This window comes from Sprattus sprattus (assembly GCF_963457725.1).
Source record: "Sprattus sprattus genome assembly, chromosome: 4".
Classification (NCBI taxonomy): domain Eukaryota; kingdom Metazoa; phylum Chordata; class Actinopteri; order Clupeiformes; family Clupeidae; genus Sprattus; species Sprattus sprattus.
In genome coordinates this window covers 27,882,381-28,170,738 of record NC_137923.1, presented here as the reverse complement: position 1 = coordinate 28,170,738, position 288,358 = coordinate 27,882,381, and the positions used below count along the sequence as shown (strand labels likewise).

The window sequence follows — 288,358 nt, the reverse complement described above, 5'->3', positions numbered from 1 at the left end:
GTCATAGTTCATAGTCACAAAGTACAGAATTCAACTTACATGCAGTGATTCACTGTGCCATACTTCCTGCTGTGCCTTCTAAACTGGAATCAGTGTGTTTATTTGTTTGTCAGTCCAGCAGAAACAGGAATAAGAGCCCTGTGTGTTTCAGTGGCATTTCATTGATCAGGAAACTACATTTTCAATATGTGGTCTTTCTTTTTCACTTTAAGAGCATTGCACAATGGAGTCTTAGTCTTCCTTAACATAAACTCATGGAGCAAAACAATGACATAGAATAACATGCTGAGTGGGTTCTTCCCTTATGCAACTAAAGCAACATAAGCACCTTGGCTTTTGAATGGGATCTTGACTGGCCACTGTGACAGAAACTGATTTTCCCACATTGTTACACACAAGCAGAGATGGGCAGTATTTCAATTACTTGTATTTGAAATACTAGTTAATTTGCTTTTGAGTATTTTGTAATTTGTATTTGATAGGGCCGATGAAAAAATCAATTGTAATTTGTAACAAAATACTTTAGGGTGGATTCATTTTGTATTTAAAATAGGCTACTCAAATTACTTTCTCCAGTGTTTAGGCAGAATGAGATTTTTTTTCTGTCGGATTCTACCGGTCCACGAGACCATCTGATCTGCCTCTGAATGTCATTGTCGAATTAGTCAATTTGCCAAAAGTGTTGCTTCTTATGGCCCGCCCCTTTATGGGGTGTAAAGGAAATCATCCAAGATCCCTCTCATTGACGCTCATGTTAAATCAATTTTTTTCACAAAACAGGGTTGTGGTCAAAAACTTAGAAAGCTGTCTTGATCCTTGTCAATTTATCTTCATTAGTACACCGACCTAAAGGAGGTTCTTTCAAGGAGCGAATCGAGTTGTTGCACTGAACGTTAGCCATCTATACACAATGTGACTTGATGGAACCTGTGTGATTATACGCAATTAGAGCTAAGGTCCGGGACGCGATCTGGCACTCCGCGCCTGGGCGAGACGCTCCACTTTGTGAATGAGGCGCACCTCACCTAGGACGCGATCTGGCACTCCGCGCTGCATTGCATAGAGGCAGGGGCCGGGGCGCACATGAGACTCTTATTAAAGATCTTGGCCTACTATAAACATTGTTGAGACTCTTACTAAAGATCTTACTCATTCTCACAGAGACAAAACAAATAGCTACACAGTAATTTATCTGTGTGATGTCACATGTGTGTGCCAGTGTTGTCAATCACATGTGGGCGCCAATGTTGTCAAAGATAATCTGTAACTTGTGGAAGTTGTATTGTTAAACGGGGAGTACTTTGGTAGATTAAAGTGTAAACTTTGAATACAAATGCTAGTACAACTTCTATACGTTATCTGTAAGGTTGTGAGTGTGCAGTGGTAATGTAAGTTGGATTCGTAAAACGTATTTTAGGAAATAAATGACATTGCTTGACGTGTAGCTATTAGTCTCTGTTTTGTTACCGACTTTCAGCTTAATAAAAATCTCAACAACGTTTATAGTAGGCTACGTGTATTGTTTTGTCTCTGTGAGAATGAGTAAGATCTTTAGTAAGAGTGTCAACAACATTTATAGTAGGCTAAGATCTTTAAAAAGAGTCTCATCGGCGTGGAGTGCCAGATCGCTTCCTAGGTGAGGCGCGCCTCATTCACAAAGTGGAGCATCTCGCCCAGGCGCGGAGTGCCAGACCCGCGTCCTAGGTGAGGTCCACCTCATTCACAAAGTGGAGAGTCTCGCCCAGGTCAGATCGCGTCCTAGTCTTTACCTGGCAATTACGTATGACGAAAGCACGGTGGGGATAGCCCTCCCGGAAGCCATAGAGATTGCAATGAGAGCCCTGTGGCGGCGGTTACAAACATGAAAAAAAGGATACGGAACCACTGACATGGGCCCGTCATAATAGCCTGCACCTGGCCCCGTGGTTACTACGTTACGCCACCGAATAGCCCTGTAGAACCCGATAATGTAATAATTTCCCGATAATGTAATAACTCCCGATAATGTAATACAAATTCCTTCATAAGTCCCTAAAACATGTAATAAAACCTGATAATGTAATAATACCCCGATAATGTAATACAAATTCCTTCATAAGCCCCTAAAACATGTAATAAAACCTGATAATGTAATAATACCCCGATAATGTAATAAAGTGCATTTCCCAATAATTTTGCAGAACCTGATAATGTAATAATTACCTGATATTGTAATAACTTTGGTTGGTGCTGTAGCATCAGGTCTCCAGTTTCAGTGGTCCAAACAGTGAAGCTGTCCAGAGACCTGCTGCTTCACTATCAGCAGATACAGTATATATTTGATATGATTGCGAATGCACAATTTTTACAATGGTGAAAGGGATATTCAGTGGTAATCAACTAATAGAGAAAAAATAAGAACATTTTGGTATGTTATAGACCGGCAGCTAATGGGCACATACTGTACCAGGCCAATCAAATCGTCTTTTGTCATTCGTCAGTCGCTTGGATTGGTTGTAGCGCATTCCTATTGCGTCGCATTGCGTGCAGAGGCAACTTAACAGACAACCGTAATCCCGCCCACACTGAAAATCGTGTTGTGCCAGACCATTGTACAGCTTCTTGCTGTACAGGTTTGGCTTGCGAGGCTAAAGGCCTATACCATTGGGATCAAAATATGAGCAAAACAATAGTGGGTGGTTGTCTACGCAGCATCACTACTTGGTCTGAATAACTGGTGTCCCAACATTTCAGCACTGACCAAAGTTTTTACAATATCAGGAATGTATTACATTATCAGGTTCTGCAAAATTGAGGCTAACCTGATAATGTAATAACTTCCAATTAATGTAAAATTTTATTACATTATTGTTATGGCGATTGTTACATTATTGGGAAATGCACTTTATTACATTATTGGGATATTATTACATTATCAGGTTTTATTACATCTTTTAGGGACTTATGAGGGATTTTTTATTACATTATCAGGGTTATTACGTTATCAGGAAATTATTACATTATCAGGTTCTACAAGCCCAAACCTGAATGTTCTGCTATACCAAATTGTGAGAAAACTGAAAATTCAGAAAAAGTATTTCCTGTATTTTAAAAATACAAAATACATGTATTGTATTTTGTTACATTTTCTGGCAACAGTATTTTGTATTTCATTTTGATACATTTATTTGAGAGGTATTTTGTATTTTGTATCAAAATACATTGTGATGTATTTTTTCCCATCTCTGCACACAAGTAGAATGGATCAGCACTTTTTAGCTGCAGTTGTACTGTTTCATTTAAATAAGGTTTAGGTTGATGCCATTCTATTTTTGCTTTTATCATCCTTAGTGTGCCTATGTTTGTTATTTTTCACTGCTTAATGAACTGAATGCATGTAAATTGTATGAAAACAAATAAAGAGCGCCAAGTAAGAATGTTCCCTTCAGTTGTTTGTGTGTATCAATTCAAGACAAAAGGACTTTATATGAAGTGAAATGAGAAACAGTGTGTAGAAAATAAATGTTGACCCAAAATATGCTGTAGTGGGATTCATAATACATCTAAAAGCATAAAGGAAGTAAGACATTGATTTCTTCACTGCAGGATATCTGATACAACCCACGCAGCCCAACTGTTTTGAATTCATAACTGATTGGCATATAATGATGTGCTTTTTGTTTGAAGTGCTTGCATGTATTGTACTACATAACCTTCAAAGTCCTACTCCTATAAGGCCATAAACACCACCGGTCCAGCCTATCTCCAGGATCTCCTCACCCCTCATCTCATATCAAGGACTCTTAGGTCCGGACACGCAAACCTGCTTGCAGTTCCCCGGACAAATATGACCAGAATGGGAGATCGTGCCTTCTCCTCGCTGGGGCCACGACTTTTGAACAAGCTCCCGGAGAACATTAGGGCTTTGGACTCCCTCACTACTTTTAAATCACACCTCAAAACCTATCTATTTATATCTGCCTTCACCTAAATTCCTGGTTTCTGTTTCTATTTCTTTTCTGTATTGTTTTTAGAATGCACTGTTTTAATTGCTATTTTTGCACTCCTATTACCATGCATTATTGTTGTTGTGACCTAGTTACGCACCTTGAGACGTCTTTGTATGTGAAAGTGTGCTATAAAAATTAAATCCATTATTATTATTATTATTATAACCTAACTGTGGAAGAAGCATCACTGCGTCATTTTAGTAAGCAAAATTAGTAATGGAATATGAATTTATCATTACTCAGATTGCAAGTAGCTGAAAACAGTTAAGATTCTGAATGAAGTAGCCTCCCATAGCTCTCCCGGATGTGTGATGTGAGATTTGTGGCAATTTCCTTTCCAGGAATACAGGAATACAAAAATGATGGTTATATTTGTCATTTGTCTTACCATTCAGGTAAACATCCTTTGAAAGCTGTGGCCCCATAACATCACATCATTTAACATGCACCTTGATGCCCTGAGGCTCTGTGACAGAAAAACTATGTATCTGTCTTGACTATATCTGGATCAAACACATTTTTAAAAACAATTAGCCAAGTAATACAAATCCCAGTGGTGCTTATTTGTGACACAGAGCACACAAGTGATTTCAAGTGTTTAATTAAACTAGTTTGATATATTTAAAATGGCACAAGGAGTACATTGCTATTTGTGTATTATCAGCTCTTTTATACTTCTGTGTATAAATTACCATTTAGACTGAATGAGAAAACAGGCATATGGGTGTAAATATAACCGGGGAATTTGAAGGCAGAGGTCATTCCAATTAATGGAGATGGATATTTTATGTTTTCACTGTCAAGCAGACAAGGGGACAAATTATTATCAAATGTGTATTTGGGCAAATTAAAGTGTATCTATCTGCCCAATAAATGAATATAATACATCTCATTTGCCTTCCAAATGGAGTGGCATATAATGTAATGCAAAGATATGGGTTAGATGTATCCTTGTTCAGTCATTCAGTTTTTTAAAATAGCTCTTCATATGTTCTGTATAATACATACAGTGTAATAGTGTCTAAAAAAGTCTCTGAATTTTTAGAAAATGTATTAATTTATGCACACATGGTAAATGTTCAATGTTGACAGCAAAAACAGGTTAGTTCATGCATGCTCTTGAGGTCGTCAAATAGATATATAAACTAAATGGCGATGGTGGATATCTTGCTGATGTAAGTATTACTGGAGTACAGTGGATGGGCAGATTTTGTTCTCTCTTCCTTTCTGTCTGTCTGTCTTAGTCCGTCCATCTGTTTGTCTGTCTGTATTTCCTTCTTTCTTGATTGTTCTCGTCTCCCTCATTTCTTAACTTTTTTTTCTTCTTTGTGTCTTCCTAGCCCCTGGCATTATATAGCTCTAGCATTTCTGCATTAGTCTCTATATTTTTGAAATTTCGAAAATGATCCCACACCTTGTTATTTTCCTTTGACAACAGAAAAAGATTAGTTCACTCACACTCTTGGTCCAGGCTATACTGTTGTATAGTCACTAGATGGCAGTATAACTGATCATTAGAACTAATATCAATATTACTGTGGCACAGGAGGACTACAGGATTCCTTCTTTCTTTCTTTCTTTCTTTCTTTCTTTCATTCTTTCTTTCTTTCTTTCTTTTAACAAGTTTTGGAGTGCTGGTTGTGCTCATGACTGTAGCATATTAAGAATTTCAGCAATGTTAAAAGTCAACTGTCCTTGCTACAGCATAGCACATTTACAGCATTGGCCTATGACATAGCCACCCATAGCATAACTCACATTAGCATCAAATACAATAGGGCAATCACAGCACTGAATATTATGTATGAACAAGGATGTTGCCTATGACATTTTCCCTCCTCTCATCCATTAGTCTTTTTGCTTTAGAGACATGCCTGTAACAAGTCTTTTTGTCTGCATTTACTTTGAAACATTTCCTTTCTTAGCTGAAGTCTTCTTTTGCAATGCAGTGGGTCTGAAACATCATCACATGGGAACCTGCTGAAGCCACAATAGCCCCACTTTCCACTCAACCTGGTAGGGCTATTGTCTTTGTCTGTCAGCACAGGAACAGGATTACAGAGCCACAGAGAGAAGCCATTTATTTATTTCACAAGACCATCTAAACTCGGAGGCCTAGCTCTGGGAACTATTGTACAGAACTTGTCCCTGAGTAACTCTCCCCTCCAACTCCAACTGGATGTGTGCAGCATATGGTCACAGGCCCTCTCTATTGCAGGACAGATAGCTACTGTCTGAAAGATTAGCTTTTACCCAGAGAGCCAGTATGGACTAATTATAGGAAACAACACTACAGAGAGACAGCTGAATCCTTATGTGACCACAAAGTGATACCTACATAGAGAAGATAAGAGGGATGCCTTATCTCCTTTGTATTGTGTTACTGCACCTTTTTAGTTCTCCAAGGTGTCTTAGATGACACTTTGGAAACAAATACATCCAGGAAAAGTGTATGTTGTTTGAAAAGGCCGTTTTCTTCAATCTGGGTACAGTTTAGTAAGTCCCAGAGTTTAGTGCAAAATGTTAAGAAATATCCTTTTTTATCTTATCTAGCCCCTAAGACTGCTGTGCCAAATTTGAAACGAATCACTTCATCAAATTTGCAGATGACACAACAGTGGTGGGCCTCATCAAAGACAACGATGACTCAGCATACAGAGAGGAGGTACAGCTACTCATCAACTGGTGTGAGAGGAACAATCTGCTTCTCAACGTCAACAAAACAAAATAAATTACCGTGGACTTCAGGAAGAAACAACCAACACACATCCCACTCATCATCAACGGCAGTGCAGTAGAGTCTGTGAAAAGCACAAAGTTCCTGGGAGTGCACATCACAAATGACCTCTCATGGACTACCAACACCACCGCGCTGGTCAAGAAGGCGCACACACGACTCCACTTCCTGAGAAGGATGAGAAGAGCTGACCTCTCCACTTCTGCCCTCACCACCTTCTTCAGAGGTGCTATTGAGAGCATCCTGATCAGCAACGTCTCTGTCTGGCACGGCAGCTGTCTAGCTGCAGACAAGAAGGCACTGCAGAGGGTGGTGAGGACAGCAGAAAAGATCATCAGGTCACCCCTACCAGCCATTCAGGAACTGTACACTTCACACTGTTCCAAGCGGGCACTGAACATCATCAAAGACACAACTCATCCAGCACACAGTCTGTTCTCCCTTCTACCATCAGGGAAGCGGTACCGCAACCTGCGGGCCCGCACAAGCAGACTGAGTAACAGCTTCTTTCCACAAGCCATCCGACTCATCAACACACTGAAGAAAACCACATGAACATTCCAAAGTCACTTCACCATGCCACTGGCACTTTACTGTTGCACTTTACTTTACTGTTGCACCTATTGACCACTGATTGTACTTCTGCTGCTGTGTGTGTGTGTGTGTGTGTGTGTGTGTGTGTGTGTGTGTGTGTGTGTGTGTGTGTGTTTGTGTGTGTGTGTGTGAGAGAGAGAGAGATTATTGTCAATGTCTTATTTAAATGTTTTAAACTGCACATTGGAGACTGGTCAAACGCAATTTCAAACTTCTGTGCTAACCCTGTTACATAGATTTTTGACAATAAAGTACACTTGACTTGACTTGGCTTGAAGTACACAATCAGCGCATTGCTGTCCCAAAAAGAACTACACTCCTATTGTGATTGGCATGCACAGTCATTCAGCAGCGGTGGTTGGTATGCCAAACCCTGCATTCCATTTGCCTTGTTTGCAATGCAACCAGTTGTGCCAAAGGGAAGGTATTCTGCAAGGTTAATTATTTCAGGTGTACTAATTAATATTGCGCTGGAACTGGAGTCCTTTTTATACGCTGATGCACAGCAAGAACAAGTTCTTAAAATTGAATGTTCAAATGAAACCCGCAAGAAAAAGGAAGTTGATTTACTATTTAGCAGGGCAGTGTATCCACTACACAATGCAACAACATCCAAAACAGTATCCATAATTGTTGGTCTAACAACCAAACTGAATTTTGACTACATTTCCATTTCCTCACAATTTTGACTCCCATGTTATAGCAATGCTTAAAGGCAAAATGTGTGAGATTTCAACCTGTGATCGTTTTTCTTATTAGGATTAAACGATACAAATCGGTCCAGTAATGAGTTAGAATACTTAAACTGGCAACTGCAAAACGGCTGTACAATGGAATCCTACGGAGCAAGCAGTCACATCAAAGTAATCCACTTGTTTAAGCCATTGAAAGGCTCATAAATGTTATTATAAGGGTCGGACAACATGGACAGGTAAAACACTGGCTGTCCAAAAATCTTTCGTAGTATTTGGGACAAACCGACATGGGTGTATCCCTGCAGGGATCCTTTCCATGTTGTCAGACCCTTATAACATACAACCCTATAGTAACATTTACAAGCTAACAGGAATCCATTGTATAGCCATTTAATGGTTGCTGATTTTAGTGTCTTAACTCAATAATGGACTGATTTTGATCGATTTTGTCCCCAGTAAAAAGATCTTTGCATTTCAGCAATGAAATGATCATCAACATATGAATAACATATTTTGAACAACATTTCTGTTACAAATCCACTCTGGAATATCAAGATGAAATATAATTATAATAGTGTTTGTATGAAAAAAAGATTATTAAAATAGCAAAGATTGAAACAAACAATTCATCTATTCTACAAAATTATAAGCAAACCAATACAAGGCTACTTCATGGTGGACTAAGCTACTTCACAACATAATAATAATAGTAATTGAGTTATCCTGCAGGATGAGTTAGGCAGCTAGATTATTTGTGTGAATACTTTACGGTGCAAGGTGTGTGCACTATTGGGCCCTTGAACTGCTACTCCACTGGGCTATTCAGAGGCTCCCAGCCAGAATCAAGAATCAAGACATCACGTGACTCGGGAGGCGGGGCTGCCGTTCACATCAGCCAGTAGCCGTAAACGTCAAGCAGGAGCTCTGCAAAGCAAAGAGAACATGAATAACGGAACGCACAATATTTACCAAGATGATTATCAAGATACCGTTATAAACGCGTGGCGCTTATGAATAAGAGCAGACCAATAAAGAGGCAGCCGTAGGCTACTTTCGGCTGTTGAGGTAAAGAATCGGCCCACCATCTAAGGCTTTACATTGATCATTTAGGATGGCCTGGATATGGAAGGTAAGTGTGTCTACTGACGAATTTGCTTGTGGAAATAGCAGGGGTCTGTTTGTTATGTCGTCGATTATGTTGTTGTTTTTACTTGTGATACGATACAAAAAAGATATAATGGAATTACTACGCTGCTGTTACACTACGTATTGGTGCTGTACGTGGCGTTTCAGTGTTTCACATTGGTTCGCAGGTTCGTCAGAAGCGGATACAGAGTAGCTTAATGAATGTAAAGTAACGGCTTCATTTCATTTCGTTCTCATGAAAAGGTTCGTCGCCATACAGGCTTCTGCTACGTGTACTAAGATCTTTTGACTTTACCCCTTAGGCTACCACCGACGTAGGCTATTATGTTAAGCCTCTTGCTCTTGAATTGTGTTCTTTGTTGTTTATTTATGTATTGGTAAACATTCGAGTTGACGTAATTTTTCCGTAGTTGGAGACAGATCATAGCTGTTTGTTGTAGTAGAAGTGATTTACTGTCAGTCTATAAACGTACACCTCCTCTTACAAATGCTATGTGTGTTGCCAGTTTCCTGTCTCGCAGTATTGTCACAAACTTTAAGTCCACCTTCACCACCTCTGTAAACTTCAGGGTAGGGCCTACACCATAAGTTCATACCGATGAATTCAACTGTTGTGTCAAGTAACAGCACCAACAAAGGTTTTAAATATATATACTGAAGTCCGTTTAATTATTGTGCTCATGCTGAACACTTCACTCTCTTCTCATCGTCTTACTGAACATGCTTTTGAATTGGGACATTAGACTGCCAGAAAGATTTTCCATTCGCAGGTGCAGTTTATAAAACAAATCTGGAGTGTATTCAGGTGCACTTCATACAAGGCGTTATGACTGCTTTTAAATCATGAGCAGTAGTGGCTATGCAGATAGAGGAGTGAAATGTACAGGTTAAACCTTGAAAAACTAAAATATGGTCATGAACTGTTGATAGTGAACTCCTGTCCATGATTTTGGTTTTCACTCAGAGTATATGATATACTATAGTCTACTATGCCTGGTTTTTCCAGATATTCAGAGGAAGCAGTGCTGTTTCTGTCTGTTTTCTTTTCAATATTCATCCTTAATCGTTCCTAATTGGGGGTGTGGTGTCTGTCTCAAATATGTCGGAAACAGTCCCTTTGTTGACTGCCATTTAAATTTTTTAATTCAGAGCCACTGAGCTGTGTAAGAATGTGAGAGGCCGCAGTGCTCACATTAAAATGGCTCAAACTGGACCTACCCTCATCCTACTTACACAACTGGTCATGGGAGTCCGGCTACTTGATGCAAAGTGTAAGGACATAATTGGAGTTGTTTTCTTTCGGCAAAGTGCGTACTGATTTCTGTCGTACATACACAAAGACCGAGACACATTTCGAGATGCATACTTTGGACACATACACACACATTCAGACACACACATATGTGCATGGACATGAACACACACACACACACACACACACACACACACACACACACACACACACACACACACACACACACACACACACAGTCTCACACAAAGGCTAGATTAACACGCACACGCACACACACACTACCAGTACATTAATGAGAGCGAGTAGTCTGGGGAGGAAAACAATGATCTCAATTACCATTTTATCAGCTTTTTATCAAGGAGGCATCATGGCATTTAAACATGTAAGCGGAGGTGAAATAAAGCAGAGGGGTCCTAGAATCTGCTTTAGTTTCCAACACCCAAAGCGATGATGACTAAATGAAAGAATGGCAGCGTTGTCCAACTCTCCCCTATAATTATTCACAATGGCTTAGGCAGAACTCCAAGAAGATGCGTTCAGTTTGGTGAGAGAGGAAAGACCGTGTTTGAAAGCAGTGTTCATTCAAAACTTCTAACACATCCAATAGAGTTCCACATGACAGGTTGCGTAACAGTTAACTGGAGTGACTCATTGACAGGGATTTTATTTCTCCTGAGCAAAGTGCAATTTATTATAGAAATCGTCATCTTTTTGCACACCCTGAGAAAAAGGTCTGTGTTCTACTTTAAAAGTAGATGTGTCTTTCATTCAGTTAAACAGAGCCTATGTAGAGAATGTGTATATGCATAGACCCAATTAAATGGTCCTGGTCCTAAATTTGTTGCTGTGTATGGCAGAGTGGGATTTTTTTTGGCCATGTGTTATAAACTTTTTTTATTACCGTGAAGTAAAAATGCTCTTTATGTTGCATGCAGATAATTGCAAATGCTCTTTCTCTCGTGTGTTGTGTAGCTAAAGATGTAACTATATTTAGCCACTACTTTGGATGGTTGACTGCATAAAAGAAAGGTGAACCTCAAGAGCCAATAGTATGAATGCCTTTTCTTACTGTTTTAATTTGCTGACAGATAAATTACCTACCTTTAAAAAAGTAATTTAAGAGTCTTTATTAAGTAAACCTTTCAACTGTGTTCAAGTCCAAAATATAGTGATTTTTTTGGTACTCTACTGCATGATACCTTATGACAACAATATTTGAACAATGTTCAAAGATAAACAAGTTATTTTAAATTTTTTTTTTTTTTTATTTAATGAAAAGAGTGGACTGGTGCTAAGCTCTGGGTCTGCATACTCAGCTACATTGCTATTCCGAGAGAAGTGTGCCCTTTGCTTTGTAATGGAAATGTAACCTCCCTGTCGATCACTCTGAGTCAGAACTTTGCCTGATCTGCTCTCATAATGAGAGATCAACATGCTCTGCCTGTGCTTTTCCAGGCTCACTTTGATGATAGTTTTCTCTCTGTTTTCAGCCTTCATCTCCTCTCTAAGCAGGGGTTTATATATCTGCTGATTTTATATTTAAGTTTTTTTTTGTTGCTTATGCTACATGGTGTTTTTACATTAAAGTTTTCGAAAGGGTCCAAAGTATGCAGAGATATGGCTGCTCTACTTAAGTTTAGTCGTTTAGTGGTTAATTCGTCACAATCATCTCCCTTTTTTCATTTTATGCATTAGCACATCTGTTATGGCAGACCAGAAGAACCAAAGGTCCCGTAACATAAAAGGCCAGACTCTTGTTTCAGGTAAACAGTTTTGTTTATTATAATAAACACAGTGGTGGTTGCCGTAAAAGAGGAAGAGAGGGAAAACTATAAAATAAACTATAAAAATAACTAAATAGGTACAGCGGCTTACCTCTCACGTACAAATGAAAAAGAAGGTGAGTCTTCCGCTGAAACTACCTTACCTGCACTAACTATCTCTAAACTAAAAAAGGTGCAGATAAAACACAAACAACCACCAAAACAACTAAGAGCGGGCAAACGAAAAAGCGCGTAACACACGTAAAGGTCCTCAGTCAATGTCTCTGAAAGTTCAGTGTGGATGTGACCCAAAGTAATCCAAAGCGGGTTGTGGTCCTGGGGAAAAACAGATAGCGAGCTAGTTCCGGAAAGTGAGCGCCTCCATCTTGAGAAGGGCCGGCTTTATAAAGGGCGAAGTCCCGCCGAGCAATCAGACAGGGTCCGAGAACACGCCCACTCCACCTTGTCGATACGGGAAGACAGCAGACACAGGGAAAACCACAACGCCATAACAACAGCTCCTTTGTTAATGTGCTCCAATTTATGTTAGACAGGATCAAGAAAGCATGAGGTTGATTTGATAAGCGAAAGTGTCACGGCAATTGATTTATTTTAGACCAAAATGCCTGGGTCAAGAGATGCCTATGGCTTCAAACCCAGCAGACAGGTCTTCAGACGCTCAGGATTATGAGGTCACAGTACAGCTGGATTACTCACCACGTTTCTCCTTTTGGCCTGAACAAGCCACACAGTTCCCTTTTAGTAGGTAAAAAAGTCCAATGCACACCATTAAGACAACCTGGATGCGGTCCAGGAGAGTGCTAATCGCTTGCAGTCAACACTCCGCTGCACTGCACTGCTTTTTATATATTAAAAACGAGCATCAGTGTGCATTTAGTGCCGAGGGAGTTGGCTTAACTCAGTCAAACTGCACGTTGTGTGCAGGAATTGGATGGTGGATCAGGAAGCGTACCGTAGCCAGCGAGGGACAGGAGCGACATCTCATTTTAAGCATAATCTGGCTTTGAGTGGTTGCTGTTGTACTACGCTTAAGTAGCTTAGGCGGAATGTGAGGAGGCCAGGGGAGATTGTCAGCAGCTGGTCTCTCCGCTGTCAGTTTGGGAGGATTTTCAGTCCAGGGCCATCAGAAAGTGGCTCTATGGCAGGTGGTCGTGATGGGGCTGGAGTTTTACCTGAACTCAGTCGGGTATGTTTAAGAGGCCAACATCATCTGAGTTGCCGTGTCCAGGAAAGGCACCAGTCAACACTTTCACGTAGTTTGAGGTTGTGTAAGTCAACACAGAAACTGAGTTAGCTACATGTTTCTGAACTCCCCAGTCCATTGAAAATGTCAGGTCTGAGCACCAATAATATCTAATATCAAAGGAATGCATGGATGTTTGTGTTTGCGTTTCTTTCAGTTCACATATAACATGAAAGTTTGGAGTTGCCCTAGTCAATCCCAGTTGTGTCTGGCAGCGCATATTGTGTAAATATAGCTCCGAGCAATGAGTATGGAGCTCCATCCATGTATGCCCATGTGATGTCTGATCCCGCGGAGCGTGTGAACTGTGCTGGGTATCCTGCATGGCTGATCCTGGCTGTGGGCTGCCCTAGAACCCATGTTTGAGCAAAAGCAGAAAATCCATCTAATTGTATTAGTGTTATCCAGCGTTGGGCCTAGCTTGCTGCATTTTTTGCTCTCTCCAGTAGAGACAGACCTGTTCTCACAGACAGACAAATCTCACCATGGAGCAGTTTCTCTTTTCGTATGTATCATGTTTCTCATAGTTCTTCTCATGGCTGTTTCTTTTGCTGTGTATCATTTTTATCATAGTTCTTCACACATTCAGACACACCTACTGTGGTGCAGAAACGTCCCTGAAGTGGCAGGCACTGTTTCGTCAAGCACACTAGAAGTGATGCAGCAACAGAATGGCAAAGTGACCCTACAGACAGCAAACAAGTTCATCTCGGTTCAGCAGCTGTGTTTTTTTTATGAGAAAGTGGGTCAATTTGGACAAATCGCCAAAAAATATATTGGAATCATAGAGGTTGGCCTCATGTACAAGGCAATGGCATTTCATTTAAATGGGCTGTGAAACCAACATATTTATGATATTTTGGAGTTGCAGCAGTTTCATTTTCAGATCTATTTTGACTTAAATGTGTTTGTATGTTTGGGTAGGACGATCTAATGGCCATTTTCAGTGTAATTTATATAGATTACCGCACTCGGCAGCAAAAATAGAACCATGTATAGTGCTGTGCTTACTCATTTTGCGGTGCATGTATGTAGGAATGCTGATTGGCTGGTATGAGTTCTCGTGTGTTAAGGCAGAGAAGTATACAGGGTATACAGTACATTGCTCTGTCATCTCTCCTCAGTGAGCCAACATGGAGACTTTATGTTGTTCATCTCTACAGTGAACAGTCTGACTCATCTGGCAAAGTCAATATGTGGTTGCAGGACATGATCAGTCACCAGTTCATTCTAGGGCAATCTTGGCGCTTTATGATGGTGACAAAATGGGCACTGCCGGCATAAGTAAAGAGAATAGTGTTGGCCTTTGGACATGGGATAGTTTTAAATAGGTTTTAAATAAACATTTTGAGATCAAGTTAACTATCTATTTGATGATCATTGCCACAGAACAGTAGGTTTCTGACTCACAAATCCTTGTCCAACATGTATTCATCACAACAAAATTCAACTACAATCAACAAGATATCTGTCTCATGCATCTTTAGACAACCCTCACCAGACACAACAATATTCAATAATCTGTTGCAGTCTATAATCAGGATATCAATATGTACCGTTTATGTCAGCATGCCGTGTTTACATTAGGTAACTTATTGCCAGATTCATGCATAAAAACTTCTTAAAATGCCAGCTCTTATTTTTTTTCTCCTTAGCAACCAACAGTTACCACATAAAAAGGTCAGAGCAGTTCTCACTGCAACTTTGAAAATGTCAAACAGACTTATTTCACAGAAGCATTTAGAAAAACAAACCAGGGTAAAAAAGTTGACACTTTTGTGACCTATGTGTGTCTTTTTGTGGAGACGAGGCTCCTGTGGTTGTAGAATACCAATTACTATTTTCCTAGCTCACACTGCCAGCTAGCTTCCTTCTTGATCTTTCACTTCTCTGCAGCAATTTATTGACTTGTGCTTTAAGAACCAGGAATTAGGAAGGTGCAGTTCCCATTTGAGGTTCTCCACTGCTCTCTCTGGCCCCATGTTGTTATCACCTAAAATTAGAGTGGTTTAAATGTGCCAGTTTGGACACAATCACATGCAGGTCAACAAATGCTCTAGTTAGAGGTGAGTGTTTTTGCTCCGCACCAAAGTGGATGTTGTGTGTCTGGATCAGAATGCAGACAACGTTCATTTTCTCATTGATACACATGGAGATAGTTGTTGAAGATGGTTGCTTCAGTGACACATTTCTTGTAATGGCCAGATGCTAGATTCCAAAGACCTTTATCACAGAGGTTGGAATACTGCTCTAGATTGAAATCCCCTTGGACCCTCACGTCAAACTAAGTCCCCAACCATAATGTACACTTCAGTGTTATGAACTATGACTACATTTAAAAATGTTGTGTAATAAACATATCGTAGAATATAATAACATATTATGAATGTGTGATACAGATAATAAAATAATAATAAATAACAATCATCTTCATTCAAAAGCACCTTTATGTGGGATGGTGTTTGGTGATTTTGGCATGTACTATTGTTTGCATTATTCTAAGTTACTGGCAGGTCATAAATGCCATTTCTTGAGCGATGGTTCAATAGGAGCATTAATTGCTCTCTGTCTGCACTGTCAGCTTTTTAAAGTGCAGAGTCCTCGCACAGTGCCCCACCACTTCTCCCCTGCCTGTGCTCTCCTGCAGGGACCTGCAACCATAGGGCCCAGACCTGCCAGGAGTCCTGCTTGCTCGTTGCAAGACAGCATTTCAGGACCCAGGCCAGATATCTTGCAAAATACTCCCCTCTGTCTCATACACCTAGAGCTCTTAGTTGTCAACCTTCCTTTGCTGTTGGATAGGGAGGGGGAAACTAAAACAAAACTTGAGATGGGTAACTAGATTTGAGATGGAGGAAATATTCCCTATCAATAGGTCTTTTTCCCTAAACTGTTCCTTCGAGTTCCTTTGAAGCTTGCTTGGATGAAGTCCAATCACTTAATGGCTAAATGGAAAGAGACGCAGAAAAGCTTTTTCCTGCCAAATATGCCGGTAAATAGTTTACCAGCACTGTGTTGGTTGTATTTCCATCTTTAATAGAAAGGTGCTGTGAGAGACATCAAGGTCAGTATGACTGTGCGTGTTAAGCCTGTATGGACAGGAACCAACCACTATATTTCGCAACTTCAAACAAATTCAGACACTTTCAAGAGTTAAAGTCAGCATTGTCAGGGTTCGAGGGGGATACCTGGTCTGATTGCTTTAAGCTGCTAAACATCCCCACGTTAATCTGCGTTCTCCTAAAAGAGCACAGGGGAGGTGCATTTATTTGGGTGGAACTTTGCCCGTATTATTTTCATGGGGCTCATATCCTATCACTTGACTTGGACAGATGGGCGAGGTACATAATGTCCTGCCTTTTTCAGAACAGGGTGTCCCAGATCCTAACCGGGACTAAAACTGCATGCATTATGTCAACAAGCTGGAGAAGAGCTGCAATGTAGGCACCCTTCCAGGTCCCTTAAAAACCTTCAGTTGGAATCACATAATCATAGGTGTGTTTGGCATCCTGTGTTCATGTGGCAGAGCAGTATTTGTGTGCTGGATTTCACAGCTACTGCAGTGGTTGCATCAGTGACGTAGAGTACTGACAACAGATTTATAACTGAATTGCATTAGCGGGTTGTCTTGTATGTGTTATACTGTATGCACCTTCAGTGTTTTACACTGTCTGTGAAATCACATTTCCTTGAAACCAAAAACCTTTCTTAACCTCATGGATGAATTTGGCTTTGTTGTTTATGTCTGTTCTGCATTTGATGATGCGTGCATATGGCCATAGGTTTGCCAGTGATTTGGTGACGTAATCAGTCCTATTCAGCACCACCATTCAGAACCCTACCCACGGTGTCTGTCATTTCCAGTCTGTGAGTCATGTTCTCTCCTCACTGCTGTACATAGGCTATTCTATTATTTTTGATTACCCCCCATTTTGAGCTTTGACATGGCAAAGAAAATTGCCTCTTTCACAGCACTGTGTGTGCTGAACTTCTTCTAATGCAGGCTGTCACAACCACCTTAGGCACTGAATTAATTTCTCCTTGCCCTTTCATGCACCAAGCTTTCATATCGAATTTGTTTGGTTGCTTTTGCTGTGGTCATCTTTTCTTGGCTCTTGGTTATTTGTGTGGGTGAGCTGAAAAGTTTAGGCCTGTAGAAAATAGTAACATAAGCATTTCTTTTGGCCCCTATATCAGCTGCTCCTGCATTGCTGCAGTCAGTATTTTCTTTGCTAGCGTTCAGTAGCAGGCAGCCTGGACCAGACATATGGTGGCAGCAAAGTTATGCCAAAACAGCAGAGAAAGTCACAACATTTAATCCAGGGTTTAAGGATTATTTTCTATTTGACATCAGATACAAGTAAGCATCCTTGTAAGTAGCAGCGAGTGGCGCGTGACCCACTTTGCTGCTATTCGAGTTGCCCAACATTAGTCTCTCGCCTTTCCCCTCTTGTACTCCAGCACAGCACAAAGAAACAAGAGCAATCAGAGATTTCTGACCTCCAGCAAGGCGGTACACAAATCCGGATCCAGAATCCGGATCCAGATCCGAATCATCCTGAAATTTTAATGGGGCTGTCCCAGGACCGATATGCATCTTGTGAAAATTTCAGAAAGATCCGCCCAGTAGTTTCTGAGAAATCTTGTCCACAGACAGACAAACGGACAAATATATAAATAAATACATAAATTAACGGACCCGATCGCATAACCTCCTTGCTGGAGGTAATCAAGCGGCTTCAATCAATTGAGATCATTGTTCCAACCAGGAAGGCCATATTAAAGCAGTAACTGTTGGTGTGATCAAGCAGACGACATTCAACTAGTATGGCATATAAGCAGGGCTGCATCTTTACTGACCGGATTTAAGCAGATCTTATCAAACAGCCAGAGCATGCATGGCCTGGCATGAGTTCAGTCGCATCACCATTTACTGGAATTAGCAGGGAAACTTCGAGAATAATATCAAACGCAGGGGTCTCCTCCTTGTGCTTGTAAAATGTGCAATGAGTACATCATGAGAACATCAAACTGTCAATCAAATCTGTATTTGTGTGTCTCCTTTGGTATTGACAGGTTCAGGTTCAGACTGAGACTGTTTAGGCTGTCAGAAAATGGGAGGGATGAAAATAAGCCTAAACAGTTGAAATGGAAGAAGAATGCTGTGGTTCAAACGGATAAATAAATAGATAAATGCACAAATTCAAATATAAATAAGGTAGGCTATCATCAAAAATAAAGGAAAAATAAAACAAAATAAAATTAGAAACGCAGATTAAAATAACTGAGAGACAGGCAAGAGGCATCATAACCTGGCGAGAGAGAGAGAGAGAGACAGAGAGAGACAGACGGACAAACAGACAGACTGACAGTACACAGAGACAGGTAGAGAGAGACCATCTCCTCTAGTCAGTTCTGACATAATATAACATGGTATGAGGACTTGTCTGATATCACACAACACTACTCCTCTCCCCCCTGTAAGTTCCACATTATTGTAATAGTGGCTACCATTTTGAGCCACTTAAGCAGTACAACTTGACTAAACCATATTGAAAATCAATATTTCCATTTCATCTGAAAACTTTCAGAAACCCCATTGAGAAGAGCATTGAAACCATAGTAACAGCACTGGCTAAAACTAACCTTATTCAAATCGCCTGGTTGTTGTTTGTCTCTTGATAGGCTTCATCCTCTCTCAGATTGGAATATGCATTTGAAATTAGCCATCATACACATTTTTTTTTTTTACATTTTTTTTTGCGCCCCGCTTAATTTTCAAGAATTGAAGTGCTCACTCAGACCATAGTCTGGGAAGCAGCTCACTACAGAGGTAGCAGTTTTGCTATGCAAATGTCATTTTCTCTCTTCCTCACTGTAGTGGTTTGAAATAGCTGCAGACTGCGCCTTTCTTTGTCTGTCAGACTCATTTCCTCTGTTTACTGTGATCAGGAAATCATCACGATCTGATCGTTGTTTACTGATGGGATTGATTTATCTTAGTTGAAGTCTCTCCATTGATTTGGCTCACTCCAAGACAGAGATCTTACCTCCAGCTTCTCATTATGTGAGATGGGGGGAAAAACGGAAATGAATTGGCTTAAAGTCTTGCAGCTTCCAGCTTATTCAATTTCAGTAGATGCTGTGCTGACATGAGCATGATGGCCAAAGTAGCAAAAATGCATTTGTAGTAGACTTTTTTATGTTCAAAATGCAATTTGTTTATTACATACAAAATCTGTTTAGGTCTTGTTCTTGGTTCTTGCACAAGTTCATGCACATACAGTGGGGAAAATAAGTATTTGAACCCCTTGCGATTTCACAAGTTTGGCCACTTGCAAAGAAACGTGTGATCTATAATTGTAATGGTAGGTGTATATTAACAGTGAGAAACAGAATATCAACAAAAAAATCCAGAAAAATGCATTTTATAACATTTATGACTTTATTTGCATTTGATGCAAAAAATAAGTATTTGAACCCCCAAAACTGACTGACAGAAATTACTTAGTACTTGGTGGAATAACCCTTATTGGCAAGCACAGACGTCAGACGTTTCTTGTAGTTGGTCACCAGGTTTACAATCATCTCAGGAGGGATTTTGGTCCACTCCTCTTTCCAGATCCTCTCCAAATCTTTAAGGTTGTGTTTTCAATGGGAGGGAATGAGGGAATGAGGTTCAAGCCCAATATTCCACGTTACATGGCCCCATCCATAGTCCCCTTGATGCGGTGGAGTCGTCCTGTACCCTTGGCAGAGAAACAGCCCCAAAGCATAATGTTTCCACCGCCATGCTTGATGGTGGGTATGATGTACTCTTGGGGTCATATTCAACATTCCCCCCCCTGTCAAACACGGCAAGTCGAGTTGATGCCAAAGAGCTTGATTTTGGTATCATTTGACCACATTCTGTCTCCCAATCCTCCCTAGAATCATTCAAGTGTGCAATGGTAAACTTCAGATGGCCCTGTACATGCGCTTCCTTGAGCAGGGGGACCTTGCGAGTGCTGCAGTACTTCAAAAAATGACGGCGTGGTGTGTTGCCAATGGTTTTCTTGGTGACTCTGGTCCCAGCTGCCTTGAGATCATTCACAAGCTCCCCCTGTGTAGTTCTGGGGTTATTCTGCACCTTCCGAATGATCACTGATTCCGCACGAGGGGATATCTTGCATGGAGCCCCAGACCTAGAGCGGGTGACAGTTGTTTGGTGTTGCTTCCATTCATGAATAATCGCACCAATAGTTATCTGCTTCTCACCAAGCTGCTTGCCGGTGGTTTTTTAGCCCATTCCAGCCTTGTGCAGGTCTACAATCTTATCTCTGACGTCCTTGGACAGCTCTTTGGTCTTGCCCATATGGTGGTGAGGTTGAAGGTGTGAAGTATGATTCTTTGGACAGGTTTCTTTTATACAGGTCATCAGTTGAGATCAGGTATACCTTGTTAGACCTAATGAGGACTAATCTGTGTGCTTTTTGGGCACATAACTGGCCATTGGGAGCCAGGATTATTGCTGTTTGCTTGGGGGTTCAAATACTTATTTTTTGCATCAAATGCAAATAAAGTCATAAATCTTATAAAATGCAGTTTTCTGGATTTTTTTGTTGATATTCTGTTTCTCACTGTTAAAATACACCTACCATTACAATTCTAGATCACACATTTCTTTGCAAGTGGCCAAACTTGCGAAGTCGGCAGGGGTTCAAATACTTATTTTCCCCACTGTATCTAATTGTGGATGACAATTTTCTTGCTGTATAGGGACACATTTGTTGTCTGCATCAAACAGTCCCTTGGAATTTTTTCTTATACTGTATGTGTATTTGACTTACTTGTTTGGGATTCAAAATAGTATATTCAAAATGTGTTTGATTTGATGAGTTTGAAAAATAATCTGTACATGTTTTGGATTAAATACTCTAGTTTAAATATTAGTTTTGAGTCCTGTTTTTGATACTAACAATACTTTTACCTTGAAAGCCCCTCAGGCAGCTTGTCATTGTTGAATGTCATTGCTACAAGCATGTCATATTTGTCAGCATGGTGAAGTCATAAATTGAGGGATGGCATCATCCAAGTGCAACAGTGCTGGTTGTTGATAGAGGCAGTTTTGTCTGGAGCCAAGGACACGGTGCTTAGGGCAAGGGCAACACATCCCTCAGTATCATAGTCCGATTTGGTGTAGGCCTAATAAGGTGTCATCAGCCATCTTTTTATATCACATTGCATCAGAGTTGTATGACATCTTGAGGTTCTGCCCCATAATCAGATAATCTCAGTTTTAAGTTTGCACACACCATGCAACTTATCTAATAGCCTTTTGTTGTAAACAATGTATGGCCAGACTTGTGTCAACAAGGAATTTGATTTAAAAGTGTAAATGTGCATTAACATTACATTAAAGGTACAGTTGTACAAGGTACAAGGTCCCTTTACAAGCATGTGTGAGTACCTACGTTGGCCATCAAATGCCCTCTCGGGCCAGTGTGTTGGTTTGTCCGTTCTGGGCAACATGGCGGAATCCGTGGAAGAGGACCCACTCCCTATGTAGATACAAAAGGTTTCAAGCAAAGGAAAGTCCAACAAATTGTAGTCACAGGTAATTAATTATACATTAGCTGGAGCAGCTTCAGGAATAGCGAGATCCGCAGGAGCCGCCCTGTTCATGTCAGCTACCAGTTTACCCAGAAGGCCTAGCAAAGCCGCAGGTGTCAGTGATTTCCACTCCTGTCATAAAATCCCTCCGTGTTGGCTCATAAAATGCCTCATATAAAAGTATTGTATGCATCTAGTTGAGTTCCTGTACCTTGAAAAAGCCCTTGAGAGGTTATTAGGCATTGGGAAATGAATAGGTCTAGAGAAATGCAGTAATAGCGAAACTCAAAAGTCACTCACACACACACATTGAATGAACACACACATTGAATCTCAAAAAGCTCAGAACCACGATCACATAATGTATGATGTAAGAATGCAGCTGCATTTTAGTTAATAATAACAATAAAGACTATTTTTATCATCACTTTTGTAAGATATTTGAATATTTCAAACAGTTGAACTATGATTTTCTATGTTACCTTTGATGGACCAACACAAGCTTGTCAAAGTGTTGTGTACATTACACATACAGGTTTTTTTTTTTTTTAAAACACACATTTTAAAAACCTCAGTGTGTCTGTCTGTACTGTCTCTGGTGCCAAATCCCCAATTGGTGTCTGTAGACCAGGGATGGCGCTGTTGCCCTCCATGTGGCTGCCATCTCTCTCCCGTGAAAGGCCCTAATGGGTGAAATTGTGCAGAACACGACCCCGGAGATGATTATCCCCCTGATGGATAGGGGGATGATGAGCAGAGTCATATGTCGTCCATCTGGCCGCCAAAAGGCCATCCTGCCATCCCTTTGCAGGCCTTAAAGTCGCCCAGAAATTTGACATATCATTTTGCAGTGATTTGTGGCCACAGATTTAAATCAGAGGAGGAGAGGAAAATGTCTTTTCCCCCCCCTTTTTTTTGATGGGGCCAGACGAGTATGACAGGATAGTCCAGATGGTCAGCTTTTCCCTGGTCTGAAAATGCACCATCTCCCAGTATGTCTCTGCAATGCCCAGACAATAAGTTGGAGTTTCTGCTGCCTCTAGACATCGACTGTGGCTTGGAATCCTACCAATCTTTTTTTCATATCATCATTATGTTGGCCCCACTGTGTCTGCCACCACTGCCCTCCTGCATCCACAAAGAAACTAAAGCCCAATTCAGACGAAGTCTAGTTTGTCTTTGTACGCAAAGTTCAGAATACAGATAGCCAGTGGCGGTTCTAGACCATTTTTACTAGGGGGGCCAAGGAGGGGCCAGGGTTTAACCAGGGGGGCACATAAAAAACCCGCAACAAATGATATTTAAAGATTATAAACTTATATTACTTTAAAAACATATAAACATGTATAACTTAACTTAACATAAGAATGAGTGCAAGAGAGGTAGGGCCATACAAAATGAACAACAAGTCTTTTACAGTCATTTAACCCACCATGGGCAATGCTGAAATCACTGTTACAGATAGTACAGTGTGCAAGACTGTAATTGTGGTTTACTTTTGTAAGACAGGGGTATGTACACCTTTGTATAGTCTGTTGTAAAATGTCTTACATTTTCTTTTTGGGGGGCACTCTCCCCGTGCCCTGTTCCTAGATACACTGAACTGATTAATTTCAGATTAATTCGGTCGGGATAAGAGATAAAAGCCCGCCCACACTGAAAATTCATTTGTTGACTTACCGAAACAGGTAAATCAGGATGCTCCTGAGGCACACACTCACACTGCCTCACACACGCACAGTCTCTAGGTCCCTCTCCCTCTCTGTCGTGAGCGCGCTACACAGATGCTTACGCGGTTTGGATCACGTCTGTGCGCGGTCTGGCTCGCTCGCTCTAGATTCCGGGAGATTTTAAGTAATTTGCGGGCATCAAGGAGTCGTTTTCAATATGCGGGAGACTCCCGGAACTTCAGGGAGACTTGGGATGTCTGTGTATTCACATAACATCTGGGAAAGTCAACAGGCATAGGATATTTCCATCTTTTGGTTCTTGAAAAAAATCTTCTCTGCCTTCATGTGGCAGAAAAATCACCAGCTCAGCCGGTAGACAGTTGTATATCATCACTATGGTTACCACTACAGGCATAGGCAGACTACCAGTTTAAGCTTAAGACCCAGCGATCCATTAATGATAGGGAGCGAGCTAAACATTTAAATCGTAGCTCCTCTCTCCAACAAGCACCACACATGGCAAACTACAGTGCGCTGTTTTAATTTACCCGTGTGGAACGTTGCGTCACATTAGTACCGCTTTTGGCGCTTGGTGTAAAATCACAATAAATTCATATTTTGTTTTATTTGGTCAGCACGGGGTGGCCGCAGGGGTGGCCAAGGACATGTCTACGGGGGCACGGGCCACCCCAGGCCTCCCTGTAGAACCGCCACTGCAGATAGCCCTATCATTTAGACGAGCACTCTCTATCAGCACACGGTATCTGCAACGATCCAAATCGGGGGTAGAAAGTGAGTAGATTTGAATCGGTACGGGGGCTGGTGTTCGTCTGCACGGATTCACGCGACCTGATGACGTCCTTGCCCCACGTGATCGCTTCGCGATCACCAACCAATATATATATCACTTGTTCTCCCTCTAAATCTTACTCGTGGTGGGTCTCGAATTTAATCCAGCCTCCTATCTTGATCTAATTCTTTTTATTCAGACGTTACATAACTTTCATGACCACAAATATAAATTGGCCAGCGATTTAATTCGCTTTTTTCTTCATATATTAATGTAGAATGGTCGGAGCAAAGCCTCTTGGGAAATGGGATGACAGCCATGTCATGTTGTACTGTTCCAAACTCTTTATTATCAATAGAAAATATAATTCATTTTCGCATAACCTTTAGTCTGACCACTGATTTTATTAACCACCATAATGTAATGTTGCTAATTGGAGCTTGAATGTCTTGTGTAATGTGTTTAACCGTGTGCTGTTTAGTCTTTTCTTTACGTTTTTCACGTTTTTTCAGTTGTATCACGTACTGAATGTTTACACTGACAGTATTAATATCGTCGTATTTTCTTCACACCTCACAGGTTTTTGAAAGACTTTAGGCTATATAACAGCAGTGTTTTCAAGTTTAAAAAGGACACATTGAATATAACATGATGTTATATATTATGATGTAACATTTCACCCAATCCATACTGTATTTTTACAGTGTGAGCTGTAAATGATCATTTTTGGTGTCAGTTCTCCATGTGTTTGATCTCACTTGAGAATCGCAGGCTGGAACCACCATGCAACTTTTGATGTCAGAGATTTAAGCTCTGCCGGGAAGCCAAGGCAGTTTTGCTGACAGACACCCTGTAATCCCACTGCGATTGAAAAGTAGATGGCAAACTTCATGCCAACTACTTTAAAGATTCTGCAAATCCAACCTCACAAACTGAGAGCAATATCTGTCCTCTTCTAGCAGAGAGCAGGTTTACCATTATGATACAAAACATAGATATTAACTACATTATAGCATTAAAGCATCATGTCAGAAGCAGTCTTTAGTCTGTCAGTAAACAGTAAACAGTTTGGTCATGTCTACATTGCCATGAACATCTTGTTCATGACAATATTGTTACACTGAAGCCTGCCATTGTTAGACTGCCATTCCTATTTTTTAAGTGGTCTTATAAGGTGCAAACTTTATTGTATTTCTGTTGTGTTATGTCGTCAGGTTCTACTATATACTGGAGAGCACTTGACGTTCTTCATATCAATGTGCCTAGAACCGGCCTACAGCACAGAGTAACAGCACAAAAGGCTGCAAGGCTTTGTCAGAGAAAAAAGGCAATGATGAATTTGTATGGATTTGCCAGCGTCAACTATTCAGAGAGTGAGGAGAATTACTCCTCATATCAGGTGAACTTTGGAATAGGATTAACTATTCAGTGACATTAAATAGCTTTATCCCCAATAGCTGTGGGGATGGTATCAGGTCTCGCTCAGACTGCTTAGCTGCAGACAGGGGTTAAGAGGTTTTAGACTCAGACTGCCAACATATTTGCAGCGCACATGTCAGTAGTTTTGGTGAGCTTCCCAGACTTGATCCCAATAAACTACGCAGTGAGCTTTCTCCAGGGTAAATGTCTAATCATCACGCTCTCCGTCCTCACTTTCAATCTCACTTTCCTTCCTCAGAGAAAGTCGGTCATCGCGACAGGCCTGATCGTGGTGGTGTCTCTGTTCGTGGTGGTGGTAAATTACTCTGGGAAGCCCTACGACCTGCTGCAGCCCGTCTTTGGCCAGAGCTTCAGCAGCCACTGGATGTTCTACCGGCAGCCTCCCAAGGCGTTCAAACCCCACCCAGGCTACCTCAGCATCCCCAAACAGGAGGTAAGAAACAGACCCCCCTCTAGACCACTGCTGTCACCTACACTCGTCACATTGGAACAAGAAAACTGGTATAGCTAATGTCAGAGGTAACAAACCATTGTATCTCACATGTTTTCACTGGGTTGGTGTTAGCTGGTATTAGAACTAAATGTGAATGCACTGTACTACTGGTTTTGGTAGTTTTGCCTTGACAGCAGTGCCACCCAAAACTTTGAGCTCGCTAGTTTCACCACCATGCCCAAAGAACGGGGAGCCATGTGGCTGCCTGGGTCAGGGAGTGGAGAACAAGTCAGCTCATTCCCATTCTCAAGGTCACTTGAGCCGTTGCCTGGAGCAACGCAAGTCTTTTGGCTCTGTGGGAATGCATCCTCCAGGAGAGTGATTTATAACTACAATTAGCCAGATGAAAAGGGCGGTCGAAGGTGTTTGTGCAGTTAATTAATCAGCTTTCACTCATACCCCATGCATTGGTCACCTGGAAAGAGTGTTGTTTCTTTCCACCTCATATGAAATGAGGACAGAGTTTCAAACCATTTCGAACAACTATAGATTGAGTGGGAGATCATTACTGCTTATACGTTTCTCCCTCACTTCATGGGAAAGTTCCATTTAGGTTACATGTTGTGAAAAGGGGGGTTGTTGGTGTCTGCATCTTGCTAATGCCATCACCTTCCCTTGGAGTGTTTTGCTCACCATGAAGAGAAGCTCGCCAAAGGGGCTAACTGAGATTAGCTGTCAGCTCAGTAAGTCTTCCCCAGTAACTGGCAGTTTGATGGATACCCCTTTTCTCTTTGTGGATGTCCTTGTCAGTACTGAGCAGTATCTCAGAGCTCTTGCTGTGGAACACATCTGATGGTAAGGATATGTCGCCTTGGGTGGTCTAGTCATTTGTTTTGTTGAGCCTCCAGCCAACAGACATCTCTTCAGCTGTTAAGTGGATGGAAGAGATGTTCGTTACACTGCAGTTAGTTTTCTGAGCTACACTGATGCCTGTATTAAACATTCTGTAGCTACAGTTCTGTGTTTAATTTAATGTAAATTAATTTTGTATTTGATTGATATCATAAGACTGCAGTAGTCTACAACCAATCCTGTGAAGTCTTGCCCCTATTTTACATTTCAAATATTTGTATTATTTGGATTTTGCTTGGCCTTTTTTATCTGAGTCAACCACTGCTATTTAATCACGAGATATTACTTTGTCTAAGGTCAAGACACTAAAAATGACCAGGATGCAACGAAGGGAGAAATCTCTGCCAAGGGATTTAATATTCTCCAAGGACCTATAGTGCTCTAAGCCAGTTTGTCTTCCGTACATTCTGATGCCAGTCACACACACAGACGCACAGAGCAGAATCAAAAGCAATAAAGCCCTGTCATTTTCAACCAGTCCCATAAGGACCAGCCATTCATCTGCCATTTACAGAATACTTCATGAAATACTCAGTTAGTAGCACATTAAGTCTTCATTATGGGGGCCAGGGTAAAAATGCTACCTACATTTTTCATCTGTGTATGGGACCCGTAACATTCTTCAGACAGCTTTGAGCTGTCAACACTCTCGGTTTAGTTTGTGCTAGAGTATCAAAGCTTGTGTGCTATTGAACAGTAGAATTAAATGACCCTGAGAACAGTTCCTCCAAATATGGCAAACTGGGTTGCATTGGCCTTGTCTTTGAAAAGGCTCACATGGAATAATTTTAGTGTTCAGACATACTCATTCACACACACACACACACACACACCACTCACCACTTCCTCCTCATACACGAAGTACCCTTCATCTTTGTGGGGTACTCACATTAGTTTGGGTACATTAGTTTGAGTAGGGGCTGTCCACACCACTAAGACTGCAGTAGCAGCTCCCTTACCCTAACACTAACCCAGTCTAGTCCCTCGCATTCTCGTCTGTGTCAACAAGTGCCCAAACACACACACACACACACACACACACACACACACAAACACATCCCATTTTTCCCTTATGGAGGAACAACACTCATTCATGTAACTGCATTATGGCGAGACCAGGCCAGTGTCTGTCTTTTCCCATCGCTCTCTCTTAAAGCAGCTCCATGCACTCAGAAGCCTCCAGTGCCTATGGGTACTGGGGTGGGTGGGGGAAACCTAAGACCTCAGCAGAAAAAAGTTGCATTACCTGACCAATGAATCATTCATAGGGCTTTAAAACATACTGCGGGTCAAGGTGGTTCCCTTGTGTCATATGGAATAGTAGATTAGGAGACCTCTGACAGGTTGCTGTGCAAGCTGCCAGCTTTCATTAGGCAGTGATTGGACACGTATTATACCTTTGTTAATGTAGTGTTGGTGGGTCCTGTACAGTAGGTGTCAAGCCATGGTGAGATGGTATCAGTGTGGGGCCATGGATGCATGTTTCATTAATCCGTCAGCGGTCAGGGTTATCTGTTTTGGCGCGGCTCGTTTGAATTATGCAGACTTGGTATTGCGTGTGATGAATATCTATGTTGCCCACACACAGCAAGTCCTGGTAGTGGCTACATGACCTGGCCAGTCTTCCACCATCTCTGTATCCGAATCTGGGGCATTTTCCTACTGTTTATTAATCACTTTCAAATCCTTGCTTTATTTTTTTTTAATTATTCCCCATGAGAGCCGAATAGCAAGATTTTTCTTGTATTTAAATGAAAACATTTTAGAAAACAGATTCGGCTCATGATATGTCTCCAAAGCATTCACAGCATAGAGTAATATGTCCTGGCTCATCATTGCTATTACATTATCAACCCCTCACAAGTACAGGAAAGGGACTCTGAGAACAGTTTTGCCTCTTTCTCTCTCTTTCTGTGCGTGTTGCTGCTTATAAATCAGTTGGAGAGCTCCACTCTCACGCCTGGCTCTGAAGTTGAGCTCATAATGTGATGTAATCATTCCCTATTAACGAATAATGCTTTAAGCATTCTCATGAATCTCAAGGTTAAGCATAACCCCCTCAAGGCATAAATTAGTGATTGTCTTGTGCGCTGCTTGGAGCGCTGGTGCAAACTGCTTCTTGGTGTCTCTGCTAGTAAAAAAAATAAAATAAAAAATGTTCTAGTGTTCAGACTGCGCAGTGGGTGAGACTTTGAAGCCGAAGGGCATGCTGATAGACGATCTTTGCTGAGGAAAAGAGATGATGAAAAAGGTTTCAGATGTAGCACACTGCCTGGGCCACAATGGACCGGATTCATTTACACATCTTAGGGTCCAAACGAACGACGTTCTGCAGGGCTGGGTGCATTGAGTGGAGCACAGGTAGTTGAGAGAAAGAGCTGCTGATCAGTCTCAGTGAGAATCCCTCAGAATGTTCTTTTGCTTGTTTTAAAGGTGTAGTCCCTGATTCTTCTTCAGCACTCTTATTTTTGTCAAATTCAGAAAATTGCTCCTCACGGCCCTTTAGCGTAAAAAAACGTTGTGTTTGTGTAAATATCAACATCCTTTCACCAGTCAACGACCTACCTTTAATTGAAACGGATCAAATAAATCTTGGATGCGTACAGTGTGTCAGTTGGGCCACCTGAGGGCAGTGTGCATATTGTTGTACCGTAATCAGCTCTATTTGGAATGGACATGTTTTAGCACATAGCTTTGATGAAAAAATATTTTGTGTTCCAGCATATAGATTTACCTGCATGCCTGTGTGTACCTGCTCTACACACACTTTCTGTAGATGTTCAGCTCCGCTGCTTTGGTCGTGCTCTTGTGGTTTCAGTAGCTGGTGAAATTATTATATGATTAATCACAATTTTAGATCATTACCATGTTGCTTTGCAGTCAACACTAGGTTCTACACCCAATCTATTTCAGACAAAGCGGATCCTGAAAAATGTGACAGTGTTTTGCAGCATGCAGCAGTTCCCATCCATAAACATAGTATGGAGCAATGAAACTGCCAGTGTGCAGTTTTTTTCTAATGCTAGAACTGTTCAAAGTAAGTGTGTTATCATTCATAAGTCAGGGATGTAAAGGACAACTTTCCCAAACCAATGGCGGAATAGGTGTCCGAAGGTTTCATCCTGTTTGTCTCTCTGCGCTTTGCTGAAATATAATATTTATTAAAGCACCTTTCTTGGTACAACCATAGTTAATCTGACTCCAACATAATTAATCTGACTGAACCTGAGGTCATCTCTTTGGATACCTACAATCTATTTTGATGAATACCCCTCTTACTTTTTTATAACCAGTTTCCTCCAAGATTAGAGTCGCACAAGATTTTGCCACGGCCGATTACTTATCTTTTGGCATAATTCCATGAAGACAACCTGTTTCTAGTTCTGGAGACTACCTCAGAGGCTACAGTGCTGTTACGGGGCTAAGCAGCTTGTTCGATCGACTTGGTCCAGTGACGGGCGCCAGGCTGCTTTACGTCTCCATATAACCATTCGATCCAGTGCAGAGGCTGGTCTGCAATTCTGCACCGTATAATACAATTAACACTTCTGCTGTAGCATGTGTAGCCCAGTTCATTTTCCAGGTCCTGAATACTTACATATTGCTATTCGGTTTGAAACTAATCCTAGCAGCCATTGCGGAAACACCGTGACCTACAAATACTTCTCTGGTTAAGAATTTCTGGAAAGGCCACTGTGGGTCAGTTTGAGTTTCAAAATGTATTCAGTCAGGTACAAGTTACTAAAATAGTTACATATTCAACGAGTCTAAGGTAAATAATCTAAGGCTACAAGTATAAAAGAAACATATGAAACATCCAAACATTCAGAGAATATGAACAAACTTGGCTGCTCAGAAGAAGATGACTACACACATAGAGTGCGTGAGGATTTGTTTACAGAATACAGTCCTTTGGTTATCTTCCCCTTAAGTACCCATTTAATCCCACATCTGGTATAATAATTAGCCACATGGACAGTGGTGTTTCTTGATAAGGATCACACATTGAAACAGACAAAGAAGGGTTTGTCCCCTCCAGAGGGGGGTTACCTCCTACCCACAGAGACCAGAATTCTCATGTCTCTGAAAACCATGTTAAGACTATTTATGCAGCTGCAGGGCTGAGACCACTCTACCACTCAGGCTGAGTCCTTTCAAATAAGCCCAAACATGACAAAGAAATCATCTTCTAATGCAATATCTTACTTAGTACTCTTAAATCCATTCTCCTGCCCCTAGTTTAACCCTTGCATGGAAAAACACGGGGAGAAAACCAGAGACAGAGGATAGTGATAAAAATACCAGCAGGAGGGTGGGAAATCAACAAATGGTACAATGCAGTTCTGACATGTGTGTTAGAGGCACCATAAAACAATGTAAACCACACCTAATGAGTAATTATAAGTAGAAGAAGGCCATCTGTGTTTTGCCGATCGCCTTGTTAGCTTTGACTTACTCAGGGAAAACACACACACTTATATGTATATGTACATAATATACATATAGTATATATATACATTATTTATCTAGACCTATACCTATAAGTGAGTTTTGCATTTAGTTTCTTCCCATTTGAAAGCGTTGATCAGAATTGGTTGGGCAGTCCTTCCCTCACTGTGTTTTTCCGAGCCGTGACAGCCTAATGCCAGCCCTGCTCTCACTCTCATCCCTGATGTTTCTGAAAGACAGCGAGCTGTCTCCACTCTCACGGCGTGGCGTGTGTGTGTATCCCCACCTGACAGCTGTGCACACACACGCTGTCCTTCATGTCACAGGAGGCAGGCCTGTTACAGCTGGGATGCCTGGAGCGCCTGTGTTCATTGGGTTCCAAAGGCAGAGGCGCACCAGGTTTTCATGCACAGTTAGCAGTGCATGCTAATCTCCTTCCCGCTCATCTCCTCTGTCATCCTTTTCTTATCCTCTCCTCTCCTGCCCTCCTCTCTCATCCTTTTCTTATCCCCTCCTGTCCTCCCCTTTCCCTCTCCTCTTCTCTCATTTCCTTCCTTTTCCTCTCTTCTTTCCTCTTTGTTTCTCCTCCCTCTCTTCTCCTTCCCACTTTAATATTCTCCTCTCCTCTCCTCTCCTCTCCTCTCTCCTATTTTCTTTGCATCTCATCCTTTCCTTCCTTGTCCTCTCCTCTCTTCTCCTCCCCTCCCCTCCCCTCCCCTCCCTTCTCCTTCCCTCTCTTCTACCCTTTCTCCCCAGCTCCACCAGTGCATCCCCCTGCTGGGTGCGGCCGATCAATGTGCTCAGGGAGCTGTGAAAAATGGAGTTGTGTGACAGGCAGGGTGAGAGTGGGTGCTAATGGATGGGGGCTGTTGACAGCCCAGGGCTACTCTCCTCCAACATACATCAGTGAGGGGTGACGAAACTGAGCACCATCATGCAATGTGTTTGGATATCTACTGGAGCTGTCTGGCAATAAGCACTTATGTGTTCTTGTTTTCTCTAGCTGTCACCCAGTAACATGTAACATGGGGTTCAAAAATAGAAACAAAAATTAAAAAATTACAGTTTACCATTAAGTTGAACAAAATGGAGGTAAGTTTGGCAGGTATAAATGGCTTGTGTGTCATATTTATAAACATTTAAGTGAGTGCAAGTGAAAGAGAGCAAGCCACTCCATTACCAGGAGGTGTCATTGGTAGCCTATTTAAAGTATGTCAGAAACAGAATGTCATCTTGCCCTCTGCCTTAGTCACAGACAGTGTGCTTGTTAGTGCATGGCGAGTCTGTGAAGCTAAGCCCTGTCGACCTGCTGGTGTCTCGCCGTTCTTGATCACAAGGGGAGATGACACACGGTGCCTTTAACTGATAGCATCGTCCGTGAGCTGAGCATGCGTGGCCTCCTAATTGACGAACATGCACTGGTCGATCAGTGCCCACTCCATCAACCCTAGAGCATGCTAATGTGTTGTTCAATTCTGTAGATTAACCAAGCAGGGCAAACAATCGGTAATTTGTTGATGTGATGTGATTGCAATCTAGGGGCCCCTGGTACATTAGCTGGCTAAATGCAGAGAACACAATCTGATGAATGTAATGTTATGACACGAAATATAACAATTGACTTTGTCCTAACAGGAGATTTAGAGACTTTATTTGCATTTTTATGCTATTGTTTATTTAGCACCATTGTGATAACATAATTTAATCAACGTAAGTCTTTCTAAAGTAGCAAACTGTTTCTGTTTTCCATCAAGTATATTTCCATTTAACAAACATTTAGCGCTATGTATAAACAGCAGGCCTTTATTTTCTTGATTGCGACAAATAGGGAATCACAATAACACTTTCGGACCAGAAGGTTCTAGGGACTCAGTTCTAGATATCAAGGTTTCTACTGGGAAGCTCCCTAAGAACGACATACCTTCAAGGGCTTTTTTTCTGTTTTCATTTGCACCACGTTCAACTGACGTAATGTTAAAGCAGCAATAAGTAGTTCTGTTCCAAAACTAGCAATCTACCTACCTGAAAGGTGTACAAAACCTTGCAAACACCAGCAGCAGCCTAGTTGACACTGATAGAGGCTTGCCAACACACTGTCTTTTGGCAGTATAGCAATGTCATGCTTTGAAAGCTTTTCTTCCATTTTTGCAGGGTGTTCCAGCCTGGAACACAGAACTACATAGTGCATATCCTGGATGGCTAGTTGGAAAGACACAGGTCTTTATTGGTCCTTCACATGAACATATGCCATCAAAATGAATTTGAGGATGGTGCCAAAACTAGTTTCCTATAAAACCATACCTCAAAAAGTATCGAATTGTTGCATTGTGTCGCTTTAACAGAGCACTCACACAACTGCAAACAAACAAAGATGGCGGACCAAACTCCACCTGGTTGAATCTCTTGTAGCAAATGTTTCAGGGTACAGTCATTTTATAAGGCAGTGTCAGAATTTAGTCTCTCCGGTTGTACTGCTGCAAGGTTTTTACTGGGGCATTGTCAATTTTCGCTGATAAAAGAAAGAAAAAAGTGACAGGCTGTATTACTATTCAGACACTTATTAATATGTGGCTGTCCTTGCAGGGGATGATTACTGCTGCTAAATCACAATTTGATGAATTTGATCAGCTTGTGAAGTTTTAACATTTAATGAAAGCCTATGAATCTGACAGCTAGAGCCAGCTCTGAATGCTAACTGGGTGTCACCCCTTGCCTATCAGCCTCTAAAGCTTTTGATTGGTTCGGTTCTGCTGTGACAGAACGGTGGTGTGCTAAATGCTTATCACATGGTTGTCCTTCACATCTCCTATCCTCAAAGACAGTTAAGAAATGTTCTGGAACTACACGAGTTGTGCTCTCACTGGCGAGTGTCTGTGCCTGCTGTAGCCTCTGAGACCTCCACAGTATCCTATTAACCAAACACTAGCTAAAAACAAAAGGGGATGTGCCTTCTGGTGGTGCTGCTATAGCAAGCCAGGACCAAATGCTGATCATGTCTGATTCTCTACAACGTCCAACAGTGAATAGTGTGATTTAAAAAAGACCAAGGGTAGTTGTCTGTAGCTGGCATTCACACTACCCTACCCACGGTTTCTGAGAGACAACTTTGACTCTTCACCATGTGCCTTTTACTCCAAACCCTATAATCCTCAGATCTCCATTGTAGTGCACATCTATGAGCAATTCAACTTGAATTTGAATGACATTGTGTTAGCTATGAGGTACATGCTAACCTTCTCCCCATGTGTCTCCCCTCAGCCTCTGAAGCTGCACTGTGACGTGTGCAGCATCGTGTCCAGCTCGGGCCAGATGCTTGGTCAGCAGGCGGGGCCTGAGATTGACCGCTCCTCCTGCATCTGGCGAATGAACAACGCACCGACGCTGGGCTTCGAGCGCGACGTGGGCCGGCGCACCACGCTGAGGGTGGTCTCGCACACCAGCGTGCCGCTGCTCCTGCAGAAGCCGCAGTACTTCTTCGGCCAGGCCAACGACACGGTCTACGTGGTGTGGGGGCCGCTCAGAAACATGCGCAAGGACGGCAAGGGCATCGTATACAACATGCTGAAGCAGGCGGCCGAAAACTACCCACAGGCCCGCATCTACGTCACCACTGAGGAGCGCATGAACTACTGTGACATGGTCTTCAAGAAGGAGACAGGCAAAGACCGGTAAGCCCCCCTAGAAGGATTCTGTGTGACACGTTAACCTGTCCTATTCGCCACACTGATGTTATGTTGTTTCCTTGGGTATTCTAAAGTTCCGCTCTTTTAATTGGAGCTGTGGGCCAGCTGTCTCCTTGACTGAGTTTGTAGTCATGCCTCAGGCTTAAAATGTTTTACTGTGTGCTTGTGTGGAGTTATGATGAACAATTCTTGAGATAATCCCTCCAAACATGTTTTATACAGTATCTCCCTTCAGACGTGTATGCACTGTATCTGGCCACTGCTTGCTCTGGCTGTAGCAGAGGTACCCAGCTAGGTGTTATGGTTTGATCTATATCAGTGTTATGCTGCATAGATGCATCACTCTGCCCAGCTAGGCATTATTGCTGTGAGAGCATTGTGTGTGAGTCTGTTACTGCCGCTGCAATATTATCCCTCAAGACCTTCATCAATCCAAAAGAATGCTCTCATAAATGTGTCATTTTGCATTTTTCACTGAATTATTGTGTTAGGCACAGCTCCTTGTGGAAATGTATGGAGAATATAATATCTTAGGACTTCTTTTCTTTCGATTGCTTTCTTTCACTCTCCTATTGCCCCTTCTGCTAACTCATTCTCTCTTGCTCTCTTTATCCCCCTCTCTCTCGCTCTCTCTCTCTCTCACTCATTCTTTCTGTTAACTCCACCACATTTTCCCAACATGCCCTGCCAACACATGCAGTTGTGCCAGCAGACTTCCTGAGTCTTTGTGTCGGTCTAGGATTATTTCCTAGTCCTGAGTAAAGCTCTCCTTCCTCCCAAGTGTAGACAAGCATCTTTTAATGAGCCTCCATTCCGTGATCCAGTGGTGAGCATAAGCTTTATACTCACTTCCAGGAGACCATAACAAGTGCATGTCACAGACCGTGAACAGATGTGCGTGTAATATGAGTCATAAATCTGCCTTTAATAGAGCTTGTTTGGGAAGGTGGGTGTCAAATAACAGTTGGTTGCCAAAGCCTCTGCTTGGAATCGAATTTGGGGGAATAGCCATACTTAAATTCACCACCTGTGATGAAAAACACATACGAGTGAGTCACCTGTATTATCCTGCCAATTATACCTTGGACTTGCCATGTAGCATGGGAATAACATTTCAATGTGTACATGTTGTTCTGTGGAGAGGTTTCACCAGGGGCATATTTGCATTGCATTCGTAATTCGCAAGTCTGGGTTTTGTGTCTGTCCCAGGAGGTAGTTCTATACAAACTCCCCTCTGTGATTTACAATGCTACCTGAGTTTGCGGCCTTACAAATGGATTCTCACTCAGATACCAGAGGCTCTCATGGGGAGTTAATTTACATAATTCCCCTGCATCTACTCCAGTTACATATGTGCCATATGATGACTCAGTACAGCAAATCTGCTCAGAAGGCCATGCTTGTCAGGGATCTCCGTTTGATTTTAGGCTCCTGTGTGCTATGCTGGTCTATCCTCCAGAATGCTGGCAGTACAGCATAGCCACTAGTCACTATAAATTAGGAGGAACATTCTGTGATCTTATCTTACTAGAGAGCATTTTTAATCATCAGGCCTATTTGGAGGTGTTTTGGCAGCAATCTCCCTAAAAGCCATATGTTAGTATGGGGGGGGAAATAAGGCCAAGCTTATCGTGACTGTTAGCAGTTTTTTTCTTTCTCCCCAGCATTCATTTCACATTAAAAAACTCAGGTGACAGAATCATAAATCATTTCATCTGCTTGAAATCACTCCGGTTTATTTCCGGTCATTATGAGCATACTGCAGTTTATTTCCTCATAAAGAACCATCTTTAGCTCCTAATATGGCAGATAAGCCTCTCAGCATTTAAATGCATCTCTAGAGAAGTGGCCAGAGCACCACAGCTGGTGGCACACACTGAATTCAGACCGTAGAAAGAGAGCGCACATACGGCCCACAGGTCCTGGAGCAAGTAAAGTTCAGAATATAACAAATAGAGTCCACACACTGCTGTTTACTCTCAAAATATGTATACTGTTTAAAAGAAATACACATAGACACACAAATTAGAGGAAGAGGTAAGTGGGAGGTTCAAATACTTCACCTGTCTTTTCTAGTTTGAACACCTGAAGTAGGCAACTAGTTTCTTTTTAAAGACTTTATATTTAGAGCAAGCTACAGTCTGCAGATTCTTTGTAAGTCTGTATTTTATAAAACATTTTGTAGACTCTCTTTGTTACAGTCTGTATTTTTAGAACATTTTGCAGACTCTCTTTGTTACAGTCTGTATTTTTAGAACATTTTACAGACTCTTTGTTACATTTCTTTACATTTTGTCATGCCCCTGTTTGAAAAAGTCATGCAGCTGATGCCTCCAACAACCTGACTGAAATATGTTTGAGCAGCTATCATGGTGTGATATCACGCCGTGTGTGTCGCTGTGCTTCCATGTCATTAATCTGTTGAATAAATAACTAGGGTCCTCTGTTTTGTTTTTTGTCAGATTCTGTTTCATCAGTTTAATGTACAATCCAACAATGTATAGGCTTTTACATATAAAGCCGCGGAAAAAATTAAGAGACCACTTCAAAATTATCAGTTTATCTGGTTTTACTATTTATTGGTATGTGTTAAAGTAAAATGTACATTTTTGTTTTATTATATAACCTACTGGCAACATTCCTACCAAATTTCAAATAAAAATATTGTCATTTAGATCATTTATTTGCAGAAAAATGACAATTGGTCAAAATAGCAAAAAAGATGCAGTGTCTTCAGATCTCGAATAATGCAAAGAAAACAAGCTCATATTCATTTTTAAGCTACACAATACTAATGCTTTAACTTAGGAAGAGTTCAGAAATCAATATTTGGTGGAATAACCTTGATTTAAAATCACAACTTTCATGTGTCTTGGCATGCTCTCCACCAGTCTTTCACATTGCTGTTGGGTGACTTTATGCTACTCCTGGCGCAAGAATTCAAGCAGCTCGGCTTCTTTTCATGGCTTGTGACCATCCATCTTCCTCTTGATCACATTTCAGAGTTTTTTTTATGGGATTCAGGTCTCGAAATTGGGCTGGCCATGACAGGGTCCTGATCTGGTGATACTCCATCCACACCTTTACTGGCCTGGCTGTGTGGCATGGAGCATTGCCCTGCTGGAAAAAACACTTCTCAGAGTTGAGGAACATTGTCAGAGCAAAAGGAAGCAAGTTTTTCTTTCCGGGACAACGTTGTACTTTGCCTGGCTGAGGTTTGTAAAAGACCATAAGGATTGAACCAAAGCGGACTGGAGGGTCTCCTAGTTCGTCTTCTCTGATGAGTCCAATTTTCAGCTTTGCCCAACACATGGTCGTCTGATGGTTAGACGGAGACCTGGAGAGGCCTACAAGCCACAGAGTCTTGCACCTACTGTGAAATTGGACTCATCAGAGAAGACGAACTAGGAGACCCTCCAGTCCGCTTTGGTTCAATCCTTATGGTCTTTTACAAACCTCAGCCAGGCAAAGTACAACGTTGTCCCGGAAAGAAAAACTTGCTTCCTTTTGCTCTGACAATGTTCCTCAACTCTGAGAAGTGTTTTTTCCAGCAGGGCAATGCTCCATGCCACACAGCCAGGCCAGTAAAGGTGTGGATGGAGTATCACCAGATCAGGACCCTGTCATGGCCAGCCCAATTTTGAGACCTGAATCCCATAAAAAAAACTCTGAAATGTGATCAAGAGGAAGATGGATGGTCACAAGCCATGAAAAGAAGCCGAGCTGCTTGAATTCTTGCGCCAGGAGTAGCATAAAGTCACCCAACGGCAATGTGAAAGACTGGTGGAGAGCATGCCAAGACACATGAAAGTTGTGATTTTAAATCAAGGTTATTCCACCAAATATTGATTTCTGAACTCTTCCTAAGTTAAAGCATTAGTATTGTGTAGTTAAAAAATGAATATGAGCTTGTTTTCTTTGCATTATTCGAGATCTGAAGACACTGCATCTTTTTTGCTATTTTGACCAATTGTCATTTTTCTGCAAATAAATGATCTAAATGACAATATTTTTATTTGAAATTTGGTAGGAATGTTGCCAGTAGGTTATAGAATAAAACAAAAATGTACATTTTACTTTAACACATACCAATAAATAGTAAAACCAGAGAAACTGATAATTTTGAAGTGGTCTCTTAATTTTTTTCCGCGGCTGTATATATAATCTTTGACATGCCTGTGTCACTCACATGGGCAAAAATGTTGCCTATAACGAAAGTGTGAAATACACTCAATTTCGCGTTTAACTATGATTTCTGTTGTTCTTACTGAATTCCGTGATTCTATCCACGTTTTCTACATCACGCCCTATAAATAACCAAAGATATCCAGACTAAGTCCAGCCCACGAGGGAGGCCCGGGTTGCTTGTGTCATTACTTATTTTCTCCGCCACTTCCAACATCCTTCAGGCGGATTCTGAGCGCCTACTCATGTGTCGGTGTATGGGTGGGGGTTGGGGTCGAATTGGGAGTGGAGAAAGAGGGAGAGAGAGAAGGAGAGAGAGAGAGAGAGAGAGAATGAGAGCACAGACATGCGTGTGGACCCCATTACTCTAGGTGTCACGGCTCCATCTCGTTGATTGGGGCGGCGAGGCAGCTGGGATGTGTGATGACAGGCCTAATGAAGCTGATGATGAGTGGCGTTCCATACCCCCGGCAGGGAGTCCTCCTCAGCCCAGCCCAGCCCAGCAGTCCCTAGCTGAGGACCACCTCCGGCTCCTCCTTAGGCACCGAGGGTATTATATGCCATCCGTTATGTGCCTTTGTTCGTTATAATAGCCCCATTGAGAATGGAGAATGGATGCTGTAATGGCAGTGGTTTTGAGATAGATCATACAGTGTTGTTTAGAGATCTGGATAGTTATTATGAATTACTGGTTTAATAATTATTAAAACACCATAAGGCCAAAACCTATGAGAATAATGAATAAAGGATAGTTAAAATACAGGACTAGAATGAAGTCAGCTTTCTGTTTCTGAAGACTGATAGAAGGTTCTGTAAATGTGTGAATTGCTGAGTATGGGCTTGTCCCTTCCAGTCTCAGGCTTGGCCCATCTCTGCAGCACAAAGACAGGCCAACCAATCATAAGTTTCAACCAGTGTTTGCTCTATGACTCCTTCAAGTGTACCTCTCCAGAAAACCATGCATTGCCATGTACATTTTGAGTCACCTGGGCAGAGATTTTGCCAGCAGTCGATGTGTTTCCCCCACAACCCCACGGGCCTGTGTTCAAGTGTGCCAAGGACGAATAAGGAATGACAAAAAAATGGAGTGGCACACATGGGAGTACATCTAGTCCACAATAATCAGTGTGCTAACGCTAATACATCACTGAATGCACAATAATGAGTGTGCTCACGCTAATTCAGCACTGAAAACACAATAATGAGAGTGCTCACGCTAATGAGCGTGCTAGCGCTAATACAGCACTGTTACTTTATAATTAGTGTGCTAGCGCTAATTCAGCACTGAATACTCAATAGTAGCATACTTTGTCAATCTACACTACAGAGGGCTCAAACATTCTATAGCCTAGTGGGAAATCACCTGTTTGATCTCCAAAAGAAAAGTATGGAAGAGTATGTCCAAACCCTGCTGGAAACAGATCCGAGGTGCATACTGTGGCAGTAAAGGTCCCCAGTCTACCTGCGACCACATCTGTGTTGAGTCAGCGTATGCCCATGCAGCTCCGCGGAGACAGTAGTCGACAGTCTGGTCTGCCAGCGATTGGGGAGTCGTAGCGGGCTTTAATTATCGTGATTACTCTGCGAGTGGAATGAGGAGCCTGCAGTTGCTCACACAGATAGATGCGCACACACATAAACATTTAGTTTAGTTTGACAGATTGTTCTAAATATATTATTCTAGGGAAATTAATCCAGATTGGTTTTGGGCGTCAGGATAGCAGGAATAGGGATTTCTCAAACACATACACACATACATACATACACACACACACACACACACACTGCAGGAGCTGGAGAAGAGGAATGCCAGCCAGCAGTGTTTACCGTGATGAGCCTGGGACCTTGTTGAACTGCCTTATCAGAACAGTGGTGTTCCTTGCTGCTCTGTGTCAGCAGGTTTAAGGGTTACCCAGTGAACGGTGTGTAGATAACGCAGAGACAGCCCTCCTGAATCATGCTGTCACTTTAACACCTCTCTGCCCAAGCCTGCCGTGTCTGATGCTCAGCCTGCATTAGATCTTGTGATACTCTATGACATGGTGCTCCATACAGTCTGCCTTATCTCCAAAATCTGTTCTTTCTTTTGACATTTTACATTAATCATCTAGCAGATACTCTCCTCCAGTGCAGACTATAGGACAGTGAATGCATGCATCACATTTTATTAGCACTCAGCTAAATTAAGCTATGACCTAGGAGCACAATGCACTGTTTGAGGAACTGAAATGTACTGCAAATCTGGATCTGGAGATGGGCCCGTATTATTAACAAAAATCATGGATGTAGCCCATCAAAGTAATTTATTTTGAGACACATAGATTTAAGAGGAAAATAAAGTGTTTTATTTATAGTCTTGAATTATGATGATATTCTGCTCATTATGTAAGCAAGCTTTAATCCCTGGAGATACGTGTTTATGAGAATGGAATCCCTGGCATTGCTCTTTATTTCCGGATTGATTTTTAGAAGTGCGGATCCAGCTTGATGTGAGCTTTTACTGAGCATGTGTTAAGTGGTCAGGGTGCTTGATGTTTTCCAAACAGGAATATGAGCCTATTCATTGCAGATTAGTAGCAGCAAAACATTAGTGTTAACTTAACGCATTTTTCATTAATTTACTTAGCTGTAGCCGTGGTTGGTTTGCTTTACATGAGCCAGTCTGCAGTATTTCACTTGTAGAAACAGTGCTGGTGTATTCGATCTACACAACCCCAAAAGCCTTTCTGTTCGTATGCACTCTTTTGTGCAGCACATTAAAGGGCCTGGAGTGTAAGTGCAAATGTGCATCCATATAACTCCATCCTCCTTCCAGTAGTAGCACTCAAGAAAGAATCCTGTCAGGGCAGGGCAAATGACCGCAGTGTGTACTTGCCTTGATGGAGCAAGATCATCATCTCTAAGTCAGTGTCTGTCAGCTCTGAAAGGTTGTCGTCACTCTCACTCTCTCAGACTAAGGCCTCTCATTTATTCCCACCATTTCAAACATGAATAATTAGTCCACTTTCGCTCCCCCCCCCCCCCCCCCCCCAGTGACACTTGCCCTGTCTGACCGTAGGGAAAGTATTTATTTCTGCACACGTAGTGGACTCAGTACCTCTATGACTCATTGACTCACACCCGACTGGATCCTCAAGATGTGCACAGAGCCATCCTAAAAGACACAACAAGCCATGTTTATGTGTGCCTGCCCTGCAGCGCAGTCATCAGTGAGGGAAGGTGGTTATTGTTTACTCAGAGTAATCCCCCATTGCCCTCCTTCAGCTTTGCCATCTCATCTTCCACCTTGTCACTTTCAGCTTCGAACTACAATGTTATGGGATTTAGCAACATCAAATACATTTAACTTTCAGTGCTGAAATACAGTGTTTTTAGCAACATCAAATACAGTGGCCTGTACGGTGTCATAAATGCAGTTAATATTCAACTCAGAATAGGATGATAAGGGTCTTTCTGACATTTTCTCTGCTCATATTTGGAGTCTACTTAAGTGCATCAAGTTTAAGTGGTACCAGTGGGGAGAATTGATGAAGTGGTTCAAGAATGATATATTCGAACGGAACCATAACCTCTCAACCAGAGGACGTTAAAATTATTTTACTCTTAATAGATTTAACATTTTGATTAGATATATGCATAATAACACTTAAATTGAATTTAGATATAATAACACTTTGATTAGATATATTAAATATATAATGTTTTGGATGATGTATCTTATTGCTTACAGTTCACTGAATGTGTCCTTCAGATAGTAGTTTTAGATTCTCTTTTCATGGTCTTTTTCAGGTGATGAGTGTAAATATGCTACTTGCTTTATACATTTACCTTTAAATTGTCCAGGCTTCTTTCTGAGTAGTTAAATATGCATGTGTGGGAAAAAAAATCAGTTCATTTCATAGTTTTTTAGGCATCGTATCCACTAGTGTATCAGACTTTTTCACTCCCTTACACAGTATATCTAAATATTTATATTGACTATTGGAAAGTGTTGATCTCACAAGAAAGTCAAAACATACGAAACAGAGGTAGCCAATGAATGACCTACCGTATTTTACAAACTTTTAATTGCAATGTACATGAACCGCATTACAATATTTACTATAAGAGAACGCATCAGAGTATTCATTTTGCAAATATGTGTATAAACGGTCTGGAAATGACGGTACAGATTTCTTTTCTTTTCTTTTTGGAATAGAAAAGAGAATTACATTGAGGGGTAGCTCATAATTAATTTCAGTAGTGCTGTCATCATTTACAGAATGGGGTAATATAGAGTGCAGGGTATAAAGCAAGGAAATTACTTCTGAAACACAAAATGGCTGATTTTGGATGTTTTTCATTCATTCATTCAATTTTCCATGTATTTACTTTAAGACCAGGTACTCGACTCCAAAACCAAAATCTTCATCTTAAACATAATGTGTCACATGACACCGCTCTCTTTTTAAAAGTGATGCTAAATGCAATACATCCAGTGCCTGCTGTTTTGCTGAGAATGGTGGGGGGGAATTGGCCTCTCTTCAGAAAGGGAAATATTGAATTACTGTGATCCCAGCAGGGCCCTGTCTGGTGGTGAAAATATTGAATTCGTGTTGTGTTCTTGAATGAGGGTTAGGAAAGAGTTGGAAATTATATTTCATGCTATTACACAATCCAGCATTGCTTGTAGCGTTCTGAAATGGTTTTAAACACAGTTGTTACTGTTTGTTCAACTTGCAGCCAAATTTGACATTTTTCTGCTTCCCTGTCAATTAGCATACATTATTGAGTCATTAATGGGAAACCTGTTTTGAGCCTGCATATGTACATTACCATATTAGTATTTACTGGCTTGCCTTTGAACAGGTTGTGTGAAGAAAAAGGCTTTGAGGGCAGTACATAAACAGCTACATTAAAAACATGAAAAGCCCCCTTTACTTTACAACAAACCGAGCATTACCTCAAAAAGCCAAGCAACCCAGAATAAGCTCTATGGATAGAGGACAAAGCTGATGCCTGATGCTGGCAAGGCAGACCCATTTAACATTTCTTTACTATCTGTAGTCGTGCTATTTGCATGAGACATTTTGTTGCGCTAAAGTCTCTTCCAAATGCTCAGTTTACTTCATGCACACCACATAATGATAGTTCTTTTGTCCTGTGAGGAGTGTGTCACAATAAAGACTCTTGTCTCCCACATTTCAAATGTCCAGATTCCACTACAAACGACAAAGATGCAGGTGACATAATGTTTTTATGTTGAGACTTAACAGAAGTAATTGCACCGCTGTGCAATATGAGCCAAATGAGCCGAACAAATTTATCTTCCAACCAATGAATGTGCTCCCAATCCTTCATCAGGCTTTTTTTTTATGTTCTTTAGCTAAGCTTATTCTTGCAGTTTTGTGCAGAGGAGCTGCTCGGCTCAGATGGGGTCCAGCATGTTTGGCGTGAACCGGGCAAGGACAACCACAGTGAATGTATAGTCCTGACAGTGAAGCACAGAGGTGGGAGTGTGATGATATGGGGCTGCATGAGTGCAAAGATTGTTGAGGAGAAAACATTTACAGATGGCACCATGAATGCCTATAGATATACCAAAATACTGGCTGATAGTCCCGAAGATATGTCCAGAAGTTTGGTTGAAGAGGAATATTCCAGCATGATGACGATCCCAAACAGAAAATCACGCAAAGGTTTTTACAGAAGAAAAGAAAAGTGAAAACTATGATCTGGCAAAGTATTTCACCTGACTTGAATCTAATAAAACACCTTAGGGGTATTTAACAATTTAAGATTTGAATCTCAGTCATGAAAGGTGGGGCCTCTAGTTTCAATATAGTAAATATAAACGGTTTTTAATTTGACATAAACTGTAAGGTGGAGTTTAAATCATTTGACACTTTTCAATTGCACAGGGGTGTACTCACTTCTGTTGTATACTTTATTCATTGATTGCCATATACTGTACCTTACCATGAAAAGTCTGATTGCTAAAGTCGTAAAGGGTTAATATCAGCGTTCTGGTGTAGTAGGACTCCTAAATCACACCAGTTTTTCACACCAGTGTTCATTGCTGTCAGCTGACATTGTTCCCACATTACAATTAATGAATCCCACAAAACGTTTTTCTTCTCTCAGAATGAAACAGCAAAATGTAGCAATATAGCGGAATGTAGTATGAACATAAGAGCAACTGAATGTCTTAGGTGGTAATAGCCACTAAAATACAGGCAAATTAATCATAATGCAGTGAATGGTGAATTACCTGTACAAGACCTGAGAAATTGCCTTAGAAAAGTGCGGGACTATGGCATTGTTCTGTCTTTGAATTTGCTAAAAAGAGGTTTAGATGGCCTTGTAAAGGGTTGTTGTTTCTGTTATGTTAGATATTTCAGAATCAGAATCAGAAACAGATTTATTGTCAAGTAGGTATGCGCCTACCTGAAATTTGCTTAAATTTACATAAAAAACACAAACATACACACACAATAAGTACTTCACATAATACAAAACATATAAACACCCTAAGTACTACACATAACATAAGTACTACAGACATAGTAAGGAAACAGATATAAAAAGAGTGAATATGAAGAAGTAAAGTGAGAGGTAAAATGCAAAAAAAAATGCAGTGCAGGTGTGCAAAAGTGAGTGTGCAATGTGCAATGCAAAGGAGTGAAATGTGAGTTAACATAACTCAGACTTGGGGTGTGGAGGAGGGGCAAGAGTCCAAGACAGGTGGGGGTCCCGGGCCTTGTTGATGAGGCCAGCTGCAGTTGGGAAAAGCTGTTTTTGTGACGTGAGGTTTTGGTCCTGATGGACAGCAGCCTCCTGCCGGAGGGGAGGACCTCAAAGAGTTTGTGACCCGGGTGGGAGGGATCGGCCACAATCTTACCTGCCCACCTCAGGGTCCTGGAGGCAAACAGGTCCTGTAGAGATGGCAGATTGCAGCCAATCACCTTCTCAGCAGTGCGGATGATACGGTGCAGTCTGCCCTTGTCGTTGGCAGTGGCAGCAGCGTACCAGGTGGTGATGGAGGAGGAGAGGATGGACTCGATGATGCAGGTGTAGAAGTGCACCATCAATGTCTTTGGTCCTGAGCTTACTTGAATCCAAAGACAGTTCTGATATAGAGACAAGTGACTGGATAGCCTACTAGCTAGCTAACTAGCCTACTAGTTCAGTCTGCAATTTCCACTACTTTCTACCATTTTCAGCCTTAGTTTGAGCTGAAGTTAGATAATTCAGAAGTAGTGAAAATGCATGTACATCTACAGCACTGTATGCCTTAAACGTTATGAAAGTCATTATTAAATGGAATTACACTTTAAATGAAAGCTAATTTTAAAATGAGAGTGACATGGGAGTCTAGTTATGATTTCCTTACAAATGAACAGCCACAAAAATTACAAAAAGTAATATCCGGCCTTTTGTCTGGGAATTCCCCGCCCCTTCACTGCATTTCATTTGCTCAGTTAGTCTGGCGAAGTACTAAATGGAGGTCCACTTCAGTCACGTAATTGGTCACGCCTTTAACCAATCAGACCAACGATACTATACAACGATACAACGATCGGTAATAAAGCAAACACATCTTTTTTCTGTATGAATTGTTCCAGAGCAGGTTTCTGTTCTATTTTCAAAGAAAACTTGCCTTTGAAATCATCCAAGACAGCCGCGAGAGCAGTATATAGTTTTGCTGTGCTTTTCTCTTTGCTTTCGCTTTTGTTACGTAGACGTGGTTATTTTAAATCCGCCAATGGCGCGCCAGGTAGCCAAAAGCCAGTTTGTGATTGGTCCCAGAGATCCTGAGAATGCTGTAATGGACTGCATTGCTGTGCAAACTTTGCCAGACCCACTTCTCAGGCAAAATCAAATTTGCCGGAAGAAGAGGGGCCGGACTTCCCAGACAATCCGGCCTTATCAAGCCTTCAGCCACATCTCATATTGACTTGGAATGAGGCCTCCTTCAATTAATTGTAATGAGATACATATTCACAACAAAAGAAAGACCAAGGCTGGGCTGGAATGGCTAATTGTGGCAACAAATGATACAATAAATCCCTCATCAGCTTGAAAACTTCAAATAAAGAACCTCATCCAAAGCACAAGGAGCATCCAGAGACATATCCTGAGTATAGTCTTCACTCCAGTGCTTATTGTAGCCTAGGTCTTATCTGAACATATTTATTATTGGGTCACCGGATAAATTATACCAAGTGTCATACATTTAATTGTATCTGCGTTTCGGTTGCTGAGGGGCAAATTGCTTTGCATATCCTGATGCTTTAGAGGGGAATTATCTTGCACTAACCCTCTTCTGATCCAAACTGACCCTATGAATCTATGGCAGAATGTAATTAAACCCTAACTCTGGCATTGTCCTCTCATTTGAGATCCGTTTATCTTAATGTAGTCCACTGCCCTTATGTAATGTTTCCAGCAGCCCTGGTAGCGATTGTCTCCCCAGGAACCCAGCTCTCCATTTCCTTGTCTTGTCTTGTCTTTTTTCCCTGCCACAATTACACATCACCATATTAAAATTGTTCATTTTTAAACAGATGAAATATACTTTATTGCAGTGTCGTGTTGGAAAATTGTTTTGGACAATTCATCCTTAAATGTGAACTCCACAATTGTAATGCAATACACTTTTGGTCAAATTCAGTGAATTTCTCTTCACTGTTCTCTAGCTGAGCGTTCTGTTTGCGTGCTGTGTCGTACACAGTCCTGGCACTGTAAATAGAAAACAAACACAGTGGCTCAGACCGAGCCACACACTATTCCAGCCATATAAGATGTTTCCTCAGGAGTACAGAAGGAAGGGGTGTAATTTGATGGTGAGCTTAAATATCAACAATCTTTTGCCTGAATCGTGGACTTTTATCTTTAAATATCTACAGGTTACATGAAACATCTTTTGAACAACAGCACCCGTGTTTACCCTAGTGATGGTGTGTAGACCCCCTTTATTAATTACTACTCTGAAATTAGGTATGCTGACCGCTACCTTCCACAGCTCTGTATTGTGGTCGTGACTGGAGGGACTGAGGTACACAGATTTTCACATTTGGATTAATAAAGCCCACTTTATCCGCTGGGTAGCTGCCTGTGAGAGTGCAGGGGGATTGAGACTGCAAGATATCAGTTTTCTGGCTCACCATTTGGATATGAGGGTTGGTTGGAGGCGGTGGGGGGTGGGGGTGGGGTGGTGTCAGGCACTGCAGTGTGTTTCTGTCTTGTCCACATAAGGATGAACATGAGGCTGGTGCTCAGTCAACAGTGAGGGTGTGGTGGGAGAGGTGAGAAGCCGTCTGCGGAGCCTCAGACAACATTTCCTCTGAAATGATGAGCAGACGGCTCTGGAGACCTTAGGAACAGGGCGGCAGAGAGGATAAGAGATTGCCAGTTGCCACTTTGGATACATGCAGGACTTGTATAGATTGTAGAATGAGATGACTGTAGGTTGTCGGGCGGCTGTGCGAATCACCAAAGAAGTGTCTCCTTCTCCACAAAGAAAGAAACAGAGAACACAAGCAAACACACAAATAAAGCAAGAAATGTGCGGAAAGGAATAATGACAGACAGAACAGAAAACTGTTCGTCTTCTCCTGGCTTTCTGAGCTCACATTTTATCGGTACATCCCTTAAGGGAGGCAAGTGGGCCATTAGCTCTTCGAACCTCTTCAAGGGTTCCTGTGAAGTTTCTGCTGAGCAGACTGAAGACCTGTACAGAATGAAGCTGCTAATGCACTGCTTTTCACCAGAGGCCACTGGTGAAGAACAAAAAGCTCTCGCGCTGTTAATAGTGCAGAGTGAAGTAACGTAAACACGCATATGGCCCGTAGGGCTGTCTTGTGTTGATCAGGTTGCTGATATGGCTCATATTTGGATGCTTCTAAAGAAACCAGTGGAATGGTTGCAGGATTCTCTCAGCTGCTGTTTTGTGAGCCATTAGTATTGAACAGCAAAGGATCTGAGCAAAGAGGAGTAGTTGTAATTGTTTTGTGTGTGTGTGTGTGTGTGTGTGTGTGTGTGTGTGTGTGTGTGTGTGTGTGTGTGTGTGTGTGTGTGTGTGTGTGTGTGTGTGTGTGTGTGTGTGTGTGTGTGTGTGTGTGTGTGTGTGTGTGTGTGTGTGTGTGTGTGTGTGCCCCTTGGCTCCAAATATATGCATTGCTGTTAAATCGGTCCTGCCTCCAGAGAAATGCCATTAAGACGGCATTGTGTTCCTTTAGGCAAATCATCCTGCTTGCCCCTCGATACTTAAGCACACACACACACACACACACACTCACACACGCACACCCACACACGCACTCATGCATTTACACACACGAACACACACACACACACACTCATGCACACACACACACAGCCACACGTTCGCTCTGTAGCGTATCAGCTGGAAAGCAATTTCAGAGAGGTGGAGTAGAAGGGCGGCACAGAGGAGGCAGAGGTGCGGTGTGGCGGGGGGGGGTTGGGGGGGTAGAGGTGAAGGGCATGGGAGGGGGGTGGGGTGATGGCACGGGCAGGGAGAGTGGAATTAATGCCTTGTACTTCAGAGGGTCTGCTCCTGCTGATGAAGAAAGCGCTCTGTACAAAGCTGGCCTCAAATCAAATAGGTTTTTCCATGGGGTGAGGGGAGAAGGCTTATTGAAACTCCCTCCATCCACCCTCCTCATCTGTTCAGATGACAGACACGGTTCCCTCTTTCACTCCCTCTCCCTCTCCCTCTCTTTCCCACTTCCTCTCTCTCCTTCATTTTCTTGCGTTTTCTGTCACTGTGCTCCGACAGCTGTGTCCCCAAGGCTGCCGTGTCTCTAAATACGCGAGGCTGCGGTGAATCAGACAGGACGCACATGAGGCTGTACCTGGAGCGAGACGCTCGCCTCGCAGCACTGTACTGCGCGTCACACCTCAGGTGCCGTGCCTGCGCCAGTGCTAGATTATTTACCTTTCAGCCTCTTCTGACTGTCAGAGCTCATTTCTCGTCCGCCCCTCATTTCCTGCCACTGAGGCGAATGAGAGCTTCAGCCATGTCACTTTCAATCACCCGCACTTGGCATGGACGCTCTTTCTCCAACAGTGAGAGAGAGACAGAGAGAGAGAGAGAGAGAGAGATACAAAGAGAGAGAATGACAGAGGCCCATATGAGCTGTCAGTATCATTGAAAGGTTGGTCCTTTTGTAGTTTAGAGCCTGTCAGAGGACTTGCGTCTGCCCAACATTTTTCATTCAGGCTACGGTGAGCTATGAGAGAGTCGGTGAGATTTAAGGACCTCAGGAACTAAATCTGTGCCTATGGAGAGTTATGAAGTCACACATGAGTTAACATGCCGCCCTCAAAGACAAATGGCATGCAGAGTTCTCTTATCCCAGTCTGCTTGCCTGTGTGCTGTGTCCACACTGAAGCATGATCAAGCAGGCACAAGGTTACCTGGTTGACTGTAGTATTCTACGTGTGTGTGTGAATAATAGACTTGAGACACTATGCTGTTTTGTAGTTGTCGCTCCGCTAACCTCTGTGTGGATGTTATTGTGTTTGTTGACAGCATACAGTCAGGATCCTACCTCAGCACCGGCTGGTTCACCCTCATCCTGGCCATGGACATGTGCAAAGAGATCCACATTTACGGAATGATCAACGACACGTACTGCAAGTAAGACAAGCAGCTGAAGTTTCTCCTATTTCTCCTCTTTCTTCTCTTTTGCCCTCATCACTGCCATGTGATAGTCCGGAATGTTCTTATCTCTGTTAGCATGAACATGCCCGGATCCAATCCCTGTCAGGGACTCAGGGTATCCTCTGCAGGCTGTCAGAAGTGTTCCTGCACTGGAGATAATGGCGTCTTGTTTAATCTAATTGAATTACTATTGATTCTCCGTGGATGAAAGTCTCAGTTCCCTTGTTAGCTGGAGATCTATATTTACAGATTTGTGCCATGGGTGTTTTTTTTTTTTTTTTTTTTTTTAATCCGACTGGCAAGTGAGCCTGGAGATTCACCCTTTCTGCTAAGTTTACCTCAGCAGAAAGATAAAAGATGTCTCTGGAGCTCAGACAAGGGGCATCATTTAATCCTGTGTTTTGGCTCTGCTTCGCTGTCAGGATGAACTCTCCCCTGCTTCCCTTTAACGATCCATAATTACAGCCCTGCGCTTGCCTTGGTGGAGGTTGTGTGAATGTAAATATATAGAAGTTGCTGGGAAGGGGCAGAACAGAGTTTCAGATGCAGCAAATTGCTATGGTAGCTTAGCCTCACCTTCATCTTTAATAGGGTCTGCTCCCTATTGTCTGCTCCCCATGACTCTAGAGCATCCTCCTCCCACACACTACTCCGCAGCCAGTGGTCTGTATGGCACACAGGGTTTACCGTCTGCGGCTCACACTGCCTTTTCTCCTTTATTGCTGTGTGCAAGATCAACATGCCTTCCATAACCCAGAGCAAGAGCACAGTGAAGTTGACTACTTGAATTGTTATTTCTGCATAATAATAACCGTAACCCAAAATTCAGCCCACTCCATTTGCCACGGGTCAAATTCTTAGCTGTACAGTGTTGTTCAGTATCAGAACGCAAGCGTGCTGTCCACACAAAGCTGATATAAATAGCTGAAAAATTATACATCTACCTTAGTTATATCAAGCACACATCTTCTTCTATTTGCTAACGGCATGCTATTTCATGTCTAAATCTAAGGTGTAATTCGCCACCGGTTTAATTTTTCAGCCTGAACAATTGGAGAAGCACACAAACAATAGTCATTTTGATGCAAGGCAGTGCGTCAGGAAGGTATCTGTTTTGACATAATATGTGCAAGCCATAGCAGCAATTGACCTCACTGCCCCCCCTCATAATTGAAATTCAACAGGTGCGGCGGTGAGAGTGAAATTAAATTCATTTGTTGCGGCACAGCAGTGACACGGCTCCTGAAGCCATGAATAATACGAAAAAAAGCTCTTAAAGTCACCCCTGTTCCACAGGAGGGCATTCTGAGCTAGAGGAGATTGGTCTTTATTTAAGAAAGAAAGAGAGGGAAAAAGAGAAAGATGGAAAGAAATAGAAGAAAGAAACAGCCCTGCTTTGAAGACAAATACTTATTTGGCATGCTATTGTGCGTCTGCCTCTAACCACGTCTTTCTGTCCCTCCTTCTCTCCCCCCCGGCTCAGGACGGAAGGGTACAGGAAGGTGCCATACCACTACTATGAGGTGGGGAGCCGGGACGAGTGCGCTGAGTACCTGCTTCACGAGAGTGCCCCGTATGGCGGCCACCGCTTCATCACCGAGAAGGCCGTCTTTGCAAAGTGGGCCAAGACCCATGCTATCAAATTCTTCAATCCAGAGTGGCAGCTGTCATGACCACCACCACCCCACCCCACCAGCAACCACTCACACACACACACACACACACACACACACACACACACACACACACACACACACACACACACACACACCACCACAACCTCGTGACTAGACACAGATCGCTTCATGCCCTGAGGACACTGTAGCGCTCAGAGGTCTCCTAGCTGCACTCACCTTAGAAAAATGAAAACACTGACATGCAAGTCCGAGACGACCTGCGTATGAGACTTCACATGCACCTCTGCTGTGAAGAGGCCGGGGGTCCTATGGCACTGTGTGCGGTGGGAGATCGACACCGGTGAACTCCGCATTGGTGCATTGGTCTCTCTCCGATAGACAATCAATCACCAGTGTTTAGACAGAAGCACTCTACTGAACAAATAATGCCTGTTGACGCAACATGGTGTGCGAGAGTGTGGCTTGTGAATGTTTGTATTCGTACACTGTCCAGCTGTCGATTTCTGCGCCGGAGCAGCCATGGGAAGGTCACTCAAGCAAAGGCCAGCGAGCAGAAAGGCTGCTGCTTGACATTCACAAGATGACGAGGAAGTGCAATCATAAATCATGGATTTCTCGCTCTCTTTCTCTCTCTCTCTCTCTCTCTCTTTCGCTCTCTTTTAAGAAAAGCCTCACAGCTTTCTTGAATCTCCATGTGATGCACCACCAATTTGCAGAAATAGACTGGTCTACAGTCTGCATTTTTAGCTGAACGAGCTGTTTCTATCAAAGGTTTTTTTTTCTGCAGTGATCACATAGATGAAAAGTTGAATACTTTTTATGTGTGTGGAGGAAGTCTTTCATCATCCTTTTCATCCTACACACAGCCTCCGTACACACACACACACACACACACACACACGCACACACACACGCACACACACACACAGATACACTCAAACTCGGAACAGTCTTTAGACAAATCAAGACATAGAAATGTCAGATGTGCATCTGTATGCTCCAAAAAGCATATATGAAATGTATCATTTAGAATCTCCTCCTGCAATCCAGCGTCACATGTCCAACATGTCTTCAAGGCTGCCATTCTGTCCCATTCAAAACGACTGCAATGATTAGCGATGTAAAATGATTCACTTATTTGGTTCAAGAACGAGATTTGCTGGATGATCACCGCCTACCCCCCCCCCCCACCACTCCAGCCCTGTTATTAATCGCACAGCACACTTCAGAGCAATATGTCACGATGCATTACAATCCTCTCATCCAAGTGCCATCCCTTTGACAATAATAGCACTAACAGCATAGGGTGGAGTGGTGCAAACAGCATGTCACAGCATCCATTAGTCAGAGGGCAAGACCACTACCATTGCCACGGCCCTCACGTGCCTGCTGTGCTGTGCCGTGGAGTGGACTCTATCTGAATGATACTGTAGCCTCTACAGAGGCAGTTCAGGGCACCTCACCTCACCATTTCTTCCGGACCACCAACAGCCATCTCTCTGAGCCATGAATGCCTTTGTATGCGATACCACTGTGTGGAAAAGTCCTTATTTGTTTACTCTCCTGTATTGTTGTTTTTCTTCTTCTTTTCATTTGGCTTTTATTGGCCCCGGATGATCAAGAGGGACCCTTAATGACAACTGTCCACTTAGTCTTGCTGCCTTTGATGGTGCTCCTTCCAGATGATGGACTTCCATGTTAGATTTCTCAGCTAGTCTGGCTCCCACTGAGATTACTTTAATTCTCACTCATTAAAATAATAATGTGGGTGAGCACAAAAAAAGACAAAGTAACTAGATTACTTAATTGGCATTTTGGGCCAATGTGCCTTTAAATTCCTAAAAACAAGACAAATGTGGATGTACGGAAGTGAATAGCAAGAATTTAAATAGTTTCTTTATAGATTCTCAGTTCTTGCTTGGTTTTCAGTGTTGTCACATCTTCCCTTGACACGTGCTTAAACCTATCAGCAAATACCTTGGAGGGGGGGGGGAAGGAGGGGGTACCTGTCACGCTTGTCCCCTGGGAAGAGGCAGGACCGAAGCGTGATGCGTCAAGGAGCGGTGGGGGCTAGCGCGGCCAGAAGGGGCTGGTAGACTGGCAGAGTGATTAATCATCTCTGGAGCTCTCAAAGCTGGGGTATGATGCAGCCAGCAGATAATGCGGAGCAGCCAGGCTCCCCTGCTGGGCGGCCTGCCTCGACCGCACAAACTTCGCGTCTCATTTTCTCCTCCTCTCTCTCCTCTCTTCCCACATCTGTCCACCTGTCTGCTGTATATGCTCTGCACTCGCAGAAGAAAAAGAAAAAAATAGTTTAATTTGGAGTCTGTTTACAGAAGAACAGTACAGGGCAGCTTTGTCTTTTTCTTTAAAAACCCATACCTTATTCAATTCCAATTTGGTGTATAGCGCTAGCCTGGCCGTTACCAGACTGTGACTCCATTTTATTCCGTCAGTCAGTCTGGGCCAACCCAATGCATTTTGGTTTCCGAGATGGGCGGGTGCTTATCTTGAGGTTTAAAATCATTGGAGTTCCCTTAACCAATCAGCAACGTTTAGTAAGCATTCGGTAGATTAAACTCTTCTCAAAGCCAGTTGGGAGAAGAGCTACGACGTCCTTTCCAATCATAAAACTTACAAGAAAATACTCTTGTTCTCCTTTTAATTGTCTGATGTTCTCCGATAGTTCTCCAACTTCTCCGATAGCTTTTCGTGTCTCTTCCTCCGTAGCCATTTTTGCTATACTGTTAAACTACAAACTCGGCTGGACTACATGCAACTCGGCAAGGCGAGTTTTGCGTCACAGCTCTGGGCCTCGTTTCCCGATAACGATGTATCTTAACGGCCTACGTGGATTTTCGCGACATCGTACACTAAGTAGCACTTTGTATTTACGTGCGTTTCCCAACCATCAACTTAAAGTCAGGTGCACGAGCGCAACGTGCACGAGTTCTTAAGTTGCTCTTAGGAGCTGTTTACGTCAGGTTAACCTGTTTACGTTAATTGCTGTGAAATTAGCTAGCCTATGCGTGCATCGAACGTGCAATGTGCACTAAATTCGGGGCGGGGATAGTAACGCCATCTCCAGCAGAGAAGCCTATTTAAACTGTGTTCCCATTGTAAGGACATTTATTACGATCTGTCTGAGAATGGGCTGTCAAAGCTAGCATCTTCAAAGTCATACAGTACAGTAGGCTACATACATTCAATAAAATTAACCTACATTTGAGTCCAACTGCATGACCATTCTTGCCCTACACTTACCCTTACAATAAAGAAGTGATCCTATTTCAACCATAACTTCATTTTAAATAATGTCTTTCTTTATGACATTTAGTTTATAGTTTAGACAGCAACGTTGACATCTACAGTATATTCAACTGCATCCACTACATAATCTCAAACTTTATTTGTTGGTAACTCTCCAAAAAGGCTACCATTAATACATTTCTTAATGAAAAGGAAACATGCATCACAATAATACTTCAGTGTAACCTGTACCTATGTGGAGTGCAAATATGTCTTGCCATTACACTACCCAACAGCCCTACGTCTGCTAACACTACAGAATGCATAATTCCTACGGGCAATGCACTAGTTTTGTATAGCCTAATCTTTATTTTCAAATACTCAATATTCTTTATTTCTATTTTGATGGGAATAGGCAGGTGAAACAATGACATTCTCATGATGTGCTATACACAGAAACATCGTTTGGATTTCTTCTACATAATATACAACCATCTAGCTAGAAGCTACCATATAAGCCAATGGAGTGGTGGCATAAGCGCTAAATGTGCCATCAAACTACTGTTTGAAAGCTTCAGTCAAGACCTAAATACTCTGCATTGGTCGCGTAGCACATTTCCGATCAAACCGAGTCATTATAAACATATAAAAAGTTGTGTAGATAGCTTTATTCATGTAAAATATTCCTCGCTTCAAGTAGCCATGTTTTTTTTTTTTAATTCCCCTTTCTTCCAAACGACGGTCGAACGACGCCCCTGGTGGATTAAATCGCTAAGTGTGAAGTTACTACTGGTCCTGACCACACGTAGAATTCTTCTCAGCGAAAGATACACTTAAGCTAAGTGTGGCGTTGGGAAACCCGTCTGCAACGTAGGAATCCTCTTACGAGCGATTTCAAGTGCTTTTTAGGCTAAGTGCGCGTTCGGGAAACGAGGCCCTGAACTGTTCGCTGATTGGTCCGGCAAAATTTTGAGTTCTGGAAACGATTGTCAATGGGGCTGGGCCAGACTGAGTATGAGCTTGAAATCAATTCAGGCGGAAATACGTAGGCTGGTGTCACCAGGCTAGTATAGCGCCATCAACCATTGAATTTATTGAAACGCAATTCCCAGCTATTTCTAGTCCTCTTATACAGCTGAGCGGAGCCTGACTGTGAGAGGACGCTTCTGAAGTGCATTCCTGTGGGCATAAGGTCAAAACCGTGTGCACAAATATCCCCCCAAATCCCCTAAAAACCTTTTAGAAATGACTCAAAATGATGAGCAATGACCATTGGACAGTAATAATATGTTCAACCTATCATGCAGAGCTCCTGACCTGGCAGCAATGAAAAGTGCACCTTTCAAGGGGATCCAAAAAACAAATTAGTCAACAACTCTGTAAACCATTTTTTGGCATGCTACCCCCCCCCCCCCCCCCCCCCATACATATATACTTACAGTGGTCTTGTACACTCTGTGTATATAGTTGTATGTTTTTTGACCAGCCTGTCATTGTGACATTGTCTGGCAGCTCACCTGGCTTAGTCTTCACCGGTTTCCCTCTCTCTCTGATTGCACCCCACCACGAACCCCCTCCCCTGGGCTGTGAGCAGGTGTGCAGCAGCCCCCTCCTCAGCACTGCTCCCCCTACCGCAGCCGTTGCCACGTGCATCAGCGCGGCCCCCGGGGACGCAGTGAGGACAGTCGTTTCTCAAAGAGAACGACGCTGTAGGAGAGCGGTCGCAGGAAGGTAGCTTGTTTGCTCGAAGACGTCTCACGTCCTGTGAGCAAGCAGGCCTAGGGGCTACCTTCAGGAGCCACTGTGAAGCAGCGGCGTCCCGCAATGTTCCGGAACGTTCTTCGCAGAGAGCGGAAATCACGGGCTCCGAAAGCACACACTGCAGGAATTCTGTTTGAAAACCATCTGGCTTTGCTAATTGGCACAGTTCTTCAGCCAGGCGGCATAGCTAATGAGTGAAATGAGATGGCTAAGCGCATGGATGGAGGCAATAAATGGAGAAAAACATGGAGGCAGTGTTACTTTCTGCACTGGATCATTCCCAGCACTGTCCACTCTCAGCTGGGAAGTGGTCATCAGGCTGCTCTGGAAGCTTCCATTAGGACAGCTCCTGAGAGACATGATAATACACCCTGCCTCTGCTGCCCTATTCTACACCTCATGGACAGCACTCAGTCACTGACACTGTCAGTGGTATGCCTTTTTTTTCATTCTCATTTGTAGCATTGTTGCTTGTGCTACCAGCCAAGAAGAAGAGGCTATAAATGTATCATTTTTCATGTCTTCACATTTCTTTTCTTTTCTTGCTTTCTTTCGTTCTTTTTGCTTTGATAGAGGTGCAATTGTCTTACCATGCTCAGACATGGATGACTGACTTCTAATTCAGAGGTAACGGTTATGATTTTCCCTTACTAGACTCAAGTGCTTTTTATTCATCTTCGAAAGGTGCAGGGCTTAGACTCAAGCACTTTTATTTCATGCATCAAGTGTCCTTTTTCTCTTTGTTTGGTAAGTTTACTACTCGGTCTATAGTTAACACCCAACTCCTGGCCATTCTGTGATTCACAAGAAAAAACCTTTCAAGGGTATGATCAATATTTCCAGTACAATATATATAGTTATTTTCCATGTCTTTTCAATGAAGAGAATGGTGCGTGATGTTCATGTCAGTATGAAAAGATCTGAAGACTCCTGCAGACATTTTGCCTTGGCTATTATGTAAGGGACTGGATTACTGAATCTCTTTATTATTTGAACTTATGTGGGTTGATCAGCAATCTGTACAAACCTGTGTTTCTTGTTTTTTAATGTACTTTTAGGGCTTCACATTCTCATCCCCTGTGTGTCATAAATTGGCATGTGATACTGGTGATGATGTTAATTTTTTACATTCTTCTTTGTTTTATGTGTCTTCTATGAATTTAATGAGTACATGAAAATGATCGAAGGTGTGTTTAATTATTTCTTCAATATCCTTGAGGATGAAAATACACCGCTCCAGACCCTTTCATAGATAATCAATGTATTGAAGATTTATGCTGAAAATTCTCTTTTGTTTCTCTGTAGACTGATATGGTGATAACTATTTCATTTTTGCCTTATTGTTGGTCTTCAGTAGTCTTACTGGGTTCATTAAAAGGCGGTGTGTGTAGCCATCGTTATCATTACAAGGACAAAATGATCAGTGTTTGACAAAAAAGCCATGCTTTCAATTGTCCAAAGCACCCTATTGTATGCTTTTTGCCTCCTTTCTTTAAAAACACATGCCTAAAACAAAGAGACAAGATGTATCATTTGAACACTAAATAGCATTGTGTACCTTTAAAAATAATGTTGTTGTGGGGTCTCAAGCAGTTCTGTCTCTCTGTTAATCTGTGATTACACACTGCTCCTTTAATTTGAGTGGACGTGTGCTCCACACAAACTATTTCAGTGTGTTGTTCATCATTAAATGCTGCCGGTGATTGATGTATACTTTTGTAGAACTTAACAGAAATATTCACCCGCCTACTCTATCATCGCTCAGTATTGCCCCCTCATCTTCTGCAATCAGTCTCCCTGTGTTGACATTCAGGCAGTGTACCTCACGAAAACCACATCAGAGTATTCTGTTTGGGATGACTACGCTCTGAATAAATGCCTGTATCTTGTTGGAGGTTTAAAGGTCTGCATTGCAATTAGCTTACTGCAGACTAATGGCAAATGTTCAGTATTAAATTAAGGGTCTAATGAAGCATAACTGAATAAAAGACCCAGAGACAAAGACAGACTGAGGATGGAAGAAAGCTGCACTAAATGGAATAGATTTTCTGTGTGTTTTTGGTTGTATATGTCCGACGTTCAATATTTATGCCTCTATTGTATTCGTTTGATTTAAATCCGTGGTTCCATCCATTTTTTTTTTTGTCCAGGGGATGTGGGTGTATTTGAGACCGACTCTATGTGATCGATGGTTATGTGGCGAATTCCACTCACTTCTCATTTAAGTGCAAATGAACCATTGGACAGCCAAGGGAAATGGGCATTGTTAAATGCTCAGTTCGCCTTACTTTGGACATATCTTCCCTTTCAAAATAACATAACCTTCATTCTCTGGATTTATACTGTGATTTTTCCTGAAATGCGTCGTCCAGAATTTGAAGTCTTACAGAATGTCAATTTGCCACTCCTCTGGGATTCTGTAGCTAATTAGAGCTGACTGGTTAGGACGATGTGGATGCATGTGGTATTAGCTTAGTGGCTACCTTCATTATCACAGACACATTTCAGCTGGAAGGTTCTATTGCCTCTCTGCCCTTAACAGAACAGATGGCACTACCATATGTACTTAAGTACCACCTAGGCCTTTAGATTGGGCTCCTGTCAACATAAACAGATAAACAGAGCCATGTGAATTTGGGCCAGTTAGAAAGAGAGGATGTGTCTAAAATTGTCAGAGGACAAAGTCACCCAGCATCTGTTTTCCTTGTGGACCCACAGTACTCTCTGAAGCACAATTAAGTTTAAAAATAAAAAACCTATTTTGCCAATGTTTTGCCATGATTTCCCCCACTTTCTCTGACATATCTTTTGAAAGTATCTGTTATGTTTACATCTTTGGATGTCATTGAGGTTTATGTACTGTGTTCAGTATGTATTGACGGAAGGTGGTATGCTGCTCCTGCTGAAGCTGATTTCAGTGTTTTGTCTGTCATTTTATTATTATTTGTATTACTTTTTTGTCTTACACTTTCCTTGTGTTTTGTGCCCTCAGTAAACTCATTCTATCACATGCATTTTTGTACTCTCTGTCAGCCTAATGTTCACAATGAATAAATGATATTAAACTGTTTTTTTTTCTGCCAGCACTCAAGCAACATCTCTCTGTATGGTTTTATGGTGGTTGTGTCAGTATATAGATGTGCATTGTATTGGTATGCTCACAAACCCGAACAGATGCATCTCACTCTACCTTATCATTCTGCAAAGCCATGCGACAGTTGCACATACTCAAGCACCACAAAGGTGTACTTATGCTCAAGCAAGCTCAAGGTTATAATTTGGTGTCTTGCATCAGTCCTCACAAAAATATGACTTTACAAAATGCTTGGTAACATTTTAGGATTTTAATCAGGTTTGTAGTCTACCATGGCAGGGAAGGAACATCATGCCATCCAAAAAAAACGTTTTCCTATGGTCCTGGTTAGCTCAAGGACACAACAAGTGACAGCTGCAGATTGCGTAAGAGACTCAATGAGTCACTAATACAAAGCAAGGTACAAGGTCGCCATTTTAGGTCCACCCACTCTCATTAGAAAAACCATAGCTCACGTGAGAGTCAAAAGGAGAAGATGAATATTCATATAGTCAGTTGAAGAGAAATGGTTTAATTTGCAGGAGACCTCTGTTTGAGTCTTCCTTCCTTTAATTCTCTCAATCTCTATGAGGGAGTGTCCAGCCAGAGCTTGTTACTGGACCTGTATAAATCTACTGGATCAGGAGGCTGTGGAGACACCAATGGCCTTTCCTAATAGCGGCCTGAAATAATTGCCCATGTAGATAATAAAACAGAACAGACAGCAGCTTAAACCCTCCTCGAGGCATATATGATAAATTGTGCACTGATGAGCAATCAGTAATGCTGGGCAGGTCACAACTTCTTAGTGTGCAGTTCCGTCCTGAAAGGGTGCAAATTAGATTACAACTCACTCGGTTTGGTACTTCTAAGGAACACTCACACAAAGCCTACAATAATCAAATATTTGTATTAGCTGCCATGAATCCTAACTGTGACTGACAAATGCATGTTTGAAGTCCCTATATGACTTTACAGCTTAACTGTTGAGCCTCGTATTAAAATGGCACTCATGTGCTAAAGTCCTCATAGTGTTTGACAGAGGGTCAATGAGATAGAAATGAGATTCAGAGTTTAGAGGGGTCGGGGAGGGGTCCATAAATTATCTGAAGTCATCAGCAAAGGTGGTAGAATTGACTGACGGAGACTGTAATTACATTTACATAAATGTAATTACTTGAAATAGTGCAAACAGTAAAGCACTCCAATACTGTTGACAGAGTCCTAATTTTGTTTTCCCAAAAATTCTCCCCAAATAGTAACAATATCCAGTGACTTCAAATGATTTCCTCAGAAAGATCTGGTGACTCCAATCAACCTTGGTTGGATTGAGGTTTATCACGTCTTTTCTTTGATCTTAATGTTAGCAAATGAGCCCTGTTGAATGTGTTTATCTTGAAAGGGCCTTCTTTGCACGGTCAATTTCCCTTCACCAAAATACTCTTCATGTACTTTTAACAGGCCCAGAGCTGGATTGCAGCCAATCAAAGACTGTGCTTCAAATGCATGCTGAGATGCACTTGCCATCAGTCCTTTCAAAGGATCTTTCAACCCCCCTGTACAAATCAGATTTGACAAATAAGCCAGTCCATAAATTGATTAAGACTATTTATATCTCTTTGTTGGGACGGAGAGTGCCCTGAATCAGTCCGTAGATTTGTTATCCAGTGACCTATGGAGTCTCTGCTGTACTCTCATTATTCTCTTTGCAAGAGCCTGGCAAGGAATCGTCGTCCTTGTCCTGAGCGTGGGGGGGGTAAACGGCGTTGTGGGGCTACGCAACACCCTGTTTGTCTGTACGGAAGGCTGGGTGGGAGCAGGGCTCTGGCAGAAGGAGAGACTAATTTCACACTGTCAGACACCTGCTTGGGTGGCTTGTACCACAGCAGGCTGGTCCTGCCATGTTGGGAGAGCTCACCCTTCGTGCTGGAGACCACACAGTGTATGGGGATACCAGTGCAGTACATGGGATGAAATATTTATGGCCACACTAAAAATATTTCATTCCATTGCTGGAACCAACAACTGATTTTTCTTATAGAATCTCTTAAGAGTAATTTGTGATACCATCAGATCTGAGATGTGCAAGTTGAGAGAAATCTTGAACTGACTGAGCTGCTTGATAGAGGCGTTCAGCGTTCATTTTAATTAAATCCTGTTAATGCACATGGTTTAAAGATGCAGTCTGGGATTAGTTTTCAGGTTTGTGAAAGGTTATTGATATTTGAGGTCAACATTACGAATCACATTACACCCCTCACTTCCATGTTCCTGAAGCACAGTGTTGATTGGCTGTGATTGTTTATGGCTCAGTCTGAGCTACCTATGTTTGTTTCCTATTTACAGAGCCAGGGCAGTGTCTGATCACCAGAGTTTTTTACCGCAAACACTGAACAAGCAGATATAGAACCATGATGAGCAATTCGCTGAATTTGACCAAAAGGTGGCCAAAAGGTGTATGGAATTATAATAACAGACTGCACCTTTTAATGACCAATTCACACTCACTTTGCTCACCTTTTGTGAAGGGTAAATGGTAACAAAATGTTTAATCTGACAGTGTATCATCATGATGTCCAGAATTGCCTAAGAGACCATTTCATAAAATATGTGTTTCTCAAAAAAGCAATCTCTGTATGCTCACCCTTCTCTGACATGAGAATCAATATTATCCTATTTAAAACTCTCATAAACATCATCACCCTCTACATAAAGTCATGTGTTTCAGAATCACAGTCAAAGTGGAAGATGTCAGCTGAACGCAGCATACATAACCCAGCCAAGCAGTCAAATATGGTCTGCCTCTCCCTCGGTCTCCATGGTGTATTCACCCCTGAAACTAGATTCCTGACTCCAACATGCCTGAGGGAGCAATTTAATTAAAGCCAATGCTCTGGGCGTGGGAGAGCTATCAGATGAAACAGAAATGGCCCTGATGGAAACACAGCGCATTTCCCCCAGATCTGCTTTCAGTACAACCACTGTCATAGGACTGTCTGTGGCTTTACAGTGGGTTTACATGAGAGGATCGTTTGAGGATCAGCCATCAAGACTGAAGCCTACTATTACATAGCAATCTCAATGCTTTCACAGGAGCCTGTGGACCTGATAGACGGCTTACATTATGAATGCCACATTGCTCATGAATACAAAGTAAATTGACTATTCTTCCATTTTCATGTGCTTTCTTATCAGCAACAAGTGTACATGTACTTGAATTTCCTTTTTCACACCTTAGCGCTCATCTGGAGTTCAAGCTGAATTCTTTGTGATAATTTATGTGTATCTGTCAAATGCGGTGAGAGAGAAAGACCTTGGCTGGGGATTGGCTGACTGATAAATCATACCTAGAATCAAGCATATTGGCATACATGGGGCAGATGTACATCAGGCACACATACGGGTTGCAGGGTGGGAGACAGTAGGGTAAGAGAGCAATGCCAGCATCCAAATTGAAAGGTCATATAACACATTGGGGTTCTTAATGTACTCATAGGGTTCCTGTTAATAGAATCAGTGGATGATTGTGATCATGTGAGCAAATAAGTAGGTAGTTAGGCTGAAAATCCAAATGTGTGTGTGTCAAGCATTGAAGTTAATGTGTGGTAGTAGAACTTTGAATACAATTGATAGGTTGTAATGGGCGGTAAGAAGCAGGGACTTTTGAGCAGGGATCGGCAGGCCAGTTTCAGAGAGGCAACAGCAAAAGCAGCCATTTCTTTCCACCAGGGGGTCTGCCATGAGTGCTGGATGTTAACGTTCTGGGCCTCGTTTCCCGAACGCGCACTTAGCCTAAAAAGGACTTGAAATCGGTCATAAGAGGGATCCTACGTTGCAGAGCGGTTTCCCAATGCGGCAATTAGCTTAAGTTTATCTTTCGTTGAGAAGAATTCTACGTGTGGTCAGGACCAGTAGTAACTTCACACTTAGCGATGCAATCCAGTAGTAACTTCACACTTAGCGATGCAATCCACCAGGGGCGTCGTTCGGCCTATTATAGAAGAAATCCAAACGATGTTTCTGTGTATAGCACATCATGAGAATGTCATTGTTTCACCTGCCTATTCCCATCAAAATAGAAATAAAGAATATTGAGTATTTGAAAATAAAGATTATACAAAATAATATGTTATTGAACTAAGGAGATGGCTTTTCTGACTGTGTAGTTAGGCTGCAATATTAAGAAATTGACATGTCATTGAGCGCGGGGGGCAGCTTGCTTCATCAGTGGTAGCGCCTGTGCCAGAGATGAGTAACATTGAGTTGTTATCCTGAAGGCACTGAAGCCGTTCAACTTGTACATAAGAAGTCTATGAGTTTTTTGTTTTTGTTTATTTTGTATTTCTACTCTCCTTGGTAACTGTACTAATATTGCCTAATTGTACTGTGTCTAAAAAGAGAGAGATGACTTTCTTATAACGCGCCCTTTTGTAGTTGTTTTTCAATAATGCCCAATTATGCCCTGAGTGATGTTTTTTATTTGATCTTTTCTAGCCTAGATATATTTATTGAGGTATTGTTCTTATGTCGACACTTGTTATATTGGAACTTCATTCATGAGCCTATACATGGGTTTCTTGTATACAAACATTGAAGGCTGCGCGCGCAAATCTGCGGCAGAAAGCCAACTACCCTAATACAAATGAATACAGAAAACCCAGTTTAAATGTATTGTTTATTACTTATTTAGCCTACCGTTCCCTATTCTGTTGCCATGAATGCTTGCACACACCCTCAACATATTCCCAAACGTAACCTTGTACATTGTTGAGCCTTTTTCTATATTTGATTTGATTTGATATTTTATTTTTCCTGGCAAACGGATGCTTCCTTCTAGGTATACTGAACATCTTACCAACTCTGTTAGAGCAGTTCACCACACAACAACTCCCTGTCATGTTGCCTTCCTCCACCGCGAGATTGCGCACGCAACCAGTGATGACGTAGCCGAGAAACCCATGTATACACAAGTGAGAAAATCGACTCGTCTGACATCGATGAACAGGCGACCTCCACCCTAAGAGATACTTAAGAACTCGTGCACGTGGCGCTCGTGCACCTGACTTTAAGATGATGTTCGGGAAACGCTCTTAAATAGAAAGTGTTACTGAGTCTACTATGTCGCCAAAATCCACGTAGGCCGTTAAGATACGTCGTTATCGGGAAACGAGGCCCTGGCCATTTTGGTTTATTGGGTATTTGGTTTGTTTATCAGTTTATTGGTATTTGGTTTGTTTATTAGCACCTGTTTGGAAGAACAAACGGCCATAATTTTCTGGGGGGGGGGGGGGGGGGGTGGATGGATCAGAGGCTATTCAAATTGGACAAATTACTTTTAGAATCTACACTAATTTGCAGTTGTATTGACGGAGCCTTGTCCTGAAACCTCTTGTTTTTCTTAGTGTTAAGTGAAAATTCACCCTAGTTACCTCAGGACTCCGGAGCTGCATATAAGTTTATTTATTAGACAAACAACAATTGCAATCGGGCTCACTCGATAGAATTGAGTCGAGGACTTGACTGAGATGTTAAATATTTATGGTGTCAGCATTAGATTAATATTAAGTATATAAACCCTATGCGAAATTTCACTAACATCGCACAGGGTTTATATACTTAATATTAATCTAATGCTGACACCATAAATATTTCACATCTCAGTCAAGACCTCGACTGAGCTTCTTGTCATGCAAGGATGTCTGTTCCTCCCATGGTCAAGAGCACATTTCGACCCTGTCACCAATGAGCTCACCCAAACATGTTGTTGCACATATGCAGACAAAGTGGTGCCAAATAATCTAAGTTACACACACACAGAAACACAGAAAAGCCATGTTCCTGCTTACATAAGTACATGATTCATATAAGGTAATAATAATACCAGACACCATATTCTTAAGTCATTAACAGTGTTTCGAAATTATCTCCATCAATTAGCACTTGTGATTATGAGATTAATTACTTTTCACTAAAAAGTATTCTCACAGAGAACTGCTTGATTCTCACTTGAATTCTTATTAATGCTGAGGATAGGACTCCCTATTACTGGTCAGGTTTCCGCAACTTCCCCTACTTACCCCATTTCCTGTACGTGTTCAGTGTCTGTTACACTGCAAGTGACCTGTCACCCTCTCCTCCTCCGATGTGCAATGACTAAGGTCCTTTCATAGTCGAACAACATTAGATATTTTCTTCTATCATCTCTCTGCCTTTGATGTACACATCAGAGCCCTATTAATACTGCTCTCCCTACAGCAGACTTCTGTAACTCCTGCCTGTAAGCAGAACAACTGCCTTTGGCAAGTCTCCTGGCTGTGACTTTTCTTGTTTTCCTCACCCATCCCATCAAAGAGAGTGGAGGTAAGTCTGACCCAGGTGATTCCTGGTGTCTGTAGGGCAGAACTGTCCATAATGAGATATAGGTGCTGTCTGGCTGTGTGGCTCGTTACCTTGCTACTGAGACATCTTCAAATAACTTTAAAACCAAAAAAAGTGGAGGAGGAGAGGACGGGGAGGAGTTTGAAAGAATGAAAACAATAGTCCTTGAGACAGAATAGCCTTCTGCAGCTACAGAAGAGAGTGGTGTAGAACATTCTTTGTTTGACCTTAATTATGTTCTTCAGTATTCTTTCTATGGACTTGTTTCGATATCAAAACCAGTGCCTTGAAATACAGGCATAAAGTGCCATGTGGTAGTGTTTTCAGGACTGTGCCTTTTGTTGAATTAAGATTTAAGTGATCTGGGCCTCGTTTCCCGATAACGATGTATCTTAACGTTCTACGTGGATTTTAGCGACATCGTTGACGGCCGAACTCTTTCTACTTACGAGGGTTTCCCAACCATCAACTTAAAGTCAGGTGCACGAGCGCAACGTGCACGAGTTCTTAAGTAGCTCTTAGGAGCTGTTTACGTCAGGTTAACCTGTTTACGTTAATTGCTGTGAAATTAGCTAGCCTATGCGTGCATCGAACGTGCAATGTGCACTAAATTCGGGGCGGGGATAGTAACGCCATCTCCAGCAGAGAAGCCTATTTAAACTGTGTTCCCATTGTAAGGACATTTATTACGATCTGTCTGAGAGTGGGCTGTCAAAGCTAGCATCATCGAAGTCATACAGTACAGTAGGCTACATACATTCAATAAAATTAACCTACATTTGAGTCCAACTGCATGACCATTCTTGCCCTACACTTACCCTTACAATAAAGAAGTGATCCTATTTCAACCATAACTTCATTTTAAATAATGTCTTTCTTTATGACATTTAGTTTATAGTTTAGACAGCAACGTTGACATCTACAGTATATTCAACTGCATCCACTACATAATCTCAAACTTTATTTGTTGGTAACACTCTAAAAAGGCTACCATTAACACATTTCTTAATGAAAAGGAAACATGCATCACAATACTACTTCAGTGTAACCTGTACCTATGTGGAGTGCAAATATGTCTTGCCATTACACTACCCAACAGCCCTACGTCTGCTAACACTACAGAATGCATAATTCCTACGGGCACTGCACTAGTTTTGTATAGCCTAATCTTTATTTTCAAATACTCAATATTCTTTATTTCTATTTTGATGGGAATAGGCAGGTGAAACAATGACATTCTCATGATGTGCTATACACAGAAACATCGTTTGGATTTCTTCTACAATAGGCAGAACGACACCCCTGGATAAGGTGTCGAGGGGTTTGAAGCGTACGGCCTGCGTGACTGTATGAGCTATGAAACTAGCGATTTAAAAAAAGTTTCAATGAAGAACATTGCAAATATATATGTATACAACCATCTAGCTAGAAGCTACCATATAAGCCAATGGAGTGGTGGCATAAGCGCTAAATGTGCCATCAAACTACTGTTTGAAAGCTTCAGTCAAGACCTAAATACTCTGCATTGGTCGCGTAGCACATTTCCGATCAAACCGAGTCATTATAAACATATAAAAAGTTGTGTAGATAGCTTTATTCATGTAAAATATTCCTTGCTTCAAGTAGCCATGTTTTTTTTTTTTAATTCCCGTTTCTTCCGAACGACGGTCGAACGACGCCCCTGGTGGATTAAATCGCTAACGGTGCAAACCCATGCCACCGTTGTGAGCGACGCGATCTCTAAACCCAATGCATTTCAATGGGAGCCAATCCATTGTGACGTAAATGAGCGATCTGAGCGACGCGTCCGTTGAAAATTCGAACATGTTGAAACTTATGCAAATGAGGAGCGATATTTCCCGGCAGCAGCCAATGAGATTGTTTGGTGTCGTCTTTGACAGTTTGAAAATTGTAGGACTGTATGCTATTTCCACACGCTACACCACGCCCACTCAAAGCGATGGAAGTCGCTCACAACGGTGGCATGGGTTTGCACCGTAAGTGTGAAGTTACTACTGGTCCTGACCACACGTAGAATTCCTCTCAATGAAAGATACACTTAAGCTAAGTGTGGCGTTGGGAAACCCGTCTGCAACGTAGGAATCCTCTTACGAGCGATTTCAAGTGCTTTTTAGGCTAAGTGCGCGTTCGGGAAACTGGGCCATGTTCTATAGATGTGTAAATAGAAATTTGAAAAGCTTACCTTTGCTTTGCTGAACCTGTCTGATAGAAAGAACGGCACTAAATAAGGATAATTAGTAAACATGTGACACCTTATAAAAGAAATAAAAAAGGTGCAGTGGTTTAAATCAGGGGGGAGAAGTGTTGCTTTCAACACTATGGGACTTGAAAATGAATAGTTTGATTACTCTGAAGCCAAGCAAAGCAGTAATTAATCAACATTGTGTAGTATGCGGTACAATTGTGTGCACCCCTTCACAAAATAAAATTCACTTGAACCTTTTAAAATAGGGATCTTACCCAGAAACACGAAAATACTGTATTTGCAGTTTGTCCCTGAAACACAATGCTCTTTAAGACCATGGGATTTTACAGCAGGCGGCATCTGCTGTGCGCCCCTGGTTTGTGAATTCTGCGATAAGAATGGGTTTAGGCTGTGTTCATACAATCGCTAATCTGGCATAGGAGTAGAGCGCGTTGCGTTAGCTCTCCATCTGATGTGATGTGATGGGGATTTAAAGTCAGCATAATCTCACTTAGTACTGTGCGGAAAAGTGGATTTACATGTGCAAATCAGTGGGAATAATACAGCGTGCCGCAAAATGAAGACAGCTATGGTAATAGTTCTAAAATAACTATTGTGTGCGGATGGTATTTTCCTAAAGACCGCATAGGTATAAAGAGGATTGTTCTTGTAGAAACTGTTACTGCATGTGTTTTGTGTTTTCACTGCATAAAACAATATAAAAGAGGATTAGGCTGAATGGAACAATAGAACCTAGTTTTAATCTAGATTCGCTAGGGGAGAGTTTTGAGGGAGCGAACAGCCTATATTTAGACTCGGGGAAAAAACAATAGCCATTGTCCAAAAAATAATTAGGATAGATATTTTCTTTGCTTGCAGAAAACATGTCATCGATAACATTTAATAGTTGTCTAAACATTTGGTGAGATGCCCACCGAAAGAGTAACGTTAGTAGCTTACTGAAATGTTGAAGTTCATTGAAATAGACTTGTGCTGTTAAAACACATTTTGGAATAGGATGATCAGCAACCAGTTACTAACCTGTGATAAGGAAAACTCGTTTATTGTTGTAAAGTTCGTTGTTTTCGAGCTTTTGAAAAACACTTTGAATAGTTTTCCATTCCAACCAGAAGCCTTAAACATGTTGTCTGTCACTCAGTGTTTACATGAAAAATGTCTTAGAAAATATGATCAGAGGGTTAGTAACTAGGTTATTTGTACCAGCTGTTTCAGTGGTAGAATGCCAGTGTTAATGAAATTACATACTACCGATAGCTAAGAGAGCGTTTGTCTTTGGATAGTCATATCATTCATCATATGCAATACATGCATGTGAGAGGAATTTAACACGAGCCCCATGTGGGTCTTTTCTTCTTTTAGCGTCATGGGGTAGCAGTGTTTTTAGCCGTAACCATGTGCACCAGTTTGTTCTTCGTGTACAACGCCAGCTTCAGCAACAGCAACACTTCAAGAGGTTCGACCGATGCGTCGAGCCGAAAGAGTGAGCTGTCTCCTAGTATACCTGCCAAGGCGCACAAATCTCCCCCCTCAGCCTTGCAAGGATACAACAGCATAATTGACCACAAGGTAAGCAGACAGAGCCCCCATAAAACCCCTTTATCTGCGGATGTGTTTGTTATATTTGTCAGGAGTGGGCCTACAAGTTTGCTCATGCATCAATGATTAACATAAAATCTCGATTTTTTCCCCCCCAATATAACGCAAATGTAATATCAAACAAGTGCTATGAAAAATAAAGGTAAAACCTGTCAGTTTTAGGAGTGCATCGTGATGTTTTGCTCATGCTTTTTAATTGCATGTGGAAGTTAAGTAGCCAAATTTCCTTAGAATAATAATTTTAAAAAACGAGGTCTGTGAAAAGCTGGTCTCAGATGCAATTAATGCCTGCCTGTGACCGGGATGCTTCCCAATCATATCCTGTTTTCAACCATGTTGTCACCATTGTTGATGGATAATGATTTTTCATGATTTTTCATAAATAAGGATATATATAGTGACACTCGAAATATATAATATAACAGTGTTGTCTGCACAGAAGTACAGTAGGACATCTATAATATTTCTACAGTAGCAAGCCATGAATGTCACTGGAACTGGCACACAGTTTATTTCTGTAAAGCTTATAGGGACAGGTGCATATGGTAGTGACTGACCTCTATTCAAAGGCACTGTGCTTGTTAAGATAGAGAGACTAAGGGATATTTTGAAATTAATAAAATAATTGCTGAAAAGCTAAGTGTTGCACACAGATATATGGAAGGGGGCTTCAAGGTGATTACAGTAAGCTCATGCTCATTACTTCATTGTATGCTGTTGCCTACACCTAACGGTTAGGAAGCTTAGACGAGCTGATGAGTTATGCTTAGAGTTATGCCCTGATAATTAAACATTTACCAGCAGCAGAGTTCAAGGCTAGAAGCTTTTCCGCCACCACTGTACCATTCATAATAAACGCCCTGTGTCGGATGCTATTGTGAGCATTTATTAAAGGAATTAGACTCTAGTTTTCCTTTTACGGACCTGAGGAAAAAATCCCCACATGCCCATTAATCACAATTTAGCTTCACTCTGCACGACTCTAACCCTGATACTCACCTGTCACCATAATAACAGCCTGCAAATGCAAATGAGTTTCCTCTCTTCACACCAAATCAGCCATTTTACCCATTGTGATTGCATTGTAATTTGACAAAAAATATTCTTAAGGGGAACAAAGTGTAATTTTCTACTTCTGATTTGTGACTGAAAGGTGAAACGAGACCACGTTCAGTAGTTGTTTTGTGTTGGGAAGGAGGGTTGTGTGATGAACTGCTGTGAAATCTTTTGTGGTTGGAGTGAACAGGGAATATACTGTCACAGCAGAGGGTCTGGGTCTGTCCACAGTCTGTCCACAGAGGTAACTTTCAGTATGCGAGAGAGGGACTGAGGGTGTCTTTGTAGGCAACCGGGAGACAACCATTCCTCCAAGCCAGGCAAGCCAACCCACTAACAGCTGGTGTAGCTCCAAGTCATTCCAAATAACGAGTAGTTCAAAAACAAACCGGCCAATTAGCCGTAGCTGTACCATTAGACAAGCTCCTGGCCAGTATAAAAAGCTGCATCCAACAGCAGCCTCTTTCTAAAGACTGAAGGGACTGAAGTCCTATGGTGATTTGCAGGGGCAGCCTTGGGCTTGATCTGACTTCAGCCGCCCAGCAAGACGGAGTGCCTCTCTTTTGTGACCATTTAAAATTGATGTCTTTCTGGATTAAATATTAACTCAAACACTCCTCATCTCAAAGAGCTGGTTTGAAATAGCTTTATAGCAACATGTGCTTTATTCAGAACACCATGGATCAGCAAAGCAAGGCTATGGGACAAGAAAAGAAGGAATGGTCCTAAAAAAGCAACCCGAGTTTATAAATCCGATAGAGTGTCATGACATTCCGTCGCTTCGTTGTATAAACCTCTAAGAAGCTTTAAGCTTTTAAATGGATGGAGGGGGCTGGTGGTGTGTTTTGTGTTTTGATGGTTGTGACTGGGATTACTCTGGATTCTCATCCTTTTAAAGCTGTGAAATATGTCATATTTTATGATGTTTTTCTGCACACACTTGCTAGGTAATAAAAACATTAGGACACAGGGCCTAGTTTCCCGAACGCTAAAAAGGACTTGAAATCGGTCGTAAGAGGGATCCTTGCAGAGCGGTTTCCCGACGCCGCACTTACGGCTATGATGAGTCTACGATGTCGCCAAAATCCACGTAGGCCGTTAACATACGTCGTTATCGGGAAACGAGGCCCAGACCCTTAATGAATGCAGGGTCTACTGAAAGCCCTGGAGCTTATCATTTGTAAAGACCCCCTTTCCATTAAAGATTCATCTTGGTCATCTGACCTGAATATAAGCATTTCCCTTTTCGTTCGACTGAGAATAACTTAATACACACTCTACATATTAAATAGCTATGATACAAGCACAAAGGATTACCATGAACTGGTTGTTTGAAATGGTAATCAGTAAGACTGTATCATCCCTCGCCTGTAATGCTTAGATTGAATGCAATAATATTCCTTCCACATATGTGAGCTAATTGGTTTCCTCCTGAACCACCCTCGTCTTGGCACTTCATCAAAATAGCAATCGGAGCTGAAGTGTTATTGAGTAATTTTCACAATGGTGGACAGGGAGTGGATAGAGAATATGCTGTTACCAAGTGACATCTACAGACCTAGGATCAGTAGGGAGAAGGTGAGGTCGAAGTTGCACAGAGCCAGTCCAGTATCTGCACAATCACCTCTAGCCTCCTTCCTACGCTTAAGAGGAGGGCACATTTTTATTGTTTTCATTTATTGATTTTTTCCCCAAATGTCTTCTTTTTGCTCCATAACGAGCTGTTACTGCATGTGTAAACTTGTTATGCTCACTGTGATGGAGACCATCCACTGGGAGAGCAGTATGGTGAGGGACCAGGGGGTGGGGGTGGGGGTGGGGGTGGGGGCGTGAAGAGACGTCTGCATTTCATTTGCTGAATGGCTGTTCCTTTGAATCCTCCCTATCCTGAAGCACAGAGAGAGCATCAGAGAGCAATCTGGATGAGGTGAGACGGAGAGAGGGAGAGAGAGAGGGAGAGTGAAAGAGAGAGGGAGAGAGAGAGAGAGAGAGAGAGAGAGAGAGAGGGAGGGAGGGAGTGAGAGAGGAGTGATGAGGGAGTCAGGGGAGGTATGGTACAGAGAGAGAGAGAGATTCGGCTGTGGAGAAGAGAACAGGAGAGAGTAATGAGGGAAAGCGTGTGTGTGTGGGGGGGAGATGACAGAGGAACAGAGAGAGAGACAGAGCTATGAGACAGAGTGAGAGAGATGAAAAGAAAGAGTTTGAGGGAGGAGGAGAAACACATCGCAGGGAGAATGAGAGAGAGAGACTGATAGATAGAAAGAGAGAGAGGAGAAGGAGGGTGAGATTCCCAGGGGTATCCTCAGTGTACTCTCAGCCTGCCTGATTTCTCTAGCGTGGGGCCTGATCTGCAGCCTTTCCCCAACATCAGTGCAAAAGCAGCAACCTCTCTCTGAGCTCCACCTTTTCAAAGCTAGCTGTTCAAAAGCAAACCTGTGCGAGAGACTCATTTAAAGGATCTGTGAGAGAAACCCTCAGGGCTGCATTCATGGGGTCAAACGAATATGTCTATTAGCTGCCACTACACATACAGTATATTATTCGCTGTGTTGTATTTACAAGGCATAAAATGATGCTTGTACCACTAACATAGAACACATTCTGGAAAAAAAGAAACAAGCCAAGGGAAGTGCTTTGGGTGGATCATTCAAAAGAAACAGTCTTCATAAGTACACAATATAACATGTGATGTAAATATGATATAATATATAGAATAGAATTTCCTCAGTTGTCTGGGAATTCCCCGCCCCTTCACTGCATTTCATTTGCTCAGTTGGTCTGGCGAACTACTCAATGGCGGTCCTCTTCAGTCACGTAATTGGACACTCCTTTAACCAATCAGACCAACGATACTATACAACGATACCACGATCGGTAATAAAGCAAACACGTCTTTTTTCTGTATGAACTGTTCCAGGGCAAGTTTCTGTTCTATTTTCGAAGAAAACTTGCCTTTGAAATCATCCAAGACAGCCGCGAGAGCAGTATAGAAGTTTTGCTGTGCTTTGGCGGCCTCCATGTCCAATGTTTTCAAACTCTCTTTGCCGTCGCTTTTGTTACGTAGTTGTGGTAAGTTTAAATCTGCCAATGGGGCGCCAGGTAGCCAATAGCCAGTTTGTGATTGGCTCCAAGGATCCTTACAATGCTGAACTAAACTGGTATAGCCGCCTTGCCAGACTGACTCTGAAGGCAAAATCAAATTGGCCGGAAAAAGAGGGGCAGGACTTCCCAGACAACAGTAGTAGGTCAAAATGAACAAAACTGTTACCTGGGTGATGAAACGTATGAAATTTGTGCTGTACTTGTGTGTCTTCAATGAGGCAAAGAAAGCTTTCATTTGTATAAGGGCACCACAATTATTATAGAAGGGGAACATTTTTTATTTTTTTATTTACATAAATGTGGTAGACTGACTCAGAGCATTGGTCTTGTAACCATGGCATAAAGGTTTTTGTCAGGTCCCTATAGCATCCCCATCTCTGCATTGCAACAGCGCAGCTATGAAGTCCTTCAGTGGCAAACAAAACACTGCCTTGGGCTATCCAGCGCTGGCTTGAAAAGCAATTACGGATGTAGGGTGCATTCTGTTTCGATAAGCATTCCCACGATGAAGTAATCACTTGCACAGTACCTCTTGGCTCTCCCTTTTGGGTGGGGAGTCACGGCTGAGCCCATACATCTCCGCACAATAGAAAGATACTGGAGAATTCAGTGCCGTTGTGTGGGTGCAGAATGGGAATTTCACACCCCCCCACCCCCCTGCATGTTTCACCTCTGAAATGAGGCACAGGGCCAACCTTGGGTCCCTCCACCAAGGCGTTTGAACGCTCTGCCAAAGATCATAAAAAGGTTAAACTGGGATGATGTATTTTAGCTATACATCCACAGAAAGACAAATAGATCATGGGTGGGTTTGTGCTTCAGAGCAAAGGAAGAGGAGAGGGGAGCAAACAGATGAAAAGCATCCCATTAAACTGCCTTTTCGTCCCCACTGAGAGGAAGGCCTGAAGCGGCATTCAGCCATTTAGCAGTGATTGATGAGACTGTCTCTCACGCTGAGAAAAGGAATGATCAAGCTATTATTTGTGTTTTTCAGTGTAATCTGGCTGTGCTAAATCCTTATGCTGATAGCATTTCCCTGGAGATTATCAACATATTGCATGTAGAGGCTATTAATTACAACTCGCTGAAGCTGGTAGCTCATTGCGCTGGAGCCTGTCCAAGGCAGAGAATTTTTGGGGGACCGTAGATGATCAACTTGAAGATGAAATGTCACATGCTGGAATCCTCGCAGAATGTCACGAGGAGACCAATTTTGTTTTTTGACTTACATGGCACCAGATCAGCATTTTGCTAGAAGGAAACTAATTAGAATTTTACAATAATGGTGGCATGTTGCATGTCCTGTGCTGTCCAGAAAAAACAACACATCTTTTCAAGACAGAAATTTGCCACGGCATTCAGCCATTACCCACAATTCAGTGCTGTCTAATGAGCACAACATAGTCCTTGATGGATGTTGTTGGCAGCTCTTGCTGCCTTGAGGAAACAGTATGACAATGCGGCAAAGTTAAGCGCCTTGGATTTGTGCATCCTTGACAGGCAATTGCCGGCACTTTCCTCCACTGTTCCGCGCATCATCTAATATCTTATGCACATCCTCTCAGTCTCCATGGGGTTTCCACATTAATTCAGGATAAGTCTCAGTGTTATTCAGGATAAATCTCACTGTTGAAGGATAAACACTCGTGAGTCATCTGGGAAATATATGTAGAACGTGGTGGCAGTAGGTCCTCGGCTGCAGAATTAGACAACGTGTCTGTTCAGCTTAGAAATAACGGGAGCAAACATGCAGGGGCATCGCAGCCAGTCAGACAGGTTACCCCTTTGAGCTCAACCTTCACTCGCAGAATTGGACTATTTGTGCATGCCTGCAAGTGTTTGCTGGTAGGTGCATACTAGAGCAGGCACAATCACTGTTTAACCTCGACGGTGCAATCAGCGATTGCCAAGAGGTTAATGAACCATTTATGAACTCTCAATTCATGCCGCTTTCACCTCTCTTACTCTCAAAGGTGCAGTTCCGTCCCAATCACCGTCTACATCAGTTAATCCCCTGATTCCGAAAGTGCAGCGACGGTTGATTGCCAGTGGCTAATATGAGTTTCTGTAGTCTAATCTAGGCGCTGTAAGATTAAACCTGCAGGTAAAGTGCAGCACTGGCTGCACTCTCTGTAATAAAGAACCGCATGCTGCCCTGCACCATCAGACAATTACTGCTGCTAAATCTATCTCCTTATCGCAGCCTTCACGGGAGATGAGCGTCATTATCATTATCAGATACAGAGGTGAGAGCTGGGATGGTGAGCGGTTGGTGCTCCGGCAGGGGAGGTGGCATTCAGGAAGTGTCTAATGAGAAGCTCTGTACGAGCATGAGGGAGGTGAAATCATCGGAGTTAAAATCCCCCCCCCCCCCCAGTTTTTCTTCTGGGGCTTAATCACCGGCAGTGGCTGCAACTACTGTTGTAAAACCAAATGTGACCACAGTGACAAAGCAGAGCCGCAGAACAGTGAATCACCACCCATTGGGGGTCTGGCATTTCATCAACTTTTGCCATCACTGACAGTAGAAGGCGAGTGGAAAGCTGTATTTCTATCACTTGGGGTATTTTCTGCCCCTCCATTGGAGCTACAGACATTGCTCTCCAGTCACTCTGCTCTTGACTGTTGGCTGTTCCTAATGATTTCAGTTAATTGTATGCATTTATGCTGACTGTTGGGCTCTGCATTAGAACAAGGTCTGACATGCGTTTGGTCCCATGTGACTGTATTGGAAAGGGTTTAATGATTGAATTATGTCCTTACCGTTTAGGGCAACAAGCTTTTTTTCGTCATTAGCTGAATGCAGTAATTTTTATAACAAGCCCCCCAGTTCTATATGTTTTTTGCTCCTGGTGATCAGATGAAACCTATTCAGCTTGCTACAATAATTTGACAAAGTGAACTGCTCTTGAAAAAGCTAGGTGAAGTGTGAAGTTGAACAAGTTGAACAAGGTTGTCTTTGTCCTTGTGAGTTAACGTGGGTGTGAAATTGAAACTGTATATGGTCATTAGTTAATGAAAGCGTCTAGTCCCATCTGCTAATTATTCATACTGCATTGCTCATTAGTCGTCAAAAGAGAGAAGGGCAGGTGCTACAGCAGGAATCAGAAATACATACAGACATTTAACCCAGCACAGCATGAAAGCCTGAAATCCTCCAATAACGGAAGGAGATGCTGTATATAAAAAAGCACCGTGTCCTTTTCCATCACATCTCACATCTCCTTGCTTGTCTATTTTCTCTCAGTTCACTCGTCTCTTTCTGTCCTCTCCGGCTTTCTTTCTCTCTCCACCCCCCTCCCCTCCGCCGCCTGCGTCAACTGTGCTGTGCCATCCATTGCACTCATTGACGGGAGCTAGTTATCATTGCGGTCCATCTCTCAGTTATAAGCCCCGCGATGGATGCTAATTCATCCCCTGGGGACCTTGTTTTAAAGGATGCCGCTTGTCAGGGCTATTTGCTTAATCCCAGGCTCGAAAAAACATGCCGGCACCGTTGCAAGGGGAACACCTTTTGTATTCAGGCCAAGGCAATCATCTCGACAGAGAGGTGTCTTCATCGGCTTGGCGCCTGGCCTCTGTCTCCCTGCAGCCTGCTGCGCACCACCCGTGGCTCGGAGGAGACGAGCCTCCAGCACACACTGATTAAGTGGAAGAGAGGGAGGAGCCGTCAGCGGGAGGTTATGCAAGGTCACTTTGCTGTTGGTCGCTCAGCCCCGACCCCTAAATTTGCCATGTTGTTCCTGTTAGGCTGAAGGACATCAAGTTCTGCACCTAGTTGTGTCTAGTTGAATTCCTGCTCCAACACAATCCCTTCTTGATAGGACACCTTCATACTGCAGTTGCAAACACACAAGCACAAGACGAAAACCTTGTAAAAGGCAGAGTAAGTTGCACGGACTTACACATGTAAGATAATCAATGTCCCTGAGTCCCTCCCGGCATCGTATTGGCTTGGCTCTGATGACTCATTATTCAATTTAAGGCAACCTATGACCTGACTGGGAGGGGAAATCATGCTATAGATTACCTAAGCAGAATGCATTGATGATGAAAGGCAGACCTGCTGACAAACTTGTACTATAGAACGTAAGCAGGAACAAAGAGTCTTCAAATGCATTCACATGAATTATATTTCTCTCCCATGGATTTGTGGAGGTGGACATCTTTTTGCATTCTCAGGTTGTAGATGTTGAATCAGTGACCTCTTCGGTCCAAAATGGCCTGAGGCTAAATTTTAATTTGTATACTTCATCAGGATAGATTATATTGGATTCTTGGAATGGAGAAACCTTCAAAGATCACGATGACCACCAGAAATATTTTTCAATAGCAACATAAGAGGAGAGATGTTCTGCTCTTAACAGACAGATTGTTCTTTGTTCTCTCCTAAAAAGGAGGAATTGATTCACAGTTTTATATCAGTGAAATAGTAGTGTGTGTGTGTGTGTGTGTGTGTGTGTGTGTGTGTGTGTGTGTGTGTGTGTGTGTGTGTGTGTGTGTGTGTGTGTGTGTGTGTGTGTGTGTGTGTGTGTGTGTGTGTGTGTGTGTGGACAGACTGTAGGACAGACTAACGCACCCCCATTACTAATCTACTACTATTATTACTAATGTGCTAGCACGATTACATGTCATCATCAAGACAATGTCACAGTAAAACAGTATGGCTAATGGTGCTTGATCTAATGTCTCATTTTAGATTGGTGTGAAATAAATCCTTTAGAAATTAATAAATTGGGGAAGGATCCCATGATTCTTCTTTTACTTCATATCGCCTAGGTGATTTGAAATCTTAGGCAGAGCTTTATGATTCATAGTCCCTTTGCATTCATACAACACTCCAGCAATCCTCTGAGCCATGATCTCATGTCCTAATCCATGATTGCCATTATCCACAGCTGTGGTAACACTAGCTCTGACTCACTCAACCATTTCAAATGATTTAACAATTGTGTTCTTTTGGCAAATCATCACTATGGCTATAATGCCACGTAGGGATGTGGATATCTCCTGATTGTAATGGATAGAGAACTTTCCACTAAATGGTACTGAGGGAATAGGGAATGACTTACCACCATAGATCATGTTCTCGTTAATACCGTTGTACCTGATACGGCTACTTGAAAGGGGCTGCTAGTTAGACGTGAAGCAGCATACACTGCTATGCTACTGACACTGGCCAGATAATGCTAGGGTAAGTACCTTTTAGAAAAACTACATGCATAATCAATACATGAACAGATCAAAATGAATAAATATTCTTCTACACAACAATTTGGAATTATACATTTGTGGTTGCCAGTTGCCAATTAAATTCTCCCAACAGTCTGGTAAGATGTTCTCCATATCTCATTCATATTGCCACAGAGTATAGTGATCTTGCAGTCTTTAAAGACCGTAGATGCTGATGTTGATTTAAATGTTGATGTAGATTTATTTTCTACGTTACTTTCTTTAAGTTATACGGCTTCTTTGAGTCTGTTGACAAAGAGTCCAGTCTCATGTATGGTTCCTGTAGTACAACTTATATAGCAGTTTAACTTTAAACAAATTGCAAGACAAGGTTTCCCAGCTGTTTCTATACCAGAACACCTCCCTGGATAACATATAGAAATACTCAGAAATACATTTGGTGCCGAGAGGCTTTACAGAACTAGGCAATTTTTCACAATCTAACAGAAGTGTAATGGATGAACAAAGACATTATTTCCGTGTTCATGTATCCAAAAGGTTGACTGCTCCAGAACTTCTTCACCCATGGTCATTAGCTTGGTCTTGAAAACATTTTTGCATTGTTAAGATTAAATATCAGTCATTTTGCAAAGAATTACATAAGCATAATGTGATACCACTTCTCGCCCTTATGGCATTTGCAAAGAAGTGTCTTTGAAGAAGTTCCCCAAAAAATTTGCATTTCCTTGAGCAAATCAACATTTTCGATGAAGGCTCAGCTACTAAAGAGGCAATAAAAGTAGCAGGAGAGAATGGCAATCCAGGCACTTCAATATAGGCACTTTTGTGAAACAGTTGCAACTATTACATCTCACATACATCCAACAGCGGTGCAACTGTCTGATTAGATGCAGACTGTGGAAGTCTATGACGGACATGTCAAAAGCATGGAGTCAAGTGTTCAGTTGCATGTGAAAACTGTAAAGGAACTGCTTGCAGTAATGGCACAGTTACTATGGAAGCTGATGATGAAGATTTGTTTGATGTTTGTCTATTAAGAATAGAAAACAGTTTTCAAACTTTTCAGACACATAAGAGCTTACATAATACAATTGCAGGTAAAATAGTTACAAGAATACATTGTTTAATTTAGTTTTTATTTAGATAGAAAAGCTTTAACGTATCTGTAAAACAGGACATATATCTGGTATGAAAACTGTTGAAATACCTTGTCCTGCAAATAGTTTAAGGTGGACCCCCTATATCTCATAAAATGCCTGGACTACCATACCAGGCTATGAAACATATTGTTGTCTTCAGTGTTTCTAACATATGGTTATCTTCTGTGTCCCAAGCATACTGTAGGGTCTGCTGTGTCTCTATCATAGGGTGTTCTGTGTCTCTATCATAGGGTGTTCTGTGTCTCTGGCATAGGGTCTGCTGTGTCTCTATCATAGGGTCTGCTGTGTCTCTATCATAGGGTCTGCTGTGTCTCTATCATAGGGTCTGCTGTGTCTCTATCATAGGGTGTTCTGTGTCTCTGGCATAGGTTTGCTGTGTCTCTATCATAGGGTGTTCTGTGTCTCTGGCATAGGTTTGCTGTGTCTCTATCATAGGGTCTGCTGTGTCTCTATCATAGGGTGTTCTGTGTCTCTGGCATAGGTTTGATGTGTCTCTATCATAGGGTGTTCTGTGTCTCTGGCATAGGTTTGCTGTGTCTCTATCATAGGGTGTTCTGTGTCTCTAGCATAGGGTCTGCTGTGTCTCTATCATAGGGTGTTCTGTGTCTCTGGCATAGGGTCTGCTGTGTCTCTATCATAGGGTGTTCTGTGTCTCTAGCATAGGGTCTGCTGTGTCTCTATCATAGGGTCTGCTGTGTCTCTATCATAGGGTCTGCTGTGTCTCTGGCATAGGGTCTGCATATCCCTACTGCTTGAGAGCAGGCACACTTGACCATAAGTCCAGGTTCCTCCTTGTGATGTTGAATTTCTCAGGTTGTTCTGTGCAGCAGCTTGTTTTGATCTTGGATCAGAACGTTCAGTGGCACCGCCTTTCGCCCAACAGTCCTTGCTTTGACATGGCCTGGTTTCTTACAGTTGCAACTCGCTGTGTACTTATCTTTTGCAATGTTGGCTGATGAATATGTTTTTTTGTTTGCAGATTCTACCATTTTCTTGGTTACTTTGTGTTGTTTCTGGGTCAGTTCCAGACATCCTATCCATTGCATGATATCGGCATATGTTCCTCCTGGATCAGCCCCAGCATCTATTACACCTTGATAGTCAAGATATTTCAGAGACTCAGGCATTCAAGAAGCACCCAATTCAATTTCGGTCTGCACACATTTTCTACAACGAACATCCTTTATAAGCATCTCTTAATTAAAAAGTATTTGGTAATTTTCAGTAAATAGGCCACTTTTCACTTCATTGGGAACATAGGGCTTGGGAACATTGCACTCTGCCATTGTGTATTAATTATAGGTATTATTGATGATGGTGTCTAATGTGTTACATGTATGACTCATGTCTTAATGTGAGTGAAGGAAATGTGTTCTTTGTTTGACCAGAGTAAGAAGAGTATAAAATGAAGAATTCCTTCGAAAAATCTGGAGACCATAATGCTCAAAGAACACTGTGTGGTTATTGCTTTCCATTCTCTCTCATTTTACACTTACAATTTGACCCATTTGACTACCTTTACTGATAATCATTAACCTTGTTTGCTGTGGAATTGATCAAAGTAAAATACAGGTTTTGGTGTGTAGGTCTTGAGTCCGTGATGGCGAGTAAAGCTGGCCATGTTTGCAGAGAGATGAGAGCCGGATTAAGGGTTTGATGGGATCTTGTCTTCCTCCGAGACGCGCCTGCTTCTAAATGGCCCTGCCGTAATCAAAGCTGCGGGAGGTAAATCGATCAGTGTTGCCAGGGCCCGATCTTTTCGGCTCCCAAAGTCCGCTTATTCCCAGCTCTCCATTTCATTCCCCGCGTTTGTGTCGTCTCTAAGCTCCCACTTAGATCAGGCACTCCCTTTAAGCCGTCTGATAGGTGTGCTCTCTTTTAAAAAAAATCCCCCGTCCTATGACAAGAGAGAAACCATAAAACTGTCACCGATCTTTTTCTCTCCTCCTTCATCCTCTCTTCCATCCTTTGGATCTAGCTTCTCCAAGGGACCGTTTCTTCGTTCTCACAAGTTTTAATCAGCCCTTTGTAGGTCACAGGCATTTATTCTCGACTTGAATAATTGGGCTGCTGTTCGTTCGTTCGTTCTTAAAAAAAAAAAAAAAAAACGGTTTGGGGAGTTGGCGGAAAAGAGACGTGGTGGTGGTGAGGGTGACAGAGTCTAATTAAGACCTCATGGTGGGATCGTAAGCAGCGGCTGCCATCAGAGGGGAATAATTTCTGGCCAACGGGATTACTCTAATTGCTGTTGTTTCAGCGGCACCACTACGCCTCTGGTATGCCCCCTCCCCCCCTTTCATTAGATCCCTGCACCAGCCGTGGAGCTCTGCTCTGCTCTGCTCTCCTCTGGTCTACTCTCGCTGCCCCAACGGCTGGACTGAGCCGGAGCCGGAGTCTGAGCCATCCCATTAGGACCCTCAGTCAGCTGACACCATACAAATGTGGATCTTGATTTTTGTCTTCTTGACACGCTTTAAGGTTATATTTGATTTGTCTTCCTGCCATTACCGATTTTGAATCAAGACTCAAAATGTTCCTTTTTTTGCCATTCCGAGCTTTAATGTGTGGTTATGATTCATGTGCTGCCCAAATACTGACACATAAGAGAACAGGACAGTCTTAAAACAAATCTCTCGGGAGGTTAGTGGGGCTACTGCTGTCTGTAGCAATGAAATATCTGTGTTGAAGAAAATGAGGGGAAGTCTAATACAGGGGGCCCTGCTGTGCCATGTGATTGCAGCCTTTTAGATGCCCTATTACCGGCTATCTCCTCTTCTTCCCAGCCGGTGTGCCGCATATGCACTGGGCTGCCTTTTGTTAAAGCAGTTCACATCTTTTCTCCTCAATGATTTGTTCGAAAATAAATATATTAAAAAACTAAAAATTGAAGCTGCAAGGATGTTTCTCTTTCGGTTCTCACCCTGGGAGGCATGAGACGAACATGTCTGCAAGATCCACCATGACATTGAAAGGAAATGCATTCACTTCATCCCAATGCATGAACATCATAAATGTCTTCCATGCACTGTGACCAGTAGTGCTGTGTTGTTTGTCCTTCACATTGTCACAATCAGCAGGGGTGGGGAGGGAGGGGGATTGTGTGTGTGTGTGTGTGTGTGTGTGTGTGTGTGTGTGTGTGTGTGTGTGTGTGTGTGTGTGTGTGTGTGTGTGTGTGTGTGTTTGTGTGTACAATATATGTGTGTACAAACATTCCATATTCCACTTTAAGACCAACAACTGGCATAATTGTTGTGCTTGGAATGTGAGGACACCAAAGGATCTTTTGTTTCTGCAGAAATTGCATGATTAACAGCTCCTTGTAGTCTCCAAATTGCCAGTGGCTCTGAGAGCTGGTGTTGTGTCAGCTGTATTTAAAGTGACTCCACTCCGAACATTGCCGACTGTGTCGTATGTATCATCATCACCCAAGGTTAATCTATTTCCACACCCGCGGGTGATGGCTTCCCGAGCGGATATTTCTCTCCCCATCACATTGCCATATGTAATACAGGGTGTGAAGGACACATCCACTTTGTCACAGATGCCACTGTTTCCACTGGGAGATTTTTTGAAAGCGACGGAATACAAATAAGGCTGATTTAGCACTCAACAATTCAGCAAGTCTTCTCAGTAAGTCTAAAAGCACCCAGAATGAGACATAAAGGATGGAATCAAGTCATCAGATCAGGCCTAAGCTCCACTGCATCTGCATAGGGTGCCCTCCCACATCAGTACTGTAAGATAATGCTCACTTTAAACCCACCTAAACTGTCTGCTCACTGACGTTCCTCCTACCCCTCCTCCCCCCAGCCCCAACCACATTCTGTCAGCCTGTCAGGAGAGGCCTTTGTCCTGATAGGTAGGAGAGGGGAGACTCAGGGCGCCTGTGCTCTGGTGTGAGCCTCAGGGAGCTCATTAACTCCCCCCTTCATTAAACATCATGTCAGCGCAGCAGCTCAGCCACACACACACACACACACACACAAGCATGCACACCCACACACGCACACACAAGGACAGATTTACTTACACATTAGCACTGTTTTAGGCGTAATTTCCTAAAATCAATGGCATGGTTTGTGCAAAAAGACTACACATGGCTAGAACTGCATTCTGTCTGCAGCAGCAGGAGCACAGAATGACAAGTTGTGCTTTTCTGAATGCTTATGCATCCGTGGGAGGGTCGCAGGAAAAAGTGTGAGATTTTGTCAAAATGATGTGAGTAGAAGCACAAGGAGTGACTGATTACGTATTCTGTTGCATGTCTGAAAACTGCAGGGGGGGATTCTGTGCCTATAACTAGGTGTAATCTGTGCCTATAAATAAGTGTAATCCAAATTTACAACCTTTACTTTTGTTTAGTACTTTTTTTGTTGTTGTTGAAGTTTTTTGGAGTGGTGTATAATAACTGCTCTGTACTACTTCCTCTGTTTGATGACACCTTATTAGCATGTATTTATATTTCCTGATCGTTAAACTTTGCAATGAAGGTCGGTGGTTCCATGATTGCATTTTATTGCACCCTTAATTGAATGATGTTGTTCAGTTGTGGGCATCGCAAATTAAAGTTAGAGGGTGGTGATGTGTTGATTGTGCGATTAGCCGCAGGTTTAGGACATTCAACATTCATCACTCAAGTGGCCTGACCAAGTCGTTGCTTGGGCTGTGCTCTCTTGCGTACGTACATATGCCCCACAGACACTTATTTCTGTGCTTTCATTTGAATCAACAAGTACGGCTATGAGCACGTTTAATACACACACAAACAAACACACACCCCTCTGTGTCCCCCAACCTGCTCAGCTCAATCTCAGGCTGCATCGCCTAACCAGCAGACGCCTCCGGCATGCAAATTTGACGTTAAAGGAGAGGAGATCCATGGAGAACACCATCACCATTTGTTATTATCATTTTTTTACTCTAGCCTTCCATAACAGATGCCATCATCCAGGACAAATTGAGCAACTTTGGTATTGAGCTTTTTTGCATCTCATTGACTTAAACAGCAGCACGACGCAGCACCGCGAGAAAAAAAAAGCAGAGCAAATGCAACACTTCCCACAGCCCCAGAGCCGGCCCTTTATCCTGTCTCACCAGCCCCCCTGCTCCTCTTATCCACATTAGCCGGTGCTTATCAAAGGAGGAATACCAATGCGGCCGCATACACAGGTCTGGGAATGATTCATGGGAGCCGTTATAAGACCAGATAGCCTCACCCCAGACAGGCGTGTGTGTGAGGGGGGGGGGGGGGTTGGCTCTCTCTGGGTGGGGGTTGGGCAAGGTGCATGTGAACTGCTCCACTGTGCGGAGGAGGTGTGCTGACAGGCTGTGCAGGTCTAGGTCCAGGCTGCAGCATTTGCCAGTGAATTGGACTGTAATCTCATACATAAGGGTTTTTCTAAAAAATATACATGTGTCCACATGGGGGGAACTGATGGGAAGAGCTGCTCTCATGAAAGCTGTGTGTGTGGTCAGCTGTGGTCAGGGCATATTTATTAAGGGAACTCTACCGTGAGTACTATGCTTCTTTTGCATACTGCCCTATCCCAGAATGCCAAATACTGCCCAGGCCTATTCCTGGAGATCTACTTCTGGATGATTGTACCGACCAGCTGGGTGTAAGAGCTGAATCAGCTAGCCACATACTTCCAATGTGCCTGTATGTTCAGACAAATGTTCAGGGTATGAGGAGATGATTACTACTTACCACTCCAGGAGGGTGGATCACCAGTTTGGCTGTATCAAAACACACATGAAGTTGCAGTAATACAGTAATAGTCAGTAATGAATGCTACTATGAAAGCTATGAATGCTACATGGCTTACTTGTCAGCTGTTGCTGTCCAGGTCTTTGCCTGGCAAGTGGAGAGAGCTTGGGGAGTCTCACGGAGCAGCCTCTGTCCGCACCACTGATGCATGGCCCTTCACCGTCTCCTCTCTCCTTCTTCTTACTCACAGCCTCTGAAGATGCACTGCAACAGCTGCGCTCTGGTCACCAGCTCGGGCCACCTGACAGGCGGCGGTCGAGGGGAGGAGATTGACCAGGCCGAGTGCGTCATACGCATGAACGACGCACCTGCAGGCCGTGGCTATGGACGCGACGTGGGCCGGCGCACCAGCTTGCGCGTTGTTGCCCACTCTAGCATGCAGCGGGTGCTCCGCGGCCGCCACGAGCTGCTCAACGCCAGCCAAGACACCGTCTTCATCTTCTGGGGCCCCAGCAACTACATGCGCCGCGACGGCAAGGGTCTGGTCTACAACAACCTGCGGCTCATGAACCAGGTGCTGCCCAAACTCAAGGTCTACATTATCACCTGGCAGAAGATGCTGCAGTTCGACGAGCTCTTCAAGAAGGAGACGGGCAAAGACAGGTAAGCAGGATTTATCTTAGCCGGCATATGGCGTGTTTTAGCGGGTATCACATGTACCTGTCTGGCAGATGAAAATATCAACGGCAAAAAAAATCCTGTGGGAAATATGCCAAATCAATAAATAAATACATTCCTTTATAGCATATTAAATGGCCTATTATTGTGTGACTGCCAAGATAACTAAAATAGTCAAAGATTTGGTTTTGCCTCTTGCTGTTAGGAAAATGAGAGATTGGCTGAGTGTGTGGTCTTGTGACTAAGCTTTGCGTGAGATCAGAAGCCTGTGCTTTGGGTCATCTCCACATATTAGCATGACTCAGTGATGGTGCTAGTACTGCCAACGCCAGCAAGACTACAGAAAAGCGTAAAGCTCCTAAAGAGATAAAACTTTTGAAAGACAATGAATCGGTATTTAAAACATACATCTGCTTGGTGTTCTGGAATATTGTCAAATCGGCTGTCAAAAAACGTCTAGCGTAGCGTTCTGTGTGGCCTATTCTGTATCTATGCAACCACATGTGTTTGCCTGAGAATTCTGTTTACCCTTTACCCATCCGATATCTCTGTGAAGAATGATGGACAACACCATTACACAATTGGTAGGATTACAGTGTTTCCAAGTGTTGAAGAATAGAGACTAGGCTAGTTCTACCCATATTTGCTAATTTGTACGGCCACGCAGCAAATACATCTTAAAGGTGCTGTGATGACAAGCATCTGCAGAAGCACAGCTCAGTAAACAAGCCAATAAGTAAAGCACAGAGCTGGGGCTGTTCAAGCTGAGTTGGAGCCTTACTGGATCTTAATGAAACTGTTGGAGGGGCTGTGTCCAATCTGTTCAGGGATCGACGCATGGGAGATGAGCTTCAGGAAATATGTTAAGGAATGTAGTGAGGGATCTAGGGGACTGAGGTGCATGGAAAGCCAAAATGACTGTGAATTGTGTAATGGGCACAGAGCAAATTTTGAATGAGCTCCAAATTGGATTTAGAACTATATGATGACTAATGATAGTATCTGGTGTGCAAGTTTGTGTGTGTGTGTGTGTGTGTGTGTCTGTGTGTGTGTGTGAGGGGGGGGGGGGGGGGGGGGGCGTGGAGGATTTGGCTGTTATTACCCTTCTATGGAGTTTTATGCAGCATCATGTGCTGACATGAACTACATAGGTGTTAGGTGTCCATTAAAATCTCCTTGGAGCAGTTAACCTCTGTAATTGCGTGTCAGTAAATGGAGCTCACTCACTGTGCTCTTCTCTATCATCCCTGCTGTTCGGGCATAATAACAGTACTAGATGGATTTACCCTCTGGGACAAAGACAAAATACCATATAAAAGAGCATGATAAAGGAAAGATGAGAGGCATGCGAAGCCTGTCAATGCCCCCCAGAAAAGGCTGCCAAAGCCTCATGTCAAAGTCAGTTCATTGGAGGATTGACAAGGTTGTTTCTTTTGTTCATTTCATACACTTTCAAGTTTAAACCTTGCCTGTCAAAAGTTGTTTTGACACACACTCACATACACAAACTGTGCTTTGAGTAAACAGTGGGGTGTAGTGTCCCTGTGGTGTCTGAACTGAACACGAAGAGGTATGTGAACATCCAAAACTACAAAACTGTATTCTGGTCTTGTTTAAAGCCAAATGTCTTAAAATGGCTAGAAGGTGAAATTCTGCATGTTATAATGTAGCTGTATATTAAATAACGACTGGAAGCAAGACTTGAATTTTGAAACAGTTGCCCTGAGGCTTGTTGCATCTTGATTTCCATTATTTCATTTACTGCATTCAAATGTTAAATTAAATGTTAGCTGTAACTAACGGGTGCTATGCACTGCCGTGCTCCGTGGACGAGAAGATTGATTACCTTCAATAACTTAGGCAAGCAAGTACACAAAGTCAAAAAGTAAGGCTGATCAGACAGATCAAGCCTTTATACCCCTGTCTACAGGGGAAGTTTACAAGCCCCAGGCACGTCCATGCATGTCTGACGTTTGTCATTTCCACCTTATTATATCGGTAACTCTGTAGATCTGTTTTTCTCTCATCTTGCTAATCAAAGGGATGTGTTTATTTTTTGATCACAGAAACAGAGCACACAACACCAGTCAGCTTTCTATAAAGAGAAAGGGACTTGTCAGGGGTTCTTAGATTCGTTAGGTTTAAGATTGTTTGCCTAAACTGAAAAAAGAAAACATTTCCCCATCAGATTAATGATTATTCTGTGTTGTGTGTATTAGGCTTGTAAAGGGGGGGGGGGGATATGTATTTGAGAAATAGAATTTATAAACCCCCCAGGAAGTAATTGTGTAGTTATTTGATTCAGTGCTCCAGGTCACCAATAATCCATTTATGGGGAAGCCTGTCAGTAGCTCAAACATGAAACGCTCTGCCTGCAGATTAGCTTGTTGAAGCTGGTGGTGACGTGCATGATTGTTTGCTGCAAAAAGATGGACTGGGGGAAAAAACTCTCTATGTCATGTTTTAGAAGAAAATAGATTTATTTCCCTGTAATCGCCCTTAAAGGTTTTTTTTTCCTTTTATTAATCCATTTAAACATTTTTTTTGCGCATTTTACAGTGCCCTGGGCCACCAATAACTCCCCGAACCTCTGCCCAAAGCTCCTCGGGAGCTTTCGGGTCGGATGCACTCTGTAATTGTAGTCATGTATTCCCCTGCACAGAGGGATGGGGACTGTCCTCAGAGAGTGTCCACATCCTCTCCCAAAAAGTACTGTGCATGATCATCCACTAAGAGCCACGGAGAAACCACAGTCTTGACTGGGCTATCAGAAGGCTCCTAGAGATGAGATGAGAGGAACAGAGCAATGCACTGAAAGACATGCAGAAAGACAGAGAGAGAGAGAGAGAGAGATAGCAGAAAGGCAGACATAGAGAGAAAGAGAGAGAGATAGAGGGAGAGACATAGCAGTAAGACAGACATAGAGAGAGAGAGAGGCAGAGAGACATAGCAGAAAGGCAGACATAGAGAGAAAGAGAGACAGAGAGAGACATAGCAGAAAGACAGACATAGAGTGAGAGAGAGGGACAGCACAAGGACAGACATATATAGTGGGTGCGTCTTAATAGTCTTAAATGTAAGAGAGCTGTCTTACAACCTTGGTGTCTGGTCCAGACAGCTGTCTGGCATGAGGTCATTTTTAAGGGTGAGATTATTCAAAAAAACGTTGTTTACGAACGTTCTTTTATGACGTTAGTATGCTGAAATACCGTAGGTTACTTATGTAGCCTACGTAGCTAACTTACGTAGGCTGACGTACTGATGTTAGAAAGTTGGCTGAGTGACGCCTCGCAAATCACATTAACCATTATTGATGGTTACAATGATGGTGTTATCGGATAGTGCAGTGTCTATTTCTCGGTAACTTTTGAAAAATCTAAGCGCGAAACCGCTGAAAACATGTACATTTACATACAAAACACGACCGTCAGCATTTGGTCCGCCATCTTTGTTTACATTTTTCAGTTGCCGGAGGGTCGTGGCGCAAAGGTTTGTGGGTAGTAGACAGCATCAAGGCTACACCGATGGTTCCTTGAAAAAAGACCATTATATGACGTATTCTAAGGTGTCTTATGACCCCAAAGAAAAAAATTAAGCAGAATGGGACAGTACTTCCTTCTCTTCTTCTAAGACACCAGGGTGCTGAGACAGCATTTTAAGACTATTAAGACGCACCCAGTATATATAGAGAGAGATAGCAGAAAGACAGACACAAAGAGAGAGAGACAGAGAGAAAGAGAGACAGAGAAGCATAGCAGAAAGGCAGACATAGAGAGAGAGAGAGACATAGCAGAAAGACAGACATAAAGAGAGAGAGAGACAGAGAGACATAGCAGTAAGACAGACAAAGAGAGAAAGAGACATAGCAGAAAGACAGATGTATAGAGAGAGAGAGAGAGAGAGAGAGAAGCCTATGCATTGAACCTTCATTGATTTGCCCAAACAGGTAGAAGGGGTTGGATGTGGACAGGAAGTGCAGGGTGATTATACCTGAAGAGGCTTTTTCCAGAATAAGCACAGCAGGAGAGGACAGGAGGCGGCCGGCACTGGGCCAGGGTCCACAGAGAGCCCCAGGGCGACTGGGCCCATCTGGCCGTTTAGCACTCTGGGATCCTAGGTGGATGTGAGCCGCCTGTCTGTCTGCTCCCAGGCACAGACAGACTGCCTCTCGCCGCGGAGGTTAGGAACTGTCTTTGGAGACTAAAGCTCCAGTGCTTCAAATTGTTCCTCTGCTCCCGTACCGCGTCACAGGAAATGAGCCCAGGTCAGACAGGAACCTCAGGCAGCCACACACGCGCACACACACACACACACACACACACACACAAACACAGACACGCACACCTCCCTGTGCTCAGTAACTCAGTCTTTCGTCAGCCCTGTTTCAGAAATCCTAATAGAGAGACACTAAATTAAAAAGGTAGGCCATAATCTTTTGATTCTCATATAATAGAAAGGGGTGCAGTAAGATCATTGCTGATTCGATGTTAATTCCTCGCTCCCCTCATGTAACTTTAATGTCGAGACTGAGGCCTCAGTTATTGACCTCTATGACAAGTACTTCACAGGGCCCTATTTCCCAAGCATTTATTGCTGTTAATGCCTGAAGCTGCCGGCACTAATCTGTGATGAGACCAGAGAGCGGCTGAGGTAGTGAGCGAAGTGCAAAGCAGATCTCTCACATCATCTAAAGCATCAGTTCTGAATGTGCTGTGATGCTGGGCTTGAGATGGTTTATTTTGTTCTACTGCTATGCTATGCTAAGCTCTCTACTTCAGTGTGATCTGTGCTCCTGTCTCTGTAACTAATCTGTTTGACCCAGACGTTCTTACAATTAAGAGACATCGGATGAAAAGTGTGCCTCAAGTATACTTATGCTCTCAACTGCAAAACAATTTAAATGATCGCTCTTGGTTTCAAGTAGGGACAGCATATCAAATGTTAATTTAATTTCAAATTAATGCCAATTTGACAGATGCAACCATATTTCAGACTGCCAGTAGTTTCTCTTCTCTGGCACAATCCCAGGCCTCTACTTACAAAGACTAGTTGTTAAAACACAGAGATCATACCAACATTAGTTTTTCTTAAAATAAACAACCATTTCAAAATTATATTTCTGTTCAGTTTAAGTCTAGCAAACCCCTGTAAAAACACAACAGCAAGTCTTTAATGAAAGTAACTTTCATTGCAGTGTTGTCAGGCATAATATCTCAAAGCAGGGAAAACTTTTCCATTAAATGTAATGGGGGTTTGAATTTAACCTGTAAACAGACATCAAACAATAAGCTAGAGCTGCTCCTGGAACAGAATGCATTATGCTAGAGGCACTTTCAAGAATAAATATGAAACACGGTAGAAAAAGCTCTCCAAACATAATTTATTTTAAATACAGTATGTGCCACAAATTGTATTTCAATCACTTATAGGCATTCACAATTCCACACAGGAAAATGTTGGTCCGTTAAAACTTAATTGAGTAAAATGTGTATTTATGTTATGGAAACCGGTAAACACTGGGGGAATAAAAAAAGGAAAATAGCAAAGATGTCTTTCTCTGTTCAAAGAAACAGTAAGGAGAGAGATCACTCAAATAATTAACAGTAGTCAATAGACACAGACTTCTTTTGCTGAACAGTCATATTGTTGTCGGACTCAATGCTAAGGGAAGACTTGTGTTTATTAGTTTTACATTTATTCTGTACTCTGCCTAATAAATGAGCTATACAGTGAGTTGACATAGTTTCAAGCAAATAGTCATATATTTGAAAGCCATAAACACAGAAGAGCCAGAGAACATTGTACTCCCAGCATCAGGTGAGTTTTCAAGAGGTCATGTACTGTTGCCAGAGTGTTCTATGAACCTGCCTCTTGCCATCTGCGCTATATTATTAATGTGGCAAACGTGGCATGGAGAAATTAATGCTGTAATTTACAAACCATCCGTTCCTGTCAGTCAGCTGTGTGTAACTGGTGTTTGTTTGTCTGCCTCATGCCATTGTAACAAATTACATTAGAGAGACATTATGACTGAGGCATTATTGGACAGGACTTTGTTGGGAGTCTTGCCGGCCATTCATCCCCTCTGTCGATAACAGTCAGCTGAAGCACCTCATCGCTCTGTCTTTTTTTCTCTCTCACTCTCTCTCTCTCTCTCTCTCTCTGGCAGGCGGATTTCCAACTCGTGGCTGAGCACAGGCTGGTTCACTATGACCATAGCTCTGGAGCTGTGCGACACAATCAATGTCTATGGCATGGTGCCTCCAGACTTCTGCAGGTGAGTCCAAGTCTGTCACATAGACGCTCATTAACATACATGCGCACACTGTTGTTGCACACTGACAGTGTGTGGGCCTTTTTGTTTTGGCCTTTGTTTTTTTTGTTACAGAAACAGATGTGTGTTTAATGTTGACTAGTATATGAACTTGGCACTTTTTCTGAAGTAATGTACATCTGAGGACAATTAGCTGAAATTTTGGTTTTGGAATCTGATGAAATCCACTGCAAACAAGGCCGGCTGTCCTAATAACATGCCCACAATTTTGCCTACTCTGTTTTTTTGTTTGGATCAGCGGATTATTTTGTGCTGTGCCTTCGCATTGGATTACTTCCGAAATTTCAAGTGTGACGTTTCTAATTATTCTCACCCACGGTTAGTCCACATACCTCCATGGTTGTCTCCAGATATTTATTGTAACTTGCATCTGCGTCTGTGAGACTAAATAGAAACAAATTATGCAGTGTTTTGATGCTTGTATGAAACACACAAACATCTACATTTTCATTGCAATTAAGAAGCAGTATAGCAAATATGGAGACAATACGTAGAAGTAATATTAAGCATTACATTGTTTTTGGACATTATCAATTCAATATGAAAGGTTTCAGTTACAGTATATTCCCTCACACACACCTTGGCAACTGCCTTATCATGGCACCAGTGTGAAATTGTTCGTTTTATTCTCACTGTACCTCTGTGTCTTCGTAATTGTAATGTTCAGATTCCCTGAACCAATTCAGGTTAAACACATCACCTGAGGCACCATATCAGCATTTTTCCCCGTGTGCAGGCATGATAATCCAGCATCCCCACCACTCTCTCTCTCTCTCTCTCTCTCTCTCTCTCTCTCCCCCTCTCACACACACACACACACACACACACACACGCATACACACGCGCACACACACACAAACACACACACAAACACACACACACACACACTCACAAACACACACACACACACACACACACACCACACTCTCTTTCTCATTAATTTCTCTCTCTCTTTATCTGACAGAGAAGCTGAGCATTCTTCCGTACCCTACCACTACTACGAGCCCTTAGGGCCAGACGAGTGTGCCATGTACATCTCCCACGAGCGCGGTCGCCGCGGCAGCCACCACCGCTTCATCACCGAGAAGCGCGTCTTCGCCGAGTGGGCTAGGACATTTGACATCAATTTTTACCAGCCCGACTGGAGTCCGCCGCCCCTGCCCAAAAACCTCACCGGCACCGGCACGTCCCCCGCTGCCACCATCCCGTCTGGAGCTCAGAAGACGTGACCTGCAGAGTGCCTCTCGACCCCTTTTCTGACAGACTTGGAGGAATCAAGCCTCATGGACAGGTCATTGCAGACAAATGGGAGGGAAACTGTTCATCCATTGTCTGTCTGTCTGTCTACTTGCAGCAAAACCATCTCCCATTGCTTTGTCTCGGTTTGAATGCATAGAACTGACCAAATGTGTCAAGGCTGGTTTGGAGCTCCCAGAATTCTTATCCTTGCCTGGGGCATGCTGTGTACGGGCAGCGTCCTCTGTTCTGTGTTTTGTACCGAACTACGTGTCATCCCATTGCTTGAGGACAGGAGGTTCATTGCACAACCTGTGTGCCTGTGGTTTGGCCACAAAGAGGTCATGAGAAGAGCAGCCTACCCTTCCTGAAGCACAAATGTGGAAGGGGAAGCACAGAGGTCCAACCTTTGTGTTTGCTGCTTTGTGTTTTTTTTACACCTCGCAGCATGGGGCGGGGCGGAGAGAGAGAGTACAACTGGGGAAGGAGAAAGGGTCCGGGCTGCTCTACAGGCAACTCTGTCAACACAGGTTAGGGGAGAGCGTGTATAAACACACAGGACAAATGGCAACGCTAAAAAGGTTTACTCTGGGCCTCCTTTGTAATCCCCTGAAACAACATGACATTAACTCCAGAGTTCGGGAAACGTCGCACTCGAATGTCTGTGTGTTTAGGATTAAGTGAGGATTTCTGTATGTGATTCATGTTGTGTGAAGAAAAGCCTTACATGTTCAGTGCTTTTCTTGAAAAGAAATGTGTATATCTTCATATTAGCATTATTCACAAACGAGTGACACCATTAGTTCTGTTATGGGAATCATTTTATTGTTAAATGATCTTTACCACAATGTGATATTCATGAGAACAAAGACTATTCCTATTTCTGTTTGCTTACCAATATTTTCAGGATTGCCCACTTTTATTTTTATTTTTTATTTTTTGTAGTAGTAGAAGTATGAATATTATCTGCAAAAAACAAATGGCAGTGAACACTTAATCATTTGATTAAGATCTAATGTGACAGTCCCACGAGAGGTGGTTTTGTTTATAAGCCTGTGTCCTCACCATGGGCTACAGACCGAAGTGCAAATGTTCTAAATAAAGTTTCTAAGGAGCTTTATCTTATTTAACACATTCCAAATGCAGCTGAGAGGTGTTCGCTGTAAAATAGCCCACATCCCGCTTGTTCTGTTGGAATAAAAACGTAATCTTTTTATCGTCTCTTCTCGGCGCCTTAAGGATTGTTGAAACATAAACAATACACCACTGAGAGTGTCACACTACTGTTAAATATCACCATGGCCCACAGTCTTTGCCGATCCTTTATAGGGAAGGCCTTTCAGTGCTTGTAATAAGCGGCAATTCCTCACCTGCAGAGCCACAAAGTGTTTATCATACACGATGGCCTCATTCCTCCTGTCAGTCATGCTTGTGCACGCGTGTCAGGAATGTCAAATACGTTTTCGGGATTAATGTGGTGGCCTTGGGTTAAATGAAAGGCAGGTGTGTGTCAACCGGACGGAGCTGCGTTACCGACTGCGCTCATGCCGGCAGGCCCGCACCCAGGCACCTGTCAACAGCTAATGGGTCGAGTTATTGGCGGAGATAGGAAATTGTCACGCGAATGCCGAAGCATGTCACTGCAGACGAGCAAGGAGATTAGGATCAACGGCCATTCATCCAGCTGTGGGTTTGCAGACAGCAGGGATGAACGAAGACACGCAGATTTAACTCATTTTGTTAAAAGAAAGTCTTCAGTGAGATGTGTATGGTTTATTATGTTGGAATCCATTTTCAATTAAAAACTTGCTGTAACTCTTCCTGACAACGGCGGTCTGTTTCTGGGAGACCACCCTGCGTCTTACTCCCCTGGCCATGGTAACTGCACACGCATATGGAGTGCAGCGCAAAGCAAAATCCACATCTCCCTGAGCTGCCTGCATTGATGACAGGCAGGTAACAACACTGTGCCCTAAACCTCGGCATTGCTTGTCATTGTTGTGAAATGAAGCCACAATTAAAACACCTCGATGCAAACTGCAAGTAGACTGACTTCATCCACCCGTAAGCAACAAACAAGGTCGTCTGGCGAAAGTTAATAAAAACTGTGGTAGTTCATGGGTTGATACTTCAATTCTTATTCTATTCTTTACACAGCTCAGGGTCTATGATCTGGCACGTCAAGGAAATGTATAGCTTGATCCATGGACAGATTATGAAACCATGGGCTCTGGGCCTGGACATGTAAAAGCCCCCCCTGCAAAAATTGTGTGCTCGCAAATCATTACTTAAATGTAATGACATTTTTTTTCAACAACACAATAACGAAACTCACCTGTACCTGAACAGGATTTACAGGGCACATACACATTTTCTAACACAGCGCACGTACACTCAATTAAAGCCAACAGCAAAATATACCTCTTTCAACCACAAATCAACCACACTAGATATGCTATGGGTAATTATTTAAGGCGTCTTTAGCTATATATCTCATTGCTCATGTGCTACTAGGTATCTTTTTCTTAAGCTTGAGCAACTGCTCCCCAAAATGCCTGCCTGGGTCACAATATGTTGTATTCATCCCGTTGATGTGAGTAGGATAGGCTACTGCTGAAAAATGAGAGGTTAAATAATTTGGGTTGGGACTGCAAAAGAGACTGGTAAGGATCTGGGTTAGGGTTATATTTATCTTTAATGCTGCTTTCAATCTGACTGCACCTGTGGGGTCTTTAAAAGATAATAGTGTTCTTTCTTTTAAGGCCCATCATCAAGGATTTCTTTTTGTCATTGTGAATTCAGTGACCTTGTTGTTTTTGTCTGTAGACTCATATCAAAATTGTATTTTGGGTGAGAAAATAATGGTTACTGGCAAAGCAGGGTAGAGAGGAAAAATAAGTGTGAGGGATAAGCCTAGAGTTGAGAGACATTTCTAATGGGAGAAGGTGGAGGCCCCAGCCTTGTAGGTGTAACCCCCCAGCTTCGTTAGGAGTCGACATCAGCCTGACAGAGAAGCGCCCTCTGCTCTGTGATGTAAGAGGTAGGGCAGTGGACATGCTCCTAAAATAGGGCTGGAGATGGCCATTCATATGTAATGACCACTGGCCTGTCTCACTGCCACAGGCATTTCTTCCAGAATACCACTCACATTCTGAGCTGATGAGTGAGGCTATGGTTGGTTGTCACACGTATAGCGGCAAACCACTGCTTACAGCTTCTTTTAGCTCAACTGCATATTCAACTATTTAATCTCACTTTAAATCAGGCTTTAACTGAGAACTGTACTGAGGATCCTTTAGTATACCAAGATTAGGAAGCAAAGAAATCCTTTCTTATAACAGCCTATGATGTAATCTCTTAAACAGCTCACAGAAAAGCTGGCTGAAGAATGTATTAAGGCTAAGTTACCAGTTGTACAAATCACATGTAACCACAAGAGACAAATATAATTGAAACGTGTAGTTTGTGATCATCAAATAACAGATAGACTGCTACCACACAGCATCTATCACTAAGAGGAATTAACACAAGTTGTTCCTCTTCACCATCCTGTTATTTTAATAGCCACATGGCGTGGGAATTTCCCGAGAGCTGTGAGTGTTGTTTTTCCACCATACTGCAGTCATCTCTACCCATTAAGGAGGCTCAAAATAATACATTTAGGTTTAAAAAAAAAAAAGTTTAAATTGTAGACTTCAAAAGGAAACTCAGTGTTCCAAACTGAGCAGGATTACCAGATGCCTAGTCCAAACGCAATTTATCAGCCAGATGACATGGCCACACGATACAGGTGAAGCTGAGGATGTGTCCATCTGATGGATCCCATGATGCTTCACTCGCACCATATTGACTACTGCCATTTGTTCTGTTGAGCAGAAAAAAACACTGTGCCAGCGCTCGATAATCTGTGAAAAAAAGGATGTAATTTTGTTCAAATCAGAAAGAGGTATGGTATGTCCTTCAAGACCTAAGAGCTGGCACAAAATGAATGGCAACAAAACATGTCAGGCCACCTTGGCATCTAGTGCTAGTCAAACTCTTGTGTGAGCTCTTTCCACCTTACATTTTGTTAATATGAATGCATTTTTGTCACATTTCAGGACTTAAGTCAAATTCTAGAGACCAACATTTTTATTTCAATAATGTCTATTGATATTTCATGGTCAGGAATGTGGTTATAATTTAACTACAATTTCTCCCTACCACTGAATATCTTTATCAGTGTACAGTTAGACAACATACTTTTTTTATTCCCTCTAGTCAACATAGTCATCAGCCCTAACTTTGTAGTGTTAGCAAAGAGCGACCCTCAACAGAGTGCATCAACCTGACAAATCGCAATGGCTGCCTTGAATACATACAAATTGAATGGGATCCTGGAGCTTCTGAAGAAATAAATTCAAATCTGGCTTTCAATGACTCAAAAATGTTAGACTCTTCCCTATTGGTCTATGAATCCGTCAAGAGTAAAGAACTGGCACATAAGAAATGGCAATAAAAGCTTGCAGCGTTCCTTCTCTTAAACAGTGTTAGCTCTCTAAAATGACATTGTCAGTTTAAATGCATTTATGTCATATTTCAGGATTGAACTCAGACAAACTCTGTGATCAACGCTTACATTTAACATTTAAGCCCAGATGCATCAACCTGACACAAACTTCAATGACTGTCATTTACTAATTAATTTAGTTTAATTACAATATTTGTAATGATGTTCAAGCCATGTTCAGACTCACTCCACGTTGTAGGCTGGCATAACCCTACATCAATCAAAATGGACATGACCAGAACAGACATGAGGCTGCTCTACAAACCATCTTGCGTCACCCTAGGGGGTGACGTGACCAAGTCTAAATCCATTTAGAAGACACAGCCAGCCAAACCAACCAAACTAGCATAATTATATTTAGCTGAGCATTCCATTTTTTCATTGCCATGATTTATTCCTTACATACCTAAAAGCAAACACAACACAAAAGAGCTCTCAAAGTTTCTTTCCCTTCATTTTTATTTCAAGTCACACCTTCAGGAAGAGCATGGACAAAAAAAAAGAAAAACATGCAGCAGGAGGTTTAAAGGATTCACACTTGGGTCTGAAAATGTGTTGACACAGCAGTTAAACCCATACTCTTTCACACATACCCAAGACACCCAACAGCAGCTCTTTCCAGATAAAAAAGTGCTGGGTGACAAACATAATAAATAATTGAGAATATCTCTTTCGATCCATTTTCCAGATTTTGTGTTCAAAGGCAACATTTTACACAGGGGTTGTATTTCAAAGCCTTCCTAAAGCCTGTTAAGCCAGTTCCATCCATGTAAGGGTTGAATTAATGGACATAATGTAAGTAAATGCTACTTAGCTAATGGAACACAGTCAGGATATTGCAATGGGGAGTGGATGTATCCATCACAGACACAGTCCATAACAATCTTCCTAGCTCGCAAAGCATTTGAGTAAGTGAGAGTGTGTGTGTGTGTGTGTGTGTGTGCGCGTGTAATAAGGCATGTGGCTAGACACATAACTTGACTAATGATATGGCTGTCCCTCATATGTGTATGTAGGTGTATAAACACAGAGGTGGCCAATAAGCTGGTCTGAACCCCTGACCTTCATTCCTATATGTGACCTTAGGAGACCGGTTCACTGAAACGCTAGAGTTCAAATAGGTATTCCCTCTGGTATAGGAACATTTACATTGACCAGTCATCACAGGCTATAAGACTCACTGTCTGAACTGCAGAAATAATACATGTCTAAAACTTTAGACTGCAGTGCAACAGTCTCTGTAGACTGCAGTAGTAATGCAGAGGAAACCCGGCCACATTCCAGTCTCCTCAGGAGTTCTCTGACATTTCTGGATGGCAAATACAATATTAAAAGGGTCAGCAGCCACACATTTGCGTGTCACCGGTTCTGAAAAGCATGAGAAAGAGCACATAAAAAAAGACATTTCTTTGATACTAACCCCCAAAATTTTATGACAGAGCTCCGTTACTGAATTATTAATTAAGTAAATATGCAGTGACATCTCAGTGACTCATCTTTTTAGCACACTAACTGCTAATCTTTAATGTGCGAAGGGTACATTCACTGAGGTTCAGAAAGGGATGAAATGACACTGTTGCAGAGTTGTCAGTGAAAAGCGTCAAACGCCCCCTCAATCCCACACCGACATATCATAATTACAGTGTAATGTGACTCTAAACAGCCAGGGTTGCAGCCATAACAGAAATAGTAAAAACAAAACTGAACAATTCATGAAAGTTATTCAAGTATTTCAATGAGAGCCCCAGCTCTCTGCTTGCACGCCACCCCACAAAAAAAGCGCCAGGGCTGGACCAGACTTTACGGTCCTCCACAGTGTCTCTTTCCCTCTCAGAAGATGTGCTTGAGGTGTTTGATGCCGTAGGTCTTGAAGAAGACGAGCAGGATGAGGGTCCACAGGCCAAGGATGAAGCCGTCGGGCGGGTGCCAGTCCTTCTGCTTGGGTTTCTGAGGGAAGAGCACAGCTGGTTAGCATTCAGGCCTCGTGGTTGTGCCACGCCGAGACGGCACGCAGGGCTAACACAGACGGTCCTGCACATCCTCACACACACAATAATGTGCACGCAGGGCTCACACAGACGGTCCTGCACATCCTCACACACACAAGATTCTCTCTAGAACGATTCTGTCTCGATTCAGAAAAGTTCATAATCGATTTTGTAATAAAAAAATGTGTGTTGAAATGCAAGCTGCATCGATTTTTGCATTGTTCATAGAAAGTCATTATTGTGAGCTGCGTCGATTATTGCATTGTTCATAGAAAGTCATAATTGTGACCAGGAAAAGCTTTTTCTCTAATAAAAAAATAGAAAAGGTAATTCATCTGTTGATTTTCTTTAATTATCAAACAATAAAGTAGGAAGTGATTTGAGACCGAGTAGCAAACTCAAATGTTTTGAAAATCGAGATGCATCAATAATCGTTTTATCGGTTTAGAATTGATAATCGATAATCGGTTTAGAATCGATACGTTGACCTCTGAATCGAAATCGAATCGTGAGGTGCCAAGAGATTCCCACCCCTACAATAATGTGCACACGCACTGACACGGGCAGGCATGCATACACACGAGCGCACCCAGGGCCGCGCACGCAACAAGACACACGCACGCTCTGTCACCACATCATCGTTCTATGTATGAATATTATATCTTCCGCTGTATTAAACATGCCATTGCAGGAGTGCATTTACATGCAAATGCAGCCAGAATATTCTTCAGAGAGGGAAAGACTTAACCTCTAAAAGCAAAGTCCTCATAACTTTTCCAATTACATTACTAGAGAAAAGAAACAGTGCAGTGCAGAGAGAGAGAAAGAAAGATGAGCAAGAGAGATAGAGAGAGAGATGAGTAAGAGAGAGAGAGATGAAGACAGAAAGAGATATGAGCAAGAGAGAGAGAGAGATGGGCGAGAGAGAGAGGAGCAAGGGAGGAAGAGGGAGGGAAGAAACTAGACGCAAGCAAGAATGAGAATGATTTGAGATGTAAGAGGGAGGGCAGATAATGGGATTCAGCGGGGAGATGGCCGGCGTGGGAGACGCAGATAAAGCCAGTGGTGGACCTGCTGGAGTGCTGTAGCACAGTCTCCCCCTCCACCCCCAATCAGCAGCTCAGACTCAGCGCCGTCCCCGTCCCCAAGTGGTGAGGCCGGCGAGGCTGAGCCACAGGAGAGCTACACACACACACACACACACACACAAACACTAACACACACACCCTCTGTCAAGCGATGTATGTACATGTGCGCCACACACACACACACACACACACACACACACACACACACACACACACACACACACAACCCTTGTCCAGAAACCTATGTACAAACACACACACCCCTCCTGGCTCGACATGACAACCAGGAGCAGGTGAGAGTTAGAGAGAGAGAGTGAGAGTGGTGGATAGGTAAGGGGAAAACAGATTCGAAGAGGTTAGGTGGAGCGGTAGAGAGAATTCAAGACAAGAAAACAACGAGTGAGCCACAGACTCATTTCGCCAAGGCGTTCTGCACCGCTGACAACTCTCACTGAGGACTCACGCACAGACACACACGCAGTGTCATGGGGTAGCAGACGATGACTAGTGTGAGGGGTGAGGAGGCACGTTGACCTTCTCTGCGTGTGTGTGTGTGTGTGTGTGTGTGTGTGTGTGTGTGTGTGTGTGAGTGAGTGAAGCCCGTCAGGAGCACCACAGGCAGTGGAGTGAGGCCTGATTGATGCCTCATGATGGGGAGCAGTGGTTGCAGTTCACACGAGCAGCTTCACAAGCCCAAGACACACACACACACACACACACATCAAAGCAACTGGGGCACACACACGCACCCACACAAAAAGCAGTACAGCATATACTCCTCTTACTATGAGATGATGTACAGTGGGGAAAATAAGTATTTGAACCCCTGCCGATTTCGCAAGTTTGGCCACTTGCAAAGAAATGTGTGATCTAGAATTGTAATGGTAGGTGTATTTTAACAGAGAAACAGAATATCAACAAAAAAATCCAGAAAACTGCATTTTATAACATTTATGACTTTATTTGCATTTGATGCAAAAAAGAAGTGTTTGAACCCCCAAGCAAACAGCAAGAATTCTGGCTCCCAATGGCCAGTTATGTGTCCAAGAAGCACACAGATTAGTCCACATTAGGTCTAACAAGGTATACCTGATCTCAACTGGTGACCTGTATAAAAGTAACCTGTCCAAAGAATCATACTTCACAACTTCAACCTCACCACCATGGGCAAGACCAAAGAGTTGTCCAAGGATGTCAGAGATAAGATTGTAGACCTGCACAAGGCTGGAATGGGCTACAAAACCATTGGCAAGCAGCTTGGTGAGAAGCAGATAACTATTGGTGCGATAATTCATAAATGTAAGCAAAACCAAACAACTGTTACCCGCTCTAGGTCTGGTGCTCCATGCAAGTTATCCCCTTGTGTGGTATCGGTGATCATCCGAAAGGTGCAGAATAACCCTAGAACTACACAGGGGAAGCTTGTGAATGATCTCAAGGCAGCTGGGACCACAGTCACCAAGAAAACCATTGGCAACACACTACGCCTTATTTCTTTGAAGTACAGCAGCATTCGCCAGGTCCCCCTGCTCAAGGAAGCACATGTACAGGGCCATCTGAAGTTTGCCAATGAACACTTGAATGATTCTAAGGAAGCTTGGGAGACAGGATGTGTTCAGATGAAACCAAAATCAAGCTCTTTGGCATCAACTAGACTTGCCGCGTTTGGAGGGGGAAGAATGCTGAATGACACCATCCCCACCGTCAAGCATGGTGGTGGAAACATTATGCTTTGGGCTGTTTCTCTGCCAAGGGTACAGGACGACTCCACCGCATCGTGGGGACTATGGATGGGGCCATGTAACGTGGAATATTGGGCTTGAACCTCATTCCCTCATTCCCACTCATTGAAACGCAACCTTAAGGATTTGGAGAGGATCTGCAAAGAGGAGTGGACCAAAATCCCTCCTGAGATGTGTGTAAACCTGGTGACCAACTACAAGAAATGTCTGACGTCTGTGCTTGCCAACAAGGGTTATTCCACCAAGTACTAAGCCATGTTTTGCTAGGGGTTCAAATACTTATTTTTTGCATCAAATGCAAATAAAGTCATAAATGTTATAAAAGGCAGTTTTCTAGATTTTTTCTCACTGTTAAAATACACCTACCAGTACAATTCTAGATCACACATTTCTTTGCGATGGGCCAAACTTGCAAAATCGGCAGGGGTTCAAATACTTATTTTCCCCACTGTACTTCACATGCTGATACACACACACAAGTACAGAGCCAAGAGCCTGCTATCATAAATCACACATGGCACTGAGGCTAGTGGAAGTAACAGCACACAGAGCAGAAAAGCATTAGAACTAAATTATAATTATGATACATATGCACAAACAGTAAAACACTAAAATGCAGTCACACACAAACACATCACAAATGCATGGCAGCCCAGTCCTGTCTGCACATAATACAGAGTAGCAGACACTCTAACTTTTATTATAGGCTACAGAGTGCACGCGTACACGCACGAACGCAGGTACGAACGAATGCACAAACGCATGTACACACACAGAAAGATGGAGCTTCTTAACTTCAATTTCTTCACTTCAATTTCCGTCAGCTACGAGTGAATGAGTGGCCTGTGAACCTCTTTAGAGAAGGATTACCACTGGGATTGAGCCTTCCCATACCTGACATTTTAGCGCAGCACAGCAGGTACCCTCACACCAGGACGCCCAAACTAGTCGAACAGGGGTGGCGGGGGGGATTGCTTATCTCCATGGAAACCACTTGATCAATGGACATGGCTTTCGACTGTGGCCTTGAGGCATCTAAAAGCTGCCATCTCAGATAACAAGTCAAATCACACACAGCTCCAGTATGGGCCTTTTGTGCCCTCCTACCACCAACTCTGAAGGTGCATGGTAGCGTGTGTCTGTGTGCTTAAGGTGAGGTTACAGCAGAGAATACTATTTTCTACCCTTGGTATAAGGTAAGAGAGAATTTGCATTGTTGCCACAGCCCTACATCTGACAGCAATGCCCACATTGTCTTTCCACACAGTCCTCGTCAGAATATGCCAGGGCAAACATGAATGGCTAGAATGCTTTCAGTCATGATTGAGGTGCAAGTAATGAACCTCACCTCCCTTCACACACACACACACACACACACACACACACATGCACACACGCACACACACACACACACACACACACACTTGAAAATGTCAAGCAATTAAAATTCCTCCCTGGCATGGCACTGCGAGCAGCAACTATCCATTTTCCACCTTCCCTCTTGATTTCCTCTGGCCATATGGTAAAAAAACAACAAGCTGTCAACCAAAACAGTGATTATAAGAGGACCCCCCCCATCACGTCAAACCAGTACAAGGTCACAAGCAGTGGGCCTCTCCCGGCCACTCCAGAACACATCAAGACCAGCAGACCAGCCATGGGGGACAGTAGGACCTGGTCACCGCTACAGAAAACAGTAGGCATCGTCTTCAGCCAGACCACTGTCACAGTCATCGCAGTCCCTCCAAGATTAAGCAGTTTTGCAAATTCAAGGATTTCCAGCCATTGCGGGTTGCATTTTCCTCTTATTACCACGTCATCACTTTTGGCTGCAACAATCACAACAAACCCTTGCAAGACTTGAATCTGGAACAATCCCTCATTCTGCTCCCTCAAGAGAGATGGCTTGGGATAGGTTTGATTCCAGACGGTTTCTTATTATAGGCTCCTTCCCAGCAGAGCTCCCAGAGGAGCTGGGACAGTGGAGACGGAAAAGCACCTGAAGTGCAGCTTCTGCAGACACGAGACAACCTGAGAAGAAGTGTGTGAAGGAGGCTAAGTATGTCACTGAAAGCAGCCTGAAGAGCTCCGTTCTGGTGAGGAGTGAAAGAGAACGGAAACCAGGTTAATGGAGCCTGAGACGCTACACAGGTGGGAAGAGAACTGGGGACTGGGTCATGGGTAGTGGGAGTGGCTGCTCACTGATGGGCCTGAGGCTTTCAAGTTCGTTTAGACACTTATGGAGTGCTTCCGAAGCAACTTGGAAGACAGTGATTTTCTTTATTTATAGAAGTATCCATGCTTCTAAGGCCAGCACTCTCAAACAGGCCTTTTTTGGCATTTCTTTCTAGCAGCCGAACTAAAACAGAGCAGTTTTCTTTTTTGTATGTTCCATTTTGGTATGTGGCCTTCGTTTTGATTAAGGGTTTCTTTTGAGTTTTAATTCTCAAGACTGATGAGATAAAAAGCTTTTTCAACAACCATTTTGGTCATTCAATATGCTAGAGTATGCATAGCTGCTAAATAACAACAAAAAAAGAATATGCTAACTGCTAAATAACAAAAAAAAAAAGTGCTGCTGCAGATTAATTAAATAATTGATTCTGGAATTACATAAGAAGACTATTCAGAGTTCAGATCACCACATAATATAGGCTAGCTGTTAGCTACTACAAGGTCTTGGCTTCTGGTCAGAGCAAGTCCCAAAGACTCCGTGTGGATTATAAGAGACCACTGCTGAAACCCAAGTGAGTTCACAGAAATGACATAAAAGACTCTGATGAATAGAAGGTTAAAGGGACGGATATCGTCATTCAAACAGCGGGCCGTGATTATTCAGCCTCGTTTTGCATTCCCTTTAATGAAACTGTGACTCGCACCTTGGCTAATGAATATCAAACGGATGTCATTTCCTCCTCCATCCTGTTCAGCAGCTAATGAAGGCAACTCTAAGAGTGCCCTGTGTGATGCCTTCGATGAGGGGAAAAATGAAAAATGGTTCCTTATACACTGCTTCCACACATCACCCTGGCAAGCATGAGCAATGAATCATTTCTACGACGGGCCTGATACAGCCAGGAATACGGAGGGCTTGTGAAACAAATCCGGTCCCAAAGTAGAGCAGCATCTGTGTCAGTGAGTACGTCCATGTCTCACATCCTCAATCCAATTTTGTGTTGAGGAAGAAGGGGGGGGGGGGGGGGGGGGTGGGGGGTGGAAGGGCATAAGAGCTTCATTAGGCAGGAAAGCTGAGTCATGTCTCAGGAAATGACAAAACAAGCCTCTTCCCCCCGAGTGTTCGCTTCTTCGCTCACTGGGCTCCCGCTCTCATTACGAGGGGACGAGGGTTTCACAATTTTTTTTCACGCATACTCTGATCCTGGAATGTCTAGCATTGCCGGTGGTGGTCTTTTGCAGACGTCAACTGTTTGAAATGTTTCATCATTGGACTACATACTGTCTGTATGCAGGACAGACAAGCACTTGAACTTGACAGTGATACGAACAGGAAAATACAGCCCATCTTCATTCATTAGCTGGTACATCAGTCGGCAGCACTGAAAAGGACCACTGGTCCATTAGATGCATAATGTCGGATTACACACAGGCTGAGAGCCGTACTTTCCATAGGACTTCATTAACATTTACATTCAGTCACGCAGTCAAGGCTTTTATCCAAAGCAAATTGTAGTACATCAAAGGCATACATTATCAGTACATCCCATTAATTGGACCAGTAACCTTGTGCCTTGCTAATGTCTTGCTGACAGGAAAGGTTGTGCTGCAGGAGGAGCTGAAATGGGCGTTGGCTGAGGTGAAAGGGCATGTAAGAGAAAAGAGCGCTATCCATTTTTAGCAGTAGTGTCCCTTGTTATCAACAGCAGTTGATTGAGTGCGTTGGGTTGCTTTGAAACTAATGACGAGTAAGGCAAAGGGTCGGAGTACAAAACTGATACAGCTGTACTGTGAAATATAACATGTTATTTAGATATATGGATATAGTATATATTTATCCTTCATCTCCAATAATTCATACATTTTACTGTGAGCCAAATAGCTATGGGTCAAAAGCATACTTCAAGCCAGTGTATAAGCACAGTTCAAGCAGACTTTGTGGAAATGTATTCCATGAAGTTTAGATTGTTGTTGTCATTTCTGGACTTGTCAGTGAGGATTACTGACAATTTACAGCATTCTATAAATATGAAATGAAATCCATCCTCCTGGTCCACAGCAAGTCTTCTGGTATCTAAGCAACGAGGAAGACTAATGCTGGTAATATTACCGGTCGTCGGTCTTTAACTGTACTGACACATCAGCCCAGGGTAAGATGGCTACAATAGGGATTTACTTCAGTGAAGAGAATGGCACGCTGGTCGTTGGCAAATCTTAGAACTAGACCTGAACACATGAAGAAGGATATTCTACAAACTTCAATACCGTTTTGGGTTACAGACAGCACAACGTTATACATGAGGGTAGTAAGCTGGTGTTTTTGTGTAGACTCTGGTGAAAGTGTGTGTGTGTGGGTGGGAGGTCTCCTGCCTCATGGTGTGGAGAGAGTAGGGGCTGTAGAACCTGATAATGTAATAATTTCCTGATAATGTAATAACCCTGATAATGTAATAAAAAATCCCTCATAAGTCCCTAAAAGATGTAACAAAACCTGATAATGTAATAATATCCCAATAATGTAATAAAGTGCATTTCCCAATAATGTCACAATCGCCATACCAATAATGTAATAAAATGTTACATTAATTGAAAGTTATTACATTATCAGGTTAGCCTCAATTTTGCAGAACCTGATAATGTAATAAATTCCTGATATTGTAAAAACTTTGGTCAGTGCTGAAATGTTGGGACACCAGTTATTCAGACCAAGTAGTGATGCTGTGTAGACAACCACCCACTATTGTTTTGCTCATATTTTGATCCCAATGGTATAGGCCTTTAGCCTCGCAAGCCAAACCTGTACAGCAAGAAGCTGTACAAGGGTCTGGCACAACGCGATTTTCAGTGTGGGCGGGATTAACGGTTGTCTGTTAAGTTGCCTCTGCACGCAATGCCACGCAATAGGAATGGCGCTACAACCAATCCGAGCGACTGACGAATGACAAAAGACGATTTGATTGGCCTGGTACAGTATGTGCCCATTAGCTGCCGGTCTATAACATACCAAAATGTTCTTATTTTTTCTCTATTAGTTGATTACCACTGAATATCCCTTTCACCATTGTAAAAATTGTGCATTCGCAATCATATAAAATATATACTGTATCTGCTAATAGTGAAGCAGCAGGTCTCTGGACAGCTTCACTGTTTGGACCTCTGAAACTGGAGACCTGATGCTACAGCACCAACCAAAGTTATTACAATATCAGGTAATTATTACATTATCAGGTTCTGCAAAATTATTGGGAAATGCACTTTATTACATTATCGGGGTATTATTACATTATCAGGTTTTATTACATGTTTTAGGGACTTATGGAGGAATTTGTATTACATTATCGGGAGTTATTACATTATCGGGAAATTATTACATTATCAGGTTCTACAGGGGCCGTGAGGGCTGTGCCCTGGAGGTGATGGAGCCCAGCAAGGGGCCGCTGATGGAGCCCAAGCCGAAAGGCTGCCGGAGAGGAGTACATCACCACTGGCCAAAGTCCTTACTACCACCACCACAGGCCTGTTGCTTCTCTCATACAGCCTCCCCGGCGCTCCCCGCAGGCTCCATCTCACTGCTGGATCTCCTCTGGGCCATGCTGCACACAGCAGAGGCCGAGAAGACACTGAGCTGCACAGATGAATGTTCAAGTGCCCTCATAAGTAAGTATTACTCTGGCAGTATGCTGACAGCAGGGCAGCTGCTCATTACATCGTTAGCGCATTTAATTGAACCCTGCAACAACCAGGGTGCCCTGCAGTTAGCACAAATGAGAAAATGACAAAAAACAGGCATGGGGAAAAGGGAAAGAAAAGGAGAAGGAATTGGTTGATGTGATGGTGGAAGTCCAAGTTCAAATGCCATCCATCCCCTCCATCCTCTCTCTTCATCTCCCGCTTCTGTTTTCTTTTAATTTCTCTGTCTCCTTCTCCCTCTTTCTCTCCTCCACTCATATCTCTCTCTTGCCCTACTGTTTCACGCTCATTCAGTCTCTCTTATGCTTCTCTGTTTTCTCTTCATTTCGGTTTCTATTACTTCTCTCTTGTACTCTCAATCTTAAATTTTTCCCCCGCTATTTTTTTCTCTCTCTTCTATCACTTCTCTCTTATACTCTCAATCTTACATTTTTCCCCCACTCATCTTTTCTCTCTATTACTTATTTTGGTCTCTCTCTTTCTCTCTGGGAGGGCAGACTGCATGGGAGTTCTTTTCATAAGGGCAAGGCGCACGTGGGGTGCAGACAGACGCTGATCTCCTTGACCTTGGAAGTGACAGACCAGAACTTTCCACACACCTGCCTCAAGAGAAATTTCCCAAGCTCAACTCACACCCCTCCCTCTCCGCTTGCTGGGCCGCACCTGTGGCGCCTAACACAGGTGTGGAGATTCTGCTGCTGCTGCTCGAAGACTTCTTTGTACAAATATCCTCCAGACTTACAAGCCGGTTTCATTCATTTAAGGCCTGATTTTAAAAAAGCTCTCTACATAGCATCAACATTATTTTATACACACTGAAATATATATATTTTCTACATTCATTTTTCAAAGTACTGCAGTTTTTTAAAAGTACTGCAATCGTATCTTAAAGTAACATACACATTCCAAGAAAATCAAACTTTCAATCACACGCTTCAGGAAACTGAGTGGATTTTGGGTAATTTGTTCAACCAATCCATACCCACACAGGACTCATGTGGTTGTAGGGTTTCAAGCCAACTAATCAGTTGATATAGAAAGAAAAGAATTAGGTGCTCTGCTGCTGCTTGGCTGGAATACAAACTTGCACCAGGACAGTTCCTCCGTGGGGTCAGAAAGTAAACTGAGGTGTAGGTGACTGCAACCAATAATAGTATGGTAATGGGGGTAGGCCATTGATCACCATCTCAGGCAGCGGGTCAGAGAAACCTCATTGGTATACAAAACAACAAAAGGTTCCCAGACCTATTTGCATTAGACGCTTTGCTCAACTACATTAAAAGCAATCAAACACAAGACAAACTTCCTTTTTCATACAATACATTTATCTAACCCCCCTCCCAAAGACAGAGAGAAAAACCTACCTGGTGTATGATCCTAGCCACAGGGAGCTGGTCCACATAGGAGAGTGACTGACTGGGAGGCTCCTCTGTGAAGAGCCTGGAGAGGAAACAGCACAGACACAAACACAATCAGTCAGTCCATCATGCGCCTGCAGCTGAGAGCTCATAGTGCCAACACAAGCCTCGGCTGGCAGCCAAACCCAGTTTAATAAGCAGGAACACAACAGCACTTTTTCCACTGAAATGGGCCTGCATTGGCCTGCTTTGGCCTATGTGAACACACACACACACCACGAAAGGTATGAGAAATCAATACAAACAATGGGAGCCAGAACTAAAGGTTAAGGAGATGCTCAGTTTCAAGCATACCGAAGGAACTGATTGTTTATGCAAGGCACACAAATGTTCAGCTGCAATGTTTCTGACTTGGACAACTCAGCCAAAGACTACACCAACACAAGACTGGTCTGAAAACAGAAAATGGAGGAGAAAAGAAAAAAGACAAACAAACAAGCAAATGGACAGAACATTGATTTCAGAAGGCAGCGCCTAAGCTCCCTTCAGTTTACAGAGGAGACACAGACACAGACAGACAGACAGACAGACAGACAGAGAGAATCTACTCTGCAGGAGGATTTCAGCGGGATGGGAAGAGACACATAAAAGCCCCAATAATGACCACAGAGATGTGAGGGGAAAGGGAGAGAGAGAGAATGGAAGAGGAAAAAACATAGAGAAAGTAAAGGAGAAAGGAAAATGAAACAAAAATAGTGAAGAGAAGAGAAGAGATATAGAGAAGAGAAGAGAAAAGATATAGAGAAGAGATATAGAGACTGAGTGCAATATAATCACGGTGAGTACATCATGCTCTCCATCCTGACCGTGACCACTGATGGAACCGCATATTGACCTTTTACTGCTCTTATTGGTTGTTGCATGGTGGTTCTTATGTGAGCATAGCAATGCTCATAAGGGGGACTGATAGAACCGAAAATAGCTATTCTACTGTTATTATGTGTCATATTATTCTGTAACTAATACCCCTGGATGTGTACTCTTTCCGTCTCATTGAGACCTGAGCCGTTAGCATGTCAACCCTTTCCCCCCCAGATAACCTACTTCCTGCTATCACCCTTTGTCCTTTGTCCTCTTTATCTCATCAAAGGGTGGAAATACTACCAATATGCAGAAACATTACTTTGCAGGAATGTCACATTTTTGATGCGCTATGGAGTGATGATAACGTTAATTTATCTCAACCAAGCAACAGCGGCACGGCTAACTTTAGCGTTTCATCTGTTAATATCTGAGGTAGACTCCTCCAGACACTGTCTATTGTGTTGGGCCATTTGTTTCATTGTGTAAACCAGCTTTCACTATTTGTGAATACACTTGAAAACAGCACTGTAATTGGCATGTTCAAATATTATTTAGCACAACGGTTCTCAAACTGTTGTATATCAAGGACTCCTAAACTGCCACAAATTAGACCAGGGAGGGATCCCCAAGATTCTTTCCAGACCCGTTATCAAATCAGTCATATACTTTGTTAATTATGGTTTGAATTATAGTCAAAACAAAATATGCTTTTCTTTCTGGGGACCCCCTGGCACCCAATCACGAAAAGGATCCCTAGGCTATGGGTCTCTGGACCACACTTTGAGAGTTGGTTGACCTATTCTTAGGTTTGTTTTTGGTTATTTAAAATATGTAAATGTACACATACATACTGTATATGCTGTGCATCATCTATTCAGATAATATTATATAAAAGAAAATGTATAATATTAATATAATACCATTTGGCCAGGCTTGGTAGCAGGTGACTGACATGTAATTTCAGAGGTGCCTGGTGAAAGGCCACAAAGTGCACCCTTTTCATGACAGACAGGCAGACAAAGAGAGGCAGGGGGCTATAGTGGAACAAAGAAGGGTCCAGAGGAACGGTGCAGGCAACATGTCTCTCAAGCCCCTTTTAAACAGAGATCCTGGTGTATCGGCATTAAGAAAACCCCTCGTTATGACTTATTACGGTATTATGCTACCACAGTGTGGTTTTAAACATCAAGCCAGAAGTCTGACAGCAGAGGCGTGACATTTAACGTAGCGTCGAACCTGACCTTTAATGCAGCGTATATAGGATTTGTATGTACAGTATAGACAAAAGTTGTACAGTTGTCTATATGTACAACATAAATAATAAAGCAATTTGATCAACATGAGAGGTTCAGCATGTGCAAGAATAAGCAGTGCGTGTACGGAGACAGTGCAGTAATGAGTGCAATCATGCGTATCGCTGTGGTCTGGAGTTCAGCAGTCACAGCTTCAGGGAAAAGCTTTCTTCCAGATGGGAGGAGGGTAAAAAAGTCAATGGTTAGTGTGGAATGCATCCTTGATAATGCTTTTCGCCCTGCCCTGGCAGCGTTTATGGTAAATATTCTCAATGGTGGGCAACTGCGTCCTGGTGAGCCATTGGGCAGTTTTCACCATCCACTGGAGTGCTTCACATTGGATCAACTGTGAAGAAACTGCCACACCACACCCGAGATACAGTTGGCAAGAATGCTCTCGATGGTACAGCAGTGAGAGTAAAGTACACCAGCATTGTGAGACACAGGCGAGCTTTCTTAAGACGACACAGGAAGTAAAGGCTCTGTCGCACCTTTTTGGTCAGGCTGGAGGAGTTCAGGGATCAGGTGAGATCATCAGAACTATGGACACCAAGGAATTTGCAACGTGATGCACACCCGTACAGCTCTGTTGAAGTAGATAGGGGGTGTGCGTGACTCCTAGCTTGCCTGAAGTCTACAATGATCTCCTTGATCATCTGGGCGTGAAACTTGATTTTGGTGTTAGAACCATGTAGAGGAACACAGTCGTGGGAGAAGAAGGAGTACAGAAAAAGGCTCGGCACACAGCCTTGTGACACGCCGGTGTTCAGGGTGAGAGTGAAGGACAAGAGGTTGTCTAACTTAACAGATTGGGGTCTGTTAGTCAGAAAGCGCAACCAGCTGGTAGAAGGAAAATCTTCTGATTCGTCATCACCACATTATTGTGTTTTCATTTAAGTCAATCTACAAATTCCGAGTTGTCTTGAATGCACTATAACATACACGTCATAAATAAGGCATAGCCTACCTGTTCCTTTTAAAAAAACAATCAGGAGTGAATTTACAACAATGTACAGACTCAAGCATAGTTGGTGTGCATCATATACAATATGTTAACGCTTATCATGTCGGACATTTTACACGGAAGGTGAGGTGGAATAACGGCGCAACATTCCCGCATTGAACAGGCTGTGCAGAAGGGTGTTCAGTTGCAGCGTTATGTGTGGCACAAGGGAATCCATCTGAAAGGAATACACCTGTGAGTGAATAAATGAGTGAATGACTGTTTGAACGAGTGAGTGTTTGAGTCAATATGTGTTTGAAAAGAAGAGTCTGAATGAATGAACGAATGAATGAATGGTGTGATGGAATGAATTAATGGTTTAATTTAACACATGGCTCCCCACATCTTGGTCAGTGACTAAGAGAGCAGACTCATGGCTTGTGGACGGGTGTATAAAGCTCTCCATTAGCTAGGTGACGGAATGGGCTGTCAGCCTTACGGCACTGCTGCTGTGGACCACTGCACCTTATCAGGCTCCCTAACCCCTGCCTGCCCACTCTCTTCACAGAGCCCAGACAATGGCACTCTCAGAAGGCTGTGTGCAGACCTGCAGGCGAAGGACTAGGTGAACTCTCTGTGTATTCTCCGGGCGTTCAGCGTGAACCCTGTTCAAAGTGCAGGTGCCACACCTGATGCAGGTTGCAGGAATGACGCAGGTATCACCCTTCAGCTGCCGCGGTGTTGAAAATTAAATATTGAACAGTGATTTCTGAAGCTTTGAAGCCTCAGGCTGATCAATAGGTGTGTTCACTCTTACATCAGAATTGCTGAGGACCTACAGTGCCCTCCGCAATTATTGGCACCCTTAGTGAATGTGACCAAAACAGGCTATGAAAAAATATGTCTTTGCTGTTTAGCCTCTTGGTCTTTCACTCAAAATATTCACAAAAATCTTACCTTTTCATTGAAGTAAAATTATTGACATAATTTTTATTTTTTGACATTAAATAAAATATTTTCCTCCAAAACATGGGTGCCATAATTATTGGCACCCCTAGAAAATCTTATAATTAAAATCTATTTGAAGTACATTACCAGTATTGTTTTAAATTTTTAAGTTCACCTGTTTGATTAGGAACTCTTAAATGGTCAACCATGACTTCCTGTTTCACTGGGGTATAAATATGAGGTGACACAGGCCAAATACCCTTAGTCATTCATCAAGATGGGAAAGACAAAAGAATATAGTGTTGAAGTGCGACAAAAAGTTGTTGACCTGCAGAAATCAGGAAAAGGATACAAGAAAATATCTAAAGAGTTGAAGATGCCCATTTCCACAATCAGGGCAATACTTAAAAAGTTCAAAGCGACAGGAAATGTAAGAAATCTGCCTGGAAGAGGGCCCATCTGTAAATTGACCCCACGCACCGTGAGGAGGATGGATCGAGTGGCAAAGGAAGCTCCAAGGATCACAGCTGGAGAATTACAGAGGTTAGTTGAGTCTTGGGGTCAGAAAGTCTCCAAAACCACCATTAGACGCCACCTCCATCACCACAATTTGTTTGGGAGGGTTGCCAGAAGAAAGCCTCTTCTGTCAATCACAAACAAACTTAAGCGCCTACAGTTTGCCACACGCTAGTTTGCCAGACGCTAGTTTGGGACTTTCCATGGGACCGGGTAATGTGGTCAGACGAGACCAAAATTGAGCTTTTTGGTAAAAGAGACAAAAGGTGGGTTTGGCGTAGAAAGAGAGACAGCCATAGAGAAAAGTACATCATGCCTAATGTGAAGTATGGTGGCGGATCTGTGATGATGTGGGGCTGTTTTTCATCCAAAGGGCCCGGGCATCTTGCTAGGATACATGGTTTCATGGACTCCTTGAAATACTAGCAGATTTTAAAAGAAAATCTAACAGCCTCTGCAAGTAAGCTTAGGATGGGCCTTGGTTGGACCTTCCAACAAGACAATGATCCAAAGCACACATCAAAATCCACAAAGAAATGGTTCACCGACAACAGAATAAATCTTTTGCAATGGCCATCACAGTCCCCTGACCTAAACCCCATTGAAAATCTGTGGGAGGAGCTGAAGAGGAGAGTCCAGAAGCGTCAACCTCGGAATCTTAATGATCTGGAAAGATTCTGTAAGGAGGAATGGTCTCAGATCCCGTGCAATGTGTTCACCAACCTCACCACACATTACAAGAGAAGACTCAGAGCAGTTATCATGGCAAATGGAGGCTGCACAAAGTATTAAATAAAGGGGTGCCAATAATTGTGGCTCACATGTTTTTGAGAAAAATATTTGTTTCATTATAAGGGTTTTATGTTTCTTTCAATTATGTTACTTGAATTAAAGGTTTGATTTTTGGAAATATTTTGAATGAAAGATCATAAAGATAAATAAAAAACTCATTTATTAGCATCTCATTTTGTTCATCTTTACTAAAGGGTGCCAATAATTGCGGAGGGCACTGTATTAATTAAGCAGCCTATTAACAAACTGGACAAGCTGGTCGCACACACGTGTTTTTGGAGCCTTTCAGTGAGGACTCTACAGTCATGGCCAAAAGTTTTGAGAATGACACGACTTTAAGCAATAAGCCCCATTAAACCCCCTTACCTGTTCTAAAATCAGCGCAAACCACGGACTTGCAGGGCTTATTGCTTTTCTTTAACTGTTACTACAAATATTTGATATGGTTTCATAAATAAAGACAATTCAATTTAAGAAACAATAGTTTAATGATAAACCGTCATTCTTCCGCCACTAAAAAATATAGTTCCTAAATAAATCGTTGCCACGCAACCCTTGAAGCAACGCAACAGCCAGATGGAACACTGGGTATGAAATGCGCTATATGAATAAAATTGCCTTGCCTTGTCATTCACTGCGCAGTAATATGGAATGTTATCATAGAATGTTATGAGGACAAATTGTAAGGTAATGCTGGATTTTACAACGGCTTTTAGCCAATCACAATCAAGGATTTGAACAATCAGTTTTAGAAATGCATTTTTACAAAGTTTGCTGCTTCAGTGTCTTTAGATATTTTTGTCAGATGTTACTATGGAAGACTGAAGTATAATTAAAAACATTTTAGCAAGTGTCACTGGCTTTTTTTGGCAATTACATAAAGTTAGTGCATTTTTGTGCTCCGAGAGCAACTTCTCCCAACCATCCAGGAACAGTTTGGTGATGAACAATGCCTTTTCCAGCATAATGGAGCACCTTGCCATAAGGCAAAAGTGATAACTAAGTAGCTCGGGGAACAAAACATTGATATTTTGAGTCCATTGGCCAGGAAACTCCCCAGACCTTAATCCCATTGAGAACTTGTGGTCAATCCTCAAGAGGCGGGTGGACAAACAAAAAAAACTATTTCTGACAAACTCTAAGCATTGATTATGCAAGAATGGGTTGCCATCAGTCAGGATGTGGCTCAGAAGTTAATTGACAGCAAGCCAGGACGGATTGCAGAGGTCTTGAAAAACAAGGGTCAAAACAAATATTGACTTTTTGCATTAACTTCATGTAATTGCCCAAAAAAGCCAGCGACACTTGCTAAAATGTTTCTAATTATACTTCAGTCTTCCATAGTAACATCTGAAAAAAATATCTAAAGACACTGAAGCAGCAAACGTTGTAAAAATGCATATTTGTGTCATTCTCAAAACTTTTGGCCACGACTGTACACTCATGGTATGGACTCTTTCTTTTAAAGATGCAAATCATGATTCCGTTTCGGTTTCACTAAAAGGTTGTTGCTATTTCAGTTCAACAGCCAATCAAATCACACACCTCCCTCCCGTGTTTCTTAAGCATTATGTTGACTAGCTGGGATCGTTTATGACTCGTCAGAGCCACAAGGTTTGCTTCCCATTTACAGAGACAGAGTTTTTTTTAGTTTTTTTTTGCACAAACACTGAATGGACAGCTAGAGGACCATAAGGAGCTATTCACCGAATTTAACAAAAAGTGTTCGGGATTAGAAACACAGACAGTGCACCATTTTATACCATTCATCACATGAAACGATTTGATTATTGCATGTTTCTTCACAAGGCAAAGTGACTTTGTGACTAAAATGCTTCACAGGGTATACAGATTCCTACACTATCTAGCCTGAATAGTGGACAGGGCTCTGTATACAACTCTGAAAATAACAATGGAAAACAGACCCATAGTGAAATGTAATGTTAAAGAGTCATGCTAAGACGGTCGGAGAAGAAGCAGAAAGCAACGAAAAACTGAAATAACTGAGAGCACGGTGCAACAGGTAAAGAAGCTGAACAATACAAAGCACAAAGGGTTTGGGTGAAGGACAAGAGGAGGAGAGGCAATGTAGAGCTTGAGCAGATTGTGTGTGTGTGTGTGTGTGTGTGTGTGTGTGTGTGTGTGTGTGTGTGTGTGTGTGAGTCGAGCAGTACAGAGACTGGAAAGAGAATACTGGAAGGACAAGGTTTTATGCAATTTTCCTACACTACCTCGACAATGTTTTTTTCTGGTTGGAGTTGAGAACATTGAACAATAGGGACACAGCAGAAAATATCCCTCCCACGGTATAATTACTGGTCTTAAGCCTGTAAGGTAGTTGCTGGGCCAGTGCCTATCTTGAGTAAAGCATGCAGGGGGGAAGTAGCGGTAATTGAGATCATTTCTTTTCCCCCCCATTGCACTCAGTGGTGCTGGGTGATTTATTCACCATTTTGTTACATCTACTGACATTTCATTAGGGCCGAGCTGCAATCTCCGCTGCATAGTCAACATCATCCCCCTCAGCAAACCTGCTCTACAATGCAATCTCATAAAAGTCTTAGACCCGCACATAATAAGTGGAGAGGGGGGGTCTATTAAAATGTCCTCTACAAAAAAATGCAATTTACTTAATGGCAGACCTGCTATGGCTGCCGGGGGGAGAAAACATGACCGTTCTGAGAACTGTGTGTGTGTGTGTGTGTGTGTGTGTGTGTGTGTGTGTGTGTAAATTAGAACAGGCATTTCAATCCAAACCAGATAGAGAGATGCATGGTCTGTGTGATGAGAATTTCCAAACGTTACAAAGATGCGTTTACAAACGCAACGTAAAGATGTAAAGGTTATTAATCCAGGGAAGCTATTCCACTCTACACGTCTTTGCAAGATAAGTATCCGTCTTTCGAGTGGAAAACAAAAGCCTTGGTTCAGGTCAAGCAATGAGAAGCGCCTTTCACATATCTGACTTAGCTGAGTAAATAAAATATACTGCACACTTAAGATGGAGTTTTCAAACTTTAATTAGCAGCTAGCTATTTTTAGCGTCTGCGATTCCACTTTAAATTATGCACCTCGGCAAGTAACACACGCCCACAAAGTGAACTATTTCTGTTACACCAGCACTGTGTATATGTTAGCCTCTTTAATCACGGCCTATTTTTAACTACGTTTTCTCAGCCAAAGTCTGATAAGAATATGATTTATCAGCGGCAGACACACCACACAGTGGTCCTAGGGCTTCAAGCGCCTACCAGACGAGCACAATAAAGGGAGCATCTCCAGAAATAAACTGGTGCCCTTAACTCCTCATGTACCCCTAGACTGGGCACACCATTAATGCAGGACTGCTCCCTTGCTCTGTCCCCTAGTTCTGTCAGACACACACACACACACACACACACACACACACACGCACGCACGCACACACACATACACACACACACACACACGCACGCACGCACACACATACACACACACACACACAGGTGGACAGCTTGCCCAGGGTGCAATTGATGCAAGGCAACTGACTACATTAGCTTGAATATGAGAATCCAGGTCAGAGCAAGCATATAGATGGAATGCTGTGGCTGAGAACCCTGGATGAGAGGGAACAGCCAGGACAGGCAATGGCAGAACAGAGGCTGTGCGGGACAATGATTAAATCAATAATAATAGGTCAGAGTGATTCTTTAATATAATTTTTTCATTGCAGCTGTATTAGGGTATTATAATTCTGTTGTTGTTCTATATTATTTTCTTCTTTTTAAGCATTTCTTGAAGCAGCAAGTGTTACTGCTAGCAGCTGTGCAAAAGGCTGGGAGTGAGCAGGTACACAAGCTCCCCGCAGTGACACAGTGTGGCACCAGCCGCAGACAGCCACAGAGGCTGGAGCTGGTGTCTGTCCCAGAGGCTGTCACCGTGGACCTGCCCCTCCTGGCAGCTGCGGTGTCAGCAGGAAAATCCCCCTGTGAGAGCCGTCCAGACAGCTCCAGCCTTGTTCCTGCTCACCGGTCTCACCCACCGGGCCGCCGGTGTCTAGGCAGCTGGCTCCGTGAACACACAGCTCCTTACTGTCTCTCTCCTAATTTTTTACCGGTTCATCTGGCAGTGAGAAGCCAGTTGCTAAGCAGCTTCCCAACCCAACCAATTTAACTGCAAATGACATGGGAAGTGTTTGCACAACCGTGGCCAGGCGGCACGCTATAGAAGCACAAATCTGCATTTCACATGCTAATTAATTGTCAACCATCTCCAGGGCTTGTTAGATTGGAAACTTATGATGCTTGTAAACATAAATACATCCAATTCCCGAACACTGCTGTCATAATGGCAAACACACACATATTTGTATTGACAAACCAACTGTCAATTGCGGCTCTGAATGGGCCCCAGGAGATGGCTAATGCACATGACGGACTTCATAGGGGTGACGGACTGCGCTGTGATGTGTTTATTTGTTTGCCAGTTTGGAATTAATGATGTGTTCGTGACCTTGAGAATCCTGAAATAATATATTAAGAAGGGGGGAAAAGAACAAACAAGCGAGCAAAGATTCCTTTACTGCTCCTCGGAGAAATGAGCTGTATACGGATTTCCTCGTAAAGGAAGTGTGCTTAGCATCTCAGCTTCCCATCACTGTGCTAATGGGTGTTATTCCACCACTGGTAAGAAGGTCAAACTGACAATTGACAAATGTAGAAATGAGAACTTTGTCTTGACATGACATCAAATTAGAAGTATTACACTTGATATCTCTTGCTCTCTCTCTCTCTCTCTCTCGCTCTCTCTCTGTGAGTGTGAGTGTGAGTGTGAGTGTGAGTGTGAGTGTGAGTGTGAGTGTGAGTGTGAGTGTGAGTGTGAGTGTGAGTCTGTGTGAGAGAGTGAGAAAGATATTCATGCCTCTCGACTAGAATCATTATGGATCAGCTCAACAGGGGGCCTCGTTTAAAGAGAGCAGCCCTACTAGTAACATGACAAAACAAGATCCATTTACTCCATCTAGTGGTCAACCACTACAATCGCGTCAAGACTGCATTCTGAATGGATGCATGGATTACTTTATCTAACTTCATTATTGTTGGCCCTTTTTACAGATGCATTAAATTAAAGTAGCAATACGGAGTTCTGTTCCAAAACTAGTAAGCTAAATACCTAGAAGACAAGCTGCAAAAACCTCGCAAACACCACCAACAGCCCAGTTCACACTGATAGAAGCTTACCAACACACTAATTGGTGTCTTTTGGCAGTATAATTGGCAATTTCATGCATGTGAAAACTTTTCTTCCAGCCTAGCATACAGAACTACATAAGGCATATCCTGGATGGCTAGTGGGGAAGACACAGGTGTTTATCTGTCCTTCACATGACCATATCAAAATTAATTTGTGGATGGTACCAAAACTAGTTGTCTATAAAACCATACCTCAAAAAGTGTCAAATGTTGCAAAGTGTTAGTTTAAAATGCTCAACACTAACTGTGACATGTTTGAAGGATATAGTCAAGACTGTGAATTCAGCTTCAGCACTGGGAAATACTTAGTTCAAGATTCAGGAAGACTCCCGGTGCAAAAATATTCCTATAAAAATTCCTATTCCTATTCCCCACTGGTAAACTGTCAGTAGTTGCTGTCATTCAAAGTAACTCTGTCTTTCACAGAAGTTGTGGCTATATTTGAATTCTCCTTTAAGATCGATCAGAGAAATCTAACCAGCAACAGACCTGCATTCTCCCACTGAAAGCAACTTCACTCCAAACAGAAGGCCATTTTTTTTTTGCTTCTACAGAGTTGCAATTTCAGACACAAAGGATCCACCTTTCCAGTATTAGATTGGATTAAGTGTTAGGACGGTGGGTGTTCTGTTGTTGCTTAAATCTGAGTCTGCCACTTACCACTGACCACTTAAGCACTTACCACTGCTCAGCTACTCATAGGTAGGCCTACAGTAAGTTACACGAAACCAACATTCTGCATGCTCTACATTATTTGTACTGGTGCTCAATGGCACAAAAGGGGGATTTTCAACAAAGGCAGCACCTAGAGACACCACACATATGGGGGCGCCAAAAGTAACATCATGGGAAACTTCTTTGTCACTGATTTATTTGTTTTACTTTTTAGTTTAAAATAGTCACATACTGTATTGTGAACATAGCCAACCACACAGACAAGAGTGTATGCCAATAACCGATAGATCACTGGTCAAGGCTGCTCTCTGGGCTCAGCAATGGGCTACAATGACTTTCAAAGGTGAGAGTTTACTGTTTCATTTAAATAAGGAGTGTATTAACTCATCTAGATAGCTTATCAATGAAGGTTTGGAAGAAGTCCTCCAGGGGTTGAAAATGGGCAAAGGAGAAGGCAGGTGAAGGAAAGGAGTGGTCGAAGCACATTGAAAAAACTGGTGAGATGGTACGAGCGCTGAAAATGTTATTGACACTTTTGTCATTGTACAAAACTCTTTTGTTTTCCTAAAATTCTAAGTTAATATTCATGAGGAGCTCTTGAACAGGTAAAACAACAATAATATCCACTTCCTGAGAAAACACATTACACATGTATTTGCCCTACAAAGACATATTTATAGTTTATAGTGTAAAACTTTGGAGATGGATAGATTATATTATATATATTATATTATTTTATTGTATTTACGGCCAAATTTGAAAAATGGCAGGTGGGTCATTTTAGACACGCTCTCCCTTCAAATCGCTGAACAGAATGAACTGTGGCAACACTGGACTGATTTTGTGATGATCGGACCCATTTAATACTGCATATCCCAAGTATGTACCCTGTTTATAAGAAAATGGGAAGGCAAAACATATACAGGTTGTCAAAGCTAAGAAGCATTCTTCATACAGTAGAGACAGAACCCAGGTCTAATCAGTCATGATGAAATTGTCTGAATGGAAAGTTTGTATTGTCTGTAGGCAAATTAAGTGTATTGTTTAACAGGCGATATTTTTTTATTTTTTACTTAAATATAAAGACACTGAAACTGTTACTGTGGCCCAAATACCATGATACATACTGAACATGTTTCCTCTGCAGGAAGAATTTCGGTTTCTATAACTCCTACATGAGGCAACACATGTCTGGGGAATAATATGGAAATATTAACTGAAAATGTATTTCAATCTATTATATGATAAGATGGTATTACATTATGATGACATTATTAATTGGTTTCATTGAATGTCTGAGCTATACTGTACTGAGCATTGCAATAAATTACATGGTTCTTATGTAAGATCCATCAGAGTCAGATAACATTAAGCAACATATAGCAACTATAATATGCTGCCATGTTATTAAAAAAAATATCATATCTGGAGAGCTCAGACACCTTGACTTCCAGTATAATTTTTTGGGGATACCATGACATTTGATTCCTGCTTCCTGCTAGAGTAAGAAAGAGAAGTGCTACCGTTTCTCAGAATTATACTGCTCCTAAATACTATTTAATTTTATTTTATTTATGCGTTTATTTAAAGAAGGACAGTAAACATTTGCCCAAAAAATGTAAATGCACCGGAATTAGCTAGGTTAGCTAGTTTCCATCTGTCAAAATAATTTCCCTCTGTTTTCTATAAAATAATTTCCCTTGTTTTCCTTCAAACACTTACTTAACTGGCAGAGGAGTAAAAACTAATCTGTGTGTGTAAATATTTTACCTTGATTCCTTTTCCTCTGGAAGAGGGGATGCCGCAGCTGGCAAATGAATGGTTGCCGTAGTGATCTCCACCTTGCGGACGCTGCCGAAGAAGTCAGTGATGAGCACGCTGCCAGGCTCTCTTTGGAACAGGTCTGTACGGTGGCCTGGAGTGGACACACACTGGCTCTTGGGGCACACTTTGAACTGTAACACAGAAACGAGGGCAAAGACAAAAATACCAGATCAGATCATGCCAAGTGAATAATGAATGCCACCCTACAGGCATGGAAATTCCTCTCGTTAGAGTAGACCTCCTGCACTCAACATTATAGCAGTACCTCTATCTGCTAATTAGGGAAATTCTTGTTATAACAGCTGCGTCTGTGTGCTGGTTAAATATTGGTAAACACATATTTCCCTTTTTTGAAAGCAGACAATGCTACCTAAGAGGAAAAGGGGACCTGCTGGGGTGAGCATGCAGTGGCGATGGGCCCCACCATCCTCCCACGAACCCTTCAGCAGGTAGCATCAGCAGCTGCAAGCCTTCTTAACGCCAGTAATGAGGCAGTTGAAGGGAAAGCATTTGCAATTAAAATGCCGTCTTCAAAATTCACTGTGGACCATTCAAATTCCCCCTGTGTCGACTAAGTGAGACAAAGGAAGGCCTCACATTCATGCTGAGGGAGAAACAAACCACCGTGTTTTTATTGTTGAACTGCCAGAACGGACCGCAGAACCTTTATCACATTCCTTCCATGAAGAGTGAATCCATTACATTGCCAGTTTAATTATATGACCACCATCACCACACTAATGGTATAATCATTTTTGTGATGAAACCATTAATCACTGTCTTAAGTATGCTGATAGGGTCTAAAACCAGTCTAAAGTCTGGCTGGTTCAAGACTTTTCAGAGAGCAAGGGAGCACTATCAAAATGTCACACTGTGCAAATGTTTCTTCCTTAGGCAAGAGGCTGAATCTGTGTAATAAAACAGAAGTTTTACAAACCAGAGACCCTGTTAAAAATAAAAATGATACTTGATTTGGGATCCATAATGACACATTTCTGCCATCAAATACAATCAAGATAATTTTAAGGAGGCAAACCATACCTCAGAGAATTGGAATGGTAAAAAGCAGCATAACGTGCCTTTAAGATGGGCATTCAAAAGCCAGTTATAAAGGCAGAACTAAGACTAGGGATGGGAATCGAGAACCGGTTCCCAGTGAACCGATTCTTTGGAATCGTCAGCCAAATTCTTTAGCGGTTCTGGTAGCGGTCCTCTGTACGTTGCGCATGCGCACATTTTTATAGATTCTTCAGACTGCATTTCACACGATACACAAATACGCCACTTGTAACGTGTGCAAAAAGTCTATTTCCTCGAAGGGAGGAAATACAACAAATATGAGTAAGCATTTGAACACACAGCATGGAATTAAATTACAGGAATGTCATGTGTTCCATGCATGCAGCAGCTCACGTCAGCACTTTATCTCTTACTTTCTAAGGTAAACTCCTCAAAAGCGATCACAACCACTCACTGTGTGAAGCGATTTGCCTTCATTGTGTGTAGTCGATAAAGTTATCTTCTGTCCCTTTGTTTGAAGCATACATTTTAGCTCCGGCATTGGTCTCCCATTATTGATCATTCACGTTTGGATTGAATGTCCAGTTTTGAAAAATGTTTTATCGGTGTTAATTATCGGAGGGCGTGTGTTATCCGCAAATGTTCGCGTTGTCGTGTGAACCCGTTATTAAACATCATCGTATTATTCTAACTTCGGGCTGAAAATGGAAGATTCTATAGCTAAGCTAGTGTAGGTATGTCAGTTATATGACAGTGTCCAACATCGGCCATTCTGTTAAACAATGAAATGCTAAGTTTAATAATGGATTAAAAATCATCAGCTAAAATGATCCATTATTAAACTTAACATTTAATTGTTTAACAGAATGACCGATGTTGGACACTGTCAGTTACATTTTTAGCAGCTCAGTTCGGCTACCATTTAAAATGGAGCATTGTAATTTCTAGGAACATGTTTAAATTAAAGAGAATACATTTTATTTAAGTTATGTAAGTTTTATTTTAATCTTAATTTCTACAGAATAATTTCAGTTTTATATTTAGTTCAAGAGGAATATGTATAAATGTTTTTGGTTATTTATAAAATTGAAATGCGTATGAATACATACTGTATATGGTGTGTGCAGCATTATAGAAAGTTATATAAAAGAAAAATAATGTAAATAAACTCGTTTGTGCTCTTTTTTTCACCCCTTGCCCGAATCGATAAGAGAATCGATAAGGCATCGGAATCGTTAAAATCTTATCAATTCTCATCCCTAACTAGGACATCAGCATATTTCATATAAAGGAGCCCTCAAAATCCTCAAAACAGTCATTTAGTGAAAGGCCCAGTGGGACAATATTTCAACTTGATTCATGGTGTACTCAGGCTGAGCTGCTGAATTCACTAGCCACTAATGCCACCTTTCTACAATTTACCACGTCAAAGGACAACAGCGGGAACAAAGCAGCAAGATGCTTTTGATATGACCGACTGGACCTCCTCTGTCTGAACAGAAATCTTTTCAGTCAACCAAAAAAAATCCATAATATCGACGCTCATCCACAATGAGTGAATAGAGGTAGGGGGGGCCTGGTGCAAATCCCAGAGCCTTTATATTGACAGGAGTGAGGCATGCTGGCTCAGGGGTCTCTATAGGCCACTCAGATAAATTGAGAAGAGCAGACTAAAAGTATGCCTCCTGTGACCTTCAAAGGCCTGTGACCTTACAGCGAGATCACCCATTCTCTTTCAAGTGGCATGTCCTGAGAGGTGGGCATAGCGGGGCCTCTGGCTTTTATCTGCGCATATATGTGGGAGACCAAGAACCATCTCAAGGCAGGGAGGAATACTGGGGGAACACAGGACCTGCCAGAGTGCTAATAAAAAAAAAATCCCATTATGATGCCCATTGTTGTTCTGAAGCTATCAATGAAGGCACTTACTACACACACACACACACACACACACACACACACACACACACAAGCAGACACACACAGCTGGGTAAACAAACACACTCGCACACACAAAAAGGCTTACCAGGTCATTCATGTTAGCCTGGCTGGATGGGTGGATGTCCTCCAGGAACTCCAGCAGGTAAAAGGTGTACCTGTCCATCAGGTGAACTCCTATAGCCAGGTCTGGCTGGTGCTACAACCAATAAGAAGAGAGTGGAGAAAAATCACAAACTGCTGATTATTATTATAGTTAACCATACTTAAATGACCCCGGGGCCAAAAACACTTGAAGTTGTAAAGGATGTTGTTAAATAAAGAATGTCTCCCTTACATTATAAAATCATTTAAAATTACATTTTTCATGTATGGGTAGAAAATAATCACTTTTCCCAAACTGTGATCATTCATAATAGCAGATATGAGCAGCAATGACAATGAAGGGGGCTAGAGGAATAATTGCAATCATGGCAGGGTTTCCTGCAGAGCAAATTATTTAAGAAACTCAACAGGTTTTAGCCAAGAGTATTTCACACACTGCTAGGTCCTTACCGAGAGCGAGTCCTCCCCGACCTGGCTGCTGGCCAGAGCCATGATGTTGGGGGAGTAGAACCTCTCATACATGGAGGCGCCCTGGCAGGTGTCTATGATGAAGAGCAGCTCATGGTACCTGAAGATGAGAGGAGAGGAAACGCGCACGCACACACACACACACACACACACACACACACACACACACACACACACACACAGACACACACAGAGACACACACACACACACACACACACACACACACACACACACACACACACACACACACACACACACAATTAGTTTGCTTCCTTCCTCTTTCAACCACAGGGATCAAAAAGAACCTTTTGAGTACCCAATCTCTAATCAGAGGAGAAATATAACGATAAGAACACCTCTTGGGAGGCTGTGGTGAGTGGGTGAGTCAAGCTTCAAATTCATTCACTACTGTTACCAGGAGCCTGTTGAAAACACTGTATGACCAGGCCTGCCCAACTAGACAGAGTGCCCATATAAGGTCAGCCATGGCTAATTAAACTCATAATGTATTATTAGTCCATTGTGGATCGATTCATACACATTATAATCATTAAGTTGGTAAATTAAGGTTAAGTAATTAAGTTAAAGGGACAGCAAGCAACATTGGCATCATTCTTTCTTTTTTCTTTTTTATGTAGTCAGTGCAAACAACGATATTGGCAAAGTATACTTTCTGTAACACCCTCAAACCTTTTGAAAACACCTTTCTATTCTTGTTCCAAGAGGGTATTAGGACACTCTTAGGCCAGAGAAACTAATGGCCTTAAATACATTTCACTGATACCACAGAGTACTTAATGGGAAGTGCACACTGGTCATAACACATGGATCCAATGAATATTAAATGGAGCAGTGATGAAAACGCCACCATTTGGTTGCCCCCACACGCCATCTGCCTTGAACATCTGACTTGGTTCTGACGATAATCAACAGCTAGCAGCCAAGTAGCCAAAATGTCAACATTCAGCAAAGTCCACGTCATTGCCACAGCCGATTGTGCGTTGGAGTCTATGCTGTAGTCTAAAAGGGGATTCATTTCTGTTGGACTTCAAGCTGTGAGAAAAATGAATAGCAAAAAAAGAAAAATATGAACATAACAGTAGCTCACCGTCGTTTTTGCCACATCTGCTCAAAAGCATCCCCCAGTTCCACATTACTGATCTCCTCGGAGTCCTGGAACTTCAAAAAGCCATTTCCTCCATGGCCTTACAAAAATACACAGTACCACAAAAAACTGCAAGGTTAGCAACAGAGTTAACAATGACCAGCTGTATGGGTACTACCAGTATTACAGGGCTGTGATTCTTACCGGTCAAATATATCAAGATGTTGCTGTGGTCGTCTGACAGCAGACGCTTAGACCGAGGAGTACTTGGTGGCAGCCTTCCAGTCAGAACTCTAAGGAAATTCTCCACCGTCACCTGGAGAAATTACAAAGTACAATGGCTACCAAATTATTGAGAGTATTGACCTAGGACTCAATTAGCCTGCTTCATCTACTCCTCAAACATATTCCATTTATTATGTAGATTTTCATTCAAAAACTATCATTACAATTATTACTGTTAGACGTGGAGAAGTAATTTATGTTTGCAGTGTTAAAGGGTAACTGTAAATTTAAAAAAAAATGAATGTTAAATAAATCTTGACAATACATAAGTGTAACATCATTTAGTCATGCCAGGGCAAACCACTTCAGACACAGACCTCATGTGTTCAAACATTATATTCAAAGAGACCACCGTGTCTACACAACAGTGATGACAATAACAAAATCAATCTAGATTAAAAAGGGGAAACAGGAAGAACAATTAGGAGAGTTGATTAGGAGAGTACTTCACATGCAGTGACCCAACACACGTAGGGCTGTGAGAACAGCTCGTAGCCTCACCTCATATCCCCGATAATCCACCTCCACGTCGTCGCCATACACATTCAACTCCATGTTTTTGTGGCTAAACACTGTGGCTGGTTTGGGGTTTCTATGGTTACAGGCCATATCATCCGCAAGCATCAGAACAATGTGACTAAAAAAAAAAACAGTAGTGTGAGTAGCTTCATATTAGAATCACCATGCAGGAGGAAGCCCTTTTAGATGTCTGCGATGTGGTCAACACGTCTCTAATGATTTTGAGTTTAACTAATGCACAAGGTGGCCATCATCTACACCAACTTGCAGGATGGAGTGTGAAACAGGTAAAGCAGATAATAGAGAACACATCAATATTCAGCCGGGAACAAGACTTCCATGGAAATGAAAGGTCAGAAGGATCTAATTAAAGACAGGCTGATATGTATTAAAAAGGCTCCATGATTAACGGCCTCCCAGCACAGAAAGGAAAGATACGTCTGATGCCATGATTCTAGGAGCTTGCTTCTAACACACCTGTACACCATTTACCTATGCCACTTTTCAACATTAACACCTCCATTTAAACTATTGTATAAGTACTGAAAATGTGTACTGAAAACCCTCTAGCTAGTCCTTACTAAGGGTAAATGCACAGTAAAATCTAGAGTCTACTTTTCCTATATAATATAAACATATCATAATGTAAGAAACTGTTTTAACCTATCTGGGATCCCCAGTCTCTTCACACTTCTGTACACTGAGAGAGTGTTGGCCACGTGTCTGTAGTTAAACCAGAATCTGGATGTGCACACCTAAAGGGAAGAATATTACAACAAAACACACAACTATTCACTGCATTCATATGACAAAAAAATATACAAACAATTTTACAGAACTATATATATCATGTAAACACATGACATTGTGAAAACTAAAGCCCTACTGGCTTTCTACTCACCAGAACCGCCCAATTATTGGTATGACCACTGCTGAAGAACTGACGAGCTCTGCCCTGAATTACAACAAGGGGGAAAGGGTTTTAGCTAGTTGGAGTGCAAACAGACTAAAGGTCGTTTTATGCTCGGTTTTTAACGCAGAACCGTAAGCACTTAAGATACACAAGGGATTTGTTTTTATTTTGAGTGAAGTAAGCGTGTTTATTGCAGCGGGACAAAGGAAAAAACCATACCACAGCATGAAAGTGCAGTGGGCGAAAGGCTTGATGTTATGAAAACATGTGTTACCCGAAATACAAAGGTTGGCAATTCAGTACAAGTTGCGAAAAAAACAGATCACATGATGCAGAAGTTTGTTTATTGATACATCTTTTAATGACGGCCACAGCGCTTTAAAACTACGTGTTTATAAGTTCCATTATTCAAAAGTGAAAGACAGAAGGTGAGAGAATCGCCAGGTTTAGGCTACCTTCTCAAATGTTGTCAGTGCTTGTAATACAATGGTGTTGGCCGCAAGTTAACGCCAATTCACTTTAATGTTAGCTTTTGTATATGAGCAGACCGGGCTCATTCTATCAAACTCACACTTGCCTCACGGGTGCAATTGATTGATTCACATCAATATGAATGGATGACTTGACTAACAGGTGGTGGAAAATGAATATGAAAGTATATGTTCGGTGAATTAGCGCGTTCTCTCCAAGTAATTGCGGGTGATGTCTCCTGTGAGAATGGGATATTCTCTCCATGAATTTGCTGTCATTTGAGCGTCCTTATAAGTGTTTAAAGAGGGTTTGTAAAGGAGTTCATGTCTTCGGACGGCTTCTGTTTTGTTTGTTCATAATCCACAAGAAGAGGCTTGTGAAACAGTCTGCAGGCTATTCATGATTAAAAAACATTCTGGGTCTAAAAAAGACTGTAGTATGCTATGAAACCGGAAACGTGAGACTCATGAAAGGCTGTGGTTAGCAGGCCAATCACAGTGTTTGCAAGCAGCGTGGGGCCGGCGTGGCTTTGTCGGATAGTCACAAATTTTGGGGGACGCACTTAAGAACGTAAGGGGGGTTATGTAACTGCGCAAGTGGCTCTTATGTATCTTACGTGCTTATGTTTCTGCGTGAAAAGCGACCATAAATTCTACTTAACCCTACACAATTTCACCTGTGAATAAACTTGGTGGTACTTGCTGTTGTGTGGATAGGAAAACATCTGTTATCAGATCAAATTGTGAAAAATTGTGTTGAAAGTCACAAGGAGTAAAACATTAAAGACTGAAAAGTGTTCAGACCATAACGTGTCTGAACAAGCTCTCATGTTTGGCATATTTACATACTACAAGTTCTACTACTACAAATTATAATAATATATTAAAATAAAATAATATATTTACAGTGTACACTTGCATTTGTTGACAAGCTGAAGGATATAGAACCGGCAAAGACTATCACAAAAAGAAGCATGTGAACTGACATGCCAGCAATGGAGTAGCCTAATATCACAACATTTTACAGAAATATGTCTCTGCATAGTTTTATTTATTGCAGCATCGGAGATGAACTCGAACATCAACAAAGAATAACAAAAAAATAAAGTTTTATTTTGCTGAAATACTGCTCACATTGGCTGTTGGCGTCATACACTGGACAGTAGTGATGCGCGGGTTACCCAATTACCCGCGGGCACCCGCGGGCCGGGTGGGTTGGGTAGCAGATTTCTCTAAGTATCGCGGGTTCGGGTGGGGCGGGTCAAGACCCGCAACCCGGAACTTTTGGAATACATAGGTGAAATCGCAATTTTGCGTTAGCCTACAAAACTTATCAATTGCATACATCCCACTAGTTGGAGTGCAAACAGACTAAAGGTCGTTTTATGCTCGGTTTTTAACGCAGAACCGTAAGCACGTAAGATACACAAGGGATTTGTTTTTATTTTGAGTGAAGTAAGCGTGTTTATTGCAGCGGGACAAAGGAAAAAACCATACCACAGCATGAAAGTGCAGTGGGCGAAAGGCTTGATGTTATGAAAACATGTGTTACCCGAAATACAAAGGTTGGCAATTCAGTACCAGTTGCGAAAAAAACAGATCACATGATGCAGAAGTTTGTTTATTGATACATCTTTTAATGACGGCCACAGCGCTTTAAAACTACGTGTTTATAAGTTCCATTATTCAAAAGTAAAAGACAGAAGGTGAGAGAATCGCCAGGTTTAGGCTACCTTCTCAAATGTTGTCAGTGCTTGTAATACAATGGTGATGGCCGCAAGTTAACTCCAATTCACTTTAATGTTAGCTTTTGTATATGAGCAGACCGGGCTCATTCTATCAAACTCACACTTGCCTCACGGGTGCAATTGATTGATTCACATCAATATGAATGGATGGATCCCACTGTCACAAAGTTATTGCACTCAAAGCTCCCACTCCTGCTAGTCGTCTGAGATAGGCTACACAACATGGGTGTCCACCTCACATTTTATTCTATACTTTATATTTTGTAAAATTATGTTACCTTTTAGAATGGTATAGTTTAAGATACAGCTCCGGTTAGTTTATCCCAACACGCCATCCGTAGTTTTTGTTTGCACCGCCAAAACTTCTAGGAGGACTCCAATAATGGCTTATAAGAGCTTATAATGGCTTATAAGAGAGAATATTAAAAAAGGCGATGCAAAGGTTGTACGGAAAGCCGACCAAAAGAGCAAGGTGTGGGAAACATTTGGACAAGTCGTGCTGTCCGATGACACCATTGCAGCCTATGTCATGTGTCTTCAATGTGAAGCGCAGTACAAATATGATGGGCATAAAACAGGTAGGCTACATCAAATCTGTTACGACATTCATAGACATAGGCTATGTCTTCCACGCATTTGTTAACAGTTCTTCAATAAATAATTGCGTAAAGCTGTCGTTGTTGTTGTTGTTTGATGTAGCCTAGACCTGCCGTTGAAGTTTCACAATAATGCGAATTTAGCGCAAATCCTTCTCATTTAGTTACGTGTTAAATTAAGCATAGCCCTCAGCCCCAGGCTTTGTATTGTATTTGTTGTTATTATTATTTTAATTTTTTTGCGGGTCAAATTGGGCGGGTCGGGCGGGCTGCTTCAGAATTCCCCACGGGTCGGGCGGGGCGGTTTGGAAAATTTCTTGGGTCGGGTTGGGGCGGGTGTTAAAATAACGCCCTCTCGCGCATCACTACTGGACAGTGTAATTTAGGTTAGGTTTTCAAGGTTGCACAATTCTAAGGATTACTGGACTGAGATGATGTCAATACAGAGAATACTGTGCTAGCGTCCTTTTATAGGTAGCGCATGGGTCTAGTTGTTGTGTGAGGTGGTGCGTAGTTCCCGTGGCAGATGCGCAGATGCCATTCTCTGTATTACAAGTCAGTGTACCACCAAAATGATTTTGAAGCTGTTATTTTACGGTAAAATTGTTGCAAAATGTTTCTATCCTAAATGCAGGCTATCAACAAGGCAAAGACAATATCTTTTTGGATGGTCTTTGAATCTTGGAGTTGTGCTAGATGCAGTTTAAAATGTTCCTTTGGCTGGTCTTTAAACCGCTTTCCACAGATGCTGTCAGTAGCATACTCGTATCAAACAGTTGAGAAATGAGTGTTGAATCACACATTTCTCTGGGCTATACATACAATGATGCATGACAATGAAAATGACAAGAAGACAGCTGGCTAACGTTAGCTATTATGCCATCAAGCAGGACAATGTCCATAGCTATTCAATGGCACATAAGTTAGAGAAACCTTACCAGAGGGATTGAAAAGAACACATACCTCCACATCATTACTTTGGGCGCTTGACAGATAAAGTAACAAGAAAGAAACTGAGAGTATTCCTAATATTTTTGCGTTGCTCATCATCTCTTCCCTAGCAGGTTAGCTGTTGTCACCGGTTGACACACCATCACTTCCTGTAGTGTATTTTGGCTACTGAGATTTCAAAATAAAAGTACACTGGTCCAGAACTGTTGCGTCTATTTGTCAACTAAATATTCAGTATTTATTCATTTTTAATATGAATATATATATTTAAATCACAAATACACTCAACAGTCTTTTTAGGAATGTAATATTTTAATTGATATGTTAATAATATATTATTCATAAAATAAATAAAAAGGTATCCCTTATATTAAGCTTTCAGATCCAAACACTTACATTATTTCCAAAAAAAAAGGGGTACTTGGTCCAACAGCAGAATGAAAATGTTCTATAATTTATAGAGTGAGAGAGTCCATTCCGCACCAAACCTTTAAAATAATAAGAAAAAAATGTTCTGCACTCCCCAATGACTGTGTTGCAGCTGCTAAAGATGACCGATGTTGCTGGTATGTAAAACATTTTATTAAGCCACTGCAAGACAATGCCCCTATATATATATATTCAATAATTCAACAAGCATCTGTCAGCTGGAAAGGATGTACATCTTAGCTATTTGCATTGGCTTGCAATGAACCAAAGTCCGCATACCACAGAAAGAAGTAAGATGTTCCCCCACCGTATCCTAGCACTGATGACTCAAATTCCCCACCGTACAGTAGTTTGGTGCTTCAAACTTTGAGATGGAGCCTAAATTAATTTCAGACAATGACCTTCAGTGAGCCCATTTGTGCACAGAACTCAGCAATCACAAGTTTGTAAATATTGATGGTCCTCAGACGGTGAGATGAAGGCCATATATGCACAAATGTATGCTATGACAAAGCACTTAAAGTACATGACATACCACTCACTGCTATGGATTAAAATCTATTGCACAGTTATTAAATTATATTTAGAGTTCCATCTTATTCCAGATGTAAGATACTGCACACTGCAGATAGTCCTCATTATTTTATCCCATCTTCTGCTCAGTAGGCCTAATATTATATATTTTATTATACTGACCCCACTGTAATGTTGGCTGTAGAAATGGGTTAGGCTACTTACAATAGTTAAAGTGTTGATGAAACCATCCTTCTTGATGGCAGATACACTTGTCATTCATGCACTTTTGTAGATTTATATCGAGGTTAAAGGGGGACAAATAAATAAAACCAAACGTAAATAATAATAAAAGCTAAGATAAATTAAATTAAATTAAAATAAGAATAATTGTTTACATAATGACTATGGCATTCCTTACCAATAGTTTCATTTCTGATAACTTCAATTATGCAGTGAAACGGCTTCCACAACCAAATGGAAAGCACTGACTCATGGATGAGTGCCAAAAATGCATAAACTTTGCGAATTGACCCTACACAGCTGCAGTTAAAGCGACCAGACGGAGCCCTCAGTAGAATGTATCAAAGTCGGCTTGTGTAGTAGCTTATATGGGGGGGTCTGATCACAGCGAAAGCGAATGTTAATTAAACAGATGCTGCGTGCTTCATGGGTGGTGGATGCATCCAATTTCTTATGTGGTATTTTATCTGTTTAAAATTAATAAACGGTAAGCTTTACCCCATGGACTCAGACATAACGTCACAAAAACATCATGTGGGAAATCCAGAGAAGTTCCGTGTCTCTCTCCGTGTGAAATTGCCCTTTAGGAATATATGGACTTGAGTTTATTGGAGGCAAAACGATTGTGGGAACCAATCATCTCCACTCGACTAATCATCTCATTCTGCATCGCAGCGCTTGACATTGCGCGTAGGTTACTCTTTCCCTTTTGCAGCAAGCGAGACGTTCGACTTTTAAATAAGAATGAATTGAGGGGTTGGTTGGAAAGCAGCAAGTCACATGGACACCAACCGGTTCCGCGCTAAGGCGAGAAGCACTGTTTTCTGGAATCCAGCAGTCAGAGGGAATATGTATTTAAGCTCCGACTACGCGGAGTCCCATCCATAAACACATTGACAGAGACCAAACCGCAAAGTATTTTAATCTTATCTAACTAACATTTTATCAAAAGACTCTTGTTACCTGTCAAGACGACAATGAATACCAACGATGCAAAGGAATATCTCTCAAGAAGGGAGATACCTCAACTGTTTGAGGTAAGATGTAGCCTATGCGATGCACTGTTTGAAGGGTCTTCACTTCTTTAAAGAGTTTTATTAATATTTAAGCACATGGAAGCCAGACACATTTTGACATAATTTGAAATGAACCAATACAGCGTTTGCCTAGAAACATCTTGTTAAATTCATTTTTAATCCTTGGGTATTTTCTTCAGCAAAGAATAAGGCGACGATTTCAACTTGGTTATGTAGGCTATGTCGTGCATAAATGTGGCTAGATATTTTCGGACATATATCGTTATTGGTAGTAGACGACCATAATTGTATTGTTTGCCATTAAAACCTATCACTTATCCAGTAGTGTCTTGTGTTTAGTCTATGTTTAATTAACCGTTTTATTGCCATAATAAATCGCTCTCAATAAGTAGGCTACTAATTCCCGACTCTTGAATAAGCTGTCAGACACTGATTATCAGGCGGTTTATCTACACTGTTCAATGTTATTGTAAAATAAACATATAAGTTACATGAGTCAATTTATCAAAAGGACACTCATGACGAAGTCTATTTTAAGTCTGCTTTGTCAAAAATGTGAAGGCATTTGTGACGAGACATTTGATGAGTGATTCGTGGATAAATGGTAGCTACGTTCAGCGTTGTTGTAGGAATGAAACTGCCAGCATGTTCTATTAAAGGATATATAAGGTAGTTTATATTTCAGCAACTTTTCACATAGCCTATTGATTCTGTTGGTCTGTGTTAGGATGTTGATATCTCAGTATAATATCACATTCTTGGCTGTGATCCCATTTCATTGTTATTATAGCAGAGAGACATTGTGGAAAGGAGCTCTAGTAGTTAAAGAGGGAGGGGACCGACTTGGAAGGATGCATGAGAACACTGGAAACACAGCAGGTCAAGGAAACAAAAACAATTGGGGATTATATAGCTTGAAAAGATTTCAGCGAGAAGACTCTGAAAATGAACTTAAGGCAACAGCAGTTGTACTTCTCTTTCTCTCTTTCTTTCTCTCTCTCTCTCTCTGTGCACTATAAAACAATCAATTCACTCATTTTGGTTTTCATTCAATCTTTGTTGGGTACTCAGAGCCTGCTGACAGGTTTGATGTATTACCGGCCAGAAGACCCTATCGATTACCTGGAGACCTGCCTGAAGAAAGTGAGAGAGCTGGGAGGCACAGAGAAAGTCAGATGGGACACCTTTGTAGGACAAGAGAAGAAGTCTTTGCCTCCCCTCAATGGAGGCCAGTCACGGAGGTCTTTCTTCCGAAATGGTATGTAGGACAGGAAGAGGGAAACTAATCTGCCTGTCAAATTTGATAATGGTTCAAATATACATGCAAACGACCAGTGTCTCCTCAGACTCCTGCCTGGAAGCACAGTGGACTAAATGCAGTCTAATGCAGGGAAGAAACTTTAATCAGTTGAGGAAATATGGCCAAGCATAAAATCTGTACTGAGACTTCAGGCAAAAAGATAGGGAAATGAAGGTGGGGATACTCTACAAAGAAACCCATTCAGATGGATTTGCATGGCAAATCTGTTAGTTTCAGTTAGAAACCTTGGTCAATGTGGTCTGATTTACTGGGGTTAATATTGTAGTTTTATCTATATTGCATATCATGTGTTTTACGGTGTTTGTGTGTGTGTGTGTGTGTGTGTGTGTGTGTGTGTGTGTGTGTGTGTGTGTGCGTGTGTGTGTGCGTGTGTGTGTGTGTGTGTGTGTGTGTGTGTGTGTGTGTGTGTGTTTGTGTGCTACATCTGCATTTGTGCTTAGTTTAACCAGTATCCCGCCTGTATTTTTTTCATCAAGTTTGGTTTTCAGCTTGACAGCTAATATTTGATGAAATGTTCCAGATAGACAGTGATGATGTACAATGCTTCAACAGGCCAGATCGTTGTCTCACTGCATTGCGGGTCTGGATCTGTTTTCATTGATCTCTCTATTAATATGTCATGTGTTGTCGTGCTCCCCATTCCAGTTCTGCCAGACAGCCCCAACTTTCCCTATAGGAGGTACGAGCGCCTCCCCCCAATCCACCAGTTCTCCATCGAGAGTGACTCAGACCTGTCGGAAACAGCGGAGCTCATTGAGGAGTATGAGGTGTTTGATCCGTCCAGGGCTCGCCCCAAAGTGATCCTTGTCATTGGTAAATGCGCCATCATCATCTCTCTCTCTCTCTCTCTCTCTCTCTCTCTCTCTCTCTCTCTCTCTCTCTCTCTCTCTCTCTCTAACAGAATGCCACAGTGTTTTTTGGAAACTAGAAGATACCCTTTCAGAGCAGATCTTATTTAGATGCAGACAGTGAATAAAGCACAGTGACAAAGATAAATGTTGTGGAAGGCACAAGTTTGTGTGTGTGTGTGTGTATGTGAGTCAGCTCTATTTGAAGCACTGTTTTTGCATCTAAAGGAGCCTTTGGATGTGAATGTGAATGTGTGAGATTACGTAGGCCTGTTTTCCGATCATTTGTGACAGTGTTTCCAAATGTTGGATGCATATTGACAACAATGTCATGCAATTCATTTAACCTTATACATGTCGTTATTAGCATCACTTCATGTTTCAGTCGAGGTGGACTCTCATTTCCGTAACAGTATGGATGACCAGTTAGTAAAGGGTTACTTGTATGTACATGTGTTCGGTATGCACTCCAAGCCTAATGAGCCTGCGTGGTTTGGCACTAAGTGGCATCTCATCTGTTCCTCATAGGTGGCCCTGGCAGCGGCAAAGGCACGCAGAGTCTGAAGATCGCAGAGCGCTACGGCTTTGAGTATGTCTCTGTGGGGGAGTTGCTGAGAAAGAAGATGATTCACAATGCTACCAGCAACAGGAAATGGAGCCTGATTGCAAAGATTATCACGAACGGGGAGCTGGCCCCGCAGGTATGAGGAGAGAAGGAGAATGTGTGTCACCCAATACAGATAAAAGAATGAGACTTGTCAAAATAGAGTGATTGATTGTGTTGGTTTGGGTCATTGGTGGCAGGCCTTGTCAGTTTAGAGCCGAGAGAGAACGTGGCACACTGCTTTCATGTGCCGGCATGTGAAATAGAATATTCATTACCTGCTGTTATAGTGTGACGCAGCCACAACTCCATAAAACAGTCTGGAGGACAGGAAAAAGCTTTTCCTTTCACTTTTTCCTAGGAGGGTAGAGTACAAGACAAGCCAACAGGTTTTCAAACAAGCAAACTTTTTATGAGTGCTGAGCAGTGGGAAGTGCATAACAAAAGCCCAATCATAGGCCTAGGCATAGTCAGGGCGTGAATATGTCTGCGTATTTACCCCTCCCATAGTAATTGGCACTGCAACTACAGTTTATGATCCTTGATGAAGGCAAACAGAGGGACATATTTTTGTCTAAGGGAAGTCCTATGTTGTTGTACTAATCTAGAACATTTAGGGTTTAACACCTAGTACTAGAGTGAGGCATTCCTCTAGTATTTCACTGGTGCTGCTGTTGTCGTATCCACACATGTTTTGGTTTGCAGGAAGGCAAATGTTTTGTTATAATTTGTTAAAACGTTTTCTGAATATTCATAGACTGAAATTCAGTACACGTTGTGCAACAGGTCCTATCCAACACATCCTAGCAATCTAATTCATATAATAGATGACAACTTCCTTGTGGTGTGAAAAGTAACACATAATAGGCAGATAGATTCTTCACAAGTGCTTGAGCTTGATTTAGCTTACAGAAATATATGAGCTAAAAATGTCTAATTCATCTTTTAGTCATTGTTCCTTTAACATACAATGTTGAAATTAAATCTACACCACTGACACCAAATCTGTCAGCACAGAGACACAATCAGATAGAAGTAATTGAGACATTGAGGGAAAGGGTTAGAGCTCAAAGAGACAGAGTAGAACAAGTGGTCAGTGTGTTTTTTACCCAATAAGGACAGCTTGTTCAGACTCTCAAACAGTATCATGTCGTATGCTTACACATTGCACTTTCAAAATGGTTGTTTTTGTAGCTCGTTGCTTCCTCCCTAGAATAGGAATGCCTTCTGGCTCCCATCTGATTCTACAGTTCTAAATCCATCTGAATGAGAGAAGGAAAGATGCAGAGATTACATGTTAGAGAGTACCCTAGATATCCCCACTGACTTTAAAATGAGGTGGTATTAGCAGGAGACAAACAGTGCTGGCTGGCAATAGTAGTGAAATTCAGTATCTCTTTATGCATGTTTAGATGACTAAGAGCCAAGATGGAGATACATAACGACACTGATTCAGCTTTTAACATTTCAACGAATCTGATCTGATAATTTATCCCCAGTATTACAGAAAGTCATCACAGATACTCAACATGATTTTGAAATACCTTTTAATTGTATGCATAATGCATCGATGCAAAGGCTAGGACAGATTTAAGCATCACCGTGTTGGTGAAGGCTCTTGCGAGTCTGCTTTAGAAGAAAAATGCCCTGATCCAGCCATCTGTCTAGCAGAGGAAGAGGACATTTGGTTAAGGGGAGTTGTCTTCCCGTGTTTGTTACTGTGGAGCAAATTATGATTGATGTTGTAGATATTTTTAGACGGGTTCTTAACTCCCTGCTTTTTTAGCCCATTAAAGTTCACATTAAAGTTCACATTATGTCTGAATAAGCTCAGTCTGCACATTTCTCCTGCTTGCACATTCAGTCATATCTTAGTTGCATTTAGAATACCCACAGTTCAACCTTTTACTAACTTGCATGTGCACAGTGTCACTTGCAATTAATCCATATTTTGGTAACTGACAGTTAAGCATATTACAATTTCCGAAGGCTTGGAGTTGAATAAGAATGCTTACAGACACTTTGCAACATTGACCCGGAATACTTTCCCCAGAAGAGAATTCCATTCTGAATATTAGTGTAGCTATTAGGCTTTTCACACTCAGTTGAGAAAAAATGTGACACAGATTTGGGAGACATATGGTTCAACAGTTTTTGACTCACAGCAGATGCAGCACAGATATTCCACAACTCGGTTGTTTTTGTATTATGTCCGCTTGAACGTCCGCAGGCTTAAGGTAATTTTGAATTATTGATCAATTCTTCATAATTGATTGAATGATTGATCAGAGCAATTTATTTTTCCCACACAGGAGACAACTATAACTGAAATCAAACAGAAAATTATGAAGATACCGGATGCCACTGGAATTGTCATCGATGGCTTCCCCCGTGATGTTGGACAGGCGCTATCATTTGAAGATCAGGTATATTGCCTGGTTGTAATGGAATACAGAGCTGTGCTGATAATTATTAAGGAATTTAGATTTCTTTTCACTTATAAATCTAAATGTTTGAATATGGTGACTTGTTTTTAACACAATCAAACTAAGTTTTTCTCGGAAATTTGAATGTAAATTTTATCATTACTTTTGCATGACAAAATTCAGTCTAGATTATGTGCATTTTGATCTACTGGCCTAGCAAAGTGCCCTTAGATCTTTAAATGCATGTAAGATGAATCCATCATTCCACATCACTATACACACAGATGGCCCCAGAGCGCACGCACACACACACACACACACACACACACACACACACACACACACACACACACACAGAGCAGTCCCCTCATGCAGCCTTGAGCCTTGTAGCAGGATAATTGGTGCTCTGACCAAAATCACGTGGGTCAATCGTGTATGGCGGTCAGTGCTCCTACTTGATGACTTCTGTCGCACACACACATCTGAGTTGATTAAGAAGGCATTCACACAGGAGTGTGATTTTACCGTGAGTCAGGCCCAAGAGCAATCACTCAAGTGCAAAGTGTGGTTTCCTGTTTTTTTCCCAATTCACTGGCCAATTGGCATGATGTACACAATCCCATGGTAGTTAGTGTACTGTTCATGCAGCGCGACGAAGGGAGCGCGACAGTTGTTGATTTTAAGGATGTAATGTGAGATATTTGCTTCACAGTGAAGTGGATAATTACCTCAGTTGATGAACAGAGCAACAGATAATAGCTGCTCACTATTTAGCTCTGTGCTCCATCGACACAGAAAAGCTCTGAAAGCCTGTAATGAAGAGGTGATTGTTGAACTTGTCCAATCTGAACACAATCATTGGGCAAATTAATCTGTTTAGGTTTAGAAAATCCCAGTTCGCCCCTAGGTTGCTTTCCTTTATACAGATTCTATAGATTAGGAACACGCATCAGTGATAATTGGCTCTCAATTAAGGTCAGTGAAATCCAGTAAAATCCGCTTTAACTTAACACATTCCCCAGAGCCAGGCACTGGATGTCTGTAATGCTGAGGGATCCCACTGGCACACACTCATTTTCCACTAATGGAGTTTCAAAAAAGGAGCTCCCTCTTTTAACCGTCTATTCATATGCAGACAGAGAATGGACGCATACTGTGCCAGACATACTAACTGGGGTCTATAATTTTCTATTGTGGAGAAAATGATTGACAGTCCTTCTGAAGTGATGTGATGTGATTTTATTGCCATTTGCCTGGTAACAGCTGCGTGCCATTATCCCAGAAACAGCAATACGAGATATGGTTTGCCCTTCATCTCACGGTGGTGCAGGTCACCGCAAGCAAATATATCCATGAAGAAGTTGGCTGCGTGTGACAAAACTGTGTCCTGAATGCTGCCTGGATGCAGTGCTAAAATTGAATGAGTGACATCGATGTCAATCTCCTCTATCTCCACTTGTCCTTCCTTGTTTCACACCTATTAGTGCTTAGGGACACAGCAAGGCATCCAAGTGGAGGGCATGAGACAGAGAGAGAGAGAGAGAGAAAGAGAGGGGTAGACACAGACAGAGAGAGAGAGAGAGAGAGAGAAGAGAGAGTGAGATGGATAGAGGGAGACGGATTCATGGACATGTGGAAATGTGTTCTTAGCTTCGCACTGATTCTTAAATTGAACATGCGTTCTCGTACACCAGAATTTGCATACATAAACGCCCCGCCAGCTTCTTATAAGGGCATGCAACTACAGAGCTGCATGCAAACAGAATTCACAGGCAACGCGAAAGCACCTTGAGACTGATCAAAATAATGTCAAAACAGAAAGCGAACACAGGTGGTGCACCGGCCAGTAAAAACAGACCTTACCTCACTGGTGCAGAGGTGGAGGTACTGTTGCAGAATGTATGTGTCCATTCTATTCCACTATGTGCTTATTTATTTATTCACTGTCATTTGCCGTGTTCGTGTAGTGCTTTTATTTTTTTTTAGGACATCACGATGCCTCGTAGAATCATGGCCATAAATGTAAGACGTAATTGTTAATGGTAGAAATTTTCTTCGTACTTGTTATTATTAGAATTATTTTAAATCAGAGGATTTGTGTGAACGCAATCACCAACGATTTCTCACAAATTCAGCCCTTAAGAACATGGGCGTACTCCAATCTGGCCTTTCTACAGCTGCTTTCCCACATTTCTAAATCCTGTTCTTAGCTGAAAACAAATCCCAGATAAGAAAACCTTCCAGAATGCCAGAATTGTCCCGGGAACTTCGGAAGTGGAGTAAAGAGATTTCTTCTTAACTGCATTCGAGAATGAGGTCCATTGCTCTCAGGACACATTATAAAAAAACAGAGAAAGAAAGACAAATAGCGGGGCACCAGATACCTCTTCTTGCTTAATAATAATCCTTCAAGTAAAATAGGTCAAATAGTTTGACTATAACAAGCCAGCACGATAAATATGTTTCTGCTGCATTTCAGGTGTGTTGTTTGGTTATGCTGCACGTGAGATGACATTGCACTGTGTTGATTTCCTGTTTCATCCAGTCATGGGAATTCTGTGTCTGCTTTCCAGGAGCCAAGCTGATTATTAGCTCTGGCTGTGGTTGTGGCAGTGCTGCTCTTCCTTAATGAGGGCTTTAGTTAGGTGGGATCCTCCTGTGTGTGTGTGTGCGTGCGTGCGTGCGTACTATAGTAGTTTTCATAACTGTTTTTCCTGCTTGCAGTGACCAAGCAACAGCCACCTGCTCAGTCCTGCTAATTAGCTGACTGCGGAGTCTGCGAGCAGAGGGAATAACAGTTGCTTACAACAGCTGTGGGGCTTTTCCAATCTCAGGCAATAGATAACAGCAATTAAGGGTATAGCTGCTGTATGATGAAACTCCTATGAAACACCTGACGATTGGAGATGGAAGAGAGAGAGGGACAGGGAGGATAAGTGTTTAATGTGCATAATCATTGGTACGAGGAAAATTATCTAGAAGCTGAGTAAGGAAAACAATGAGATAAGCTATTTGAAAACAAATACAATAAAATAACCCCAAGTGAGAATCCTGTGAAATAACATCATGCTGTTTCAGCCACAGGCCAAAAGCAATGAATGAACCATTACAGCCGGGGTGTTATTTTTTATAACACAGGACAAAGTGCACTGTTTTTTCACTGTCTTTAATCACGTATTTCAACCTAAAATGGAAAATATGGATTTGAATTCCAGAAGACCATCCCCAAAATAAATTACAACAATATCTACCTTACAACCCATTCAAAATGGGCATTTCATTCAAATGTCCCTTCTTGTTAAAATGTTCTATTCAAATAAATATATTAAAAGATATTTTTTAATTTGTTCTGTTTATCTTTTAGAATCACAAATATGCCACTAGACTAGAGGTTGCTTTTTGTGCGTTTTTATCTTAAACCTGGTGTGATGATGGTTAAACCTGGTGTGAAGATGGTTAAACCTGGTGTGATAATGGTTACACCTGGTGTGATGATGGTTAAACCTGGTGTGATGATGGTTACACCTGGTGTGATGATGGTTACACCTGGTGTGATGATGGTTAAACCTGGTGTGATGATGGTTAAACCTGGTGCGATGATGGTTACACCTAATGTGATGATTGTTACACCTGGTGCGATGATGGTTACAACTGGTGCGATGATGGTTACCTTAAGCCTTAAGCCTGTGAATTTATCCATGCATGTGGGTATACAAAACCTGATGCTTGCAGGGTTAGTTGATTCTTGGCTACCGTAGAGAAAACCCACTATGGAGGATCCAGAATGACTAGGGAGGGTGGGTGTGTGTGTGTGTGTGTGTGTGCGTGTGTGCGTGTGTATGTGTGTGTGTGTGTGTGTTTGTATATGTGTGTGTGTGTGTGCGTGTGTGCGTGTGTATGTGTGTGTGTGTGTGTGTTTGTATATGTGTGTGTGTGTGTGTGTGTGTGTGTGTGTGTGAGTGTGTGTGTGAGTGTGTGTGTGTGTGTGTATGTGTGTGTGTGTGTGTGTATGTGTGTGTGTGTGTGTGTGTGTGTGTGTGTGTGTGTGTGTGTGTGTGTGTGTGTGTGTGTGTGTGTGTTTGTGTGTATTTATATATATATATACAGTACTGTGCAAAAGTTTTAGGCAGGTGTAAAAAAATGCTATGAACTAAGAATGCTTTGAAAAATGTAAACAATAAATGTTTATTTTTGATCCATTTACATGGTAAGACTGAGCACAGCAACAAGACACAACGTAGTTATACTGCATCAGCAGGGTCTCTCCCAGACAAAGATTTCAAAGCAGACAGGGGTTTCAAAATGTGCAGTTCAAGCTCTTTTGAAGAAGACGTAGAGGATCGTAGACGCAGTGGTCAGCCAAGGAAACTTAATGCAGCTGATGAAAAACACATCAAGCTTATTTACCTTCGAAATCGGAAGATTTCAAGCAGTGGCATCAGCTCAGAACTGGCAGAAACCAGTGGTACCCAGGTACAGACATTTACTGTCCGGGGAAGTCTGGCCAGAAGTGGTCTTCATGGAAGAGTTGCAGCCAAAAAGCTCTACCCCGATAAGGAAACAAGGCCAAGTGACTGAACTAAGCACGAAAACATAGAAACTGGGGTGCAGAAACATGGCAGAAGGTGCTCTGGACTGATGAGTCAAAATTAGAAATATTTGGCTGTAGAAGAAGGCAGTTTGTTCGCCGAAGGGCTGGAGAGAGGTACAATAATGAGAGTCTGCAGGCAACAGTGAAGCATGGTAGAGGTTCCTTTCCAGTTTGGGGCTGCATTTCTGCAGGTGGAGTTGGAGATTTGGTCAGGATGAATGGTGTCTTCAATGCTGAGAAATACAGGCAGATACTAATCCATCATGCAATACAATCAGGGAGGCGTATGATTGGCACCAAATGTATTCTGCAGCAGGAACATAACCCCAAACATACAGCCAATGTCATTAACAACTATCTTCAGCTTAAAGAAGAACAGAAAGTCCTGCAAGTGATGGTATGACCCCCACAGAGCCCTGATCTCTACATCATCGAGTCTGTCTGGGTTAACATGAAGAGACAGAAGAATTTTAGGAAGCCTACATCCACAGAAGATCTGTGGTTAGTTCTCCAAGATGTTTAGAACAATTTACCAGCCAAGTTCCTTCAGAAAACTGTGCGCAAGTGTATCTGGAAGAATTGATGCTATTTTGAAGGCAAAGGGTAGTCACACCAAATATTGATTTAATTTAGAATTTTCTTCTGTTCCTTCACTGCATTTTGTTAATTTATGAAGAATTGATGAAAATAAACTGTTAACACTTCCATTTTTGAAAGCATTCTTAGTTTACAGCATTTTTTCACACCTGCCTAAAACTTTTGCACAGTACTGTATATATATATATATATATATATATATACATATATATTATATCTTATATATACCCTCCTATGCACACAACATCTGCTAGCAATTTTCTATAAACTATACAGTTTGTAACCTTTCTACTGTCTTTTTCCACGTCCAGTAGTAATAGTAATTAGTAATGATCCATTGTCCACTACTAGAGAGAACCGGCCAAGAACCAGTTGAAGTCAGCATCAGAAGAAGGAAGTGGCGATGGATTGGCCATACGCTAAGGAAACCACCTACATCTATAACGATAGCAGCGCTGGAGTGGAACCCTCAAGGGAAAAGAAGGAGGGGAAGGCCAAGACTCATGGAGGAGAGGTGTCACCAAAGATCTAGCTAGCGCCAACACCTCCTAGCAGGAGACAAAGAAAACTGCTCCGAACAGAAAGAGAGACAATTCATTGAGGCCCTATGCTCCAGAAGGGGCGAAGAGGATTAGATAGCTAGATAATGATCCATTGTGTGCATTATTAGTAGGGGCGGACTACTTTATTGGCATTATAGTTAGCCTCATTGCAATTATTAGCCAGTGATAATCAATGATAAATACAGGCTTGAACGAATGTATTAATGTATAAGGAAAGACGAATGATGGGGAGTATGAATGAGTAATGAATTTCATGACTCCTGTGGGAATAGTTTGGAGTCTTGATCCACCCAAGTGACCTGAGCTTTACTTCGCTCAGATGAATTCAGACTTGATGGTTTGAGTTTTTTATCCTGCCCCCCTCACATCTTTTTTTGTCTTGGCGGTTCACTCTTCAGAACAACTGAATCCACTACGATTTTTCAGCGTTTTATAGCGGTTTGACCATAAAGCCCACACGCCAGCAAAATGCTATTCTGTCCTTATTCATACGTTAGGCACACGCTCAACACACGCGTTTAACGTTGACTTATCGTTCCTCGCCCGCCAGTGACATGTCAGCACACGTTCGTTGTGCGCCAGTGACACGTCACTTGGTCACTGTTACACGCTCCTAATGCATCAGTCCCGCGCTAGTCACACGTTAGTCACACGCCAGATGTGTCCACCTCGCCCTAGAACGCTCGAAATTGAACGATTAGAACTTCCAGAGAACATTGGAGCATTTGTACACTTTCAGTTTGTTTGTGACATTTTGGCAGCCCTCCATAGTTCCAGTTTCTTGTGACATCCTTCTGCACTATTAGTTCTCAATACTGATAGTTAAGATAAAGGAGGTCCTTGGGAGAAGAGGTTATTAAAGCTATTGTTTGTTTTCCCAACAGATTTTATCTACCTAAAATTCTCAGACATTTCAAGTAAAGAAAATAAATAGGGAGTGGGATTTGTAGTCTAGAGTTCTGGAGAACATTCAATATTTTTGGTGCACTTATATGTCTTTCCATGCAACGTTGTTCTTCGAATAGCCTGTAGATAGGTATGAGTAATGTTCTAATCATTATAGCAGCATTTGGGATGTTGGACATTGGGGGTCACTAGGGATATGACTGCAGATCCACACAGAATGCTTTTAATAAAACAAATCATGAGAGAGAAGACTCCTGGCAGAGCTGCCCTTTACTACAACACCACGTTAGGACTACACTTATCACAAGGAAGCCCTCTGAGACGGTGCGCTACTTTTTATAAAGCCCCAGGCGGCCCTCCACTGGGACAGACGCCCAACTCAGCACAGTCTGACAGGCATCCCTCCGACCCCCCTCTGAGAAACAGCACAAACAGGGAACATGCCTCGTGGCTTTGGCTTCGCTCTATTTATAACTCGATTAGGCATCTACTTGTCAGTCACTGAGATGCATCACTTGATGTTGTCATGGCCGTCTCCGCTCACCCAGATATGTGAATTCGCTTCATGTGATTTGTGATGTGATCAAGCCTGCAATGCATGCAACTCTGATGTTATTGCTGCCCTTACAAGCTTTTTTTATATTTTGTCTCGTGAAGTTTTCGTGCTCAGCTCATTAGTGGGTATGGATGTTGGTGGTCATTAAAAACCTACATGCCACACGGTTTACGCTAAGACATCGAATCAGTGTTACCGGCATTGTGAGTTGGTGAGTGACGAATAGTCTGGCAGTTATACATTCTTACAAGGCCGACTGAAATAACAAAGTTAACCAACGCCTTTGATTGAGTGGATAATTTTAGCAGTGGTGGTGTTTTTCATTGTTCATACCCATTTCTCTTGTCGGACTATTTAAGCTTCTCTAGAAAATGTGTGTGTTGCCTTAGTCATATTTGGCCCGATAGCATAAAGAAATAAAACGCATGAGCATATTACCTGCAAAAACAAGGTCAGAGGTTTTATAAGTATGCTAATGTGCAGCTCACATAAACAGCAGTGACTGCTTCTCGAGAGACCTTATTTATTTGGTTGTTTCTATAAAGGAATGCAAATTTGACTTTTCTGCAAGGAGTCTGATCCGTAGTATATTTCTGGCTTTGGATCTCAGTGCAGCACTGAAAGAAAATGAGAACAGTGTGAAATATGCCGTCTTGGAGAAATGACTTAAATAAATGTTTTCCATGATGTTTGTGCCATTGTGCAGTGTTTCCCACAGATCTGAAATGTACCTGTGGTGGTGAAGCTGTCAGAAAGGGCTTGGGTGGGGGGGCATGATATTCACCCTTGCTTCGGGCGCTGGGTGCTGTTGCGGGCAGGTTGAGGCAGGGCAGGTGGGTGGGACAAAGGGCTGGAAAACCCCTCTGTCCGCCCAACATGGTCACCCTATCTACTACGTGCGACAAACAACAAATACGTTTGAGTTTTAACACAGCATTTTGATTGATTGAATATTCCTTAGTGTGTTCAAAGATGCCACTGTTTGTCAGAGCAGTTCATCTTTCTAGGTTTTTCGAAGAAGAGCTCATACTCCTGTGCACATGGGAAGGCCTCAGGCGCTGGTCCAATAATATATATTCACAGACATGCAGACATGCAGCTCCCTTTTCACTCGGTTTCTTAGGTTAGTTTTGACCTGAAAAATCTTTCTAACTGCCAAAGCCCAAAGAGTAAACAAATTATAATTTTTCTTATGTTCAGCCAGGACAACTTTGCTGCATGTTGCGTGCAAGTAACGTGTGCTGAGTGCACTCTTATAGGTACTTATGCAACATAGTTACCACTTTCTTTCAGAATTCGACACTATACTAGAGTCTTAGAACAAATCACCTTTCTCACGATAGCAGAACGAACAGAAGGGGTAGAGTGAGGGGAGATTTTACAAGTAATACTGATCTCTGTAGATTGCACCAAAGTGCACAATAACGTGTTTCATAATTTTATGTTTTGAAACTATTTCTCCGTCTAAATATCTGACGGTGAAGTCACCAAGATTGAGAGTTGTGGGTTGAACCAGTGTTAAGAGCCGATCTTTCTGGTGTTGTGGCTTGATTGCTTTCATGCCTGTGCCATCAGTCAGATCTCCCATTTGGCTTTGTTAAGTTGATGCATTCAGCTGCTCCATCGGCAGCCTGTCGGGAAACGTTCTCTAGATTTCCTGGGAGAACTATCTCTGTACTCATTTCATGGAATGCCTCTTGTTGCTTATGTCTCTTCGAGGAAATGGCATTGATACCAAAATAGTAATTATCTTTGAATAAACACCTGTGCTTGGTTCCAGCTTCAAGGTGACTTGCTGTTGTTGCCAGTTGAATTGACTGGCTTATGTAAAAAATTATTTATTAACGAACCATTTAAGTCCACTGTCAATATCTACTGAATTTCAAGTTCAAGTATTTATTTGTCATATACACAGAAAAACAGAGTCAGACTGGGCATTGAAATTCTTGGGACAAGACACCGTACAACAACCTACCATAGCATAACATAAAATAACATAACATAACATATAAGTACTATAAATTCCACATATAATAAATGTACAAAATAAATATAAATATACAATACCATCTGCTAAACATATAATACACATATAGTAACCTAAACTAACCTAATATACCTATACTAACCTAAAGACAAATCAAATGTGTATCAAACTCTATCACTGTCCATTTAAAAGCCTGATGGCCCTGGGAAAGAAACTGCTCTCCAATCTACGGGTGCGAGATCGAATACTTCGGTAACGCCTACCAGATGGCAAAGGGGAAAAAAGTTTATAGGATGGATGGTAGCAGTCTTTAAGGATCCTGCCAGCTTTCCTGATGCATCGTGTATGGAAGATGTCCTGCAGGGCTGGGAGCTCCCTGCCTATGATAAACTCCGCAGACCTGACCACACTGCGTAGGGCCTTACGGTCCTTGGCTGTGCAGCTCCCGTACCACACTGTGATGCAACCAGTCAGGATGCTCTCTATAGTACACCTATAAAAGTTAGTGAGGATGACTGATTCCATACCAAACTTCTTCAGTCTCCTGAGAAAGATAAGGCGTTTCCAGGCCGCTTTCACCACCTTGTTCGCGTGAACAGACCAGGTGAGATCATCGCTGATGTTCACCCCAAGGAACCTGAAGCAACTGACCTTTTCCACTACAGATCTATTGATGTATAGGGGCGCATGCTCTTCCTCCTGCCGTCTCCTATAATCCACAATCATCTCTTTTGTTTTACTGATGTTAAGAGAGAGGTTATTAACCTGACACCATGTTGTCAGGGTATCAACCTCCTCTCTGTAGGCTGCCTCATCGTTGTCAGTGATGAGGCCCAAAATGGTTGGGTCGTCAGCAAACTTCACGATGAGATTTGAACTGTGCGTAGCCGCACAGTCATGCGTGAACAAGGAGAACAGGAGGGGGCTGAGCACACAGCCCTGGGGGGTGCCTGTGTTGGTGATTACTGTGGATGAGGTGCGGTCACCGATTCTCACGACCTGTGGCCTCCCCGTCAGAAAGTCAAAGATCCACCTGCATAGGGAGGTGCTTAGTCCCAGGTCTATGAGCTTGGCGATGAGTCTGGATGGGATGATGGTGTTGAATGCGGAACTATAGTCAATGAAAAGCATCCTTACGTATGTATTCCCTTTGTCCAGGTGGGCGAGGGCGGTGTGCATAGTCAGGGCGATGGCATCGTCAGTAGACCTATTGGACTGGTATGCAAACTGTATAGGGTCCAGGGAGGGAGACAGTGAGGAGCAGATGAAGGATTTAACTAGCCGCTCGAAGCACTTCATTATGACAGAGGTCAGTGCTACAGGGCGATAGTCATTCATGCAGATGGCCTTGGTGTTCTTGGGCACAGGGATGATGGTGGTCCTTTTGAAGCAGGTGGGAAGTACAGACATGCTGAGGGAGAGGTTAAAGATGTCGCTGAAGACCCCTGCTAGCTGGTCAGCGCAACCCCTGAGGGCCCTACCTGATATGCCATCTGGGCCCGGTGCCTTGCGAGGGTTGATCTTTTTGAAGCAGTGCCTCAGCTACAGTTAATGTAGGCACACCACTGGATAGGCCTTCAGGTAACTCCACTGCAGGGGGGTCACTGTCCCTCTCAAAGCGAGCGTAAAAGGCATTCAGCTCGTCTGGGTGTAGCACAGAAGACTGGGTCTCACTGTAACTCCCCCCTTTATAGTCAGTGATGGCTCTTAGTCCACTCCACATGCGCCTGGGGTCAGAGCCATGGTAACTGGACTCCACTTTAGTTTTGTAATCCCTCTTTGCTGATTTGATGGCCTTCAAAAGGTCGTATCTGGCCTTCCTGTACTGATCAGGATCCCCGGAGTTAAAGGCCGCAGACCGGGCTTTCAGGTTGGCCCAGACCGCAGCATCAACCCAGGGCTTCTGATTTGGGAAAGACCAGACAGCCTTCTTTGGAACGACATCATCAATGCAGTGTTGGATGTAGCTGGAAACAGTATCCGTATTCAGTTATGTCCCCATCTGCTGCCTCCCGAAACATCAGCCAGTCAGTGGTGTCAAAACAGTCCTGGAGAGTAGCCACACTCTCGTCACTCCATTGATGGACTGACCTCGCAACAGGTCTGGGCCTCGTTTCCCGATAACGACGTATCTTAACGTTCTACGTGGATTTTGGCGACATAGTAGACTCAGTAACACTTTCTATTTACGAGCGTTTCCCGAACATCATCTTAAAGTCAGGTGCACGAGCGCCACGTGCACGAGTTCTTAAGTATCTCTTAGGGTGGAGGTCGCCTGTTCGTCGATGTCAGACGAGTCGATTTTCTCACTTGTGTATACATGGGTTTCTCGGCTACGTCATCACTGGTTGCGTGCGCAATCTCGCGGAGAAGCAAGATAACGTTGAAGTGGATGAGAAAGCTGTGGAGGAAGGCAACATGACAGGGAGTTGTTGTGTGGTGAACTGCTCTAACAGAGTTGGTAAGATGTTCAGTATACCCAGGAGGAAGCATCCGTTTGCCAGGAAAAATAAAATATGAAATCAAATCAAATATAGAAAAAGGCTCAACAATGTACAAGGTTACGTTTGGGAATATGTTGAGGGTGTGTGCAAGCATTCATGGCAACAGAATAGGGAACGGTAGGCTAAATAAGTAATAAACAATATATTTAAACTGGGTTTTCTGTATTCATTTGTATTAGGGTAGATGGCTTTCTGCCGCGGATTTGCGCGCGCAGCCTTCAATGTTTGTATACAAGAAACCCATGTATAGGCTCATGAATGAAGTTCCAATATAACAAGTGTCGACATAAGAACAATACCTCAATAAATATATATAGGCTAGAAAAGATCAAATAAAAAACACTCAGGGCATAATTGGGCATTATTGAAAAACAACTACAAAAGGGCGCGTTATAAGAAAGTCATCTCTCTCTCTTTTTAGACAGTACAATTAGGCAATATTAGTACAGTTACCAAGGAGAGTAGAAATACAAAATAAACAAAAACAAAAAACTCATAGGCTTCTTATGTACAAGTTGAACGGCTTCAGTGCCTTCAGGGAAACAACTCAAAGTTACTCATCTCAGGCACAGGCGCTACCACTGATGAAGCAAGCTGCCCCCAGCGCTCAATGACATGTCAATTTCCTAATATTGCAGCCTAACTACACAGTCAGAAAAGCCATCTCCTTAGTTCAATAACATATTATTTTGTATAATCTTTATTTTCAAATACTCAATATTATTTATTTCTATTTTGATGGGAATAGGCAGGTGAAACAATGACATTCTCATGATGTGCTATACACAGAAACATCGTTTGGATTTCTTCTATAATAGGCCGAACGACGCCCCTGGTGGATTGCATCGCTAAGTGTGAAGTTACTACTGGATTGCATCGCTAAGTGTGAAGTTACTACTGGTCCTGACCACACGTAGAATTCTTCTCAACGAAAGATAAACTTAAGCTAAGTGCCGCGTCGGGAAACCGCTCTGCAACCTAAGATCCCTCTTACGACCGATTTCAAGTCCTTTTTAGGCTAAGTGCGCGTTCGGGAAACGAGGCCCTGACCGGTTTCAGCTTTTGCCAATATGCGGGGAGGAGAAGAAATTGTCAACTATATGCAAGAAAATAAAGCTGTGAAACAACTTGAATCATAATGGTGTGTTACTTTTTATAGTCCCCAGTCCATGCATCTACAGGGGGAACAAGTATGCATTTAATAATGGAAAGGCTCTTGATTATGCCTTCTTTACTGGACAACATTATAATAATTCAATCCTAATTCCACGGTGTGAATACGTAACCATCAGTGGTGGTCCGTCAGGGCCTTCAAGGCCTTCTCTGCTGGCCTAAACATAATCAGAAAGTAAATGTAATAAAATAAATTTAATTTCAATATTTTCTTTTCATAAATATGTATTTAATTATTCCCCATAGTCCATTATCTTCATTGCATAGCTTCCAGCGTTGTTTATTTATGTTAGAGCTTTCATCCAATCATATTTCAGCTATCATGTGTTGCCACGCTCAAAGAAATCTTCCCCGAGAACAGAAATCTTCCCTGAGGCCTTCAGAATTCACATTGAAGGCCCGTGTAAATCTGATTGGTTATCACAACTGGCTGTTTCAGTTCATTTAAGTTGAATGAACTGAAACAGACAGTTGTGACAACCAATCAGATTTCGAGTTGGCGATACTGGGCCTTCTAGAAGGCCCGGAAGATTTCTTTCCTCGCGGTGAACGTGACACGTAAACGTCCTTTGATTGGATACTGAGGCAGACCGGTGCAGTGCTTCAGTGCTCAGTTTAGCTGGCTAATGCGAAAACGACGTACATCGTTTCAATGCTTATTATGCTAGTTGTTTCAATTGGTAAGACTAAATATAATTACATTAACCAACTCAAATAAACTAGTTTACACCAACTTGATAATTCCAGTTTTTGATACAATTACAACGCCATTTTCAAGACGGAACTTTCAAGAAAAACTGGATATCGTGAGGATGGGAAGTTTAATGAAACTGCTTTGCAGGTGGGACAATGCGATGTTGGACAAACTTGTTAAAGCTCACATAGGCTACTTTCGGTGGACTTAATAAAACTTTGTAAACTAATCCCTGAAAATCGCCTTTTATTTTTAAGTTGTGACAGTAATATCCAAGCGATCATATAACTGAGCGTTTACTACTCTTAATGTATTGTTAATACGGGTGTATTGATTTTAAATGCTCCGGAAATATGAATAAAGTCTGTTGTACTCGACTATGTTAAGGTGATGCAATGCTCACTTATACTGCCTTTCTGTATAAATATAATGGTTCGAGAGCCATGGCGTCATAATGATGGTATTAGGAGGTGGATTCACTCAGTTTAACATCGTGTAGGACATCGCTGAAGGCCTAGTCTTGAAATGCACGGACCGCCACTGGTAACCATAGTAACCAGTAACCAGTTCTCCCTACCCTGTATAGTAAATGTTGGCTGCATCACCTGACCAAACCAAGAAAACACATCTTTGTTTTTCCCCTCTTCGTGGTGATCCAGTTAGAGGGATTGTTTTTGTGTTAACACCTATTGTTTGCCAACAGACAGAATCACAGCTTTTAAACTTGTGAATGCATCTCATATTTTTTACGGATGCCTCACTCCATATAACAAAGACGGGGGAAGGAAAACAAGAGAAGATTTAATAACGTTCAGGCACATACTGAATTAATCCTGATCTGAGCTGATTGATGTTCAGGCACACACTTGATGATACCTGATCTTAGCTGATTGCACTAATGAACATTGTTGTACAAGTTTGGCTTTTAAATAAAAAAGAATCACATCACTAATTGTCCTTCTACTCATTGCATAAATTGATCTGCATGGCTGTTTAACAGGATGATGAAAATAGTAAACTATTCTTTTATATTTGTATATTGTACATTATATTTGGAAGATGCTTGGTGTTCGGTGCGCCACTATAGACTACAGCTCATTCAATAATCTCGAACACAATATTACAGATGTTTCTAACGGATTAACCCTTCTCTGGTCACGTGTGAACTTTGCCCATTTTTCTGTAAGCGGTGTTGTGATGTCTGTTTCCCTGTTTCCCCTCTGCTGTGCAGATCTGCACCCCAGACCTGGTGGTGTTCCTCGCCTGCACCAACCACGGCCTGAAGGAGCGCCTGAAGAAGCGGGCCGAGCAGCAGGGTCGCCCAGATGACAACCCCAAGGCCACCGAACGCCGCCTCACCAACTTTAAGCAGAATGCCATCCCTCTGGTCAAGTACTTCCAGGAGAAAGGATTGATCATCACAGTAAGTGTAAAAGGGCCAAGTATAGATGGATGGAGGATGGAGTCTACTGATTCTGATTGGGAGCAGCGAAATTAGCACCGTGAACATTGCCATACTTTTCCCTTAAAACACACACTGTGTCACAAAAAGTTGACTTAGTCTGTTAAATATGTTTGTAAGTACTGAATGTGCAGACACAGTTACCTAAATAATGAGGTTGAAAATGCAATGTGAAATTCAATGCAGTGAAGTCTATAATACATGCAGTGTTTCATGCATTATTATTACATATACTGTATATATATATTTATATATAGAGAGAGAGATAGAGAGAGAGTGAGAGAGAGAGAAAGAGATAAATTTTTAAGCAACAGGGAACAGTTGAAAAGGTAGTTGGTAAGAATAATTTCCTGTGCGGCAGCGAAGCTGGTTTAGTCAAAGATATGCACCAGTAATCCACACCTCCACACCATCACATGAGACAGGCACAGAGGCATTTAAGGGATTGTTGCGCAGGCATTGATTGCGCAGGCATTCATTTTCATCAGTGCCTGTGCTTACATTAAATATAAGCTTGTGACTTTGGTATTTCTAGCTTTTTGATGTATGCTATGGTCAACAAAGCTAAATCCTGCATAGTGAATTGTCTTTGTTGCCAAAATTGTTGAGTGCAGATCTAGAGGATTATTGTCAGTCACTTTAAAAGGAGCTGTGAGTTCACATAATATAAAACCTTCAGTTTGTGACCTTCTAATCACATAGAGCTTGACCAGAGATCAGACACACTCCTCTCCAAATGCTCTACAAAATCACTTGAACACAATGGGGTTGTGGTGGTCAGGGTGAAAAGAGTCTGTTATGGATGGTTCCAAAGCCAGGAGAGACATGTTTTCTGAGATAAATTCCTGGATCCCTGGATTCACTGCTAAATGAATTCCCAGGGTCACCGTGGTTCGTTGTAGAACGTTAGCAAACACGGCAAGAAAATAAAGGCTTGATCCCAGAGCACTGAAGATGAGAGACTTTGTAAATGTCATGCTCTTGCTTATGTTTATATGCAGCTCCGCATAGGCAAACGTACATATAATATCAGGCGGTCTATGACTAAATATGACTATGACAATACGGCTCAGTCAAAAATAGACCAAGTGGTACATCCGTGTTTTTTTAAATGTGCTGATCAAATTGAGTATTTTTACAGGCCTGGGGAGAATGTTTTTCTCTCTGTTTCCAGCTCTTACTCAGGTTGGAAATCAGACACCGTTATTGTGGGTTTACGTGGAGATGTGGAAAACGTAATGATCCCATAGAGATTTAATTTAAGGTGCGATTTCTCTTGTCAGCTGGAAGCATTAAACACTTTTTCGGCAAACAAAGCTTGCGCATATGTCACAATGTAGAAGCCTTTCACAGAGGACAGGCTTATGGAAATCTGGTACAAACAATACATTATCAATCCCCCCCCCCTCTCTGCTTCTGTCTGTGTGTGTGTGTGTGTGAAGTCGCCATTGAAAGTGAATTTCCCTCCTTGGAGCAGTGGTAAGCCTAGAAAGAATTGAAACATCGCTATCTTTACAGCTACCCTTCTATTTGCTAGACGAAAGCCCCTTGGTTGTGTGTGTGCGAGATGCTGTTTTCCTAAAGGCTCAGCAGCTGGATAGGCACACTGACAGAGTTGTACTGACAGTGTGAGATCAGCCTGCTAACTTCCTACAAAAACATAACAAGCACGGTCACTTAATATTGGTGCTTTTAATCTCAGAAGGTGTTTGTATAATCCTCTTTTGAGATCTTAGTAATGATGCTGAGGGAGCTGTGGCTGAGTGTAGATGATGGCAGATTAGGAGGTTGTGTGCTGTTGGCAGAAGTCTCCTCCCATTAAGCGCCTCTGCAGTGTAAACAAGATACTGAGGGGAGCTCTGCCATGGCAGGACATCAGAGTCCATGTCAACACCCTGGCCGGTCATTAGACACCACCAGCACCAATGGCAGCATGGTGGAGAGTGGAGGATGGGATGCATCATGAAGTGGTGGTCACCATAGACAGAGCTGTGCTGTTAGTAAATCTCCTGAGGTGTTAGGGAGTGAGAAGTGCTAGCAACAGATGCTTGATAATTGCAAGCCCTTTAAAGTGAACTGTGAAATCTGAGGTACACTAATAGCAAATTACTATTTACCCATAGCCTGGATGCCAGTCCGAACTTAGCCCTGCCCACAAAATTCGAGGTTGGGAAGTTCGGGCTGGCATCGCTCCGTTGGGGAGAAATTATGGTTGATCCAAAACGGATCTAGCCAATCAAATTGTCAGGGCGGGCTTTATACGATGATGGACAGATGATCAACCAAGGCTTGAGTTGAATTAACGGTAGATTCGAAATCGTACCAAGATGGCGGCGTCTCGGGAGCCTGTTAGTGGGAAATATTTTATGTGAATTAAGCTATCTACACGACTTTTTTATGTCTACATTGACTTTGTTAGTTGTGTATGTGCAACACGAATGTTACAGAGTATTGTAGGTCTTAACTGAAGCTCTCTAGACCATTATTGTTAGGTTATTGCTAACGCGAAAATCCATTGAAACACATAGTATCTCGCTGCTAATAAGTATAACGTGGGCATGCATATCTCACAGATATTGACAACGCATTCATTTTGAAAGAGGAACAGAGAAACGCGATTAAGGCATTTGTCGATCGAAAAGATGTTTTTGCCATCCTTCCTACGGGATCAGGTAAAAGTTAAATGTATCAGATGGTCATACTACGTTGCTCTGATTGGTTCTAGGTATCCAATTGAGCGAAGAGGCATTTTCTTCCTTGAAACACACCCCATAATCACAGCTCAATGGAGGGGTATCAGACTCATATTCTGACTAGAATTATGAGTATGACATCGTCAGGCTAATTTACCCATGATGCCAACCGAGAATTAACAAGGTCTATCTGACATTAAAAAAAAAATAATAATATTAAACAAAATTATATGAAAATACATTTCAAACCTTTGTTTTTTTGATACTTGATTTTCAATTGCGTTTTTGTGTACTTGGACCTTGTTAATTCTCAGTTGACGATGTGCCAATGAAATGGCACCAAACTTTCCCTTTTATGCTCCTAGCCTCGTTATGTGCTGCAGGCCTCACTTCTCCACAACCCATTTCCTCACCACAACTGGTTCAATGTTGCTCATGCGAGTGGACAGTAGTCCTGGAACCGGCATTGTGAGGATCGCTGGTAAAGCCATCCTTCAGTGGGAAAGCCTCATCTGTCTGGGGGTCGGTCAGGTGCAAGACCATTTCAGTTAGGTTTGTTTTGTTTTGTTACACACAGTCCTCAGGGCTGGTCCTCCTACAGGCGACAAATGCAGTTGCAATGATTTTTCTTTTTTGCTGATTACACTGACAAGTGCTATAGGCAGAATATGTGCGTTGGGGGAGGGGGCGTGGCGGCGGCGGTTAGTGATCCACCCTGATAATTTCACATATTTAAGTGTTATAGTGAATATGTGTGCGGGGGGAGGAGCGTGGCAGCAGGGTACGGAACCTTAAAATGTTTGTGGAATCACTGCCTTACGACACTGACTAGGGCCCTTCATAATAGCCTACACCTGGGCGGATCGTAACTACGTTACGCCACTGTGTAGAACTGTTAAGAAGCTTGGATTTTTTTTCCGGGGTGGGCGCCAGGATTAAAGCTTTCCTAGGGCGCCAAATGTGCTAGGGCTGGCCCTGACAGTCCTGCAGAAGCGGTCCTATATGTGATAGGGGTCTGTACATGCACGCTGTGTCCTTAAGGCTGCTGCACATCAGCACAGATGAACACATATGCATATAACTCCCTCAGGAGTACACATACACATCATTTTCTCTCCCATTTGCAATGATAAATGCCCCTACAGCAAAGTTGTTATTTGCCCAAAAGGCACAAAGGCATTTACCCCAGAATGCATATCTATTTGACTTTGTCTTTTTTTCTACCTCCCTGGCAGTGATGTATGCCTGCTCATGCTCAATTAGAGTGGCATAACTTTCTGTCTACTCATCAGCAGGCACGGGACTTAACAAATGAGGCGGCGGCCATTACGGCTCGAGTCAGATCGATTTCTCCTCAGTGCTAAATGCTCTCTGTTAGTGTCTGCCCTCCAGGCGTGCACCTAGCGTGCCACACAAAGCCAAAGTCAATGCGTCACTTCCAGGAACGCAGGCTTGCATAGCAAGCTCCATTTCATTCTAGGACAGGGAAAACAATACCCACAGCGCCCATAAATGGCATAAATGGGCCTTGACCAAAAACAGTGGGGTTTGTTAGCACAAAGTGGGACAGGTTATTTATTCAGCCTATTGAGATCCTGGCTTCTCTTGCTTCCAAGTAAGGTGATCTGATATGATCTTATCAGTGTCTAAATGATGCGTCTGCTAGGTCATTCAAACACTAACGGGATGGAGAGAAGCAGAAAGTTAGCAATTGCTGTGCATTACATCACATTTACATTCAGCCATTAAGGAGAGAACAGTGCTTGCTTCTTGTTAGAGTGATGTCAGTGAAAGTCAGCTGTGTTGGTTGCTCTTCACTAGGCAATAACATGAGCTTGTCCAAATAGTTTTGACTTTCTAAGGGTTGGGGGGGGGGGGGTTGGAACAGGGATATTAGCTATTTAACAGAGAACTCAGTGTAATTCACTCCAAACTCCTAATATATTTACAAAGATAAAGAGGGGGTAGAGAGAGAGAGACAGACAGAGGGAGACTCAGATTTGGCCTTGTCACTGTTATCTGTCTCCCAGGAGAGACAGAGAGAACTGGGACATCCTCTCCCACATTCTCTCTATAGATATCTGTGTTTGTACCGACTCTTTCTCTGATTATCTCAATCTTCTTTTTCTCACGTTCCCTCTTTCTCTACCATTTTTACTCTGTGTCTGTCTCATCTCTCTCCGGCTGGGAAGGATGGAGGGAAGGACAGTGGGAGGGGGGAGAGGGGGGAGAGGGGTGTGGGCTGAAGGTAAGTTCAAGGGTGCTCGATGGATGGATGGTCCCCATACAGGGAAGGCAGCCACTGCAGGGGCTGTTTCCTGTTTGCCGTGTCTTTCCCCCAGTGTGGTGCTCTGAGCATGCAGGGCCATTCAGATCAACTGTCACACAGCCCCATGTGCACAGCATCAGCCACAGTGCAGTCTGGGCCTCTGCAAGAGTCTCTCTCTCTCTCGTGCTTCCTTTCGGTGATTGTAATAAATAACCGCAACAAATCATGCCGTTAAATCAACAAAAGTTACGTAAAATGTTGTCTTATAAACAGGGTTAATTTCAGGCTGCAAACATGAAACACGGAGGCTGGTTCCAAAACAGTAGAAAACTAGCGACAGCTAACTAGTAGTACCGGTAGTGGCGTAAGTACGATATGAATTATTTTGTATTTTGTTGCTAGGCACATTTCGTGGGGCACATTTACATTATGATTTGAAGGGTGTTTATTTGCTGGGTGTATTTTTACAGACACGTACAAAGACACACAGGAACATTAACATGACTTTATATTCGTTTTATCTCTTTGTTGAATTCATTACAGGCTGTCAATAGGGGTGGGGCTGTCCATTTAATTGCACTGATTGGGGAACCTGTGCTAGTAATTGTATAGAGACTGTGTGAGGTGTCGATAAACTTGCTAAGGCTTGTTGTTCTTTTGTCTGGACGAATAAGTGCAGCATTGCAGGTATTGCCGAAAGCAGGGTTGTTCTCAGGCCTGATCAGTCTGGAGGTATAGGTGGGTTAACTTGGCTCGACAGCAAGTCGGTTTTCATATGTGTTTTGGAAATGGAAATGGAAATGGAGCCCTAGTGACTAGTGACTGTTTCAACGGCAGAGATAGTGACACACACACACTCTGAATTTAGTCTCTGCATTTTACCCATCCATGGTAGTGAAGCACACAGTGAGGCACACAGTGAAGTACACTAACCCGGAGCAGTGAGCTGCCTTCAGCGGCGCCCGGGGAGCAGTGATCGGGGTTAGGTGCCTTGCTCAAGGGCACCTCAGCCGTGGATGTGGGCCATGTGGGCATGGGAGAGCAGTGCTCTACCACTTCCCCCGCCCACATTTTTCCTACTGGTTTTCTCTTCTGCTCTAAGCCAGTTGATCGCCAGGAACTGGGAGTAGGAAGCACTAGCCAGTAGTTTAGGGAAAAAAAATAAAAAATACCAGAAAAAAACAAACAAATAAAAATACCAGAAAAAAACAAACAAACAAAACTGAATGGAAAGGAATAAAACTGCGCAGGCTGTGTGTACATGGCAAGGACTGGGGGGGATGCTGGGGAAGCCATCCTTCAGTGGGAAAGCCTCTTCTGTCTGGGGGTCGGTCAGGTGCCAGACCATTTAAGTTAGGTTTGTTTTGTTACACACACACACACTCACACACACACCCCCCCCCCCCCCCCCCCCCCCCCCCCCACACACACACACACACACACAGACAAACGTTTTAGTTACCGCCCTACTTTCTGCTCTTCTGAGTGAATCATATATTTAACAAGCTTAGTAGCTTGGTACCTAACATTGTGCGTGCGTGTGAGAGCGACAACTCTCTCTCTCTCTTTTTGTATTTTGAACCCACGTACATGTCTTGGTGTGAGTGAAGAGCTCAGCTTTCGGTGTGGTAATTGGTTGTCTGTGTGTGAGCTCACCTACATATCACATTCTTTTTGAAAGTTCACATATGCAGCTACACACACTCCCACACTCTTGCTCGCCTTCCACGATTGGAACAGAGAGAGAACAGACTGAAGCTCTGGAGGAAAAGACAGGAACAAAATCTATGTTTTAAACTTGGAACTTAAAACCTTGCAGAGTCCAGGTTCCTGTTAATTTGCCTCATCTAATGAAAAAAGGCCCATCATGAAAAGTGGACCCCCTCCGCTTCCCCAGACATCTGCCCAAAAGGAATCCTGCTGGCAGCGTTCATGGACAGCAAGGTTTCAGCTCCACTGCCTTTGGAGGATCCTATTAAGGCCGTTTTTTACTTCTACGATTCTCTCCGATTCGGTCGTAGAGGGACATTTTGGCACCCCTTGGCAACACCTTCACCCAGGTGTTAACGCCCATCCGAGCCTTCGGAGAGCTGGTCGGGGAGGAACGCTTTTTTCTAACTTTTCTTAAAGAGTCGGAGAGAGTCGGATACCCCCTTGGCTGTGATTGGCCAGCTTACGGCATCATTTCCAAACTACATCATTTCCGGAATCACACATGTCAGGACCTCACATTTCCTGTTTTCTGTCAAAATGTTTTAGTACGACTACAAAGCCTCACCGCTTGCAGCATTACGGCTACCGTATTTTATATAAACCCTCGAAAAGTACATTGCTCCCGACCACTGTTGGTCTCTTGGCTGGTGGCTCGGTGTTGAAAGTGCCTTCTCCAACCAGCTTGAACTGACATCTAACGTAATTTGCTACGGAGTAATGCTGGCAGCATTAGCCTACTTTGCATCCATTAAATAGGAAATGTATTTCATGTATGTGTAGAACCTATTTAGAATGTCTGACTTTACATAAAACGGCATGTGAAAGACATTTGAGGCAAACATTACTTTTGCCTCAATGAGGGTGGCGTGTGAGAGCATATCAGCACGGTCTAGGCCAGTGGTCCCCAAATGGCGGCCCGTGGGCCAGATCTGGCCCGGGTACGGCACATTTTTGGATTATTTTTTTTTTTTTTTAAGATTAACGTTCTTTTTGGCCTCGCAAACTGTGTAGTAGGCTAACGTTACGGTTTGACTGATGGTGAGCGCGATACAGCGAAATGTTTGATAAAAAGCTTCTGAATAGAAAGTTTACCTTTTAAAAGTTGTGCAAAGAAGCGAGCTTCACTGTTGTCTGAAAATGTCAACGGGCAGCTTTTCAGCAGAGTCTGAAATGTGCACTTTATAATTTTATTTTGTACACCCCTGTTTGGCAATGTTGTTTTTCAATAAAATAAAACATTGCATAAAGCAAGCCAATCCACTTTTCCATGATAAGAGCATTAAAATAAAATTTGCGATTAATTAATTTGCAATTAATCGTGATTAAATATTTTAATCATTTGACAGCACTAATAAAAACTGTTATTTTTTTAAACCGCTGTCATTTTTTTTGGGGGGGGGGGGGGGGGGTTGTTGGCCCTCAGCCTCACTTGCTTTACATAATTTGGCCCTTGGGGTTCGCTGTATGTGAGGATTGCCGGGAGGAGGTATTTATACAATAAACGACTACCACACACACAACGATTTCTCTAAGATCGTCTTCTTGAAAATTGGGCACTAAAGGTGTCTAGGGAGAGCATCATAAGTAAGTGTGCTCCTGTATATTTTTTTTCATGGTTGAAAAGGCAGTCCCACAACTGTATGTTGAGGAATGCATGCTCTTGCTGTGTGGCTGATATTACTATAAAACTGCATGTTGATTGGTATGATGATTATCGTGGGTTTATTTTTCTGGCCCTTTTCTCAGAGTTTGGGGGGTAATTTTGTTCGAAGTGTGCATGCTTTGTTTCATAGTGACACATTCACGTTACCACTTTTTGACAAAGGCAACCGTCTCATGGCCAACACTGAGTGCGTTGTCATAGCGTTGTAGTGATATAAAGGTTACCCAGAAATCATTGCAAATCTGAATGTGACAAAAATACCAAAGAAAATAAGAACGTATTCATTTTATTGGATCGTTTTATAATAGTGTATCTATTGTATGTAAGATAAATATATCGTTGTGTATAAATCGCTGCTATGTTTTTCACAAAAAAATTACCACCACCATGGAGATACATTTGCCTTCTCAAGTGAATATACAGCATTAGACATGCCAATTATGACTGAGCTACATGTCTCCAAGGCCCATGTAATGACACCTGCCCGACAGGTCCAGAGCGAGCTCACACGTTATGTCCGTGACAGTTGGGAAGAGGGAGGACAAACAATCAATGACTTCCATCAAAAAGGTAATGGGGTAGCTACGGCCTCGACAAACAGTCATTACCCCACCCAGTGGTCCGGCGCTGAATAGGTTTCAGCACGGATAGCCGTCGGAGTAGTAAGTAGGGCCGACTAGTACGTTCAAATTTTTCTGAATCCACCGCCCGCCCATTTTTTTTCGAGGACGGAGAGGGATGCAGAAGTATATTGAGGCCTTTACTGAAAGGGGTGAATAAAAGCTGTGTTCTTCATTCGGATTTCAGTGGGATCACGTGAGAGATGGGTGTTGTGGGTTATGTGAGTTATTTTCGTGTGTCTGGACGTCTGTTGCCCTCAATATCTCTGGGTCAGATAGATAGTTTCAGTAAACGGTAGGGATGCACCGAATCCAGATTTTTAGGGTTCTGCCGAATACCGAATCCACTGGTTAAGATTCGGCCGAATCCGAATCCGAATACCGAATCCTACTCCAATCCTACTCCATTAACACTAAACACATTAATGAAGTAAACAACGTCAACATCAGTGTATTTTTCGTTTTATTTAATTTTCACTGGGAAAAAATAGGCAACTTTCTGCAAAGTAAAGTGTTTTTCTTTAAAAAAAAAAAAAAAAAGACTTAACTGAAATGAATGTTATTGAACATTAATCAATAAACATGGATAATAGGCAGTTTTTTTACCGTTTAGATCATAGGCAATAATGAGAACAGTAGCCAAATGTAACTAAAATGTTAGGCCTAACCACACAGGCCTCTCCTGCATCACAATGAACCTATTAGGTGAATGAGAAATTAGAACTGAGAGTTTCATTTCAGGAAAACAAGACTATGATGAGAACAGTAGCCAAATGTAAATTATAGCCAAAAAAATAGGCAACATTATGCAAAGAAAAGTGTTTTCCTTAAAACAAACAAACAAAAATTGTAAGTTATATGGCTACATGTTCTCATCATAGCCTATGTTCTAAACGAGCCTATTATCCATGAAGCCTATACTGAGTAAATGTTCAATAACATTAATAATTTCAGTTAGCCTAAGTCACCAAACATATATATATATAGGCTAACTGAAATTATTAATGTTATTGAACATTTACTCAGTATAGGCTTTATGGATAATAGGCTCGTTTAGAACATAGGCTATGATGAGAACATGTAGCCATATAACTTACAATTTTAGGCCTAACCACACACATTCTCTGCATATTACATCCAACCATCACATGAAATGAGCGTTTCCTTTGAGGAAAACAAGACGCTCGGAATTAAGAGGTGACAGCCGGTTGCGAGTGTGGGAACGAATGTCCCCAGCAGTACTGAAAAGTCTTTCACTGGGCACAGAGGTTGGTGGCGCACAGCAGGGGCGGACTGGCCATCGGGAATACCGGGGAAATCCCTGGTGGGCCGATGGCCCAAAACACCAGCCCATTATCATCATCAACCGGCCCACCGCCATCAGGCCCACTCGCAGCGCATATCAGTACAATATATTATTTAACTTCTGTAGACAACGTTAACCTTGTTTTCTCTAAGAACTGCAATTGGGGAGAAGCACTGACTGAATTTTATACTCCTACTTGTAATCTGTCTTCACACCTATGGTGACCTATTTTTTTTTAATTTTTTTTTTTTACGTTACTTCTTAAATGTGTTTTACGGACTTCGGAAGTTCAACGTCAGAACATATCTCTACGTTATTAATGAACACCTGAAAATTGGTTCTTACACAGCCGAAGGGTTCTCAGCTGTGCCGATTGAGGTAGAGGATTCTGGGATAACATTTGGATTTGCATACATACACGCAACACGATCAGCCAGGGCACGCAACCGTATTAACGTGTGCAGTCAGCCCTACTAGCCCTTAACACGGATGAGGCACAGCTTGCTGCTGCCTCTGTCAATCTCTTCCGTCAGTCTGATTTAGTTTTAGGTGTTATTAAATGTCAATTACTCTAGCCTACATTTTATTTGGAAAACCACTGACTGGTGACAGTGATAAGGTAAGATGTGGCGTTGACCTTGCCAAATGTTAGCTTGCTATTCACAGATGAGGTAACGTTCCCTACAGCAAGCCTAGCTAACGGTATGTCTTAAATTGAGACCGTTATGATCTGGTAAAATAAGCAAGCTGTTGTCAACATCGAGATTATCTATTTTAACATGTTAGCCGTAGTCACTTGCTTACAATCGATGAGCAAGCTATCCATGGTGGTAGTTGTAAATAGGGCAATCTTATCATTTCTAATACTGTAACTTGTGTCAAATAAGTTAACCAGCTAGTCTGTTATGCTAAAATCTCTGTGTTACACCAACACTTACATTACAAACAATGTTAATATGTTATCTAGATTGTTAATATGTTATCTAAAGGTGTTGAATTGGCCAAGTAAAGCTTGCGTTTCACAACACTTAGCCTACATTATAAACAATGTTAATATGTTATCTAGATAGATGATTCTGGAATAAAACATGGATAAATGGATACAAAATAAATGAAGGGACATTTATAATAGACAAAAAATTGCGATTAAATATTGTCATAGTTTGACAGCACTAATTTCAAGTATATTTATCTAATACACTTTGAGTGTACTAACCAATAGGCTTTGTATACGTATAACCATCTGATCTGATAACCATCTGATCTGATCTGATACTATTCATCTTGCAAACTATACCTACCTTGGAGTGTTACAATAGCCAGTATCATTTTATTCCATGTGTCCATCCAGGCAAATTGGTGGATCCAAATGTTATTAAAAAACAAGCATATATGATGTAATTTCTTTGTAATCAACCAAAATAATGTTTAGTGTATGGGTATTTTTCCCAGTAGGCCACTGACCGATACGTGCGATCCATTGAGTGGGCAATGCGCTGTGTACTTAGTGGGCCGCGCACCGTGTATTGAGTGGGCCGGTCTGACAGTAACTCCCGGGCCACTTTTCCCCCCCAGTCCGCCCCTGGCGCACAGAGGTAGACTTTTGCCGTTTTCGCCAGTAATGGAAATCGCTGCTGGTTTGTCTTCCACCACTGAAGAGGATCCTCTCTAAGAGGAATAAGGGGCTCACTGAAAAAAGTGCCTATCTCCACGTCAACACTCGATGTGCCTGCATCAGTATCGCTGCGGTACAGATCGTCCCAGCCGCTCCAGATTCCTGAGCAGTGCCGTTTAGTGCTTACTGTCGGGCCTTGTTCCCTCTCAGGCTGTTCAGTTGCTGTAGGCCTCGCAGATGCGCCTTGCTCCGATTCAGATAAACGGGATACAGCCTCCTGCACAAGCAACTTTGATCGACACTGTTCTGTGTCACTCACCCAAAATTTCGCCTTGTATCTGGGATCCAGACATGTTGCCACAACTAAGTGGCTATTTTGCTCGCTTCCCACAAACCTGTCCTCCAGAGATTTCAGCAAGCGGGTTTTCATCTGCTTGATTCCATGCCCGTCTGTTTCGTTGTGGATATAGCGCTTCAACATCATCACAGCTGGCAGGACAGTAGATATACACGCATTTTCTGCGCTTATTTCTCGAGTCAACTCTTCGAAGGGCCTGAGCACCATCAGAACATCCCCCATCAGAGTCCACTTCTGTGCATGGATATGTTGCATACCCTCTGTCTCGGACACGTATATGTTTATGGCACGTTTTTGTTCTGTTAAACGATCGCACATCAGGTATGTTGAATTCCATCGCGTTGACACGTCCTGGATTAAATGGTGGTTTGGCAGCCCTAACTCCTGCTGTAGAGCAGAAAGCCTTGATTTAGCACTTGAAGAGTGCCTGAAGTGGCCAACAGTTTTCCTGGCCAGTGTGATCATGTCAGAGACACCTTGTTGAGATAAAAGACTGTCGTGGATGCACAACTGGAGCGTGTGCGCAAAACAGCCAACACTTGGCACCCCTGCATTGGACATGGCTTTCCGCATGTTTGCAGCATTGTCCCTCAAGACCAGATGACACTTGTTGACAGGTATGTCCCACGCTCTGATAATTTCTTGCAGTGCATCTGCGATGTTTAATGCGGTGTGTCTTCCATGGAATGCTTCACATCGAAGAATTGCATGTGAACGCTTAAAATCATCATCAATCCAATGTGAGGTCACACTGATGTAGGACTGTGTAGTGTACTCACAAGTCCATATGTCGGTTGTAAATGAGAAAGCCTGTGCTTCGGCAACGTGTTCTTGTATGCGAGAAGTGACAGACTCATGCATTTCAGGGATGATTTTGTCAGCAAAAAAGCGCCTGGAGGGAATTTTGTAACGAGGTTCAAGCAGTTGGAGTAGTTCGGTGAATCCAGTGTCTTCTACTATGCTATATGGCTGCAAGTCAATGGCTATCATTTTTCCAATTGCTGCATGAATGGCTTTGGCTTTAGGCTGATCTGAGGGCCACTGTTTGTTCGGTGTAGGGCTGACAAAGCTGTTCATGGTCGCCTGGCTAACACACGTTTTTAGCTGTGATTCATTTGTCGTACCTGAAGTTGCTGGATTTTGTCTGCTGTCTTCAGATTCCTTCGTGCACAACTCGTATTCTTTTGGATGTTTAATACGCAAATGCTTTAACAGCGGGGATGTTGTATATTTTTTAGGTTCCTTGCCACCACGAGACAAATCGGATTTGCAAATTGAACATATAGCTCGACTTGAATCGCCTTCTTTTATTTGAAAGAACTGCCAAACGACACTTTTTTTGTTAACTACTTCCATTTTAGCTTTCTAGTGACTCGCAGCTACAGCCACTGCATTCCAACGCGCCACTTGTTTGTAAACAGATAATTACGTCGACCAGCGTGGCGCGCGCAGTGAAAGCTTAGGATTCGGATTCGGTGGAAAAAAATGCCAAGGTTCGGCAGAACCCGAACCCCTCAAAAAAGCCCAATATTCGGCCGAATCCGAATCCGAATACTGGATTCGGTGCAACCCTAGTAAACGGTGACTGCTTGCACACTCCCATTGTGTGTGTGTTTGTATGAATGCGTACTATCTTTGAAATATTTCAAAAAGCTGGGTAGGATTATGTTGTTCTTAACATTCAAACACAATCAGCTTTATGTTCTGTAGCCCCCTGTAACTGGCTATTTACTAAATGAATTCTGAGTAAAGATTATGGACATCCGCCAGAACATTCTCAGTAAGGACATGAGAGCAGAGCATTCTTAGCTGGCATCCTTGAGGGTGTTTTTATCCTAGCGCATGATTATAGCCTCTGCTGCTGTCCTGCCGTCCATCAAACCTTAAGTGGTAAACATAATGTATGACATTAGTGCCAACTCCTTCATCTGATAAATTGCCCAACCTCATTCGGGTGAGAAATGAATTTAAAGGGCTGTACTTTTCTCAAAGTGTTATCTGTCGATCGCTATTGAACAGAACAGTATAATTGAGAGTTGTCTGTAGGCAACACGGTAATTTATTTTTCTTCTCTGAACAGTACCTGTGAGTATTTCTTTTATGTTGTATCTTTTTTGCCTAGTCATTGTTGACATATCTAAATGTCATGTGATCCATATTTTCCGTTGACTCATTCATCATTCTCAGAAAATAAACGTTATGTTGTTGTAGATGTTGTCTGTTAAAGGTTGGACTTTTGGGAGTTGAAGATTAAATCTAACATTTTATACTAGGATAGGGATCTTTGCTGTCATGGTGAATAGAATTGTGACACCATTGAGCCCCTCGCGGTTGTTTTAGACTGACTCATTCAAGTCTACAACAAACGCCCTTGAGGAAACAATTAAGTTCCTTTCTCCCTGAAAATGCAATATAAATGTAAAGACAAAATCACTGGTTTCTGCTTCCACACTCTGCCTACTAAGTATTGGGACCAAGGCCTTTGAAAAAAGCTGAAGTGTGGCCTTCACAACACATTTTAGCAACGTACGATGCAGTCAGTTGAGCCAGGAGACTCCTAGGCCAAAACCCATCTGAGCATCACGCTCTAACTCATTCAAGATATTGGTGATCTTGAAAGTTGGTCTGTAATTATTTAACTGTGACATATTAACATGATCAATAAATACCATGACAACTCTCAGAAGTTTAGATGTCATAACAGCTTATATCACATACTACCATGACATACTAGCAACATGACAGTAATATGTCTCTGCGGGGCGCACCAATTGTCATAAGTATATGACAGAATGACGGCATGTGCCATTTGACATGTTAATGGCATGGCTATGTTACTCTAATGAGGGTTCAGGTAGAGGCTTTCTTGACCATATAGCAGCATTAGCAATTGAAGTCGTCTCAAAGCCCTTTACAGAGCCCTGAGCCTGAACCCCCATGGGCAAGCCCTAAGTTGGTTGGGTATTGAAAAACTCCCTTTTAACGGAAGAAACCTTGAGCAGCACCCATCTGCTTGAGGCCAGGCAATAAAGAGATTGGCAAAGGGGATGGGGGCGCAGAAAGGAAGGGAGGAGAGGAGGAGAAGAGGGAATCCGCATACATACAAGATTACATGATACATACAAGACTGATAGTTGATAAAAAGGGAGAGAGATATTTGATCCAAAACTACATCATCTATTTTATGAGACATAACTAAAAAACTACACAGTTTGAATGTATTATGTGTATTCCTATCTCATCCCAATTAATTTCCATTACTTGTCAGCAGTGCAACCATGGCACAGCCAACATAGGCAGAAAGGCAAGTAGATTCAGTCTCAACTGTCCCTTTACGTCAGGTTTCAATTCCAGTGGGGGGGAACACTCTTGTCTGGTTTTATGAACTGAAAATTATTTATTTCTAGTTGTTACCTGCTTCAATAGTGAACGCTCACAACCAGAGCCCCACCAAAGCTGCGGTTGAGGATGGGAACTATTAGTATACATTCTATACTGCGCATAGCATGTAGAGTTCTGTAAAGGATGTGAGAGCAAATTTGTACCGGCACTGTAGCTATTTCTGTACTGCAATTTGTTCAGTTCAGAGTTCTACGTGCAGTATGTACGTTTTATGAGCTGGAAAAGGTCATATGGATTTACTGACACCTTTCAAATCATTACTGCTTACAAATAAACCTACAGACATGGACTAGCTATCAAAAGACAATAGAAACAATTCAAACCCAACATATTCTACTGCAGACTGGGGTGTAAATGTCAGGTGAAAGTTCATGACCTTTAGAAACACAAAACCAAACAGTTTTTCCATGTGAGACTGCCCACCCTGGGTACTCTGTATGTTTGTTGTTGGAGCGTAGCAAGGAAAATTTAAAAGCTGTCTTGTCTAGCCAATGACTCACAGCTAGCCTCAGAAACCTTCCCCGATGCTCATGGCGTAGGTGTCACCTTGCATCTTTAGTGTGCGTGTGTTTGGGGGGGGGGTTCGATTTTAATTGACTCTTTAATATGACTGAAAACCTCTGACGGCCAAACCCAGACACTTTCAAGCGTCAGCCGGGATTAAGCCAGTCAGCCAGAGAGATAACAGGTTTTTTTTTTCTGTTGTTGTGAGGCGTGATTGAAGTTACCCCTTTCTTGCCCTAGCAAGAAAGAAAGTCTTAATTAACTACCACCTGGGCTTTACAAAGCACTTCACTACACTCTGCTACAACCACAAGGGGCTCTGTGGCGTGACTCAGAGGCCAGAGCTTCTTCCGTGCTCTTGAAATTAGCCGGCTGAGGGAGGCTAATCTGCAGTCAGACCACCGCTCCTCTGAGGGAGGCTTACCCTGCAGTCAGACCACCTCTGGGCCGGGTCCATCCGCCCAAAACTTACCTCAAGAGACCTCACAGCTTGTGTTTGTCTAATTAGCACATTATCCATCATATGGTTTTAGACATGCATCTTGTTATTCCCAGATTAAGACTGGCATTAACAACTAAACTGTTCAGAGATCAAGGTTTTGTATTAATCTCAGTACTTTACAAATGGGGAATAAAAGGAACTGTGTCATTTTATATCTAGGTCCGATTTAGTCAGAAATCCCAGCTAAACAGTTGATCAGAACCACTGTTTTACTCATAGACCATTGGTCTATACATAATTTGCTTACAGATCTTTAAATCAAGTCAAGTCAAACTTTATGACAATAACACAGGAACACAGTGCAACACGATATGTTAGACATTAAGTGACTATTCAGTCACAACACAATTCTTCAGTGTTGACTGTGGCTTCACTAAGATCTTGTAACAATCTGGACATGAAAGGGATTTATTGTAGCAGTAGAACGGGTGGGCCTTTGTTGTAGCAAGTTGGATTCTGCCAGAGAGTTGGACTTATGCCCAAGACCGGCTCAAAGGCGCTTTGCATCTTTGAAAGCTACACAGAATTAAGTGTGCTTACAGAAGCCTAGCACAGGGAGACACACCACAGTACATGCCACAGAGCAGTTCTTTTTAGTCTGTTGTCATAGAAACCAGAGGTGAATTGGAAGGTGTGCTGGTGGGGGATTGAGGGGGGGGGGGGGGTCATTCTTTCCCATATCTTGTTTTTCTATGTATGTGTGTGTGTGTGAGTGTGTGTATGAGAGAGCGATAGCGATTGAGATGTGAGAGAGAGATTGAGATGTGTGTGTGCGTGCGTGCGTGCGTGCGTGCGTGCGTGCGTGCGTGCGTGCGTGCGTGCGTGTAAGTGTGTGTGTGTGTGTGTGTGCGTGCGTGTGTGTGTGTGTGTGTGTGTGTGTGTGAGAGAGAGAGAGTGAGAGTGGTGTCATCAAAAGGCCTTTACCCTCCTGTGTTCAAGCATATTTCATAAGGTATCACCTGTGGAACAGGCCGTCATTCTTCAGTTGGCTCAACCATGGGGAAAGGACAGTTGGGGTCAGCAGGTGTTGTTCTGGTCAGTGGGCTTTAATGAAAGTCTCACCACAGCAAAGATCTATTCAAAGCTCAATGAGATGTTGAATATAAACCCCCATTTCAGATTTGTAGGATCTGAAGGCGGTAGGAAGCAACTTTGTTTTTTTTGCATGCAGTACGCAAGTGCTGAAAGGAAGGGAGAGATGTCCATCTGTTTGGATGATTGTGACAGATCTGGAGTGCTCTGGATGACTCATCACATCTTTTTCCTTTCCTGTCTGCACAGCTCGATGCCGACAGGGATGAAGAGGATGTCTTCTTCGACATCAGTCTGACTGTGGACAACAAGCTCTTTCCTACCAAAGAACCAGTGGCAGGTACACATTAATGTAATTTAATATACGGTTTTGCATTGATGGGCTTTGCATACATACTACATAACATGAACCTATGACGCTGCATAAACTAATATAGAAACTAGATGTATGGCATAGCGATGTGTAACATGACCGCCACAGTAAGTGACAGAATGAGCACAAATTAAGTGAAATAACAAGATATTTACAAAGGTGTGTTATCTTGAATGATTACTCTTCGGCAATGTTTGCTGTTTATCTTATTCTGGGTGGAAATGTAAGGAACTATAGTTGATGGTGGCTGTACATTGACAGGTTGTTAATTTTGTAAATGTTACGTAAGGATGTAAAGACAGATTTTAAAGATAGACTAAACCATGTTGTAGCTAGTTGTAGTGTCATCTTAAGGCCGATATGTTTGAAATTAGGTAAATAGCTTCTATATGCTATGAATGTGCCTACAACATTGAATTCAGACTGGTCATTCACACAGGCATTCAGGGAGCGCTAGCACGAAGGGACCTATGGACACAAACCCTCTTTTCTGTACCAGCCCTGTGCGGATACAACCATATCAAGTTTCATGCGGATCGGTTAATTCTCAGACCAAATCAAACCAAACCATCGACCAAATATGGGTGAAAAAAAAGGAGATAAAAACACTGCAAACACGGCCAATGCATGCAGGCTGGCCGGGATGATGATAGCTTCACATATAAATGTACTTGGGATGGTGTTGGATGAAATTGAAAAATTGAACTACAGAAGAATGATGAGCCAAAATGGAGCCAACCACTGAAAACATATCGTACCTACTGTGAGCTTCAATGGTTGTCAGATTCACTTTCAGCTTTCAACAGTGCTTGACTCAGGGTTCTGTCATGGCACTTGACAGACACCACATGAGTTTCTCAAAATCTTGAGTGCTCTGTCTCTCACCCTTAACAGCATGATTTTATTCCAGTTTATTAGTACCTGAAGGTAGCTGGAAGTGTCTGACTCATGTTAGATGAGGGAGGAACGTGTGAAGCTGTGCTTTTAGGATACCATGCACAGTTTTGCCATTGGCTGTCAACATGCAGCCAACAAGTCTGAGTGGTTGTTTTGCATTGTCTGGTTTTCTTTACATGAGTATGGGGTTCAAGGAGTCTGAAGACGTGACCACCAGCTACATTCTGATGTGGAGCATTAATCTGCCTTATCCAGTCGATGTCCTTGGCTAGGACAGGGCCAGGACAAGGCAGACGAGAGAGCTGGGCAGATGAGCTGACAGGCATGGCCGAGGCTCTGTGTAAAGGCATCTTCCTGAAGCTGTGTTGGAGGAGGTGGGGTGGTGAGAGATGCATGCAGGGTTGAATCAACTGGCCTGCCCTAGAGAGTGGAGCTGATTTATGAGGGGAGAAATGGAAAAGAAGAAGAATAGCATTTTTTCTTTCCGATTTATTCATATTTATTATTTATTCATTTTTGTGGATACATTCTTTTCAGAATGTATTTATTCTCAGCTCATCCCCTCCAGTGTGTTCGTGTGCGAGCGGTGCAACAGGAGAGGATGTTTGTAGCGGAGGCCATACTGAGAGTAGTCTGAGATCAATAGGGAATGGATAGAGTTGGAGACTGACAGTGGACAATAGTTGACTGATGTGAAGGTCAAACTCTAGCAGACTCATTTTCTCATCTAGCTCGCTGGTTTGTGGACATTTACATAATTATTTCAGCAGTATCTCAAAGTGATATTATTCTATTACAGACGTAGGCAAAGAGGATTGCTTTAATGCATTACATATTGTAATGTTGGGTCCGAATAGTAATCGTGCATTAAATTTAAGGCCTGACTGTCTACAGTGTAATGTTATTGTTTGATTCATATTTAAAGTATGGGTTTTGCGCATGGATACCTATACGTTAATTCTCGTTTTTAAAAATCCTTTAAAGACGGAAGAGTGTTAAATCAGATCTATAATTAAATCTGGTTAGGGAAGAGTTCAGCAATTAAGAATGTTGCCATTTTGGCAAACAAAGAGGTATTCTGCCGTGGTGTCACAAGTTCTTTTGTTCTCCTGCATGACTGATGATGAGGCAGCCACATGTTGTGGCCATTGCTGATGCTACTGGAAAGAAGAGAACGGTCTGTCCTGACCATTTTCATCTTTATACTCTGACAGCACACAGCCGCACCACACACACAAGTCTCAGTTTGCCTGCCAACATCGCAGTGTCTTTGCTGTTAGTATGGACTCATTTTCTAAGGGTTTTAACAGGTAGGGGAAGCAGTGACCAATCTTGAAAGGGGCAGATGTAATTATGCAATGATGCACATACCCATACACACTGCATTAATTATACAGTATAATGATACATGCATGCCCGCAAACACACACACACACACACTTCAGGGAGTGTGCTTGTGAGGACCACCCCGCACTAGCTGTTGTTGGGGGCGAGTGCTGGCAGGGAGATTGCACTGGCTCAGACAGATGGTTTTATTAATGACCCTAGGCCACCAGAGGCAGGGTAGCTCGCAGCCAGACACTGGGCTGCGCCTGATAAGCTAAGCAAAGCTTAAGATCGGAGTGGAGCTGACAGGGCAGGACCCGGAGGGGACAGAGATGGGGAGGGAGGGGAAGGAACCCATAACCACCCCACCCCACACACACACACACACACTTAAACACAAGGAGGGAGTCTCTCTCTCCTAGTCTCTCTGTCTCTTTGTCAGAAAAACATGAACACATACACTCATACACCCTCTGCTCCAAAAAAGCTTCCTCCTTCCCAATCTTTCTGCCTCTTTCTCCCTGTCAGACGCACATACATACTCATAAAGACCTGCTTCTCCCCACACACACACACACACACACACACACACACACACACACACACACACACACACACACACACACACACACACACACACACACACACACACACACACACACACACACAAACAGACACACACACACACACACACACACACACTCCTCACTGCCCAAGGCCAGGGTGATGAGAGTGAAGGCAGTCTCAGTTAGAAGGTTACATCTCTGGTCTCACCTCCTCTGCCTCAGGCATGTGACCTAAGAGACCACAGATATTATCTCTGTTCACTCTTTACCATGCAAGAAACAATCCAAGGAACAATCCGCTCATGCTGGGATGGTGCACTGTCTGTGGTTTTCAAATCTTCAAACGGTAATGCCACAGGAATGTCCAGCAAGGCCATGAAAAATAACTATTCAAGCGATGAAATGTCCCCTACTAAAGCACTTCACTGATGGGTGATATGCATGCTCCTCTGATGATCACAAGCATAAGCACAAGCATAAGCACTAGCATGCTGTACCTACTGTGCTGAAACCATACTGTACCAGATGCACTTACCTACTGTGCTGTACCTTAGGTGGTGGTGGTGAAGTGATTAACATTTAGATAAAAGCATCTGCTAAATACTGGATCTTTACCTATTGGACTATCTGTGTGTGTAAATTCAGTGGCAATGCCAGCTTACATGGTCCCTTGGGCAGTCACACCACCTTGGTTACCTTTGGGCAACTTTGACCCAATTTTTGACCTAAAATTGTGGTATATGTCTAGCAGACCTCAGCAGCAGATGCAGATGCAGATGCAGAAATGCTCTGGAAGTCAGGGGCTCTTTAGCACTTTTCAGCTTCCAGGATCATCTTTATCTCTCCGCGCTATCCCTTCCATCAGTGTTGCATCAGGGGAGATTGGACAGGCTAGGTTCTCCCCGTTAAAGAGAGATAAACAAAGATGAACAAACATCCACCCACATCCTAACTGCCTGAGATAAAAAGGCACTGAAATTGCAGAGGAAACTCAGCATCAGGCAGGATTTGAGGGCTTTGCCCGGCCTCTCTGTGTCTCGCCGGAGTATTGCGGGGGACGCGTGCCAACTCTGATCTCTCAGGAAATGAAAGAGTAAACCTCTTTCACAGCCCTCATCCCTTTACAATGACTCGGGTCGGGGGTGGCGGTGTGCGTGGGGGGAATGGGGGTGGGGCTGAGATCCATTTGCCAACGGGTACTGTAAAAACGGCTCTCTCCCCCAGAGCCATCAGCTGAGGCACCCTGCTGTTTTGGGCCACTCACAGAGCCTGGGGTCCAGGCAGAGGTCAGCCTATCAGCTGATCCCTAGGTTCTGTGGGGGGTCGTTAACAGTGGAGTGCCACTGTCTATTGGCCACCACAGAGACTGTTTCATGAAACCTACATTCCTCTGTGGACTGTTTCAAGTCTCCCCCTGAGGCATGCCTGGACATGCATCTCAGCCCCTCTCGCCCCTATATAAGCCCGACCCCCTCTCTGGCCATTTTGTGGGAGCAGAAGCTGGAGAGAGGAGCACAAAGGATTTGGGGGACTAAGTTCAGAGACTTTCTTCATTGCCGTGCGTCTTTAAGACAGTGAGTGTTCTGTTATTACATGTGTGTTTAACTATTAAGTTTGTACATATTAGTGTAGATAAATACCTGTTATTATTTGTTGTATTGAGCACTCACTGTCGGACCGCTTCTCATTCAGGATACTGTCACCATTTCATGTTCACTCTTGTTGTACATAATGATTCATTTATTGTATTTGAGTGCTAATGTTTGTATATATTTGCATTATTTCATAGAAACCACGGATTCAAGGGTGGATATGAGTCACTTACAATGACAATCATATTCACGGTTCAATCATGGTTCATCAGTCTCTCTTTCATGTCCATCCTGCCAGTCAAGGCTTGAGTGTGTGTGTTCAATAAACATCAGTCTACTTTGGAACTTTGACATCTGTATTGTTCTTACCGGACAGCCTGTGGCGATTGTCACTCAACATTCAGTAACCAGCTATACAGTCCTTTCTGGGGATTCAACATCATCCCCTATTTTATAGGTACCTCTCTCTTTGAGTTGTAATGGGGATACTTGTAAAAGTGTGGTGAGAGTCTTTCTGTCTGAGGCCCAGGTGTGACATCACTGGTTTTAAATGTGACTGATAACCTCCATTCCTATAATATTCCCACCAAACAGTTTGCATTCTCCCCAAGGAAGCAATGGCTTGGATCTTATCAGCCTGCTAGAGAGAGAGAGAGAGAGAGAGAGAGCGCTAGAGAGAGAGAGAAAAGGAAGAGGATAAAAGCACAGCAGGTCTCTTAGTGGTTTGGGCACCACTTCCACTCCGCTAAATTGCTCACTTGACCCCCTCCGCTGGATAGTTTTTGGTTGGGATTACCAAAGAAGCCGTCCCTAATGGCAGATAAATGAAGGACAGTACTGGGGTTTGGACGTGTGTGTGTGCGTGTGCGTGTGCGTGTGCGTGTGCGTGTGCGAGTGCGAGTGCGAGTGTGTGAGTGTGAGTGTGAGTGTGTGTGTGTGTGTGTGTGTGTGTGTGTGCGTGCTGTGTGTGTGTGTGTGTGTGTGTGGGGGGGGGGGGGGGGTAACAGTCTGCAGAGCTCATGATGTTCATTCTGCCATGACAGGGCAGTGGACTCCTCTGGCATTGCCAGTCAAGGTTGTTCTCTGACGTGTCGTCATCTTCGCCCGGGCACACATGTCAGGGCTTATCTTCAGCTGTCGCTGTTTTTATAGCAGAGTGCTGAATCAGATTTGTGTTGCTTTGCCTTGCTAAGAGCGTTATGCTAGAATCAGCATGCCAAGGAATACTTATTTTTGGGGTGCCTAGCATTCGTAGCACAGCCGATAATGAATAGTCAATGCAAAACCTCTACCTCCTGCAAGTCTTTTTCTTATCAGTCTCAAGGTGTGCTGGGCCTTTTACAATATATGCACATTCTATTGCATACCCAAAACAGGATTTGCATCAGTGGAAAAGTAAAGCTCAAAGTCTAGACCCGACTCTCTCACCACAGAGCAAAAATGAATCTCTGCAGTTGCTGTCATAAAATTCAGGCAATGGGAAATTAAATTAAATGGTAGGTATGGTAACAATAAACACACATACGAGACAGTTTGTTGTAGTTGTCAAGATTGTCTATTCAAATGGACCTAATGTCTGAATGAAGAATCATCCACGATGTGAGAATTCTTCTCAATTCTCAAAAAAAGAGAATGGAAAATGTAAAAATAATCTCTCTCTTAAACCTAGGTCATCTGATAACTCAAGCTGTCTGTATGCGTATTTCATGTATTCTTTGTCTAGAAGACCAATCATGTTCCTAATAAATAATGAACTATGATTCTCAATGGATCTCCGTCAGGTCCACTAAAGACTAGCTCGAGGCAAGGATAATGTATTGATTGCTGCTTCTTGTAGTGGAGTACTAACAAAATAATTCCTGAGGCCTTTTGTCAGAACCGTGTTCAAACAGTAGTCCCTCTCTTATGTATGAGTGTTATTGGGAAGAGTGATAAGGGAAAAGTAGCCTTGGGCTTCTAAAATTAATTACAGCAGTCTCACTTCCACTCTGTTGGCAGTTGTTGTACATTGTTCTCTCTCTCTCTCTCTCTCTCTTTGTACTGTATGTCTTTCTTTGCAGGCCCTAGTGAGCTTGACCTTAGTTTGCTGTCAGACACTACAAGCTTAACAGAGGCAGACGATCCCTCCAAATTTGATGAACAGGTAGGTACAGCATTCATTTTCTGATATAGACATGCTACGCTATGTATACGTAGCAATATAACTCCCCTCTTCTTTCCCCACTGCCTGTGTGCTGCTTGTATCGTGTCGGTCTGCTTAAGAACATGTAATTTAATAAAAAATATGTAACTACTGATGAAATATAGCAAAGCTTAATTATATCTCCCCTGAGGTATTATGGTAATTTCCATTTGCCAGTTAAGCTTCTATTACAATTACTTTGAACCGCTCTTTGCCTCTCTCTCTCTCTTTTACAAAACGACTGGAATTGCATTAATGTGAGTATTCAGATTGCTCCCATTAAAAAAAAAAAAAAAGGATACGCAATGAATCAAAGTTTCCAAAAGCCAAGATGAGTCAGAGAGAGCAACTGAGTGCGAAGCTCAAATAATTTGACGGGCAGCGTAATGCGAGACAGCGAGAGCTACAAGCAGCTTACAACGTCAGATGCAGGACATTAGCAGGCGTCTATCTCCCACTTGGCTGAGGCACTGCGAGGTCAAGCTGGACCCGCTGACAGAAAACAGCAGCCCTGTTTCTCCTGCTATCTCTCCAAGCACTCTCCTGACATCCCTGTAGGATGCCTGCACACCACCTGAGACCTTTCCACAGCCTCCTTTCTGTACTCATGGACATTCATAATTTGGCATTACAGGTTAGATATCTGGTATGAATCATGAATATATTATTTATGAATTCGAAGGTCAGTGCCCTCAATGCATTGATAAGTCTAACAGTGTGTCCATGCGTTACTCTTGACTAGGTAGTCTTGGAGGTGAATGACCTTTATTTATATGATCTAATTTATTTATATATGTTTGGCATGCTGCACAGCCAGCATCCACCCATCACCATGGGTACAGTTCCATACAGGCACCTCAATGTCCTTGGTTGTACCCAAACACAGTGGCACCACTTACTCACAAACTCACTCACTCACTCACTCAACTCTTCATGGACAAGACCACCTATGTGTGTGGCCTTCTATTGCTTAAATATGCCTTGCCAATCCAACCATGCTTTGTCACCTTTATTAGGCTCACCTGAGCTGTTGTTCACCGGTGCAGGAAGACAAAGTGCTGTGGGATTTATAAGCTGACCACTGATGTCCAGTACTCTGTTCTCTAGTACTTTGCAACAGCATACAATTTAACATTGGCAATTTCACCCATTGACTGGGAAGAACATCATAGGTTCTTGTCCACAAGTCAATATCAAGCTGCCTCCTCTTGAGTACTGTTGCCTAGCTGTACAGTGTGCATTCAGTGTCCAATTACAGCCCACAATCCTCATAATTATTCCTCAATTATTTCTGTGAGATGTAAAAAAAGAGACAGGATAGACAGCCACCTGGCAATGCCCGCTGTCAGCCCTGGTGTGGCTGCCCCTCTCTGACGTCTCTTCTAGACCTGCTCTGACACACTTAAATGCCTCTGCCAAAGACCTGTCACTGGCAGATCTGATGTGTGCGGAGCCTGCGTCTTAGGCTCCAAATGACCCATTTACACCTATAGAGCTTTTTCCTTCCTTCACAGAAGGAATAACCCTGCCATTCACTAACCTAGACTTTAGGAAATCCTGTCACATCCCTGGTCTGTTTGTGTGTTGTTTGTCAACCCTCATCAATATGCTAAAGATTACCCCAAAGCTATTCCAGATGGGGATTTGGTGATAAGGCCTGGCAGCGGATACAAAAAAAAAGTCGGCTTTTCTAGACAGGTTTGAGACTTGACAGACTTTTAGTTCAGCATTCACCAGAACTGAATTCCAGGCTTGTCCATTCAAGATTACTTTTTAACTTAAATAACAGGCAAGAGGAGCACAGTGCGGCCACTGATCTCAAAAAGAATCTGAGATCAGTGAGTGCGGCCCATGAAGGCATCCACATGCTGTGATTTGAAGGTAAACTGGTAACCTGTGACTTCAGCCCTCTGACGGTCTGCAGTCCACTGGACTATCCAGTTTGCTTCTTATGTGGTAGGTTGTTTGGTTATGTAGTTACGTAGGAGACATCCTGGTTATCTGCTAGCTAGACCATGTAGAATGATCAGGAAGACAGTGGCATGCTGAGTTGATCGTATATATTCTATAGATTATAGACAGATGGATCACTTGGTTATTCTGGTACATGCTTAGTTATCCATGCATATTTTTCAGCGATCATGTCTCCGGTGCACATGGAACTGTCTTGGCTGGTGTGATTCTCAGGCTTTGTCCCCAGACTTTGTTCAGTGATGGCACACCCTTCAGAACTAATGAACCAATGTTCTGCCCGCAAAAGCTGTGGTGCTAACTGCCATCGCCCACAGCTTTAATAACCTCACAACTAATTTTGGCACAGTGACGCTCACCCGTCTCTTAAATTGTAGATGTAAATCTCGTTTGTGTCAGAGCCTCGTTTGTTTTTAAATGGATGTGGGCATTGTATAAGTGGAGGGAGCTTATGCCTGCTCTTTGAAACTGCAGCTGCATCCCTGAATCTCTTCTGTCATTGAAGGTCAAATAGCACAAGCATCACACAGCTGTGTCCCCCTGTGCAGGGTGTGTGTTTGTGTGTGTCTGAAACAGCGTGCCTGTATATGTGTGTGTGTGTGTTTGTGTGTGTGTGTGTGTGTGTGTGTGTGTGTGTGTGTGTGTATGTGTGTGCACGCGTGCATGTGTGTCTGTGTGCATGTGTGTACTGTCCTGATTGTGTACGGTGTCTGTCTGTATGTGTGTGTGCAGGCGCGCATGTGTGTACTGTGCTGATTGTGTATGGTGACTGTCGGTGTGTGTGTGTGTCTGTCTGTGTGCACGCATGCATGTGTGTACTGTGTGGTTTTTGTATGGTCACTGTGTGTGTGTGTGTGTGTGTGTGTGTGTGTGTGTGTGTGTGTGTGTGTGTGTGTGTGTGTGTGTGTGCATGCACGCATGTGTGTACTGTGCAGAATGTGAAGCACACACACTGCGGATGACCAGCAGAGTGGAAGAAAACACTGGAAAGCTACAATAAAGATGAGAGAAATAAAGTGTCACCACCACACACACACACACACACACACACACACACACACACACACACACACACACACACACACACTCACACAGACACACAGACACACAGACAGAAACACATGCACACACATACTCCTTGAACCACACACTTCAACAATCTGTGGAAACAAACACCTACACACACAAATACGCACACACAAATACGCACACACACACACACACACACACACACACACACACACACACACACTCAGCAAACAGCCTTTCTACCAGCACCCGTCGCCCACGCAGTGACCCCGTCATCTGTGGCCACCCATGGGCCCCTGGGGGCACATCCAACCCCCGTCTTACAGCACAGTCAGGTGGCAGCCCCCCCCCCCCACAGCATGCCTGACCACCCATGCCCATATGTTTTCCAAATGAACCCCTTTTAAACCCTCATACATACATATATTGTACCACCTCACAAAAACACTACCCACAGCTACATTTATTCCACAGATTTGATCTACTTGTGCGATAACGGTCGTCTGTTTTTCCCACTGCAAATACAGAACGTTCCGGAAATGTGTATGATAAGTATTAGGCTTACACAAAGGTTAAGTAGTTAATGTCTGAAGGATAATTGTAGCCTTGAGTAGAGTTTTTGGGGGGAGTGGTGGTGCAAGAGGTTGACCTGGATTTGATTCCAGATTGCTGCAGGTTGTCTGTGCGTCACTTTGGATGGAAGCATCTGCTAAACACTTTACCATTACTCTAAGATGTAATCCACGCAGAAGCTCTGACTAAAGGCCCTTGTAAATGGAGGTGGTTGTGTAAATCTTTTACACCCAGGCGTTGTGAAGTTGAGACAGACAGCGGGCCTGCATTTCATTGACAGGCAATTGTCAACGAGTAAAGTCCACCACCGTGCATGTACTAATGCTAATTTAATAACATGGCTTAATGATTTTGCTCATTTAATACCACAAGCAAGATCCTAAGTGCAAACAATGGGTGCGTCAGTGCAATGCTCCCACACGCCACAGCATAGCTTTAGTTCATAAGTTCAGTAGTTGAGTACACAGTGTGCTGGCACGTCTGCCCCGTGATTGGTCACGCTGCATCACTAAATGAATGGGCAGTCGTGTTTACAAGTGCGAGCACAGGAAGGAAGAGGGGGAGAGAGGAAATCGCAGGAGATAAGAGGAAGGAGGAAGGGGAGACTTGAATTGAGCGGATGTTTTTTATTCGATTTTTCTTGTTCACCTTGTTTTTCCCCCAATTAATGAAGCACCGTGATAAACAGAGCTCTGAATGTGGAGACACCTTTGGCTTTATCCTCTTCTCTTAATGACCGGATGACATTGTGTACTCGAGCAGTTGACTCATGCTGGTTGTCTGTGATTAACCTTCTGAGAAGGTTATTAGTGGTGTCTAAGAAGCCAGATGGATGTGTGCATATGCATGCATTATGTTTGCATCTACAGTATGTATACGTGTGGTTCCATGTGTGTGAGTGTGTGTGTGTGTCTGTGAGTGTTTGGGGGTGTGGTTGGGTGCGTTTGTGTGTGGTTGCGATTGTTCATGCATGTGTGTCTGTGTGTGTGTGTGTGTGTGTGTGTGTGTGTGTGTGTGTGTGTGTGTGTGTGTTTGCGTGCATGTCTCTGAGAGTGAGAAGGAGTCTTTGAGGCCCCCTGAGCCCCCCTTCCTTATGCTGGTGACTCATTGATCCGGCTGGCGTGCCCACATGACAAACAAGCTCATCGCTGATGCCACCCTTCTGGACTCCTACTCCTCCTCACGACGCTGATGCTGTGCCACCACTAGTGCCATCCTCCAGACAGCCACACAGCCCCCCTCTCCTCCTGCAATCTCCTCCCCACTGCCTGCTGAACACCACCAGCATGTGGTGTGCTGCACAAGGCCGTCCATACCGCAAAGCCAAAATCCGTTCCTAAACAAACTCCAGAGTGATACACAGAGCCGGTGTCACTGTCACTTTAATCTGTGTTCCAAGGGAGTACACTACAGTTCTACCGCAGTCACTAATGTGGCATTTAAAGATTTGCTTACATTACAAAAATAACATATGACCTTTTAGCCAGTTTATTATTCGCCAGTATGCCCTAAATGTCTGTAGTGTTTCTGCCAGGGCAGTGTGATAAGAGTGGAGTTGAGTTTATTTGCTGTCCGGAGAAGTGCCTGTGTTAGTGGTGGAGCTGCAGTTGTGTGCCCCCTTTCCTGGCGAGTGGAGATGGATGCTGCGCCACCGGCGGCACGTTCTCTCAGGGGGCATTATTGTAAAATTGAATCGTTTCTTTCGCTCATGTTTACTCTTCTCTTAACACCTCTGTCTCTTTTATTCCCTTTCTCTCTCTGTCTCTCTGTTCCGCCGACAGGCAGATGAGGAGGAGGAGGTGGCATGTGCGGGTTGTTCCACAGAGAGTGAGTACTTAGCACACATTATGCTGTGTTATTCTGCACCATTCTTTGTCATTCATGTGAAAAGAGATGTTTTGGTGCGTCAGCTGTAAAAATAAGTAACTGTAACTTTACGGCAATTTCCTCTGTAATGCGCTAACACTGTCCGAACGCAAAGCCCCTGAATTACCTGACACAAGCTTTCTCTTAAATGAACAGTCTTTGTGCTTTCAAGCACATATGCACTGCCAGTCATTCTCAGAGGTCTGGGGTTGTTCTGAAGTCACTACTGAGGGATAAAGAAAGATGACTGTCAATAGAAGGCATGTGCTTCTAATTCAGGTCATTGTGGAAATGTTATTTCCAGACAGATCTTGTGGGTCGGCCCGTTCTAGGTGCTGTGAGGCATTTTAAACAGGGTGTGGAGAGCTGAATATGAATGGGCAACTCACAATATAGAAACAATATGCAGGAACCAAAAGACAAGTAATGAAAGCATCTACTTGACAGGCAGTTGTCAGCTAGTTCTTATTACCTGACCATGTTGACATTCCTGCATGCATAACACAATGTTTTTGGTTGTCTCTCTCTCTCTCTCTCTGGTTTTCTTTTTTAGTTCTCTCTGCAGTCGGCCTTCCTTTGGAATTTAAGAAACCAAAGGTCATCTTTGTGATCGGTATGTTTTCAGGGTAAAGCAATTAAAGTGTCTCACCTGCCTCATTGTTATCATGCCACTTCATTAGAAGCTGCTCGCCCTGGACAGCTGCTGCGTAGAGTGCTGTGTGTGTGTGTGTGTGCGTGTGTGCGTGTGTGTGTGTGTGTGTGTGTGTGTGTGTGTGTGTGTGTGTGTGTGTGTGTGTGTGTGTGTGTGTGTGTGTGTGTGTGTGTGTGAGGCTGTCATGTTATCCTTTGCCGTGTGATGGCATGTTATCTTCTCATTGATTACCTTGTGAATAAATCTACCTTTGTCAGTCTCCTGACACAGGCATTCAGACAAACAGAGAGAGAGAGAGAGAGAGAGGTGGGTAGAGAGAAGGAGAACAACAGACTGAGAGAAAGATAGTGCTAGGCAGTGAGAGGCAAGGTAACATTCAAAGGACATTGGCAGAGAGAAAGAAAAGAAGCAGACACCATCAGAGGCCATCAAATTAGCTCCCAGCTGAACGCTACATCCCGCAGTCCCAGCGCTTCTGTGCCAGCACACTCTAATAGGCCCGGCGAAGAGCACGCCAAACAGAGTGCATACAAGCTTTCCCCTCCCCGCTTTTCCCTTCAAAAGACACACTCCTGCTGTGGCACACAGTCAGCCGAACTAAAAAAAAACAAGGCACATCTCTTTCAAAAAACAAAGGGAGAGGAGAGGTTGGGGAGGGTGAAAGGCAGAGGTGTGCTGAAAGAGAAGAAGGAGAAAGAGTGGAATCAATTAGCTGGCTTTTTCTGAGCTGCTGGGTTTTATAATGAAAGTGCCCTCCACTGATCACGGTGCAGGTACTGAAGGCCGGTTACTGAGAGAGGGGGAAGGGAGTCGGGCTGGTTCAGGGCCTTATCTGGGCTGTCTGAATAGAAAGGTATGAAGGAGGGCTGTGTGTGCTGCTGCTGATGAGTTCATGGGCAATGTTCAGGTAACAGGCAGAGCCGCAGGCAGTAGTATCCTCCTCTGCCTGCTTTTTTTCATTTCCAGCCATCAGGGAAATAGGTGACGGTAATGCAGAGGGATCAGTTCTGGCTCTCAGCAGATAGGTAACCGTGACCGCGACGCGGTGCCACTGCTTGACTGGCAGGGAGCACAAATTAATTCAGGAGTCTCATATTGCAGGGTGTTTCAACTGCCTCCTGGAATCCCGCTCTCCAGAAGAATATGGAGATGAGTCTGTATTTGTCCAATACTTGTGTCGTGATTGCCTGTCTGTTTCGAAGCGATCACCTTTATCACCAGTCCTATATCTAAATTATACACACCGCTTTCCAGCTAGTCATCCCACCGGGTGGAGTAACAGCCCTCGCATTACAAACCTGTGGTGCACAAGCGACTGTGTAAAGGTGCAGTCAGAGACAACTTGAAGGAACACTTCAAAGATGCAAGAGGCTGTATGCTCAAATGGCTATGCTTGTGAAAAATGCAACACAGAATCTGCTATATTTTGACAAACCATGCTGGGCACTGAGTTAATTCACCATCACAATCCAGAGAAAAAGAGAGAGAGAGAGAGAGAGAGAGAGAGAAAGAGAGATAAAGAGAGTAGTGGGAATGAATTCTAGATTCCTTGGGGAGATCCCTTCTGCTTTCAATGCACACCGCCAGTTTACATATCTATCTGCTCTGATTGTGCCACACAGCCCCAGAGCAAGGCCCACTGTAGTTGGGCTCTCACTCAGTCAGACTCACCTCATTCACCTATTTTATTTTCTCTGCTCGTCACCTATATAAACTGCATGATGTGGATCTCTCCATCTTTCAACCCGCATCTGCAGAGATGTTAACTCTGGTTTCTGTGTGTGTGTGTGTGTGTGTGTGTGTATGTTTGTGTGTGTGTGTGTGTGTTTCCAGGTGGTCCTGGCTCAGGGAAGGCTTTGCAGTGCGAGCGTCTGGAGGAACGGTATGGCCTGAGGCGTCTGACCCCCGGGGAGATCTTATGCAATGAGCTCCAGTCACACAGCGAGAGGAGCCGATACCTACGAGACCTCCTGCAGGGAGGAGAGGCACTACCACAGGTCAGACTGCATCCTTGCCCACACACAAACATACTCATGCACTCACACACACACACACACACACACACACACACACACACACACACACACATACTCATGCACCCTCACACACACACACACACACACACACACACACACATAGATACTCATGCACTCACACACACACACACACATTCACACTCATGCACTCTCACACACACTCACACACACACACACACACACACACACACACCCATTCACACTCACTCACACATACTCATGCTCATGCACTCTCACACACATACACACACACACACACACACATTCACCCACACACGCTCATGCACTCACCAGGGGCGGAGATCCCATTTCATTGCAGGGGGGACAATACATGGAAACATCTCAGAGAGTAATTCCGGGGGGGGGACATGAAAAAAATTGCTGTCACGAGAGCTAGCATAACTTATCTGCTAAATACCGAATTCTCTAATAACAGTGACAAACAGAAATTCGACGTCAGTTTTAAATTCTCTAAACGGCAATACATGTCCTAACAACCAACATCTACTCACAGACAAATAATGATGAAAGTTCAAACGCATACCAAGGCTCTTCAAGGAGGAATTCAGCTGCATGCAAATTAACGTCTTCTGTAGTGCCCTGCGCAGCAGTGACTGTTGAGTCCATGAGCCGTCTATTGAGTTAAAACTAATAAAATTAGATCAAGTTCCCGTGATAATCTCCAAGAAATCTGGTGGTGTGCAACAAGGTGGTCCAACCAATATATATAGCACTTGTTGTCTCAAAACATCTCACTTATGGTGAGGTAAACTCACTTTCATTAATCCAGCCTACTGATTTTTGCTTAGCCTCCTACCTTGATTTACCTAACTTTCATGACCAAAAATATAAATTGGCCAGCGATTTAATTCGTTTTTTTGTTCATAAATCAATGTAGGATGGTTGCAAAGCCTCATGGGAAATGCCTTTATCCAGTGATAGTAGGGAAATGACTGACCGGCTGTCAGAGAGAGAGAGAGAGCAGGTGAGAGAGAGCAGGTGAAGCGGACCTGATCGAAACAATGGGCCTCATTCTCAACCTTTTTCTGTAATTCTTCAGAAATGTTTCTTACACGACTTCGCAAAAACAACGTAAGAGAAACGCTTCCGCTGCATTCCCGCACGCTTGAAAATGTGTTCATAAGCAGCCGAAGTCTTCTCAGCTGGGTTCCTTCCGATTAGCTTCTTAGATTGATGCGCGTTCTCGTGAAAGTGGATTTGCATACATACACGCCCTGCCAGCTCCTTATTAGGAGACGCAATTTTAGAAACGTGTGCTGTCGCAATCTCCCGAATCCACCTCGTAACAGGTGTTCATTAATAAGATGGAGATATTGTATAACGTTGAACGTCCGAAGTCCGTAAAACACATTTAAGTAGTCACTTTTTTAATCGAAAAATAGGCACCATAGGTGTGAAGACCGGTCCCAAGTACGAGTATAAATTGTAGTCCGTCCTGTTGTTCGAAATGGCCACCATAGGGGTGAAGACTGGCCACCAGTAGTAGTATAAATTGCAATAAATTAATTCCTTAGTTCTTAGAGATTGAGCTTAGTGTTTATTTAATTTTTCACTTACATTTGCAGTGTTCATGTCATTCACAATCAGTCTCTTAGCAGACGCGACCTTTGTCCAAAGTGACGTACAAGGGAGAGAACAGTCAAGCTACGAGCCATATAGACCTAGTGTAACAATAAACACTACCTCGTATAATTATGACTATAAATGTGAGACGTAATTGTTAATGATACAAATATTCTCGTATTTATTATTATCATAATTATTTTAATCCGAGGATGTCTGTAGAGTTGACGTGAACGCAATCACCAACGGGTTCTCACAAATTCGCCCGTTAACCCTTTTACTGTAATACGGAGTTTTTTCAAATGTCATTCCTCAACGCGATTCCTCAAATGACCTCAAGATGGCCCGTGGAATCCCATTTGAGAAGATTCCGGTAGAGAAGAGCACAGAAGAAAAAAATAACGAGAATGCAAATGTTTTCATAAATGTTTCCGAAGTGGAGTTCCTTCTGAAATCCTTCGGAAAGTCTTCCCAACTGCTGTCGAGAATGAGGCCCAATGAATGTAGACATATTCTCGAATGTTTTATTCTTTTATTTGTTTAAATTTCAAGATTGTAGAATCAATAGCACACTGGGTTTAGTGTAGAATACCACGCCAGCGACCCGGGTTCGCATCCCAACTCTGGTGACCTGACAATGTAAAACAATTTTTTTTTTTTTTCAATTTTGTTGGGGGGGGGACAACGTTATGCGAGGGGGGGGACGTGTCCATCTCCGCCCCTGGCACTCACACACACACACACACACACACACAAACTCATGCACTCTCAGGCCCAATTAACACACAGGTTTTCTGCACACCGACAGTTTTTTTCAGCGTCTAAACGCAAATGTAACTGTCTGTGTACAGATGTCGGCCGAATTTCAGCCAACAGCCCAGCGGGAGTCCCCGACATCCCCAAAGTGCGTATAAACGCGACCCGACATCTGTAAGGCATATATTAGCATAAAAATGGATCTTCAATTTTGTGAATGTTCGTCATTACTTGAACTTAAAGAACATTTTTTTGCCATACTAGAAGAATAGTAGGTTAGATAGGTTGGTGTTCTGTTATCATTGCATGGAAGCCAAATCTGTAATGGTACAATGTGCTTAATGTAACGGCAGGATTTGATGAATAATCAAGGTAGGTTGAGAAATACTATAACGCATATCGATTTTATTCATACACATGTTGCTTTGAATTTGTCAGTTAGGGAGTCAATTGTATTGCATCATTAAAGATGGCATTATCTTCAGGCACTTTACAAGAACCAGGGCCGAGCGCTTGGTTATCTAAAGTTGTTAATTTTTTTCACGGGCGTCCTGAGGAACTTCCTGCGGTGTTTAAATCCGCCCCTACGCGCGGTGTCGGAAAAAAACGTGTGTAAATTGGGCCTCAGACACACACACACACACACACACACACACACACACACACACACACACACACACACACACACACACATACACACGCACACACACACACACGCGCACACACACACACTCACAAACACACACACACCGCACGCGCACACCTCGCGCTTAAGACACCACCCGCAGAACTCATGTAGTGAACATATGTTTATAAAACATGTCACACACCTTGTCATACACAAGCATGATGTCCTGCACCCCTTTAAAAAGCAAGGTTGCTGGCTCACAACAAAGGAAAGGCACCCATTTGAAACCTTGGCATTTGAAGTGCTAGCGTGATGCTTTACAACCCCCCCCCCCCCCCAAAAAAAAAAATCGATATCACGGCATTCTGAACCATTTCACCTGATAGAAAGTCAAATGTAGACCCTTTATGCAGTGTATTCTCTGTGAGTTCTATAAAATGTGGAAGTTTCTACTCAAAAAACTGTGGAAGTTTCTACTTCTAGTCAAAACACGGCAACAGAGCTGATGGCTGAAACCATATATCAAGGTCTCATATAGTGAACATGTATACATACAGATTCCTAAAGCTAGACCCACAGAGTGTAGTTAAGTCAGCCTTGAGAGGCCATGCCTTCTCCTGTGCCAAATCCATATAGTTGTCCTGCTGCGTCACTGGTGCTGTCAAGCTAAGAAGGCACCGGATGCCTAAAAGAGCCCGGGTGACGTAATGTTGACTCTTGAGTGACAGTTTCTATGCCAACGTTAGCATTAGCTGCCGGTTGCCGGTCTTTTGTAACGGTGCAAATCCATACAAGCGATCTGAGCGACGCGATCAAATTCCATTGCTTTGAGTGGGCGTGTTCTTTCTCTGAAATGTTGGCCGCTGCTGGTGAAGTATCGCTCCTCATTTGCATAAGTTTGAGCATGTTCGAATTTTCATCAGGCGCGTCGCTCAGATCGCTGGTTTACGTCACAATGGAGCTGGCTCCCGTTGAAATGCATGGGGTCGCCCAGATCGCGTCGCCCAGATCGCTTGTATGGATCTGCACCGTAACGGTGCAAACCCATGCCACCGTTGTGAGCGACTTCCATCGCTTTGAGTGGGCGTGGTGTAGCGTGTGGAAATAGCATACAGTCCAAATGTCAAAGACGACACCAAACAATCTCATTGGCTGCTGCCGGGAAATATCGCTCCTCATTTGCATAAGTTTCAACATGTTCGAATTTTCAACGGACGCGTCGCTCAGATCGCTAATTTACGTCACAATGGATTGGCTCCCATTGAAATGCATTGGGTTTAGAGATCGCGTCGCTCACAACGGTGGCATGGGTTTGCACCGTAAGTAAGCACTCATCAACAGGTTTTGCCGCTAGCATCTATATTGCTAATAGCAATTCCTCCTTTTGTGCGACAATATTAAGCGACTAAAAAGTAGCTGATGGCTTTCGATCAACTCTTGAGACTCTCTGACTGATAGCCAAAAAGTGTCGGGGTACATAGTGTCCGTTTAGGCACAATATTAAGCGACTAAAAAGTTTTAGCTACACCTGCCTGATGGTATTCTGTAAGTTAGCAATGTCCGCTAGCATATCAAAGCTAGCAATCCCCCGTTGTTCTTTAGTAAAATGTTGTGCAAACAATGCCCTGTTTTGTTCAAATGTAATTGTGGGTGCCGTCAGATATGTCTTAAAATCACAACACATTAAGGAGTTTCTTAATTTAAGCACAACAACAGATTAATAGCTTCAAGCTAACAAGATAGCTCGTTACACTAGCACGAGCTAGCTAGCTGATGGAATGTGCTTACTTTGATACATACATTTGATTTATATAAACTAGCGAATCAACAACTTTCCTACCAAAGTCAAACATCAAGTACATGGTTGTTTTGGTTGGTTTATTGTAGGTCAAATACAAGCAAACCGGTCTCAGGTAGCAAAGTTCAATGCAATATGCTCTGAAGTAAATCGCGTTATGAGCGATAACGAGCTCGGGTGACGTATTGGCGTTGGCATAGCAACTGTCACTCAAGAGTCGTTCGAAAGTCAACATTACATCACCCGGGCTCTTTTAGGCATCCGGTGCCTTTTTAGCTTGACAGTGCCTCGCTTAGAGGCGGCCAGGTCTTCTCATCAGGGCAGCCTACGTCTGTGACGTACTCAGAGCCCTGACCCACATAACGTCAAATACCTGAAGAAATGAGTATGACATTTGTTCCAATTCTTCTTCATTTTCCGAGACGTCTTCACACCTGTGCAGGCTTTTAGACAGCCCAATTCTCTGCATGGGTGCTGTCGTGAATGGCGGGTTGATTTTGAAAGCACATTGTCGTCCAAGTTCTCTGGCCTGACTGTGATTCTCTGGTTCTGATTCTGTTCGCCAGCGTGGCTGTGGTCGTGCCAGAGGAAACAGACATTTGGTGCTCATCAAGTGTAGCATGTTACAGTACAGTTGCTTAGCAACACAGACATCGTTAGCAAACTGCTTTCCTAGGCAGAGATGTAATCCAGACATATGTGTCGATGCGTGTGTGTGTAATTGATGTTTGACCTGTTTACGGCTATGTAGTGAGTTGCGACTGTGACTGTGTGAAATATGAAATGTCAGCTATATATTTTATTATTCCTGGTGTGTATGTGTTTTCCTTTATATTCTCTATGTGTCAGTGTAAGTATGTTTATTACTTAACGCTTCAGTCTGTTCAAGTCAAAATAAGAAGGTGGTCAAGACAGTGAATGGAACTATGGAAGTGGTTCTATCACAGAGTGTTTCAGGCAGGGGTGTTTGTAAGAATAATGTTTGTGATGTCATACATGAATTTTTGGACCCTGCCTTGATGTGACAGATGGGTGTTTCAATTTGGGACAGATTGGAGACCATTCATGTATTAATGTTGCTTTTTGTATTTGTGTGTGTGTGTGTGTGTGTGTGTGTGTGTGTGTGTGTGTGTGTGTGTGTGTGTGTGTGTGTGTACAGGACAACCTGTTGGACCTGCTGTGCGAGTCCATGACTGCCCCCACACGCCACGGGAAAAACTTTCTGATCAGCGGTTTTCCACGGGACCTGCGGCAGGCAGAGGAGTATGAAGCCAAGGTGAGAGCCAGGGAAGGGCTTGTGAGTGTGTTCTGTGTGTGAGTGTCTCGGTGTGGGATCCTGCACACATCTCTTTGGCAGTGCTTTACACTAGATGTCTGTCGAAACAACAACACTATTATCCCAGAACAGTCATGCAGTGCTCATTCAGTCACTCCACAACTCATAGTATGAAGCCCATGTCACTTTTAATTAGTGTGACACATCAGCGTGAGCATTCACTCTGCCTTCCCCCTCATCATTCCCCTTTCTCCTTTCAGTACAGGAGGAGGTACCACCTCACAGAAATAGCTTTGGTGAGCTCTCACTTTCAATGGGACTCCATCTTGAGAGGCAAACATGTGAAAATGGTACCTGTCACTACCTGCCAAAAAATGATTTCTCACTACTGGCCTACCTGTGTGAACGCCCATTCTTTCTTCTTGTGAGTGACATCAGCCCACTCCACTATCATGCCAGTAAGTGGCTGTGGGCACTCACTGAAGGAACATCTCAGTTGCCTGACAGATTGCCCGCAGATTGACATGTGGACAAGTGCTAAAGCAGAACAGGGGGCCAGTGGGTGGGGTTGTGGCACCTGCTGCGCACCACAAGCCTTTGGGTTTCATCACCCTTAATGTCCACGCTGGGGGGTGATTGGGGGTTCTGCTCATTGCAAAACACTGTCTATAAAATGGCAGCAAGTTATCAATATAAAATAGGTACACAGTTGTAAATGGCTCCAAAAGAAAATGTAAGTGTCTTCCTCCCTCCTCCACACCCCTCTCCTTTTCTTTTGTCTCCTCCATTCCCCTACTCTCACCTTTGCTCCCCACCCCTGCTCCCTCCTCCCTTTCCTCTACTTTTGTCCTTTCCCCCTTCCTGATTTCCATCCCTCCTCTCCTCTCATCTCTCCTTTCCTCCCTCTCCACTCCTCATCTCTCCTCTCTTCCCCTCTCCACTCCTCATCTCTCCTCTCCTCCCTTCCCCACTCCTCTCCTCCTCTCCTCTCCTGTCTTCTCCTCTCCTCCCTCCTCCTCTCTGCGCTCAGATGAGCCAGCCCAGCCTGGTACTCCTGCTGGAGTGTTCAGCCGACACCCTGACCAGCCGGCTGCAGCAGAGGGCCAGGACGGCGCTGCGCTCGCAGGACGGCCGAAATGCAGACCAGGACGTCCAGAGGAGGGTGGAGAGCTTCTGCAGCACCAGCCGACCCGTGGCCTCCCACTACAAACACAGAGGCCTTCTGCACAAGGTGGGAGAGCCTTTGGTGTGGTATGACAGAGTTTGGTTAAATATCTTAAGGTTGTGTTGCAGGCTTCGGCTGATGGAAAATATAGAGCAGTTAATTCATACAGCTTCAAAAGTACAAGAAAATACACACACAGCACAACAAAAACAGATTGCCAAAGTCAATGTGACACCATAGAGACAAATCCACCATATGCTTCCCTTTTTCATATGTTCTGTAAGGTCAGTATTCACATTGCCATCAGCTAGAGTGGCAATATGAGATATGAGAAGAATTTAAAGCCTCTAACTCCATACTGTGCAACAGTGCCCTTACACTACAGAGCCCAGAGAGGATCTGCTTAGATTTATATTGCCCTACTATTTTGTGCAGCTACAATTAAATTTCCATAAATGTTTTTTTTAAATTGTGCATCAGTCATCCAGTGTTGCTTTTGCAGCCTGCCACACATCTGCCAAAAAGCTCTGGAACTGTTTTGCAACTCTTGCTGTAATCTCCCTCCTATACTCGTCCCTTTGTGTGTGCAGATTGACGCAGAGAGGCCCCCGGATGAGGTGTTTGAGCAGATCTGTGCAGTCCTGGACGACTGCTAGAAGCCCTGAAGTCATGCTGCTGCCCCCAAGTGGAGCAGACAGTCAAATCACCACCACTTGAGCCTGCACAGTCAAGGCACACTGAAGTGACATCTCCTGAGAGATCCACCAGCACACACACACACACACACACACACCAAAAAAACTCCTGTTCAGTCTCCTTCTTGCTTCTGTCCCAGCAATGGAAAACACGTGTCAAATCCTTGATATGCGTGTTTCTCTTTGCAATCCATCTTTCTCTCTCTCCATTTCAGTCCATTTGTACATAGCTGTCATTAAGATAACTACCCTGAAGTATAAACACCATCTTTTGTTGCTAACGCTAAGCGCTTACTCCCTAACGTTAAGTGCTCAGGTAGCCCACAGAATGAAGAGAAGCCTTACCCAACAAAAGTCAGATGGCCTGGGGGTGTAAAACGTCTTTCTGTTACTGTTCTTACGTACTTCTCCTCTGATGCTTTACATAGTGTTGAGCATGCAAATACCAGCTATGTGACAAATCAGCCAATTGCCTTTTGTGTTTTAAAATGCTTGGATTTTTATTTTTTTTTGTCTAGCTGTAGTCTTCACAGCATCATGTAACCCCTGCCTTTGGATTCAATAAAAGCGTTTCATATGGAAGATGTGTAGGTTGTCCTTCAGCACCACGTCTGGAGAGGGGGAAGTGATGTCTTGGTGGATATATTATGCAGTACAACTAAAACTGCAGCACTGGCTGATACATCTGACAGTGAATCCCATGAATAAACAAAACCGGGTACACACATTTTTCATAGTAATATATTCATATGATGGCATTCACTGGAGCAGGGGCCGACAGGATATTCACTCACTGAACTGGCGGTGTTGACACATCTGCATTGAGTCACAAACCACATGCAGGTGGTTGGAATAAGTGCCCTATGCTGTAAGTCTACCTAAACCCTGACTTTTGTATCTGATAAAGATGTAGAGGATCAGATGAAGTTTCTAGAATGTGTTGTAGTTCTGTTGGGCTTTGATTGCCTCTTGAACCCTTTCGGCTCTTGACATCTACTGGCTGCTTGCGGAATCGGAAATGCACTTCTGCAGTGCAAACCATACTCCTCCCAAGGCTCCAAAACCTTCAAACAGGGAGAGAAGACATCCACCAGTAGTTTAGAGGGTACCCATATCAGCATTGCAGATATTTTTCATTAAGTCACATCCCAGGTAACCTGTATTGTTGTACAGATGAACATTTGTAACAGTATATGTGCACCTGGGGTATTGAACCCATGACGTTGGCGTTTTGAAGAATTTACTACAGGAATACTTAAACGGGGTATTAATATTAAAAAAATCTCGAATGTTTCAGTAATTTGACTTAGACTCAATGCTTGATTCACGGTTCATTTGAGCCAATGATATAACAACGAAAGATTCAAGAATTTTCATTTTAGGTGAACTATGCCTTTACACATACACAATCAGTCAACAATGTGTTCACACAAATGGAGATTAATAAAGATCTCAGAGTCAAGCAGTATAGAAAGACTTTTCACATACTTTTATTTCCACTGTTCTCCTCTAACAGTTTTTTTTTTTTTTTACATTATTTAAGAACAGACTGTTATACACAGATACTGAAGCAGGGTGAAGGGACAAGGGAAGGGACAAAAACAAAAACCCATACAAAATGGCCTACTTGAAGCACAACAAAATCTATGTGTATAAAATAATGTGGGTGTACCACTGTTGGTGGCAACTATCGCCACCTTCATTTCTTTTCAATTTTTTTGCTTATTTTCTTTTTTAAATAGGTTAATAAAAATACAATCTTCTCAATGGAGCGTGAGGGGGACTGCTGCAAAACGAGAAGGATTTAAAGATGTGATGATCTGGGAGAGTGGAGGGCTGGTTTGTATGGAAGAAGACACTGGTCACTGTGTCGCCTTGACCAATCAGAGGTGGACTCTCCAGAAGAAAGAAATAAAAAATAATCATGGCACACAGCAACTACCAATGGCTACTTTCACCATATATATATATACATATATATATATATATATATATATATCTTTTAGACTCCACATGATCAACAGTACACACTGATAAGATAATGAAAGAAAAGACAAAAAAAAAAAAAAACCTTTTTCAATTCCATGTGTCAAAGCCCTCCCAAGCCCTCTTCCGCAGGCTAGTGCTCCAAGCTGTAGTGCTTCATGGTTGGAAACTAAACGCATTTCAATGGAGAGGATTTACTAGGTCAGACAACATTGCATGAGGGTGATAAAAGGACAAAACATTTAAAAAAAATTAACCCAGAAGAGCAGCTTTTTAGTGAAAATAGAAGCCCCTGGTGAAGGCCCAAGTCACAAGGCCCCACTAATGGGCTTTTTCCTCTGAAGACCCAGATGACATTAGATTAGCAAGCCCCCCAGTGATTAGGTTAAATACCTGGGATGAATCAAAGACAACAGTCTGAGCACCAAGTTCCTGTTCTGTTCTTTTTTTCCCCATTGTTGTAGCTGGCTTTTTTTTCTTCATTTATTTTCTTTTCTTTTCTAACTCATAACAAGAGAGAGAGCTCACACAGAGAAAGCGTCACTTATAAATATTCAACTACAGACATCTAGCTACACCATTTGCACTCTGGTTAGCGAGTCCAAGACCCTCCCCCTGTCCCGCCCCCCCCATACTGAGGCACAGGCACAGGTACAGTACGGTGGCCTACTGGGCCCAAAACAGACTTGGCCAAATTGAGCTTTACCAGCACTTCATCAGCTGAAAAACAAGCACAAGGGAAGAGGGTGGGGGGAAAACGTGGAGATCTAACGTCTCAGGTTTTGTTGGGGGGGGGGGGGGGTAATGTGGCTGTGCCTTTCACTTCTTTTTTTTTTTCCCGATTTTCTTTTCTTTCGTTAAATAGTGTGGGTTTTAGTGACCTGTTAACTTATGACAACAACCGTGGCAAGGTGCGGTACACCCCCCACCCTGTCGGGCAGCACCCTTCTGCCCAGTAGAGGGGGGTTGGGGTGTTTTTTTGGGAGTCTGTACGGGGACGGGGGGGGAGAGGCCGGCGTCACCCATCTGTGCCCCCCCACACAGCTGCGGCTGCTGCCCCACCTGCCCACACTAAGCGTTGGAGTTTGAGGATGGAGCCATGCACAGAAAGCCCTGGGGGCTGCTGCCAAGCCCTGGATGCACTGCTTCGCCCTGGCTGCTGTCATCTGTTGGCAGGGAAGTAGTTGGGGTCCAGGTAGTTGTAGCCGGTGCTGTGCGGCAGGCAGTAGTCTCTGTCCAGGAAGCTCTCGGCCTGGTAGACTGGCTCCAGCCGGTGGGTGGGCTTATGGGTCTCTGTTTTGTACACACTGTGGGGGGGAGAAAGAAATAAAGAAGGAAAGAAAGAGAGAGGGGCAGAGACACAAATGGTCATTAAATAGTTCTCAGTGAAGCTCACTAAGCAGGGACGGCAATGGACAGCAATGGACAGGGAGGAAGCTTTAAGGGTTCCTTCGCATTGACGTGATGGAGGTTGAGCTTTTAGAGGTGCTTCGACATTTATACTACCCTGATTCTTCAGGATAAAGCACCCACTCGACATTCCCACTCTCTTGCATATGCCAAGTTAGGCTGATAAATAAGGCTTTTAAGAGGTTTGCCTCTTGATTCTTGAGAAGCATTACAGCCATCTCCATCAGGCCTTTAAGCAAAACAACCGAACAATAATGACAATCCCTGAAGATGAAACGTCAACATTTAGTATGGGCTTCCATATTAGTACAACCATTCCACTAAAGACAGAGCATAACGGCTGGACTATGGGGGGGGGGGGGGGGGGGGGGTCCATGCGAGTCAGGTAACCATAATAAAACCAGTGCAGGTGAATCAGCTTGAAACAACAAGTTTGCAGAATGACATTTACAAAGAGTGAACGAAGCATGATTGAATGACCGAACAAATAAAAAAATAAACAAACGAGGCAATGAATGAATGGAAAATAAAATGTGGGAAATAACATTCATTAGTTCAACTGGACCCAGAATCGCACGATGCAGGAGAAAAGCCGATCACTCCACACAAACTCCTCGCAGAGGTAAAGGGCCTTATATAGTACACAAAACGGTCGTGTCGGATGGTTGGACAGTGGGCGGGCGGCCGGATAGTACGTACTAGTTAGCATTTGTGTCCCTTTATAGTACTCCAACGGCTGTGGGTGCTGAAAACAATTCTCTTCCACAACAGTAGGGGGAGTAACGGTTTAAGTCCCGAAAGACAAGCTACCCCATGACGTCTTTGTGCGATGGAAATCGTTAGTTGGCTTTACCTCTCCTCCACAACAGTCAATTTCTACTCTCCCACCAGCTGCCACTACTCAAATGCAACAGGTGTCAGCAGATACACAATATTGTGACTGTGTCTAATGCTATATATACACCTGATAGGGCAAACTTATCTTTATCATGGGAGAATGCGGGGGAGTAAAATGCTCCCGAAGTAGATTACATGTTTTTAACTTCGGGGTTAATTCCCTTTCGTCTACTGCTGGCTAGTTAATACATAGCCTACAGAGAGCCGGAAAGGTTAATAAACAGAATGAAATAGCTACACATTACACACTATGTTTTAATAAAACCCACGTTACTCACATACTGGTTAACACTGTTTGTTACAGCACATAAACGTTTGTCGCTACATCCAAACTGCGTCACCGTTGTCCCTCCCTGTATCTGCTCCAGCCGCACCATTTTACTTGCAATGTGAATCATTGCCATTTGTTGCACCTTAATCATTGCCATTTGTTGCACCTTAATCATTTTCTACAAACATGATATGCGGTGTAGTAAACTGAGACTCTATTCACTACTGCACAAAAACTAGACACGTTTGCAACGTTTGAAATGAAGTAGGTAAAACAACTTTCGCCAATATCTCCGTAAGGGAGATGGGTTGTGTGCTCAAATTTCCTGGGATCAAAGAAATTCATGTAGGCTATTCATGTGCAGACTAAAAATCACGTCTCAGGATTTCTGCGCATGCACGTTATTTCGGGTGTCTCAACTGTAACTAATACCACTGTCATATAATTAGGCCTATGAGTTCAGTAAAATACGGAGCAAACACAGTTTTCTACCGTTGTTGAAACACATCTTTAATTGCCGTCGCTCATGCTGGTTCTCTGGCAGTAGGCTACTTGGGCCGGCTCATGTATTGTGATATACAGGGAATAGTTTTCAAGGAAAGGATCTGCGCCTTTGACAGTGGCTGTTATGCATATATGGATATAAAGGTAATGTAACAGGAAACGCTAGGTCCAGAAATGTTAGTTTCCGGAGTTGATGTCGTATGGAAATGAGGTTGTAGTGTGCCAATCACGGCCAAGGAGTATCCGTCGCCATGAGCGGACCGACAGAAATTTTTGCGGGGACACGGAGAGCTGTCCGACGTCTCTGGAGAGCACGGAGAGGGCGTTTCAGCTACCGGAGAAGGCGTTTCACTTACCTGAAGGCGTTCCTATGTGCCCAAAAACGTGTCGTACGGAGTAGCATAAAAATGCCTTAATGCAGCAAAGCACCCGCACGCAGCAAAGGGCACGCAACAAAGCAAACGCAGCAAAGCAAACGCAGCAAAGCAAAGGCAGCAAAGACCCGCACGCAGCAAAGCAACCGCAGTAAAGCAAACGCAGTAAAGCAAACGCAGTAAAGCACCCGCACGCAGCAAAGCAAACGCAGCAAAGCACCCACAAAAAGAGAAAAAGAAGGCGCAGGCGTGTATCACAGCAGGCAGAATGAGAGACGAGAGGGGGGTAAGGCCAAAGCCAGTGTTGGGAAAGTTCACTTTCTACATGAACTAGTTCAGTTCATAGTTCACAAATTTGAAAATGAACTAGTTCAGTTCATAGTTCATAATTCAAAATTTTGAACTAAGTTCACAGCTCCAAAAAATGAACTAGTTCAGTTCTTTTTTTCAATATGTTGCGAGCAAAAAAAAAATCTAAATCTCTATATGTCTGCAATACCGCTTTCGGCCTCTATGCAACTTCGGCGCCCTCACACTTGCCAGGCATTGACAGTAAAAGAAATCACACGCAGCGATTGGAAACTTTGTGTTTTTCGCCTAGAAGTCTAGAAATCTGGCATCTTATTGAACGAAATTAAAAAGAGTGAACCTGCCGTTCACAGACACCAGAATGAATGCGTTCACAGTATCGTTCATCAGGCAATAATACAGAACGTTCAGTTCACGTTCACCAAAATGATGAACGAGTTCATGAACTTTCGGTCAATGAACGCGTTCAGGTACAACACTGGCCACAGCAATCCTGATCTGCAACAGGGAGGTTAATTAGAAGTTCAGGGAGAGCCATGCCACTGACTGTGTACCACGTCCTACTGTGAGGGAGCCACGACTGTCAGTCTAAGAACTACCTATGTGTGTTTGTGCATGCATTATGGATCATGTGTGTTTGTCTTATCTTCTTTCTTCACCATGGCCTTTTCCAGCGTCCCCATCAGACTGGCCATGCACGGGAAGCCTGTGCGGTTTAATTCCTTTTGGTTTTGTTCAGTTTTGTTACTCTAGTCTTAGTTAGTCTAGTATTTGTATCTTTTTCTCATTAAACACTGGCTGGTGCTTCAAACCCCCAGTGTGGTTTGTGAAAAATGCAATGTGCAATCACTATGGTCACTCCTGGTTGCTTGGTTACAGGTGATTAGCTGCCTTTAAAAAAAAAAAAAAAAAAAAAACTCACTTGCCATGGAGCCAAGCAAGCCCACCTCCCTCTATAGGCCTAAGAAAACCCTCCTTTTCAGACTACCCCAACACCATACTTATTTGTCAAAAGGAACTATTTCTATCAACGCAGTCACTACACCACTGCCATTCCCCATCAGTGGAATTAAAGGGACAGCCCCACATCTATTGACGGACCACCAGCTGCACATGTAAGGGCGTAGCAGGTGCCAGTAATGAATAAAGAAATAAAACAGATATAAATTGAACGTGTATGTAACAGCATGTATAGACATATCCCTGCAAGCGTGCGCACTTGCACACGAATGCTTAAACGACTGGTTGGGTAGCCCTATAAAACACTCACCAATGAGAACAGACTGGTTGGGTAGCCCTATAAAACACTCACCAATGAGAACCGACTGGTTGGGTAGCCCTATTAAACACTCACCAATGAGAACAGACTGGTTGAGTAGCCCTTTAAAACACTCACCAATCTGAACAGTTTCCACAGAAGTCCACGGTACAGTCCGGCGCGCAGTCCTGGCAGTGCCACCTCACCCCCTGGATGGGATCCATGCCACACACGTCGCACTAGCAGAGACCACATCATCACAAACTGGGCTTTTGCTGGAGACAATATGCACTTTTGATTTCCCACTACACATACCTTCTTGCAGTAAAATAGGACATAAAACTAGTCTCTACACGTCACAAAATTGGAAGCACATTTTTTCAATTTCAATCACAATAATCATGTCAACTCAAGGCACTTTCCCAAGCCCAAACCCCTGAGGGCAAGTACTGAGCACCCCCCAGTACGCCATGTGAAGGTTGCCAACTGTGCTAAGAGACAGATATGGTCTGTGTTTTAGTCCTGGCTGCAGCTGTACCTTGTAGCCCATGTGCTGCACCGCGGCGCTCTCCACATGGATGTCCTGCAGCTTCTGCTTCTTCAGACGCTTCAGGTCCATAAGCTCCTTATACTCCGGAAGGTTCCTGAACTCCACCGGCACGCCATCCTCATCCTGCACACACACACACACACACACACACACACACACACACAAACCATAGGTCAGACAACTACCCTAACATAAAAGAGTCAGAGGCCAACAAGTAAATGTAGAGGCTAAATGAGTCATCCTCAATCAAACACTCTCCTTTGCATGGACATGTGCGTGTACACGTGGTTATAGTAAAAAAAAGTTCATGGGGGTATTAAAAAGGAGCATTTAAATAGTAGGCAAAAAGTGTAGGAGTAAGCTAAGGTTCTAAGCAGGAGACTGATATAGCTCAGCTTGACATATTAGGTTTTCAAGTAGAGGTGTGTGTGTGGCCTGGTACAAGCCTTGGCTCCAAAGGCAGCGTGCTTCCTGTGTTCTCAGTGGGGCACGCTGCCCCAGCCTGCCTCAAAGGACACAAAGTACACATCACAGGCTTCGGATGGAAAATGTCAAGAGCTGCCTGTCACACACACACGCACACGCACACGCACACACACACACACGCGCACACACTGAATTAATGGCATTCCTGTCCTCTGAGACCGACACCTGATCAAAGGTGTTGCTTACTGCCTAGTGAGGCTGTCCCTCCATAACTGGCCAAGGTTGCTCCGTAGCATATATGGGTAATGTGACTTCTATTTGAGTTGAAGCTAAATTTTATAGCTAGTGGGATGTAGCAGGCTACAGTACAGTTCAGATTTTATGGGGTACAGTTGATTTGGACCAGTGAGATTTGAGAGAACCCTGTTGCATGGCTGAAGAGTCAGTATTTCACTGACGTGAGGCAGGGCACCTGTAAGAGGGGCTGTGTGCGGCAAGCTCCATGGATGGCAGCACGCATCATATGACATGCATCATGTGTCACACCTGCAGTTTTATAGAATGAAAACAAGTAGCAGTTTATACCCCCCAACTTCATACAGCAGCTGAGTTGAGAAAGCTGCTCCATGACTGAAGCCCTGCTAGCTGCTGGGCTTACCAGACTTAGTCTGACTTAGACTTATTCTGGTAGTTTGGCCTGCTTCGTGAGCCTATCCACAACCGAATCGTTGTCTAGACATCTATGCTCCAAACAGCAACATCATAATCTTTTGAGATGAACACACTGGGCATTCACAGACAGCATGCACACCATCAGCATCATTCTCCCCAGTTCGGGTTTAGGTGGTTAGGGGATAAAAAGACTGCTGGAGGCTCCATAAGCAACCCTGGCATTTCAAGCATTCTGCCCTGTGAGCTCTGCTACAGGATGACAGCCAATACGTGTGTGTGTGTGTGTGTGTGTGTGTGTGTGTGTGTGTGTGTGTGTGTGTGTGTGTGTGTGTCACTGACTGAGTCATCGGCTGTGGGGTCCTGCAGGCTGTTGAAGCTGGAGCGCTCGTCCTCGTCATCCATGTAGACAGGCGGCTCGTAGGAGGTCAGGAAGGTGGAGGGTCGGTACAGGTGCTTGTTTAGGTGGTGGTGTCGCTTGCTGGAGGCCTTGGGGGAGAAGCAGCAGATGGGGAAGTGCAGGTGTCAACAGTCTGCTGAATCCAACATAGCTTCACACACACACACACACACACACTACATCAACTCCAACATCATTCTTCAGGAGAATGGCTTTACAAAAGTATGTCTTTCTTGATTGACAGTCTAATCCATACTATAAGTTTTTTTGTTTTGTTTATACCTTGGGTTGCACCTTAGGGCAACATTAGATACATACCATACATTGACCTTTTAGTATTTTAATTGTTTAGGCTTGGACCCAGTTTTGTGAATGCATTATTTTTAGAGTTATATTTAAGCTAATCCTGTTAGCTCGCAAATGGGACTTTTTCCAGAGTAATTCATATACAGTGTTGTCTAAAGATTGTCTAAAGATATTCAGGAACAATGCTTTATTTTGCATGCTAAGGTTTGACATGATTCCTTCCAAGTAAACAACGAAATTCAAACTCTGCCTTTTGTATCCTCTCGGAGGAGCATTAGGCTTTGTATCTTTCATTATCTGGACCCTAAAAACCCACTGTTTTGTTAATACATTGTTTTGGTGTAATGTTGTTAGTAACATTATAGTTGTTAGTAGCACGGGTCATGCCATTCATACCAAAATCAACCCTTTTCACAAGCTTTTCCTTAAACTAGCAACATCCATCATAACAAGCTTAAATCAACAAACAAACAACAAGTTAATGCCTGAACACTGGGCGAAACAGCCTTACCTTCTTGCTGTACATGCATAGGTTGGGTGTTCTCCCGGGTACAGGGATGCCGGCCTTCGTCAGTTTGATGAAATATTTCTGCACTCTGCTGGCGACCTGCGGCACACAATGAAGCCCCCAGCTGCTGTGAGCCCAGAGTGAAGCCTGGAGAGCGCTGCCTAGAGAGCATCTCACATATCAAGCACAGCTGCCCGTCTGCTGTGAAAACAGCCACTTCGCACTGGTGAGGAGCACTCTGGCCTGCACTCCTACCCGAATAGATACTGTGCGTGGGGGGTGCTTGTGTGGACTAGTATTACAATATGATCATTAGCCGAGCGAAAGAGTGGTTCATCAGCCCTCCTATTGTTTTAGGATTTGAGGTCTAGTAAATGAGATGAGTACTTTCAGGATGTAAACGCTATTTTTATCACACGCAAAAAAACTAAAAACAATAAAAAGGGATCCATTTGGCTCCAAACACACAAGGGTTAACAAAACACATTATTAGGCGTGGCTTAAAAGGAGCCTAATGTTGAGGCTGAGCTCATTGGGACAGTCGGTAAAGAGAAAAGAGGGCAGTGTGGTGCGCAGCTAAGGTTAACCTGTTTGGCTGTTCGGTTGCCCAGCGCGTCCGCAATCTTCTGCCACCGCTTCGCCTCAACCTCCTCTGGTGGAAACGTCACCAGCAACTGCTCCAGCTTTTTCTACACACACACACACACACACACACACACACACACACCTCTATTAGTATACAGGAACCGAGACAAACAATACGTAGAAACTCATATGATGAATGACAGTTGGTGGAATTTGTGTGTCCATGTCTCTACCTGTTCCTCTATGGTCCACAGCTGGTTGAAGGAGTCAGGTTTATTCTGATGACACACTCTCCCTCTGATCACCTGGAACGAGAGAGGGGAGAAACAGCTCAGTCTTAGTGTGCCCTGTTCACATTCATCTCAAACTGCACTGCACTCAGGAAGAAGCATGCAGCGTGTGTGTGTGTGTGTGTGTGTGTGTGTGTGTGCGTGGCTGCGTGCATGATACATCACAAGTCAAACTGAAACAGAGTAAAACAAATGAAAAATAACGGGGGGAAAAATTACCTTCCCGGCGTATTATTCACAGAATGCTTGACATCTCCCTGACAATGCCTCATTTGAATTTCAATAAATCACTCCACTCCTCACTGGGTGAATCATCTTCCCAAAAAACAAAACTAAAAGCACAAAAAAATAACTGAACTCGCTGCTGCATCTGTCAACCAAAGGAGAAGCTGAAATGCCAACACTGGCGCACAAAGCGCTCGTGGACGAATCATTGAGATGAATCTCTTACTGCAGCCGGCGGGAGCTCCCATAATTGACAGCCATTACCAACAATAAAACAATCCTGCTGTGAATAACAATTACTCCCCTGAGCCTGGCGTTCTGGTGAAGAGCACGCTGGCTGGCAGTTCAAATTCTTCTGTGTGTGTGTTTGTGTGTGTGCGTGTGCGTGTGCGTGTAAAAGTTTAGGGGTTTCACTGCAACACAACAACACGTGCCACCCCTGGCCAGCAGCATGTCTTAGAAATGCAAGGCTGTTCAGCAGGGGGAGGAAGGGAATGGTTGGAAGAAAAGTCTTATCTGGTCGAACAGCAAAGGAGACTGATGCAGGAGCTGTTGATGTGATGTGTGTGGCTAGCCTGTCTCACGCCCATGTAATCCCAGTTAAGATCTGACAGCCCTGTCCTCAGACCCATCAGATACAGATTCTTAACTACAGATAGCCTCACGGAGGGGCACAGGACAGAGCAGGCACACAGAAAGAGATAGCAGGCAGAGCAGACAGAGATGCAAACAGAGCAGACAGACAGAGCAGGCACACAGAAAGAGATAGCAGGCAGAGCAGACAGAGAGACGGGCAGAGCAGACAGAGATGCAGACAGAGCAGGCACACAGAAAGAGATAGCAGGCAGAGCAGACAGAGAGACGGGCAGAGCAGACAGACAGAGCAGACAGAGATGGCGAGATGCCAAACAAGAAAAAGGATACAGAGGAAAAGGCAGAGCCAGCCCTCAACTACAGGTTTAATAGACATCTTAAGAGAGGCCTAGGACAGAATGCTTATAATCAGTTTGTGTGTGTGTGTGTGTGTGTGTGTGTGTGTGCGAGAGAGAGAAACTTATCCCCACTCCTTAAACTCCACCTTATTCAGTGGTCTGTGAAACTGAATTCTGAAAGAGGTATTCTCAGATGCAGCACAGCATATCAACACTCTCTAGCATACACACACACACAGTCAGTCAGTCAGTCAGTCAGTCAGTCAGTCACTGAAACACTCTCTAGTCTACCATACACACACACACATACACACATACACACACAGTCAGTCAGTCAGTCAGTCACTCAAACACTCTCTACCAGTGGCGGTTCTACATGTAAATACGCCCCGGGCGAGACCCCCTCCGAGCGCTAAAACTGAATGTGTAACAGTTTTGTTGCAAAGCACAGTCTTATCGTGAAATTAGATCTCGTGTTTGTTGACTTAAAACCGATCTATTGTTGTAGTCATAGGCAGCAGAATAGCAGGCTAACAGATGTAAGAGTTATAGCCTACCACCAATTAACATTAGCTCTTCATCACTACATGGATACCGTAATCAAACAGAGAGAGCATAGTGGTATACCTTTATGTTTTGCTTGTTTCTCCTCTTCTTCTTTTCTTTTTTTTCCGAAATTGGGCACCTGACGGATTTTTGCCTTTTCCTATCCATCTCTGTGCTTATTTTGCACTCGACAATCAACACATTCTCATCCCCCAACACTGTCACTCGTACAGAAGTTAAGACTAAACCAATTCACCTTGCCCTTGGTTACACATAATCGTTCAATATTACCTATTTGTATAAGCCATTGCACACAATTCAGAAAAACATAAAACGTGCAGGAATTATAGGCCTGTAATTATAATATTATGAATGTGCGTTTTTTGCAAGAAGGTCTAGGTGTGACTGACTTGCGCCCACAAATTGTATTAGAGTATTGCTCTATAGCCTACAGTAGATCCCCCCGTCCCCCCACTTGTCTGTTCCAGTTGGGAGTCCCAGAGGTTAACTTTTCCCCCGCGCTCCCTCCCCTTCCCCGTTTTCACACATATGGAACCTTCTTAGTAGCCTGGCCATTACCAGCCTGTGACTCCATTTCATTCCGTCTTTCAGTCTGGCAAAACGCTATGCATTTTCGTTTCCGAGATGAGCGGGTGCTTAGCTTGAGGTTTAAAATCATTGGAGTTCCCTTAACCAATCAGCAACGTTTAGTAAGCATTCGGTAGATTAAACTCTTCCCAAAGCCAGTTGGGAGAAGAGCTACGACGTCCTTTCCAATCATAAAACTTACAAGAAAATACTCTTGTTCTCCTTTTAATTTTCTGATGTTCTCGAGAGTTGAGACAACTTTTCCGATAGCTTTTCGTGTCTTTTCCTCCAAGGCGAGTTTTGCGTCACAGCTCTGAACTGTTCGCTGATTGGTCCTACAGGATTTTGAGTCCTGGAGACGATTGTCAACGGGGTTGGGCCAGACTGAGTATGAGCTTGAAATCAATTCAGGCGGAAATACGTAGGCTGGTGTCACCAGGCTACCTTCTTAGCAAGCAGGAGCGCCTGCAGCCCCAGGGGGCCCCAATTCGCCAATTCCCCACACAGTGATATTATAGATAATAGAAAAGCGCTTTGCGGCCCAGATTATTATTTATTTATTTACTTGGTCGTGCCGCCCCCCACGTGACTTGAAAAAGTGCCACCCCGGGCCGCAGCCCGGATGGCCCGTGCCTAAAACCGCCACTGCTCTCTACCATACACACACAACACTCTCTACCATACACACAGCATGCTTTTCTTCTGACTGATGATATTCTGAGTGAGTGAGTGAGTGGCTGTGGGATGACCCACCTGTGACCTGCTGCTGGATAGGCTATGTTCCGGAGCGTCACTGGAGGGCAGAGACGAGTAAAGCCCCGCCGAGTCGCTCTCCTTCTTGGAATCCAAAGGACTTTTTGGTCGGATGGGTAAACCCACTGCACATGGCATACAAAGTAACAAAAAGATGACATTTCCATCAGACTTATACTGTGGATTTCTGATCTGGCAGAGTGGAAACATATGACCTTAGGTGCTATAATTAAACCCAGGGGGAGATGAGACTAATTTCCTCAGTGTGTTCTCTAAGGTTCTCTACCTTTCTCGTATATAAGCTTCAACTGCCTGGTTTTGCGCTTCTTGTCGCAAAACTCCCTTTCAAAGTCCCCGACGCCTGAGGTGTATTGGTCCCATGCAATTTCTGGGAGCTGGACCACTCTCTGGGGACAGGGCAGCCCCAATGCAACCTGGGAGGGACAGGCAAAGACAGATTGTCAGTACAGAACAGGTCAGCACTCCACCAAACCAACATCATCCCCACTGAGGTTGGATCCATATAGAATAACGATATGTATGAGGTATTGTTTGAATGATTCTTTACCCATTTTTATATAACATTAGTGTTCTCCTTTGAACTCATGGGGGTTGTGCTCAGAGCCTGAAAACCGCTATAATACTGACAGCTCAAGTGGTAACACAAAGAACTTTTCAGACCCCCTTACGTAGAGAGTATAGATACAAAATGAGCTGAAAGACACAGGAAAGACTTCTGCCTTGACAGAACAAACAGATTTTTATTAGAATGGAAGGAGTCTCCGAATGCTGATTGGAAGAGGGGGATTCTAGTCATGTTTGTTTGACAAAAGATTATTACCACAGACATGGCAATATGAAACAATCAATACATTCTCACCACCAAAACACTAAACCACATAATCTGTGGACATATTACTTTTTTTTTTATTATTTCAAATGGTTTAATAACAAGGTATTGAAAAAAGTTGGCCAACTATCAATAGCGGTCACAGTATGCCAGAGCGGCACAGTGGTTAAGAAACAGTGGCAGGGTCGTCTAACTTCAAGTTACGACTGCTATTTGGAGTCATAGAACTGTATTGGTTCCGAAGGTCTTAACACAGATCTGGACAACAGGCTAAACAAGCTCACAATCTAGGGGTGTCCAGAAGAGATGAGAACCAAAAATGCCCTTGGGCTACTGGTGTCTGTGTCCTACCTGTTTCTGCAGATGCTCCACGAAGCCAATGGGGTCTGTCAATGCCTCCTTCTGGTGGCGGGACAGGGCCTCCAGGTCCAGAATGGCTCGAGTCCTCTGGGCCTCCAGCACACTGATGGTCTGCAGCAGCCTCTGGTAACTACAGGGGGGGGTTAAGGGTGGGGGAGGGGTGTGTGGACACAACCATGCATTATTGACGCTGACACTCGCCATGTATCAGGGGCCATGAAACGTTCAGGCCCTGCCCAGATGCATGCATTATGTACGGGTGGGATAAACGTCGGCAGTGGCAAAAAGGATGCCAGGGTTTTTTTTCACAATTCAAGATCTAACAGCACCCTGTGGTGCCCCATCTATAACCAGTCGAGAGGGGCGTGGCACATCTTCCCGGGCCAGTGTTCTTTTTCATGGAAACAGATGGCTGTATTGTTTTGTAGTGGTTTGTGAGCTGTTGCTGTTTTAAATGCGGAGCAGAGGGGCTTTTCACGTCCTTGTTAGGGCACCGCTACGAGACTGTGGGAGACAAACCCACTGAGCGCTACAACTCAGTGAAATGACCTTTTCCTGCATGACCTCGGGCCAAACATGAGCCATAAATAAACTCTCAACCACGGAAAAAAAAAACTCCAAAAGGAACTGAATCAGACAAAGGGCCGACACTGTAGACACGGCCGATACTGAGAGGGATTCTTCTTTCTCCTCCTTCAACGAGCCTTTCTGCAGGTCAATTCAGCCACAACATGCCATTTTTTGAGAATCAATAGGGAACAGGGTGCATTCAATCTGCACGTTTGTTTCCGACTCATGCTCGACCTAGCCTGTATCAAGCAAGCTCCATTTAATTTAGCTCCCAATCCTGCAAAATGACCATGATCAGAGTCCAGCTCTTCCATTTCCCTTGAGAAAGAGCTGACTAGATTGAGGTGAGGCTTGTTACGGGAAAACTAGCTGTGGCACGCTCAGGGATGGAGTAAACAGTCCTGGTGGAAATAGCTGACATGTGTGCCAGCTGGGTGAGCTTGCAGCCTGCCTGGGCTCTAGTCCTGAAACTGGCAGCATGGCACAGCCACCTATGGGCCAACCACTCCAGTGTTAAGGCGTGGACAAGGATGCCAAGACAAAATGGCAGTTTCTGCAGCACTACACAAATAATGTAATTAAGTTTGTTTTGTGTAGAACACAGCTTTGTTCTGAAATGTGCTGGAAATGCTAGAATGGTGGTAGCAATTTCCTCCCTTTTCAATTAGCAAAGAGGGTTTTTTTGTGAGTTATGCAAGCTTCTGGGCAACGGAGAACTTGAGCACGGAGAGATTTACTGCATAGTCAGGGTCATTTTCACACTGACTCACTGGGCAGATCACACAGAGATGTACGAAAACACACACAAACACACACACGCACACACACACACACACACACACACAACAAACACCCATTGAGGAGCACACTGCCTGCTCAAACACACTACCTCAGAGTTCTCATGGTTCCCATACATGGCATGCATCAGGCCATATCTGTTTAAGTCATCTCACTGCTTCTAATAAGAAAATAATGACACTGGCAGCAGACATGTCATTAGCATGCAGTACTAAGGCAAAAGGTCTGTGCTGCAATGTGATTGGCCACGGCCTGCCAAGATGGCTTGGCACCGCTCCACTGGGCACAGGCTGAATGAGTCCTGACGTGGCACAACCTGGCCACCAGTAGCAGCCATGCCAATCTCATTATCCAGCACTGCGGCTCCAAGAGATTACCCACTTATACAGCAGCGCAAGGGGCAAAGCTAAATCTATAGGCAAGATTGGTTGTCTTCAGGGGGTTCAGTGAGAGGAACGATGAAGCACAGAAGGGGCTACTCACAGACCATATCAATACAATACAGATCAATAACACGACAGAAGTGCTTTTATCTGGATAACCCTAAAGGCTGTCCTATTTCAGCAACCCCACAGAAGAGACAGATGATGTTACAAATGTTATAAAAGCTATGATAACGCACTGCTCATTTACCAGCTGAGACAATTAAGGCAAAAGAAAAAGATATAGATAGAAAGAGACACATAGAAAAACATTTAGCTCAGTAAGTGAAATGTACAAAAAAAGAAACTGGCATTATACATTTCTTTCTCTGCTGAGATAAAGAAACATAGAATATGGAGAGAATAGAACAATATTGAAAAATAATAAGAAACAATAAGAAAAACTCTATAATAAGAAATACTATATAATCAAGAAGATCAACAGGGAAGCTCATACTCTTTGTTGTGTTTCAGAGCCAGGTGGTCCGACTCAAAGTAGTAGACGTCTGGCTCCTCTTCCTCATCCTCTTCTTCTGCAGCCGAGTCTTTGGTGGAGCGGGGCGCTCTGCTGTCCAACGCCACCGCTGCCTCCGGGCACACTTTGGCCCCCGTGGGCTCCGAGAGTTCACCGCCCGGCCTGCAGGAGGCCTCTAGGCCACCGGGGGGCACTGCCTCCAGTTTGAGGCAGCGAGATGGCGACTCCAGGTGGAGCGTGGTAGGTATGGATGTGATGGGGGTCAGGGTGGGGGTCGGGACTGGGACTGGGAATGGGAATGGGGCAGGGGGATCGTCTCTGTCTCTGTGAGGGGAGCTGGGCCGGCAGGCTGCGCGGCGCGGCGAAGTCCTCAGGGCGTATCGGTGTTCGTGCGGCTCGGTGAAAGAGGGGGGCTCTGAGGCGGGTGCAGAACACAAGCCCGAGCCGGACATCATCTTCATCGTTATCGTATCTCCTGAGATTTGCAAGTCCCCATTGCCACCGCCACCGTCCTCCTCATCGGAGGCATCAGGCAGCTCTGTGGCCGCAGACAACAGACCACCATTAGTAGCGCTGACCTGCCCGTCCACCACCCCCACCCCCCTGGGCTCCTGGTCCTCCTGCACAGGAAATGTGAGCTCCTCCTGGGCCAGGCAGGGCACCACCACCTCGCCCCCCTCCTCTCCCACCACGTCCACCTCCACCACCTCCAGCTCAGGCTCCCTGAGGATTGGGGTCTGGCTGCAGGAGACCTCGTCCGAGCCGTTGCTCTCCACATTGGGCAACTGGGTGACGGAGAGGGAGAGGGAGGAGGACGAGGAGGTCGAGCAGCAGGGGGGCTCCGTCTGCTCAGAGATGAGGCTTCTGCAAGGCACTAGGGGCTCTGTAGGGGAGGGGCTCAGCACCTGGCTGCCGTTGAGCAGCGCGGGGGTGCTGAGGGCTGGCGTAGGGAACGTGGAGGAGGGCGATGGAGGGGGGAGGGCTCGAGCAGGCAGACCGTCCGGCAAGGGAGCCTCCTCCCTGTGGATCTCCCCCAGCCCATTAGTGGCCTTGTGGGCCTCCTTGGGCTGGGGAGGTGGTGGGGATGGGGCGGGGGAGGTAGCCCTCTCCTCCTCCTTCACCAGTGCCACCATCACTGCATCAGTCTCTCTCCCTCCTCTCTCCACCTCCTCTTCCTGCTGCTCCTCTGGGCAGAGGCTCGGGGGAGGCAGGGAGGAGATGGGCGCCCCCCTGCTGGGACACTCATCTTTGTCTTTGTCCGTTTGGGGGGAGTGGGGCATGGGGCTCTCTGGTGAGGGTCCGTCTACGGCAGGGGTGGGGGTCTCTTCTTCTCCCCCCACCCCTGTCTCTCCTGAGCGAGTGCAGCGTTTGGGCTTCTTCAGGGCCGGCGAGTCCTCTGCCGATGTGTCTGCCGCTGCCAGCCGCAGTCGTTCGCAGTTCTCTGGTCGCTCCGACTCCTCCTTCTCGGAGGAGCAGGAGAGGCCTCGTTTCCTGCCAGAGCCTGCGCCAGCACCGCCGCCGCCACCCCCACCCCCACTCCAGGCCTCTCCATGACCGGTCTGGGGCTTGTCCCCGTCCTGCCGCTTCTTGGGGGAGCGGGCTCGGGGTGCTGGGGGCGGCGAAACGTCGTCCGGTTGGGCGATGCTGCGGTTCCTGAGCGTGCGGCCGCAGAAGTTCTCGTCCAGTCCATTGATCCCCACGGATGACCTGGTGACGCGCGAGGAGCGGGACGCGGCCATGCTAGGCAGGGCACCTACTGTCCTCTCCTCATCCTGGGGCTTGCTTCTAGGCTGCAGAATGTGGGTACCTGAGGATGGACAAGGCAGAGATAAGACAACAAACACCGCTCCTGCAAACCATGGGGCTTCCTGTTCGACATTTTCTTTTTAATGGAATTAGTTTGAATTAATTTTTCATATGCGAATCAAGTCTAAAATTCAACCCCACCCCTTTCAATATGAAGAATCCATTACCCTGTCTCCACTTGTCATAGTAAATTGGTCATTAGCACAGATCACACATGAGGCTGAGCTCTATGTGCATTTCTCTGACAAGACCAGCCAATGGATTAGAAACATGGGAATCAACATGGCCAGCCAACCGACAAACATGACAAACCACAGACAAAATGTGACAGATGCTTGGATTTACTACAGAGGCTTGTCATTTCTTTCTTTCCCGTGTTGTTGTACATTTAAATACACTCCTGCATGAGTCAGTGTGCCAAGGCAGTGACGCCATTATTCGGGTTGAAGAATGTATGGTTGTTATACTGTATGTTTGCACCACACCAAAGCATGCATGAGTAACATGAAATCTTTTAGAGCATACTGTTGTGCTCAAGCTGGATTCAGTGTGGGACAAAGCTTCATCCAAACAGCTATGGCAAGATATTATCCTGATATCTTGGAATCAGCCTGACTCTACTTGACTATTACATAGGAATCCTGTTTGTTCTTTCAATGTCAATACCTAATCACTATTTGCTCATAATGATCACACCACTCTTCAAGCAAGGCACAGTAAGACCAAAGAAATGTCTACTCATTGGCCCACATATTCACACTACTATCAGTTTGTTCATTTACTAGGGACATAAAAGGTCAATTCTAGAACCCACTTTAAATCAAATAGTATTCCTCCCACAGGAATCAAAATGTATATGAAATCATCTGAGGTTAAAAACAAACAAGGACTTAAAGGAGCAGTATGCAGGATTCTACCACTTTCTAATGCGTTTTTTAGTTTTTTAATATAGGTAACTAGTTTTGGCCTCCCCAAATTAATTTTGATGGCATATGAAGGACCGATATACACAGCTGACATTCCCACTAGCCACCCAGGCTCGTATGCACTATGTAGTTCTGTGGTGCGGGTCAGCGACAATGTAAGAAAACCCTTCACACATCATGTTGACAACTATATTGCCAAAAGACACCAATAAGCATGCTACAAAACTTATATAAGTTGTCAATTGTGCAGTTGTTGGTACTTGCATACGTATTAGAGTTAGATTAGTAGTTTTAGACCAAAACTGAAAAAGCCAAGCCTTGGAAGCAATACATATTTTTTCAAAGAAGTGTCAAGCCATGCAAGATAGTGAATGAGCGCCGCCAGTCGTCTATCCACGTGCATTCAATGACACTGCAAATGTCAGACGAGCTTTGAAGCTGGGAACAAAGAGCAGCTCATGTCCAGTCCACTGAAGGCACAAACAAGGTCAGACACACTGGGCCTCTGTGGACCGGGCCAGGCCAGGCTCATCCCAATCAAAACACTGAGGCTTCTCCGCACTAGAGCTGCGGCTGGCCAGAGTTGCAACAGGACATATCTGCAATTGTCCAAAGGGACGGACCACGCTAATGTTTTTTAAGCAGTAGCGTACCTGATGCCACCACTGGCCACATCACCGGCCTTGAGCATTTCCCCTGGACTTGAACAGAGGATGAGAGTTAAATGGACCCACTGAACTCTCAGGCAGCTTTCACATCAACATTCACATTACATTTGTGGTGAAGATTTAATTATAAATGAATTCATCTTTTTTAAACTAATGGCGAGGACACTGTTGTGCCAGTTTGCTTATACCAAGAGACCAACTCCACCCATGTTAACGGACATGCTTGTTTGCCCTTATCAGTAACCCATACACAAAGGGACGGCACGTGTACTGGCTTTTGGTCTTCATCTGGACGAGTCTGCCCCTGAGGAAGGGGGAAGTCACCCATATCTGGGTTTTCAGCTTTTCACAGGTATCAAGCCATCTTCTATGACAAGCACAGCTTTGCTGAGAAGAACATGCATTTCTTTCACAAAGGGAAACCAGTGTGAAAAGCCTTGTAAAAGACCCCCTAAATCTGGTGACCATGAGGATAGATGCATAGGAGCGAACGTCTCTCTCGCTAATGATAGGAACTAGCCTGGATGCCAACCAGGATGCAGTGTTTAGTCTGACAAAACGGGAGATATCCAGAAGCATAGCCACTGAATCAGAGAACACAGTGGCCATCGTAAGGGTGTAGGGTTACAGCACTGAAGTGATTAGGGTCATTGTTTGTGTAGAAATCATCACAGTAGGCCATCCAACCACAGGACCTCTGAGAGGACTTGGGCATTACACATCTTTGACAATGGATAATTGGTGCCAAGCTGCAGTTCACCATACATTAAAACCAATTACACTTTAAAGGCAACATTTCAAAATTGGTTTAAATCAGGACTATATACACATTTTGTGATCATCATCATCAGCATCAAAAAGAATTACCGGGATATTACTATAAACTGGCCTGAATCAGTGCTCAAGTCAATGGGCAATTGTGGTGCACATGATGGGCTCAATGTAAGGAAGGCGATCTTGGAAATGTCCATCAAAGACAGCTTTAAAACAACCAGTTTGTCATTTGACAGATAATGAAAATCAATCTAATCTAACTCCTCAGAAATCCATACAAGAAAAAGATACTAAACTACATGCAACCTTAGAGCCAGAGATAAGTTTAATTAAATGCTAAAGAAGTTCACACATTTGCAAATGACATGCTGGGAGAGAACAGAACAGAAAGTGAAAGCTTTAGAGAAATCTTAGCCAAGTGCTAAAGCAACACACTAAACGCTTCTGAGAACAATTTGTTCCTCTCGCACTGTCATACTTCACGATGCAACAGTTTCCTTGTCAACTAACCACAAGGGGAAAACGAGGGCACACATATCCAGGTTGTGCACTCTGAGGAGAGAGGGGGGGAAAAAACACGAACAGGCTTCATACTGATGCAAACTGGGCAACAAGGAATCTGGGAGGTCAGGGCTGCCTTCATATTCATTTTGGCCTTAAGGGTAGGAAACAGGCATCACCTGGAGAGAATCCTACATGTATGTTTCTTTCACACTCCACTGACTGCTCATGCAGAGAAGCTAATATGACTTGGCCATGCATAAAATGAGACAGAGAGCATACAGGGAGAGGGGGAGAAGGAGAAATGGTGTCAATTCTGCATGATGCCAAAGAAAAGAGAGCTCGGACAGATTTGTCTCGTCATTGCAAACAGCAGGCTAAAACCAAAACCATACATGAGGATTGATTCTTTAACTGTCCTCTGTGATGACCACACAGGCACTAGTGAGTTTCTAACATTGATTGCCATTATAGATTTTATGGTTAGGCTTGCTAATTTAACTGAGATGCTTGCACAAACACCACTGAGAGCACACATTATTCAGGTTCATGACATATTCTAGAAACCCATAGGCTTTTACTGAGCTTTTTGGGGAAACTAAGCTTTAGTTTTTAATTTAACAGAGGGCAAATAATCACAAAGTAATTCTCATTGAAACTGTTGAGCAAAAATGTTCCATGCAACTCGGCCACCCTTTGAAACACTGCTCATGGCTCAAAGTTCAGCCAGTAACTGACCTACAAATATCAGGCTGCATTGTTACAGTAGTTATGATTTCAAGTCACTGCATGGAGGGAGGGTAGCACTTGAGGCGCCTCGGCTGCAGGACCCATACTCATTGTTCTGTGCTAGCCAATGGTAATGGTCTTTGCTGACCCACAGCATGATCTCTACGGACAGCACAATACTGTGGAAGGGATGAAGAGGCTTTTGCTTAGTCAACTCGGAATTAAATACATTAGCAAAGTAACTTGAATGGTGCGACTCTGAAAAGAAACAAGAAAAAACATAAAACTGTTTATGTAGTAAGGTTTTTTTTTTCCCGAAGCGTTTTATCATTCTCAGCCCGTAGTCCAGCCAGTGAAAAAAGTGTTTATATATGTGTCCATATTACGGGGGCACACATGTTTACATGCCACTTGGGAAAATAAATATTATATCACTGACGAAAGGGAGGTCCTGCCAGCCATTGACTTAAGACACGTTTTGCGCTTATAAGCGTTGCGCTTAAGGCAATGTATTATCTTTAGTTTTCCCAGACCGGTCCTTGAATGGAAAGAACTAACTCTTTCATCCTATTCATCTGCAATTAAAGTGAACGGCGCAGACATCTCGACTAACTTCCTGAATTTAGCGCGCGGACACGAATAGTGGATCGCGCATGGTTAATATGAACTTTAAATTGACACGTGCTTAGTGTCAAGGAACTGCTAGATGCTTTCTGCTCATACACACGGAACACTCTTTCCGAATGCGTACGCAGACAGTGAATATGACACGTATGAAGTTGTATTTTGTGATTGTTACACACACACACTGTAACTAACTAAGATAAGCACCAAAGTAGCCAAGGTGTATCAAAAAGGACCAACAGGCCATCTTGCATCTTTACTGGCTGCAGAGACAACAAGTATAACTGCGTTAATCAACTACAGACATTAAAACTGAGCCAATGGCTAGCAGCACTGACCAAAAAAGAGGGGCAGTTTTTGTCTATTAACACTTAGCTAATATTCAACTCACCTTGTCATGTAAAACAGGTCAGTTTCAGCAAAAGCACACTTCCAATTACTTGTAACGTTAGTTAGGTTAGAGGGCCTCAAAGGCAACACAAAATCCGCGGGTTGGCATGACATGCAAGCTGGCTGAGAGCATATTATCTTTACTATAACCAACCCTCCAAGTGCCTGCACTGATGGTGCCTGGGTATGTTTAACAGCACTAGATGGTGTATCTATTTTACTTCAAGTATCCGGTAAGTTAGTTATGCAATATGACTTTCATTGCAGCACAACATTCCGCATAAAATGGTATTTTACTGGCTTTACTTGACCAGGAAAGCACACTCTCCCCCCATTAAAAACCAACAAAGATAGCCTTGCTAGCTGACCGAACAAAACAAATGAAGCTTCAGATATGAAGCCTTCTTTAGCCCACCTGCTAGCTAACGTTACCGCATTTAACGTACAGGATGCGCAAAAGGAGACAAAACGTGTCCAGCGTGGTCGCGCCCTAATGCATTATGCGCCACAAGTAACTTGGGTCTTATCACAACACTATTGCAAAATGAAAACTCATAAAAGGCTTTTCTTTTGGACTCACTACTCTCTTACAAGTTAGCTAACGAGCCACCGCCAGTTGTCCAAGCTATCCTCGCCCAGCTAACTTAGCACCCTCCCTTAGCTTTAGCTGTGTGAAACTAAACTCACAAAAACTAGATTTGGTGTATCTGGAATGGTGCTCAATGTACAAAAACGTTACATACATCCCATAGTTAACAAACTACATGATACACACCCGTTGACTGGAAGCCCTTTACACCAGCACATATTCTGTCGTAAGCTAACCAACCAATTCGACGATAAAACGGCCTGACTGTTTTGACTAACTAGCTAGCCCGCTAATGTTAGCCTAGCGAACACACTGCAAAGTGGCAAGAACCGCAAAGGGGAGCGAGGTTGCATGCTAACCCGAGCTGGTAGCGATTATTTCGCGCAACAACTTTCCTTAAGCACACAGGCATGACAGGGCCAAACTGTGGATAGGTTTAGGATACAATACGAGTAAATCCGAAGTTCAACTTAAAGCTGACTACAAATTGGATTTTGCCGATATAATCACGAAATGTAAAAATGGAATATGAAGCTTTGAGTATAACACTTACCTCACTTCCGCAAATCGTTTGCAACCACACACTCGGCAGCCGCCATGTTTTCAATCCACTAGCTGTCCTGCGAGTATGCTGAATCCGACAATCCCGCCGCGCTTGTCAGGGTGCAATACTGTACATTTCGCCTCTGCCAAGATCGCATCGTGCGCATTGGGCACACCATGGTGCCCTGCTCCTAATTGAGCCCTTATTTATTTTTGTTGCCAGAAGAGTTTTTTTTTTAAAAGTTTGAAGAGTAAGTGTACGCGCTGATATACCCTGGAGAAAATGTCGAATATATTTTCAATTAGATACTTTACCAAGATGTCAACGATTTTAAGAGGGCATTCTGGCCTAGGGTGCGGTTGTGCGTTGTGCTTGCATATTTAACGCACATTTTCTAAGCAAGACTGACACTGCTCATTGTGTGTGTAGTCAAATATTTTTGCATTTAAAGCTGAAGCTGTCTTCTGCCAGATTTACAAAAACAGCATGTGGCTTCTCAGCTTTCATAAAATGTGAAACAGAAATACCATATATATATATATATACAATACAATACATATTCCAGTGTATCAATATTTTGGCAACGGTTGTTATGAATGGGATAACCCTTGGGTACTTCTAAGGTAACATTGAAAACAATACACCATCTGAAACAAACATACCTTCAGTAGTTAAAATACAGTGTACACATTTAAAGCACAGGTTTGGCCATGACTCCATTCATGTGGTCAATTTCTTTGCATTTAATGTAATCCAGCCAAGAAAAATATAAACATGTCAGACGAAACCATCAGAGAAACTTGCAAATGCATTCTTCCCCTAGTACAAGTGACATTCTAAAAATCATCTTTCCAGTCAGAACATTGAAGAATCGTGCCCTTCAACAAATAATTATGCCTTTACTTGAGTTAGCCAATGGAATATGTTTTAATAGGTCCATATGTATATGTACGTATATGTCAGCTGAGGTGCAAATGTGTGCGCTCTGTACAGGATGAGCAAATCTTGCATGTGCATGCAACTCATTTTGACATCTGTGAATTTCAGATGGCTTGATCATATCTACCAATGACGCCATGTGCGCACATCTCCCTGTTAAGCATGCATGCTTATTGAATTTGGCTTGCCAAATATTTTCTACAAAAAAAGTCTATAAACATTATATTTAAATCACACCCCTCTGGGATAAATAACATTTAGCGCAGGAACTCGACTTACTTTAAGTACAGGTACATTCAAATACAGATCATACATTAGGGATCGCATGCGGCATTGAGTCTAGAGTACAGTGCAAAAAAAAAAAAATCTTTCCTGAGACTACTGCGTAAGTACTTAGTATCCCTTAAGCTTTTTGATTTTGCTGATCACGGCTGCAAGTAAGACCTTGCTTCTTTTGTTCATTCACTACAACAACACGTTAGAGTAGGGAAGGAGTACCTGGACCATTATCTACAGATGCAGTGTTATTCTTCACTGTATTCAATTACACAAGAAGACAAAAGGTTGGTGTCTGCACTATTTGGTCATGGAAATAAAAAAAACTGTCACAAATCAGTCAAGTCTTCAGCTGCACAAAATACAAATTAAATGCTTCATTTTTTTCAGACACAACCAGACAGTGTGACAGTATTCACCAGTGCTGATGGGAGGGAGGGTGGGTGGGGTTTATATACAAGGACATAATAGGCGCCTCTGATCGGTCAAGGTGTTTCTTCTTCATCATTCCCAGAAGATAAATCAAAAGAGGATGTGCGATAGCATGGGTTGATCAGACAAGCATACTCTCAGCTTTGGACAAACAAAGAAAAGTCAAGTGCAAAAAAAAAAAAAGAGAGAGAGAGAGAAGTGTTTTTCATTTGTTTCCTTTTCTTTTTAAGTAGGAGAGTGGGCGTTGCGCCCTCTTCCACGGAATGAACAGGTGGAGGAGGAGGAGGGCTGGTCTAGACAGTGCGTGTCTCCACCTCGATCTTCTCCTCCGTCTGGGAGGCGTCTGTCTCCTGGTGGCCCACACTGGGCCGCATGGTCACTACAGGACCGCCGCAGTGGATAGAATGGAGGAAGTTCCACGTCTCTTCGGATATCTGACCAGAGTCGGCGCCTGTTCCAGGAAAAGAGGGGACACGCGATGCTTGATAAAGCTGTTCTTTAAAATTTTTTTTTTTTTTTCTATTAATCTTCTATTAATACCGAACTTTGGTTTTGCAAATGTGCAAAGGTTAATAGATTATATGCAACTGATATTATGCAGGAATAAGATATATCACATCGTTTTGCTTACCTTGTTTGAGTGTGATGTGGCCATTCTTGTTCACTGCAATTTTAGAGTTGTCAATTGGCCCAGGAAGTTCTTTAAGAAAGAAAAACACATTTATAATTGTTTTTACATGAAAGTATGAATGTTACATTTCCTGCAGAAAGAGACTAGTTGGTTTGAAAACTATATTATTGAGTACCATTTCAGATTCCGCTCATCAGTAAAAGAACATGAAGTACAAAGCACAGAGTATAGTGCGGGCAGGGTCAATGGTGCTGGGCAGGACTCACCACTGTCTTTGCCTTTGACAAAGCTCTCCCACTCACGGAACCACTGCATGCTGATGCAGTAAATGACCACAGCAGACTTCTCCTCCTGGAATGCCTTATTCAGCTACACAGAGGAAGGAAAAAAGGGAGGGAAATAGAGAGAGGGAGAAAATGAGAGGGAGCAAGAGAAATAAGATGTCAGACGTACACCAGGATCCGAATGAGACAAAGAAACTAAGACTTCCAGAGATGATCCTCTGCTTCGCTCCACTTTGACTCCATAATATGTCGATCAATCAACACGGGAGAGAGCATAATCCCTCCTAATTTTCTTCCCTGCCCGTCACGTCTTCCTTGCTCACTCAAGGCTGGAAACCATAGCTGAAATCAAGTCCTTCTGCTTTCATGAATTAATGATGACTAGGGAGTCATGGTGCTAAGACTCGTCATCTTCCTCATAAAACATATCCTTTTATTAACACAGAGAGCATCCCCCAAAAAAACGATCTTCACAATCCTGCACTATAGGAATAAAAAAAAGAAAGACTGTTTTGAGGTCAGACCCTCGCATGAAAGAAAGCGATAGTAAAAGAGTGTCCTACCCGGACAAACATGTCCAGCTCCGTCTTGCGTCTCTTCTCTAGCTTCTCGATTTCCATCTGACAGGTGTGGCAGACGTACAAGTGGTTGACAGCCGGCCCTCCTCCGTACCTGTGTGTCATTAAAAAGCCCGTTATCACAGAGTCCTCAAACACCAAGTGTTGGCCCATCACACCACTATAAAGAAGGTGGCCCGTACACCAAAACGCTCACTACAAAGAAGATGGCCTATACACCTAAACGCAACACATACACATGACATGAGGTACTACATTCATTTACACAGCTCAGAGAGGCAAACAAGTTCCCACCTGCTGTAGAGATGGTCCCAGACATTTTGCGGCAACATTACCACCAGGTCATCTATGTAAGAAGCCTTATGTGGTGGCACACCTGTTTCAGTCCAGGAAAAATAACAAAGTCAGCTAAATGTTACACAAGAAGACTTCTGCTTTATCTAAAGGCATCCGAGGGGTTTGTTGCTTTGAGTTGTCTGGTGAGGTGAGACAGTTGAGGTGAAATGTGACCGTACCGCCATGAGCGCAGAGGAAGTCATTGTTGGAGATGGGCCCCGGCTCGGCGAAGGTGCGGAACTTGTTGAGCCACTGGCGTGACACGTAGAACTGCATCAGGCTGGGCTCCATCATATTGACCAGGCTGTTCACCCGCTGTCGTTCCTTAACGGACTCCTCGTTGCTCTTCCTACACAGACAGAGAAACATGTTTACACACCCAGACACACACACACACACATACACTCACACCCAGACACACACACACACACACACACACTCACACCCAGACACACACACACCACCTGGCAGTACCCAAAGCAAAAAACTCAAAGTTCTCAAAGAAAAACACTGAGATGACAGGCCTGAATTCCATAAAGGTGAATAATTATGGCCACATACAGCTACATGTTTCGGCTAAAGACTAGGTACAGCTTAATAATTTCACAGCGCAAGGTTTATAATCGCGTCTAGGAGCAGTAAAATTGTGAAGTAGACTAATGACTTGCTAACAGGTGCTCTGCTCACTGGCACCTGGTGCATTATTTTCTGCTTAAATTTGTTCAGCTACTCAATGGTGATTTCTCAGGGTGACAGGGAACACACAGCATGCGGTACAAGAAAGCCTTACTTGTAGAATAACACATAGGCCTCTGCATTTTGGACGCAAGACTCTGAGACCTCCGTGACGCTTTGGTCGTCAAACTCATACCACAGGTTGTTGAAGTCGTTCCGGCAGTAGGCAATGTAATGGCCACCTATACAAGTGGGACATCATAATAACACACCCTGTTAGCACCCAAACCATACTGCAGTATCCAATACATTTTGCGAATGTTCGGCAATACATTTCATGATGGCACAAACTTCAGTAGTTACACCCGTTAGGTGTAAAGGATTACAGACTGCACTGGGACTTACTGCTGGCGGTGCCGTGGTGGCAGATGACGGATAGGAGGTCGTAGGTGCTGGTCTGGGCCGAGCAGTCTTTGGCCAGAAAGGGCTGCAGGTCCAGGCTCTCCAGTGGGAAGGAGACGTGGGTGGAGATCTTGGTGGAGAACATCAGCTCGTGCCTGAAGCGCTTCAGGTGAATGCATAAGATCTGCAGGGAGGAGAAGACAGGAGAGGATTGGGTATGATAGCAGCCTTTGACAAGTTTTATATGTGTAATAAGGCCAATTCTGCTAGAACGGCCAACATTAGAACATGGTACGTTTATATGAAGTAAGCCACACAGTATCAAGAACCAAGAAACCCAAGCCACTAGCACTGGTGCTGAGATCAGTATTGTGGCATTGCCCTTGATGCCAAATCAGTGCCACTGCAGCAAGACTTTGTCTGAGGCGGTGCCAAACTGGCGGTCTAGCCTCAGAAACTGTTAGAGCTTTGCTAATTTGAACAATTAGAGTTCAAACTGTTCAGATCAGGCTGCAAATTCCAATCGCCGTTCTCTACCATATGATTGGGTGCTCAAGAAATCTGGCTCATTAACTTGTGACTCATCTGGTGCCCTCTTACCTCCGGCAGACTCTGCACTTTGCAGAACTTGACCCCATTCCGTAACCTTAGGAGGATGAAACATAAAAATGGGTTTTACTCTTGGTTAATATGCGACCACAAGAGGGTCCTTCACCTCTGCTCTGTACACATACCACTGTGCATTGATGAGTGCATACTTACTTCTTGCATTTTTCACAGCTGTACATATTGTCTCCTGAGGGATTACAGACACATTGAGTTACATTTTTGATATACCGATATGAAATGTACTCAGAAACAGATACAAAAATAATGGTGCAGCTTTTGTAAAATAGCAAATAAGAGTGACATGACAAATCCTCACCCTTCAGCTCATCTCTGGCAAAGAAGGCAGCAAGGCAATCCTGTAGAGTCACTACGGGTCCCCAGAACCAGCTGGCAGAGAGCAGAGTGGGTCATTAGATACATAGGCAGTATAGAAACATTCCTGCTGAGAATATCGCTGAATAATGATTAATAATGCTTAAATCTACAATTTTCTATGCAGGGCAAGTTCACGTAAAAGAGAAACCCACAAGGATATTACAGTTGTATACAAAAGTGTGTAAATATCTGTATTTTGTTGATTTTTGAAGTGAAAAGAAATACATACAACCTTTGCAGCTAAGGAACATAAAAAAAAAAAATGTGGTCTATTATACATATATATAAAAATTATATATAGATAGATAGATAGATAGATAGATAGATAGATAGATAGATAGATAGATAGATAGATAGATAGATAGATAGATAGATAGATAGATAGATAGATAGATAGATAGATAGATAGATAGATAGATAGATAGATAGATAGATAGATAGATAGATAGATAGATAGATAGATAGATAGATAGAGAGAGAGAGAGAGAGAGCGATAGAGAGAGATATATTGTGGAAGGATGTCAAAACTTTTGCATAGGCCACAATTACGGTTACATTTTCTATTTTATTTAAGTTCATAACGTAGGAATGTACACAGCATTAAGATTTGACGAAAGCCTCATTGTTTAATGTTACTTTGCTGCAGGGGTTCTATAATGTATTTACTTACACAGGGGTGCCCAAATTTTGCATTCAACTGTATATTCTTTAAAGGTTTGCTTATAGCCATAAGTGCTAACAATGTGAAGCGCCGATCAACCGGGATCTCATTAGCGTCATGTGTTCCCTCGTTTCATGGGTTCAACCATTTCTCCTTACGGCACAGAGCCCTCTCTCAACAGCAACCCACCCAGGGATTCTCAGCACCTTATTCACATGTAATAAGCTGGCAGCCATGCTATTTCCAAAGCTACATACGGAACATGGCCAATTTCCTACATGAAAAAAGAAATGTATGGCCTTGGGATGGGCAGTGTAAAGGTTTAGCAAACCGACAGTATACCATATAGAGGATATCTGAAATACATCATACCATTGCAGTCATGCTCTACCAACTAGCAACTCTGCAAGGGTATGAGATATTTGTAGTCATGCTATACCAACTAGCAACTCTAAAATATCTCATACCATCGCAGTCATGCTATACCAACTAGCATCTCTAAAATATCTTGCACCATCACAGTTATGCTATACCAACTCTAAAATATCTCATACCATTGCTGTCATGCTATACCAACTAGCAACTCTGAAATATCTCATACCATCGCAGTCATGCTATACCAACTAGCAACTTTAAAATATCTTGCACCATAGCAGTCATGTTATACCAACTAGCAACTCTGAAATAACTCATACCATCGCAGTCATGCTATACCAACTAGCAACTTTAAAATATCTTGCACCATAGCAGTCATGTTATACCAACTAGCAACTCTGAAATATCTCATACCATCGCAGTCATGCTATACCAACTCTGAAATCTCTCTCATACCATGCTGTACAAACAATGACAACCTCAAAAAACAGTAAGACTTACAGAAATAGCTGAACATTCCCTCCCTCATCATCATCCTCTGCCAATAGAAACGTGCAAAAAGGTGCCTTCCCAAGACCCCCCTCTGGTAGCTAAGCCTCCATGGCCAGAGCTCTGAGCTGAGCTGAGCTGAGCCCCACCTCTTGATGTACTCCATGACGAAGGAGATCCAGCCCTGCGGGGCGTAGGCCTCACCACAGGAGCCCACCTTCACAAGGGCCGTCTGGTGGGAGGACGAGTGCAGTTTGGCCAGGTCCTCCTTCCCCGGGATGGGCAGTGAGATGTCCTGGAAGTTCTCCAAGGTGACAGACACCTGAGGCAGGATAAACAGAGTCAGAGAGAGAGAGAGAGAGAGAGAGAGAGAGAGAGAGAGAGAGAGAGAGAGAGAGAGAGAGAGAGAGAGAGAGAGGGAGAGAGAGAGATCAGAGAGGAAAATTACAAGACAGAGACAACATTCCCAAGGGGCTACCACATTAAGGAAATGTGGGTCATACTTCAAAAGCTGCTGAGGAACACGCAGCTCCCCCATTTGAATATCTACCCTCCAGCAAAATACAATGCTAAAGCTAATGCTAATAACAGGGCTAATGCTACAAGGCTGAAGTAGTGGACACGCAATCTGTCAGAACAATGACAAAGTGCCTCCATATTTTTATTTAGTTGTTAGATGCACAGCATACAGATTAGAGTTGCCAATTCCTCATTTCAAAGCCTTACTAATTTATCATAAATTTTAAATTTTGAACAGCTTCTGCATACAGTAGAACAAAACATGTAGAGTTAGGAGTGCTGAGCATGTGATGGTAGACCAGGCAGGGGCGACAAACACACAGACCACTCACTCTGTCGCAGGTCAGACACTGCACCGAGCTGACAATAGTGCCATCAAATACTTCTGAGATTACGCTGCGGTATTTTCTCTGACGCTTATTCTTGGGCGGGGCAAACAAGGGCACTGCAGGGGAAGAACAGACGGACACACACACACACAGAAAGGCCAATGAGCACAGGCACTCCAATGCTACCAGGTTTTGCACCTGGATCTGCAGCAACATGTCTAGAAAGGAATGAGTCACACTGGACAGTGCTGCGGTCACCTTTCTTGTGAGCAGCGGTGAGGCTTGGCCACAGCGCTGCCGATTTGGGGGGGCTGTTGGAGATCTTGGGGAGCATGGTGTCCGAGGGGCTGGGGCTCTGGGGCCGGGAGTTGAAGCTGACCTGCGTCTCTGTACAGGCGTCTGAAACACACAGGGAAAGAAAGCACAGGCATATGGCACATCCACCGTGGACAATCTCAGGGTCTAACTCAGTCACTCCTCCATCAGCAATGATATAAACACACACTAAGTGCCCCAGCCCACTCCGTCAAGTGCCATTTGTGAGAGCATAACATAACCACCCCTATGTGCAGTGCCATTATTACACTATATAAAACACCCTGCCGCTGATAGCCCCAGTGTGACAAAGAAATGGGTCAGGACCAAAGAAAAGGACAATCCTAGAAATAGTGGAGAAAAAAGGTCAGACTAAGCTACATTCCTGCTGAGAATGACCACTCTATTCTGTAGGCCGGGTACCTGCGTTGCGGCTCTTGATGGCTCCCTGGCTGCTGATGATGGGTGTGGGCTCGCTGGCCGTGTCCACATCCTTGTCCAGGTCAGTGTGGGAGCCAGCGCGGTACAGGTCGTTGATCAGGTTTTTCTCCTTCTGCCAGTGCCGGTTGGCCTGCGCCTCGTCCGGGATCAGCAGTTCTGCCTCGTTGGGCTCGTCTGGGCCGTGACCTTCGACGCCGCCCGTGCCCGTGCCCATGCCCATGTCCCCCGCCGCATCACTGTCTGCCCGCTCGCTGCTGCCACACGACTCGCAGGACTGGAAGTCGTTGTCAGATTGGCTGCGGCTGTCGCTGCTGTCCTCAGCCAAGCCCTCGTCCATGGTCATCATGGAGCCGCTGTGGTCATCGGGCTCAGGGATGGTCTCCTTCAGCTCCTCGTGCAGCTGATCCATGAGGCAGCGCAGGAACTCCTGGGAGTCCTGCAGCGATCACACACACACACACACACACACACACACACACACACACACACACACAAAGAGAGACCTAACTGAAGAGTACGGACCATTCTCACACTCACAACATGTTAAGTATACTTGTCTCTCCTGAACTTATTTAGGCAATGCCTATTGCACCAAATGCTGGTACAGTAACAATATACATGATATGATATACAATGCTGTTGAGTTAAGCTACTGCTGAAATGTCTACTTACAAACTTGAGCAAAAGGCTTTCAAAAATGTTTTATTCCGTGCCTCAAATTTGTTCAGGGGTTACGAGAAAGATTGGAGGAAAGGGGGATTCACGAATAAATAAATTAATAAATAGCCACAAATTACCACAACTGATACACATTTTATTCCATTCTTCACTAAAATACTAGTGCTGTCAAACGATTAATATATTTAATCGCGATTAATCACATTTTTGTCATAGTTAACTCAAAATGAATCGCGATTAATCGCAAATTTGTATCTATTCTAAATGTCCCTTCAATTATTTTTTTCCATCATTTTTATTTTAATGCTCTTATCAACATGGAAAAGTGGATTGGCTTGCTTTATGCAATGTTTTATTTCATTGAAAAACAACATTGCCAAACAGGGCGGTACAAAATAAAATTATAGAGTGCACATTTCAGATAAACAAGGACTCAGCCTAAAGTGCAGTTAAACCATGGCTTAATATTTAATTTTTTTCAAGTTTGCTGTGAACATAGAAGTCAGGCCTCTTATTTCAAAAACAATGAACCGCAAAAGTTAGGTTACCAATAAAAGGTAAGCCTACTACTTCTGTGCTTTCAGCCAGCTGCCTGTTGACATTTTCAGACAACAGTGAAGCTCGCTTCTTTTGCACAACACAACTTTTAAAGGTAAACTTTCTATTCAGAAGCTTTTTATCATCCACAACGTGATAATCGTACGATAAAAAAATTGCCGGCGTTAAAATGTGTTTGCGTTAACGCCATTAATAACGCGTTAAACTTACAGCACTATAAAATACATTACATTTTGTTTGCGCAACTTTGAAGTTGATGACGAATGTGACTAGATTGTTAGTTACTACAAACTCAAATGAACAAAATACAGCCGCGGAAAAAATTAAGAGACCACTTCAAAATTATCAGTTTCTCTGGTTTTACTATTTATTGGTATGTGTTAAAGTAAAATGTACATTTTTGTTTTATTCTATAACCTACTGACAACATTCCTACCAAATTTCAAATAAAAATATTGTCATTTAGATCATTTATTTGCAGAAAAATTACAATTGGTCAAAATAGCAAAAAAAGATGCAGTGTCTTCAGATCTCGAATAATGCAAAGAAAACAAGCTCATATTCATTTTTAAACTACACAATACTAATGCTTTAACTTAGGAAGAGTTCAGAAATCAATATTTGGTGGAATAACCTTGATTTAAAATCACAACTTTCATGTGTCTTGGCATGCTCTCCACCAGTCTTTCACATTGCCGTTGGGTGACTTTATGCTACTCCTGGCGCAAGAATTCAAGCAGCTCGGCTTCTTTTCATGGCTCGTGACCATCCATCTTCCTCTTGATCACATTTCAGAGTTTTTTTTTATGGGATTCAGGTCTCGAAATTGGGCTGGCCATGACAGGGTCCTGATCTGGTGATACTCCATCCACACCTTTACTGGCCTGGCTGTGTGGCATGGAGCATTGCCCTGCTGGAAAAAACACTTCTCAGAGTTGGGGAACATTGTCAGAGCAAAAGGAAGCAAGTTTTTCTTCCGGGACAACGTTGTACTTTGCCTGGCTGAGGTTTGTAAAAGACCATAAGGATTGAACCAAAGCCGACTGGAGGGTCTCCTAGTTCGTCTTCTCTGATGAGTCCAATTTCACAGTAGGTGCAAGACTCTGTGGCTTGTAGGCCTCTCCAGGTCTCCGTCTAACCATCAGACGACCATGTGTTGGGCAAAGCTGAAAATTGGACTCATCAGAGAAGACGAACTAGGAGACCCTCCAGTCCGCTTTGGTTCAATCTTTATGGTCTTTTACAAACCTCAGCCAGGCAAAGTACAACGTTGTCCCGGAAGAAAAACTTGCTTCCTTTTGCTCTGACAATGTTCCCCAACTCTGAGAAGTGTTTTTTCCAGCAGGGAAATGCTCCATGCCACACAGCCAGGCCAGTAAAGGTGTGGATGGAGTATCACCAGATCAGGACCCTGTCATGGCCAGCCCAATTTCGAGACCTGAATCCCATAAAAAAAACTCTGAAATGTGATCAAGAGGAAGATGGATGGTCACGAGCCATGAAAAGATGCCGAGCTGCTTGAATTCTTGCGCCAGGAGTAGCATAAAGTCACCCAACGGCAATGTGAAAGACAGGTGGAGAGCATGCCAAGACACATGAAAGTTGTGATTTTAAATCAAGGTTATTCCACCAAATATTGATTTCTGAACTCTTCCTAAGTTAAAGCATTAGTATTGTGTAGTTTAAAAATGAATATGAGCTTGTTTTCTTTGCATTATTCGAGATCTGAAGACACTGCATCTTTTTTGCTATTTTGACCAATTGTCATTTTTCTGCAAATAAATGATCTAAATGACAATATTTTTATTTGAAATTTGGTAGGAATGTTGGCAGTAGGTTATAGAATAAAACTAAAATGTACATTTTACTTTAACACATACCAATAAATAGTAAAACCAGAGAAACTGATAATTTTGAAGTGGTCTCTTAATTTTTTCCGCGGCTGTATATTCATAAAAAACAAAACACAATGGAAGATATTCATTATTAGGTCTACTTGATGAATACAAAATACAGGTTCCTCATGGTTGCACATACTATATATATCTCCAGCCATATTCTTGCCAGGCGACCCATCCAAGACAAACACCCTACACTTTTTTTTAATAAATATAGATAGATAGAAAAGAGAGAGAGAGACCTGAAAATGGCTGTGCACCAACACCCCCATCCAATTCCAAAAGAAAGGTGGGCCAAGTTTGAGGCATCATTACCAGGAAGACTTAAGGCTGTCACAAACATAGTCACTAGTCACTAGGGCTCATTTCATTGCTCCAAAGGTGCTTTAACCAAGTGAAGCGTCTAAATACTTATGATAATATATAATCTAGTCTCATTTTTGATACATTTACAAAATGCTCCAAAGATATGTTTGCTTTGTCATTGTGGAGTATGTGGTAGATTCATAAAAACAAATAGTTGAATCGACAATAACAATAACTAAATATGGAAAACCTGAATAATCTGAAAAAAACGTATGTACTGTAGAAGTAGACGACCCCCTCCTCTCCACATACCTCATTGGCTTTGCTTTAAAAACAAGACACCCTTACAGATGCTGATTGCAATGACGTGAAAGAGGTCCTCTCAAAGGGCACAGTACTCTAGACTCTTGTTTCCATCTTTGACTTAGCTTGTGCACAACAAGACAGGGGACATCCTCGAAGAATCACCCTTGACAAACACAACACTGCTGACAGCCGTGGCTTGAAACCGCCTCCTGCTCTCCCCTGCCCTGCGTGACTGACTGACTGACTCTCACTCTCTCTCTCTCTCTCCTCTCTCTCTCTCTCTCTCTCTCTTCTCTCTCTCTCATCTCTCTCTCTCTCTCTCTCTCTCTTCTCTCTCTCTCTCTCTCTCTCTCTCTCTCTCTCTCTCTCTCTCTCTCTCTCTCTCCTCTCTCTCTCTCTCTCTCTCTCTCTCTCTCTCTCTCTCTCTCTCTCTCTCTCTCTCTCTCTCTCTCTCTCTCTCTCTCTCTCTCTCTCTCTCTCTCTCTCTCTCTCTCTCTCTCTCTCTCTCTCTCTCTCTCTCTCTCTCTCTCCCCCTCCCCCTCCCCCTCTCCCTCCCTCTCTCTCTCTCTCTCTCTCCCTCTCTCTCTCTCTCTCCCTCTCTCTCTCTCTCTCTCTCTCTCTCTCTCTCTCTCTCTCTCTCTCTCTCTCCCTCTCTCTCTCTCCTCTCTCTCCCTCCCTCTCTCCCTCTCCCTCCCTCCCTCCCTCCCTCCCTCCTTTTCTACAGCAAGTGAACAGGTGTGAGAAGACAGGCGAGGAAAAAAAAAAAAAAGAGAAGAAAAGACAGCCTTGCTAAAACACTTGTAACCATTACTGCTAACAAAAATGTCCATGTCTGTATTTATAGATTTAGGGCTCTTAATTATGAAATATAGGAGTGCAGAACCTCACATGCACAGTAAGTAGCTGCACGGCTTCTGCTCTAGCACAGGACTTTGCCTTTGACCAGAGGAATAAGGAGCAAATCGGTTGCGAGTATCCTATGAACATGGGATTGATAAAAGGAGCAAACCTGTTGCGAGTATCCTCTGAACATGGGATTGATTGACTTGATTCCCTGGAAGACATTTGTGGGCACAACATAGGAGGGCCTGCAGCGAAACAAACAAACAAAAACAGCCCAGCATTACAAATGCACCCTGCATGCGTGAAAACAGAGCCACACTCTCCACTAACCCAGAGAGTGACGCAGAGGCCTTCGAACACATACCTGCTCTTGTGCCACAGGTCTCCAACCAGCTTCTGGTAGCTCTTGCAGAGCGCTGGCTTCTTGTCAGTCCTCACCAGGCCCCCGCAGTCCAGGAAAAACTGGGTCAGAGGAGGGCTGCACACACACACACACACACACACACACACACACACACACACACACACACACACACACACACACACACACACACACACACACACACATAGAGACATGTTTGTATAAAAAAAAACAGGTATCCAGACTGTGCTCCCAATGAGGTTTTTGCATGCATTCATCACCCTGTCTAAGTCCTGCCAGGTCACTAGCCTGGTGACACCAGCCTACGTATTTCCGCCTGAATTGATTTCAAGCTCATACTCAGTCTGGCCCAACCCCGTTGACAATCGTTTCCCGGCCTCAAAATCCAACCCAACTCGCCTTGGAGGAAGAGACACGAAAAGTTGTCTTGGAAGTTTTATGATTGGAAAGGACGTCGTAGCTCTTCTCCCAACTGGCTTTGGGAAGAGTTTAATCTACCGAATGCTTACCAAACGTTGCTGATTGGTTAAGGGAACTCCAATGATTTTAAACCTCAAGCTAAGCACCCGCCCATCTCGGAAACGAAAATGCACGGGGTTAGGCCGGCCAGACTGACTGACGGAATGAAATGGAGTCACAGGCTGGTAATGGCCAGGCTACCAGGTCACATCCCTCATTGCAAATTTTTGCCCACTTTACTTAGAGTGATTTCACAGTTTACCAACCTCATCTTTTTTTAGATGTGAGTGTCACTCAGGACTTCACGCCCTCTCTGTGCGCTGGGCCTTAGGGGGAAAAGATGCACCCAAATAACCCCCTGGCCTAAAGTTACATGGAGTCTGTAATAAGACCCCTCTAGACAAGGTGCCCCAAGCAGACTCTCAAGACCCAATCGAACGGTGAAACTAAATGAAAGCCGAGATGGTCTGGGCATAAACAGTGAGTGACTTGGTGAGAGAGAGAGAGAGATATAGACAGAGAGTGAGTGAGTGAGTCAGAGAGAAAGACAAAGACAGAGAGAGAGAGAGAGAGAGAGAGAGAGAGAGAGACAGATTCGATCTGAACACACCCAGAGGGCAGAACAAAAGGCTCTCTCGACTGTCTCAAATGGTGCACTGCAGTAATTTGCACATGATCCCTCTTTAAAAGCTTGACAAAGTTCTTTTTTCCACAGTGCACAAAAATCACAAAACAAAATAGCCATGCTCTTAAAAATCTACCGTAAAAGGTTCAACGGGAGAGGCGATGAGTGCAGGTGTTGTTTGGCGTTTCTAGTGCTAATCTGTGCTTGAGTGGTGGGGGAAGAGTGCGATGCTGTGATACGGGTGTGATGCTCACCAGTTGGAGAGGGCTTGCAGGGCTGCGTTCATGTAGCAGGTGTTCCCGATGTTCTTCAGACCCGTCAGACCTGTTGAACCAGGAGACAAGAGCAGCTTCACAATTATGGTCACAAAGCACACACACATACCGGGTCCCATAGGCCTTCATTGTGAGGGTGTTCTTTTTATGCAAGACCCTGTACTTTAAGGATTTATTAACATTATACAGGCCGTAGATGATTCAATCATGTTTCACATGAGATCTCTTTCCAGTTCCTGAGGGAAGATTTGTGTAGGTGGAAAATATTGCTCTACTCACATAAAGTGCAGTGAGACCTTGGACATTATTCGCCTTCTTCATACTCTACTGTGTATAGATAACACAGGGGTGCTATAAACTCACTGATTCGTGTTACCCTCGACACTCCTGCTCACCCTGCCTCGTGTCTTTGGCCTACCGCTTAATGACAACAATGGACACAGAAGACATGAACATCTGTGCAGTTACCTCTAGCACGGATGTCGTCCTCCTCCTCCGTCTCCATGTCCAGGTCTTCACAGGGTCCAGCCGACTGCACCCTGAGGGAGGTGGGGCTGCCAGGCACCCTGCTCCCCTACAGAGAACCATTGGAAGAGATCCATGAACCCATGAGCTGGACAAATAAACCTACGCCCTCTTGCACCAGCTCAACTTGTTTGTTTTGTTTTCTCCTTTTTCCCCCCATTTTCTTCTTCCCTCCCCCTCTCACCTTACTATTCACATTATTTCAACTGGTCTTAAAGCAACACTAGATAACAATTTTACACTTTTGGAGGTATTTTTTTTATTGGCACCATCTTCAAATTTATTTTGATAGTATATAAACAAAGCTATCTTTCCCACTTGTCATCCACAGCTTTTTCACAGCTTTGCCAACTATATCTCAGAAGGAAACGATTTAAAAACATTGTATCCAACATTATGTTAGTGCCAACTGGCCTCTTGGTGGTGTTTGGATGGCTTTCGCATGCCTTTTATGTAGTAAGCTAGACCATCACCCTTTACTGCTCCTTAGCTGATGCGAGGTCAAATGCACAACAGTGGTGTTACCTAGAGCTGGGCAGAGAGGGAGGCCACCCAGCAAACAGTGGCTGACCACTCAACACAGGTAAATGGGGCTCCACAGCGCTGCGGATGGAGGCTGGGTTGCTTACCTGACTGGGCGTCGGTAGGGGGGAGAGGGGCTTGGTGCTGGGTGTAGGGGAGCGCGGGCCCAGCTTGCGCTCCAGGAACACCTCCTTCCCACAGGCATAGCACCACACCCTCAGCGTGGTCAGGTTCACCGTCAGGTTGTGCCGCGTCTCCTGAAGAGGACGGTGAGAGAAAGGGTGATTAGCCACTCAACAAACTTTACAGCACTGCATCATTTGCAAATAAGGACAACAGATCCACACGCACACACTCTCTCCATTATACACACTCCTGATAGTGCAGAATCAACTCATTCATTGACTTTAATCTTGTCATTATCTAGAAGCTGGGGAAACTGAACATAAATTAATCTTGGCAAGTTATACATTAAAAGGTGGAAACAAAACACTGATATCCTTATCAGTGCAAGCTGGACACCACACCCAAACACCCCTTTGCATAACAAAGCCCAAAAGCCTGTGCGCACAGCATATTGTAAACACTAGGTCAGAAAAAAACTAAAACAACAGGAGACCTCAGCTCTTCACCCACTCCCAGGTACTTCACTTTCACTCTTTAACCCAACCTCAGAGAGCACAGCGAGGCGCTCCCGGCTGACAACACCGGCCAGACTGCCTTCACCAGAGAGCATATGGCACAAGCCGAGTCACACACCACCACCACCACCCCCCCCCAACCCCACCCCACACACACACACACACACACACACACACACACACACACACACACACACACACACACTCCACCCTCCAACAAACTCTTCTAGCCTGGCACAGGACAGGAGACCACACTCTTCCTCTGAAACAACTTTGACAGCACACAGCTAGCAACAGCAAGGTTAAGTGCTACGGGAACATATATATGCTGACAAATGACACGCCTATATTCACTATATATATGTGGTTCGATAACATCATAAGGGGAATGACTGTATGCAGGTCCACTTCTCCACTCTACATGGGGGCTGGGAGGGTCTGACGACCAGACAGGCTGCAGCTGCTATGCACCAGAGCAGCCTGCATTATTCATGTGGTCAGATTAGCTTTCAGCGGGAGCTCGCACCAACACGACAATGCCCAAGACACTCCACCGTCCCTCTCAAGAGGCACCTTCAATACAGAGGCCCATCAAAACAAGTCACACTATACTATGATCTAAAAGACAAGATAATACTATAAGACACACCACATAAGAAACAATTACATCTTCAATTATGTTGGAATACGCATAACATGATGCGTCTCTTTCAATCATGGCCTTAGCATAGAGATCTGCTCATGCTAAGGAGTGAGGTCTCATGGCATCATAAGTCATTAGAGTGTTGTTTTAGTTGCAAATTGGCTTGTGTAACCAATATATGGGGGGGGGGGGGTTTGCACATAATGCTTTAAGATATGGCCTTACACCACTACTCCCCACAGTGCCCTAATCCAACTTGCCTCCAATTGGGGGGGGGGGGGGGGGGGGGCGTAGTAGGGGGGCGTAGTTGCCTCCTTAAAGCGTCATTCATACGCCTCTCTCCCTCTCCTGCCACGCCGTTCTGCGCTGATCTCCACTTCTGGCTGCTGAGTAGCCAATCACGGGCTAGGCAGGCCTCGGAGGGGAAGCAGCATTAATTAAGGCTGCCTGTTTCAGTTAAGGACCCGACTCACCCAGAGCAAATGGAGGAATCGGGAATGACAATGCACCCTGCACCCTGAAGGGCCTCATCCACAAACGTAAGCCGTCCCGAAGGTTCAGCAATATATTAACACACATACAAAAAGAACACATACAGATGAATCGCATACGGACACACCCTTCCTTCTTGCATAGTGACAAATAGTAGAAACAACCAAGGTACGCATAATTTGCCCTCTCCTAAGCATGCACAGGAATTGCTGAAAATCATTCCCTATGGATGCTCAAATGTTCATATGGGGTGAATTTATAGAATTCAGCCTTCTACTCACACACAGAGAGAGAGAAAGATAGATAGATAGATAGATAGATAGATAGATAGATAGATAGATAGATAGATAGAGAGAGAGAGAGAGATAGAGAGAATGAAAGAAAAATGTAGGTTATTGGGTCTCCACAGACCCAGGCTCTCGCTGTAGCAGCACCAAAGAGAGGATGCATTACAGGGGGATATGTGGAAGGGGGGCTAACCACGGGTGCTGATGAAGCTGAAAACTGATTAATAATGGATGATCCAATTGAGCCCCCACAACCACATTTCCAGACGTAGACTCCTACATTTACTGCCTCAAAGGGAGAGAAATGCTAAGCAAGGAGAGCTGTGAAGGTTTTTTATATACTTTGCCCTGGTATATCTTTCAACAGACAGAAAAAAAACCTTCAGTTTCAGTCAGCTGTACTTAAAGTCACATCCCTCAAGGGCATCTGATTAAATAGCTTGAACCAAAGTAAATGGTTAAAGTGTACACGTGCGTTATGGTTAAAAATAAACCTGGTGCCATTTGGGTTCATTTGTAACCATGACAGCGAGTGACTATCAGCTCCATTACGTAAGAGCACAGGGCAGAGAGGTGAAAGCTCACTTGACTGCATCTGTTTCATTCACATTTATTTCTGGAGTTTAACTCACAGATGATGCACTATATAGTAAAGTGAATATATTTCCATCTGGAGTTTAACACACAGATGAGGCACTATAGTGAATGTATGTGGTCTGCTGTTAGACTCTCTGCGGTTGCACGATGCTCCATCGATTATGAGCACAAGCAAAAGCTGGCATCAGCAGCGATGTTCCCGTCTCCCTCCCTCTGGGTCATGTGTGCGGGGTGAGGTGTACTACAGCATGTGTGCCCGCCGCTCACTCCCTCTTTCACCTACCTGAGAGTGGACAGTGCTGTGGTCAGCATGGGACTCTCCACAGCCCACGTAGGCACAGCCATTCTGCAGACGAGAGAGATAACACAAACACAGGCCTTACAATGGGGCAAATGATTCCATTACAGCCAGAACAAGCACGAGCCCACACAGCAAAATGGCAGCAAAGAAAATGCAGAAGTGGTCGAGTGGCTCTCATTAGTAAACCTGAGCCAGCCAATGACACTGTAGACGGCTGCATATAACATTGTATTGCCTTCATGTCATGGCTCATTGAACCTTTAAATGAAACAGTGCTGACTACAGTAATAATTCCAGTGGTGCTGGAGGCAATGGTACATTAAGATGGCAGTTAAAGCAGTGAAGGAGAGCTTCTCCAGTCCAGCTCACTTACCTCTAAGCAAGCCCAGAGGTTTGGTCCACCAACTTTGCAGTCCTGGCACTGGCCCTGGGAACATGCAAGAGAGGGCAATGAACTGTGATGCACTGAACATGCTGACTACGAAACAGCTAGTTCTACTACACAGTAACATTCACAACCCTGTGTGTATGTGTGTGTGTGTGTGTGTGTGTGTGTGTGTGTGTGTGTGTGTGTGTGGTTGTGTGTGCGGGTGTGTGTGTGGGTGTGGGTGTGTGTGTCTATGTATATATTAAACACAAGCATTAAAATAGTGTGACCACTGCATTGCCAGTATTTGGTCTCATTAACTGGTTGGGAAGAGAAGAAGGGGGCAGGGGGAGTCACTGCTGCCTCTGTGATGAAAAGTCTTCATTTCTTTTGCCTTGTCTTTTTCTCCTGTCATTTGCACCGCTATTAGCAACAACAGAATCATTTTGAAGTCTTTTTTAAAGAGGTTTGTGTGGATTATCTCTAAGTTTCTCTCCCCCCATGTCGCTCAGCCAGAGAACAGTTCCACCAGAGGAGTCAGGCATTTAATGGCAGCAGCAGCAGCCACTGCACTGCCCCCATCTCCGGCTTCTACCAGCTCACTGCCTGCCTACACAACGGTTAAGTCATGTGGAGGGAGAGCCTGGGAAAGGAGAATGCTACTCTGCATATCATTCAAATGTTTCAAAGAAGAACCTGCCCATGAAACACTGACAAATGCAGGGACCTTTTGAGTCTACAGCTAGGTTTCCATCCAACTCATTCAAAGATTCGGCTCAGGGAAATGTGAGTCTGTGCATGTTTCCATCAGCTGTGTTACGCAAATTAAAAGTGGACATTCACCTAATTAAAGAGGTAGTGGGCACTAAGACACTTTTGAGCTGTAAAGTAAATGATATGACTGTTCTGTGATGACACATCAATGCTGGTGCTAATATTGACAAAATCTGAATTTGTTTGGGTAGAAAATGACACAGCATGTACAGTTTAAAATCAGGTCAATGCTGACCTGAGTAGTATATTCAACTACATCTACATCATGAAAGATACATTTGAAAGGAGTACTGAACTCTCAATTCCAAAATTGCATTAAAAAAGTTGGAAGGAAACCTGGCTTGCGCAAGGACAGTCTTGAATAAGCAACAATTCATCAGCAGAGGAAACGCTTTGCCCGACTCACGTGAGACTTATGGATGAGCTCCTCTTTGGTGATCTCACCGACGCACTCCAGGTGAGGACAGTCACTGCTCGACCCTGCAGGCATCACTCACACACACTGCCAGAGAGAGGGGGAGCCAATATGGACGAAGGAAAGACGGAAGACAGAAACAAAAAAAGTTATATAATAAATAACAAAACACCTTCCTTGTTTTTTTCTGTCATATGAATTAAGACAAACAAACAGGTAATCTTCATCAATTTAATAAGTAGCAAAAGTGATGAGATGAACCAAAACTACTTGAGCTAGATGTCAGCACTACAGCCAAGCCTGCAAGCCAAAAGAAGGCAAGACCAGTCAGGCCAAGGCTTCCATTCAATACTTTTAACTTGACAGTAAAGCCATCAATAGGCTATCTGTTACTCAGAATCTCTCTAGAGTATTGAAGGAATTGCTTTACCTCAACAGGAATCCAGACCAGAATGTAATTCTGAAAATACCTGTGAATACAATTGTGAAAAATGTGTGAATATAATTGTGAAATATTTCAGAATGTATAATTCTGGAAATATAATAATAATTCTGCCAATGGCCAACACTACACTCTGGAAAAAGCGTTTTGCTGAAATTGTCAACCTCTCTGTATCTCAGCCCATCACACGAGTGTCACAAAAATGTCATCCCGCACACAGTAGTTTTAGGTCAATAGCAGAGTTCTCCTAATAACCAAACACATTTACAAAATCTTACTGTGTTCAAGTTCCAATGCACATCTTGCCCAGATGCCATAAATATGCTGAGAGAACTAGACAACATGTGACCACATCAGGGAACGTCAGGACATTGTCATGGTGACAACTAGGGGATTCTCTGTAGAACGATTCTGTCTCGATTCAGACGTTCATACTCGATTTTTTTGTATTTATTTAATTATTTATTTGTTACACATCCGTTTTGTGTTAAAATACAAGCTGCATCGATTATTGCATTGTTTATAGAAGGTCATAATTGTGACAAGGAAAAGCTTTTTCTCTAATAAAAAAATAGAGAAGGTAATTCATCTGTTGATTTTCTTTAATTATCAAACACAAAGTAGGAAGTGATTTGAGACTTTGAGTAGCAAACTCAAATGTTTTAAAAATCGAGATGCATCGATAATCGTTTTATCAGTTTAGACTTGATAATCGGTTTAGAATCGATAATCGGTTTAGAATCGAATCGTTGACCTCTGAATCGGAATTGAATCGAATTGTGAGGTGCCAAGAGATTCCCACCCCTAGTGACAGCCTCTTTACCTTCAACCAAGCGCTAATCTTCCACATCTGATCTGATATGGTTGGGCAACACCAACGTAGGGGTTGAGATCAGACAGTGGACATAGATCTACTGGATATTTCATATTTTTGTGAGATAGAGGGGAAAATTCACATCCTTCAACACCTGCTCTATTGCCAAACAACAGCCAATGTCTTACTTCAGACTTCTTCTTTGGCACAAGACATGCTAAAACACTCATTTTACAACACTCACACTCAAACATTTTTGACTTGTTTGCAAGTGGATACTTTCCTTACAAAAGGGCATTTCATGTAGCATAGCTTTTATGTTTCAGCCGAGCCAACACCTCTCCTTTGAGTTGCACATGTGAGAAATGTGGATAACAGAAATAACAATAATGCATAGGCTGAGGGGAACAGGTGCACTGATAAACAGTGCAATTATCCTTCCTACCCTAAGGTCCATGCAGGTAAATCATAACACTATACAGAAATAAGGACAAAATAGATAAACTCACACCACAGCCAAATAGAAGTGACACATTAGTTATAATTGCTGTAAGCTTGTGTTACATGTGAACCACTTTGGACTATCTGGTTCATAAACAAAAAAAATGCACGTGACGTGTACACCAAATCCCCCCCTAAAATCACTCAGGACTCTGCAACAAACTGTCTCTTGCACTTTTATCTACTTGTAATACGTTTACAATCACGTTGGTATTACGTTTACCATAACCACTTTACAACTTGCACTGTAAATGTCACACTTACATCTTACAGGATGTTTTTTTGCTGCCATCACCAAATTGCACTACCATAACCTCACTTTACAGAAACGTATGCTGCTGTACGTGAATCTGGATGTTTACTTAGTATTAAGAAATGTCTTGTCTTATCTGTTGTGCCTGCACTATATATGTTTCACCGTGGGAGCGTGGGAAACGTCCTATCGATTCCTTTGTATGTCTTGACATATGAAGAAATTGACAATAAAGTTACTTTGACTTTGAAATACAGACAAACCAATCATGCATACATTGGCCATTAACTTTCCATAGTTAAAACTGAAATATATCTGTCAGATAAGTGAGAGCATTCAAGCTATTCTATTTGATCACGTCAGATTATGTAAACAATTGCTCACAACAGGCCGTTACTCCTATGACATTTGATGGGGACTGTTGTAGCCGTTTTCTTCACTGGTCAGACCTAACGTTGATCGACATTCACGCCGAATAAAGAATAGTCAGTGCAGTAATGTTACTGTAGGCACGCCTTACGTAACGTTTAATTAAAACCTTTCGTAACACAACAGACATTTGGTTTTGGATGAATTGACTCTGTTGATTAGCCAAACTTAACGTATATAGGCGTATACAATAATACCTCATTGGATTTAAAGATAGGCAATTTCCCATCATATTGGGTAGCACCTCATCATTTGCGGATAACTACAAGTCAATGTTAACCCTTCGTCAAGCTAGCTTTACGTTAACCAAACGTAAGCTTTATGAGGTTAGATACATCTAAACGTTAGTTCAAACAGATGCCTGCGAAGCTTCCGCAACCACCAGATCAGCAAACCAATTCTGCAGGAAACGCAATTGATCAGTGCATGTTAGTTATGGTAACTCTTCATCACAGTAATAACATCGCTACATAGCAAACTGATGACATGCGAATTAGCTAGCTAGCCAGCTAGTGACCGAAAGGGAAACGTCTGCAAAGCCGTGCTAGCCATTGAAAGCTGACCGGAGCATTTGACAGCCGGCCAATAAAATAGCTAACGCTAACGCTAGCTAACAAACGTCACCGCGTTTTCTGTCTATGAAGATGCAAAGACAACATTATAACATAGTAAGATTTGCCTCGTTTCGATACTCTCTTTCTTCAGGAGGTTCCGATTATTGCTTAAACAACTGCGACGTACAAACCACTGATAAGGTGGATGGAACAGCTCCAACTAACATTAACTAACAAGCCAGCCATCGCTAGCTAGGATCTCTAGATAGATAGCTAACGTTAACGGTTGCTAGCAAACCTGTCTCCACAGGAACTGAACACACTCGCAAGTAACCTTTCAATCTTACCTCCCAGTTAAAGACGGTGGTGATTGGGATGAATCGTTCCAGCTTACTAAAATATTGGTTTATTAAATTATTCCATTACATGCTTGCTTCACCAGTTTCATGAAATATTTCACCGATCGACGTAGGCATAGGACGTGGGGGAGTGTAGGCTAACACAGAACTTCCAGGTTGATCCACTAAGGTTTCGCTTTATGACACTTGCAAGTCGCTCCTTCCGGTTCTGTAATGCCGAGTGGATGGGAGAAATGGAAGAAATAAGTGAAACGATAGCATTGGGAGCGCTATGCCACTGCCATCTGTCGGAGGGTTAGCTCAATGATCCTTTGCGAAACCAATCCCAGCCCAAGCGCCTCCCAATGGAAAAACAGCAAACTGCTGTGGTTACAACCTATGGATATAACTATCAGGCAGGTGTACCAGAAGAGGGGGCTCAAACTTCTTTACCAGATTCATTATTACTTTACAGCGACACGCCTGCAAAACGAATACAAAAATAATTACAAAATGTAGTGCTGCAATTTAGACAAATCTTCGTTTTAAACTCCTACCTCGTGTAAAGGTCATAATTAGCTCCCTATCTCGAATGGAAAGCATAATGCATTTTTTGTTTGTTTGTTTTAAATAAAGAAATGGTTCTTAAATGTATGACTTTTATTTCCTTACACCATACATAATCTATGCTTGGGCGTTGGTGTAGTAGGCCAATGGTGCAGACTAGCAGACTTTTATTTAAGAAAGTAGAATGGTCGTGACTCGTGACACAGGAAATGTCCGCATGTATGTGACGTTTGCATGCAGACGTAACTGTCTGCGGACGAAACCAGACAGAATATATTAGGCATTTCAACTATGTATTTGCTGCCCGTGGTCACAGACTGACGAAGTCGATGGTCTATTTGCCAAAGAAAAGGTACCATAAGCAAAACCACTAAATGCATTCGGTCGTCAACCATCTTAAGGCGTCATTTACTTCTAATCACTGATACAGCATTGGATAACCGCTAGGCTAGCTCACTAGCTTTATTCAGCTTCTTAGCGCATGTTGGATCCTTGGCAAGCTATCCTTTCAGCACCTCATTATTGACATACTTGGCACGGGATAGAGCCTGTTTTTTTTAGTTACTGTTGACTGCGGGCTGCTGGCAGCACGGTTTCCCTCTGTCTTGATTTCATCTGTTGTAAGTTCAACAAACAACATTCTAGGTGACACTGTCACATCTGATGTGACAATGAAGTAATGTCATATGCCATAGAGTTGTAATACATGTTTTATGCTAAGCTCAATAGGATAATCTCCGTAACTGCAAAAAAATGTATTCAGTATCGTTGGAGTGTTTGACAGGGTCTGTTTTGTCGATTCAGTGACCAGCAGCCGAGACACTAGTGTTGTTGAGCCCTGCAGACTGCAGTATCATCGTTATGTCATTAATGGATGTTACAACGGATCTAATGTTATTTTGATGAGCGGGTTGATGATATCTCAGTATGTTACATTTACATTTCATATAACGCGCAGTTAATGGTGTCTTTATATAATGTTTACTCTCGCATAGGACTGTCACCAGCAATAATCATGTGATGCGCCGCTGCTGTCTCCGTCTTGTGAACATGTAGCTTCATACAATATTTTGATGTGTCACTTCAGTGTCATTTCAGCGACAGCGCTCGCACTAACTGCGCAAATTTAAAGTACGGGCAGAAATAGTCAACAGAAAGTAGCACTTTAGAGGAGTTTACTTAACACAGATTAGTGTTTTATTTGCATACATTCTGTTCTTGTCTTTTTATACAGTCTGAAATTCTGCGGATGAAGATGGCCACAGGTTAAGACCTTATCAACGGGATTATGGATATATCGCCACAATGACCGATGACGCTCTCCGCTCGCCATTGTCCCTCAAAGTGGCGGCCCTGCGCGTGGTAGACCTGCCTCTCTCCTTCTGCAATTCTTTGGCCGAGGTAGTGGGCCTCTTCTTGTTTAAATACTTAAACTACAAGAACATCACCTACTGAGTAAAGCAGACAAAAATAAAAATGTGTTTCTTCAAGCAACACACTTGTGTAGTGTTATTTGCTATGTAGCATTCACATGCAAGCAGCATTTAAGCAGTCTATAGAATTGGTGTGTTCATATAACACTCTTTCCCTTGAGCTGTCCGTCTCCCAGGCCCACTGTGCATTGTTGTCATCCTTTGGCACTGCTTGTAACATTCCCTCCTGTGTAGCAGTGCAGAAGCACACGCATGCCCTGCAGGCAGTGCCTGTCTGTCCCGGCAACTTCATTATTGACAAAGATTTCACCAAGTTCAGATGTTCAGGTGTTTTGCCGTCAGTCTCCACTGTTTGTGTTGGTCTTGCCAGCCCAAGCTTATACAACCGTAGTACTAGCTGACAGCCCCAGAAGATTGATTGCTAATGAGAGCAGAGTGTTGCATCACAGCCAAAGCCTATTGGTGGTGGGGATTTGAAGGTCAGGTTAACTAGTCAGCCAGACGGTGCGGACAGAGTGCAGTGGCTGCGGTGGCTTTCCACATGTCCTGGATGTTAATGGAATGGACTTGATGTGGGTGTGTGAATGATTGGGACCAGCTGGGAAAGTACCAGGGACCACAGGTGTTTGTGCGATGCATACCCTCCCCAAGGATGTGTTATTCATTGTTGGACTGGTAGGACTGTTTTGCTATGTTGTGGTCTCTGTTTACAATATATGATGGTGGTTTCTGTGCAGTTACTTTGTATAGTTTCAATGACTGTTACTAAGACTGGAGGGCCAATTGTTCCTGTAATATTATAATATAATATTAGTCATGACTTTTAATTAAAGACCAATTATAGAGCTTTTTGTACGAAACTAATGAGCTAACTAGCTAACCGCCAATATACTTGCCTTGCAAACACTAACAATAACATAGCTGGGAGCATTTATAAAGGTTTGATAGCTTGCTGTAAAATCTGTTTGCAGACTAGTGAATAGTCTGGGTGGCTTTTGTGAATGGTGTGTTCATATATCTTTCACATGAGCATGTTATACCAGCTACCTTTGAAAACAAGACATTTGTTCTTTTTTCGCTTTGTTGTTTTTTAAAGAAGCTTGTGGTGTGCGTGTGTGTGTGTGTGTGTGTCTTCCTCCCTGTGATTGTATCTGTCTCTGTGTAGCGTAATTAATGTTGGTCTCCTTGCCAAAGCTTTTTTGTCAACTCTAGCTCTTTCTGCACTTGTGGTGTGTCTAATCTCTCCACAGGTAAATGTCAGCCCTGGTACAAAAAAGCTGTTCGCCGCCACAGCCTTTGGTGCTGTCTCTCTCTTCTTCCTCGCCCGCCACTTCAAAAGGAGGAAGGGGAAGGGGAAGAAAAAGGCTCAGTCGCCATGGGAACAGGAGGAATTTGACTTCATCCTCGCTTCCCCAGAGAAAGGTGATTACTTATCAAGTCCTGCTCTGCCACAAAAATCCCATGTTTTAGCTGCTATTAGATAATGTTTTATCTCGACATGGCTTTTTGCTTCACTTATGCTCAGTATTTATTTCCTGCTGTAAGAACAGGCTTAAATCTGCTTTCACAGTGGCACTTTGGTTATTTTTGTGTTTTTGCAGACACAAACATAGCCAGTAACCACCAGAATCTCACCCTGCCCCTTAACACTAAAAGCTGCTACTCCTGTAGCCTGGTTCCTGGTGGAACCCTGTACAGCAAGCTCTCTGGCTCCCTGCAGAGTCTGGCCTCGGTAAAGTACTCCTCTCTTTTTGTCCATTAAAAGCTGTATGGATGAAATATTTTTTTCCTTGAGATGAACAAGGTGTATGTGTATACTTCGCCACTTATTACTTTTTTTAAGATGCAGGCTTTGGTTCTCTAGTTAAAGGCTTTTTGTTGTGTCTCTTGAATGGACTTGACAGGGGCGACTATGCTTGCCAGTGGCGCAGCTCCTAACCGTCCCTATTTGTTTCTGTTGGCGTTTGTAGGTTAAAAGTGTTAATTCCTCCAGCAGCTGCACCTGTGCCAACAGCTCCAGCTGCTGGGAGAGAAGTGCAGAGGACCCAGACCTCTGCAGCATGGTCAACATCCCCGTCACCACGCCTGAAAATCTCTACCTGATGGGTAAGTTTAATCTTTTAATCTCTTTAACACATGCATTTTGGCACGTACTGATGGCACTTAGATGAGGCTGGTCTGGGACTGGTTATTAAAGATGCTAGCAATTGGGTTCAGTTGTAGTCGGCAGAAGTCCGGATGTAAATGTATGGTTTTGCTGTGAGGGCTTTTTCTATTAGAGTTACTTGCAGGCCAGTGATTCCCTCTGTCTGTTTCTGGTGTGGGGGGCCACAGGCATGGAGTTGTTTGAGGAGGCACTGAGACGCTGGGAGCAAGCCCTGACCTTCCGCGGCCAAGAGGCTGAGGACGAAGCCAGCTGCGCCTCTGTGAAACTGGGAGCCGGTGACGCCATTGCAGAGGAGAGCATGGAGGTGGGCACTGACCTAGCCCCCTGGCCCTCTGCTACGCTGAGAGTCCTATTGATCTGTGATTGCTGCGCCTAACTGTGCCGTTGACTCATTTTGCAGAGAGCTAATGCTATCGACCCCCATCAGTGGTCTCTGCGCTAAGTGTGGTGTAGTGGTGCTTTGGGGAAGTCTCGTTCACTAGAAATTTGGACTCCTTCAAGTATTTGCCATGTGTGTGAGTGAGCATGCTGCCAAAAGTAAGAGAGGAGAGTTTAGAGCTCTCCAAACCAGAGGATTACTGCAGTCCACTTTTACTCTGAACGGCTGCTAAGAAGTGATTTCCTCAACCCTAAACCAAAGCCAGATTTAAATAGTATCCACGAGTGCAAGTCGATGGCTTTGCGTGCAGGGTGTCGTGCAACCTAAATGAATGATTACGATGACCAGACGCCCAGTTGTGCTTGACATGGCCACTCTGCCTGAATCTGTTTTGATGGTGTCCCATAGGCTTAATGGATGATCAAATAGAAACATGGTTCATGAAAATGGAATGCACAAATTGCACGGCATACTTCCATAGGAGTATCAAAGGGTTTTGTTTTCACCTGCTTCTCAGGTCCAGGCAGCTTAAGCTTCAATGCTGCTTCTAAGATTAACTTAATACACTTTAAAATGTATAAATAGTCAGGGAGCTGAATCTCACAGAGTGCATTTCAGTGTGAGTGAAGGCTTCCCTACTGTGAATACTGTGAAAGTCCTCACTTATAAAGGGTTCCAAATGTGACATACCTTTATGTTGAAAAGCAGGAGGTTACAATTATACATAGCAAGCGGATGCTTTTTGCTAGCTTTTATATTTGTTTTGGTCATATAATAAATACAACTTTAATAACTGTGTTTGTTTGCAGGACATCATCAGTGCAGAGTTTATACACAAGCTGGAGTCGTTGCTGCAGAGGGCGTACCGGCTCCAGGATCAGTTTGAGGGGGCACTGGGCGTGTCCGACCCCTCATCACACGCCAGCAATGGTGAGGAACTCTCTCTGGTAGCAGCATCAGCGCACACAAGTTAAAAGACAACCAAGACAATAATTAGGTGGTCTTTTGTGTAAAATGTGCCTTTAGGCATCTTGGCCTATGTAAGTAAATGGTAGGGCAAATTATGTGGTGTAGGCAACGGAGCCTTTCAGCCCCTTGTCAGCCATACTGCAATTAGGCCATCTTCTCCCCAGGGCTAGCAACAGTAACCCAGGTTGTGGCCTCTCGCCTTTTGCTGCAGCAGCTGTTGCCTGGGGCAACTAGACTTTTTTCCTTATGGAATATAGGGGTTTGTGTGTCACAGAAGATTGGCAGGAAACTACACCTTGGCGGTCCATCTTGGACACAGGTTTCAGCCATGTACTTACTTGGCTCTCATAAAGGCTGGCACTGTCAGCTCAGTTCACCAGTAGTGACTTGCCACTATTCTTTACTATTCCGATTGGTGAGTAGGGACCATGATGGTAGGGACAGCTAGCTTAGGAAAGTCTGTCTGGTAGAAATACACAACACTTCTTACTTTATCAGGCAGAAAACCTGTGGTCCTGTGGACAGTGCAAATGCATGCAAGGGTTAGACTGTTAAGCATCTGAGGCTACTGTGCCTTTGACCTGGATGGTAAGGCTCATGTCATGCAACACTGCTAAGACCTCTTCACTTGAGCCTCTGCCACCAGACTCACAATGAATGACATGTGTGGCCCCAACACACACCCCGTGGGACATGGAAGTTGCCTGCTGTTCCCCTTGCTTCAGAAAGCTCTGATGACAGGCGAACCATGTCCTGACCAGAACCCACCTGCAAGCTTTTTGCCTCTTAAAGCAGATCAGCGTTCAGGAGTTCTAGTCAGGCAGCGCCTAATTCTGGGCCTTTACCTAAGGCTCTCTGCTCAGGGCATCCGCCACCACATTCTTGTGACCTGGAATATACAAGATGCCATCTTAGCCACCCAAGGGTAATCGCAAGCATCAAGCTTTGGCTTTGGGGTTGTTGTCTGTCCACACAGTGAACCCTTTGGTCCCGCAACCAGTGACTAAACTTATCACAAATAGCCCACGTCATAGCGAAAAACTCATGCTGATGAGCAGGATATTCTGACTGAGTATGGTTAAGAGACTTACTCGCGAAAGCAATGGACCTAGCTTGGCCTTCATTAGGCTGAGACCGAACAGTCCCGAGATGACTAGGGGGCGCATCAACAGTTGGACGAGTTGACTGCCCTATGGAACTCCATTACAACAAGATATATAGGTTATGGCAGAGATGTTTTACAAAGGGATTGTCAGAGTCTAAGTTAACTTGGAACAACTCCAATCCTGTTTACATATCAAATTAAATGATTACATTTTGAATTACAGGTTCTGTCAGATGAATTATGTTGATATTGTCATCTAATTCCGTCTGATAACTAATGTTGATATGGTGTTCATTAAAGGGTACCTTGTAACCATCAGATTAATGTTATTTCTCTGTACTTTTTGATACCTCCTGCACACACAGGCGTTACATTCTACACACATATAGTCTACACACATACAGTCTTCCACCTCTGCTGTCTACCCTACCGACCTTTTCTGAGACCTTCTAAAGCTTTAAAACTAACTCAAGTGCCCCCTACACATACACACACACACACACACACAAACACATTATCCCACACCTTGTCTGAAACCTAAGAAGCTGTGAGACATTCCTAACATGCGCTTGCGTGTGTAAATTCATGGTCCTAACTCTAAGCTATTTCCATCTTTCTCTGCCAGACAAACACACAGACATCTCTAGCCGTGAGGATCTGGATGATTCTTGTCTGAAGGACACCATGAGCATAGCCTCCACCGACTCCTTTGTGTCAGCTGGCGAGGTGAGACCACCATCACCACCATCAGCTCTCACAGGTTCTAACACAAGAGCGTACAAGTTGTTCGATGTGCCAGTAAACTCTTGATATCAGAATATAGGAAAACAAGGTCAATGGTGGTCACAGACCACACAGGCAAATCATTTGTTCCACGCAGACTACACCCAACATGATGTAGATGCAGATCTATCTTGCATGGAAGGCCTGAGTGACTGTGTTGACATTATGAAGTTCCCAAAAAAAGAGTGTCTGTTATGAGTCAACGCCCATGCAAGTGTCTGGAATGTCCTGGTCTAGTCACGAGGCCAGTCTCCTGTTTATTTTGACCGTGGACTAATAATCAGCATATAATCTAAAGAAGACTGCCGAAGCAGACAACCGTCTGGCTGCCAGCCTGGTCACCACTTCTAGTGTAGGTCATCCACCTGTAATCAGCGCTGCCCAGTCCAGATCACCTCAGGCGTCTCTAATCCATCCCCAGGCAGAGCCACAACCATCTCCCCCTGTCTCTGTCCTTTTCTGTCTCTCTATCACCATCTCTCCCGTGTATCATTCCAACGGCTCATGTGAGCCAGGTCAGTGAAAGTAGGGTGGGAGGTGAATCTCTTGCGTTGTTGTTAGTAGTGCTGTGCTTTTGTGGTAGAGCCGCATTCGCTAGGTGCTTCACGCATGTCATTAAGTCAGTTAACATCAATCACACAGTTTTGTTGGGGTTTGCTGAGACCGCCAGCGGTTAGTCTCTGCTTGTGCTGCAGTCGGGTTGTTCCCAATCTGCACTGGTGGGGTGCTCTGGAGTTTCAGGGGGGAAACTGGGTCATTACAATGTGAGGACTGCAGAGGGGTTATTAATAACTTCAACACATGCCTACATGTTTACCATGCACACGGTCCTGCTTTGAGATTTGAGTCCCACTGCAGTTTGCTCTGCGGTAGAGGATTACAGAGGGAGCTTCTGTTATAGGAGGCAGTTTGAGAGTTCAGTTCGTATACTGTGTCTTTATAAGGGGTTGATATTTTCAGTCGTACATAGGCATTTGTTCGGTAAATGAGGCCAGTTACCATTTTGTTGCAGGGCTGGTCTTTCATTAAGGTGACCTGTAACTAAAACTGTTCTACTGGGACTGGCTGGACATGCCAAAACACTTTGTTTTGATTTCGTCGTTATTGCCCCACAGTCCTCCTAGCTTGTTTGTTTCCCTTCATAAATCATGCCTATAATGTCATGTACTGTGATGACCAGTATCTGCATTAGACAGGGGGTGCATGACCAAACATAGAGATATATTTAGACATATATTTATATTTTGTCCTGCAAGTCGTCTTTCTCCCACACATGCACCAGTTTCTACCCACCCGCAATCATATTGTAGTCCCTCGCCGCACTCCTTTGTACTGGGTCCTTCCGTCCCCCTGAAGGTGTGCAGGCCTCTACTCAGAACTCATGGTCCTCCTCATGTCTCAGCCTCACGCCATCTTTTGGCTTCTCTCCCCAGCTGTCCGAGCACAGGGAGCTGAGGAGTGCCTTTGTTCTAGGCTCGCTCTGCCACTACCCATTTTATGATGAGGCACTGCAGATGGCTGAGGAAGGGAAAATCTCCTGCAGAGTTCTGAGGTAGGGGGGAGGGGGGGAGAAATATCCTGTGAAAAGGGGGGATTTGATCCAGATGGGTGTAAAATATCTATTAATGTGAAATAAACAGGGAATTAAAGAAATAAATCAGTAAATAAACAAACCTTTCCACGGTTGCAGTCTTCACTGATGACTATAACGTTTATGACTGTCGTCATTGTATATTGTCCTCCAGAACCGAGCTGCTGGAATGCCTTGGTGACACAGACTTCCTAGCAAAGCTGCACTGCGTGCGTCAGGCGTGTCAGGTATGCCTCTTGTGTTGTTTTTAAACTGCTCTTAAACTGGATTCATTTCCCAGTCAAAAGTGAATGCAGCAATGACCTGCATTAATGCATTCGATCACGCTCTTCCACGTTCCCCCTAGGCCATCTTGTGTGAGAGGACCACCAGAAACTTCCTGGCTGATACGGGGAAAAAGATCCTGGCTTCCATCATTGTCAAGGCTCGAAAGGTGAGTGTGTGGGCATCTGGTTCAGCATTGCTGCCAAACCTCACCACTGTCCTTTCCCTCCTGACTGACGTCTGTTTGGTAGAGCCCCAACAGATTTGAAGAGGTGTTTGAGGAGATGATCTCCTTCCTGGAGCAGACTGACCACTGGGGAAACACAGAGGTGGAGCTGGCCACACGCGGGGTGAGGGTTGCCTCCTGACTTTAACTCACACACATGTACTAGTGTACATGTACTGCTGCAGAGGGATCAATATTAAATGCAAATGTATTATAAATCAGGAAACCATCAAATAGTCTCAAGGCGCTTTACAGAGATCAGTGAATGACAATATGAGTAATTATATTCTTAAACCAAATCTAGTCTTTTAACCTAGGGTAAGGATGGGGAAAGACACTTACCTGTTAATAGTTCTGGTTGTTTGTCTGACAGTTACTAGTTTAAGTGGTTTGTGGATTAAGAATTAAAAAAAAAAAATTTGGCTGAATATCACTTGTGGCTTAATTTGAGCTGTTGCTCACTTCCAAATCCACTTCTGCAAGTAATTAGCATACTCTTAGTCACTTTATTCCTTGTGTTTGTCAATAAGGTCAAGCATTTGAACTTCTATGACATCGTCCTCGATTTCATCCTCATGGACTCTTTTGAGGACCTGGAGAATCCTCCTATATCCATTCAGAATGTTGTCAACAATCGATGGCTGAACAGCTCCTTCAAAGAGACAGTAAGCTCATCACATTGGTATTCTCCCTCAGAGATCTCCCAAGTGAATGATATTGTGCCGAACCGCTTTGCAGCCTTAGCCCTCTAATAGATTTTCATTATGTTCTCACAGGCTGTTGCATCAAGTTGTTGGTCTGTCCTGAAGCAAAAGAGACAGCATATGAAGGTATGCTGTATTTGTTTTAGATGTGGGAAACTAGCTTCTTATCTTTCTGATGTAATGGTGTAAATGCTACTGCTGTTTTCACATAACACATAGTAAACACTGTGCAATGCCTTCTGATAGATCCAGGATGGCTTCATTGCACATTTCTATGCTGTCTGTGAGCAAATCAGCCCCGTCCTTGCATGGGGGTTCCTGGGCCCCAAGACTTCCCTGCATGACTTCTGCTGCTTCTTCAAGGTTGGTCACCCTTTACATATAACATGCCACTAAAGCTATAAACCATACACAAACTAAGCCATGCATCAAGGTCATTTTCAGTTTATAGGTTTTAGAGATGTTAGGACAGATGTTGGCTTAGAATGTGCCCTTCATATATACATAGGGAGCGGGTCCTCTTCCACGGATTCCACCATGTTTGCCACCACGGCTTTGTTCAGACTTCCGGCAAAACGGGTGTTTCTCAAATCAGATAATTTTTAGACTACTGTCCACACTGTTATTTGCAAGTGATCAGATTGGATTTGTGTGTCCAGACATAACCAAAATATCTGTATGGGATGCTGTGGTGATGACATAGGCGTCTGTAACTGAAGTAGATTCCAGATTTGCCTGTACAGAAGCCTTCCCAAAAGCAAAAATTTGCTAGCAGACAATTTATTTTGGCATCTGTTCATGGACTGTTGTTCTCCATGTTGTCATGTTAACACTCCTCAAGGTATTTGGCGCTTTTCTTTTCAATCGATGTAAGTTCTTTGGTGCTCTATATAGCAGCATGAATTCCACCATTTCTGTCACTATAGATTTGATGTCGTTGTTAAGTGACACAAAATAGGGATACCCAGAAGTACTATAAAGTGTGCGAGACAGATGTCACACATGCCATCTGCAATCTTTGCAAGGATAAAATACCTTGTGGGAGAGTTATGGTCAAATCCTTCAACACAACCAATTTAATCACGTAGCGGAGCATTGCAAGTTTGAAAAGCTGACCAGAGAATGAAAACAAGAAAAATGCAGAGGAACGCCTGCTAACCCAACCCACTATAGAGAGCACCCACGGGTATAACCATGATAGCAAGAAGGCTAAGGATCACAGGTTTACAGGCTTGGACAACCAGCTGTTCAGTGTGGTCGAAGACGTGGGATTCCGTAAACTACTCTCTCACATTGAGCCCCACTACACTCTCCCAGGTCGCACATATTTTGCAGATGTATCCCTACCCAAGCAGTGTATTCACACGTTGATAGCCTTCTGAAAGAAAACAGTCCTTCTTCCATTGGCTTTACAAGTGATATCTGGAGCTCAGACTTCAGCCATATGCCAAAAAAATCCAAAAGTAGCCAAAAAAAGGATTTGGGCTGGTAGTCTGAACAAGTCCATGTATCAGCAGTAGCCCAGAACAGACAAACCAAAGCACTGGCAATAGAGGGCCTTCCCCATTTTTTATGGCACCTGATGACCACCATAACTTATCCTACACACTTTGAAGGGGCAGGTATTTAGTTTGTTGAAATCTGCCGCCTGACCGTTAGACGCCAGTATATCCGACATACTGTACCTTTAATTTACTAAGCCACAGGATTAGAGGGTGAAATATCAGCTGGCTGACACTAATCTCTCCTGGTTGACAGGACCAGGTGCTGTTCTTTCTGAAGGACATCTTCGACCTGGAGAAGGTTCGCTACACCAGCGTGGAGACGCTGGCTGAGGACATGCTCCACTTGCTACACAGGCGGACCGAGCTGCTGCTGGCATATCTGGGTGCAGACTCCTTCCGCCACCTGAATGGGTGTGTCCCCTCACCGCTCCAACTTGTGCCCACCGCCATGGTGGAGGCCAGAGTGCAATAACCCATCATTGGATTGTTCAACTACACAAACTGGAGGAAGAGGAACTGGGCTTCTTTGCAGTGGCGTTGTGCTCGCTTTTTAAGTGAGAATGCTGCTTGTTTTGTAAGACTATGATTATTAATATCTTACTGAGCACCATAAGGTCTGACCTGTGAGTCCAGTAGCAATACTGCCCCTATACTCTCATCATGGTGCCACTACAATGCTGTTGTTTGTCTTTTCTTAATTTAAACTTAGTGTCATTACTGTATCTGCAGAGGCTGGTCAAATTGCACCTCACATACTTTCTCATGAGTGGGCATTTGTTTAAGTTATTTAAAGTATTTATAACACCATGTCAGTGTTTTTATTTGTTTGGCTTGAATCTGGGACTCCCAGTATATCAAGTGTATACTATTGTCAGTTGGAAAATGAATTATGTAAGGGCAGAGGAAAGGTGATAACTTGGTAACCCAGCAGTATTGGTGTGGCAGACTGCGGCAGGAGTAATAATACTGTGTATTGTAAAGGGATTTCTGAACAGTAGTTTGGACGTTCTGTCTCATCTTGAGTGGGTTATCATTCAGCTGAAGACTGTACATTCGAAATGCCTTGGTAGGCAGTCAGTGCAACTAAACCTTAGCCTAATAGGCCTGTCGCCTGTCTACAACTGCTCAACCACACACACACACACACACACAGGGCCTCACAGCTAGTGGAATTCCCCATCTACTGCCCATTCTGTGTGGTTGTGCTACTTTGTTGTACTCAGTGTTGGGCTGTTGTGGATGTTAAATTGCAATTAGCTTTGTCAGCACCCGTTAAGTTTCCCTGGTGTATTGTGACAAATAAGGCCTAAACTATGAGCATTGGTCTACTTTGAAAACCAATCCCTTCGGAAGAGTCATTGAACTTTTTGTATTAACCCAGTCTCCAGCCCTTTTGTCGTTGTACCAGAGGTGTCTAACTCATACATTATAAAATCCAGACGTTTGTCCCAGATTTACTGTTAAAATTAGCATTTATTTTTATAATTACATCAATTCATGTCTTGGTGAAATTAACTATAACATTGCTTGTGTACCTGTATGCATAACTTGTCTAAATAAAAGGGCCATTTAAAGTGAACAACTTGTGTGTACTAACCAATCTTCCTTGAAATGAGTACAGATCCCACTCCATGAAAGATCTGTGTTCGTTATAAACTGATCACAAACGAAACAAAATTAAAAATCAAACACTGAAAAGGTTGAGTAAGATCAGCTGTTAAGGGCTCTATGGATAGTAAGGGGTTAAAAAGGAAACTGAGTTAAAGACCAAGGTTTAGTTCACATCTTTATTTCATGTTCATGGCAACAATGGAGAACAGTCAAAAAATCTAACCAAACCAACTCCACAAGAGAGAACATTCGAAAACTTGAACAGCACACAAACCATCTGTGAGTTTACCTCTAAGGCATGCTCTAGACATCTAGAAGTTTTAGGTTGTGTCTTCTGGTCTACACCCCCCACATACTCTGTTGTGAAAACCCCTCTCGCTTACTGGTGTATATATATGTACAAGAAAGGTTTATGCAAAAATGGGTATTCAATGCAAGCTGAGGAGAAATTTCAAGCAGGGAAAGGGGGGGGGGGGGGGGGGAGGGAGGGAAAAAAAAGTGATCGCTCTTCTCCAAATTACTGCCTAGACATGACGACTGACACGGGTCTACAAAGAACAGTTCCTGGTCTTTAAAAACTATTCTAAAGCAGTCATACAAATTCTTTCAAAACCCTACGCAAAGCAATAGGCAAATGCAATGAGACAAGCATAATTCAACACCACCACAGGTCAATGGCATATTCAGAATGGCAACATCTTAGGAATTCAACAACAGAACTGTAATCAGACATGTCCCTAGACTCAGCATCAAAAAGACAACTTAAACAGTCACAGGTTTCCTCATTATATTGGTTACCTTATAACTGGAGCCCTTGAATGGTCTACGTTCAGCAGAGGGACAGACTCAAAGGCTTCCTCCTTAGGGACAAACTAGCTCAGGATCTGATTCTACGACCTATTGCCTGCAGCATCTTCCACACTGTGAGTGAGAATGGAGGCAGCAATTTTTGACAAGATATTAGCACTGCAGCAGGGCATGAATTCACAGGTTTCAAACCAATGGCAACAGCAGCATAGATATTTCATCACACTTAACGCAATTCGCAGCTGAGGGCATTAGTATGACTAGCTCCCGCCAAGGCATTTGCCACTGCATGCAGTCTAGGGTATAGTGATGTTAAAAACAAGAGAAGGCATTCTAAGCATCCTGGTCACAGACTTCCCAATCTCCCACCCCAACAAGAGAAAACAACTGCTCAATTGCTTAAAATAATGATATTTGAAGACTAAATTCAGATGACTAAAACTTAATGAGGACATGTATTCAAATCCTGGACGGTTGCGAATATTTAATATTATATATCGACACTTTATAAATGGCATGTAGCATTTACGTTGCTACTAATAGTCATGAAAGTATATGCCATGCAAATAATTTAGGCTGAGAATATACAACACAGTGCATGAAGACTGTAACCATCTCCAGGTTGGAATTTAGACAGACAGAGCAACATTTTTGACTGATTCATTTCCTATTGTCAATTCTAAGGCAAAAAAATTTAAGCTAGTCACAAGTTGTGGGCAGGTCAGACAGCAATAAACTTCTATAGCACAGGTCAAAACACTTGGTTCCTTAGGTTACGCTTACCTGTATTATTGCAGCAGAACCTAAGGTGCAAGGTCTGGGTTGACACTGCAAGAATTAGATAATGCACTGTTTGCCATCAACCAACAAATCAGTCACATAATTGGCGTCAATTCAACAGCCATCAGAATGAAAGTGTTCAGAGTTCAAAAAAAGGCATGTCTGACAAACAATGGGCAAGTCTGCAAAATGTAGAACACTAGTCTGAAGCACTTCAATTCTATGCCTAAGACATCAGCATGCTGAGTTGCTACTACAAGACATAGCTTAGCATCAACGTGCTAGATTAAATCCTGATATTTCAGAGGTGACAAGCCTTATATTATATTTTTAACATTAACATTTTCAGCTTCATGTATTGACATTGGGGGTAATTTTTTTTTTTTTTTAAATAAAGAAAACAATAACCACTACGTTCTCACTTGACTCACTCAAACTTCAATGGTGACTCGAGTTCTTATTCTATTCGGGCTTTCCTACAGAGGAAAGAAAGTGTTGAATGCCAAACTAGTTAATTCAGCAGAAACACACGCAGATATTTCAGAAACACTAAAGAACTTCATATACTGTAGTAGTCATCACAAAAAAAAAAAAACAGCTACATTGCTACGATGCGGAATGAAAATATTGCTGAATGGAAGCGTCATTGCATAAATTCAGTAGTTCATAACATACGCAAAAAAAAACAAGTCCAATTTGTCAAAGACAGAGGCCATTTCAAAGGTCAGAAACATGAGCAACTTAGAACAAAATTGGGGATTTGGGGCTCTACAATACTTACCAAATGTTTGTAACTTAAGAGACATGTCTAGCACACTATATTAATTCTCAGCAGATATCAAAGACAAGTGATGGCTCTTAAATCACATTGTATTGTACTTACGGTGGAGGGATCATGTTGGTGGTGAGGCACCTCCTTACCTCCCCGCCCTAAACACCTACAAATCTATATACTGGATGGATGCCAACAGACAACTGGTACAACAAAAAATTCGATTTTTGCAAATTCAGCTTTTTCGTTTTAATTTGTATCAAAATAGTTTCAAGAAAAGGCCAGCAGATAATTACAAAAACGTGATGCATGAATACGGAGGGGGAAGGAACAAAAAAAAAAAACAAGTGCTTTTGCATGTCATCTCTTTCAAATATCAACATTGTACCTGTCCTGTAAGAGAGCAACAAAAATTCAACTAAAATGCTTGCAGTACTTTGTGACAAAATCCAAAAAGAATATTGTGTTAAAATACCTCTTGCTTACCACCTTCCTAATCTTGCCTGTGAGGGAGAAAAAGTTTCTCTCATTACATACAGTGCACAACTAGCTTGAGACACCAGGCACAACGCGCAAGCGGCTTCAGGACTGAGCAAGGACCGAGAGTGTGCCATACCTATCACTGACCCACCAGAAACAGAAGTACCTGCCTACTCCTAGAACCTCAGCATTGGCCAGTTTAAAAATGCAGGGAAACACCACTAACTTTACTGATAAAGGATACGAGACACACAATCGATCTCTGCATTGCATTCACACATTAAAAATAAAACTAGGGATTACAATTTTTAAAAACAGGAACCGCATAGACAGTTGGAGAGAGACAAGAAAATGGCAGAGCATATTTTGTCAGAAAAGGTGGACAGAAAGGAATTGAACATATTTCAGTCTGCATGTCATATCTTACATGATCTCCCCCCCACATCTCAAACTGCTTAGATGGTTTCCACCCCCATTCGGTCACCCCACTTACCAACACAGGAGGTTTCATTTTGTTTTATTTCAAAACACAACAAGCATTTCATATTTAAAACGGAGATGATATACATGGAAATGACTACAGTTTGTATAAACATGAGCTCTAACCACATTAGATGGAGATATACAGGAGCTGGAATGACCATATGCTAATATTACCTTACTTAAAAATAACAAACCGTTCATTTACAAGAAGAACAGCAAAAAAAACAAAAAAAAAAAGAATAAAGAAAAATACTTGACTCCGGAGCCATGTTGCAATCTATTTGAAACACTTTTTTAAACCAAGGAAATTTAAGATCTTCATCATCATCATCAAGACGTCTGCATCCAAACATTTAACAAAGGATTTGTTTCGACAATGTAGCATTTAGTTTATGTCCACTTCACATTACTGGCCCTGTACAGAAGAAATACATAAAAGAATACACAACATGTTAACATCAACAACCGTGACACTTCAACCCCCCCAAAAAATAGGTTAAAAAAGAACCAAAAAAAAAAAAAAAGACGCCTGTACAAAGAGGGAAAGGTTTGGTTAGGTACTGTAATGCTGGGTCCTCAGTTGACCTGATAAACCTGTGGGAAAAAAATGTTACTGAAGGAGAAAGAAAAAGGAAAAAAAAGGATGATACAAAAATTGACATGCATGCCTACAGAGGTATACTACTGGGGTTAGATGATGACACCCACCCACGCACACATCTGAACATGGAAAAACATGGACAGGGGAAGAATAATAATAAAAAAAAAACAATAAACAAAAGGAGGGAGAGAGAGAGAGAGAGAGAGCGACATAATCTCTTAGGGCGAGTGTACCTGCGGGGCCTGTGGAGCTGCTCCCATGCCCTGGGCTCCAGCCTGGCCATAGTAGGCAGCCTGCTGACGGTAGTACTCAGCCCAGGCTGCACTGTAGTCCGGCTGGCCTCCGGGCTGGGCGGCAGGCGTTGGCGTGGCCGCAGCTGCCTGAGGGGCGGCCTGACCTGTGGTGGTAGGAGATGACGACATTTCAGTCGGACTACAGTTGCAGACAAAAACAGTTGCATCTACACCAACAACCCTGCTGTGCATCATCTGCCGTATTATCTTTAAATATATATTTAAAAAAAAAAAACACTACAATTCTAATGGGTGTTCTGTAACTGGATCAACTGAATCGAAACGTCCCTTAACATGCCAGTATACTTCAACATGTTGTATCAAGTTTGGGTGGGTTTGACCAACCAATAAGTTATGTTTGAAAGGGTTGGGGCGTTTTGTAAGAAGGGGAACGATCCCAGCCATGTTGCCTCTGAATGGTGGGACAGAAACCCTCTGCTTTGCTGTGGGGCAGCTGGGAGCACAGTCGCTCTACTGCAGAGGACTGGATCAGGACCACAGCTGCCCAAATTCAAACATCCAGCTAGACTTAATCGTATATAATGCTTTACAGTATGAAATTAACATGCACACACTAATCGGTTGAACCTGCGCATTTTGGCAGTATTACGTTTTATTTACGGCAATTGCTCTTGTAGAAGTGAGTTGGCCATCTGTGGGTAAGAGACCATTCACTTTTATCTGTCCACAAGCGGGTCACCCACCTTGTTTTTTGTAGTACTCTTCCCAGGCCTTTGTGTAGTCCTGTGCAGGCTGGCCTTGTTGACCTGGATCAAACGATTTAATGACCCATTTGAGTATTTGACCTTCACTTAATGGCTCCCAAAACAGATTAAAATGTAAACATTGTCATCTAACTTTTTCAGATAATTACATTTACATCACTACAAGGCATTGCAAAAAAAGACATCAACTCTTAATATGAGAATATGCAAGCAAACCAACCAACTGTCAAAACCATCCTTGCTATTCTATTGCATTCCGCGACTACTGCACAAGTCCCTGACCAATATTCTGAACCGGCAGTTAATAGAGACATGAAGCTGTTCAGTCTAAACAGCTGGGCACAAACATAATGAAGACTTGTCACGATCAGATGTGACGGACCCTTCACCAATGATTCAAATTCCTTTTACTGGAGGACCACCGCAAACCCAGTGGCAATACCAGTGCCCCGTGCTGTTTAGTCTGACTCCCCCATAGTGAGATACGCTGAAGCTACATTTGGCGAAATATTTTTATACCCGATTTCTTGTAATATTCCTCCCAGGCCTTGGTGTAATCTGCCTGTCCACTCTGACCTGGAGCCTGCGGGTCACCTGTTAAAAATGGTACAATTTACATTGATAACCATTCTTTGGCAGGCAGCAGTTCATCCTCCACCTGGGCAGGTGGCGTATTTTGACCCCAGCAGGGTCATTAAAAAAAATAATTATATAAAAAAAAGAAATCTGGGTTAGCCTAACCTGTCAGTTATAGAACGGAAAAACGAAGGGAAAAAAATTTAAGAAAAAAGCCTGACTTAAAGACAAAAGCAACAACAGAATGAAAGCACATCTAAAGGACATAAAGCACTAGCTACAGATGCACTCACTACACTGCAAAGTAGCTACACAGCTGGATAGAGCTGCTCTATAAGATGGGCTCTGCACTACGGGAGACCAAGCTACATGAGAAAGGCTGCACTGGAAAAGGAGAACGACATCAGCTAGGTTTCTACCTTGCCCGTTGGTCTGTGCTGTGCCTGGTGCAGTGCTGGTGGGCGTCATGGGTGTCTGAGGCTGCTGCTGGTACTGGGCGTAATAAGCCGCCCACGCCGCTGCATTGGCGTCCGCTGCTGCTTTATCTGTGTGGGGGAGGGGGAGAGAGAGAGAGAAAGATATTTGATAGGTGAAGGTCTACACCACACATAAGAGGGAAAATCTCCAACACATAGGAGAGGAGGAGCAGAAGTAGTCCTAACAAGTGGTAACAAACTGGAGGGTATTGTTCCCTTGCTTGGGTTGTAAATGGAAAGCTAGCTGCAGCGTGTACTTACTGGGATCTTGCTGTCCCTGTTGCCAGTGCCCTGGGTACCCATTGCCCCAGCCCTGGGGTGGGTAGGGGCCGCCAGGAGGACCACCACTGCAGAGGAAGCAAGATTCAAAGTAAGGTATACAGCTTTAATCAAATTGTACTGTAAAACAATCACTTAACACCTTATACAGGCATATCACTGCTGGAAGTAAGAGATAAACAAATCCAGTCTTACTGAGGTCCTGGGGGGCCCTGGTTGTAGGGCCCAGGGTTGTAGGGTCCCATCGGTGCAGGGGGTCCAGGGGGACCTGGAGGGCCATGAGGGGCAGGTCCTCCGTGAGGGCCCGGCGGTCCGTGAGGACCACCCATTGGACTGACTGGACCCTTGGGTAAGAAAGGAAAGGCTGTTAGTTTGTATGTACTTCTGACTGCTGTGGTACTATACAACTACTGCGCTGACAGATAGTCCCTCTCTGCAGGCAGATAATTCCCCTTTGAAGCCGACAAAATAACACAAGCAAAGCAATGCATACAAGTGATCCCACACAGAATTGGTTAACTACATGCAATCAGGTACCAACACTAGGCCTAGGAAAAAAAATGTTGTGTCTCCTGTTTCAGCCCTTCAAAAAAATTAGGGTAGGTAGGGATTATCTTTTTTTTTTTTAACAATTGTGATGGACCGAGCCCCCGGTAACCGTCTATCCGTGGGTATGGCCACAAGCTCAGAGTAAAGTTTTCCAGTTTTTTTTGGTTTATTATTTTTCAAAAGTTCAAGTATCCAAAAGTAATTTCACAAACTCATTAATTTCATTCCATCAGGCATTCACAAATCTCTTATTTCCACAGTCCATATAGAACCACAGACAGCAATTATTGTATAAGTTTAACGCTGAAACTGTGTGTCAGATTTAATTTTCATATCCAATTTGAAATCTCTGTCTGCAATACCGCTCGCGGCCACTACGCAACTTTGGCGCTCTCACACTTGCCATGCGTACACAGTAATAGAAAGCACACGCAGCATCTACTGTTTGGGCAAACCTGGATACAGGGCTGTTAACGATGTGTTTTTCGCCTGGAAGTATCTAGAAATCTGGCACCTTATTCAATTTAAGAATCCTCCTGAGAACACTTCAGCTGTGTTCAGAGATATTTTCTGACTTGGTCTTCCGAAGTCCGTCAGAAAACTGAAATTATTATTTTTTTTTTAGATCAACAGGAAAACGCGGCCCACCCCCAAAAAAAGGCTAGGGTCGGCAGTTTTTTTTTTAGGGTCGGTCGGGAAACACACACAAAAAAAAATAAAAATCAGAGGCCTTACCAACTGTTTATAAAAATCTTCCATTACAATATGCCCATTGGAAGATATTCTTCTTTAAATCAAATAAACCTTCTATATATACACACACCTAGTAGGGCTGTGCAATTAATCGAATTTCGATCGCGATTTCAATTTTTGGGTCAGACGATCTCTAAACTCATATAATCGAGTTGAAACGATCAATTTCCGCAACTCAGTCCTTCCCCAAAAGCATTCAACGCGGCGAGAGGGAGTTCAATCTTTAACTGCCTTGTGGCATCAGGAAGTTATATGCCACTGGCCGGAGGCGGGACATGCCAGTGAGCCCCCAATCAGCAGCATCAACAGTTGACAGCCGACTACGACAGCACAGGCTTTAGCCAATCAGATCACGATTATGGTCACGTCTAAAAGCGAAGCAAAAAAAAAGATGGACCAAACTCCGTAGGTGGTCGTATTTGTACCTAAAAGTTGTTCTTTTTTGCTTATATTTGTATTAACTTACCGAGAAATAGACACAATGTAAAAACACAATGTAAAAACCCCATTATTGTAACTCAAAAATATGTCAGAGGATTTGCGAGGTGTCTGAGCTACCCATCATTCACTTTGAATGGGGATCCGTCAACCTTGACTGATCAACACATTCCTACGCATATAGTGTGTACACAACAAATACATTTTTTAAGGGGAAATTTCAGTTCTCAGTAAATTAATTGCATCATGTTTTCATACTCAAAATTAATCTTCTGAATAATCGTGATTTCAATATTGACCAAAATAATCGTGCTTAGATTTTTTTCATAACCGAGCAGCTCTAATACCTAGCCTCATCCACTTCAATTTGTGCAGGAATGACTTTTGGCTGCAGTTAACAAAAACAAAGGTTCTACGAGCACTTACTCCGATCTTCTCTTCCACCAGCTGTCGGGCGTAGTCGATCTGTTGGTGCGTCCCTCGGACGGTGAAAACCTTGATGCTGGGGTCGGCATTGGGAGGAGGGTTCCTCTGCAGCTCTATTCTTGCCCCTGACTGCTGGCTGATGCCCTTAATGGTCTCACCCCCTATGGGAAAAACAAGATACATTGTCATTAGGGCATTAGCCTACTACAGCAGTATTTATTCATTGCTAAAGCATGTGAGAATGCTGTGGCATTTCAACCTGCCAGTTAGATCACCGTATTGGAACTATCCCCTTTATTTATATGCGTAAAGAACAAGGAACATTTCAACAGGCACCTTTCCCGATGATGAGGCCAGTTTTCATAGTGGGGACGGTGAAGGTGAACTCCTGCAGGCCTCCAGGTGGGCCCATATTCCAGTTGCCCTGGCCACGACCTCTGCCCCTGCCCCCAGGTCCTCCTGGAGGTCCTCCAGCCTGCACGCTCCTCAGTAGGTCAGAGATGATCTCAGCCGCATGCTGTGCTCGGTCAGGCGGCCCCATGATCTGGGCTATCCTCTCGGGTGTAGTTCCATCATCTGAGAGGGGAGGAGGACCATTTTTAACAAGTGTGAAAAGAACACCTGTCTAAATTTGCTCAACTGTAGGGACTGACACCAGAGATCTATGTAAACATGGAACACTAGAGGGGGGGAACAGTCATTTTTTTTCCCCCCCTCTTCCTTCCTAATCAATCGGTTTACCTGGTTTGAACTGAATTCGCACTCCAGTGTCATTTTGGATTTTCTTAATCATTTCACCATTCCGTCCGATCACGATTCCAACTGCAAACCGTGGCACTGGAACCTGAGACAGAAACCAGGTGCAATGTGGCTTTAAGAACGGGCACACATCTCATATTCCACATTTCATGGCTTCATACAGATGACGAGGTGCTATTTATAAACAGGGGAGGGAACACACTGTTGCCATCATTTACTTACATCCAGACTGTCACCACCGTCACCATTGCCATTGCCATTGCCGCCACCATGGCCACCGCCGCCTCCTCCTCCTCCTCCTCCTCCACCACCGCCTCCTCCACCCATCCTTGAGCCATATTCTCCGCGTTGTTCCCGGAAACCTTGATCTCTAATCAGCTCCATGACCATCTCTTTGGCTTGCTATAAGAAACACACGAGACCAGATTTAGTTTATCACAGATCCAACCAATGACTGAGCCGTTTTGAACTCCCAGCTTGACAGTCCATTTCGTATTCCAATTTTGTCTGGATAATTCTCCTAAAACAATAGAAAAGGAAAATCAGCAGATGCTTACTTGAACTTTAAAAGGTTCTCCTGAAATCCGGAGAGGTTTGTCTGCTCCTGTGTTTTGCGGCCCGTCCTGGATCATTACCATCTTCACACCAGCACGTTCCTATTCAAATGCAAAAACAAGGCGGCAAAGTTAAATTTTGCCACAGACGACAAGAGCGTGCTCATCTCCGTGAGAAGCGTGGGCAACAAACTCACCTGTAACTGTTTAATGGTTTCTCCACCCTTGCCGATAACAAGGCCAGCTTTAGAGGCAGGGACGAGAATCTCCTGCACAGTCATGCCTGGGCCATCGTTATGGTGAAATGGTGTGGGCCTGCCCTTCTCCACAATCTCTGTTAATAACCTCTTCGCAGCCCTGTGAGAAAAGATAGGGTGTGATGAACTCAAACTGATTTTAATTACTACAAATCTACTGGCTAGGAGCCTCAACCCTTTTCTATATTAAATACATACAGAGTAGTTTGACAAAAAAAAACACCTTTCGCGTTCTGACATCATGGACATATAGTGGCTGCCATCGCTACATTCACGTTCAGTGTTAACTTGTGTCAAAGATCAGGCAGGCATAACAAGGGCACTCACTGGATGGATTCCGGACCTCCTGTTAATGTCACCGACCTATCTGGCATTCCTCCACTGTCTGATTTCAAAAACAAACAAACAGCATTTTACTTCCAGGCCCACATCCCCAGAAGAGAAGATGGAAAAAAAAAAAAAACACATCTCAAGTTCACAAAACAGCCCACAGCTGTGACACACTAGGAGACAAAGCTGATGCTCACCTGGGGCGATTTGTATTTTACATCCTGACTCCTGCTGCAACCGGGATATCTGCTCTCCTCCTCTTCCGATGACTATGGGAGAATTGTTAATTATTTTATGGTACTCGTGAACTGAGGTTGCCTTTGTGTGACACTCATGCGAAATCTCAAAGCTACACTTTAGTACAATTGAAGCGAACAAGACTGGGGACTCAGAATGCCAAAACACGTGCTGCTGTCTGCCTTTAGACTTTTCTTTCAGGGCAGACAGATGATTCTTATTATGGAAAATGTAGACAGCATAGAAAGGACTGAAGGAAACTGTTAATGCATTGACTGACAACTTACTAAATCCAACCATGCCGTCTGGAACTTTGAACTCCTCCGAAATAGATCTGAATCAAAACAAATATGTTCTAGTCATCATTTATGTTTCAAAAGTACATCTGTTACATGGCAACACTTTCTGACCAAAACAGACATACCTTGAGGGACCTCCGCCCATCCCACCCATGACCGCATTGAAAGCTAAAATTGAGAGAGAGAGCGAGAGAGCAATAGTGAATATCATTCACTACTTAAGACACTTAAGATATTAAACAGAAATACATTGAGAAATGGGGATACGTACGGTCATTAGGGGCAACCTTCTTTGCTTCTGGTTGATCTGAAAAACAAAACCATCAAATCATTAGATGTGTCTGCCATACTTACGGGCAAACAAAACCACCATTGCAGTATGTGTCTATCACAAGGGGAAACTCAACCCAACGAATCAGACTACCATGGAGTCACCCTGGCGTTGGATATTTCTCAGCTACAGCTAGCAAATCTTCGCCCTTAATTTCATAACAATGGCGCTAGTTGCACTCACCAGCGTCTTCCAAAGGCCGTTTCTGCCCCCCATACCCAAAGTCATTTGCCGAAGGAGGAGGGGCAACGCCATCGCCCCCTATTTTAGCAGCAATCTGAAATACCAAACACAAGATAAACATTAGGTCAACACAAACTTTTCACAACTGGTCGCTATTTCACGCAAGGTTTGTCTGGTTTACTCTAGAAACCAACAACGTTCGTTATAACAGCCAATACAAAGGCAACGTGTACCTTACAGTCAACATGCGATTTTACCACCAAAACGATTGGGAGATTTAAATTGTTGTTGTTTTTAGTATTTTCAGTAGTATTAACGTTACTGTTTGGTGCCATAGATCGCTCAAGTCACCGAACCCAAACTCAGTTTCAAAAGCAAGATTATCAAGTTAGCCTGCTGGCCGAGTTCATACAAATGTTATTCATTACCAACTGTGACGTTAACCTAAATCACTTGCTAGTTTCACAGATATCCAGCAAGTTATCCGAAATATGTAGCAAATTAACATATGCCTAGCTACACAAATGTGCTCGGTTTAAAGACGTGACTTAATCAACCACTTGCAAAGAATGCAACGTTCGCTTGCAAGGTGTTTAACGACGTTGGTTATAGAAATATGTACCATTGCTAAGTAAATTGTTGATGTTGGCAGCAGGGCAGAGTAAAAGAAAACCCATGACTCGACAGTCACACTGGGCTAACTACCTGTAAAACTGGTTAACTTATACTACTTCCTTATGTAGGCTAGCATAGCCCCTCTGAATGCTGGTCAGAATGTACGGCATGACGCCACGTTTCTTGAGCCAGTTTAATTCAACAATTTCAATTTAAGGTACAATGGTTCCTAATGATGTTCATCCTCTTTAATTCGTGACCATAATTCATGAGTTTATCTACAAAAGCTAATTGTGCCGGCTAAAAGTGGTGGCTATCCAATCGACCCATTCCTTTGTTGCATTTGGAGCGCATCGCGGAACTCGCAAGGCCTCAAATTAGCTAGCCTGTTTTGGGCGGCTGCGTTAGCCGGCTAACGCTCTGAGAAGAATTACGGTTAATTTCAACTCAGAGTAATATTTCCAGTCAGAAACCAATAAATTACTTGTCTTGCCCGCTGTAGTGCATCCTTAAAAGCGTCGTTCATTCCTCCTCCGTTGTTTGAGGACGGTGGAGCCACATTGGAATAATCTGCCATGTCTGATGCGCCACTCTTCTTCTCGTGCTGGGAGAAGATGGCCGCTAGTGTAGAGTGAAGTAGGTGAAGTTCTCTACTGCGGCTGCGGCAATGTGGGAGGTGGAAAGTCTTTTTAAACAAACCATCGCGAGTTTCCAGGAGAGCAGTTCAAGCCGCCCATCTGAAGGCGGGCTTTCGTTGAGGTTTGTGGTGTGTTTTAATACTCCGTATGTATAGTGGTGTTGATTAAAGCAATACGTTGGTATAGACCATTTTTTTTCCGTAGCCTATAGACAATTTTTAAAGGCATTTCCTTAATTGAGGCTATAGATTAATTAATCCCACCCCGTTTAGTTTCATGGGTTTTTATATGTATTTTCACGGGCATGAGCCAAAACCGTAAATAAATGCAGAGATGAAATAATTTTTACAAATTAGTTTTCACTGGATTTCGAAATAACATTTCCCGCACCAACCACCCTTCCCTCACATATAGATAGATGACAGCGTAGACCTTGTCCATCACGTTGTATTATTTCAAAATGTGTCCCCTCATATTTTGATCTTGTAGTAGGCTATATGATTGTGATACCCACACAGTTTGTAGGAAGATGTTCGCGTAAAAATGACTATAGAAGGTAAGTAAAAAATGAATACCAGGCAGTGTCCCTTACTTGGCCATGTCTATTAAGTCCAGTGAGACTGATTGGGGGGGGGGCTGGTGGGCGTAAACTAAACTCCTGCTGTGAATGTATCGATCAACAAATGAAAATGAGGCTCACACACACACGGGCGGAGGCAAGGGGGATGGGCCTGACATTTCCTGACTTGGATGTGTAGGCTACCAAATGATCGTAGATAAGTCGGCAATTGGTTCGGCATGATTTTGAATCATAAATGGCGTATGGAGCCATTTACAACACATACATTTCCGATTTTGATGAAAATGGGAATTGTGTCAATATTAACCAACACTTAGTAGCAGGGCATGAGTGGGGCCACTTTTCAGCCCGGGAATTTCAGGCCCAAGACCGGCCCACTTTTTCCATGGTAGTTCAGTAGTGAAAATAGGATAGGCTAAATGAAGCAACAGTTCAGCTCTTGTTATCCTGTATTTTTTTTTTATTAATACCATGGTTCAACAAATAATGTAAAGGTTAAATAATAATCTACTTAAGCTGAGAAGTTAACAAAAAATATTCCACTGTTCCAGGATTTCCTTCTCTGTGCACATTGCATGGGTATTATATTTTGGTGATTTACGCCTTTACAACACCCACTCTTAAGCAAACAATACATATTGGTTCATCAAGTACTGTCATATACTGCTCTTTCTTACTAAATAATAACTTTAATTAATATTGTTAACTCTGTTATTCTCTCTGTCCCTTAGTCATGGCCTCCTCATTGCAAATGTCGGGCTCATCATTTTTATCAGGAGACTTATCTGCTCCTCAGAAGCTACAAAGAAATATTAAGAGTTTTACTGCAGCCTATAGGCCTACACAGATCAAGTTTGAGATTTTTTATCAATATTTACACAATATTTGTCTATAAGTCTATGGATATATAAGTCTATGGATCGCCATATTGAGTTTAATTCAATGTAGGCTACTATTTTGCTTGCGAATAGGTTGACAACTAGCCTATATTAATAGGCGGCTGCATATGAAAAAAACACACTGTTAGAGCCATAATGAGAATAGGAAAATAATAAGACAATTATAATTTAATATTTTGTAATGTGTAAGGTTTGCTTTAATATTTCCTAGAACTGACTGTTGTTTGTTTAGTAATGTTAATTGTTAGGTTTAATATTGCTTAATTATATGTATGCATGACATCATCATGCTGAAGAAGTAAGCTGCGTGAGTAACGTGCTTGAGAGTCAGAGCGCAACAGTCTTTGACCGTGACTACACGGAATTAACCGATCTCCTGTTTAAATTAGAAAGAACTTTTATTTTTTGCCATTTTAGTCTTGTACTGTGAACCTTTTGATTTAGTAAACAGAAGAATCTTTAAAGAAGTCTCGCGTCATTTACTTAAGCTCAAGGAACTTAAAAGAAACTGCATCTACACACACCTAACCCTAAAAAAATTCTAACAAAAGGTTTATCAGCTTTTTCTTGTAGTATTAGGTGTCCTTAGTAACATACTAAAGGTTTACCAGAGTTTGATCACTAGAAAGGTGAATTTTTCAAGATGGCGTCCAAGATGGGCCAGAAAGTCCTTAAAATATCCTAACTCTTTCATTTTTTGACCTAGCCAAGTAATCTTGGTGTCTAACCCCATGTTTTCTTTGTCTATGAATTCATTGGCCTTGTCTTAATTGCACTGGCATAATTATATTCTTAGGAATTCATGTTGTATGAGTTTAGCAGGGCTGTAACGGTACACGAAACTCACAATTTGGTTTGTATCACAATGTTTGACCCACAGTTCGATACATAGGCCTAACTTGATGTTTTGGCAAGGGATGTAAGACTTTAGAGTCTTGAAAAACATTGATATTGACATTATTGAGATGATCAGTCAACTTGAACGCAAGAGTTTTAAACAAATGCTAATGATGCTAACCGGATTTAATAGAAATTTAGATAGTCGTCTTCTATGCGTTCATTGGTGGGTTAGGGTTAGCACTAAAAGGGTTAGGGTTTAGTGCTTATGTAATTTGGATTTATACCAAATTATTAATCCCCCTGACGCCCTGCCTTTGCGCACTGTACTCAATTTCTGAGAGGGTAGTACGATCTCTCTGTAGTGAGGAGGACAGTGAGTAGCCACATCAGTTGTGCACCATATCTCCTGCAATATTAATATGTCTTTGTTTTTAACATAGTTTTGGAAGTCCTTATTGAGGCTCTTAACACCAACGGTTGATGAACTCAACCCTTGTATGTTCCACATACCAATTGAAAGAGAATCTATTTGGCTTTATTGTTTTTTGTTGCTGGTCTGGCCACGATCCACTGCCCATTAGGTGAGCACAGATGAGGCTGAGCATCTGCTGAATCTCTCCGAGTTCTCTGCCGGCAGAGCGTCCTGTACCACTGAGCGCCTGCGCATAGGTGAGTGTACCTGGTCGAGAGGGCCGGAGTCGATGGGGTGGCGAAGCTGGCGCTGCACCATGTGACAGTGTAGGCACATGTCCATCCACAGAAGGTGGCCCAGCCATTGGTCCAGGCCTCTCCTTGGGCCTCCTCTGTTTTCCTAGCGTGGCGAGCTGTGTGGGCGGAATGTGAACTTACCGTTTGAGAAGAACAATGTCTACTCGCTCTGGATTTCCTGTGGCCTGTTCCCAGATGATGGATTCGGTGAATGTTGTCTGGCTAATGGGGGTGGCCTGTGTGCAGGTAGGTGCTGAGGGAAACTGTTTCTTTTGGCTGGTATTGGCTGCAGGGGGTGTTGATTGGCTGCTGGTGGTGGCGGCCTGTGAGATGGAATGGGCTGCAGGGGGTGTTGATTGGCTGCTGGTTGTGGCCTGTGGGTTGGTATGAGCGTGGTTGGTCTTGGCAGGGGTTTGAGGTGTTGTTGGGTGATGGTGGTTGATGGAAAACAGCTGTTTCTAGAGGCTCTGCACTGTGTGGAGGGCAGCCCTCAAAGGGCCCTTTTGCCAGCCCTAATGGGGCCCGTACAGGGCCTGTGAAGGCTTGCTTGCTGTGGGCCTAGTGAGGGCTCCTGTGGGCTATTTTAGGGCTGCCCACGCAGGGCCAGCACTGAGGGGCCAGCACTTTGCCAATGAGCAAAAGCTCAGGGGCCCTGCGTGGGCAGCCCTCAAACGGCCGTTGTGCCAGCCCTAAGGGGGCCCATATGTGGTAGCCCGCACAGGCCCGGCATGGGTTTTTTGGGCATGAAATGTGCAATTACTTAAAGAAGCATTCCGGATCAATTGCTATTCGCTAACGATATGCTAGCGGCTAAAACTAACGAAATCTCTTGAAATGTGCTGCCTTTGACATTATGACAAACTAGTTAGGACCTGACGGCCGCCATTTTGAAAATGGGGCCTTTCTTGGAGTCAAACTTTGGTAAACTTTTGAGATGTTTTTAAAAACATCTGATACTAGTGTAAACCACTGAAAAACCTTTTGTTAGAACTTTTTTGGGGTCAAGTCATATTTGCAGCTGACTATAACCAACGCTACAACCAGTGGTGGTCCGTCAGGGCCTTCAAGGCCTTCTCTGCTGGCCTAAACATCATCAGAAAATAAATGTAATAAAATACATTTAATTTTAATATTTCCTTTTCATAAATATTTATTAAAATATTCCCCATAGTCCATTATCTTCATTTCATAGCTTCCAGCGTTCTTAATTTATGTTAGAGCTTTCATCCAATCATATTTCAACTATCATGTGTTGCCACGCTCGGAGAAATCTTCCCCGAGAACAGAAATCTTCCCTGAGGCCTTCAGAATTCACATTGAAGGCCCGTGTACATCTGATTGGTTATCACAACTGGCTGTTTCAGTTCATTTAAGTTGAATGAACTGAAACAGACAGTTGTGACAACCAATCAGATTTCGAGTTGGCGACACTGGGCCTTCTAGAACATAGACATGTATAGATAGACACCGCCTCCACTGCTTCAGCCCGTTGCCTCGGCGAAACGCGTCGCCGCCATTTTGGGAAAGGAGCTCTCTGCCGTCAGAGGTCTGTCAGACGTGTCAAACAAGCGCAAGTTGCCAGGAGCTGCGGTTTTTCTTTTTTGTATCCTTATTTTTTATTGATTTTAAACAACCAATAATCTTTCAACTAGGGTTGTGCCGATGGACGATATCATCGTCCATCGTCATTTTTGACCCACCATCACGATGGATGGTAACCATCGTGATGCCACTCCCCCCCCTCCCCCATATGAATTAAAGTCAGGCATGAAAATTAAATAGGCTACTGCTACAATATGCCAATATTGGCTTATTTAGGGCCAATAGTTTTCCGCATAAAAAAAAAAACAGCCGTAAAATGCCTTTCCGCACGTTAACTGTATGAAAACTTTCTGTTGATAGTGATGTTGCCTAGCAACGTCGTCTGCGTACCGGCTGCAGCCCCCTTAGGATAGTGACAGTTCAGTTTGTCGCCAAGTAGTTGACTGTACTGTGCCTTATACATTTCCAATGCTTCTTGTTCGACCTGTATGTGAGGCATTATGTGCATACCTAATGAAAGTAAGGGTTTTCATGAAGTTGGTAATGTGATAGATTGTGTATTAAATTAAATACCAAATTTTGGGCTACCTGCGAGTGCTATCAGTAGTAATTAGCATGCTAAGCGGAGATTTAGCTATGTTCTGTTCTTATGTTGATACGCTGTAATAAAGATGGTTCAATCCTGTTAAGATTTCGACTGGATGAGATATGAATGAGATCCATGTTGCCTAGTGTAATGTCCACTATTATATTTATCTATATGTATAACTAAGCCTGCTCCTGCGTCGGGAAACTTGCTCATTGTCAACAGAAATATGACGTTCAACTTTAGCGAAAGCATTAACTTCAGCGCAATGGCTACAAAATAGAATAGACACGAAGGTGTTGATATAAACAGTACAACCCACCCTTACCACTACCCCCCCCCCCCCCCCCCCCCGACGACATGTGTACGATATCATCGTCCATCACGATGTTTCAATGTAAACATCGTCTTCTGTCAAATAAGGAGACATCGCCCAACCCTACTTTCAACATATGTGATATACATCAAAAAGATATACTTCTTGCCCACTTCCCAACAACCCACCCACAACTTTGAGCCAAAATAATAATAATAGTAATAGTAGTAACAATAATAATACTAATAATAATAACACTGGTTTACAATAAAAGTAACAATAGTAATAATAATAAACATAATAATAATAATAAAATAATAATAATTTAAAGAAGAAAAAAAAACACACATTAAAACAAACAAACAACAAAAACACAACCAAAAAAAAAAAAAAAAAAACGCATACATGTGGGTAATGTCTTACTTGTTATTGTGACATTTAAGGACTTGATTCCAAAAATGCGATGAATGAATCCCATATTTTATGGAAAATATGACTTTTATTTTTCAAAGCATATGTAAGCCTTTCGCAATACATGAGGATAGTTCCTTAACCCATAAGGTTACAGATGGACAACAAACACTTTTCCACTGTCTGGCAATAAGACGTTTCGCATGTAGTAAGCAGATGTTGACTAATTTGTATTCATGAGTTCTAAGGGATAATGCCTCTGGGGTAAGGCCAAGGATACAGATTTCTGGGCATACAGGGATTTCTTTCTGAATGATGCAGGAAATGATTTCAATTATGTCATTCCAAAACTTTTGAATATGTGTACAGGTCCAGATACAATGGAACAAAGTTCCTTTCTCTGTCATACATTTTATACAAGTGTCCAGATTGTTATGGTTAAACTTATGGAGTTTTTCAGGAGTTATGTATGTTCTCATGAGCCAGTTATATTGAATTAACCTCAATCTACTATTAATAGTCATAGTTTGTGCTTGACAGCATGCCTTTTTCCATTCTATCTCTGAAATGTCTGTCTGAAAATCTTCTATCCAGGCCAATCTCTTATAGTCTGAGGACTCCTTTGATGACATAAGTAATTTACTGTATACTTTTGAGATTGTCCCTTTAGCATCGGGATTGGGTGTTACCAGTTCTTCAATACCATTTAAAGCAGGAGGTTGATATGATTTGTTCTTAGAATGAACAAAACTCCGTATTTGAAAATATTTAAATAAATGGTTCCTAGGAATCCTAAAGTTGTCTTTCAGATATTCAAAAGGCATAAGGGTGTTGTCCATAAAGAGATCTGAAATCTTCTGTAAACCAAGCTGTGCCCAAAGTTTAAAACCTGGGTCTGATGTACCTGGTGTAAATCTTGCATTACCCCAGATAGGAGAAAAATGTGATATATCCCTTGGCTCTCCAACCATCTTTTGCGACTCATAACAAGCTATAATTGTGGTTTTAACAAATGGATTGATTGTGTTCTGCTTAAGCATTTTGAGAGAGTTGGAGTATAGGTATCTGTCCAAAGTTAGCCCTTTCGCCTTTTGTTCCTCTATTAGGACCCATGGCAGATTTGACGGATTAGAGAACCAAAAAAGTGCGGCTCTAATTTGGGCAGCTCTGAAGTACCATAGTAGGTTGGGTAGCTGTAACCCTCCCCTATCATAAGGTAGATATAGTAAGGTTAAGCGAAGTCTTGGTCGTCTTTTATTCCAGATAAAATTTGTGAATGTTTTCCTCATAGTAGAGAAAAAGGCTGGCGGGGGTGAAAGAGGAATTGACTGAAACAAATATAAAAATTTGGGGAGAATGTTCATCTTAATGGCATTGATTCTACCGATTAGTGTGAGGGGGAGAGACATCCATCTATCCAAAGTATTGTTTACATATGAAACAACGGGGTCATAGTTGTGTGGGATTATGTTTTTTATTTGAGGTGTGAGAATAATCCCCAAATATTTAAAGCCAGTTTTAGATACTGTGAATGGGTGTTGGATTGCTGGATTATTTCTTTCTTTTTCATTGAGAAAGAGTATTGAAGATTTGGAATGATTGACCTTATATCCTGAGAATGTTCCAAAATTATTAATCATATTGATCAGAGTAGGCATTGTGTTTTTTAGATCTGCAAGGTATAGTAATATATCATCTGCAAATAATGAAATCTGATGCTCTTGACCCGAAATATCAATTCCCCTTATCCCTGGGTGGTTTCGTATGGCTATCGCCAAGGGTTCAATTGACATCACAAAGAGAAGTGGAGACAGTGGACAACCCTGTCGTGTACCGCGTGATAAATTAAAGGGTTCTGAAATTACGTTGTTAGTGAGAATTTCAGCTAATGGTTCACAATACAATAATTTAATCCACTGACAGAGTTTAGGTCCACAGCCAAATCGGCATAGCATATCAAATAAATAAGGCCATTCAATTCTGTCAAATGCCTTTTCGGCGTCTAGAGACAGTATGCAGTTATCTTTAGCATCTTTCTTTTCATGGATGATATTCAATGCTCGGCGTATATTATGAAAGGCCTGCCTGCTCTTCACAAATCCATTTTGGTCATTATGAATTACTGTTGGTATATGAACTTCTAGTCTTAAAGCTAGTGCCTTAGCTAGTATTTTGGCATCAGTATTAATCAAAGAGATCGGTCTATAAGATTCACAATGGTGTTGTGGTTTGTCTGGCTTTGGCAAAAGTGTAATTAATGCCTTCCTTAGTGATGGGGGCAGAATTCCAGCTTCTAGAGATTCCTCAAACATTTCAAAAAGAGGGCGAATTAATTGATCTTTGAAGGCTTTGTATATATCTATTGGTAGATTATCTGGTCCAGCTGTTTTGCCCTTTTTCATTGTATCTATAGCCTTCATTAATTCCTCTATAGACAAAGGTGAATCTAAGTTCTGTTTCACTTCATCTGAGAAAGCAGGTATTTGAAGACCATCTAGAAAGCTAGTTTGTTGGACAGTAACTTCAGGAGATTCTGATTTGTATAGTGATTTGAAGAAATGGGCAAAAGCTTCATTGATCTCCTGTGGATCAGATGAGAGAGACCCTGAATTTGTTACAATGCTATTAATGGCTTTATTAGATTGCATTTTTTTTATTTGCCAGGCCAAAAGTTTGCCAGATTTTTCACCCTGCTCATAGAAAGTTTGTTTCAAGCGAAATAGGTTATTTTCCGCTTTAGATAGTGATAGTTTGTTGTATTGTGCTCTGAGGAGGAGTAATTCCTTTTGCTGTGACATTGATTGTGTATCATCTTCATAGGTCTCTTTTTCTAGCTTCTTGATTTCTTCATCAAGTGATCTCAATTTTAAATCAACTTTATTGGTTATAAAGCTTGTATAACTAATCATCTGTCCTCTAATGTAGGCTTTGAAAGCCTCCCATCTTACAGAAGCACTTGTTTCATTTGTATTTACTTTGAAAAATACATCAATGTTAGTACCCACAAATTTTAAGAAGTCTGTATCATGTAACCATTTGGGGTGTAGCCTCCATCTGTAAGGGCCTCTAATGATCCTGGCCATGTCCAATATTAATGTAACAGGGCCGTGATCAGATATCACAATAGACTCATACCTAACGTCATAAATTTGTGGGAATAGCTGATTTGAAACTCAGAAATAATCTATACGAGAATATGAGTTTGATGATGGGGAAAAGCATGAAAATTCTGATTTGTTTGGATATCGTCTTCTCCATGGGTCACATAAGTCTAATTCCTGCATAAAGGTCTGTAATATTTTCCTACTTTGCGCATGAGTTTTATCTATATTCTTGAGTCTATCAAGGTCTGTTGACAGGGTTGTATTGAAATCTCCTCCAATCAAGAGTTGGCCAGACAGAGGAACTAAAAGTAAAAATAGGTCTTCAAAAAAATGTGGGCTATCTGAATTTGGCCCATATACATTTACAAGATTTATCTTTTTACCAGTGATTAACCCTTGTATAATTAAATACCTGCCTGCCTTGTCAGAGATGACATTGATTACTTGAAATGGAACAGACTTGTGAATCAATGTTACTACCCCTCTTGCATTAGATGCGTATGATGATGCAAATACCTGTCCTACCCATCTCCTTTGTAATTTCTGTAATTCACTAGATAGTAAATGTGTTTCCTGCAAGAATACAATAGTTGCTTTGAGTTGTTTTAATCTATGCATGACCTGTTTTACTTTAGATAATTTACCTAACCCCCTCACATTCCAGGATGTAATATTGATATGCGAGTCATTCTTCATGTAACCATTGTGTATTATATTTCTTTAAGCGAGAGACAACACCCGATGTAAAAGTAGACACTAACATAAGTTCAACAAGAAAAAACAAAATAATAAAACATTTTACAAAACGAGGCTCTTGGACGCAGTTGACCCGAACGAACCTGCGACCCTTTTCCCTCCCCCCGCACGTGAAAGATTCAATCGTGGACTCGACCGATCCTTCTAAAAGGAATGGGTCTCTTACAAGCAAAGTTATCGCTATTCGCTAACGTTACCGTCACTCCACTCCAAAGCAGCCCTATAAACAATATTACTTTCATACCAACTCCATAGGATAGGCTAAACGTTTACTCCAAAAATGTAACGATCTACCAGATCAGCAGTCTTAACAAAAAATCAAGCACCCAAAACCAAACAAAACAGTAGCCCATGTAATCACACCCGAGAACAAATGGTCTCATAGTAGCCTAGTTTAGCCAGTAATTGTGTTATCTTGTATGATTAGGCTAAACAAGAACAAGAAAGTGGGCTAGCCAGCCATTACAAAATCAACACCTTTACACATTTCACAGTATCTTACTGTTCAATATTTCACTGCTCCTCTGCGTCGATGGCCCCAACAAGTTTCTCCACTTCCTCTGGTGAGTTGCAGACGGTATTATGTCCATTGCGGGAGATGATTAATTTGGCTGGGTATCCAAATCTGTACTCGATGCTCAGTGATTGTAGACGCTTTTTCACCCCATCAAACTGCTTTCGTTGCTTGCGCACCTCCGCAGAAAAATCCGTAAAGAACATGACTCGGTGCTCTTGGAATTTTACCATTTTCATTTCTCTGGCAGCCCCCATTACTCGTTGTCGATCTTGAAAGTTCAGGAACTTCATAATTAGCACTCGGGGATATGTTTGTACGGATGCAGGCCTACTTGGGAGTGTGCCAATTCGATGTGCTCGTTCAATTATAACTGGACTTGATAGTGATGTTCCAAACACGTCAGGCAGCCATTCTTCCAGAAATCTGACAGCATTTCTCCCCTCTGCCTTTTCAGGGAGGTTTACCAGGCGTAGGTTGCATCGTCTATTTCTATTCTCCAAGTCCTCAATTCTGGAGTTAAGCCGCTCAACTTGGTTCTCCATAGTTTGCACCGTTTTTTGCATACCGCTGATAACATCTTCTGTACTGCTAATTCGATGTTCAGATTCAGAAAGCCTACCTCCAAAGTCACGAATTTCAGTCTTAATGTCTTGCATGGCGGACAGCACAACGTCAAATTTGGAAGTGAAAACATCTTTCAAGTCTGAAATGGCCTTCATCACCTCACCGTCCTCATTAGCCATAGCTTCTGTGCCTAGCAAAATGTTAGCTTCTTCAGGTGTTTCACCCTTTTTGTCAAGAGTCTTTTTAGTTTTCGTCTGTCGAGTCGACATGGATGTTATTTCCTCGTCTTAACTGAAATAAAGACGGTTTTATTTGGTTTCGGAGTTGGAAAACAGCTAAAAACAGGATTTTAAGGCGTTTTGTAGTGAGAGCTGCTCCTAACGTGACCTACTCGCTCGCCGCCATGTTGGATCCCAGCTGCGGTTTTTCTGGATAAAAATCACAATAACCTTTTACATTTCGCAACCAATTTCATGGAGTATTCAAAGGTTTATGCTCTACGTGAAGTGTGTGAAAAAGATTTGCCTCTACGTTACTTTGAATCTCGCTAGTCAAATCGCCAGTCATACATGTGCATGGGTCTATGATAAACGCTTACTTTTCTTTCAAAACTCGTGCATTTTGAAAATACTGAGAAGATCTATAAAATATCGAAATAGTGCTTCTTTAGTTACTAGTATTGACCATCATTAAGAGAAAGAGCATACATCAAATAGTGAGAAACTGGCAGTCAGTGTGTTTTTCATAGTTTAATTCCTTTTCAAGTATGTGCATTAAGAAACCTTGAACAGTGCAATTGGCAATACACAGTTATTTCACAATTATATATTGTGTCAATTGCACTGCATAGATCTGAAAATGTTAAGAGCATGATTGTATATTATGTCAAATTGTACAAATGTACATATATATATATATATATATATATATATACAGTACTGTGCAAAAGTTTTAGGCAGGTGTGAAAAAATGCTGTAAACTAATAATGCTTTCAAAAATGGAAGTGTTAACAGTTTATTTTCATCAATTCTTCATAAATTAACAAAATGCAGAGAAGGAACAGAAGAAAATTCTAAATTAAATCAATATTTGGTGTGACCACCCTTTGGCTTCAAAATAGCATCAATTCTTCCAGATACACTTGCGCAGTTTTTGAAGGAACACGGCTGGTAAATTGTTCCAAACATCTTAAAGAACTAACCACAGATCTTCTGTGGATGTAGGCTTCCTAAAATTCTTCTGTCTCTTCATGTAAACCCAGACAGTCTCGATGATGTAGAGATTAGGGCTCTGTGGGGGTCATACCATCACTTGCAGGACTTTCTGTTCTTCTTTAAGCTGAAGATAGTTGTTAATGACATTGGCTGTATGTTTGGGGTTATGTTCCTGCTGCAGAATACATTTGGTGCCAATCATACGCCTCCCTGATGGTATTGCATGATGGATTAGTATCTGCCTGTATTTCTCAGCATTGAGGACACCATTCATCCTGACCAAATCTCCAACTCCACTTGCAGAAATGCAGCCCCAAACTGGAAAGGAACCTCTACCATGCTTCACTGTTGCCTGCAGACTCTCATTATTGTACCTCTCTCCAGCCTCCAGCGAACAAACTGCCTTCTTCTACAGCCAAATATTTCTAATTTTGACTCATCAGTCCAGAGCACCTTCTGCCATGTTTCTGCACCCTAGTTTCTATGTTTACGTGCTTAGTTCAGTCACTTGGCCTTGTTTCCTTGTCGGGGTAGAGCTTTTTGGCTGCAACTCTTCCATGAAGACCACCTCTGGCCAGACTTCCCCGGACAGTAAATGTCTGTACCTGGGTACCACTGGTTTCTGCCAGTTCTGAGCTGATGCCACTGCTTGAAATCTTCCGATTTCGAAGGTAAATAAGCTTGATGTGTTTTTCATCAGCTGCATTAAGTTTCCTTGGCTGAACACTGCGTCTACGATCCTCAACGTCTTCTTCAAAAGAGCTGGAATTGCGCATTTTGAAACCCCTGTCTGCTTTGAAATCTTTGTCTGGGAGAGACCCTGCTGATGCAGTATAACTACGTTGTGTGTTGTTGCTGTGCTCAGTCTTACCATGTAAATGGATAAAAAATAAACATTTATTGTTTAAATGTTTCAAAGCATTCTTAGTTCATAGCATTTTTTCACACCTGCCTAAAACTTTTGCACAGTACTGTATATATATATATATATATATATATATATATATATATATATATATATATAATAATATGAATATATACTTATACTTAAAATATATTATATTGTATCACATATTATATATATCATATGTTATTCCATTGCACATTATACTGAGTCATTATATTATATTGTATTATATGCTATGTTATTTATATTACAGTTCAACTATTGAGATGTGTAGGCTATGTATATATTGAGATGTGTATATTTTTACTGCTATAGACATATATAGATTTTTTTTGTAGCCTAATGTTGATTTGTGAAATAACTGTGTATTGCCAATTGCACTGTTCAAGGTTTCTTAATGCACATACTTGAAAAGGAACTATTAAACTATGAAAAACACACTGACTGCCAGTTTCTCACTATTTGATGTATGCTCTTTCTCTTAATGATGGTCAATACGTAGTAACTGAAGAAGCACTATTTCGATAGTTTATAGATCTTCTCAGTATTTTCAAAATGCACGAGCGTTTATTATAGACCCATGCACATGTATGACTGGCGATTAAACTAGCAAGATTCAAAGTAACGTAGAGGCAAATCTTTTTCACACACTTCACGTAGAGCATAAACCCTTGAATACTCCATGAAATTGGTTGCGAAATGTAAAAGGTTATCGTGATTTTTATCCAGATAAACCGCAGCTCCTGGCAACTTGCGCTAGTTTGACACGTCTGACAGACCTCTGACGGCAGAGAGCTCCTTTCCCAAAATGGCGGCGACGCGTTTCACCGAGAAGCAGTGGAGGCGGTGTCTACCTATACATGTCTATCACTGCATTCCATTTCTAAGAGAGCTCTCTTGACTCCCCCTCTTGACTCCTCGATGCCCCGACTCCTCGATGCCCTCAGTGGTGAGAGATCAAGAGACCGTTCATTTTCAACATTTGGGACACTCTAATCAGAGAGGATGTGGCATCATCACGCTGTGTGTACGTATCTGCTCGCACTAGCGCGCTCTGTCAGACTGCAGTGTGTGGTGCCGTCACTTAGCAAGCAAGCAATCATAATAAGCTACTGACATCGACATGGCTAACGTATACCTCCCTAACGAATTCAGACAATTCTTTGTTAATCAATCACGGCATAATTGCCCCCGCTAGTCAAGCGAAAAGTGTCCGATTAAAAGTGCACTAACGGGCTATTCCCGGGTGGTAAAATAGCCCTTTGTACAGTCCCAGGTGGGGGAGATAGCCAGCTGCTTAGCATAACTGCCATTCAGAACCAATGGTAATGCTACCAAGCTAGGCTAGCTAGGTATGCTAACTCGGTATACATCGTGAATAACCACCAAAAATACTCATGTCACTGGCTTTAATTTGAGAATGGCATGTTATTAGTACATTTAATATCAGTACAGTTGTTTAATTACTGCTGATATGTACATTTATGGTCTGTAGCCTTGTGGTCTTCTGACTCTGCTATCATAGCCACCATAGCCATTAGGTCCGCCATTGATTTCAAAATAAACCGTAAAGCTCTGGTTGGGAATGGCGCACAGAGTTATGGGTAATAATGCCGCCATTAGGGCATCAAGGAAGCTCAGACCCTCACTTGAAAAACGACCGTTATGTGACGTATTTCAAGGAGTCGACAAAAGCGGAAATGAAGGTTTAAGAGCAATGGGACACTCCTTGCTCTCTTCATAAGAAGGAATGAAGGAAGGAAGGAGGCATGAAGGAGGCAAGGAGGCACCTTTGGAACGGGGGGTATGTTCTAGAAGGCCCGGAAGATTTCTTTCCTCGCGTTGAACGTGACACGTAAACGTCCTGTGATTGGATACTGAGGCAGACCGGTGCTGTGCTTCAGTGCTCAGTTTAGCTGGCTAATGCAAAAACGACGTAGCCTACATCGGTTTCAATGCGTATTATGCTAGTTGTTTCAATTGGTAAGACTAAATATAACTAGAAAATGCATTTCCTGAAGGAAATACCAGTGCATGAAATGCAAAAGTTAGGAAAGGAAGAAGAAAAGAAAGAAGAGTGAAAGAAGGAAAGAAGAAAGGAAAGAAGAGTGAAGAAAGGAGAGAAGAGAGGATGAAGGAAAGAAGAGTGAAAGAAGGAAAGAAGAAAATAAAGAAGAGTGAAGAAAGGAAAGAGGAGTGGAAGAAGAAAAGAAAGAAGAGTGA

The 288,358-nt window shown here is 42.9% G+C and overlaps 8 protein-coding genes across 15 annotated transcripts; 4 read left to right on the top strand and 4 right to left on the bottom strand.

Moving 5' to 3' along the window:
- Positions 1-9,011: 9,011 nt before the first annotated feature.
- On the top strand, positions 9,012-53,001 carry st6galnac3 (ST6 (alpha-N-acetyl-neuraminyl-2,3-beta-galactosyl-1,3)-N-acetylgalactosaminide alpha-2,6-sialyltransferase 3). Its single transcript, XM_080837548.1, has 5 exons — positions 9,012-9,144; positions 26,174-26,368; positions 34,988-35,397; positions 51,134-51,241; positions 52,749-53,001. Exons 1-5 carry the CDS (start codon positions 9,127-9,129, stop codon positions 52,936-52,938), a joined length of 921 nt encoding a protein of 306 aa, XP_080693674.1. The 5' UTR covers positions 9,012-9,126; the 3' UTR covers positions 52,939-53,001.
- A 17,145-nt stretch (positions 53,002-70,146) lies between these two features.
- st6galnac5a (ST6 (alpha-N-acetyl-neuraminyl-2,3-beta-galactosyl-1,3)-N-acetylgalactosaminide alpha-2,6-sialyltransferase 5a) lies at positions 70,147-95,645 on the top strand (the record flags this gene model as incomplete). The annotated part of the gene is made up of 5 exons (XM_080837547.1): positions 70,147-70,161; positions 70,950-71,156; positions 87,655-88,067; positions 94,252-94,359; positions 95,381-95,645. The coding sequence occupies 5 exons, from the start codon at positions 70,147-70,149 to the stop codon at positions 95,643-95,645; spliced, it is 1,008 nt and encodes a 335-aa protein (XP_080693673.1).
- A 5,079-nt stretch (positions 95,646-100,724) lies between these two features.
- Positions 100,725-135,584, bottom strand: pigk (phosphatidylinositol glycan anchor biosynthesis, class K). The gene is made up of 11 exons (XM_080836143.1): positions 135,459-135,584; positions 131,670-131,723; positions 131,432-131,523; positions 130,751-130,886; positions 130,169-130,280; positions 129,968-130,064; positions 128,841-128,958; positions 128,374-128,484; positions 125,274-125,458; positions 112,249-112,324; positions 100,725-102,148 (listed from the first exon to the last, which is right to left on the bottom strand). Exons 1-11 carry the CDS (start codon positions 135,543-135,545, stop codon positions 102,032-102,034), a joined length of 1,185 nt encoding a protein of 394 aa, XP_080692269.1. The 5' UTR covers positions 135,546-135,584; the 3' UTR covers positions 100,725-102,031.
- Positions 135,585-137,530: 1,946 nt separating this feature from the next.
- On the top strand, positions 137,531-199,083 carry ak5 (adenylate kinase 5). The gene is made up of 14 exons (XM_080837152.1): positions 137,531-137,668; positions 138,740-138,926; positions 139,635-139,802; positions 140,366-140,538; positions 142,754-142,867; positions 157,670-157,861; positions 175,827-175,917; positions 182,392-182,474; positions 187,868-187,913; positions 188,506-188,565; positions 190,438-190,601; positions 196,566-196,682; positions 197,713-197,913; positions 198,438-199,083. Exons 1-14 carry the CDS (start codon positions 137,609-137,611, stop codon positions 198,501-198,503), a joined length of 1,722 nt encoding a protein of 573 aa, XP_080693278.1. The 5' UTR covers positions 137,531-137,608; the 3' UTR covers positions 198,504-199,083.
- Positions 199,084-200,619: 1,536 nt separating this feature from the next.
- Positions 200,620-223,423, bottom strand: zzz3 (zinc finger, ZZ-type containing 3). Its single transcript, XM_080837488.1, has 12 exons — positions 223,365-223,423; positions 215,787-217,611; positions 213,531-213,669; positions 212,616-212,763; positions 212,330-212,454; positions 209,229-209,300; positions 208,998-209,099; positions 208,414-208,509; positions 207,539-207,685; positions 206,090-206,224; positions 205,690-205,790; positions 200,620-201,835 (listed from the first exon to the last, which is right to left on the bottom strand). Exons 2-12 carry the CDS (start codon positions 217,541-217,543, stop codon positions 201,691-201,693), a joined length of 2,967 nt encoding a protein of 988 aa, XP_080693614.1. The 5' UTR covers positions 217,544-217,611; positions 223,365-223,423; the 3' UTR covers positions 200,620-201,690.
- A 691-nt stretch (positions 223,424-224,114) lies between these two features.
- Positions 224,115-238,919, bottom strand: usp33 (ubiquitin specific peptidase 33). The gene is made up of 19 exons (XM_080837738.1): positions 238,820-238,919; positions 238,331-238,400; positions 236,975-237,088; positions 236,777-236,855; positions 232,004-232,457; positions 231,524-231,664; positions 231,269-231,381; positions 230,567-230,739; positions 228,834-228,904; positions 228,671-228,704; positions 228,509-228,554; positions 227,912-228,092; positions 227,622-227,748; positions 227,011-227,180; positions 226,790-226,871; positions 226,481-226,589; positions 225,900-226,002; positions 225,634-225,702; positions 224,115-225,453 (listed from the first exon to the last, which is right to left on the bottom strand). The coding sequence occupies exons 1-19, from the start codon at positions 238,854-238,856 to the stop codon at positions 225,296-225,298; spliced, it is 2,331 nt and encodes a 776-aa protein (XP_080693864.1). The 5' UTR covers positions 238,857-238,919; the 3' UTR covers positions 224,115-225,295.
- Positions 238,920-248,063: 9,144 nt separating this feature from the next.
- Positions 248,064-260,500, top strand: miga1 (mitoguardin 1). Of its 2 annotated transcripts, XM_080836829.1 has the most exons (16): positions 248,064-248,165; positions 249,048-249,214; positions 250,497-250,668; positions 250,848-250,978; positions 251,217-251,352; positions 251,581-251,717; positions 252,602-252,722; positions 254,492-254,592; positions 256,083-256,201; positions 256,395-256,467; positions 256,587-256,673; positions 256,756-256,854; positions 257,261-257,395; positions 257,507-257,560; positions 257,681-257,797; positions 259,193-260,500. In XM_080836829.1, exons 2-16 carry the CDS (start codon positions 249,119-249,121, stop codon positions 259,409-259,411), a joined length of 1,797 nt encoding a protein of 598 aa, XP_080692955.1. In that variant the 5' UTR covers positions 248,064-248,165; positions 249,048-249,118; the 3' UTR covers positions 259,412-260,500. The 2 variants fall into 2 exon arrangements, with proteins under 2 accessions (XP_080692955.1, XP_080692956.1); XM_080836830.1 differs by lacking the exons at positions 248,064-248,165; positions 249,048-249,214 and adding an exon at positions 249,761-249,921.
- A 230-nt stretch (positions 260,501-260,730) lies between these two features.
- On the bottom strand, positions 260,731-273,191 carry fubp1 (far upstream element (FUSE) binding protein 1). Of its 7 annotated transcripts, none has more exons than XR_013968606.1 (21): positions 273,038-273,191; positions 271,939-272,032; positions 271,696-271,731; positions 271,550-271,592; positions 271,413-271,459; positions 271,086-271,157; positions 270,886-270,943; positions 270,499-270,658; positions 270,305-270,403; positions 269,970-270,149; positions 269,730-269,832; positions 269,325-269,564; positions 268,989-269,149; positions 267,018-267,166; positions 266,805-266,890; positions 266,487-266,612; positions 265,471-265,533; positions 264,707-264,870; positions 262,560-262,613; positions 262,141-262,185; positions 260,731-261,471 (listed from the first exon to the last, which is right to left on the bottom strand). XR_013968606.1 is itself a non-coding variant. In XM_080836442.1 (21 exons), the coding sequence occupies exons 1-19, from the start codon at positions 273,128-273,130 to the stop codon at positions 262,569-262,571; spliced, it is 2,019 nt and encodes a 672-aa protein (XP_080692568.1). In that variant the 5' UTR covers positions 273,131-273,191; the 3' UTR covers positions 260,731-261,471; positions 262,141-262,185. The 7 variants fall into 7 exon arrangements, 6 of the variants coding, with proteins under 6 accessions (XP_080692568.1, XP_080692567.1, XP_080692566.1 ...); XM_080836442.1 differs by having other exon boundaries at positions 262,569-262,613; XM_080836441.1 differs by having other exon boundaries at positions 260,731-262,185.
- Between the last annotated feature and the right edge of the window lie 15,167 nt (positions 273,192-288,358).

What these genes read in the sequence shown, in the direction of transcription:
- st6galnac3 (XM_080837548.1), top strand. An exon ending in TCAGCATCCCCAAACAGGAG is followed by an intron (nt 26,369 to 34,987) that starts GTAAGAAACAGA and finishes GTCTCCCCTCAG; the next exon opens with CCTCTGAAGCTGCACTGTGA. An exon ending in ATCAACGACACGTACTGCAA is followed by an intron (nt 51,242 to 52,748) that starts GTAAGACAAGCA and finishes CCCCCGGCTCAG; the next exon opens with GACGGAAGGGTACAGGAAGG.
- pigk (XM_080836143.1), bottom strand. Translation starts at nt 135,545, where the DNA reads ATGATGAGCAACGCAAAAATATTAGGAATACTCTCAGTTTCTTTCTTG. An exon ending in AGACTGGGGATCCCAGATAG is followed by an intron (nt 130,887 to 131,431) that starts GTTAAAACAGTT and finishes TTTTTTTTTTAG; the next exon opens with TCACATTGTTCTGATGCTTG. An exon ending in AGGCTAACATGAATGACCTG is followed by an intron (nt 125,459 to 128,373) that starts GTAAGCCTTTTT and finishes TCTGTGTTACAG; the next exon opens with TTCAAAGTGTGCCCCAAGAG.
- ak5 (XM_080837152.1), top strand. Translation starts at nt 137,609, where the DNA reads ATGAATACCAACGATGCAAAGGAATATCTCTCAAGAAGGGAGATACCT. An exon ending in CAAAGTGATCCTTGTCATTG is followed by an intron (nt 139,803 to 140,365) that starts GTAAATGCGCCA and finishes TGTTCCTCATAG; the next exon opens with GTGGCCCTGGCAGCGGCAAA. An exon ending in TACCAAAGAACCAGTGGCAG is followed by an intron (nt 175,918 to 182,391) that starts GTACACATTAAT and finishes CTTTCTTTGCAG; the next exon opens with GCCCTAGTGAGCTTGACCTT.
- zzz3 (XM_080837488.1), bottom strand. Translation starts at nt 217,543, where the DNA reads ATGGCCGCGTCCCGCTCCTCGCGCGTCACCAGGTCATCCGTGGGGATC. An exon ending in TGGAGCATCTGCAGAAACAG is followed by an intron (nt 212,764 to 213,530) that starts GTAGGACACAGA and finishes TGTCCCTCCCAG; the next exon opens with GTTGCATTGGGGCTGCCCTG. An exon ending in TGCAGCACATGGGCTACAAG is followed by an intron (nt 205,791 to 206,089) that starts GTACAGCTGCAG and finishes GGTCTCTGCTAG; the next exon opens with TGCGACGTGTGTGGCATGGA.
- usp33 (XM_080837738.1), bottom strand. Translation starts at nt 238,856, where the DNA reads ATGGAGACGGAGGAGGAGGACGACATCCGTGCTAGAG. An exon ending in TCAGAGGATACTCGCAACAG is followed by an intron (nt 232,458 to 236,776) that starts GTTTGCTCCTTT and finishes TGATCGCTGCAG; the next exon opens with GACTCCCAGGAGTTCCTGCG. An exon ending in CACCGCTGCTCACAAGAAAG is followed by an intron (nt 231,382 to 231,523) that starts GTGACCGCAGCA and finishes CTTCCCCTGCAG; the next exon opens with TGCCCTTGTTTGCCCCGCCC.
- miga1 (XM_080836829.1), top strand. Translation starts at nt 249,119, where the DNA reads ATGACCGATGACGCTCTCCGCTCGCCATTGTCCCTCAAAGTGGCGGCC. An exon ending in TCTGCAATTCTTTGGCCGAG is followed by an intron (nt 249,215 to 250,496) that starts GTAGTGGGCCTC and finishes ATCTCTCCACAG; the next exon opens with GTAAATGTCAGCCCTGGTAC. An exon ending in CCCTGCAGAGTCTGGCCTCG is followed by an intron (nt 250,979 to 251,216) that starts GTAAAGTACTCC and finishes TGGCGTTTGTAG; the next exon opens with GTTAAAAGTGTTAATTCCTC.
- fubp1 (XM_080836439.1), bottom strand. Translation starts at nt 273,130, where the DNA reads ATGGCAGATTATTCCAATGTGGCTCCACCGTCCTCAAACAACGGAGGA. An exon ending in AGCACAGACCAACGGGCAAG is followed by an intron (nt 265,534 to 266,486) that starts GTAGAAACCTAG and finishes CGTTTGATCCAG; the next exon opens with GTCAACAAGGCCAGCCTGCA. An exon ending in AGAGTACTACAAAAAACAAG is followed by an intron (nt 264,871 to 265,470) that starts GTGGGTGACCCG and finishes CTACCACCACAG; the next exon opens with GTCAGGCCGCCCCTCAGGCA.